The sequence below is a fragment of the Bos grunniens genome, chromosome 25 (genome assembly GCF_055505025.1).
Source record: "Bos grunniens cultivar Pamir isolate PY7600 chromosome 25, Bosgru_T2T1.0, whole genome shotgun sequence".
In the NCBI taxonomy this organism is placed as follows: Eukaryota; Metazoa; Chordata; class Mammalia; order Artiodactyla; family Bovidae; genus Bos; species Bos grunniens.
The window spans coordinates 23,147,349-23,397,422 of NC_141189.1; the positions used below are offsets into that span (position 1 = coordinate 23,147,349).

Here is a 250,074-nt window from a genome sequence, read left to right on the forward strand (position 1 = left end):
GGCCTCTTTTCCTTGTCCAACAGAGGGCAGATGGAATGAGGCCCACAGTCAGAAAGCTGATCAAGCTGATCACACGGACCACAGCCTTGTCTAACTCAATGAAACTATGGGCCGTGCCGTGTAGGGCCACCTAAGATGGACAGGTCATAGTGGAGAGTTCTGACAAATCACGGTCCACTGGAGAAGGGAACGGCAAACCACTTCAGTATTCTTGAACCTCAAGTATGCCTTGAGAACCCCATGAAAAGGCAAAAAGGTAGGACACTGATAGATGAACTCCAGGGATTGGTAGATGCCCAATATGCTACTTGAGAAGAGTGTAGAAATAACTCCAGAAAGACTGAAGAGACAGAGCCAAAGTGAAAACAATGCCAAGTTGTGGATGTGACTGGTGATGGTAGTAAAGTCTGATGCTGTAAAGAATAATATTGCATGGGAACCTGGGATGTTAGGTACATGAATCAAGGTAAACTGGAAGCCATTAAACAGGAGATGGCAAGAGTGAACATAGACATTTTAGGAGTCAGTGAACTAAAACGGGCTGGAATGGGTGAATTTAATTCAGATGACCATTATATCTACTACTGTGGCCAATAATCCCTTAGAAGAAATGGAATAGCCCTCATAGTCAACAAAAGAATCCAGAATGCAGTACTTGGTTGCAGTCTCAAAATTGACAGAATGATCTCTGTTCATTTACAAGGCAAACCATTGAATATTACTGTAACCAAGTCTATGCCCCAACCACTAATGGTGAAGAAGCTGAAGTTGAATGGTTCTATGAAGACCTACAAGACCTTCTAGAACTAACACCCAAAAGAGATGTCCTTTTCATCATAGGGGACTAGAATGCAAAAGTAGGAAGTCAAGAAATACCTGGAGTAACAGGCAAGTTTGGCCTTGGAGTATAAAATGAAGCAGGGCAAAGGGTAACAGAGTTTTGTCAAGAGAATGCACTGGTCATAGCAAACACACTCTTCCAGCAACACAAGAGATGACTCTACACATGAACATCACCAGATGGTCAATACCAAAATCAGATTGATTATATTCTTTGCAGCCAAAGATGGAGAAGCTCTATACAGGCAACAAAAACAAGACCAGGAGCCGACTGTGGCTCAGATCATGAACTCCTTATTGCCAAATTCAGACTGAAATTGAAGAAAGTAGGGAAAACCACTAGGCCATTCAGGTATGATCTAAATCGAATCACCTACAATTATATAGTGGAAGTGACAAACAGATTTACGGGTTTAGATCAGATAGACAGAATACCTGAAGAATTATGGGCAGAGGTTTGTGACATTGTACAGGAGGCAGTGATCAAGACCATCCCCAAGAAAGAAATGCAAAAAGGCAAAATGGTTGTCTGAGGAGGCCTTACAAATAGCTGAGAAAAGAGAAGCAAAAGGCAAAGGAGAAAAGGAAAGATATACCCATCTGAATGTAAAGTTCCAAAGAATAGCAAGGAGAAAGTTTCAAAGAATAGCAAGGAGAGATAAAAAAGTGATGAATGCAAACAAATAGAGGAAAACAGTAGAATGGGAAAGACTAGAGAGCTCTTCAAAAAAGTTAGAGATATCAAAGGAACATTTCATGCAAAGATGGGCACAATAAAGGACAGAAAGGACCTAACAGAAGGAGGAGATATTAAGAAGAGGCAACAAGAATACACAGAAGAATTATACAAAAAAGGTCTTAATGACCAGATAACCCACGATGGTGTGATCACTCATCTAGAGCCAGAGATCCTGGAGTGTGACATTAAGTGGGCCTTAGGAAGCATCACTATGAACAAAGCTAGTGGAGGTGATGGAATTCCAGTTGAGCTATTTCAAATCCTAAAAGATGATGCTGTGAAAGTGCTGCACCCAATATGCCAGCAAATTTAGAAAACTCAGCAGTGGCCACAGGACTGGAAAAGGTCAGTTTGCATTCCAATCCCAAAGAAAGGCAATGCCAAAGAATGTTCAAACTACCATACAGTTGCACTCACCTCACATGCTAGCAAAGTAATGCTCAAAATTTTCCAAGGCAGGCTTCAACAGTACGTGAACTGTGAACTTCCAGATGTTCAAGCTGGATTTAGAAAAGGCTGAGGAACCAGAGATCAAATTGCCAATATCTGTTGGATCATAGAAAAATCCAGAGAATTACAGAAAAAATCAACTTCTGCTTTACTGACTAAGCAAAAGCCTTTGACTGTGTGGATCACAATGAACTGAGGAAAATTCTTAAAGAGATGGGAATACCAGACGACCTGACCTACCTCCTGAGAAATCTGTATGCAGGTCAAGAAGCAACAGTTAGAGCTGGACATGGAACAACAGACTGGTTCCCAATTGGGAAAGGAGTACATTAAGGCTGTATATTGTCACCCTGCTTGTTTATATGCAGAGTACATCATGCGAAATGCTGGGCTGGAGGAAGCACAAGCTGGAATCAAGACTGCTGGGAGAAATATCAGTAATCTCAGATACGCAGATGACACCACCTTTATTGAAGAAAGCGAAGAAGGACTAAAGAGCCTCTTGATGAAAGTGAAAGAGGAGAGTGAAAAAGTTGGCTTAAAACTTAACATTCAAAAAACTAAGATCATTGCATCCCATCCCATCCCTTCATGGCAAAGAGATGGGGAAACAATGGAAACAGTGGCAGAATTTATTTTCTTGGGCTCCAAAATCACTGCAGATGGTGACTGCAGCCATGAAATTAAAAGACGCATGCTCCTTGGAAGAAAAGCTATGACCAACCTAGACAGCATATTCAAAAGTAGAGACATTACTTTGCTGACAAAGAATCCAAATAGTCAAAGCTATGGTTTTTCCAGTAGTCATGTATGGATGTGAGAGTTGGACTATAAAGAAAGCTGAGCACCAAAGAATTGATGCTACTGAACTGTGGTGTTGGAGAAGACTCTTGAGAGTCCCTTGGACTGCAAGGAGATCCAACCAGTCCATCCTAAAGGAAATCAGTCCTTAATAGTCACTGGAAGGACTGATGCTGACGTTGAAACTCCAATACTTTGGCCACCTGATGGGAAGAACTGACTCACTGGAAAAGACATTGATGCTTGGAAAGATTGAAGACAGGAGGAGAAGGGGATGAGATGGTTGGATGGCATTACTGACTCAATGGACATTAGTTCGAGTAAACTCCGGGAGTTGGTGATGGACAGGGAGGCCTGGCATGCTGCAGTCCATGGGGTCACAAAGAGTCGGACACGACTTAGTGACTGAACTAACTAACTGAGAATCACCTGGCTGGTTAAATACAGATTCTGGGGTCCCACTGCAGGTTTCATGAAAGTGAAGTTCTTCCGGTGGGACTAACGTGTATTTAAAGATAATTGTACTAAAGGTTCTAAAGATGTGTTAAGATAACGTAGTTTAAAGTGGGTTAATACAATATTGTAATTAGCCTCCAATTTAAATAAATTTATATATTAAAAAAGTGGGTTTAGATGGATTTACATTACAGGCTTGTCCATTTAAAAACAGCATTCTCCCATTCTGAAAACATTTGTTAAATGTCTACAATGTGCCAGGCACAATGCTATGTCCTAAGGAGACAGTAGGGTCTCTCAAACAGATGTTTTAATCTCCTTGTGACCTTTAAGGAGATGATGGGTTCAGAAACTATTAAAAATGTATGTCCTTCAATAAAAATGTCGGTTTTCAAAAAGTGTCTAAAACATGGGGGAAGAAAATCTGACAAGCCTTCCTTAAAGCATTAAAAAAACTCCCTTTATTATTATTATTACATGCTATTTAAAATAATTAATTACTTTGGAGTTACTGCATGCACAAAGTATATTAACCAAAACAGTAGACACACAGGATAATGTCATGCAGAAATCAAATTATACGATACAAAGTGACTTCTGTCCTGGATAAAAGGGGAAAACGTCATTTCACATTTTCCCCAGTATTTCAGAAACCAACCTAGATTTCCAGAACTGTTACCAAGCCAGGGAAAACTTTAGTAAGGTGGGGCTGAGGGCTCTGTGTGCAGTGAGTAGGGGAGGACAGGATGGATGGATGAGAAGAAGCTGCAGAAAGGAACCCCAGGACATTCACCCGACTTCTGGAAGTGGCTACGACCGTCACGGTCGCCTCGTTCAGAGAATGTGGTGAGGTGCTTGCTCCTCCCTCGACCCCACAATCTCGACCACCACCACTTCGGAACAGTGGCAACATTCCTGACCCACCATGCCCCAACCCAGCCTCCCAAATCTCCCAGGCGCAGTCAGCCCTCAAAGAACTCCATCAATCCCCTCAGGCTCCGCCAAACTGCATGCTGCAGTTCATGGGGTCACAGAGAGCTGGACATGACTGAGCAACTGAACTGAACTGAACTGAAAAGAGAAGAAAAGGCTGCGGTCGTTAATAGATAAGAGCTATTAAAGATTGGAAGTCATAAAGCAGGTGGACATGTTGGACAAATGAAAACGTATCAACTGCCTAACATGCACGCAGCAGGGCATGCACTAGATCTGGGCATGTTTTCTCAGTGGAATCTTGGTGAAGGCGAGGGTTTGGAGATGGGTGAGATTTGGAGATGTTAAAATTTATTTTTATTGAGGTATAGTTTATTTACAACTTTAGTTTGTTTGAAGTGTACAACATAGTGATTCAAAAATTATATAGGTGGTACTCCATTTAAAATTATTATAAAATATTGGCTATGTTCTCTGAGCAGTACAATAGTTCCTGGTAGCTATTTATTTTATACATAGTAGTTTGTACCTCTTAACTCTGTCCTCTATCTTTCTCTTCCTCCTTCCCTCTCCCAGTGGCAAGGACTGGTTTGGTCTCTATATTTGTAAGTCTATTTCTGTTTTGTTATATTCACTCATTCATCTTTTAGATTCCACATGTAAAGTATTTCTGTTGTCTGTCTGACTTGTTTCACTAAGCGTGATACCCACCGGGTCCATCCGTATTGCTGCAAATGGCAAAATTTCATTCTTTTTTTAATGAGTAGTATTCCATTGTGTATATACACATGTATGTATATACACATCTTCTTTACCGTTTTTCCAGCAGGGGGACACTTAGCTTTCTTCCTTATCTTAGATGTTGTAAATAAGGCTGATATGAACACTTGAGTGTGTGAGTCTTTTCAAGACTCCTCTTTGTAAAATGTATGAACCCCAATGATAAACAGAAAAAGATCTTGTGAGGAGGGGAGAGGTGGGTTTGTTCATATTTCAAGTGGAAACCATTTACCTACAAAATAATGCTGATCAGCAACCCTGGATGCTAGGAAACAGTGGAACAATATCTTCAATGTTCTGAGGAAATACGCTATTTAAAGGAGATTTTCTATCTACAGTGTGAATAAAAAAGAAACATTTTCAGCCAGGCAATTACTCAGAAACTTTACTTTCTCCTCTCAGAAAGTTACTTGTGGTTTTACTCCAGCAAAGTGAGGATAAAAACCAAGAAATGGGTTTTCAATTGGAAGATTCAGTATACCAGAAAAAGTGGAACTAACCCAAAAGTGCGATAGTGAAAAGCCAAAATATAGTTGCATAGAAGGCTTAGAAAACCATCTGTCCAAATCTCTGCTCATGAATTAGATAGATTATTCTTATCTAGTTTTGGTATCAAAGTTACTTGCTTTAATAAAATGATTTTGACAAATTTTGCAGTTTTTATATTTTCTGGAAAACTTTGTAATAAATAGAGATTCTTTGCAAATAGTTAAAACTCACCTCGGTACTTTTTGGGGGGAATGGAGTGGATGACTTTTGATTAACATTTCCATTTTGTAAAAGTAGGTAGTTATGCATCAGTTCAAGTTTTCTAGTTTTTTTCTTGGACATATTTACTTACTTACAGTTTTCAGAGGTAGTCTCTTATTTTTAGGATTTGAGAAAACTGATGTATAACTTACACACTGTCAAGTTTTGAGAAGTGTATGCAATCAATATATAGAACAATTGTATTACCCCCCAAATCCTTACATGCTGGTACATTGCAGTCAACCCATTCCCCTATTTCTAGATTCTAGCAACCACTGATCTGTTTTCTGTCTCTTAAGTTTTGCTTCTTCTAGAATGTCATGCAAACATAATTAGTTGCCTTTGGAGTCTGGCTTATTTCACTCAGTAGAAGAGTGAAACTTCTAAGCCTTTAAGAGTCTTTAAGAAGCATTTAAGAGTCAACCAAGAGAGTTCCAGAAAAACATCTATTTCTGCTTTATTGACTATGCCAAAGCCTTTGACTGTGTGGATCACAATCAACTGTGGAAAATTCTGAAAGAGATGGGAATACCGGACCACCTGACCTGCCTCTTGAGAAACCTATATGCAGGTGAGGAAGCAACAGTTAGAACTGGACATGGAACAACAGACTGGTTCCAAATAGGAAAAGGAGTACGTCAAGGCTGTATATTGTCACCCTCCTTATTTAACTTATATGCAGAGTACATCATGAGAAACACTGGGCTGGAAGAAGCACAAGGTGGGATCAAGCACAAGCTGGAATCAAGATTGCTGGGAGAAATATCAATAACCTCAGATATGCAGATGACACCACCCTTATGGCAGAAAGTGAAGAGGAACTCAAAAGCCTGTTAATGAAAGTGAAAGAGGAGAGTGAAAAGTTGGCTTAAAGCTCAACATTCAGGGAACTAAGATCATGGCATCCGGTCCCATCACTTCATGGCAAACAGATGGGGAAACGGTGGAAACAGTGTCAGACTTTATTTTTTTGGGCTCCAAAATCACTGCAGATGGTGATTGCAGCCATGAAATTAAAAGACCATTACTCCTTGGAAGGAAAGTTATGACCAACCTTAGAGAGAATATTGAAAAGCAGAGATATTACTTTGGCAACAAAGGTCCGTCTAGTCAAGGCTATGGTTTTTCCAGTGGTCATGTATGGATGTAAGAGTTGGACTGGGAAGAAAGCTGAGTGCCAAAGAATTGATGCTTTTGAACTGTGGTATTGGAGAAGACTCTTGAGAGTCCCTTGGACTGCAAGAAGATCCAGCCAGTCCATCCTAAAGGAGTTCAGTCCTGGATGTTCATTGGAAGGACTGATGCTGAAGCTGAAACTCCAATACTTTGGCCACCTCATGCGAATAGTTGACTCATTGGAAAAGACCCTGATGCTGGGAGGGATTGGGGGCAGGAGGAGAAGGGGACGACAGAGGATGAGATGGTTGGATGGCATCGCTGACTTGAAGGACATGAGTTTGAGTGAATTCCGGGAGTTGGTGATGGACAGGGAGGCCTGGCGTGCTGTGATTCATGGGGTCGCAAAGAGTCGGACACGACTGAGCGACTGAACTGAACTGAACTGATCCACTTACCACTTATCCATAGTACTTATACATTTATCACCAGGGAAATCTGGAGTCTCTTTTGTAAGAACACTTATCCCATTCATGAAGTCCTCACCCTCATGATCTAATCACTTCCCAAATGCCCATCCTCCTATCATCTCACCTTTGTTAGGCTTCAGCAAACAAATTTTGGGTGAACACATTCAGACCATAGCATACTAGATACAAATACCTTGTTGGATATATTTTCACCCAGTGCAAATATTTTCTCCCAGTCAGTGGCTTGTATTTTCATTTCCTTAACAATGTTTATTAACAGCATAAAATTTAATTTTGTTGAAGTCCTATTTATCAGTTTTTTTTCTTTCATGGGTTATGGTTTTTGTCATAGCCAAGAAATCTTTGACTAAGACAAGGCCATAAAAATTTTCCCATTTTCTCTACAGTCTTACAGTTTTGGGTTTTATACTTCGGTCTATGATCTATCAAATAAAAACCTCTTTTAAAGAATAGTTACAGTTTCATAGAAAAATAAGAAAAATAGTAAAAAGAGTCCTCATATACTTCATATCCAATTTCCTCTATCATTAACACGTCATAGTAGTGTGGTACCTTTTTCACAATTAGTGAATGCAATGTTATTGCATTAGCTAAAGTTCATATTTTGTTCAGATTTCCTAAGTGTTCACCTAATGTTTTTCTGTTCCAGGATCCCAACCAGAATAGCATATTACATTTAATCTTCAAGTCTCTTTAGGCTTCTCTTTTAAGTCTCATTTAAAAACTTGTCCTTCTTGTACCTGTCCCTTCCACATGAGAAGTCTGACTGTGAATAGGAGATGAATGAAATGAAGGTGAAGTTATAGTTACCTGAATGACACACACCAACTTTGTGGTAGTGGAGGGAGACCAACAGCCAGGAACCTTGGGAAAGGAACATCTTAGACCCTGAAGAGACTGAGGGAAAGGAGGACATTAATGATCTTTGGCATTTAGAACCACTGGTGGAGTATGCCTTGTGAAGGAAAATGCTATGATGTAATTCTCCCAAACTGTTCCGTGCATACTAAACTTGACTATCATCTTTTAAAAGTCTTATGTCTTTTATCAGATGGTTCTGATCACAATTTAATCACCATTCTTAACAAGGCAAGAGTAGTGGTAGGAATACAGAGTTCAGTTCAGTCGTGTCTGACTCTTTGCGACCCTGTGGATTGCAGCATGCCAGGCTTCCCTATCTATCACCAACTCCTGGAGCTTGCTCAGACTCACGTCCATTGAGTTGATGATGCCATCCAACCATCACATCCTCTGTCATCCCCTTTTCCTCCTGCCTTCAATTTTTCCAAGCATCAGAGTCTTTTCCAATGAGTCAGTTCTTCTCATCAGGTGGCCAAAGTATTGGAGCTTCAGTTTCAGCATCAGTCCTTCCAATGAATATTCAGGACTGATTTCCTTTAGGATGGACTAGTTTGATCTCCTTGCAGTCCAAGGGACTCTCAAAAGTCTTCTCCAACACCACAGTTCAGAAGCATCAATTCTTCGGCTCTCAGCTTTCTTTATAGTCAAACTCTTTCATCCATACATGACTACTGGAAAAACCATAGGAATACACAGAAGAACTGTACAAAGAAGTCTTAATGACCCAGATAACCATGATGGTGTCACTAACCAAGAGCCAGACATCCTGGAGTGTGAAGTCAGGTGGGCCTTAGTAAGTACTACCATGAACAAAGCTAGTGGAGGTGATGGAACTCCAGCTGAGTTATTTTGAGCCCTAAACAATGATGCTATTAAAGTGCTGCACTCAATATGCTAGCAAATTTGGAAAACTCAGCAGTGACTACAGGACTGGACAAGATAAGTTTTCATTCAAATCCTAAAGAAGGGCAATGCCAAGGAAAGTTCAAACTACTGCACAAATGTGCTCATTTCACATGCTAGCAAAGTAATTCTCAAAATCCTTCAAGCTAGGCTTCAGCAGTCTGTGAACTGAGAACTTCCAGATGTATAAGCTGGATTTAGAAAAGGCAGAGGAACCAGAGATGAAATTGCCAACAGTTGTTGGATCATAGAGAAAGCAAGAGAATTCCAGAAAAAACATCTGCTTCACTGACTACACTAAAGCCTTTGAGTGTGTGGATCACAATAAACTGTGGAAAATTCTTAAAGAGATGGGACTATCAAACCACCTTACCTGCCTCCTGCAAAACCTGTATGCAGGTCAAGAAGCAACAGTTAGAACCAGACATGGAACAACAGACTGGTTCCAAATTGGGAAAGGAGTATGTGAAGGCTGTATATTGTCACCCTGCCTATTTAACTTACATGCAGAGTACATCATATGAAATGCCAGGTGGATTTTTTTCCAGGAAGCACAAGCTGGAATCAAGATTGCTGGGAGAAATATCAATAACCTTAGATATGTAGCTAACATCACCCTTATGGCACAAAGTAAAGAGGAACTAAAGAGCCTCTTGATGAGGGTGAAAGAGGAGAGTGAAAAGCTGGCTTAAAACTCAGCATTCAAAAAACCAAGATCATGGCATCCAGTCCCATCACTTCATGGCAAATAGATGGGGAAACAATGGAAACAGTGACATACTTTATTTTCTTGGGCTCCAGAATGACTGCAGATGGTGACTGCAACTATGAGATTAAAAGACGCTTGCTCCTTGGAAGAAAGCTATGACAAACTTGGACAGAATAGTAAAAAGCAGAGACATCACTTTGCCAACAAAGGTCCATATAGTTAAAGTTATGGCTTTTTTGGTAGTCATCCCCACTCCAGCACTCTTGCCTGGAAAACCTCATGGATGGAGGAGCCTGGTGGGCCGCAGTCCATGGGGTCATTAAGAGTCGGACAAGACTCAGCGACTTCACTTTCACTTTTCACTTTCATGCATTGGAGAAGGAAATGGCAACCCACTCCAGTGTTCTTGCCTGGAGAATCCCAGGGATGGGGGAGCCTTGTGGACTGCCGTCTATGGGGTCGCACAGAGTCGGACACGACTGAAGCGAGTTAGCAGCAGCAGCAGCATGGATGTGAGAGCTGGACCGTGAAGAAGGCTAGAGCACTGAAGAACTGATGCTTTTGAATTGTGGTGCTAGAGAAGACTCTTGAGAGTCCCTAGGGCAGCAAGGAGATTAAAGCAGTCAATATTCAGGTAATCAACCCTGAATATTCATTGGAAGGGCTGATGCTGAAGGTGAAGTTCCAATTCTTTGGCCACCTGATACAAATAACTCATTGGAAAAGACCTTGATGCTGGGAAAGATTGATGGCATGAGAAGAAGATAACAGAGGATGAGATGGTTTGGTGGCATCATTTACTCAATGGACATGAGTTTGAGCAAACTCCAGGAGATAGTGAAGGACAGGGAAGCCAGGCATGCTGCAGTCCATGGGGTCGCAAAGAGTTGGACATGACTGAACAACTGAACAACAGCAACTCTTTAACATTAATGATAAGCATACTGGAAATACCAGTGGATGGCTCCACTTCCCATGTAGTACAGTTGTCAACACCCACATCTTACTCATCCCTTCTTTTGTAGCTATTGTTCTGTCTTTCAATGGGGGCAGCTAAATGCCTCTGTTGTTGGTACAGACAAGTGAAAGGGTTGCATTCATATTCCTCAAATAGTCTCTCAAAAGGCAAAGGCTAGATTCAATTATTTATACCAAACTGAGGATCTTAATGTTTATAAACTGGCCAGAAGGATATGTTTGAGGCACTGTGAACCTGTGTGATGTCTGACTGAGATGGGTCCCACTGAGAGGCATGAACAATTGAAAAACTTTCCAGGGGTACCAGTTGTACCCACATAATTGGGTATGAATCGAGCTATCAACTTGTTTCCCTTCAAAAAACATTGCCTTGCTCCTTTGAGATGGTCATAAGAGAGCAGGCATTTAGGAAGGCAGTTAAATCAGAATCTCACGACCAAGGTGGTTTAGAGTGGTAGAACTTCCCTAGATTTTCTTTTTGCAGGCCAGCATGGAGTCAATGTAATTACTATTACATTGTGCTATTCATGAATCAGTGCCTCAGTACAAGTGAAATGGTGAATACAGAAATGTGAGAAAGCCACTTGATTTTCTAAGGTTAACTAAATTGGTTTATAGGATTTGTTTAGCTAGTTGGGTCTGAGACCTGGGAGACATGGTTAAGGTAAAATACTGTAGGTTAGCCTCATCATGTTGCTTAAAGTTCTACTGATAGTAGTCTTAATAATTGTATGAGGCAAATTAAATAAATTTGAACCAAATAAATTTGGTTCAAATCTAAGATTAACCAGAGAAGCTGATGAGGTAGTATACTCAAGGGGAAATATGCTAGAAGTCAAGATGGGAGATATTATTGGGAGACAATTTTTCATGGGTCTTTCGCGTATGATTTTCAAGAAAATATATTAACTGCCTTTTGGTTATGCAAGGATTTTGCAAGGATGATTATAGAGCAGGTGGCTTTTGACAAGAGACAACATCTCCCTCTGGACCAGTGGAAAGGTTTACTTAATGTTCAGTGTAATAAAATGTTTACTTCCAGAGCACATGTTGGCGGGTTTACTGACTGCCTATTATGAAGATTTGAGTTCCAGAAGCTCAGGGTTCCTCTTCTGTAACACAACCCTCTGAATAAACAGGTAGGATTGGGGAACTGACACAAATTATGATCTCTGCCTACTGTTACTGCTGTGAATAACAAAATCTAGTGTCTTTTTTTTTTTTTTTTTTGACTGCATAGGGTCTTTGTTGCTATGTGTGGGCTTTCTCTAGCTGTGAGTGGGGATTGCTCCTGGTTGCAGTGTGAGGGCTTCTCATTGTGGGGACTTCTCTTATTGTGGAGTAGAGGCTCTAGGCACACAGGCTTCAGTCATTGCAGATGTAGGCTCAGTAGTAGTGGTTTGCAGGCTCTAGAGTGCAGGATCAATCGTTGTGGTCCACAGGCTTAGTTGCTCTGCGGCATGTGGAATCTTCCCGGACCAGGGATCGAACCTGTGTCTCCTGCATTGGCAGATATATTCTTATCCACTGTACCACCAGGGAAGTCTCAAGTCTTATGTTCTTGACCTAGGATTCCAGTGTCTTCTGCCAGTATTCATGGAACTGTGGTAAGCTAACTTGATAATTTACAGGTAGGGTAAAATCTCAGACCCTTCGTAGTTCAGTTCTTGACAACAGGTCACTTACTCTAATCATCAAAGGTTGCAATCTTTCTTCTTTGGGGTTTCAGTTTGTGTACACACACACACAGAGTGATAGACACACACACACAGAGACAGACAGAGACACAGAGGGAGAGAGAAGAAGAGGGGACTGAGAAGGAGAAGAGAGAGAAGGAGGAGAAGGAGAGGGGAAAAAGAAAGAAAAGAGGAGAGGAGAGAGGGGAGGGGAGGGAGAGTGAGGTTGAGAAAGACAGAGAGAGGGAGAGAGATGCTTCTCTGTATCTAGTTGTAGGCAGCAGCCAGAAAGGCATAGTAGTCACTGGTTGGGAATGATGCTGAGCAAGGCCCTGTGGGTCTCCTGAGAACAAAGATTTTGTGTGTCCCCCATTTCTTTGACAGGAAACAGCCTTCATTCAGCCTCCGTGACCTTCCCTGAGTTCCAGTGGGCAGATTCAAGCAGTTGTTAATTGGGGAAGGGAGAGGGATTGTGAGACCAGGGAGAAACAGTCAAGGGTAGCCTTGGGGCAGGGTCCTGTTTCCCCATAAGTGGATATACACAACGATATCTTCGCCTCCTCCAGGTGGGAAAAGTTAACAGTTAATGACAGTATGCTGCTCACAAGCATGTAGAACCTTAGACCAGTTGGAACTGAAGGTTGATGATGCTGACTCCTACTTACCTTACCACTAATCCACAGAAGACTGTCCATGTACGGATCGATTACTATAAAACTTATTATCTTCTTCAAGTTGGGACATTTGAGGGCATTAGCTTGCTGTGGCCCCCTTTACCTGGCAAGGCAATGAAACTATCCTTTTCTACTTCACCCAAAAGTCTGTCTCCAAGATTCAGTTTGGCACTGGTGTACAGAGAAGCTGAGCTTTCGACATCAGAAATGAATCTCATAGCAGCTTTATTTCTTGGCCTTATCAATATTAGCAAAAGTCAGAAAGATTTGTTCCAGTGTTATCTGGCTGATGAAGTAGTCTACTAGATTGAATAGTGTTTTAGCTTCCTCCATAATATGAAACACCTTTAACAGAAAAAAAAAAAGAAAATCATGGTGTTACCATTGCTGTATCCTCAGACAAACCTTTTCCCCACCCAATCACTTCCCAATTCCTGCCAGGTTTATGCTTAGGAACAAAAAGATATGGAAGGGGGAGGTTAGAAGAAGGAAAACATGAAAAATAGAGACGAGGAGATAGTTCTTTATTTCTATTCTCTTAATAGGTATGGAATATTAGAGGTAGGGTCAGAAGTATCAATCAAACTACAGGGGCCTGTGGAAAGTAACTTAAAAGTTCTCCTCTGCAAATATTCTGTTCCCATTCCACATGCTTGAATCTCTGTGCTTCCCATTAGTCTCCATTAACACATAATGTTAGAAATGTATGATTTCAACAATCACCTTTCCCCAACAAATTCCCTTGCTGGGAATGTAGTAGCCAATAATTCCGTGATGATCCTGATTTATGATGTTACCTAAGAAAGGAAAGATTTGACAGGTGAGTAATAGAGAGGACCCTGTTTACAAAATTCCCCAATAATTCCCTTTCCAGTTATCCCACCAATAGAGAAATAATATATGAAGTTAAAACAAAGATGACATAATTCCATTTTTACTACATATGACTGTTAAGTATTTCAATAGATTTACTTCCATATGAAATATGGTCTTATTGCTCACAGTTTGTAAAAATTGCAGAGGGTAGGATAATCACTTTTAGACATGGAAAAAATAACTCACATGCTCTTTGCCAAAGCAGAATTACATGAACTCTAATGTTCTATAGGACTCAGTTTCTAAACGTTGTCCTGAAACTATGTTCATAAAAATTGGGTATGGTTTCTTTTTCCTGTTGTGTGTATCTGTGTGTATGTGTGGTATTTGTGTGTGGTGTGTGTGTGTGTGTAGTGTAGTGTAGGATCTGTATAGTACTCTTATGAGTAGGCAATCTTCATCCTAAAGGAAAGAGGAAATTCATGTCTATATAAAACAAATGTGAAGGCATTCACTGCAGAAATGAAATTGAGGTAGTAATACTATAGCTACTCCTAAAATAGGATGTATTTGTATTTATTGTTACACAGTTGAAGACTACTGCAAATGGAATAAGTTGGGATTAAGATATTTTAAATAAATAATCTCTATGTCAATTATAATAAGGGATTTTCTTTTTTAATAAATCTCTGCATAACCTCCATGAATAAGGAAAATTTTTTTAAACTTTAAAAACTGTAAACTATACCAAGCATATAAAAGTATATGGAAATAAATGTACAGTTTAGTGAATTATAATAAAGTTAACAAACATGTCCATGGAGAAGGAAATGGCAACCCACTCCAGTGTTCTTGCCTGGAGAATCCCATGGGCAGAGGAGACTGGCGGGCCACAGTCCACGGGGTCGCAAAGAGTCGGACACGACTGAGCGACTTTGTTGTTGTTCAGTCACTCTCTGTGACCCCATGGACTGCAGCATGCCAGACTTCCCTGTCCTTCACCATTTCCTGGAGCTTGCTCAAACTCATGTCCATTGAGTCAGTGATGCCACCCAAACATCTCATCCTCTGTTGTCCACTTTTCCTCCTGCCTTCAATCTTTCCCAGCATCAGGGGCTTCTCTAATGAGTCAGCTCTTCACAGCAGGAGGCCAAAATATTGAAGCCAGAATAACCCACCTAAGCCTCTTCTCAATTTCTAACCCATATAAATGTGATAAGTGTTTATTGTTGTTTTAGGTCACTAAAATCTTAGATCACTAAGTTAAGTTTTGGTAATTTGCAGCTGCTGCTATTGCTGTTTAGTCGCTAAGTTGAGAGGTAACTAACACAGCTTCTGCTTTGGGGCTATTACATTCAACTTTATTTTGAACATTCTCTACCTGCCCCCTGGTACTTATATGAAATCATTTTCCTGAGGGACAGAGGTTTAAGTATCATTAACATTAGTGGACATTGACAAAGTTTTTCAAGTATCTTATGTTCCCCCCAGCCATGTATGAGACTCTCCTTTTTTCTTCTCTGTACCAACTCTTGGTATGGTTAATTAAAAAATTTTAGCCATTTTGATGTGTGTGCCAATTTAAATTTGCATTTACCAGATGCCTAATAATTCTGAACACCTTTTTATATGTTTCCTGCTTGTTTTGGTTGTTTTTTCAATATTGAAAACTTCTCTCTCTGAAACTTATAAATTTCTGTTTTCCCTAGCTGTTAGGAATAACAAAATTAACTCTTTCTCTGGCTATGTACAGCATAACTGCTGATTGCACATGTTATTGCTGTCAGAGATTTTGGCCTGTTTGTATTCTGGGTTCTTGGGGAAATACTCTGCCACCTAGTTTTTGTTAAAAATGTTTTCATGAATTTTTGCTTATATCATTCTATTTCTTCCATTTTGTTAAAAAATTTGGGAAAATTCAAAACTGATCATTTGGTTTTAATTTCAGTAATTATAATTTTTGTATCTGAGCATTTTGTTTGCCTTTTTTTCAAATCTGCTTTGTTTATTTCTAAAGAAAATTCTGAAGTGTCACACATACAGCAAACAAAACCATAATTGAAAAGACACATGTAACCTAATGTTCATAGCAGCACTATTTACAATAGCTAGGACATGGAAACATCCTAGATGTCCATCAACAGATAAATGGATAAAGAAGATGTGGTATGTATATGTATATATGCATATGTATATGTATATGTATATGTATACATATGCATATGTATATATACATACATACACATACACACAATGGAATATTACTCAGCTATAAAGGGAATGAATTTGAATCAGTTCTAGAGAGGTGGATGAACCTAGAGCCTGTTATATAGAGTGAAGTAAGTCACAAAGAGAAAAATAAACACTGTATATTAATGCATACATGTGGAATCTAGAAAAATGGTATCAATGAACCTATTTGCAGAGAAAGAATGGAGATGGAGATATAGAGAACAGATTGTGGACACCGTGGTGGGAAGGAAAGAGTGGGATGAATGGAGAAAGTAGTATTGACGTATGTATAGTACCATGCCTAAAAGAGCTATCTGGTGAGAACTTGCTGTATAACACAGGGAGCCCAGCCTGGCCCTCTGTTATGACCTAGAAGTGTGAGATGGGGGGTGGAGGGAGGCTCAAGAGGGAGGTGATATACATATATAGTAAGGACTGATTTGCATAGTTGTACAGCAGAAACCAACGCAACATTGTAAAGCAATTTTCCTCTGATGAAAAAAGTAAATCATAATTATACTGCTCAATGAATTTTCACAAAGTTCATTGCATCTTTTATGTGTGGCTTTACTTCTCTTTCCGTATTGTGTTTGGATTGTATGCTATGTAGTTGCAGTTTGTGCATTCTCACTGATGAATACTATTCCAATGTATACGTACAGTATTCCACTTCAGTAGAATATGATTCCACTGGATCATATTCCATCATATTATGAATATGCCATAATTTATTTATCCATCCCATTGATGGATGGAAGTTTTAGCCATTATGTGTAGTGCATTAATAAACAGTCTTTTACATATTTTTTAGTGAACATAATGAACATATGAACTCATTCCTACTATGTACCTTAGAAGTAGAAAAAGAGAGAGTATCCTTCACAGTTCATTTTATGAGACAGTATAACCTTAATGCTAAAATTAGACACCACAAATTACAAGAAAAGAAAATTATAGACCAGCATATCTTCTAAGCATAGCAGAAAATACACTTAGCAAATACTAGTAAATTGAATCTAACATTACAGAAAAAAGGGAATACATTACAACCAAGTGAGAGTTATTCCAGGAATACAATGTTGGCCTACATTAAAAACTTGACCAATGTAATTCCCTACACTAGTAGAAAAAAGGGCAAAGATTATTAAGTCATTTTGATGGATGTATAAACAAAACTCTCTTTTTGGCTGTTGACAATCTGATGGTAATGTATCTTGGTGCGGATCTCTCTGAGTTAATCCTATTTGAAACAATGATTTTAGATTTGTAGATTCAAAGCTTACATCAAATATGAGTTTTCAGCCATTGTATCTTCAAATGTTCTTTTTCCCCTTTTCCTTCTCTCTCTTTTCCTCTGGGACTCCCAAACTGCATATGTTGATCTTGATATTGTTCAACAGGTCTGTTAGGCTTTGTTCAATTTTCTTAAACCCTTTTTCTTTCTGTTCCTCAGACTTGACAATTTCAACTGTGCTATCTTCAAGCTTGCGGATTTTTCTCTATGTTCAAATATGCCTTTGAATCCATGTAGTGTATTTTTCTTTTCAGTAATTGTACTTTTCATCTTAGAATTTCTTTTGGCTTCTTTTAATACTTTCTATCTTTTTTATTGAGTTTCCAATTTCATTCATACACTGTTTTCTTAAATTTGTCAATGTCTTCCTTAAGCTCTTTGAGCATTTTCAAGACACATGAGTCCTTGTCTAGTAAGCCTTCCATCTGTTCTTCAGAGATGGTTTGATTATTTTTTCTTTTGAGTGGGCCAAACTTTCCTATTACTTTGTTTTGTGATTTTTCCGTGTGAAAGTGAACACTTGAATCTTAAAATACGATAACTCTGGGAATCAGATTCTCCTTTTTCTCCAGTATTTGCTGTTTAAAAAAGCTTAACATTGTTGGAGGGTGTCTCTGTGCTGGAGATAAGCTTGAGGTTTAAGTGTGAGATCTCCTCAGATGTATTCTTTTTGTGCCTACATCTTTCTCTGGCATAGGCAGTGATGTTCTAAATTTTTTTTGCATATATTGTGAGTTTTGAATATCATAAATCCCTACATGTCTCACTTCTGAAAGGCAGGAAAGGGAAACATGAAAAAAAGTACATTCTTTTTAAATTCCCTGCACGCTCTTTCAGCTGATGGTGGTTGCATTAATGGTGACCTGCCTTTGTGTCTTTAGGTCCTTGATTCAAAGGATTAATCTGTAATCAGAATACAGAGCCTTGATATTTGGAGGGCAAGGTCCTTATTGCCTACTATTATTCTTCAAGCTACTATAGGAACACTTTCATGGGGCTGGAAATTAGAAGATGGGTAGCCCTACTGCACTGTAATAAAGTGATTGAAATTAATCACAATTAATTTCTAGGGTCATACTTCCCCAAGAACCTGCAAATTTTCAAATAGACATTAGAGTTCCAGAATAATTACATCAGACAATTTCTGTCAGACTAATTATTGTCTAGGTGAAGAGATATATTCCTGGAGCTTTCTACTCTGTTATCTTCCCTGATGTCACTTTTTGCTAATTTTTGATTTTCTCTTTTATTTCATGCAAAGTTATTTTATTGGTTTCAAGATTCTTCCCTTTGGCTTCTAGCATTTTTTACCCTGATGTTTCTGTGTGTAGTTCTCTGGGTATTTATCTCTTTATACTTATATTTATTGAACATCTCAGATCTAGACATTAATGTTTTTCATTAAATTTGAGAAGTCTTCAGGGGCTAGTTTTTGGATATCTTTTGCCCCTTCCTTTTCTTTTGGTGCTCCCATTTTGCATATATAGATGTACTTAATGGTTCCCTACAGGTTTTTGAGGCTCTGTTAATTTTCTTCTTACTTTTTTCTTTTGTTCTTTGGATCACATTATCTCTATTGATCTATCTTCAATTTTGCTAATTCTGCTAGTTCAAATCTATTTTATTGTATGTTTCCATAACAGAATATGCTTTTGGTTCATTAAAAATAATTTTTAACTCTTTGGTGATATCTTTTATTTGTTGAGATTTTTCAGTATACCTTCCTTTATTTCCTGAAGCATTAACTTCACCTATTGAATATATTTACTGTATCTTTGTAGTCTTTCCTAAGACTGAAATCTGGTTGCTTTCAGATTCCATTGCTAGCTTCCTGCCGTCTCCTTTTCCTGGTATGGGTCACATTTTGTTTTGTGCATGTCTCATAAGTTTATGTTGAAACTTGACGTTTAAAAAAACTTTATTTTTTGTGGACCCCACTCCAGTACTCTTGCCTGGAAAATCCCATGGACGGAGGAGCCTGGTAGGCTGCAGTTCATGGGGTTGCTAAGAGTCGGACACGACTGAGTGATTTCACTTTCACTTTTCACTTTCATGCATTGGAGAAGGAAATGGCACCCCACTCCAGTGTTCTTGCCTGGAGAATCCCAGGGACGGAGAAGCCTGGTAGGCTGCAGTCCATGGGGTTGCTAAGAGTCGGACACGACTGAGTGACTTCACTTACACTTTTCACTTTCATGCATTGGTGGAGGAAATGGCAACCCACTCCAGTGTTCTTGCCTGGAGAATCCCAGGGACGGCGGGGCCTGGTGGGCTGCCGTCTATGGGGTCGCACAGAGTCGGACACGACTGAAGCGACTTAGCAGCAGCAGCAGCCAAATAACAGTGTTGTGATAGTTTCAAGTGAACACTGAAGGGACTCAGCTGTACATATATATGTATCCATTCCCCTACCCCTGCCCCGTCCCCAAACTACCCTCCCATCCAGGCTGCCACATAACATTGAGCAGAGTTTCATGTGCTATACAATAGTCCCTGGAAAACTGGGCATATAATTAGTATGTTGTGAAGTGAAGTGAAAGTCACTCAGTCATGTCCGACTCTTTGTGACCCAATGGACTATACAGTCCATGGCATTCTCCAGGCCAGACTACTGGAGTGGGTAGCCTTTCCGTTTTCCAGGGAATCTTCCCAACCCAGTGATCGAACCCAGGTCTCCCACATTGCTGGTGGATTCTTCACCAGCTGAGCCACAAGGGAAGCCCAAGAAGACTGAAGTGGGTAGCCTATCCCTTCTCCAGCAGAACTTTCCAACCGAGGAATCGAACCAGGGTCTCCTGCATTGCAGGCGGATTCTTTACCAACTGAGCTATCAACTGGTAATTTAAAACTTGTGATTTGATTTTTCGTTTAGTTTTTGACTGGCTGCAGTATTTTAGTGAAGTCTATTTGCCCTCCCCTCTGTGGTATAAAACCTCTGATGTTGCTCCCTAGAGGGCACTGCTTCAGGCATGTGCACGGTCACACGAGGATGACAGTTTCTTTAGCAGAGCTCTCTTTGTCACTTGCCCTGAGTATAGCCCAGTGCTAAATTCTTCTGTTAAAAATTGTTTTCATCAATATCCTAGGGCATAGATTGTCCCACAGATAGTTTCAATTTCATTTAAGTTCTTTTCAGGGAGTTTTTGAATTAAATGTTTGCAGTTTGCTCTGATCCCAGGAGCACTATTCTTAGTGGTAAATTACCTGGTTTTCTCTGGTAAACTAGCTGATCTGATTTAGTTTATACTTATTAATAAGGCTTCTATCCTCCTATTAATTGCTTTCCACTAACACTGTCATTGCTTTTGAGAGCACCTTTGAGTTTAAATTTCCCCACATTCTCTTTCAAATAAAGTCAGTCTTGGGAAAGAGCTTCAGAGCTCTTTGTTTTATGGTTTGCTTTCTCATGGGAAAAATCTCTGAGTCATGGCTCTGAAACTGAGAAGTGGCATAGTAGTCCACTTCTGAGTGACATCCCTGCTTGAGGAGCTGGGAAGAAGGTGGTACCAGCAGGTTGTTCTCATGCTGCAGAAGCTGTGATCTGAAAATGATCAGGTCATGGGTAATTTGAACCCCTATATTCTCAGCACAGCATGGATGAGATAGAGTCTCTGTCCCATAAAGGAGGGCTAAATAGAAAAGGGAGTCCCTGATCTCTTGGCTTGTAATTGCCTGAAAATTAGCCTCTGCCACAGGTAGATGGGGGCAGAATGAGAAATGTTGACATCTTGCTCCTCCCAGGAAGATACCATAGTGGTCAACTTGAAGCTGATAGAAGAGGAAGCCCTCTGTTCTTGGTTGCACCTACTTGCAGTGGAGTTTTCATTGAATTGGGCTGGGAAGAGTTGTGAAGAAGCAAATTGTATTTCACACATCAGAAGATCTTGCTGTTCTTCAGTTCAGTTCAGTTCAGTTGCTCAGTCGTGTCTGACTCTTTGAGACCCCATGAATCGCAGCACTCCAGGCCTCCCTGTCCATCACCAACTCCCGGGGTTCACTCAGACTCACGGCCATCAAGTCAGTGATGCCATCCAGCCATCTCATCCTCTGTCGTCCCCTTCTCCTCCTGCGCCCAATCCCTCCCAGCATCAGAGTCTTTTCCAATGAGTCAACTCTTTGCATGAGGTGGCCAAAGTACTGGAGTTTCAGCTTTAGCATCATTCCTTCCAAAGAAATCCCAGGGCTGATCTCCTTCAGAGTGGACTGGTTGGATCTCCTTGCAGTCCAAGGGACTCTCAAGAGTCTTCTCCAATACCACAGTTCAAAAACATCAATGCTTCAGTGCTCAGCCTTCTTCACAGTCCAACTCTCACATCGATATATGACCACAGGAAAAACCATAGCCTTGACTAGACGGACCTTTGTTGGCAAAGTAATGTCTCTGCTTTTGAATATGCTATCTAGGTTGGTCATAACTTTCCTTCCAAGGAGTGTCTTTTAATTTCATGGCTGCAGTCACCATCTCACATGTTATAGTTCTTTGTTTTTTCCTTTTCTGGATAATCTTTATGCATAGGTCCCATACATAAAGGGACCATCCTTTCTATTTTGTTATCTTTAAATGGGGAAGTTTTATTTGAAATAGCTAATTTGCTCAAGGATAGCATGGGGAAAGATTGCCAATTCACTAACTTTCCATATGTAGTTTCACATCCAAGCTATTGTGTTCATCACCTCCTTTAAGACAGGTTTGGCCTCAGTTTTTTGTGTCCTCTCTCACCTTCAAAGTAAATAGAATGGCTCATAGTATATATATATATATATATATATATATATATATATATATATATGCTTCTGTGTGGTTAATTACCTTCAACACTGCATACAAAGAGTGCTCCACAAATCTTTCCATACCAATGAATGGCTACATGAATATCCAGCTGGTTTGATGGACATATTTATTAGGATATTCTAATATAATTAATACTAAATTAATGATCTTTCCTACATTATGGTTCTTCCTGTCTAATTGATCATTCCCCGCCCCCTCGCCCCACCTGCCTCCTTCTCTCTCTCTCTCTGTCTCTCTCTCTCTCTCTCTATATATATATATGCTGCTGCTAAGTCGCTTCAGTCGTGTCCGACTCTGTGTGACCCCATAGACGGCAGCCCACCAGGCTCCCCCCATCCCTGGGATTCTCCAGGCAAGAACACTGGAGTGGGTTGCCATTTCCTTCTCCAATGCATGAAAGTGAAAGGTGAAAGTGAAGTCGCTCAGTCGTGTCTGACTCTTAGCAACCCCATGGACTGCAGCCTACCAGGTTCCTCCATCCATGGGATTTTCCAGGCAAGAGCACTGGAGTGGGGTGCCATTGCCTTCTCTTCTCTCTCTCTCTCTCTCTATGTATATATATATGTATGAAATATAATTTCTTCCTCTCCATGCTTACTGTCACTTCCCTAGTGCAGGCCAATACCATTTATTGCTTTATCATTGTTATAGACTCCTTGCTTTTAAACATGCATCCTAACCATCTGGCTACCACACTGTTGATAGAGTGATCATTGAAGTTAAAGACTACAAATAAAGTAGTAAGAGTACAAATAAATAGAAGCTGGCTATAAATTTGTTTATCATGGGCACAGAGAGGCACTTGCTGAAATTAGCACACAAAGGCTGAATAAATTTTTATGTCAAACATCCAGTTCATTTCCTTGAAAGAAGAAAAGGGGATTTGCATTTCATAAACATTGCCTGACTCAGTAATCAGGGAATGGCAGAGGAAAGATGCTTAAAAAGAAGGGAAACCTTAAAAATTATCACGGATAAAAAATAGAGCCTTAACTTCAATAATTTAACTCTAAATGAATAAACTTGAATGGATGTATCTTACTGGTTAATTCCTACAAGAGACTGGTGAGAACCTCTGCTATTTTGAGAAAGCTTCTTAGCATAATCAGGGGTAAATTTGTAGAAAAATTATTTCTAAAGGAGCCTAATATAAAAGCTCAATAAACAGTAATTACTCATAGAAAACAGTTATTGAGTACATGCAGCAGAACAACATATGTGACTTAAAACAATTTTCACAAGTAAGCCCTATCTATATTACCTGGGAAATTTGTCTCAATGAATTCCTTGAACTGCTCTAGTTTATCTTCGTTATCACCAATGTTAATCTTTGCTGTCAGAGTATATATATTACCAAACTTGTTCTTGAGGTGACGTGGGCTGCCTAGGCACTTGAACTTCCCCTTCACCATGATGGCCAGCCTGGTACAAAGGGCTTCACATTCTTCCATGCTAGAGGCACAAAGGACATATGGATGAAGAGACTCCCTCTCAGAAGCAAGACTCTATATTTCAAAATAAAGCTATGATTATAACGTAACACTTATAGGAAGAAGGCTTTATATTGCACGTGATCATTACTAAGACAATATTTGGAAAGAGGAGATTTAAAAATTCAAAGCAGTTGATTTCTAAATTCACAAGAGAAACACTTCCCTGACTTCCTACCGTTTACCAAGTCTTATCAGTTAAATAAAATTAAATACTATTGCAGATAAAATTTGCTATCAGTTAAATATTTTATTAGTTAAATAATATTTTACCAGTTGAATTCCAGTCATAACCTAAAATTTTTGGTAGGCAGTTATTGCTTTTAATGCATTAATAAATGTGTATGTTTTGTGCAATTATTATATAAGGAACTACATTTCAGAACTTAACTGAGTATTCTAGATTTTACCTAGGAATCAGCATTTGCTCACGGTCCCTCTTATGTACTTCACGTACTTAGACAAGTTCACTGACATATCCCTGACTCAAACTAATTCTCTCTTATACACTTCTGACTCTCACCCATGTCTCCTAATGGGTCATACCTGTGGGAAGATATGACGATAGCTTTGCCACTATTACATATCCCTGTAACTGTGTCCCACATATGGCGCCTGGCTACTGGGTCCATGCCAGTAGATGGTTCATCCAGGAAAACAACTGAGGACTTTCCCATTAGGGCAATAGCGGTATTCAATTTACCTTTGTTTCCTCCACTTTATTGTCAAAGAAGGAGAGAGAAAGTGGAGGAGAAAGAAGAAATAAGATTATCATTAATTCAACAGAATTAGCTCATATATCCACAATGCTGTGTATACACCAACTCATTTTCATTGAAATGACTTTTGGGGGGAGTATGCTTTTTAGCATCATTATTGGTAAAATATTTTTGTTTTAAGGAGATAAATAACCATAGGGATACAGGAATGAATGTGTTCTTTTTGAAATGCAAAGGCTACAGATCATGTCTGCAAAAGGTTAACTTCATACAAATATGATCTGCCTTATTTCTGATATCTGAACCCTGACGGCTATTTGTTTCCGTGTGACAGAGTTGTCAGGTTGAGTTTACAGGCATTCATTCTAAACAGCAGAAATACAGATGGGCAGTAGGCAGCTTAATAAATAAGCAACATAATGTCTCACCTGTATGTGCAGACCAGCTTGTCAGCATGGGTTTCCATGTGCATTGAATACAAAAAGGTTTCCACATACATGCCAATGTCTGGCTCAGGAACACCCCGCAGCCTGGCGTACATGATCAGCACTTCCCGACCTGTCATGTGGCCCAGCATGGGGTCAGATTGAGGACAATAGCCAATTCTTGACCTAATCTGAATCAAGAGGGTAATTCATAAGCAATAAACCTAAGTCGACTATTCCATTGAACATACAGTAACACGGATGAGAGAGGAAACCTGAAGTTTCTAGCCCATGCTAGCAAGAAGATGTGATACCCATAGAGCTCTGAATAAGAATTATTTCTTTTTCAGTCTAAAGAAACTTTACACCTGGAACCCACTGTAGTAAAATAGAATACTAATATCCCTCACTGGAATTTTCAATACATATCTATTGTGCACTGCAGTGCACCCAAGATAACTCTTGGTTAGATGAAATTGCATATTCAGATATCACTAGGAAAGAGCCATTTTATTAAAGCTATTAAAATAATGAATAGAATTTCACTTCCAGTAGTAGCCAGTAACTTCTATTAAGCCAACTATCCCACAGATGAAAACTATTATATACATTATATATATCTTCTATGGGCTTCCCTGGTGGCTCAGGTGGTAAAGAATCTGCCTGCAATGTGGGAGCTCCAGGTTCAATCCCTGGGTTAGGAAGATCCTATGGAAAAGGAAATGGCTACCCACTCCAGTGTTCTTGTCTGTAGAATTCCATGGACAAAGAAGCCTGGTGGGCTACTATCCATGGGGTCACAAAGAGTCAAACATGACTGAGCGACTAACACACATCCTTATATATTGAATTGGCAAAAATGTTCATTCAGGTTTTTCCATACCATCTTACAGGAAAACCCAAACAAACTTTTTGACCAACTCAATATATATAAATACAAGAATAAATAAGTTTAGCTATATTGAAATAAAAAGCTTGTGTACAACAAAGGAAACCATAAATAAAACGAAAGGGCAACCTACCAAATGGAAGAAAATATTTGCTAATTATATACCTGATAAGGGGTTAATATCCAACATATAAAAGAATTTATACAACTCAACATCAAAAAGACAAACAATCTGATTTTAAAAATGAGCATAGGACCTGAATAGACATTTTTCTGAAGGAGATGTACAGAAGGCCAACAGGTACCTGAAAAGGTTCTCAACATCATTAATCATTTAGGGAAATGCAAATTAAAACCACAATGAGCTTTCACCTCACACCTATTAAAATGGCTATTATCCAAAAGATAAGAAATAACAAATGCTGGTGAGGATGTGGAGAAAAGAGAACTCTTGTGCACTGTTGGTGAAATGTAAATTGGTGTAGCCACTATTGAAAACAGCATGGAGATTAAAAAATAGAAGTATCATATTATTCAGCATTTCCACTTCTGGGTAGGAAAAAATGAAGGAAGGAAATGAAAATCTTCCCTAACTCAAAAAGATATCTGCACCCCTACGTTCAATGCAGCATTATTTACACTAGCCAAGACATAGAAACAACCTGTCTGTTGATAGATGAATGGATAAAGAAGATGTGGTATATCTATACAATGGAATATTACTTTAGCCATAAAAGTATCTTATTTTACTTTACTTCATTGAGGAATAAATCTTTGAAGCTTTCTCAGAAATTATGATTGTTTTGGTTTTTTATATTCTATTTCTTCTGAGGTCAGTTTTAATAATTTATATGTAACTAGAAAATTAGTTTTATTAAAGATTTAAATTTTATTTGCATGGAGTTGAATCAAGTACTTTGTGTTTCTTATAATTTATTTTCAATGTATTTGTGTTCCCTCTCTTTTAATAAGTTCATCCATTTCTTTATTTTTACAAAGTTCTAGTTGTTTTGATTTCTTTGTTAGTTGGCTCTATATTTTTATATATTAATTTATATACTTGTCTGCATTTATACTTTTGTATGCTTTCCTTCCATTAATTTTTTTCTGAGACAGGTGTTTATAAGCTGTTTATTTTTATTCTTTTTAAAATTGAAATGCATATATATAAGATTATTTTTTATTCATTTTTTTCAATTTTTATTTTTTATTAAATTGTAATCAGAGAATATATATTTTTATACTTGGAAATGATGTTTTTCAAATGTATGGTGTAAAAATATTCATACTCATAAACAAATTATTTTTGAGAGATACAGAATTTGATATGTATCAATCATGTTTACCATATTGACTATTGACTAAGTTGCTTATGTATTTTTTGTTTGTATTTGTTTTTTACTGACATGGTCTGTCTTAGACTAAAAGAAGAGAATTAAACATTTCATATATTGGTTGGCCAGAAAGTTCCTTCTTTTTTTTAAGTAAAAATAAAAGACATATTTTTCATTTTTACTAAGAACTTTATTGAACAATGTAGTCACCAATTTGTTCCACTACCTTTTCAAGCAACTTCATAATTCCATCTTCCCAAAACTTTATTTTTTTGAGCAAAGAATGTTTCCAGGTGCCTTTTACAGTCTCCCAGGGAACTGAAATTTTTTCCATTAAGAGAATTTTGTAAAAACTGAAATAAATGAAAATATGAAGGTGCAAAGTCTGGTGAATACCATGGGTGAATCGGAACTTCCCAGCCAAGTTGTAACCACTAGTTTTTGCCTGATTATCAAAGAAACATGTAGTCTTGCATTATCCTGATGGAAGGTTATGCATTTTCTGTTGCCTAATTCTGGATGCCTTTCATGGAGTTCTGCCTTCAGTTGGTCTAATTGAGAAAGCTATTTCTTTGGAATTAATCACTTGGTTTTCCAAAAGGAGCTCATAATAGAGGACTCCGTTTCAATCCCACCATATACACACCACCTTCTTTACCAAGACCAGCCTTTGGTGAGGTTGGTGGTGGTTTATTTCACTTGCTTAAGATCTCTTCTGTTCCACATTATTGTACAGTATCCACTTTTCATCATCTGTCACAATTTGTTTTAAAAGCAAAACGTCTTCATTACATTTTGGTACAGAATCACATGCAGAAATATGGTCAAGAAGTTTTTTTTTTTTTTGCTTAACTTACATGTAACCCAAACATCAAAGCAATTAATATAACCAAGCTGGTGGAAATGATTTTGAACACTTAATTTGCTTATTTTGAGTATGTTGGCTGTATCCCTCATGGTACAACATTGCTGCTGCTACTGCTGCTAAGTCGCGTCAGTTGTGTCCGACTCTGTGCGACCCCACAGACGGCAGCCCACCAGGCTCGCCCGTCCCTGGGATTCATTCTCCAGGCAAGAACACTGGAGTAAGTTGCCATTTCCTTCTCCAATGCATGAAAGTGAAAAGTGAAAATGAAGTTGCTCAGTCGTGTCCGACTCTTGCCGACCCCATGGAATGCAGCCTACCAAGCTCCTCCGTCCATGGGATTTCCCAGGCAAGAGTACTAGAGTGGGGTGCCATTCATTGTCTTGATTAGATCTCTATCAACTTCAACTGTCCTAGCTGACTATGGACCATGGTCCATCAGAAATCTTCAGTATGAAACTCTTCAAACCACTTCTGACACTTAAAAAAAAAATTCTAGAAGGCTTTTATTATCTCTGTCCAGGGAGATAGATAGGACTTAATATTTTCTGTAAAGGGGAAGATTCCCATTAAAATTAAGTTGTTTTGTCACAAGAGGTAAAGATATCAGATTAGGTTTGGGGCAAAATTCTCTAATTTTGCTAATTTACAAGGAGATATAATTTTTTTTTTCATTTAAGATTTTTACCACGATCATATTTCCATGTTGCAACATAGTTTTTGTAATTTTTACAATTTTTTCTGGTTGTTTTTTCTCTCTCCAATCTTTATTTTTCTTTAATTTACGTATTTAATTGAAGTATAGTTGACTTACAGTGCTTCAAGTACACAGCAAGGTGATTCAGCCAGACATATACACATTTGTTATTTTCCAGATTTTCTCCATTATAGGCTACTACAAGATATTGACTATATTTCCCTGTGCTATAGAGTAAATGTTTGTTGCTTGTTGCTTATCTATTTTTTAAACTAGAAATCTAGCATTCTATTTATACTAAGTCAAACAAGTGAAGTCAAATGTCCGAATTCTTTAGTCAAAAATTCGTAAGTTTTCTAAAATATATGTATATTATACATACTATTTATATATATGTAAACAAAAGCTTTTATACTACACTTGGTAAAGGTTTGAGAAAGAACATTAAAAAAAAGAGAGAAGAGATGAAGAAATTGGAAAACAAACTAAATGAAACAGAATATGAAATAGAAAAAGTGAAACAAACTAGATAAAAGTAAAAGATCATCATACAGTCCAGTTGTTTTTAAACATGGCTACTAATTAGAAACATATCTGAAGATTTGGAGAAAAATTTTTGTATTTTTCAAAAAATTCCAAGATAATTTTGATATGCATTTGGATTTCAAGATTATAGGTTGATTATAGGTTTTTCTATTGAATTGTAGTTTTTGGTTTATATAAAATTCTATTTTTCTTTATTGACCAATCATGATACAATGGTAAGTGAGTAATAGTTGCATAATTACAATAGTAAAAAATGTTTATCAGTTTTCACAATCAACAGCCAGATGAAAAATAAAAGACAATTACAATTGCAAACCACAATGGGAACATGATTAACCTAACAATATAAAATAATTACATACAATTTGGGGGGGTTGTCAAGCAGTGATGTGGTAAGTGGAAATGCATACATGCACATGTTTTCATGCACATAGCCCGTCTATATCTTTTGGTTGGTGCATCTAATCCATTTACATTTAAGGTAATTATCCATACGTATGACCCTATTACTGTTTTCTTAATTGTTTTGGATTTATTTTCTGTAGATCTTTTCCTTCTTTTGTTCCCTGCCTAGAGAAGTTCCTTTAGCATTGGTTGTAAAGCTGGTTTCAGTTCAGTTCAGTCCCTCAGTTATATCCGACTCTTTGCGACCCCATGGACAGCAGCAGGCTTTCCTGTCCATCACCAACTCCCAGAGCTTGCTCAAACTTTTGTCCATCGAGTTAGCGATGCTATCCAACCATCTCATCCTCTGTCGTCCCCCTCTCCCCCTGCCTTCAATCTTTCTCAGTGTGGTGCCAAATTCTCTTAACTTTTGTTTGTCTGGAAAGCTGTTGATTTCTCCATCAAATCTGAATAAGAGTCTTGTTGGGTAGAGTATTCTTGGTTGTTGGTTCTTCCCATTCATCAGTTTAAATATATCATGCCATTTCCTTCTGGCTTGTAGAGTTTCTGTCTAGAAATTAGCTTGTAATCTGATGGGAGTTCCCTTGTATGTTATTTGTCGTTTTTCCCTTGTTGCTTTCAATATTTTATCTTTGTCCCTAATTTTTGTCAGTTTGATTACCATGTGTCTCGGTATGGTCCTCCTTGGATTTATCTTTCCTGGGACTCTCTGTGCTTCCCGGACTTAGTTGAGTATTTCCTTTCCCATGTTAGGGAAGTTTTCAGCTATTATTGTCTCTTAAAATATTTTCTCAGGTCCTTTCTCTCTCTCTTTTCCTTCTGGGACCTCTATAATGCCAATGTTGGTGCATTTAATGTTGTTCCAGAAGTCTCTTAGACTGTCTTCACTTCTTTTCACTTAAAAAAAGAATTCTGTTCTGCAGAATTGATTTCCACCATTCTGTCCTCCAGGTCATTTGTCCATTCTTCTGCCTTAGTTATTGAGTTATTGATTCCTTTGAGTGTATTATTCATCTCTGTTTGTTCTTTGGTCCTTGTAGGTCTTTGGTAAACATTTCTTGCATCTTCTCCATTGTTTTCCTGCGATCTGGATCATCTTCAATACTGTTATTCTGAATTTTTTCTCGAAGATTGCCTATCTTCTCTTCATTTATTTATTTTTCTTGGATTTTATCTTGTCCCTTCATCTGGGATATAACTTTCTGCTCTTTCGTCCAGATTAACTTTCTGTAATTTGGTTTTTGTTCTACCCTCTCTGGGATGATGGCTCTTTTGCTTCTTCTGTCTGCCCTCTGATGGAGGAGGCTAAGAGAGTTGTGTAAGCTTCCTGATGGGAGGAACTGGCAGTGGTAAAAACTGGTCTTGCTCTGGTGAGCAGGGCCTTGGCCAGTGAAGCTTTAATTTAATTATCTGCTGATGGGTGGGGTTGTTCTCCCTCCCTGGTAGTTTTTTGGCCTGAGGTGACCCAGCCTCAGGTGACCTCCAAGAGGGTTTATGCCAAGGCGACCTTTCTAGACTGCTGGACCATTGTGCCTGTCCCTGTGGTGAGCCCCTGCTGACCCATGCCTCCACAGGAGACCCTTCAACACTACCAGGTAGTTTTGTTTTAGTGGAGTCACTTGTGGAGCCACTGCTCCTTTCCTCTGGGTCTTGGTGCATGCAAGATTATATCTGTGCTCTTCATTTAAGACTGGAGTCTTATTTCCCCCAGTCCAATGGAAGTCCTATAATCAAATCCCGCTGACCTTCATAGTCGGATTCCATGGGATTCCCAGTCCCTTTGTCAAAGCCCCAGGCTGGGAAGCCTGAGGTAGGGTTCAGAAACTTCACAACAGTGGGAGAACTTCTTTTGTATTAATGTTCTCTGGTTTGTGGGTCGCCCACCAAGTGGGTATGGGATTTGACTTTTATCGTGATTGTGCCCCTCCTACCAACCTGCTGTGGCCTCTTCTTTGTCTTTGGATGTCGGGTATATTTTTTGGTGGGCTCCAGCATTCTCCTGGAGCTTCCCAGGTAGTGCTAGTGGTAAAGAATCCACCTGCCAATGCAGGAGACATGAGGGACTTGGGTGATTCTGGTTTGATCCCTGGGTCAGGAAGATCACCTGGAGAAGGGAATGGGACCCCACTCCAGTATTTTTGCCTGTAAAATCTCATGGACAGAGGTGTCTGGCAGGCTACAGTCCATGGGATCACAAAGAGTAGACATGACTGAGCAATGCACTATGCTGGAGCCAGAACAGGTGAAATAACTCAATGTGTAACTCAATGAAACTATGAGCCATACTGTGCAAGGCCACTCAAGATGGAAAGGTCATGGTGGAGAGTTCTGACAAAATGTGGGCGACTGGAGAAGGGATTTGCAAATCCCTTCAGCATTCTTGCCTTGAGAACCCCGTGAACAGTGTGAAAAGCCAAAAAGATAAGACACTGAAAGATGAGCCCGCAGATCAGTAGGTGTCCAATATGTTACTGGGGAAGAACTGAGAAATATCTCCGAAGAGAATAAAGAGGCTTCGAACCAAAGAGGAAATGATACCCAGTTTTAGATACATCTGGTGGTAAAGGTAAATACAATGCTGTAAAGAACAGTATTGCATAGAAGCCTGGAATATTATGTCCATGAATGAAAGTAAATTGGATGTGGTCAAGCCAGAGATGGCAAGTGTGAACACTGACATTTTAGAAATCAGTGAACTAAAATGGATGGGAATGGGTGAATTTAATTCAGATGACCATTATATCTACTACTGTAGGCAAGAATCCCTTAGAAGAAATGGAGTAGCCCTAATAGTCAACAAAAGAGTCCAAAACACAGTGTTTGGGTGCAGTCTCAAAAAAGGACAGAATGATCTTGGTTAATTTCCAAGGCAAACCATTCAACACCACAGTAATCCAAGTCTATGCCCCACCACTAATATCAAAGAAGTTGAACTTGAACAGTTCTATGAAGATCTACAAGACCTTCTAGAACTAACAGCAAAAAGATGTCCTTTTCATCATAGGGGACTGGAATGCAAAAATAGGAAGTCAAGAGACCCCTGGAGTAACAGGCAAGTTTGGCCTTGAGTACAAAATGAAGCAGACCAAAGGCTAAAGAGTTTTGCCAAGAGAATACCCTCATCATAGAAAATACCCACTTACAACTACATAAGAGATGACTCTACACATGGACATCAGATGGCCAATACAAAAATCAGATTGATTATATTCTTTGCCACGGACGATGGAGAAGTTTTCTATGGTCAGCCATAACAAGACCGGAAGCTGACTATGGTCTAAGACAATGAGCTCTTTATTGCAAAATTCAGGCTTACATTGAAGAAAGTAGGGAAAACCACTAGGTCATTCAGGTATGACATAAATCAAATCTCTTATGATTACACTGTGGAAGTGACAAAAACATTCAAGGAATTAGATCTGATAAACAGAGTGCCTAAAGAACTATGGACGGAGGTTTATAATATTGTATAGGAGGTGTTAACCAAAACCATCTCTAAGAAAAAGAAATGCAAGAAGGCACAATGGTTGGCTGAGGATGCCTTAGAAAAATCTGTGAAAAGAAGAGAAGCAAAAGGCAAAGGAGCAAAGGAAAGATATGTGCGTCTGAATGCAGAGTGCGAAAGAATAGCAAGGAGAGACAAGAAAGCCTTCTTAAGTGAACAATGCAAAGAAATAGAGGAAAACAATAGAATGGGCAAGACTAGTGGTCTCTTCAAGAAAATTAGAGATACTAAGGGAACATTTCATGCAAAGATGGGCTCGATAAAGGACAGAAACAGTAAGGAACTAACAGAAGCAGAAGAGATTAAGAAGAGGTGGCAAGAATACACAGAAGGACTATACAAAAAAGGTCTTAATGACCCAGATAACCATGATGATGCTGTCATTTACCTAGAACCAGACATTCACAGAGTGGGGGGAGGAGAGTGGAATGAACTGGGAAATTAGGATTGAAATATATACACTATCATGTGTTAAATAAATAACTATCGGGAATCTGCTCTGTAGCACAGGGAGCTCAGCTCAGTGTTCTGTGATGACCTAGACGGGTGGGATGGGTTGGAGAGAGGTCTAAGAGGGATGGAATACATGTACGCATATAGCTGATTCACTTTGTTGTACAGCAAAAACTAACACTACATTGTAAAGCGACTATATCCCAATTAAAAAATATTTATCCTGATTTTCTTCCTAACTCACTAATCTTCCTCAACTTTTTCTCCAATTATTCTCTCTCTCACTCCATGTCTTAGAAATGTTGTTGATCCTCAGGATTCAGCCCATATCTTTCTCCTCATTATTATACATACTCCAAATAGACTGTCTCACTTACTCTCACAGTTTAAATTTCACTTGTACTTTGATGAATTCTGAGAGATTTATATCTCCATATCAATTCACTATCATAGATTCCAACTGTCTATTGGATATTTTCCCATTTAAATGTGTCATAAACATCTAACATTCAACATATTCTTCTCCAAATATACTCATCTCTTGTCTTTACTATCTGGAAAAATGGAACTTTCACTCATTCATTGGCTCAAGATATTTCTTTTCTTACAACCCACATTCAAATGGAGCCCAAACCTTGACAAATTTTACTTTCTCAGTATCTTTCATGCTGCTGCTACTGCTGCTAAGTCGCTTCAGTAGTGTCCGACTCTGTGCAACTCCAGAGACGGCAGCCCACCAGGCTCCCCCGTCCCTGGGATTCTCCAGGCAAGAACACTGGAGTGGGTTGCCATTTCCTCCTCCAATGCATGAAAGTGAAGAGTGAAAGTGAAGTCGCTCAGTCGTGTCCGACTCCTAGCGACCCCATGGACTGCAGCCTACCAGGCTCCTCCATCCATGGGATTTTCTAGGCAAGAGTACTGGAGTGGGGTGCCATTGTCTTCTCCAGTATCTTTCATAATCCCTTTTAAAAATCATTGTTTTATATCAAACTCCAATTATGTAAGAGCAGGTTATGTGAAATAACCATTCTTCCTGTTTTTCATTTGATCCATTTACAGGTAATCAGATTTTTTTCAGCCAGAAAGAGTATTTGCCTTTTCCCAAACTCAAGATGTTATCATGACTATTACTGTCCCTGCAGTCTGTTACATTTGAGAAAAAGAATGTATATATATACATTCTTATATATATATATATATATATATATATCTCAGTGCTTTTTTCCATGCCCTCCACCCATTTCTCTGGTTACCTTAGGACTCGAACTCAGTGATTAGGTCTAGAAATACCTTTCTGATATTTTCAGTGATGTTAATGCCATCAATTAACACAACTCCAGAGGTTGTGATCTCTTCTCCAGTCAACATTTTGAATGTAGTGGTTTTTCCGGCTCCATTTAATCCAAGTAATCCAAAGCACTCATACTTTGGGACTAAAAGGGAGATATTTCTCACAGCCTTTACAACTGGACACTTGTAGTAAGTCTGAGAAAATTAAAAGAGAACCACAATGTGCTGAAGGAGTGATAATGGGTCAACCATAACCATAACCTCAGACCCTGTGGACTGTTATGTATGTACAGTTTCAGAAGAGCCTTTCCCCTTTCAGTCCTCTATTTTACCAGAATGTACATAGATCCCATAGAACTCCAAAGAATTAGTAATACTACCAACAAATTTGTGGCAGGGAAGGTGGGCTAAATCTTAGTGCAAGGTTGGACATTGAATGACTTTACCTTTGTAAGTTCATTGAAAAGCAAAGGGACAGCCATCAACCTAGGTAACAGTTTCTGGACTCTCTTTCTTTCGTTTATTACATCTTTATCCCCATATTCCTTGATTAGGTGGATGGAATCTGTAGCCTATATTTTCAAGACAAAGATCACAGATTTGAATAAACATTAGACATTTTGGCTTAAACTGGGTGGCTTTTTGAAAGCTGACCTGAGGGAGTAATTTCAAAGATGTCACAAAATATTTGAGTAATTTCTATTAATGAGCTTCTCTACCAATTTCCTGAGGAGGGCATGGCAACCCACTCCAGTCTTCTTGCCTGGAGAATCGCCATGGACAAAGGATCTGGCAAGCTACAGTCCACAGGGTCACAAAGAGTTGTACATGACTGAGTAACTAAGCACAGCACTGACTTTCTGAACTCTTATGCACAAATTTATTCCTGACTTGCTTATTTTTTTCTTTTTTCTTGATCATGTGGCATGCAGGATCTTAGTTCTCCAACTAGGGACTGAACCCGTGCTCCCTTCAGTGAAAGCCTGGAGTCTTAACCACTAGACTGTCAGGGAATTCCCATGACTTGCTTATTTTTGAAATTGTAGTCATGAACAAATTTTCTTACAAGTATGAGTAAGCAGTATGTCCTTGCCAGTGACATGGACATTTTGTGGAGAACAAAAGCGACAATGATACTTACTTATTACCTAGTGTGATTTGTTACATCCAAAATATATTCAAGAGAGCATTAGGTTTAAGAGAGAAGAATGAGCTCCTTTTTTTGGTTAGGGTCCCTTATTGGTGAAGTTTGAGCTGAGTTTGGAGACCAAAAAAAATATATTGAGAGAATGAAGGTAGGGTGGGGATGGAAGAAAGGTTGCCATTAACAGTGGGAGCTTAATAAAAGTTGTGTGAGAATGAAACAACATGGTGTGTTTTGTGAATACTAATTTGTTACTGCTTGAGCAAAATTTTGTTGTTTTGAACTGCTCATGTTTAATTCAAGTACTCATTTAATGGTAATGGTTGAGGAATGGAGCAGGAGGATATATCCAGTTCACATGCTAATTCAGTAAACATGCTAATCAAAAGAGTGAGAAGAGAGCTGCTTTTTTCTTTTCCAATCTCAAAATTGATAGAATGCAAGTGGTAAGAGTGAATATTCTTGCCCAATTTTCAATCTTAGAGGGAAAACATTTAGTCCTTCCCTTTATGTTTATTGTAGGCTTTACATATAAACACAACTCTGTGCGACCCATAGACAGCAGCCCACCAGGCTCCCCTGTCCCTGGGATTCTCCAGGCAAGAACACTGGAGTGGGTTGCCATTTCTTTCTCCAATGCATGAAAGTGAAAAGTGAAAGTGAAGTTGCTCAGTCGTGTCCGACTCTTAGCAACCCCATGGACTGCAGCCTACCAGGCTCCTCTGTCCAGGGGATTTTCCAGGCAAGGGTACTGAAGTGGGTTGCCATTGCCTTCTCCGTTTCTTCTTGAGGTGATCAATATTGTAACACTGATTTATTTTCAAATATTAAACTAATTCATGGAATAAACCCTCCTTGTTCATTTCTTTCATATATTCCTATATTCTTTTTTAAAAAAGATTTATTTATTTACTTTTGGTTCTATTCTAGTGTAGATCAGTGAGAGTTCAATTACTGAATGAATGAACAGTTAAAATAAAAAATCCCAAGGCAAAACTCAGATTGTGTGAACTATGAGACCTATGTAAAGCAATAGTTAATAATCTGACTGGTAGAGACCCATCTCAGCCTAAGAATGTTAAAGTTTGAAACTAAGAAAGGGAAGGAAAAAAAAATCTCAACACAGTATTTATATGTTTAATCCTAGGCAATAGGAAAAAATCCTGACTGGTAGAGACCATGAAATTCTATAATTCTATACAGCTTTAAAGCAGTCAATTCTATAATTACAACCAAATACACCTCAAAAACTGTACAGGCACAAGGCAGCACTTTCTATCATAGTCAGTTCATTATTATGGATTATTTTCTTGTAGGCAGAGGATTCAAAATTCAGAATTGAAAATTCAAACTAAGATGAAAGACCTGTGATTCAAATTAGTCCCAGTTAGATCTTGGTATAATTGAATGATATCTTCTTTATTAAGTAATAAAGGTAGGAATATGTTAATTTATACATTCTGACCTAATGCTGAGCTTTCTTTGAGTTGTATCTAGAGTCTGCATTAGTTACTCACCTTCTTGCCGTTCATTAATATCTTATAGACATTAAATACAATTTTATGAAAGACAAAGTTTTTCAGGTTCCAGAATGTACTTTCCAGACAAAAAAGCAAAAGCAGAAAAATTAAGCCCAAGGCAGCTGATGAAATCAAAAAGTTTGCAATCCCATGTTCTCCAAAGCTGTAGACATTGTTCTTCTTAACTAAGGGTGATAAAAGAGATAGCCTTACTTTAAAAACTTATACAAAGTCTAGGATGACACCAAATATTAAGAAATATAGGAGAAAATGAATGTTAAGTTAGAATTAGAGAAGTATAGATATGAAAAATAAGCAATTGTCTTAACATTTTGTCTTTCTTATTTAATCTTCGCTGATATTTATGATTATTATAACAGTTCCCCTGCAAATGCTTTTTTCTTTTTTAACTGGTTTTGATAGGCAACAACATTACTACATACTGAGCGAGTTTCAAAAGCTGAGTCTTTGTAAACAGAATTATCATGGATCTAGATGGTGATGATGATTGCACATTAGGAATGTACTCAGTACCACTGAAATGTATACTTTAAAATGTAAACTTTATGTTATGTGTATTTTATTACAACAAAATTAGTGTTTGTGCATACTGGCACAGAAAATGCAATTCTTATTAAAAAAAGAGTGATTGTATTATCTTCACATCTCAAAGATGCCTCCTATTTGCATATCTAGAATTTAGATGTTTGTGTTAGCTAATTTTCTGTGTAGTAAAATCAGGAAATATCAATTATTACCTATTTACGTCTAAACTTTGTTCTTTTCTTCCTCACAAGTGTTGCCACCAATACTCTTTTCCCACTTATAGAAGAAAATATCTTCTCACTTTGAAGGACTTTAAGGACAGTAGGCATGACCTACAATAATAGCTAAACATACCATAAATACCTTTATTTTGTTTGTTTTATTTAATTGCCAATAATTCTGTTGTTTTTGATTTTTGTGGGTTGTAGTTGACTCACTGGAAAAGTCTCTGATGCTGGGAGGGATTGGGGGCAGGAGGAGAAGGGGTCGACAGAGGATGAGATGGCTGGATGGCATCACTGACTCGATGGACGTGAGTCTGAGTGAACTCCGGGAGTTGGTGATGGACAGGAAGGCCTGGCGTGTTGCGATTCATGGGGTCGCAGAGTCGGACACGACTGAGCGACTGAACCGAACCGACTTATTTGTTTAGTAACTTTTGTAAACTGTTTTTGTAAAGGCTGTATTTTGTTATTTTTGATCACTGGAGTTTCTGTTCTGCTAACTTAGCTATTAGCTGCGATTTGATGGAAATATCCTGAAATGTTTGGAGCAAAACGCACACTCACATAAACCAAACTTTTCCTATCCATTTTAGATTAGCTGTGAGTTGGGGCTCTCAAAATGGTTAACCAGTCCATGTACAATTTTTATTTAGTCCACACATCTTGCTTATGCAGGGCGTAAAGATCAGAGAGTTTATTCATAAAGTCTTATCAGGGTTTCAGCCTTGAATCTGCATGTGGCACTCTGAATTATCCATTGCAAATGGGAGTTTTTGTAATTGATTAATCCCCTCACATTCAAGTCACTTTCCCCAGCCTCTTAACTTCTTAGGCTTTTCTTTCTTGCCACTTGCTTTCCGTTTCTTGTCACTTGCCCTAGGTGGCTGTGGTTAGCATATCCCTTTAAATGTTTTTGACAACGCTGCCCAGGAGGTTGCTCCAGCCCTCAGAAAGTTCCAAGTAGAGCTAAACAGTGCACTTCCTGAACTGATCCACTGGGTCATTGTCAGACGGATCTAAAAACATAACCACAATTCTTTGAGAACAGGAATTGTTCTTTGCCCCTTCTGGTGTAAGAAAACGCACCAGGAATGCAGATTACTATCATCACAGTTACTGCTGCTTGGCTGGAAAATGGGAAGGTAAGCAGGTAAGTTAAAACTCTACATTGCTTTCTTGGCAAAATTGAGCAGCTTCTTTCTTCATTTTCTACTTCCCTGCTTTTTGTAAGTTTTTGATTAAATTTCAGAGTTCCAGAGAATTGATTCTGACACCTTAATCTTTGTTTCAAGGGAGGGACAGATCCTTGGAGATACCTACTCTGTCACTTTCAGTTTCAAGTTATTTTTATATACTGATTTTTGGTTTTAATTCAGCAATCTAGCTAAAGTTTCTAAATATTCTAATATTTTATCTGTAGAGTTTTAAATAGTTCATGCCATATATATAAAGAATTTCAAATATTACTTTATCTCAGTGTTCATACTTGAAAATTATTTAAAAATGTAACATCAAATGAGCTCTCAGGAACCTCCCACTTAACAAAGTAACCAAAACATTATTAATAGCTTCCTTCTAACTATGTTCTCCTTGATTTTACCCCTACTATCAATATTCCAGATATAATTGTCTTATTTCTTTGGAAATTTTCCAGAGACATGCATTTCTATAAATATTATGTTGTTGGTAATAGTCTGTTTATGAGGTTTATAAAAATAGCATCATGTTGTTTGTAGTCATCACAGCAAGGTTTAAAAAATATTCATTGTGTTTCTAAGATTTATTCATATTGTTGTTTGCAGCTGAAGTTCATACCTTTCCACTCCTCTATGATACTCCATTATATAGGGAGAAAAGCCTTAATTTATCATTACATTCTGCTGTTAATAGACATAAGCTATTTCCATTTCTTTTTGAAATTACAGATATTGCTGAAGAAAACATTTATTAAGGTTTTCCATCTTGGAGTAAAAATATTGGTAATTGGCATGTCAAGCTTGGTTAGTGCTAACACATTTTTCAAAGCAGTAAATTATTTTCACTCACAATATGTGCATATTTATTTCCATTTCTCTACATTGTAATGCTTCTCGACCTCAGACTTAAAATTTTTGTTTAGTGATAGTTCATTGTGGTCCAAGTTCGTAGTTCTTTGATCACTAATGAGGTTTATGGTAACTGCATATAGGCCATTTTTGGACCATATTTTATTCTTTTTTTATTTCTGTGAAATTCTTCTTCATGTCTTTATTCTCCCATTTTATTCTAGATAGCATAATTTGTCTTAATTTATCATTCTTATTCCAGATAGTAATGCTTTGTTCATTATATATGTGTTATTTATATGTGTGTTAACAAATATATTTGCTTCTGAGGCTTTTATTTCTTTAGAATGCCTTTAAATTAACAGTTTTAAATTTTAATGTAGTCAAATTTATAAATCCTTTCTTTATAATTCAGGGATTTTTGTACTAATTTTCTTATTTTGTACTTGATGTCATAAAACTATTTTAACAATTTTTCTTATAAAATTCTTGAACTTTACCCTCTCTATTTCCACTTAGATTTTTTTTGTGTGTGTCTCTACAGGCTTCAACAGTTCATGAACTGTGAACTTCCAGATGTTCAAGTTGGATTTAGAAAAGGCAGAGGAACCAGAGATCAAATTGCCAACATCCATTGGATCATCGAAAAAGCAAGTGAGTTCCAGAAAAATATCTACTTCTGCTTTATTGACTACGCCAAAGCCCTTGACTGTGTGGATCACAAGAAACTCTGGAAAATTCTTAAAGAGATTGGAATACCAGACCACCTTACCTGCCTCCTGAGAAACCAGTATGTAGGTCAAGAAGCAACAGTTAGAACTGGACATGGAACAACAGATTGGTTCCAAATTGGGAAAGGAGTATGTCAAGGCTGTATATTGTCACCCTACTTGTTTAACTTATATTCAGAGTACATCATGAGAAATGTTGGGCTGGATGAAACAGAAGCTGGAATCAAGATTGCTGGGAGAAATATCAATAATCTCAGATACGCAGATGACACCATCCCTGTGGCAGAAAGTGAAGAACTAAAGAGCCTCTTGTTGAAAGTGAAAGAGGAGAGTGAAAAAGTTGGCTTAAGACTCAACATTCAAAAATCTAAGATCATGGCATTTGGTCCCATCATTTCATGGCACATAGATGGGGAAACAGTGTCAGACTTTATTTTGTTGGGCTCAAAATCACTGCAGATGGTGACTGCAGCCATGAAATTAAAAGACGATTGCTCCTTGGAAGAAAAGCTGTGATAAACCTAGAGAGAATATTAAAAAGCAGACACATTACTTTGCCAACAAAGTTCCGTCTAGTCAAAGCTATGGTTTTTCCAGTGGTCATGTATGGATGTGAGAGTTGGACTATAAAGAAAGCTGAGCATCAAAGAATTGATGCTTTTGAACTGTGGTGTTGGAGAAAACCCTTGGACTGCAAGGAGATCCAACCAGTCAATCCTGAAGGAAATCAGTCCTGAATATTCATCAGAAGGACTGATGCTGAAGCTGAAACTCCAATACTTTGGCCACCTGATGCAATGAACCGACTCATTGGAAAAGACCCTGAGGCTGGGAAAGATTGAAGGCAGGAGGATAATGGAGGATGAGTTGGTTGGATGGTATCACCAACTTGATGGATATGAGTTTGAGTAAGCAAAGCCTGGTGTGCTGCAAACCATGGGGTCGTAAAGAGTTGGACATGACTGAGCTACTGCACTGAACTGAACTGTACAGAATATGGATCCACCTGTTTTTCGCTTTTCTGGAAATACACTTACTGCTGCTGCTGCTGCTGCTAAGTCGCTTCAGTCGTGTCCGACTCTGTGCGACCCCACAGACGGCAGCCCACCAGGCTCCCCTGTCCCTGGGATTCTCCAGGCAAGAACACTGGAGTGGGTTGCCATTTCCTCCTCCAATGCATGAAAGTGAAAAGTGAAAAGTGAAAGTGAAGTCGCTCGGTGGTATCCAACTCTTAGCGACCCCATGGACTGCAGCCTACCAGGCTCCTCCGTCCATGGGATTTTCCAGGCAAGAGTACTGGAGTGGGGTGCCATTGCCTTCTCCGATACACTTACTAGCACTTATTAAATGGTGTATTTTTGCCCAATAATATATGATGCCATTTCCTTTATACATCAAAATTCCATATATGCCTTGGCATATTTGAGGGCTCCCTTTTAATCTAATTGTCCATTTACTTCTATCTCTATATGTCTTATAAGTCATTATGTTACAAATATTTACATTTCAAATCTTAAGGAATTAAACCAATACCTGAGAAGGCACCTATCAAGAAAATATCAAGTCTTGTTTTAAAAGTAAATTTTACTAAATATTGAGTAAAGAGATGTTTTACATAAGCTAGTCTGCTGAATAAAAAAACTAGAAAATACTCCACAGTTCACTATCTGTTACTAGTATAAACTCTATATACAGTGCAAACATGCACAGTATGAAAAAACAAAATAGCAGGTCAATCTTTCTCATAAACATGGATTAAAAAACTCATAGGACTATTCATCTACTTCAGTGATGAATAACCTTGCATTTTAAAAACTTATGGAAAAAAAAATAAAAGCTTATGGAAAACTCAATTTGAAATGATTAAAAACTGTCAAGTATTATAAGCTGGTACTTAAGATGCTTGTAAATATTATTTATGTTTTTAATTTTGTAAAATAAAGATTAAAAAACTCATATGAAATATTAACAAATGGAATAGATAGATACACAGACAATTGTGTTTATTTAAGGAATGCAAAGTGTTTAATATTTTTAAAATATCTTAATATAGTTGTATGGCTTCCCTCAAAGCTTAGTCGGTTAAGAATCTGCCTGTGATGCAGAAGACCCAGGTTTGATTCCTAGGTTGGGAAGATCCCCTGGAGAAGGAAATGGCAACCCACTCCAGTATTCTTGCCTGGAGAATCCCATGGACAGGAGTCTGGCGAGCTACAGTTCATGGGGTCACAAGAGTTGGACATGACTTAGCCACTAAATCACCACCACCACCACCACCACATCAATACACTAATGGCCAAAGCCACATGGTGATCTCATATAGTCAAAAAACATATTTAAAATAAAATGCCTCATGCATAGCACTCTAACCTAAAAAAGGAACATAACAAATATTCAAGCATCATGGTCAACAGTGAAATTACTGAGGTGTAGAGCCAAGAAGTTGCAGAGCCAGGATTCAACTCAGGCCATATGACTACAGGCCATCCTCTTACTATACTGCTTTTATATAAACATAATAGTAAATTAGTGAGAGATCAACAACACCAATTACAACGACGGCTTCCTTGGTGGCTCAGTGGTAAAGAATCTGATTGCTAAAGCAAGAAACACAGGTTCAGTCCCTGGATCAGGAAGATCCCCTGCAGAAGGAAATGGCAACTCACTCCATTATTCTTACCTGGGTAACACCATGGAGAGAGGAGTATGGAGGGCTACAGTCTATGGGATCATAAAAGAGTCAGACAGGACTTAGTGACTTAACGAACAACAATAATGAGATCATCATGTTTATGGTCATAAAGAAAACCTTAATAAATAGCTCCAGTATAGTTAAATGCCAAATACTGTGACCATATGCAATAAGACTAAGTAAAGCAAAAGCAAATTATAAACAGAATATCTGAAATTAACAAGTAGAAAACTTAAACCTTAAACCAAAATATTAAATTACATATAAATAACTTAATTATATATATATATATATCTTGATATATATCTATATCAACCCACTACAGTATTCTTACCTGGAGAATCCTATGGACATAGGACCCCAAGCTACAGTCCATGAGGTCGCAAAGAGTTGGACAGAACTGAAGTGACTTAGGACTCGTATGCTCCAAACAAGCCTCCATTCTACTCTTTAAATATATAAGATCCTTCCCTGATTTGAGGCTTTTCTCTTGGTCTTCCATCTATGTGAAATATTATTCCTCTCATTCTTCACTGGTTAGATCAATCTCATTCTTTTAGTCATCTAATCACACTCTGCAGTAATGACCTCCGTAAGTATTCTATCTGAAGTGATGTAAGTTACTAATTACCTCATTTATTTCTCTTACTGTCTTACTTCAAACTGTAACTATTGTGTCTATTTACTTACTTTCAAAATTTTTTCCCACTTGCCACAACTCACATTATAAACTCCATGAAACCAGGGACCTTGTCTATCTTCTTCTATAGACAAGTGTAGGAAGTACAGCAGTCATAGAGTAAGAGTTTAAGAAAGAGAATACAGAAGGGATCAGGAAAAGTGATAATAAGTGAAATTATAGATATTTTCCTGCCACTAAATGAAGACAAGAGCCTTTGGGTTGAAATTGCTATCAAATGATAAACAGAATATAGAGGAGAAAAATCTAAGTCTAGACAGCTCATGGAAAAATTTCACAACACTAAGGATAACAATTTTTGGAAGACAGAATTTTTTAGAGTAATAAAGAGGCTATCTGCAAAGAAATAAAAATCAGATTAACATGACTCCTCTTAACCAGTATAGTTTAACATCAGAAAATAAACTTAATACCCCATAGTAAAAGAATAAATGACAAAATCCCCACATGATCTCAAAGGCACAGAAAAAGAATTTAATCTCATTCATTACCAAAATTGTCAATGATCTTGGAATAGAATGGAACTTCCTCAAACCAATAAAGAGGAACCATAAAAACACTCATAGCTAAAAATCATATTTAAGGGAGAATAACTGAATACCTTCCTCTTAAGCCTGGGAACAAGCAAAGGTGTTTACTGCCATGGCTACTATTCAGTACAGTACTGGAAATTCTAGTCAGTGAAATGAAATAAAAATGTTTAAGAAAAAAAGACTGTTCTATACATCAGTGTCTCTTTTGCTGTCTCGTTTACAGGGTTATGCAAAAAAGCAAAATGGCTGTCTGGGGAGGCCTTACAAATAGCTGTGAAAAGAAGAGAAGCAAAAAGCAAAGGAGAAAAGGAAAGATATAAGCATCTGAATGCAGAGTTCCAAAGAATAGCAAGAAGAGATAAGAAAGCCTTCTTCAGCGATCAATGCAAAGAAATAGAGGAAAACAACAGAATGGGAAAGACTAGGGATCTCTTCAAGAAAATTAGAGATACCAAGGGAACATTTCATGCAAAGATGGGCTCGATAAAGGACAGAAATGGTATGGACCTAACAGAAGCAGAAGATATCAAGAAGAGGTGGCAAGAATACACAGAACTGTACAAAAAAGATCTTCACGACCCAGATAATCACAATGGTGTGATCACTCACCTAGAGCCAGACATCCTGAAATGTGAAGTCAAGTGGGCCTTAGAAAGCATCACTACGAACAAAGCTAGTGGAGGTGATGGAATTCCAGTTGAGCTATTCCAAATCCTGAAAGATGATGCTGTGAAAGTGCTGCACTCAATATGCCAGCAAATTTGGGAAACACAGCAGTGGCCACAGGACTGGAAAAGGTCAGTTTTCATTCCAATCTCAAAGAAAGGCAATGCCAAAGAATGCGCAAACAACCGCACAATTGCACTCATCTCACACGCTAGTAAAGTAATGCTCAAAATTCTCCAAGCCAGGCTTCAGCAATATGTGAACCGTGAACTTCCTAATGTTCAAGCTGGTTTTAGAAAAGGCAGAAGAACCAGAGATCAAATTGCCATCTGCTGGATCATAGAAAAAGCAAGAGAGTTCCAGAAAAACATCTATTTCTGCTTTATTGACTATGCCAAAGCCTTTGACTGTGTGGATCACAATCAACTGTGGAAAATTCTGAAAGAGATGGAAATACCAGACTACCTGATCTGCCTCTTGAGAAATTTGTATGCAGGTCAGGAAGCAACAGTTAGAACTGGACATGGAACAGCAGACTGGTTCCAAATAGGAAAAGGAGTAACGTTAAGGCTGTATATTGTCACCCTGCTTATTTAACTTCTATGCAGAATACATCATGAGAAATGCTGGACTGGAAGAAACACAAACTGGAATCAAGATTGCCGGGAGAAATATCAATAACCTCAGATATGCAGATGACACCACCCTTATGGCAGAAAGTGAAGAGGAACTCAAAAGCCTCTTGATGAAAGTGAGGTGGAGAGTGAAAAAGTTGGCTTAAAGCTCAACATTCAGAAAACAAAGATCATGGCATCTGGTCCCATCACTTCATGGGAAATAGATGGGGAAACAGTGGAAACAGTGTCAGACTTTATTTTTTGGGGCTCCAAAATCACTGCAGATGGTGACTGCAGCCATGAAATTAAAAGACGCTTATTCCTTGGAAGGAAAGTTAAGACCAACCTAGACAGCGTATTCAAAAGCAGAGACATTACTTTGCCAACAAAGGTCCGTCTAGTCAAGGCTATGGTTTTTCCTGTGGTCATGTATGGATGTGAGAGTTGGACTGTGAAGAAGGCTGAGTGAGGAAGAATTGATGCTTTTGAACTGTGGTGTTGGAGAAGACTCTTGAGGGTCCCTTGGACTGCAAGGAGATCCAACCAGTCCATTCTGAAGGAGGTCAGCTGTGGGATTTCTTTGGAAGGAACGATGCTAAAGCTGAAACTCCAGTATTTTGGCCACCTCATGAGAAGAGTTGACTCATTGGAAAAGACTCTGATGCTGGGAGGGATTGGGCGCAGGAGAAGAAGGGGACAACAGAGGATGAGATGGCTGGATGGCATCACTGACTCAATGGACGTGAGTCTGGGTGAACTCCAGGAGTTGGTGATGGACAGGGAGGCCTGGTGTGCTGCAGTTCATGGGGTGGCAAAGAGTCGGATATGACTGAGTGACTGAACTGAACTGATACAGGGTTATTGTTACCATCTTTCTAAATTCTATATATATGTGTTAGTATACTGTATTGGTGTTTTTCTTTCTGGCTTACTTCGCTCTGTATAATAGGCTCCAGTTTCATCCACCTCATTAGAACTGATTCAAATGTTTTCCTTTTATTGGCTGAGTAATACTCCATTGTGTATATGTACCACAGCTTTCTTATCCATTCATCTGCTGACGGACATCCAGGTTGCTTCCATGTCCTGGCTATTATAAACAGTGCTGCGATGAATATTGGGGTACACGTGTCTCTTTCAATTCTGGTTTCCTCAGTGTGTATGCCCAACAGTGGGATTGCTGGGTCATAAGGCAGTTCTATTCCCAGTTTTTTAAGGAATCTCCACACTGTTCTCCATAGTGGCTGTACTAGTTTGCATTCCCACCAACAGTGTAAGAGGGTTCCCTTTTCTCCACACCCTCTCCAGCATGTATCGCTTGTAGACTTTTGGATTGCAGCCATTCTGACTGGCGTAAAATGGTACCTCATAGTGGTTTTGATCTGCATTTCTCTGATAATGAGTGATGTTGAGCATCTTTTCATGTGTTTGTTAGCCATCTGAAATGTGTATAATATCATATATGAAACGAGTCACCAGTCCAGGTTTGATGCATGATACTGGATGCTTGGGGCTGGTGCACTGGGACGACCCAGAGGGATGGTATGGGGAGGGAGGAGGGATGAGGGTTCAGGATGGGGAACACGTGTATACCTGTGGCGGATTCATGTTGATATATGGCAAAATCAATACAATATTTTAAAGTTAAAAAATAAAATTAAATTAAAAAATATGTTTAAGAAAAAAAGAAATCTTGATTTTGAAAAGAAGAGAATTCACAAACAACATAATATTGCAAATAGAAAATCTTAAGAAATCCACATAAAAACTATTGGAATGAATAAATGAGTTAAGTTCATAGGATAGAAGATCAAAAAATCATATAAGTTCATGGTATATAATATACAAAAAGTCACTGGATTTCTATACCTTAGCAATGAACAGAAGAAAATTAACATATCTCATTTTCAATAGTAGCAAAAACATCTTAGAAATAAATTTAGCAGAAAAATGCAAGATCTGTAAACTGAAAGCTATACAACATTGCTGAGGGAAATGAAAGATCTAAATAAACAGACAGTGATTCCTTTTCATGGATTGTACGGCTCAATATTTTTAAGATGACTCATTTTCCCAGATTGATTAGTAGTATCAATGCAATATCTACTCAAATTCCAGGAGTCTTTTTTCCCCCAGTAAATGACATGCCAATACCAAAAATTTGTAGAGAAACCCATAGGATCCACAAGAGCCAAAACAGTGTTAAAAAGGTCAAGGATGGGGACTTCCCTGGTGGTCTAGTGGTTGAGTCCACCTTCCAAAGCAAGGGACATGGGTTTGATCATGGTTGGGGAACTAAGATCCCACCTGCCATGGAGCAACTAAACCTATGTGCCTCAACTAGAGAGAAGCCTGTGCTCCACAACAAAGACCCTGCACGCTGCAACAGAAGATCCCACATGCCACAACTAAGACTCAATGCAGACAAAATAAATGGTTAAATTTAAAAAAGACCAAGGATGGAGGACTATATTTCTCAATTTAAAACTTACTAAAATGCAAAAGTAACCAGAATAGTGTGGTACTGGTATAGGATAGAAATACCAATCAAGGGAACAGAATTTATACTCCAGAAATAACTCAGGTGAATTCATTTTTAGTAAAAGTGTTAATTTGATGGGGAAATGATATCCTTTTTTGACAAACTGTCCTGGGAAAAATCACGTTGTAACCTGAATATAGACATAGTCATGTAGAAGGCATGGAGAAAATCTTCTTGACCCTGGTTTAGGCAGACTTTTAAAATATGATATAAAAAAACACCATTGATAGAAGAAAATGTTGATAAACTGGATTCCATCAACATTTAAAACTTTCAAGCTTCAAAAGACACCATTAACAACTTATGTTGAAACAAATATCCATCAACTAATGAACAGATAAATAAATGTGGTATATCAATGCAATGGAATACTATTCAGCAACAATAAAGAATACTGAGATATGCTATAACCTGGATAAACCTCAAAAACAGTATCGTAAATGAAAGAACAAAGACACAAAATAATTCTAATGATATAAATTAATATATAATGATATAAATATATGAAATATTCAGAAATACCAGATATTTTCCGGCAGTAGGTTTATTAGTGGATGTTGGGTTGGACATGGAAATGAGGCTTGACTGTAAATAGGCATGAGGGATCTTTTTCAGATGATGGAAATATTCTAATATTAGACTGTGGTAATGATTGCACAACTTTATGAACTTTTTAAAAGGAATGAATATGCAAAATCTGATGACTGGTAAGTAAATAATAGCTCAATAGATCTGTTTTTAAAAAGCAGAGAGACAAATTTACAGTGCAAATAGGATACAAACTAAAATGTGACATAATTTTTGTTATTCAGAAATTGTAAGAAAATATAATCAATTTGTCTTTGTTGTTGTTGTTCAGTAGCTAAGTCAAGTCTGATTCTTTGAGACTCCCTGGACTAGAGCATGCCAGGCTTCTGTCTTTCACTATCTCCTGGAGTTTGCTCAAACTCATGTTCATTGAGTCAATGATGTCATCCAACCATCTTATCCTCTATTGTCCCTTTCTCCTCCTGCCCTCAATCTTTCCCGGCATCAGGGTCTTTTCTAATGAGTTGGCCCCTCGCATTAGATGACAAAGCGTTGGAGTGTTGAGCTTCAGCATCAGTCCTTCTGATGAATATTCAGGGTTGATTTCCTTTAGGAGTGACTGGTTTGATCTCCTTGCAGTCCAAGAGACTGTCAAGAGTATTCTCTAGTGCCACAATTCGAAAACATCAGTTCTTTGGCCCTCAGCCTTCTTTATGGTCCAACTCTCACATCTATATATGATTACTGGAAAAACCATAGTTTTGGCCCTACAGACCTTTGTTGGCAAAGTGATGTCTCTACTTTTTAATACACTGTCTAGGTTTGCCATAGCTTTCCTTCCAAGGAGCATGCATCTTTTAATTTCATGACTGCAGTCACTGTCCACAGTGATTTTAATAATTATATTTAACCTTGCACTGATTTAGTCAAATACCATTACATTTCCCTTTTTGTGGCTGCGTATAAGTTATTTGGTTCCAGAACAAACTGCACACACACACACAGTAAACAAACTTACAAACAGGAAATATGCTAATTACTTCTCAATTTTTAGAGTAAATGGTAAATGGACTCATTATTTGTCAGTTCTTAGAATAAATCTGAAATATGAAATCAGCCCCAAATATGGAAAATTTAATATAATTTTTTCATTTTTTAAAATAAAAATTTTATAATTTTTATTATAAAAATATAATATAATTATTTTTTCCTGATTTTGATCTGGCTGTGCATTTACCTTTATCTTGATACTTAAAACCTAGAGTCCCAAGGAACTATTTAATTTTCAGTTTAAGTAAAGCACTCAGTTTCCTCATTATAAAATTGGGTTAAGAGTAGTTAACTTGTAGGGTACTGAGAAGATTCAAGATAATATATGTAAAGCTACTTTCACATCATGGGTGAGTAGTAACTCATTCTAAGTTACATCTGGCAATGGCTTCATGAAATTTATTGTGGATTTTATTTTGAGGCTTCATTTCTCACCTCCCCCCCCACCCCCCGCCACACACACAGTGAAAATAACTTTGGTACAGAAAAGCACTCAAATCAGCAAGTCTTACTGTCTCTGTTGAAAGAAGGACAGGTTTCTCTTTAATCTTCCACAATCCAGGCTTGAATGTGGAAATCTAGAAAGATTTTTAAGGACTTGGGGGAACTGCATATACTCACATGAATCACTGCAGTCCACATAGATGTTTTGAAATTGCTTGGCACAAAGTTTTTTTACCTCATAGTCATCAAAGAATTTGCTGATACTCATTGCAAAGTTGTAACTAGGAAGCACCATCAATATATTATTCATTAAGGTTTTTGTGAAATCAGGAATGTCATTATCTATGATTAAAAAGATGATAGATTAGCTTTCAGTTAGAAAGCAGTGACCCTCCCATAACAACAAACTTTCCCAAGATGATCAGAGGATTACCAGTCTAGCAGATCATCTTTGAGAAAACACTAGTTTCTAAGTCATGAAGCTTCTTCATCTTCATAGTTTGTAGTATGGATTTGTCAGTTACAGATTTTAAAAGTAGACTTTTGCTAACAGTATTTCCCTAGGGTCTGTCTTCCACCGTCTTAATGGGTGGGTCTGCTATTAAAATCCCTGCCTTGGCTTGGCCTTAGACTTGCTCTTTGTTCCCTGTGCGGCCTGAAAAATGGAAAATCATGGAATTGTGAATATTACTTTGTTGTTGGCCTCTGTGTCCTGAAATTTCTTGAGAGATCAATGATGCGTTAAAAAGTTTGAATAATTTTTTGTCCAATATACATTGTTATTTTAACTAGGAGGGCAATTTGCCTTCCAGAATCCTCCATCCTTCTGGACGTGGCAGTCTCCACTGAATTTCTCATTGCCAAGTTCAATAGCCTCTTTGTCACATTTCTTTTATTTTTCACTTTGAACCAATACTCTACCCTTCTCCACTGTACTTTCTGCCCTGGGAGGATTATCTGTGTGGAATAAATCAAAGGACTTCTTTGCTCTCTGGCTCTTAGTTGGCCTAAGCAAGGCCCATAGCAGGCCCTGACTGGACAGAGGAAAGTTTCACTAGTATGTTCACTTTGTGAAAATTATCAAGCTGTACATTTATGGTCTCTGCACTTTTCTGAATGCAAGTTATATTTCAATAAAAAGTAAATATGAGAAATACATTCTTGAAGAGCTCTGTGCTTACAGTCCTCTGTAGGGTGAATATAATGATACAGTATGTTGCAATAGAATGTGGTTCCCTGACACCTTTGGGAATAATGAAATTCTACAAAGTAGAAGTCGGGTGGCAGAACTTAACTATTAGAAGCAAGGTAGGAACCATTACCACAATAAGTAACAGGGACAGTCCATAAAATCATACTCCAGGAGAAGAGTCTTCATTATTAGAAACTGGAATTTGTAAAACCCATATTAGCAGGGAGGGCTGAGTTGATTAATATAGTTCAAAATTCATGTTTATAGAGAAATTCAACAAAGGGATATTCTAGAAGCAAACAAAACAAATCTTATTGGTGATAGTCACCATGAGCAACAGCATGTCTTTAAATTTCATAATCCAAAAAGGGAGAACCTACTCCTGATACTCTTTTGAAATCAGAGAAACTGGTTTAATGATGACTACATTTGTTGCCTATTTAATTGTTTCCTTCTGAAAAACACTCATTAGGAGGTTCAAGATTATGTGCTTCATTAAATTAGGAGGAGTTATACCATAGCTCCTTCCACTCTCCAGTCTCACCACCTTGCTCCAAAGTGCTATTAAGATGTTAAAACTGAAGGATCAAGTCTCAAGAGCATGGTGCGTGCGTGGTGATCTTTCAAAGGACATAAAATTTGGCACAGGTGTGCTGTAATCTTTTAATCTTCTTTTATTTTTGTCATGAGGCTAGAATGATACTGAATCCATCGCCTTCAGAGGGCTTAGTGTCTGTCTCGTACTTTTGCCCACTTTCTCTTTCCCTTCCCCTCTCTCTCAACCTCTGTTTCTCACATATATGTTCAATAAGTATTTGCTGACTCCAAAGAGCACAAGTTTTCAGATTCCTGGAAAGTAAGTGTTTAGCAATTAATATTTTTATCCTCCAGCTCTTTCATCATCATTTATTTAATGCATTTCCTGGAGAAAGGAAAAATTGTGTGAAGTCCTTACCATAGAATTTCATTATGATGTGAGTGACGATACTGAAAACAGTTGAAAAGTAGTTAAAGAGGGTGAGCTTGATGTAGGCAGTAGTACTACTAGAAAACAGGAGGCTTCCAAGATACATGAGAGGAACAACAGACCAACCGTACAGCATAAAGATCATCATTGTGTCCAGAAAATGGAAATCTGCAACAAAGGCATCCAGTCCGCAGTATATGAACACTCCCTGAGACAGAGTGCAGAGGTAAAGAGCAAGGTGAAGGACACTGTATAACAAGCTGCCAAGCCAGAAAACTTAGAAAACAGCAAGCACTGCCTTCATTAGTGCATAGATTCATTACTTAAATAATTTTACCCATTAAAAATAAGCCTGAGGTGAGCTATCTCTTTTTCAATAGAGGACTTTCATGGACAGAATGACTATATTTCCCTTTTTTTTTTTTTTTTTTTCCTTTTGGAAGAGCACCACTTTGTAGCACTCTCATGATTAAAATTAAATTAACTGTGTCTACAGTAAGCCCAACTCTGAATTTTCCCGGAAAAAAAGTGATCTAGTACATGGATGATTTCTCTAAAGATTTTCTCGGGATGAAAACATGTGCACGTATGCACTCTCATCCTACCACATCGCTCTGCTTGACGCCTCCCCCCTCCCAAATTGTATGTAACTATTTTATATTGTTAAGTTAATCATGTTCCCATTATGGCTTGCAGTTGTAATTATCTTTTATTTTTTGTCTGGCTATTGATTGTAGAAACTGATAAACCTCTTTTACTATTGTGATTATGTAACTATTACTCACTTAATACCATTGTATGAATGGTCAACAGAAAAATAATAGAACTCTGTATCACCAAAACTAAGATCTACTAGAAAAACCTGTAATTACTTTTTAAAATCCAGATGCAAATCAGAATTATCTTTAAATTTTTTGAAAAATACAAAAGCTCAGGTATTGCTTTTTTTCTCCAGAGCTCCAGATATGTTTCTAATGAGCAGTCATATTTAAAACCAACTGGACTATATGATGATCTTTTACTTTTATCTAGTTTGTTTTACTTTCTCTATTTCATATTCAGTGCTTCCATTTCATTTAGTTTATGTACTCCAGTTTCTCCATCTATCTCTTTTTTTTTGATGTTCTTTCTCAGCCTTTATCAAGTGTAGTAGAAAAGCTGTTGTATACATATATAAAAACATGTATAGCATATTACATTACAATCATAATATATAAATATATTTAAAAAAGATTTTCTCTATGGCTGCTGTAGTATTATCAATCTTTTTGCATCACACCTCACATTTAGACTGTGTCCTTTACATCTATCTCGGGAACTCAAGGACATCCTCTTTCAATCAGTTCTTGTTCCATTTGAGAATCAGACAGGGAAGCATAAATTTAAAGTGGGCAGATTAGGAAGATGGGAACCTCTAGAATTATTAAAGAAGATAATTTTCTAATAACCTATATGGTAATCGTTGATAACTATAATTTCTCTAAAGATAGCAAGTTTGGCCCTTTTAAGCAATTACAAAATTATTTAGCAGGGCCACTAGTAAACAGAAAGAATTGACTAGGAATAGCCACATTACAACACTGTGATACTTTTGGAAGTACTTTATACTTAATAATGTTTAAAGAAAATATATGAAAAGGATCAGCAATCTTGGGTGAAAACCAGCTTTAACTATAGTTGGTTTTCCCCTAATCCAAGTAAGAGAAGTAAAAAGAGTATAGTCAGCAGGAAACCACAGGTAACCTACAAGCAGCTTCATTCCAAGGTTTATAATGCTTGCTGCTGCTGCTGCTAAGTTGCTTCAGTCGTGTCCGACTCTATGCGACCTCATAGACCACAGCCCACCAGGCTCCCCGTCCCTGGGATTCTCCAGGCAAGAACACTGGAGTGGGCTGCCATTTCCTTCTCCAGTGCATGAAAGTGAAAAGTGAAAGTGAAGTCGCTCAGTCGTGCCTGACTCTTAGCGACCCCGCGGACTGCAGCCTACCAGGCTCCTCTGTCCATGGGATTTTCAAGGCAAGAGTACTGGAGTGGAGGGACGTCTTAAATTAGAACTATTCCAAAGAAAATTTAAATTTCTACTTGGAAACATGAAGACACACCCTACTTTTAGATAGAATCTGACCCAACATAGTAAGAAAGTAAATTCTCCCCAAATTATGTAAAAATAGCAACAGGATTTTAAAAAATTAGATAAGCTGATTTTACAGATTACATGTAAACAAACAACATATCAAGATAGCCGGGAAATTCTGCAGAAGAAGATTAATGAGGAAAGTGAGGAAGGTCAATCCATAAAAATAATTAAATATATTATAAAACTACCATAATTAAAACAGATTTGTAGTGGCATATTATAGACACATTAATGGAATATCATAAAGAATACAAAGTGAGAGTGAAAGTGAAAGTCGCTCAGTCCTGTGTCTGACTCTTTGCGACCTGATGGATTATACAGCCCATGGAATTCTCCAGGCCAGAATACTGGAGAGGGTAGCCTTTCCCTTTTCCAGGGGGTCTTCCCAACCTAGGGATTGAACCCAGAACTCCTGCATTGCAGGTGGATTCTTTACCAGCTGAGCCACAAGGGAAGCCCTAAGATACTTAATATTGTTTAATTATAGGACCTTGCCACCTCTTGTTGGGTCCAAGGACAAATCCAGCTGGTGGCATTTTACAGAACCAGAGCAAAGTGAGGGAGTGTCTCATTTAAAACAACAAAGGGATAGCCAATTTAGATAAATAAGCAAAGCTGAGAACCCATGGAGAACTTCATCTGAGAACCATGAAAGGGAATTTTGGGAGGGGGAGAGCAAGACAGAAAGAGAAGAGGAGAGAGAAAGACACACACACACACACACACACAGAGAACAAGCACTACCAGGCAAAAGGATACAGGAGATACAAAGTGAAGTATGATGCTAAGACAGAGAGAACTGCAAATATGAGAGTAGAAATAAGTTTAAAGTACATTATTCAGGATGACTTTGAATATATAAATTACAGTACATTGAGCTAAGGCTATCCAGGGTTCTGAAATTGTACTAGCTGGGTGAAATTGGGTAAGTAAATTAGATCTCTGAATCTTAATTTCCTTGACTGTAAATATGGTGAATTAAAATCACTTCAGACTTGAATGTTTCTAGAATGACATAAGACACACACACACACACAAACATATGGCAAATAACTTCTCATGAGCCATAAATGGCAATATTGCTATAAGTATAAATAATGGGTGGTCTTATTTATAGATCTATTAACCAGGAAATGACAGCTGGGTGTGCCAGTCAAGTTTAAAGAATCAGAGAAAGAATGGATCCTTGGCTGGAGATGAAAAGATGCAGGGGTTTTTTCTTATTGATTTCAATACTGCATTACATAGAGGGGAGATAGTAAAGAGATTGTGCTTAGATCAACTCACCTATTCTTGTGGCAAAAGATGAGAATTGTGGCCCTCAAAAAGGATGGTGGTCTTCCCTAGATACGCTAGTTGGCTAGTTAGCTGTGAGAAGAAACTGGCACTGAGAACACCGGCCAGAGTCTTACACTGTGACAAGAAAGTGCTGCTCTGCTCTTTCAACTTCGGGGCATCGCTGTACATGCTATTTGCTCACTGTTACCATCTATGCCTCAACTGTTCCAGCCTCTGGTCCCTGCTGAGGAGCTGTTATACCTGGTGGGATGCAGCTCTCCTTCATACCTAAGCCTAGGGCTCCAAACTGATCAAAAGTTTCTCCTTTTTCCTCAAAAAACTAATTTTATCTTTCCATGGCACCTATAGTTTGAATTAGGACTTGGTAGCTTATAAGGCGATGGCACCCCACTTCCACCTTCAGATATGCATACAAAGTGAAAGACATTGCCAAGTTCACTAATGAGAAAATCATTAAAGGACACTGTAACATCCTTACATGCTTGCTCTTTAGTCTCAATATCTAAAATTGGGTGTCTCAGTCACAGTTAGTTCTGCTTTGCAGATCTAGCCATTTTGGATTTGCGGCATGAATGGGAGACTGTAAATAGTAACAGAAAGCCTCGCTTAAGTCATGATTCTAAATTGTGTGCTACAGTCCAGTTTTACTAGAGAGCTCAGCATTGGGAATTAGTGGCAGTGACTAATCTGTATGATTAATGAGGGACAAGTTACAAGTAATAGCCCTTTTCCCTTTAGTTTTGGGCCTTGGACATTATGCTGAGCAATTACATGGGAAGCCAATTCAAGAGAGACTTTTCAAAGACAAGTATTTTTTTCCAATTGAAAGAACATGAGGTAGTACATTTCCATAATGAGGTTTTCACAATATATTCTCTGGCATAATAAGCCAAAGTACTTTCAAATTTCTTTAAGTTTTATTTCAGGATACAATTAATTGAATAGAAATTTCCTGTGGGAGACATAAAAAAAAATGAGCCTTTGTACAAATTCAGCTCACACTCACCAGTAGGAAGCAGCAGGCAATGGAGAAGTAGATGAGATCCCAGAGCAAAGCAGAGAGCCAATAAGTCAGTAAATAGACTCCACTCACAAACTGGATGTGCTTTGCATTAGTGGCTCTCTCAGTCACTGTCTGAAGGCAAAAACTACCAATCACAACAGCCAGGCCAAAAGCCAAACATAATACTACTTGTGATCCATTTGTAGGCCTATGGAAAATGAAATAAAAAATGGAATAAATAATGAAATGAAAGTATAAAATGCTAATTTCAGTAGTTATTTTCAAATGTACATTGCCACTTAACAAGGGTATATATCAAGGCTCAATTCCAGTAAAAGGAAAGTCAATCATACATACACTATGTTAGAACCATAATGAGGGAGAGGTTGAGGCTTGTTGGAGACTTTAATGGAAGCATTGGCGCCAGAAAGTGACATGAAAAGAACATTGTCAAACACCGCTAGGGATGTTGCAGCTGAATGGTACGCCTCATTATTGAAAAAAATAGTAAATACTGTATTGTTTTTCTCAACCTCAATGGAAAATGCAGTCAGGGAGAAGTCACGATACTCTTTACTTTCCTTTATGTGTTTCATCACATTACCTAGAATAAAGAAAGAAATTGATTAGTCAGTATGTAATAAGTCTCCTACTACTTATGTCAAAGTGGAAAGACCAAAACTTTTCCCCATTGTCTCTTCCCTTTCCAATTCCCACAATGACTACTTCAAATCTCCTCAGGAATTCTGCACCATCAGTAATCCCTACTATAAGTTTACAACTTGAAAAAACAGTAAACTACTAAGAATTTCTTGCTCTGTTTTGTCTAAAACAAACATAGTTGGTTTTTTTTTTTTCCAAAATTTTTTCGGTTCTTCTAGGTCATTTACATTTCCTCATACATTTGAGGATTGACTTGTCCATTTCAGCAAAAATGTCTGCTGAAATTTTGATAGGAACTGTGTTGACTGTATAGATCCATTTGGGGAAATTTTCTATCTTAATGATATTCAGTATTCCAATCCATGATATGGAATATCTCTTCATGAATCTAGAACTTTAATTTTCCTCAGTATTTATAACTTTCACTGTACAAGTCTTGCACCTCTTCTTACATTTATTTGTATGTACATTATTCTTTTTGATGCTGTTGTGAGTTTTGGTAATCTGTGTCCTCACCCCACCCCTTTAATCTTTCATCTAAGTTAGATTTTAAAAATTCCAGCCTGAAAAACCTTCTGATTGGATTGTTTAATGCATTTATATTTAATATAATTACTGATATTCTAGTATTTATAACTGACATTTTCCTTTGTGTTTTCTATATGTTTTATCTCCTTTTTGTTCTTCTATTATGCAAGTATGCATTTTGTGTTAAATATATATTTTATAGTGTACCAGTTGTTGGTATCAATAATATATGGACCATTGTCAACAAAGTGATGTCACTGCTTTTTAATATGCTATCTAGGTTTATCATAGCTTTCCTTCCAAGGAGCAAACGTCTTTTAACTTCAAGGCTGCAGTCACCATCCACAGTGACTTTGGAGCCCAAGAAAATAAAATATGTCACTGCTTCCACTTTTTATGTTTTACTATTTTACTTTTCCTATTTGCCGTGAAGTGATGAGAGAGATGCCATGATCATATTTTTTTGAATGTTGAATTCAAACCAGTTTTTTTCACTCTTCTCTCTTACCCTCTTCAAGAGGTTCTTTAGCACCTCTCAATTTCTACCATAGAGTGGTATCATCTACATATCTGAGGTTGTTGATATTTCTCCTAGCAATCCTGATTCCAGCTTGTGATTCAGCCAGCTTGGCATTTCACATGGTGTTTTCTGTATAGAAGTAAATAAGCAGGGTGACAGTATACAGCCCTAACATACTCCTTTCCCAGTGTGAACCAGTCAGTTGTTCTATGTCTGGTTCTAACTGTTCCTTCTTGACCTGCATACAGGTTTCTTAGGAGACAGGTAAGGTGGTCTGGCTCTCCAATCTCTTTAAGAATTTTCCAAAGTTTGTTGTGATCCACAGTCAAAGGCTTTAGCATAGTCAATGAACCAGAAGTTGATGTTTTTCTAGAATTCCCTTGCTTTCTGTCTGATCGAACAAATGTTGGCAATTTGATCCCTGGTTCCTCTGCCATTTCTAAACCCAGCTTGTTCACCTGGAAGTTCTTGGTTCATGTACTGCTGAAGCCTAGCTTAAAGGATTTTGAGCATTACCTTGGTCTCATGTGAGATGAGTGCAATTTTGTGGTAGTTTAAGCATTCTTTGACATTGTTCTTCTTTGGGATTGGAATGAAAGTTGATGGTTTCCAGTCCTGTGGCCACTGCTGAGTTTTCTAAATTTGCTGACATATTGAGTGTAGCATTTCAACAGCATCATCTTTTAGGATTTGAAATAGCTCAGCTGGAATTCTATCACCTCCACTAACTTTGTTTGTAGTAATTCTTCCTAAGGCCCACTTGACTTCACACTCCAAGATACCTGGCTCTAGGGGAGTGACCACACCATCATGGTTATCTGGGTCATTAAGATCTTTTTTGTATAGTTCTTTTGTGTATTCTTGCCACCTCTTTTTAATCTCTTCTGCTTCTGTTGGATTCTTACCATTTCTGTCCTTTATCATGCCCATCTTTGCAAGAAATATTCCCTTGATGTCTCCAATTTTCTTGAAGAGATCTATAGTCTTTCCCATTCTGTTGTTTTCCTTTATTTCTTTGTATTGTTCATTTAAGAAAAACTTTTTATCTCTCCTTGCTATTCTCTGGAACTCTTCATTCAGTTGGGTTATTTTTCCCATTCTCCCTTGCCTTTCACTTCTCTTCTTTCCTTTCCTTGGCTATTTGTAAAGCCTCCTCAATCAACCATTTTGACTTCTTGCATTTCTTTTCCTTTGGGATGGTTTTGATCACTGCCTCATGTACAATGTTATGAACCTCCATCCATAGTTCTTCAGGCACTCTGTCTACCAGATCTAATCCCTTAAATCGAATTCACCTCCACTGTGTAATCACAATGAATTTGATTTAGGTCATACCTGAATGACTTAGTGGTTTTTCCTGCCTTCTTCAATTTAAGTCTGGATTTTGTAGTAAGAAGCTCATGGTCTGAGCCACAGTCAGCTCTAGGTCTTATTGCTGACTGTACAGAGCACCTCCTACTTCCACTGCAATATGTTGTTTAGTGGTATTTGATTTTGAGCCTTCTGAAAAGAATATAAAATTTTAAGTAGTCTTTTTATTATTTTTTTCCAATTCAACACTCTACTTCTAATATTCATTCATGCTGTTTTGGGTAAATTTTATGTTTTTTTATTACTATATGATATGTTATCATGTGAATATATCAAAATTTAAAAATTTTCTTTTTAATGACCTTTTTTAAAATTAATATTATTTTCCTCCTTGGCTTTCAAGATTTCCTTTTGACTTTTACCAGTTAAATTATGTTGTGTTAGGTGTGATTATTTTTCAGTTTACCATACTTAGAATTCATTAAACATCTTGGAGGTGAAGATTAATGTTTTCCATTATATTTGGGAAGTCTTCAGTCATTATTTCCTCAAATACTTTTCTGCCCTTTTATCCGTCTCTTTGCCGCCTGGTTCTCCCATTATGCCTGTGTTGGCATGCTTGATGTTGTTCTATGTCTCAGAAGCTGTTCCTTTCCATCTTTCTGTTTCACAGATTGGATAACCTTTATTAACTATCTTCAATTTAGAAATTCATTTTTCTGCCAATTCAAATCTATCATTGGGTCCCTCTGGTGAAATTTTCATTTCAGTTATGTTTTCCAACTACAGAATTTCCATTTGAAATTTTTATTTATATTTCTTCATTAAAATTCTCTTTATGGAGAGACGAAGTTGCCATACATTCCTTTATTTTTTAAACATATTTCCTTTAGTTTGTTGAAAATATTTGTAATAGCTGATTTATAGTCTTGATGCTTTCAAAATGTGGTCCTGGAGAAGACTCTTGGGAATCTCTTGGACAGCAAGATCAAACCAGTCAGTCCTAAAGGAAATCAACTCTGAATATTCATTGGGAGGACTAATGCTGAAGCTCAAGCTCCAATACTTCAGCCACCTGATGCGACAGCCGACTCTTTGGAACAGACCCTGATACTGGGAAGGATTGAGGGCAGGAGAAGAAGGGGATGACAGAGGATGAGGTGGTTGGATGGCATCATCAACTCAATGGACATGAGTTTGAGCAAACTCTCAGAGATAATGAATGTCAGGGAAGCCTGGTGTGCTGCAGTCCATGGGGTCTCGAAGAGTTAGACATGACTGACTGCACAACAAATAGTCTCTGTATACTAAGTTCAACATTTGCCTTTCCTCAAGTACATTATCCACTGGCTCTCTTTCCCCGGCATATGGGTACACTCTTCTGTTTCTATTTTAGTTTTCTGGGACGGTCAAAATAAAGTACCATAGCCTGGCTGACTTAGAAATGTGTTTTTTTACAGTTCTAGAGGCTAGAAGTCCAAGAACAAGGTGCTGGCAGGGTGAGTTTCTTCTGCGATCTCTCCCCTGGGGTCATAAATGGCTTTCTTGTCCTTGTGCTTTCACATGGTCTTTCCTCTATGTATATATATCTGTGTCCTTATTGGTTCTCAGCCTTTGGCTAAGATTGAGTTTAATTTCAGCCTCTTAAAAGGAGACCAATCACTGGATAAAGGTCTGCTCTAATAATTTCAGTTTAAATTAATTACTTCTTTTTTTTCCTTTAATATATACACATATATTATTTTCCATTATAGGTTATTACAAGATATTGACTACAGTTGCTTGTGCTGTACAGTAAACATTCATTGCTGGTTGTGTATCTATTTTTTTTTAATTAGAAATCTACCTTTCTTTTCTTAGTAAGGCAAACAAGTGAAATCAAAATGTTAAATTTTTTAGCTAGGAAGAAATTCATGTTTTATAAAATACATATATTATATTATACATACTACATATATATATATATCAGAGAAGGCAATGGCACCCCACTCCGGTACTCTTGCCTGGAAACTCCCATGGGGGTGTGTGTGTGTGTGTATATATATATACAAGTATGCAAAAGCTTTTCTACTATGCTTGATAAAGGCATAAGAAAGGACATCAAAAAAAGAGACAAGAGATCAAGAAATTGGAAAACATAAATGAAATGAAATGGGAGCACTGAATATGAAATAGAAAAAGTGGAACAAGCTAGATGAAAGTAAAAGATAATCATATAGTCCAGTTTTTGTTATACATGGCTGCTCATTAGAAACACATCAGGATCTTTGGAGACAAAAGCAATATCTGGACATTTGTATTTTTCAAAAAATTCCAAGGTAATTCTGCTATGCATCTGGATTTTAAAAAGTGATTACAGATTTTTCTATTAAAGTTTTTTTTTGGTGATATACAATTCTATTATTTTCTATTGACCAATCATGATACAATTGTATTAAGTGAATAATATTAATAGTGACATAATCACAATAATAAAAGATGTTTATCAACTTTCACAGTCAATAGCCAGACTAAAAAATACAAGATAATTATATTGAAAGCCATAATGGGAACAAGATTAACCTAAAGATATAGAATAATTATATACAATTTGGGGGGTTAAGTAGAGTGATGTGGTATGTGCTAAGCTGCTTCATTGTGTCCAACTCTTAGCAACCCCATGGACTGCAGCCCACCAGGCTCCTCTGTCCATGGGATTCTCCAGACAAGAACACTGGAGTGGGTTGCCATTTCCTACTCCAGGGGATCTTCCTGACCCAGGGATCAAATCCATGTCTCTTATGCCTCCTGCAGTGGCAGGCGGGTTCTTTACAACTAGCACGACATTGGAAGCCCTAATTATCGATAAGTATCATCCTATTACACTTTTCTTAATTGTTTTGAGTTTATTTTGTGTAAGTTTTTTCCTTCTCTTGTGTTTTCTGCCTTGAGAAGTTCCTTTAGCATTTGCTGTAAAACAGGTTTGGTGATGCTGAATTCTCTTAACTTTTGCTTGTCTGGAAAGCTTTTGATTTCTCCATCAAATCTCAACAAGTTTTGCTGGGTAGAAAATTGTTGGTTGTAGCTTCTTCCCTTTCATCACTTTATATATCATGTCATTCACTTCTGGCTTGTAGTGATTCTGTTGAGAAATCAGCTATGGGAGTTCCATTGTATGCTATTTATCATTTTCCGTTATTGCTTTTAATATATTATCTTTGTATTTATATTTTATCAGTTTGACTACTATGTGTCAGTGTTTCCCTCCATGGTTTTATCTTGCCTGGACTCTCTGCACTTCCTGGACTTGGTTAACTATTTCCTTTCCCATGTTAGGAAAGTGTTAAGCTACTATGCCTTCAAATATTTTCTCAAGTCCTTTCTCTCTCTCTTCTTCTGGGACCCCTATAATGTGATTGTTGGTGCATTTAATGTTGTCCCAGTCATCTCATATACTGTCTTCATTTCTTTTCATTCCCCCCCGCCCCACCCCAAATATTCTGTTCCGTGGCAGTGTTTTCTACCATTCTGTCCTCCAGGTCACTTCATTCTTCTGCCTCAGTTATTCTGCTATTGATTCCTTCTAGTGTATTGTTAATCTCTATTTGTTTGTTCTTTAGTTCTTGAAGGTCTTTGGTAAACATTTCTTGCATCTTCTCCATTCTGTTTCTGAGATCCTGGATCATCTTCACTATCACGATTCTGAATTATTTTCCTGTAAGGTTGCTTATCTCCACTTCATTTAATTGTTGTTCTGGGGTTTTATCTTATCCCTTCATTTGGGACATAACTCTCGGCTTTTTCATCCTGATTAACCTTCTGTAATGTGGTTTTTGTTCTAACACTGTGGAATTGTGGTTCTTCTGGCTTCTTCTGTCTGCCCTTTGGTGGATGAGGCTAAGAGGCTTGTGTAAGCTTCTTGATGGAAGGGACTGGTGGTAGGAAAAACTGGGTGTTGCTCTGGTGAGCATTGCTCAATAAAGCTTTAACACAATTATCTGCTGATGGGTGTGGTTGTATTCCCTTTCTGTTTGATGTTTGACCTGGGGTGACCCAGCCCTGGGGTCTATGGGCTCTATGGTAGGGTTAATGGTGATCTCCAGGAGTTCTTATACCAAGCAGGACCTTAAAGGACTGCTGTTGCCAATGCCTCCGTCCTTGTGGTGAGAACTTGCTGACCCATGCCTCCACAGGAGAACCTCCAACACTAGCAGGTAGGTCTGGGTCAGTCTCTTGTGGGGTCACTGCTCCTTTCCCCTGGGTCTTGGTTACAGCAAGATTGTTTTTTCCTTCCAAAAGTGAAGTCTCTATTTCTTCCAGTCCTGTGGAAGTCCTATAACCAAATTCTTCTGGCCTTCAAGGTCAAATTCCCTGTTGATTCCCAGTTCCTTTGTCAGATTCCCAGGTTGTGAAGGCTGATGTGGGGCTCAGAACCTTTGCAACAGTGGGAAAACTTCTTTGGGATTATTGTTTTCCGGTTTGTGGGTTACCCATCTGGCAGGTATGGGATTTGATTTTATTGTGATTGTGCTCCTCCTACTATCTCGTGGCTTCTTGTCTTTGGACATGGGTGACTTTTTCTGGTGGTTCCCATGCCCTCCTGTCAATGATTGTTCAACAACTAGTTGTGATTCTGGTCCTCTTAAAGGAGGAGATGAGTTCACATCCTTCTACTCTGCAATCTTGAACCAGAAGCCCACCTTTTTCTCAATCTCCCTGTTTTTAGAGGAGCCCCTTACTTCCTCCCACATCTATGCCTGGCATCCCTGAGCCCGGAGTTCCTCTGATTCTATGGTTCTAACCTCATCCGCACATTGGAACCACTCTTGAAGACTTTTAAATTAATTACTTTTTTAAAGATCTAATATCCAAATGCAGTCACATTTTGAGATATTGGAGGTAGGGCTTAGCATATGAATTTTGAAGGGACACAATTCAGCCCATTACTCTTTCTCTTCTCATTCTGTTGTTGTTGAAAACTGGGCATATAGGATGGTGTATCAACTCTGGTATCTGAACCTCCCTGTGTGTTGTTACTGTTAATTTTGTTGTTGTTGCTGCTACTCATTTGCTTAATGACTTCTGTGGACAGTTCTGTAGATTCTGTATTCTCTACAGTATGAAGCCACTTATTTCTCTGATGAACTTAAAAAAAATTCTGGCCTTTAAGCCTGTATTCTAGGAGTCAGTCTTAAATCAATATAATTTAGCAACTAGCTAAAAGATTCTTTTAAATATCTAGAGCCAGTAAGTCTACCACCCTTGGCCAAGGAGATCTTTGAACAAAGGCACACTTTCAAATTTCAGGCAGCTTACAAGTCAGCCTCAACTTTCATTGCTTGCGTGTGTAGGGCCTCAACATCAACTAGAAGTAAACGACTGGATTCTTCTCATTTCCTAGGTTACTTCTGGCCATGCATACTACCATTCTGAGCTTTCTAGGTCTGCAGGAATATCAGGACTTTAAAGTCCACTGTGGTCATCTAGCTTTCCAGGTATTCCTTTAAAATTGCTTTCTGGGTAAGCTCTTATTTGACCCAACTGAAAGCACAGCCTTAGCTACCTGTGGTGCTATTACCAGCGGATTTCTATTGCTTTAAATAATTCCCTGGGGTTAGGGATTTTCCTAAAGAGTTGAGCCCTAATTTAAATTCAATAGGAATAATGCCTTGGGAATAGAGTTTTTGAGCTTCTATTTCAGTCAAAGTATTGACAGTCCTCATAAATGGGACTTTTAACAGGGCTCTGAAGAGATCAGTTCTTTCCATCAACTGTGAGGTTCTGGCTTTCATGGATACCACACCACTGAGGGGACGGAGAACCATAGGAACTGTTGTTATTCAGTCACTAAGTTGTGTCCGACCCCTTGCAACCCCATGAACTGCAGCATGCCAGGATTTCCTGTCCTTAATTCTCTTCCAGAGTTTGCTCAAACTCATGTCCATTGAGTGAATGATGCCATTCAAGCATCTTATCATCTGTTGCCCTCATCTCCTCTTTCCCTCAGTCTTTACCAGCCTCAGGGTCTTTTCCAGTGAGTCGGCTCTTCACATCAGGTGGCCAAAGTATTGGAGCTTCAGCTTCAACATCAGTCCTTCCAATGAATATTCAGGGTTGATTTCTTTTAGGACTGACTGGTTTGATCTCCTTGCTGCTGTCCAATGGACTCTCAAGAGGCTTCTCCAGCACCATAGTTCGAAAGCATCAATTCTTCAGTGCTCAGTCTTCTTTGTGGTCTAATTCTTACATCAGTACGTAACTGCTAGAAAATCCATAGCTAGGAATAGTTAAAGTGTCACAGATTTTACTATTTTTTTAAAAATAGAGGTTCAGTAGTTTTTAAAATAGACACTTTTTAGCTTGTTCTATGCTTTTACTTAATTTCCAATATTGTAAGTTGGTTGATTTTTAAGAATTATTTTCCAAGTATTTCTGTTGCTTTTGTGGAAGAATGGACTCATTCAATCATACAAAGAATTCAAAATTCTCCATCCACTAGGTTTTGGCCTAATTTCTGAGCTTCCCAGGTGGTCTTGTGGTTAAAAAAAAAAAAAAATTCCTGTCACTGTAGGAGATGCAAGAGATGCAGTTTTGTGTTAGGGTTCACAAGGGGCTGGCTCATAGCGTATTGTTTAAAAATGGCCCATTATGGTTACCTGACAAACAAGGGATGAAGTCACAGTGGCCACATTGCCCTGTGGCATCCTGGTTTTTCCTTAAAGTGATATCCTGTTTTTCCTTGCTGGTGCCAGTTTCTCAAGACTACGTGACCACCCAACCACGAGACCCCTCTGCATGATCACAAGACCCCAGCTACGTGCTAAAGATAAACAAAGGCCCCCCTCCCTTCAGGGCACAATTTCCTATTGATAGGGTGTAAGAAGGGTTGGCTGTAAAGGGAGAGTACTGGTTTCTCTCTAAAGCCAGTCACTTGCTTTCTTCCTATAATAAATCTTTCTCTGCCTGACTGCCCAGCTCATTCTCTTTTTCTCCACACCCGGCTTACAGTTTGATCTCTGGGTTGGGGAGATTCCCTGGAATAAGAGATGGTAACCCACTATAGTGTTCTTGCCTGGAAAATTCCATGGACACAGGAGCCTGGCGCACTACAGTCTATGGGGTCACAAAGAATGGGATATGACTGAGCTCACATGCTTTACACATAAATGGACAAAAAAATAAGCTACATAAAAGGGTTGCTTTTAGCATTTAGCAACATAATACAGAAAATTGTTCAGTATATTCACAGTTCTGACAAAAAGTAAACATTAAACAAATGAGTACAGCTGTTTGAGTACTATTTGAGTCATGGCTAAATGAGTACTACTATTTCAAAATAGTAGTTCTGAAAAATCAATCTACTAAGTCTTCAGCCACCTGTTTTTAGAAAGATCAATATTGTAAAGGAGATACTGGAATTATTTTACCCTGTGAGAGCTTAGAGAAACATTTTTATATTCTGGTCAGAATACAAATTTGTATGCTAAATTTCACAATAACATAGTATTTTGGCTCTTTTACTCATCCTTTGAAAGGTGATACAATTAGCTGAAAGACCACTGCAGCCAGAATGCTTCCATTAATGATCAACTTTTGTGCCCAGCTGCTGTAAAGTGTACATTTTTGATTTTTGGTTTAGCTGCCTCTAAGACACCACCCTTATGGCAGAAAGTAAAGAGGAACTAAAAAGTCTCTTGATGAAAGTGAAAGAGGAGAGTGAAAAAGTTGGCTTAAAATTCAACATTCAGAAAACTAAAATCATGGCATCTGGTCCCATCACTTCATGGAAAATAGATGGGGAAACAGTGGAAACAGTGTCAGACTTTATTTTTCTGGGCTCCAAAATCACTGCAGATGGTGACTGCAGCCATGAAATTAAAAGACACTTACTCCTTGGAAGGAAAGTTATGACCAACCTAGATAGCATACATCAATCAGGTAATATAGATCTATACAAACTGAATATATCAAAATATATGTGTATGGTTAATGAAGTAATCTTTTCTTCCACTAGAGACCTAAAATATCTCTTGTCCATATTTTATTGGCACACTGCATTAGTAACTTCCAGTTTTACAGAATGTCATGCTGATACAGCTTAAAAGATAAGATTAAATATAACTTGGCTTTATCTTTATAAAGAATTCTGTGACTAACTCTGGTATAAATTGAGCATGAATGTATTACTGCAAAGCATGAAAATAAAACCCATTATAAACTAGAAAAAAAATAAAATAAAAAGCAGAGACATAACTTTGCCAACAAAGGTCCATCTAGTCAAGGCTATGGTTTTTCCAGTGGTCATGTATGGATGTGAGAGTTGGACTGTGAAGAAAGCTGAGTGCCAAAGAATTGATGCTTTGGAACTGTGGTGTTGGAGAAGACTCTTGAGAGTCCCTTGGAGTGCAAGGAGATCCAACCAGTCCATCCTAAAGATCAGTCCTGGGTGTTCATTGGAAGGACTTATGTTGAAGCTGAAACTCCAATACTTTGGCCACGTGATGCAAAGAGCTGACTCATTTGAAAAGACCCTGATGCTGGGAGGGATTGGGGGCATGAGGAGAAGGGGACGACAGAGGATGAGATGGCTGGATGGAATCAACGACTCGATGGAAAAGAGTTTGAGTAAACTCTGGGAGTTGGTGATGGAGGGAGGCCTGGCGTGCTACGATTCATGGGGTCGCAAAGAGTCGGACATGACTGAGCGACTGAACTGAACTGAACTGAACTGAAGATACTGGTAGTTAGTAGGAAAAGAAAGAAATGGGTAGCTAGATAGCATAGTTAACTTCCTTCTTTGCAAGTGATACATGTAGGTGTTCATATAGCAGTGGTCTCTTTTTTCCTACAGGTCTTACCTTGTACTTCCTGAAGTTCTTGATTCTTAAGCTTTAAAAAAATCTCAAGGTTATTTATGATATTTAGAGCCAAAACAGAATTCCCAGAAATTGAGTAAGGCACAATTGTTCGACCATATTGACTTAAGTCCATTTCTCTGGCAGGCATAATATAATACAAGTTTAGAGTTGTTAAAAGGTAAGTAGTGACAAACAAAATTATTGATATATGTAGCAATGTCAACTTCCAACTGCGCCAATTGAATAGTGCTCTCTTTAAAAACATGGCATGAAATTGCTGGCGGTAAAGTGGAAACTAAAAAGAGGAGAAGAACATAGCATCAGAATTACTCGTGATCCAAGGAAGATATTCAAATTGAAATTCAATGCTTAAAATTTTTATAGCAAAAGATAAACACATATTATACAAATATATTCTTGAATTTAACCAAAGAAAACAAAACGGTATGGAAAAGTTTATTTGTATAAGGTATTAAGGGAAAAGACTTAACATCTGGTTTCTTACCTAACTACACTGAAAATCTTGTCAAGGTGATTTTATTCATTAATATATTTGTATTATTTCTGATTAGAAAAGATTATATTTATTTATTTAATTTAACATCAAACCATAATCTTTCCATCTCTCTTTTTAAGGGAACTATCCCCATAAAACTTATATACAACTACTGTCTTTTACTTTATTTAGTATACTAACAATGGTTCATAGTGAGAAAATGCCCCTAATCTTTGATCAACCAATATCTTCTAAAAGTAAATCTTGGGTCTTGTTAGAACCAAATAAAGGGAAAATTTATTAGAAAATGAGGAGAACCTCTCAGTGATTCTGAGAAATAACAATGGTGAAAGTGACATAGCTGTGGTCTTTATCTAAAACCCATTTCTCCTGCATCAGGAAATTAATGGAGTTGTAGTACAGACTATTTCTTATCTCCTTGACTCTCCTATGGTCATACTCCAAACATCTTTCAGGTTCAGGTAGTATATACACCCAAGCCAAATATACTAGTTTTACATTCTTAATGAATATACTCACCCCAGTATTAAATTTAATGTTAGCAATTTCATTTAATCTGAGTCCTTCATGATTTCTGAATACTCTCCTACTCTGATTCCTGTTTTGTCCTCTTTGGGTTGTTGAAAGAGAAGACTGGATAGATCGAATCTCCATTTCAGAATCTGCCAGCTTATTGACCCTAAATACACACATATACACACAAAAAGCACAAAATATTTTACTTTGACTATACCTTCAATCTATTTTATTTGTCAAATAGCAAACAAATTTCCAAATTTGGAGGACTCTTTGATCTTTCTTACTGATTGTTAAGTATATTGTATAAAAGCAGTATGATAATGTGAAAGTGAAAGTATTAGTCACTCGGTCCTGTCCAATTCTATGTGAACCCATGGACAGTAGCCCTCTAGTCTCCTCTGTCCATGGGGTTTTCCAGGCAAGAATGCTGGAGTGGGTTGCCATTCCCTTCTTCAGGGGATCTTCCTGACCCAGGGATTGAACCTTGGTCTCCCACATTGCAGGCAGATTCTTTACCATTTGAGCCACCAGGGAAGCCCAAGTATGATAATATTGGCTCTCAATAAACCAGTTAGAGGACTGATGCCAATTCATGGTAAAGTTTCTACCATTCTGTGGTAAGATGAGAAAAACAATTGTAACATATTGTGTTTCATTAAGCTGAATTTATTCAAGTAAAAGCACTTATCTTAAGTCAAAGATAATAACTCTCCTTTGGATGTTAAGGTGTTCTTTATGTTATGAAATGATAGGGCCTTTGGATAGTAGGTTTTTTTTTAAAAAAAAATCCTTATATTTTCCATTTAGTGCCTATGTCCAAAGCTGTGTCTTTTGGTATGGATGCTTAAGAAGAATGAAAAAATATACACAAGTAATTATAACCTAAGGAAAAAAAATTCTCTGTCATTTTTCTAAAATTTTTATTCTTCATATTTTATTTATTAGTAATAATTTCCATGAGTAAAACACTACAAGATACAAAAAAAAGAAAGGAAAATAGTTCCAATACCTAGAGATAACCCTGATGAAAAATTTTCCCACACACACATAGACATACTCCCTTACAAGCATATGAATTGTTGTTAGTCTATTTACATGTAGTGTAATTAGTGATATATTTGAGTTTATATCTAACATCTGCCATTTACTTTCTATTTATCTTCTTTTTATTTTCCAATTTAAGTGTGATTGACAAGTGAAAATTACAAATATTAAGGGTATAGAATATGATTTTCAAAAACTTTTTACTTGAGTATATTAGCTTTGTATCTCAGCTTGTAAAGAATCCGCCTGCAATGAGGGAGACCTGGGTTGACCCCCGGGTTGGGAAGATTCCCCTAAAGAAGGGAAAGGCTACCCATTCCAGTATTCTGGCCTAGAGAATTCCATGGACTGTGTAGTTTATGGGGTTGCAAAGATTCAGACATGACTGAGCGACTTTCACTTTCATAGTAGCTTTACAATGTTGTGCTAGTTTCTACTGTATAGCAAAATGAATAGATTATACACATACATAAGTAGCAAAAGGCAAAATAGGCAAATTGTACTTCATGAAAATTAAAAACTTTCATACATCAAAAGACAATATCCACAGAGTAAAAACACAACCTATAGTTTTAGTTCTTATATTTAGGTCTTTGATCCAGTTTGAATGGTGTTAAGTTCTACAGTTTTTTACAAGTGTAGTATGGTGACTATAATTAATAATAATGTATTGTAAATTTGAAATGATGTGGAATAGTAGATCTCAAGTGTTCTTATCATCAAAAAAGAAAATGGTAACTGTATGAAGTGATGGATATGTTAATTAGCTTTATTGTGGTTACTATTTCACAATGTATACACATATCAAAACATCATGTTCTATACTGTATAGCACAGGGAACTCTACTTAATGCACTGTGGTGACCTAGATGGAAGGAGGTCCAAAAGAGAGGGAGATATAGGTATTTGAACCCTTACTTAACACCATTCAAAATGGGTCAAAGACCAAAAACTATAAAACCCTTAGAAGAAAACATAGGACAAAAGATTCACAGCAATGTATTTGTTAATGATTTCTTGTTTATGATACCAAAGGGATAAGTAACAAAAGGCAAAATAAGCAAATCGTACTTCACAAAAATGAAAAACCTTCATGCATCAAAGACAATCTCCACAGAGTGAAAATGCAATTTATAGAATAGGAGAAAGTATCTGCCAGTCATAAGTCTAGTAAAGAATTAATGTCAAGAATATATTAGGGTGGTGAAAAAGTAATTGTAGTTTTGCATTGTTGAAATTTGCTGTTTGATATTAGAATACATTCTAAATAAATGTGATTATATTGTACATCATTTTAATGCACATTTCTCACTATATGCTGTTTTGCTAATGACTTATTCCTTACTGTTTATTTTATATTTATTTGGGACTATGGAAGTGATGTTAGACAAAAAGTAAATTCAAGAGCTTTTTTATTTGAGTTGAAAATGGGTCATAAAAGCAGCAGAGACAACTCACAACATCAACAGTGCATTTGACCCACTAAGTGCTAATGAATGTACAGTGCAGTTGTGGTTCAAGAAGTCTTGCAAAGGAGATGAGAGCCTTGAAGATGAGAAGCATAGTGGCCAACCATCAGAAGTTGACAACAACAAATTGAGAGCCATCATTGAAGCTGAGCCTCTTACACCTACATAAAAAGTTGCCCAAGAACTCAACATTGACCATTCTACAGTCATTCGGCATTTGAAGCAAATTGGAAAGGGAAAAAGCTTAATAAGTGGAATGCCTCATGTGCTGACCCCCCCAAAAAAAAAATTGTTGAAGTGTTGTCTTCTCTTAATCTATGCAATAGCAATGAACATTTCTTGATCAGATTGTGATGTGCAACAAAAAGTGAATTGTGTAAGACAGTTAGTGATGACCAACTCAGGGGCTGGACCAAGAAGAAGCTCTAAAGCACTTCCCAAAGAAAACTTGCACCAAAAAAAGGTCATGTTCACTGTTTGGTGGCCTGCTGCCCATCTGACCCACTACAGCTTTCTGAATTTCAATGAAACCATTACATCTGAGAAGTATGCTCAGCAAATTGATGCGATGCACTGAAACTGCAATGCCTACCACCGGCATTGGTCAACAGAAAGGATCTTAATTCTTCTCCATGGCAATGCCCAACAGCACATTGCACGACCAACACTTCAAAAGTTGAACGAATTGGGCTACAGAGTTTTGCCTCATCTGCCATATTCACCTGACCTCTTGCCAACTGACTACCACTTTTTCAAGCATCTCAACAACTTTTTGCAGAGAAAACACTTCCAAAACAAGCAGGATGAAGAAAATGCTTTCCAAGAGGTCACTAAATCCCGAAGCATGGATTTTTATGCTACAGGAATAAACAAACTTATTTCTCATTGTCAAAAGTGTGTTAACTGTAATGGTTCCTATTTTGATTTATAAAGATGTGTTTGAGCCTAGTTATAACAATTTAAAATTCATGGTCTGAAACCAAATTACATTTACACCAGACTAATATATATAAATTCTAAAACTCAACAACAAAAAAGAATCTGACTCAAAAATGGGCAAAGATAAAAAAGAATAAAATACCTAGGAGTAAATCTACCTAAGGAGACAAAACAAAGACCTGTGACTCCAAAACTATAAGATGCTGATGAAAGAAATTGAAGGAGATATAAGCATATGAAAAGATATACCATGTTTGTGGATTGGAAGAATCAATATTGTCAAAAACTACATTATCCAAGGCAATCTACAAATTCAGTACATTCCCTATCAAATTACTATGGCATTTTTCACAGAACTAGAACAACAACAACAACAACAAATTTCAAAATTTGTATGGAGACACAGAAGTCCCCACATAGCCAAGCTCACAGTTCAGTACTCAGTCGTGTCTCACTCTTTGTGACCCCATGGAGTGGAGCAGGCCAGGCCTCCCTGTCCATCACAAACTCCTGGAGTTTACTCAAACTCATGTCCATTGAGTCAGTGCTGCCATCCAACCATATCATCCTCTGTCGTCCCCTTCTTCTCCTGCCTCCAATCTTTCCCAGCATCAGGGTCTTCCTAGCATGAGTCAGTTCTTCCTAGCAGGTGGGCCAAGTATTGGAGTTTCAGCTTCAGCATCAGTCCTTCCAATGAATATTCAGGACTGATTTCCTTATGGATGGACTGGTTGGATTTCCTTGCAGTCCAAGGGACTCGCAAGAATCTTCTCCAACACCACAGTTCAAAAGCATCAATTCTTTGGTGCTCAACTTTCTTTACAGTCCAGCTCTCACATCCATACATGACTACTGGAAAAACCATAGCTTTGACTAGAGAGACTTTGTCAGCAAAGTAATGTGTCTGCTTTTTAATATGCTGTCTAGGTTGGTCAACACTTTTCTTCCAAGGAGTAAGCATCTTTTAATTTCATGGCTGCAATCACCATCTGCAGTGATTTTGGAGCCCAACAAAATAAAGTCTGACACTGTTTTCACTGTTTCCCCATCTATTTCCCAGGAAGTGATGGGACCAGATGCCATGATCTTAGTTTTCTGAATGCTGAGTTTTAAGCCACTTTGGTGTAGTCAATAAGGCAGAAGTAGATATTTTTCTGGAACTCTCATATAGCCAAAGCAATCTTAAAAAAGAAAAAAAAGCTGGAGGAATCAGGCTCCTTGACTTCAGACTATACTACAAAGCTACAGTCATCTAAACAGTATGATATTGGCACAAAAATAGAAAATAGATCAATGGAATAGGATAGAAAATCCAGAAATAAGCCCATGCACTGATGACCAATTAATCTATTACAAAGGAAGCAAGATTGCACAATGTTGGAAAGACAGTCTCTTCAATGTTGCTGGAAAAACTGGAAAGCCACATGTAAAAAATGAAAATAGATCATTATTTAACTCCAGACACAAAAATAAAATGGATTAAAAACCTAAATATGAGACCAGACACTATAAAACTCCTAGAGGAAAACATAGGTGAATATTCACTGACATAAACCACAGGAATAGTTTTTTTTTAATACAGTTCCTATAATAATGGAAATAAAAACAAAATAAATAAATCGGACCTATTTAAACTCAAAAGTTTTTGCACAGCGAAGGAAACAGTAAACAAAATGAAAAGACAACCCACAGATTGGGAGAAAATATTTGCAAATGATGTGACTGACAAAGGATTAGTCTCCAAAATTTGCAAACACCTCATGAACAGTGTAAAAACAAACACTCCACTCAAAAAATGGGCAGAAGAATTAAATAGGCTTTTATTCAAAAAAGACATACAGATGGCCTGTAGGTACAAACAAAGATGGCCAATACTGCTAATTATTAGAGAAATGCCAATCAAAACTACAATGAGATATCACCTCACATCAGTCAGAATGACTATCATCAAACAAAAAATGCTGGAGAGGGTGTGGAGAGAAAGAAATCTTTGTACACTCTTGGTGGGAATGTAAATTGGTAGAGTCACTATGGAGAACAGCATGGGGTTCCTTAAAAAAAAAACTACCATATGACCCTACAATCCCATTCCTGGGCATATATCCAGAGAATAACATGATTTGAAAAGATACATTCACCCCAATGTTCACTGAAGCACTGTTTACAACAGCCAAGACATGAAGGTAAACTAAATGTCCATCGACTGAGAAATGGCTAAAGAGGATACAGTACATATATGAGAGGGTAACAGGCAGGAAGGCCAGAGGTCTCCAAACGGAGGAAATAGGCTGCAAGTGTCAGACATTTTTTATCTCTCTCTTAAGTGGCAGGAGGAAACAAACTAGTGATATATATATATATATTTTTTTTGTTTCCCTTCTCTATACAAATTTAAAAAGAGGTTTCTCTTAAAATACTGTGTTGCCATAATGACACCTGGTTCCACCTGAAGTTAACTATTCTCAAACCTTGAGTTAACCAATGCATTCCCCTTATGGAAATGTTTGTCCTTGGAAGCAACCTAGATGTCCATCAGCAGATGAATGGGTAAGAAAGCTGTGGTACATATACACAATGGAGTATTACTCAGCCATTAAAAAGAATACATTTGAATCAGTTCTAATGAGGTGGATGAAACTGGAGCCTATTATACACAGAGAAGTAAGCCAGAAAGAAAAACACCAATACAATATACTAATGCATATATATGGAATTTAGAAAGATGGTAACGATAACCCTGTTATTTTTGTGAGACAGCAAAAGAGACACAGATGTATAGAACAGCCTTTTGGACTCTGCAGGAGAGGGAGGGGGGGATGATTTGGGAGAAGGGCATTAAAACATGTATAATATCATATAAGAAATGAATTGCCAGTCCAGGTTCGATGCAGGATACAGGAAGCTTGGGGTTGGTGCACTGGGGTGACCCAGAGGGATGGTATGGGGAGGGAGGTGGGAGGGGGGTTCAGGATTGGGAACATGTGTACACCCGTGGCGGATTCATGTTGATGTATGGCAAAACCAATACAATACTGTAAAGTAAAACAAAAACAAAAACAAAAAAAACCAAAGGTACTACTTAAAAAAAAAAAAAAAAAAAAAGAAATGTTTGTCTTAAGCTATGTTAATGTACTATGCATTTACCCCAGACTCTGTCTTCAAGTGGGTTCTGCCTAATGGCTCAGAACTGACTTGACAAACTATTATGTTATACTCAGACATTGTTCCCTTAATCTATGTAAATGAAACTATTTGTATGATAATCTGCACTTCTACAAGATTCAAGTCAATCATTTTACCGCCTGAGATGACTCATCTGATGCCGGGATTTTCCCAAAATACATCTTATGGATGAGGGGCCTGGTGCCATTCTGAGTTTTAAGACATTCCTTTCTTTCATGAACAGACTGCTAGAGGAGAAAGCAATGGCACCCCACTTCAGTACTTTTGCCTGGAAAATCCCATGGACGGAGGAGCCTGGTGGGCTGCAGTCCATGGGGTCGCAAAGAGTCAGACATGACTGAGCGACTTCACTTTCACTTTTCACTTTGATGCATTGGAGAAGGAAATGGCAACCCACTCCAGTGTTCTTGCCTGGAGAATCCCAGGGACGGGTAAGCCTGGTGGGCTGCCGTCTCTGGGGTAGCACAGAGTCAGACACGACTGAAGCAACTTAGCAGCAGCAGCAGCAGCAGCAGCAGCAGTGACTATATAGTGAAGAGGAACTAAAACGCCTCTTCATGAGAGTGAAAGAGGAGAGTGAAAACGTTGGCTTAAAGCTCAACATTCAGAAAACTAAGATCATGGCATCTGGTCCCATCATTTCATGGGAAATAGATGGGGAAACAGTGGAAATAGTGTCAGAATTTATTTTGTTGGGCTCCAAAATCACTGCAGATGGTGATTGCAGCCATGAAATTAAAAGATGCTTACTCCTTGGAGGGAAAGTTATGACCAATCTAGATAGCATATTGAAAAGCAGAGACATTACTTTGCCAACAAAGGTCCGTCTAGTCAAAGCTATGGTTTTTCCAGCGGTCATGTATGGATGTGAGAGTTGGACTGTGAAGAAAGCTGAGCACCAAAGAATTGATGCTTTTGAACTGTGGTGTTGGAGAAGACTCTTGAGAGTCCTTGCACTGCAAGGAGATCCAACCAGTCCATTCTAAAGGAGATCAGTTCTGGGTGTTCATTGGAAAGACTGATGCTAAAGCTGAAACTCCAATACTTTGGCCACCTCATGCAAAGAGTTGACTTATTGGAAAAGACTGTGATGCTGGGAGGGATTGGGGGCAGGAGGAGAAGGGGACGAGAGGATGAGATGGCTGGATGGCATCACCGACTCGATGCACATGAGTTTGAGTAAACTCCAGGAGTTGGTGATGGACAGGGAGGCCTGGTGTGCTGTGATTCATGGCGTCACAAAAAGTCAGACATGACTGAGCGACTGAACTGAACTGAACTGAGTGACTATATAATATCCAGCTAAAAACTAGCAGGGGGGTACTCTTTCTGCCCCCTTCTGATGCCTATGACAGAAGCTTTCTCTATCTCCTTTATACTTTAATAAAACTTTATTACACAAAAGCTCTGAGTGATCAAGCCTTGTCTCTGGCCCAGGATTGAATTCTTCTCCGGAGGCCAAGAATCCTGGCATCTTTTTGTGGGTCAGCAACAACCTTTCACCTATACAACGGAATACTACTCAGCCATTAAGAAGAGTGAAATAATGCGTTTGAAGTAACATGGATGGACCTAGAAAGTGTCATACTGAGTGAAGTAAGTCAGATAGAGAAGGAGAAATATTGTATGACACACCTTATATGTGGAATCTAAAATGAAATGATACAAATAAATGTACTTACAAAGCAGAAAGAGTCTCATAAATTAGAAAACAAACTTATGGTTGCCAGGGGGAAGGGATAATTAAGGAGTCTGAGATGGTCATGGACACACTGCTATATTTAAAAATGGATAACCAACAAGGAACTATTTTATAACATGTGGAACTCTGCTCAATGTTATTGGTAGCCTGGATAGAAGGGGGCTTTGGGGTAGAATGGATACATGTATATGTGTGACTGAGTCCCTTCATTGTTCACCTGAAACTATCACAACATTGTTATTTGGGTCGGTAAGTGCCCAAATGCTACTGGAGATCATTGGAGGAATAACTCCAGAAAGAATGAAGGGATGTGGCCAAAGCAAAAACAATACCAGTTGTGGATGTGACTGGTGATAGAAGCAAGGTCTGATGCTGTAAAGTGCAGTATTGCACAGGAACCTGGAATGTTAGGTCCATGAATTGAGGCAAATTGGAAGTGGTCAAACAGGAGATGGCAAGAGTGAATGTCGACATTCTAGGAATCAGCGAACTAAAATGGACTGGAATGGGTGAATTTAACTCAGATGACCATTATATCTACTACTGTGGGCAGGAATCCCTTAGAAGAAATGCAGTAGCCATCATGGTCAACAAGAGTTCGAAATGCAGTACTTGGATGCAATCTCAAAAATGACAGAATGATCTCTGTTCGTTTCCAAGGCAAACCAATATCAGGGTAATCCAATCCTATGCCCCAAGCAGTAATGCTAAAGAAGCTGAAGTTGAACGGTTCTATGAAGACCTACAAGATCTTTTAGAACTAACACCCAAAAAAGATGTCCTTTTCATTATAGGGGACTGGAATGCAAAAGTAAGAAGTCAAGAAACACCTGGAGTAACAGGCAAATTTGGCCTTGGAGTGAGGAATGAAGCAGGGCAAAGGCTAATAGAGTTCTGCCAAGAGAACACACTGGTCATAGCAAACACCCTCTTCCAACAACACAAGAGAAGACTCTACACATGGACATCACCAGATGGTCAACACTGAAATCAGATTGATTATATTCTTTGCAGCCAAAGATGGAGAAGCTCTATGTAGTCAGCAAAAACAAGACTGAGAGCTGACTGTGGCTCAGATCATGAACTCCTTATTACCAAATTCAGATTTAAATTGAAGAAAGTAGGGAAAACCACTAGACCATTCAGGTATGACCTAAATCAAATCCTTTATGATTATACAGTGGAAGTGAGAAATAGATTTAAAGGACTATAGATGATAGACAGAGTGCCTGATGAACTATGCACGGAGGTTTGTGACATTGTACAGGAGACAGGGATCAAGAACATCCCCAAGAAAAAGAAATGCAAAAAAGCAAAATGGCTGTCTGGGGAGGCCTTACAAATAGCTGTGAAAGAAGAGAAGCAAAAAGCAAAGGAGAAAAGGAAAGATATAAACATCCGAATGCAGTTCTAAAGAATAGCGAGGAGAGATAAGCAAGCCTTCCTCAGCGATCAATGCAAAGAAACAGAAGAAAACAACAGAATGGGAAAGACTAGAGATCTCTTCAAGAAAATTAGAGATACCAAGGGAACATTTCATGCAAAGATGGGCTCGATAAAGGACAGAAATGGTATGGACCTAACAAGCAGAAGACATTAAGAAGAGGTGGCAAGAATACACAGAAGAACTGTACAAAAAAGATCTTCTCGACCCAGATAATCATGATGGTGTGATCACTCACCTAGAGCCAGACATCCTGGAATGTGAAGTTAAGTGGGCCTTAGGAAAATTTACTACAAACAAAGCTAATGGTGATGAATTTCCAATTGAGCTATATCAAATCCTAAAACATGATGCTGTGAAAGTGCTGCACTCAATATGCCAGCAAATTTGCAAAACTCAGCAGTGGCCACAGAGCTGAAAAAGGTCAGTTTTCATTCCAATCTCAAAGAAAGGCAATGCCAAAGAATGCTCAAACTACCGCACAATTGCACTCATCTCACACACTAGCAAAGTAATACTCAGAATTCTCCAAGCCAGGCTTCAACAGTACTTGAACCTTGAACTTCTAAATGCTCAAGCTGGATTTAGAAAAGGCAGAGGAACCAGAGATCAAATTGCCAACATACATTGGATGTATGTTCTTCAGTGGAAGAAGCAAGAGAGTTCCAGAAAAACATCTACTTCTGAAGCTGAAACTCCAATACTTTGGCCACCGTTGGGAAGAACTGACTCATTTGAAAGACCCTGATGCTGGGAAAGATTGAAGGCAGGATTAAAAGGGGACAACAGAGGATGAGATGGTTGGAGAGCATCATCGACTCAATGGACATGAGTTTGAGTAAGCTCCAGGAGTTCATGATGGACAGGGAAGCTTGTACTGCAGTCCATGGGGTCACAGAGAGTCAGACACGAATGAGCGACAGAAGTGAGCTGAACTGAACTCCTTATATAACATAATGTCATCCAAGTTATTAACACAATTTCCCCCTATTTTTTTGAATACTGTCACCTTATTTATTTAACTTATATGCAGAGTACATCATGCGAAATGCTGGGCTGGATGAAGCACAAGCTGGAATCAAGATTGCCAGGAGAAATATCAGTAACCTCAGATATGCAGATAACACCACCCTTATGGCAGAAAGTGAAGAGGAACTGAAGAGTCTGGTGATGAAAGTGAAAGAAGAGAGTAAAAAAGCTGGCTTAAAACTCAACACCCAAAAAACAAAGATCATGGCACCTGGTCCCATCACTTCATGGCAAATAGATGGGGAAACAGTGGAAACAGTGACAGACTTTGTTTTGTTGGGCTCCAAAATCACCGCAGATGCTGACTGCAGCCATGAAATTAAAAGATGCTTGCTCCTTGGAAGAAAAGTTATGACCAACCTAAACAGCATATTAAAAAGCAGAGACATTACTTTGCCAACAAAGGTCTGTCTAGTCAAGGCTATGGTTTTTCCAGTAGTCATGTATGGATGTGAGAGTTGAACCATAAAGAAAGCTGAGAGTTGAAGAATTGGTGTTGGAGAAGACTCTTGAGAGTTCTTGGACTTCAAGGAGATCAATCCAGTTAATCCTAAAGGAAATCAGTCTTGATTATTCATTGGAAGGACTGATGCTGACACTCCAATACTTTGGCCACCTGATGTGAAGTACTGACTCATTGGAAAAAACCCTGACACTGGGAAAGATTGAAGGCAGGAGGAGAAGGGGACAACAGAGGATGAGCTGGTTGGATGGCATCACCGACTGGATGCCATCTTAGGCATGTCCTAAGTTCCACTTAGAACATGAGTTTGACCAAACTCTGGGAGTTGGTGATGGACAGGGAAGCCTGGCATGCTGCATTTCATGGGATCGCAAAGAGTCACACACAACTGAGTGACTGAACTGAACTGATTTATTTGAATTTTATTGTATCAAAAGAAATAACTTTTCTCCTCACTGTGAAAAAAGTAGAATTACTGTATGATCCAACATTTCCACTTCTGGGCATATTCCAAAAGGAATTGGAAGCAGGGTCTCAAAGATGATTTTATATGACATTCAAAGCAGCATTTATTCATAATACCCCAAATTTGGAAGCAACATAGGCATCCACTGACCAATGAATAGATGAGCAAAGTGTGGTATATAATACAATGGGATTCTATTCAATTTCCAAAAGGAAGGAAATTCTTCAATATGCTACATCATGTATAAACCTTGAGGACATTAAGCCAAGTGAAATAAACCGGTGAGAAAATAAAAAATACTATATGGTTCTACTTACAGTAGTAAAAATCATAAAGGCAGAAAGTATAATGGTTGTTTCCAGGGTAGGGGTAGGAAAGAATGGAGAGTTATTGTTTCATAGGTACAGATATTCAGTTTTATAAGATGAAAAGAGTTATGGTTATGAATATTGGTGATGGTTGCACAATAATGTGAAATACCACTGAACTGTATATGTAAAAGTATTCAAAATGTGAAATGCGTGTATATTTTAGTACAATAAAAAAATGAAAATAAAAAGGTTGGAAAGGAGACTCTGTAACAGGCTATGATGTTAACCCATAGAAGAGACAACCTAGGTGTCATGGTCCAAGGTTTTAATTTGGAATTCCCAGAAGGTGGTAGAGCATCTATTGTGGAGATAATGGTTTTAAATGACATTAATTAATTCATTTATTCATTCAAGAGGAGTATCAAATTCTGTGGCAGGTATTGTTTGGGGCCCCAAGAATAGTTAGTGAACAAAACAGACATGGTCTCTGCCCTTATGATGCTTGATCTAATTGGGCTTACAAAATAACTTTCTTATTATCATTTTGCTCCCTATGCAGCTTGCCTAGAGACAAACAAGATGACATTAAATGGCAAAGAGGCCATAATCATTATAAATCAGTCTTATTATGGTTCATTATAAATTAATGAAACAGCCTTTAATTTATATATATTAGTCTTCTGTGAACTTATTAACCCTAAGTCAGTTCTGAGACATTGACAATTTTAAATCCCTGAGTCTGAGAGAATGAAATGTAGATGCAATTATGTCATTACCCTATCAAAAAAAGGGCATTTTGTAAAACCTTTGATTGGTAACCATCTGACTTTGCTAGGTAACAGCCTGAATTCTCTGAGCATTTTCATTTTGCTCTTCTGCACAGTGCAAGAAACAAACTGTGTACAAATTAAATAAATTATAGAAATGTAGGGGAGGAAATTTTGCCACCCCAAAACGTCTCTTTCCATGTGGGCAAGCTGAAAACAATCGAGCCTAAAAAACTCAGGAAGTCTTTCTTTTTACTTCCATCTAAGCTACCTGAAATATTTTGAAAAAGGGCCTTTTCTAGGAATAGAGCTATTATGAGAGGTACCTGCAAAGCATATAGGTTAGCTGTGTGGTGGAAACTCAGGCAGGGACTATAGAGTAGAGTCTGTTCTGTGTCCCATAATTTCTGCCTGGCCCAGCAAATGTATTTTTTACCAAACATTTGCTTTTTTCAGCTCCATTTGAATTGTCCTCCTTCCTTTTGAATTCCAAAACCTCTACTCCCAACATCTTTTGTCTTGAGCTGAAGATGGTATTTAAGGTGAGGGTTTCAGCCATTTTAGTTAGTTACTTAGTGCTCTTGGGTCTCTTCCATGTATATATGTTATTAAACTTTTGTTTGATTTTCTCCTGCTCTATTGCATATCAAGTTAATTCTTAGACCAGTCAGAAGCACTTAGAAAGGTAGAGGAAAATTCCCCCCCGCCCCGCCTCCCAACAGAAACATGCTTAGGTCAAAATTTTAAAGTCATTTCTAGTTAATTTTAAAGTAATTTAAAGTTAAAACTAGAACTTTTCCTATGATGACATAGTCATATTAATCCTTTATTTTTCTTAGTGGGGGTGGTTTACTTGTGACGTCGTGTCTGACTATTGTGACCCCATGGACTGTAGCCCACCAGGTTCCTCTGTCCATGGTATTTCCCAGGCAAGAATGCTGGAGTGGATTGCCATTTCCTTCTCCAGGGGATCATCCCCTCTCAGAATCAACCCAGGTCTCCTGCATTATGGGTGGACTTCTGCATTACCGGCAGACCACTGTATTGTGTGCCAGACGCTTTACTGACTGAGCTGCTGTGGAAGACTCTTTTCTTCTTGACTAACTCCTAAATCTTTTACCACAAACAGCAGGGCCCAAGCTCAACATCTTCCTATAGGCTCACCTGAAAATATAGAAATGCAATAGCATAAAATATATATATGTATGCTGCTGCTAAGTCACTTCAGTCGTGTCCGACTCTGTGTGACCCCATAAATGGCAGCCCACCAGGCTCCCCCATCCCTGGGATTCTCCAGGCAAGAACACTGGAGTGGGTTGCCATTGCCTTCTCCAATGCATGAAAGTGAAAAGTGAAAGTGAAGTTGCTCAGTCATGTACGACTCCTAGCAACCCCATGCACAGCAGACCACCAGGCTCCTCTGCCCATGGGATTTTCCAGGCAAGAGTACTGGAGTGGGATGCCATTGCCCACTCCCATAAAGCCATAACTGCAATGACTTTATTCCAATGCCAACTGGGTGGGGTTTGCTCTCAAACTGATGCAAGATTTTAGAGGTGGAAGTTTGTTAAGTTTTTTTAAGGTCATTGTCACTCACTTAAGGAAGACTTCTTCCATGGTAGTGATTGAAGCACCAAAGTTGGCAACGCCCAGCTCTCCTTTTTTCATTTCCAGATCATTAAACAGAGCTTCGAACCTGGAAAGAGAGAAGGAAAAGGAAAGGAAAACGCTAGTACAAGTCTAGAAAATACTAGCACAGTTCCTATTAAATGGAATCAGGAAAAAAAAATGAGCACTTACTTTTTTCCCAATTAATATATAACTTTATGTCCAATTATATTTTTCCCTGTTTTTTTCTTTAAATTTTTAATGTGGTAAAACCATTTCACCATTTTGTGTTAAATTCATTTAAGTTTAAATCCAAGCAGCATTAAATACACTCACAGTGTTGCACAACCATCACCACCATGCATTTCCAGAACTATTTTATAATCCTAAAATACACCCCTTCCTCCATTTTCTCAACTTCACTTTATTTTCTGTCTCTATTAATTTGCCTATTTTATGTGCCTCACATAAGTTAGAATCATACACTATTTGTCTTTCTGTGCCTGGCTTATTTCATTTAGCATAATTTTTTTCTAGGTTCATCCATGTTGCAGCATGTATCAGAATTTAATTTCTTTTTAAGGCTGAATACTCGTTGTATGAAGATACAACATGCTGCTTATCCATTCATTCATAAGTGGGCATTTGGGTTGTTTCTACCTTTTGGATTTTGTGAATAATGCTGTGAACATTGGTGTACAACTGTCTGCTTGAGTTCCTGCTTTCAAATATTTTGGGTATACGCTAGAAATGGAATTGCTGTGATCACATGGTAAGTCTATGTTTAACTTTTTGAGGAACTGGTATACTATTTTCCATAGCAGACATACCATTTTATATACCTAATAGCAACACACGAGTTTCCAATTTTTCACATCACTACCAATATTTGTTTTTTTTTGTTTGTTTTTGTTTTTTATTTGCCTTTCCCTAATGGGTAGTTATGTCAAGCATCTTTTCATGTGCTTATTGGCAGATTGTACATTTCCCTTGGATAAATGTTTATTCAAATCCTTTGCCCATTTTAAAATTAAGATATTAGAGCTTTTTGTTTTTAGATGTGTTTTCAATATTGTTTTGTTCCACAATAATTTTTGGTTGGCCATGGGAAAGATATTTAGTAGCTCTTTATTCTGTAATGCTTATCATGAAACAAATGGAAATAACAAAGAGATATTTACTTTACCAAATTTCTCCCCACTAAAACTTGATTTTTGACATAAATTCTTTTGTCCTTTTAAAAATATTATCAACTTATTTTCTATAATTATTAAGGACTATAGCTAGTTGATAAAAGTTAATTTATTCACATGTGGTTCCTGCATCAAATGGGAAAAGGGTTCAAATTACAGGTGGTGTAGGTCACTAAATTACAAAAAATGTAGTTACTGAAGTACGAACTGGGTATCAAGAAATAAAGATTTAATCAAATAGGTAGGTGAATTGTATGGAAGCTTTGCTACTTGTGGAGTAGTTATATCAAGGATCCTAAAGAACAATATTACCAAGGAAGAATGAACACTGTTTTAGGTTCAAAGACTTCTCTGGTGGCTCAGATGGTAAAGTGTCTGCCTACAATGTGGGAGACCTGGGTTCAATCCCTGGGTTGGGAAGATCTCCTGGAGAAGGAAATGGCAACCCACTCCAGTATTCTTGCCTGAAAAATCCTATGGATGGAGGAATCTCGTAGGCTACAATCCATGGGGTTGCAAAGAGTCAGACACGACTTCACTTTCACTTTCTTTAGGTTCAAAAGATCTCCAGAAACCCATCCACGTCTTAAACACTCTCATTCCCAGTGAAGGACTATCAAGAATATAAAGGATCAGCCTCCGAGGTGGTGGACTAAACCCTCTCCATCTGCTAAATTTCCTCTGTATTTTAGTTAAATTCTATTTCCATCTAACTTTATCCAGCTTGGATATTATAATATCCAAGCTGGATAATATCAGTTCTATTCTTGCCTCTCAGTTCAGTCTGACCCTGCTTCCTATGATGATTTGTCATGTGACTCCTTGTCATTTTTATTCTTTTCCTACTATAGTGACCTATTCTGTCAATTACACAGGTTATTGAGATCTAATTCTGGTAGTTTTTTCTCTTTCAATGGTTGGTCTACAATTATCTTGTTAAAAAAAAAACTTTATTGTGAACAAACATAGTCTTTCCTAACTTCATGATACATATTTTATGCTATGTTAGATAAACTCACTGTCCATGGCCCAGAAACCCACATCATATATGTTGATAATAATCTGTGTGACTAGTTGTTCATTTCTCAGTAGTTAGCCAAATTAATTATAGAGGAGAGACACAGATGGGAATCCCAGGTAGAATTATCATCAGTGTGTCTCTATAATTAATTTGGGTAACTACTGAGATCAAATTCCTAGTTTTTTCTGTGTTATTGTCACCCTTGCTCCAAGAGTTGCTGTTTAAGTAGCTTTTTTTCATCACCTTAATATTTCCCTAGACTTTATTCACCACACATAAAATTTATATACCATAAGGACCATACCATTAGTTATCCCTTATTAACCAGGAAGTTATAAATATGAGGTTGTAAATCTTCCTCCCACTCTGCCCCCCACAAAAGAAAAATGGAAAGAAAAATATTAATGTCTTGAATGAACTTGAACTTACAAGGCAATCTTTTGTACAGTGAGAGAAATCTTCAGCTGTGAACTCAACTGTAGTTGGCAAGTGACAGCTATAAACTGGATACTTGGTTTGTTAGTAAAATACTACTGAGGAAGCTTTTGTTGTTGTGTAGACACTAAGTCATGTCTGACTCTTTGCAACTCCATGAACCATAGCCTGATTCACTAAACTTACTAAACCCTAAAAATTAAAATGATTTCTGGTCACCCAAACCATTCATCTAGGACTCTCTGAAACTATACCTGTGTGCATGCTCTTTGGGTAGGATAAATGATAATTCAGCTCCAAGATAGCTCTCCAAAATGGCATCTGGAATATGAGACTCAATAATTGCACAGATCTTTCCAAGATCACAATGTGGTTCCCTCTCCATGACTATGTGATATCCAGCACCTGAGAGAAACCATTTAGAAGACCAAATGAAGTAGTTTTATACTCCTTTTTCATCTCCTTTTAAGAGCAAATTTTGCTCTCCATGATTCAGTTACCTAGGTCGATAAGGAAGAAGACATGGTATGTCACAGACATTCTGTTAGGACTCTGAGGAGCCTCACACCTAAAACTTCTAAATGTTATTCTAAGAACTAAGACACTGAATAAACAGCAACTTCCTCTATAATTTCAATCACTTTCTCAGTGAATAATAATAATCTAGTGTATACAACCAGATATAGTAGATATATGAAGAAAAGCCCCTGTTATGTGGCTACTTAGTTTTAAAACTGTTATCTTCATAAATATTCTTTTATTATCACTGACTGTCCATCATGTATTAAGCACTAATCTTGAACCTGGGGATAGAGCAGTGAACAAAGCAGGTAAAAATTCCTGCCTTCCTAAGAGCTACTTTCTAGTCAAAGGAGACATAATAATTAAGAGGGCTAAGTTGAAATATATATGGTATTATAAAAAATATAGCAGAGAGGAAGATATGAGACATTGAAGGAATGTTGTTAAATTGTAGACAGAGATCCATGGAAAGCCTGAGAAGACCTTAAAAAATCAGAGAACTATTATTCTTAATTAGTGCTTTGCCTTTATAGAAAAACTATTTTTTGGAATTTGAGGAAAATACCATCACTTTTGTATTTCATGATACAAATGAACTAACTTACAAAACAGAGACACACAGACTTAGAGAATGAACCTATGATTGTTAAGGGGAAGGGACAGTTAGGGAGTTTGGGATGGATATGTACACACTGCTATATTTAAAATGGATAACCAACAAGGACCTACTGTTTAACACATGGAACTCTGTTCAATGTGAAAGGAGTTTGGGGAGAATGGATACATGTATGGCTAAGTCCCTTCTCTGTTCACCTGAAACCATCACAACATTGTTAATCAAGTATACCCCAATACAAAATAAAAAGTTAAAAAAATAAAACAGATGAAAAGTTGCGTTTAGAATAAAAAAATAAATATATGCATTTCAAATGGTCATTGTATTTGCATTTATATTTCTTATTAAGATTTTAAAAAAGAATAACACTTTTCAGCATAGATATCTTAGATGAAATCTGACTTATTTATCTAGCTTATAGTAGGAAAGACACTATTTATGATTTCATTATACAAATGAGGCAACCTCAGGGAATGAAGGGACTTATCCATTATTTACTAGCTTTAGAAGCCAAAACTATTACAAAAATAATCTGTAAATAATATTATTTTTCACTTCTCAGGAATCATGACACAACAAATTTCTCAATTGTCTTGTCCTCTTAGGACCTGAATCAACAGAAAATGTCTTCTTTTGAAGAGATGTAAAGTAATTAGTGAGAGCTGAATGCTGATTTTTGATGGAATTTCCTATTCTATCAAAGAACTGAACACAAATTCTAGGCTTTTGAGTTAAATGTAGGTTCAGTTTATTTAAGGCTTAGCAACTATAAGAAGGGGCTTCCCTGGTAGCTCAGTTGGTAAAGAATCCGCCTGCAATGCAGGATTCCCTGGTTCAATTCCTGGGTCAGGAAGATCTGCTGGAGAAGGGATTGGCTACCCATTCCAGTATTCTTGGGCTTCCCTTGTAACTCAGCTGGTAAAGAATCCGCCTACAATGTGAGACACCTGCGGGAGATCTGGGTTTGATCCCTGGATTGGGAAGATCTTCTGGAGAAGGGAAAGGTTACCCACTCCAGTATTCTAGCTTGGAGAATTCCATGGACAGTATAGTCCACGGGGTCACAAAGAGTTGGACATGACTGAATGACTTTCACTTCACTTCACTAACTATAAGAAGGGACCTGAATGTCTCAAAGTATTATATCTTTAAAATATCTAGTTACATACTATGTATTATTTTACAATAACTAGGACAATTAGTGGGAGAAGGCAATGGCACCCCACTCCAGTACTCTTGCCTGGAAAATCCTATGGACGGAGGAGACTGGTAGGCTGCAGTCCATGGGGGCGCTAAGAGTTGGACATGACTGAGCGACTTCACTTTCACTTTTCACTTTCATGCATTGGAGAAGGAAATGGCAACCCACTCCAGTGTTCTTGCCTTGGAGAATCCCAGGGACGGGGGAGCCTGGTGGGCTGCTGTCTATGGGGTCCCGCAGAGTCGGACACGACCGAAGCGACTTAGCAGCAGCAGTAGCGGGACAATTAGTGAATGCTAATTCACTAATTAGAAAGCATTATAAATTATCAAAAGCATACTGTTTAAATCATGTGGATCTTAACTTAGGCATCCCCAATTCAAATGGCATAAATCTAGTATTAGGTATCTTCCCTTCCCCCACTTGTGATAAAGGTCCCTAGGGTTATTTGCTCTGTTGCGTCTGTTTCTTTGTGACCCCATTAACTGTATCATGCCAGGCTCCTCTATCCATGGAATTCTCCAGGCAAGAATACTGGAGTGGATTGCCGTTTCCTTCTCCAGGGGATCTTCCCGACCCAGGGACTGAACCTGGGTCTCCTGAATTGGCAGGTAGATTCTTTACCATCTGAGCCACCAGGGAAGCCCCTAGATATAGAAATCTGTATTGAACTCAAACCTATAAGGTGATCATAAACTTTGAACTAAATGGATATACAACTATGACTATCTGAGCCACAATTTTTTATTCTATAAAATGAAGTTGTTGTTTTGAGTATTAAATATGCTGCATAAAGTGGATACCATAGTAACCAGTGTAGAGGAAATAGTTAAGGTTAGTTAAATGAATTAAAATAGTGAATAAATGAAGAAGGAATTCATCCTTAATTATTTTCATTTACATTTTTACCCTACAATTATACCCTACACCCTAGGACTGTAATTTTAGCCTTCATTATCAATTTTATATCCTAAAAAAGTTTCATCAAAGTCAAGGATTGTATTATTACACTGACATGATTCTTTCATTCTACACTACATCCAGAGTTATCTTGTCACACTGGGGATTTGATATCGGTTTGGCAAATGAGAAATGAGGCTCATAAACAATTGATTGCTCTAATTTCTCTCCTCAACCAATCACTCAATAAAATAAATACATCTGAGCACACAATTGCATTTCAAAGACAAAGAAAACTGTTAGTACATGCAAAATGGGAGAAATAAGCATGGCTTTATAGGTTGATAAAAGCATTTCCTGAGTCTAAAGCTATGTATTTGACAGAAAAGTAAGAATGTATAAGGAATGTGTATATTGTATAGGGCCGGAAAAACTAATTAGAATAGTTGCCACCTAATTAATAAGACAGAGGAAATCATTGAAGTTTTTGGTGTTTAGACAAAATATCATTAAAATCTCATTAGAGGAATATTTTTAAGGAATCAGTATCCTAAGAATAATCAAAGGGAGAGAGACCATATGTTTTTTTCAGGAAGATTGAAGAGCCACAGCACTGCAGGGTCCCCTTGACCATGATGGCAATTCGGTCACCCAGGATGTCAGCTTCATCCATGTAGTGAGTGGTCAGTAAGATTGTACGATCATGTTTAAATTGCTGAAGGATGTCCCAGGTGGCTCTCCTTGAGAATGGGTCCATTCCAGATGATGGTTCATCAAGTATCACTACCTAAAAGCCAGAAGAACAATTTCATAACCATTGAATATTGATGCCATAGTACACATCGGATAATTTACTATTTAAGGGGAACACTTTTAAGTGAAGATAAAGTCTGGACTAAAAATAGTAGTAAAAGCAACCCCAAACTAAACAATTGAGCCAATACTGCCAATTTCCTCTGATCATTATTGCCAATGTTCCTTTAAGATTCATATCAACTCTCAGGTTTTTGTCAGCTTTCCAGACCGGTTGTCAGAAATCCATTTTTAGTGTCCCTTCTCCCTGCCCTCCCCCATTCTTTCTTCCTTAATACCTTGGAGCCCCCTAAAAGTGCTATAATGATGGAGAGTTTGCGCTTCGTTCCTCCACTCAGTGACTTTGAAAATGTATCACGTTTTTCTAGCAGGTCAAAAGTAGACAGTATATGGTTAATTTCATTAGAAGACATCTTTTGATGTATATTTTTTACCTAGAAAGAGAAGTCAGAATTTACACTATGCATTTAGCCTTATCCTTAGAAATTTATTAGATCTTAAGTTTTCTTATATATCTATACAGATAAATAAAGTTTCTTGTAACTATATCCTTAAAACATTTTATACTAGCTCTGTTCTAACGTTAGCTATATAGTGTCTTCTTCCCATTGCCTCCCTTTATGTCTAAAGCAGTGTTCCTAAATTAAAAAAAGTTTTTTTTCATAATTAATAGACACATCTGAAGCTCATGAACAGAGGGAAAAAAGAAACACATCTCTAACTTCCAGATACGATGAAAGAAGCACACACACCCCTTATCTCCTACTGAACTCAATTATTAAACCTGCAAAACTACTAAAAGGTAAACAGCAGCAGTTGGAACAGGAAGAACACCATAGTTTAAAGTGCCACAGAACTTTAAATGGTTGAGTTTACCATTTTCACTTATGTATCCCATGCTGTTGCTGCTGCTGCTAGGTTGCTTCAGTTGTCTGACTCTGTGCTACCCCATAGACAGCAGCCCACCAGGCTCCTCTGTCCCTGGGATTCTCCAGGAAAGAACACTGGAGTGGGTCACCATTTTCTTCTCCAATGCATGAAAGTGAAAAGGGAAAGTGAAGTCGCTCAGTCATGTCTGATTCTTCGAGACCCTATGGACTGCAGCCTACCAGGCTCCTCTGTCCATGGGATTTTCCAGACAAGAGTACTGGAGTGGGGTGCCATTGCCTTCTCCTATGTATCCCATGCTGCTGCTGCTGCTAAGTCGCTTCAGTCGTGTCCGACTCTGGGCGACCTCATAGACAGCAGCCCACCAGGCTCTACCGTCCCTGGGATTCTCCAGGCAAGAACACTGGAGTGGGTTGCCATTTCCTTCTCCAATGTATCCTATAGTTTGAACTGAAAAGCAATCCAAAGCATTCAACTGAGCACTGCAGAGCAGACAGAATAAGATTAAGGAAAAACTTTCTAGTTTTGGCTTGAAGAGTGGAAAAGGGAAAAGTCCCTAAAGCTCTGAGAAAGTGTAGAAGGGGCAATCCCAGTTTTTCCTCTGAGGAGGGGAAATTTCTCAATTCAATGGATTTATGCTTCTAAAAAGACATAACCAAACTCAGTTGCTTTTTACCACTCTGTCTTCCTGCCACTTGGTTGTGGCTCAGTCATGAAAGTGGGTGATTTCTGGAAGGAGGACTAAAAATTGGAATCATAGGGAACCAGAATGCTTGGGAGATAATAACAGAAAGTGATACCATAAAGTTGTTTATGAACACTTGTGTTTATCCCATTGTTTGCACATATGGATCGCATTAGTATGTGCATAGGTGAGTGCTAAGTCGCTTCAGTCGTGTTTGACTCTGTGACACTATGGATTGTAGCCTGCCATGTTCCTCTGTCCAAGGGATTTTCCAGGGAAGAATTCTGGTTGCCATGCCCTCCTCCAGAGAACCTTCCTGACCTAGGGATTCAACCTGCATCTCTTTATGTCTCCCGCATTGGTAGGCAGGTTCTTTACCATATGATAACATATACACAGAGAGACTGGACTAGTACTGCAAAGACTTTACACCTGACATTGGACCCACAACCCACAGAGAACATATAAATAAGATGGAGAGTCTCATGAAGCATTGTTGAAAATATCAAGGATAAAAATAAAAATTAACTGGCACACAAAGAATCACAAAAGTCTCAACTCATAGGAAAATATAGTCAACAGACACTAGTGATTAGGTGGCACAGATGTTGGGATTAACATAGAAAGTATCAGCAGAGAGAGCAGCTGGGAGCCGACCTTCCTGCCAGTCATGCTGTGATGGCTTCCTGGCTTTGCTGTCCTTGCTGAAGTCCCTGCTGCTGGACTCTGGCTCCAGATTTAACCTAAAGTAGGTTAAGATGGTGAAATAGAAGGATCCTAAGCTCACCTCCTCTCATGAGCACACCAAAATCACAACAATCTGCAGAACAATCATTGTTGAAAACTGCCTTATGACCCAGCAATCCCAATGCTGGGCATACACACCGAGGAAACCAGAATTGAAAGAGATAGGTGTACCACAGTGTTCATCACAGCACTGTTTATAATAGCCAGGACATGGAAGCAACCTAGATGTACAACAGCAGATGAATGGATAAGAAAGCTGTGGTACATATACACAATGGAGCCATTGTGTATACACTCAGCCATTAAAAAGAATACATTTGAATCAGTTCTAATGAGGTGGATGAAACTGGAGCCTATTATACAGAGTGAAGTAAGCCAGAAAGAAAAACACCAATACAGTATACTAACACATATATATGGAATTTAGAATGATGGTAACGATAACCCTGTATTGCGAGACAGCAAAAGAGACACAGAGGTATAGAACAGTCTTTTGGACTCTGGGAGAGGGAGAGGGTGGGATGATTTGGGAGAATGGCATTGAAACATGTATAATATCATATATGAAACGAATCGCCAGTCCAGGTTCGATGCATGATACAGGATGCTTGGGGCTGGTGCACTGGGATGACCCAGAGAGAGGGTACGGGGAGGGGGGTGGGAGGGGAGTTCAGGATGGGGAACATGTGTACACCTGTGGCGGATTCATGTTGATGTATGGCAAAACCAATACAATATCGTAAAGTAACTAGCCTCCAATTAAAATAAATAAATTTATATTAAAAAAAAAGAAAAAGTCTGAAACCTACCAGAAAAGATCTTTTACAACTAAAGACATAAAGAAAGAAACACAGTGAGACAGGTATGAGGGGTGGCCTTGCAATATAATCAAACCCCATATCCCTCAGTGAGCAACCCAAAGACTGGAGAAAATTGTATTACAGAGGTTCTTCCACAGAACTGAGAGTTCAGAACCCCATGTCAAGCCCCCCAGCCAGGGGATCTGGCACAGGGAAGAGGAGCCCCCAGAGCAGTTGACTTTGAAGGCTGGCAGGCTTTGACTGCAAGAGCTCCACAGGATAGGGGGAAAAGAGACTTTACTCTTAAAGGGCATACAAAAAAAACTCACATGTACCAGGAACAAGGACAAAAGCAGTAATTTCATAAGAGCTTGGGCCACACCTACCTTCTAGTCTTGCAAGGTCTCCTGGGGAAGCAGGGGTTGGACATGGCTCACTTTGGGGACATAGACACTGGTTATGGACATATGCTGCTGCTAAGTCGCTTCAGTTGTGTCCGACTCTGTGCAACCCCATAGACGGAAGTCCACCAGGCTCCCCCATCCCTGGGATTCTCCAGGCAAGAGTACGGGAGTGGGTTGCAATTTCCTTCTCTAATGCATGAAAATGAAAAGTGAAAGTGAATTCGCTCAGTTGTGTCCGATTCTTAGCGACCCCATGGACTGCAGCCTACCAGGCTCCTCCATCCATGGGATTTTCCAGGCAAGAGTACATATAGGGGAGAGTATTCTTCTGCATGAATTCTCTTGGAGGCTGACATCTTGCTTGGGTCATTAGTACCAAGACCTGGCCTCACCCAACAGTCAAGGCTCCAGTGCTAAAATGCCTCAGTCTAAACAACTAAGCCGTTGGGGCTATATTCCCATTCATCAGCAGACAGGCTGCCTAAAGACTCTCTGAGCATACAGACAAATATAAACAAGCACTTGGACAGTTCTGTCCAGCAGAGGGCCAAGACTCAGCTCTACCCATCAGTGGGCAGGCAAGAGCCCCTCCCACCAGGAAGTCCACACAAGCCTCTGGACCAGTCTCACCTACCAGGAGGCAGACACCAGAAGCAAGAAAATTATGGTCTTGAAGTCTACAAAATTAATCTGTGAATGCAGGCCAGGCACTACCCTTGGAACAGCTGGCCCCTGGCCCTTGAAAAGTGCCGTGCTGGGACAGAAGGCCAGCAAGGTTGAGAAACATAACTAATCTTCCACATACATAAACTACAAATAGCAATTTTGACAAAATTAGGTGAAAGAGGAATATGTTTCAGATTAGGAACAATACAAAATCTCAGAAGAAAAACTAAGTGACAGGGATATATGCAATCTACCTGGGAAAGAGTTCAGAGTATTGATTGTAAAGATGATCCAAGAACTCAGGTGGAGAATGCATGCACAGAGTGAGAAATTAGTTTTTTTTAAACAAAGAATTAGAAAATATAAAGAACAATGAAATAGAATTGAAGAATACAATAACTGAAATGAAAAGTACACTAGAAGGAATCAATAGTAGACTAAATGAGGAAGAATGGTTAACTGAGCTGGAAGACAGAGTAGTGGAAATCATTATGGCTGAACAGAAAAAGAAAAAAAAGTGAAAAGAAATCAAGACAGCTTAAGAGACCTCTGGGACAACAACAAGAGTGATAATATTCATATTATAGGGGTCTCAGAAGGAGAAGAGAGAGAGAAAGGACCTGAGAAAATATCTGAAGAAGTAATAGCTGAAAAGTTGCCCAACTGGGCAAGGAAACAGTTACCCAACTTCAAAAAGACCAGAGAGTCCCATACAGGTTTAACCTGCAGAGGAACACACCAAGACACATAGTAAGCAAACTGCCAAGAGTGGAAAATAAAGAGAGAATATTAAAAGCAACAAGAGAAAAGAAACAAATAACATACAAGGGAACTCCCATAAAGCTATCAACTGATTTTTTAGCATAAACTCTGCAGGCTAGAAGGGAGGGGCATGACATACTCAAAGTGAAAAACCTACAATCCAGAATATTCTACCCAGGAATACTCTCATTCAGATTTGATGGTGAAATCAAATGCTTTACAGACAAGGAAAAGCTAAAACAATTCAGCATCACTAAATCAGCTTTACAAGAAACATTAAAGGTTATTCTCTAGGCAGAAAAGAAGAGGCCACAACTAGAAACAAGAAAATTATGAATGGAAAAGCTCACTGGTAAAGGCAAACATACACTAAAAGTAGGAAATCATCCATACACAAAGCTAACAGGGAGGCTAAAAGGCAAAAGTAGTAAAATCATTTATATCCATGATAAGCAGTTAAGGGATACACAAAACAGACGCAAAATATCAAAAACAGTAATCATGAGGGGACAAGAGTACAAATGTAGGTTATCTAAAATGCATTTGAAATGAAGAGAGCAGACACCTACAACAAGTGTGTGTGTGTGTGTGTATATATATGTGTGTGTGTGTATATATATATATATCCCGTGGGCCTCTTCCACCTACTTCTCACCCCTTTCTTGCTCACTCACTACCCCATATCACCCAGGCCTTCTTTTGACTCTGAATGCTCCTTGTGCATTCCCTCTCTAGCCCCAGGGCCTGTGCAGCCCTCGTCCAGCTGCTTCAGGTCTCATATTAAATGTCGTCTTCTCCGAGAAACCTCTTCTAGCCATCCAAAGTTGGTACTTCTCTCTCACAGGCACACACAGACACACGCACATGCTGAAATTGTTTTCAATTAAGAATCTTTTTTAAATGAAACTTATGACCCTTTATAATGGCCTGTGTATTTGTTTGGAGAAGGAAATGGCAACCCACTCCAGTATTCTTGCCTGGGAAATCCCATGGACAGAGGAGCCTGGCGGGATACAGTCCATGGGGTCGCAAGGGTCGGACAAGACTTAGCGACTAAACGAGTTATATATATATATATATATATATATATATACATACATATATATATATATACATACACATACACACACACACACACGTATACATATATATGAAGTGAAGTGAAAGTGAAAGTGGCTCAGCCATGTCTGACTTTTTGTGATCCTATGGACTATACAGTCCATGGTATTCTTCAGGCCAGAATACTGGAGTAGGTAGCCTTTCCCTTCTCCAGGGGATCTTCCCAACCCGGGATTGAACCCAGGTCTCCTACATTGCAGACAGATTCTTTACCAACTAAGCCACAAGGGAAGATGTGTGTATACATATACGTGTCTATAGACACACTGCTATACAAAAATCTCATGGTAACAACAAAACAAAAATCTGTAATAGATATACACACAAAAGAGTAAAAGGAATCCAAACATACACTATAGACAGTCATCAAATCACAAGAGAAGAGAACAAAAGAAGGGGAGAAAAGAACAAGAAAAACAAATTTGAAACAATCAACAAAATAGCAATAGGAACATACATAGCAATAATTAGCTTAAATGTGAACAGACTAAATGCTCCAAACAAAGCACATAGGTGGCTTAACTGATACAAAAACAGGACCCACATATATGCTGCATATAAGAAACTCACTTCAGATCTAGAGACACATATGGACTGAAAGTGAGGGGATGGACACATGCCAAAAATGGGATAGAGAAGGAGTGGTAGGCTTAGGCCTCTCCAGGTGTTCCTTGGGGGTCCACCTTAGTATGGTGATGGGTAAAGGGGATACCTGAGTTCTAACCTTTATAAATAGGGGAGACTGTCGGGAGCTGCGTTAGGCATTACTGACAAAATGGAGGCACGGTCCCCAGCCCCCTCTTCTCATTCCGCAGGCACGGATCCCGGGATGAAAGGAGTTAGGCCTTGTAATTCTGACTTGTCTTTTCCTCTCCTTGGCTGAGTTGACTCAAAAGGAATATTAAGGTGCTTATTGTTCTTGAGAGGAGCATGAGAAGGCACAAAGCCTTCTGCAATTGTGCTCAGAAAATAATTCATAAAGTTAATCATTGACATTTGTTCAAGGACTTTTACAAAAGAGTGTTTCAGGATGAGCACATAGGCCGTAGCTTGAGGCCATGGGAGGGATTGTATCTGAAGGCTATTTGTGAGGAGAATGTTTATGGCAAAGGAGTTTACTGAATTTAGGGCTTAGAAATAATTAAAATAGTTAAAAGTTAAAGATTTAAGGAATGTTGTAAAGTTAGCATATTTTACTATAGCTTATAGAAGTTAGGAATTTTTAGAGACACTATAGCTAGAGGCCTTTTTAAGAGATAGTGAGCTCAGGATGTTAGGGGCAAACAGGATTTAGGAAGATAAGTAGTAAACTGAGGAATGTAGCATGAGTTACAACGTAATCACAAGTTAACTATAGGACACATTAGAGTTCAGTTCAGTTCAGTTCAGTTCAGTCGCTCAGTCATGTCCGACTCTTTGTGACCCCATGAATCGCAGCACGCCAGGCCTCCCTGTCCATCACCAACTCCTGGAGTTCACTCAAACTCACGTCCATCGAGTCAGTGATGCCATCCAGCCATCTCATCCTCTGTCATCCCCTTCTTCTGCCCCCAATCCCTCCCAGCATCAGAGTCTTTTCCAGTGAGTCAACTCTTCGCATGAGGTGGCCAAAGTACTGGAGTGTCAGCTTTAGCATCATTCCTTCCAAAGAAATCCCAGGGCTGATCTCCTTCAGAATGGCCTTGATTCATGGACCTGACATTCCAGGTTCCTATGCAATATTGCTCTTTACAGCTTGCTTCTATCACCAGTCACATCCACAGCTGGGTATTTTTTCTTTGGCTCCATCCCTTCATTCTTTCTGGAGTTATTTCTCCACTGATCTCCAGTAGCATATTGGGCACCTACTGACCTGGGGAGTTCCTCTTTCAGTATCCTATCATTTTGCCTTTTCATACTGTTCATGGGGTTCTCAAGGCAAGAATACTGAAGTGGTTTGCCATTCCCTTCTCCAGTGGACACATTAGAGGAGGTAGATAATAGATGATAAGGCTGATTCCCAGAGAATCACTGAAGCAGGAACTCTGTTTGAAGAGCAACAATGGTTTATGGAGATAATAAATCTGGGAGAGGGGGAACTGAAAATGTCAAACCTCTGGCCTAATGTTTTTATAAAAGTATAAAAGAGAATCTTAAACTTGGAATAAACAGGCAGTCCATAGAAAAATGAGAGGCTGTCTCATCACCGCCACCATTCACCTCTTCAGGTTGAATCCCTGGTTGCTGGAGTTGGACTCCGGCAAGTGGCTCCCAGAACAGGGGACACTGAAGAGTAAGTAATCTGGGAATGTAACGCGGGACGGTTAGGATTGTACCTGTGGGTGGCCGGCACCCTTCTGCAGTTTAGGCAGGGTGAGGAGGGTACAGAATCAGTAAGAATATTCTCTAGAAGAATGTGTTTCTCTGCATCTAAGAATATACAAATGTTTATTGAAATATTACTTCATATGTTAGCCCATGGATGTGTTAAAGTAAGCACAGGAAGACTGTCTAAATTTCTACGTTTGTTTTATACTTTGCATGGGCCAGAAAAGGTTCGTGTAGGTGCTTTTGCTCTGTGGAATATGATTAGAAATGTCCTGGACCCCCGTCATGAGGCTGTTAGATAGCCTATGGGGGAGGCTATAGAGGTGGATGGCGGTGGGTCTCCACCTTCTGCACAGATCATGTTTTCTGCCATTGACGAAGTAAAGGAGGGAGACTGTGCTCTATTCCCAAGGAAGGAGAGGGCTTACAGGACGCTGCGGCTGGGCGACCTGGCGAGCCCCCTCCCACTCTGCGCAAACCTTTAAAAATTTATCCACCACTTTCTTATTTAAGGCGACCAACGCCACCTCCGCTTGTGCCTCCCAGGGCCCAGGAGTTCCCCACTTTGCCTCCAAAGCCTCCCAGAGCATTGCCTAAGGCTTAGAAAGATAGAGTTGTTTTCTTTTTTTTTTTTAAACAAAGGAGCTTTTAAAGCAGACGCATGCACAATATACTGGAGAAGGCAATGGCACCCCACTCCAGTACTCTTGCCTGGAAAATCCCATGGACGGAGGAGCCTGGTAGGCTGCAGTCCATGGGGTCGCTAAGAGTCGCACACGACTGAGCGACTTCACTTTGACTTTTCACTTTCATGCATTGGAGGAGGAAATGGCAACCCACTCCAGTGTTCTTGCCTGGAGAATCCCATGGACAGAGGAGTGTGGCGGGCTGCCGTTTATGGGGTCGTAGAGTTGAACACGACTAAAGTGATTTAGCAGCAGCAGCACAATATATAGAGCTGCTCCTTGGAGAAAACCCCCTCAGGGGGGCCTCACCCAGGCTTAAAAAAAAAAAAAGATTAATCATAATGGAAACGATTCTACAAATAAAAAATGTTTCTCTTGTGGCCAAATGGGGCATTTTTGCCAGCAATGTCCTGCCAAGGAGGGACAACAAGCCATGCCAATCAACCCCAGGTAGCGCAGGACTGGACCTCAGTTCCACCCCCGCAACAATATTAACCCCTGAAGTGCTGGTTACTCTGATTCCAATGGGAGTGGCTGGTCCCCTACCTGAGGGGATTGTAGGACTTGTGCTGGGGCATAGCTCGCTTTCTTTTCAAGGAATTTCGGTGGTGCCTGGTGTAGTAGATTCTGATTATACTGGGGAAATTAAAGTTTTGATCTTGCTGCCTACTAAAACTGTGCGAATTAATAAAGGTCAAAGAATAGCACAGCTTTTGCTTTTACCTTACTATTAGACAGGAAAAACCTTGACTTCTCAAGCTAGGAGCCCCAGAGGATTTGGATCTAGTGATCTAGCTTTTTGGGTGCAGCAGTGAGTCAACTCTTTGCATCAGGTGGCCAAAGTATTGGAGCTTCAGCTTCAGTCCTTCCAACGAATATTCAGGATTGGTTTCTTTTAGGATTGACTGGTTTGATCTCCTTGAAGTCCAAGGGACTCTCAAGAGTCTTCTCCAACACCACTTTTTGAAAGTGATTTTGAAAGCATCAACTCTCATATTCATACATGACTACTGGAAAAACCGTAGCTTTGACTATACGGACCTTTGTTGGCAAAGTGATGTCTTGGCTTTTTAATATGCTCTCTAGGTTTGTCAAAATTTTCTTCCAAGAAGTAATCTTATTTTTTTATTTTCATGGCTGCAGTCATCATCTGCAGTGATTTTGGAGCCCAAGTAAATGAAATTTGTCACTGTTTCCATTGTTACTCAATGTTAATCTCAAGTTACTGAATCTAATTTATGTTTATAGGGAATTTCAACCAAATAGCAGAAAATATTCTTCTCAAGTACCCATGACAGTCACCAAGATAGATCTTTTCTTGGGTCATAAAAATATAGCAATTTAAAAACATTTGAAACTACAAAAAGTATGATCTCTGACCAGAAGAGAATGAAACTAAAATAACAGGAAGAAAATATAACAACTTTTCATCACTTGATATTATGTATATATGCATGTAAATGATCTATGCCATAGAAGAAGTCTCAAGAAACACAGAAAATATTTTGAATTTACTGTAAGTGAAAATATAACAAACCATATCAAATTTTGTGAGATGTAGCTAAAGGAGAGCTTGAAGGAAAAAATCACAGGAGTAAATGCTTACATTATTAAGCATGTAATAATTCTCAAATCAATTATTAATACCTATGCACTGACATAAAAAAAGGAGAGTAAAAACCCCAAATGAAGTTGAAGTGTGAATATAGTAAATATGTAAACATTAATAAATGAAATAAAGGGAGGAGCTAAGATGGCAGAGGAATAGGACGGGGAGACCACTTTCTCCTCCACAAATTCATCAAAAGAATATTTAAACTCCGAGTAAATTCCACAAAACAGCTTCTGAATGCTGGCAGAGGACATCAGGCACCCAGAAAAGCAACCCATTGTCTTCTAAAGGAGGTAGGAAAAAATATAAAAGACAAAAAAAGAGACAAAAGAGGGAGGGATGGAGCTCCGTCCTGGGAAGGGAGTCTTAAAAAGAGAAAAGTTTCCAAACACCAGGAGACACTCTCACTGCCGAGTCTGTGCCGAGCCTTGGAAGCACAGAGGGCGACATAACAGGGAGGAAAAATAAACAATTAAAACCCACAGATTAGGAGCCCAGCGGTAACTCCCCCAGCAGAGAAGCATCGCAGATGCCTGCACCCACCACTAGCAAGCGGGGCCTGGGCAGGGAGGTGCAGGCTGCATCGCTTAGAGTAAGGATCTGGCTTGAATGTCCTGAGCGCTATCTGAGCAAACTAATTTGGGCTAGCAAACCAGACTGTGGGATATCTACCACGCGAAAAGCCAGCCCTAACCTAAGACACCTCCAGGCCCGCAAATGGAACAAAGGACTGAACAGAGATAGCTGGCTGCAGACCATCCCCCTCCAGTGACAGGCAGCCAGAGCTGGAAGGGGGCAATCGCAGCCCCAGAGAGACATTATCTACAAAACTGTAAGCGGGCTTCTTTGCTAACTAAGACTTCTTGGGGTTCTGGATGGTCAACATCCGCCTGAGAAGGTGCACCGGTTGTACATCCAGAAAACTGAGCGGTGGGGAGGCGCTAAGTCACAGCAACCACGCTTGCCAAACACCTCATCACCTGAGCTGCTCGGACCTGGGAAGGGCACAAAATGCAGGCCCAACTGAGTCTGCGCCTCTGAGGACTACCTGAGTGCCTGAACCTGAGCGGCTTAGACCTGGGAGGTGCAGGCAACCCAGGGCCGGCCTCAGATGGTTCCCGGTGAAGCAACCTAGAGCCTGAGCAGTGTGGGCAGGGAGGCTACATATGCCGTGAGCGGGGGCAGACCCAGTGTGGCTGAGGCACTGTGAGCACACGCCAGAGGTATTTGTTTGCAGCGGACTGAACAGTGAACCTAAAAAAAAAAAAAAAAACCAGTGTCCACCACCCTCTCCTTTGTATCAGGGCGGAAATGAGACACTGAAGAGACCAGCAAACAGAAGAAGCTATAACAGAGGGAACCGCCTTGGAAGCGACAGGCAATAGATTAAAACCCTGTCGTTAGTACCGACTACATAGGAAGGGGCCTATAGATCTTGAGAAATATAAGCCGGACCAAGGAACTAGCCGAAAATGAACTGACCCCACAATACCCACAACAACACCAGAAAAAGTCCTAGATATATTTTAACTATTTTTACGATCATTTTTTCTTTCTTTTTAAAAAATTTTTAAAAAAAATTTTAAGTCCTCTATTACTCCTTTAATTTTCACTTTTATAACCTACTATTACTTCGCAAAAAAAAGACCCTATTTTTTAAAAAGCAAACTTCATATATATATTTTTTATAATTTTTGTGACCTTGTTTTTTTTTTCCCTTTTTCTCTTTCTTTCTTTCTTTTTCTTTTCTTTAACATTGTATTTTTGAAATTCCAAACTCTACTCTAGATTTTTAATTTTAGCTTTTTGGTATTTGTTATCAATTTTGTACCTATAATTTTTTTTAATAATTTTTGTGACTTTTTTTCTCGCTTTCTTTCTCTTCTTCTTTTCTTTAACATGGTATTTCTGAAATTCCAAACTTTACTCTAGATTTTTAATTTTTGCTTTTAGGTATTTGTTATCAATTTTGTACCTGTATTTTCTTTATAATTTTTGTGACTTTTTTTTTTCTTTTCCTCTCTTTCTTTTCCTTGTTCTTTTCTTTAACATTGTATTTTTGAAATTCCAAACTCTACTCTAGATTTTTAATTTTTGCTTTTAGGTATTTGTTACCAATTTTGTACCTTTAAGAACCCAATCTTCAGTACCCATTTTTCACTTGGGAGCGAGATTACTGGCTTGTCTGCTCTCTCACCCTTTGGACTCTTCTTTTTCTCCACCAGGTCGCCTGTGTCTCCTCCCTAACCCCTCTCTACTCTACCCAACTCTGTGAATTTCTATGTGTTCCAGACGGTGGAGAACACTTAGGGAACTGATTACTGGCTGGATCTGTCTCTCTCCTTTTCATTCCCCCCTTTTATCCTCCTGGCCACCTCTGTCTCTTTCCTCCCTCTTCTCTTCTCTGTATAACTCCGTGAACATCTCTGAGTGGTCCAGTTGTGCAGTGCACATAAGGAAGTAATTACTGGTTAGCCCGCTCTCTCCTCTACTGATTCCACCTCATCTCATTCGGGTCACCTCTAACTCCCTCCTCCCTCTTCTCTTCTCCATGTAACGCTGTGAACCTCTCTGGGTGACCCTCACGGTGGAGAAACTTTTCATCTTTAACCTAGATGTTTTATCAATGGTGCTGTATAGAAGGAGAAGTTTTGAGACTACTGTAAAAATAAGACCAATAACTGGAAGCAGGAGGCTTAAGTCCAAACCCTGACTCCAGGGAACTCCTGACTCCAGGGAACACTAATTGACAGGAGCTCATCAAACGCCTCCATACCTACACTGAAACCAAGCACCACACAAGGACCAACAAGTTCCAGGGCAAGACATACCAAGCAAATTCTCCAGCAACACAGGAACACAGCCCTGAGCTCTAATATACAGGCTGCCCAAAGTTACTCCAATCCATAGACATCTCATAACTCATTATTGGACACTTCATTGCACTCCAGAGAGAAGAAATCCAGCTCCACCCACCAGAACACTGACACAAGCTTCCCTAACCAAGAAACCTTGACAAGCCACCTGTACAAACCCACACACAGTGAGGAAACTCCACAATAAAGAGAACTCCACAAACTGCCTGAATACAGAAAGGACACCCCAAACTCAGCAATATAAACAAGATGAAGAGACAGAGGAATACCCAGCAGGTAAAGGAACAGGATAAATGCCCACCAAACCAAACAAAAGAGGAAGAGATAGGGAATCTACCTGATAAAGAATTCCGAATAAGGATAGCGAAATTGATCCAAAATCTTAAAATCAAAATGGAATCACAGATAAATAGCCTGGAGACAAGGATTGAGAAGATGCAAGAAAGGTTTAACAAGGACCTAGAAGAAATAAAAAAGAGTCAATATATAATGAATAATGCAATAAATGAGATCAAAAACACTCTGGAGGCAACAAATAGTAGAATAACAGAGGCAGAAGATAGGATTAGTGAATTAGAAGATAGAATGGTAGAAATAAATGAATCAGAGAGGAAAAAAGAAAAATGAATTAAAAGAAATGAGGACAATCTCAGAGACCTCCAGGACAGTATTAAATGCTACAACATTCGAATCATAGGAATCCCAGAAGAAGAAGACAAAAAGAAAGACCACGAGAAAATACTTGAGGAGATAATAGTTGAAAACTTCCCTAAAATGGGGAAGGAAATAATCACTCAAGTCCAAGAAACCCAGAGAGTTCCAAACAAGATAAACCCAAGGCGAAACACCCCAAGACACATATTAATCAAATTAACAAAGATCAAACACAAAGAACAAATATTAAAAGCAGCAAGGGAAAAACAACAAATAACACACAAGGGAATTCCCATAAGGATAACAGCTGATCTTTCAATAGAAACTCTTCAAGCCAGGAGGGAATGGCAAGACATACTTAAAGTGATGAAAGAAAATAACCTACAGCCCAGATTATTGTACCCAGCAAAGATCTCATTCAAATATGAAGGAGAAATCAAAAGCTTTACAGACAAGCAAAAGCTGAGAGAATTCAGCACCACCAAACCAGCTCTCCAACAAATACTAAAGGATATTCTCTATACAGGAAACACAAAAAGGGTGTATAAATTTGAACCCAAAACAATAAAGTAAATGGCAACAGGATCATACATATCAATAATTACCTTAAACGTAAATGGGTTGAATGCCCCAACCAAAAGACAAAGACTGGCTGAATGGATACAAAAACAAGACCCCTACATATGTTGTCTACAAGAGACCCACCTCAAAACAGGGGATACATACAGACTGAAAGTGAAGGGCTGGAAAAAGATTTTCCATGCAAATAGGGACCAAAAGAAAGCAGGAGTAGCAATACTCATATCAGACAAAATAGACTTTAAAACAAAGGCTGTGAAAAGAGACAAAGGAGGTCACTACATAATGATCAAAGGATCAATCCAAGAAGAAGATATAACAATTATAAATATATATGCACCCAACATAGGAGCACTGCAATATGTAAGACAAATGCTAACAAGTATGAAAGGAGAAATTAACAATAACACAATAATAGTGGGAGACTTTAATACCCCACTCACCACTATGGATAGATCAACTAAACAGAAAATTAACAAGGAAACACAAACTTTAAATGATACAATAGACCAGTTAGGCCTAATTGATATCTATAGAACATTTCATCCCAAAACAATGAATTTCAACTTTTTCTCAAGCCCACATGGAACCTTCTCCAGGATAGATCACATCCTGGGCCATAAATCTAGCCTCAGTAAATTCAAAAAAATTGAAATCATTCCAAGCATCTTTTCTGACCACAATGCAGTAAGATTAGATCTCAATTACAGAAGAAAAACTAAACTATTAAAATTCCAACATACAGAGGCTGAACAACAAGCTGCTGAATAACCAACAAATCACAGAAGAAATCAAAAAAGAAATCAAAATATGCATAGAAACAAATGAAAACGAAAACACAACAACCTCAAACCTGTGGGACACTGTAAAAGCAGTCCTAAGGGGAAAGTTCATAGCAATACAGGCATACCTCAAGAAACAAGAAAAAAGTCAAATAAATAACCTAACTCTACACCTAAAGCAACTAGAAAAGGAAGAAATGAAGAATCCCAGGGTTAGTAGAAGGAAAGAAATCTTAAAAATTAGGGCAGAAATAAATGCAAAAGAAACAAAAGAGACCATAGCAAAAATCAACAAAGCCAAAAGCTGGTTCTTTGAAAGGATAAATAAAATTGACAAACCATTAGCCAGACTCATCAAGAAACAAAAGGAGAAAAATCAAATCAATAAAATTAGAAATGAAAATGGAGAGATCATAACAGACAACACAGAAATACAAAGGATCATAAGAGACTACTATCAGCAATTATATGCCAATAAAATGGACAACATGGAAGAAATGGACAAATTCTTAGAAAAGTACAACTTTCCAAAACTGGACCAGGAAGAAATAGAAAATCTTAACAGACCCATCACAAGCACAGAAATTGAAACTGTAATCAGAAATCTTCCAGCAAACAAAAGCCCAGGTCCAGACGGCTTCACAGCTGAGTTCTACCAAAAACTTAGAGAAGAGCTAGCACCTATTCTACTCAAACTCTTCCAGAAAATTGCAGAGGAAGGTAAACTTCCAAACTCATTCTATGAGGCCACCATCACCCTAATACCAAAACCTGACAAAGATGCCACAAAAAAAGAAAACTACAGGCCGATATCACTGATGAACATAGATGCAAAAATCCTTAACAAAATTCTAGCAATCAGAATCCAACAACACATTAAAAAGATCATATACCATGACCAAGTGGGCTTTATCCCAGGGATGAAAGGATTCTTCAATATCCGCAAATCAATCAATGTAATACACCACATTAACAAATTGAAAAATAAAAACCATATGATTATCTCAATAGATGCAGAGAAAGCCTTTGACAAAAGTCAACATCCATTTATGATAAGAACTCTCCAGAAAGCAGGAATAGAAGGAACATACCTCAACATAATAAAAGCTATATATGACAAACCCACACCAAACATTATCCTCAGTGGTGAAAAATTGAAAGCATTTCCTCTAAAGTCAGGAACAAGACAAGGGTGCCCACTTTCACCATTACTATTCAACATAGTTTTAGAAGTTTTGGCCACAGCAATCAGAGCAGAAAAAGAAATAAAAGGAATCCGAATTGGAAAAGAAGAAGTAAAACTCTCACTGTTTGCAGATGACATGATCCTCTACATAGAAAACCCTAAAGACTCCACCAGAAAATTACTAGAACTAATCAATGAATATAGTAAAGTTGCAGGATGTAAAATCAACACACAGAAATCCCTTGCATTCCTATACACTAATAATGAGAAAACAGAAAGAGAAATTAAGGAAACAATTCCATTCACCATTGCAATGAAAAGAATAAAATACTTAGGAATATAGCTACCTAAAGAAACTAAAGACCTATATATAGAAAACTATAAAAGAAAGAAGTCAAAGAGGACACAAATAGATGGAGAACTATACCATGTTCATGGATTGGAAGAATCAATATAGTGAAAATGAGTATATTACCCAAAGCAATCTATAGATTCAATGCAATCCCTATCAAGCTACCAACAGTATTCTTCACAGAGCTAGAACAAATAATTTCACAATTTGTATGGAAATACAAAAAACCTCGAATACCCAAAGCCATCTTGAGAAAGAAGAATGGAACTGGAGGAATCAACCTGCCTGACTTCAGGCTCTACTACAAAGCCACAGTCATCAAGACAGTATGGTACTGGCACAAAGACAGAAATATAGATCAATGGAACAAAACAGAAAGCCCAGAGATAAATCCATGCACCTATGGACACCTTATCTTTGACAAAGGAGGCAAGAATATACAATGGATTAAAGACAATCTCTTTAACAAGTGGTGCTGGGAAAACTGTAAAAGAATGAAACTAGAACACTTTCTAACACCATACACAAAACTAAACTCAAAATGGATTAAAGATCTAAACGTAAGATCAGAAACTATAAAACTCCTAGAGGGGAACATAGGCAAAACACTCTCTGACATACATCACAGCAGGATCCTCTATGACCCACCTCCCAGAATACTGGAAATAAAGGCAAAAATAAACAAATGGGACCTAATTAAACTTAAAAGCTTCTGCACAACAAAGGAAATTATAAGCAAGGTGAAAAGGCAGCCTTCAGAATGGGAGAAAGTAATAGCAAATGAAACAACTGACAAACAACTAATCTCAAAAATATACAAGCAACTCCTACAGCTCAATTCCAGAAAAATAAATGACCCAATCAAAAAATGGGCCAAAGAACTAAATAGACATTTCTCCAAAGAAGACATACAGATGGCTAACAAACACATGAAAAGATGCTCAACATCACTCATTATCAGAGAAATGCAAATCAAAACCACTATTCATGCTGGTCAGAATGGCTGCTATCCAAAAGTCTACAAGCAATAAATGCTGGAGAGGGTGTGGAGAAGAGGGAACCCTCTTACACTTGTTGGTGGGAATGCAAACTAGTACAGCCACTATGAAGAACAGTGTGGAGATTCCTTAAAAAACTGGAAATAGAACTGCCTTATGACCCAGCAACCCCACTTCTGGGCATACACACTGAGAAAACCAGAATTGAAAGAGACACATGTACCCCAATGTTCATCACAGCACTGTTTATAATAGCCAAGCCATGGAAGCAACCTAGATGTCCATCAGTAGACGAATGGATAAGAAAGCTGTGGTACATATACACAATGGAGTATTACTCAGCCATTAAAAAGAATACATTTGAAACAGTTCTAATGAGGTGGATGAAACTGGAGCCTATTATACAGAGTGAAGTAAGCCAGAAAGAAAAACACCAATACAGTACAGTAATGCATATATATGGAATTTAGAAAGATGGTAACAATAACTCTGTATACAAGACAGCAAAAGAGACATTGATATATAGAACAGTCTTTTGGACTCTATGGGAGAGGGAGAGGGTGGGATGATTTGGGAGAATGGCATTGAAACATGTATATCATATATGAAATGAGTTGCCAGTCCAGGTTCGATGCACGTTACTGGATGCTTGGGGCTGGTGCACTGGGATGACCCAGAAGGATGGTATGGGGAGGGAGGAGGGTTCAGGATGGGGAACACATGTATGCCTGTGGTGGATTCATTTTAATATAGGGCAAAACCAATACAATATTGTAAAGTTAAAAAAAAAAAAAGACCTAAGAAGGCATAACATTCAGAGGGCCCCTGGGATATGAACCAGTCTTCTAGGTCTCAACCTTGGGTGATTTTTGCCCCACCCCGACCCCAGAGATATGGAAGGGGAGGAAGTGCTGCTACTGGCATCTACTCAGTAGAGACCAGGACACTGCTACACATTCTGCAAGACAGCTCTCCACAACAAAGAATGATTCTGCTCCAAACGTCAATAGTGCCAAAGTTGAAAAATCCACAGCAGATAAACAAGGCACGGGCCTTTCACCCCAACAATCTTGATGCCTTCTTTTGAGTCTGAGAACCTTCTCTTCATAAGAGGTTTTTGTAGTCATAATCTAGTTTACTCAACTGGGTGGTAACTCTTCAATTGAGGAAGTCAATGGGCCCCTGAAGGATCTTGGCCCCATATCCTTCCTCTTTCCTCTCTTGTATCGTGAAAGAGCAGACAGAACCAAGCTCATCCAATTCAGACTTTCTACAGAACTTTGAATGTTAAGCTAAATATTTCAATATAAAAGAAACAAAGTTTTCTAGCAATTAGGCACATCTGATGTGAAATTCCTGCTGATGTGAAATTCCTGCTTCTAAGTCTCCCTCTAGGGGCTTCTCTGGTGGCTCAGATGGTAAAGAATTATCCAGCAGTGCAGGAAACCCAGGCTTGATTCCTCTAGAAGATCCCCTGGAGGAGGAAATGGCAACCTACTCCAGTATTCTTGCCTGGAGAATTCCATGGACAGCGGAGCCTGGTGGGCTAAAGTCCATGGGGTTGCAAAGAGTCAGACATGACTGAGTGACTAACACTTTCACTTTTTCACACTTCAAGGCTCCTTTTAGCTGACTCATCAGTTTTAAATCTACTTTCCCAGTTTCTCTTGGATTTTCTGAGCTACACCATATTGTCACCGTAAATTACTTTTTTGTTTAAAAAAAATAAATGAAATAAAAAGCAAAATGTAAGAGAGAAGAATAAAATAAAAGCAGATTCTTTGAAAAGATAAAAAGGAATAAAATTTTAATTAGAATTACAGACTAAAAGAGAATTACAACCTGTTAATATCAGGAAGAAGAGAGACATTAAAAGGGTAATAAGGGAATTCTGCAAACGTTCATAAGATTTCAATTTAGAAGAAATACAACAATTTCTCAAAAATCACAAAGTACCATAGCTTGCCTAATTTGAAATAGATAACCTCTGAATATTCCTGTAAATATTAAGTAGATTAAATTTATTTTTCCCCAGTTTTATAGAGATACAATTGATAAGTTAAATCTGTAAGCATTTAAGGTGTATAATTTTACATGTATATTATGTAAAAATTATCACCACAATCAAGCTAATAATTAACACATCCATCACCTCACATAATTTCCATTTTCTTCCTTTCTTCTCCCTGTAGTGAGAAACAGTTAAGATCAAACCTCTTAGAAAATTTCAGTATACAACACAGTATTGTTAACTATAGTCTCATTGCTGTGCATTAGATCTCCAGAAATTATTCTTTGTCCTTAGCTAATACTTTGTTCAATCAATTGACTAACATCTCTGCACTGCCCCTCCATCCCCAGCTCCTGGTAATTACCATTCTATTCTCTGCTCCTATGAGTTTGACTACTTTAGATCCCATGTATAAGTGAGACCATGCAGTATTTGTCATCCTGTATCTAGTTTATTTTACTTAGCATGATGTCCTTTAGGTTAATTCATGTTGTCACAAATGTCAGGACTTTCTTCTTTTTTTACAAGGCTGTCTTCCCTCATAGCTCAGTCGATAAAGAATATGCCTGCAATGCAGAAGACCCGGGTTCAATTCCTGGGTTGAAAGATCCTCTGGATAAGGAAATGGCTACCCACTCCAGTATTCTTGCCTGGAGAATCCCATGAACAGAGGAGCTTCGCGGGCTATAGTCTATGGGATCGCAAGAGTTGGACATGACTTAGTGACTAAACAACCATCACATGTAGATACATTACATTTTCTCTATCTGTTTATCTGCTGATGGACATTTCGGTTGTTTCTATCTTGGTTATCATGAATAAGAGTGCAGGTATCTCTTCAACATCCTGATTTTGTATCCTTTGGATATAGACCCGAAAGTGTTAGTGTTGGATCACTGATTAGTTCTTAAATATAATTGAATCTATAGTTTGATAGAGGAGGACATAGGCAAAACACCCTCCGACATAAATCACGGCAGGTTCCTCTATGACCCACATCCCAGAATATTGGAAATAAAATCAAAAATAAACAAATGGGACCTAATTAAACTTAAAAGCTTCTGCACAACAAAGGAAACTATAAGCAAGGTGAAAGTACAACCTTCAGAATGGGAGAAAATAATAGCAAATGAAGCAACTGACAAACAACTAATCTCAAAAATATACAAACAACTCCTGCAGCTCAATTCCAGAAAAATAAATGACCCAATCAAAAAATGGGCCAAAGGACTAAACAGACATTTCTGCAAAGAAGACATACAGTTGGCTAACAAACACATGAAAAGATGCTCAACATCACTCATTATCAGAGAAATGCAAATCAAAACCACTATGAGGTACCATTTCATGCTGGTCAGAATGGCTGCTATCCAAAAGTCTACAAGTAATAAATGCTGGAGAGGGTGTGGAGAAAAGGGAACCCTCTTACACTGTTGGTGGGAATGCAAACTAGTACAGCCACTATGGAGAACAGTGTGGAGATTCCTTAAAAAACTGGGAATAGAACTGCCTTATGACCCAGCAATTCCACTGCTGGGCACACACACTGAGGAAACCAGAATTGAAAGAGACACGTGTACCCCAATGTTCATCGCAGCCCTGTTTATAATAGCCAAGCCATGGAAGCAACCTAGATGTCCATCAGTAGACGAATGGATAAGAAAGCTGTGGTACATATACACAATGGAGTATTACTCAGCCATTAAAAAGAAAACATTTGAATCAGTTCTAATGAGGTGGATGAAACTGGAGCCTATTATACAGAGTGAAGTAAGCCAGAAAGAAAAACACCAATACAGTATAATAATGCATATATATGGAATTTAGAAAGATAGTAATGATAACCCTGTATACGAGACAGCAAAAGAGAGACAGATGTATAGAACAGTGTTTTTGACTCTGTGGGAGAGGGAGAGGGTGGGATGATTTGGGAGAATGGCATTGAAACATGTATAATATCATATAAGAAACGAATTGCCAGTCCAGGTTTGATGCAGGATACAGGACGCTTGGGGCTGGTGCACTGGGATGACCCAGAGGGATGGTATGGGGAAGGGGGTTCAGGTTGGGGAACACATGTACACCCATAGCAGATTCATGTCAATATATGGCAAAACCAATACAATATTGTAAAGTAATTAGCCTCCAATTAAAATAAATAAATTTATATTAAAAAAAATCAAAAAGTAAATCTTCAGGTTCAGATGATTTTACTACTAAACTTTACCTAACATTTAAAGAATAAATAAATTAAAATTAATTATTTAATTAAATAAAAATAAAAAATTCTACATAATTTCTTCCATATAATAGTAGGGGAAGGAACACTTCTCAACTCATTTTATGAAGCCAGTACTACTCTGATACCAAAACAGACAAAGGCAAATCAAAAAGAGGGTACTATAGGTGAACATCCCTCACAAACTTAGTTCTGAACAAAATATTATCAATCCAATTGAATTATATATTTAAAAAATCCACAACCAAGTGAAATTTATCCTATGAATGTAAGGCTGGCTCAATATTTGAAAATCAATCAATCCACCATGTGTAAAAATAGTCTAAAAGAAGAAAAACCACATACTCATTAATAGATGCAGGAAGAGACTCTGATCAAACAATAAAAACTCTCTGCAAAATCAAAATAGAAACAATTTCTTCAAGGTGATAAAGATATATACGTAAAAAAAATTTTAATGAAGAAAGACCAAATTCTTTCCCTATGAGATCAGGAACAAGTCAAGAATGTCCATTCTCAATAATCACATTCATTATCATACTGTCCCTAACCAGTGAAACGTGTTAAGAAAAAGAAATAAAGGGCATAGATTGGCACTCATAAAAGAAACCGTCCATATTCTCTGATGACCTGATTGTCTATGTATAAAACCAAGGAATCTACAAAACACTCCTAAACCTAACAAGTGAGCTTAGCAGGGTCAGAGGATAATAGGTCAACACACAAATATCAATCATTTTTCTATGTGCAATTAATAAACAACTAGAAATAAAAATTCCTTAAAGTTCCAAATCATGAAATGAAATACACACACACACACATTTAAATAGGTACTGGATCTGTATGTGCTCAGTCACTATGTTGTGTTCTACTATTTGCAGACCCGTGGACTGTAGCCCAGCAGGCTCCTCTGTCCATGAGATTTTCCAGGCAAGAATACTAGAGTGGGTTGCCATTTCCTTCTCCAATGGGATCTGTATAATGAAACCTAAAAATGGTGATAACATATATACACTATTATGCATAAAACAGATAGCTAGTGGGAAGCTGCTGTATTGCACATGCAGCTTAGCTTGGTGCTCTGTGATGACCTAGAAGGATGGGACAGGGAGGTGGAAGGGAGGCTCAGAGGGAAGGGATATGTATACATAGAGCTGATTCACTTCATTGTACAGCAGAAACTAAGGTAATATTGTAAAGCAATTATACTACGCTAGGAAAAATCAATGGAGAGGGCAATGGCAACCCACTTCAGTACTCCTGCCTGGAAAATCCCATGGACAGAGGAGCCTGGTAGGCTGCAGTCCATGGGGTCACTAAGAGTCAGATATGACTGAGCGTCTTCACTTTCACTTTTCACTTTCATGCACTGGAGAAGGAAATGGCAACCCACTCCAGTGTTCTTGCTTGGAGAATCCTAGGGATGGAGGAGCCTCGTGGGCTGTCGCCTATGGGGTTGCACAGAGTCGGACACGACTGAAGTGACTTAGCAGCAGCAGCAGGAAAAATCAAAGATCTAATTTAATGAAAAGAGATACTGTGTTTAAGTATTTGAAATCTCAGCATAATAACAATGTTAATTCTCTCCAAAGTGATATGTAGATTTAATGTAATATTGATAAGAATCACAGCAAATTTTTGTAGATATATAAAATATAATACAAAAGATTTTCAGGAAAGGCCAAACAGTTTAATAGATAAAATGCTTTTGGAGAAGAATATAGTTGGATGAATAGCACTATCTATATTGAGACTTTTTGTAAAGAGATATACACATAAGTCAATGGGACAGAAAAGAGTTCAGATATAAGCCAACAGAAGTATGACCACTTGACTTTTGACCAATGCACAAAAGGCAATTGAAAGATGAAAGAGTAGTATTTTCAAAAAATGCTGTTAGAACAATTAGTCATCTACATGCAAAAAATAATATAGATCTAAACTTTACATCTTATACAAAGAGTAACTCAAAATGGATCATAGATATGTGTAATATGTAAAATTACAAAAGTTTAGAAGAAAATATAAAATAAAATCATGTTTTGGGGTCAGGCACAGAGTTCCAGAAAAGACAGCAAGGGCAGGAACATTAAGAAAAACATGATAAATTTGATTTTAATATTTAAAATCTTATTTTCTGCCAAAGACATTGTTAAGAAAATGAAATGACTAGTTACAGTTTGGGAAAAACATTTGCAAAGAATATCCATCAAAGACATTTATCCAGAATATATAAAGAATTCTCAACAATTCAATAATAAGGAAACAACTCATATTTTTAAAAGAGGGTAGAGGGTCTGAACAAATATGTTATCAAAAAGACTGTAAAAATGCAACTAAGCACAGGAAAATGATCAGCATCATTAGCTATCCACGAAATGACAATTGAAACCACAATTAAACTACATGTCTATTAGAGTGGTTAATTTTTAAAAAGTATTAATATCAAATTCTGGCAATTATGTGGAGCAACTGAAATTCTCTTTGCTGGTTGGAGGGCAAAATGGCACTCTGGAGAGCAGTTTAGCAGTTTCTTATAAAGTTAAACACTTAAAATATGATGCAGTAATCCTATTCTGAGAGAAATAAAAGCTGCGTTTGTACATGAAACTCAGAACACATTTATTTATATTCATTATGCTTGGAAACAACCCAGTGTCCTTCAGTTGGTATACTGTGTTACCTCCAAACATGAAATATTACTAAGGAATTAAAAGAAACACACTGCTGATCACGCAACAGCATAGAAAAGATCCCAAAGGCACTATGCTCTGTGTAAGTAGATAATCTCTAAAGGTTACATACTATTTGATTCCATTCATATAATATTCTCAACGTGACAAAACAACAGTGATAAAGAATAGACCAGTAGATTTTCCCAGTAGTTATCGGCAGGCGGGGGGCGGGGGGAGTGTGAGAGGGATGACTACAAAGGAAGAGTGTGAGGGAGTGTTTTGGGGTGATGAAACGTCTTGTATCGTGATTGTGCTGATGGTTAAGTGAGTTAAAATTCACAGATCTGTATATTTAAAAAGGTAAATTTACTGTATAATTTTTAAAAATTTGACTCACCATAGAGTAGAAGAAAAGGTGTTCTGATAGTGTCAAGTCATTAAACAATAAGTCGCCCTGTGGGCAAAAGCCCAGATTTTCTCGAATTTCAGTTATATTCTTTGTGATGTCATATCCATCAATAAAAACCTCTCCTCTGGTAGGAGGGTAATGACCTACAAACAAGCCAAAGACATGACAGAACTGAACTTTGGTAAGAAAGCATAAGATGTTGCAAGTTAACATCTCAAATTCAGCCTATTTGTGAATTACTCAAAAGAATTAACACTGTCTCTTGTAAAAGAATAGTTACAGGAAAGTATCAATAGTTACACCTCAGTGGCAGGATTAGCTGTCTTAAATTTCTTTTTATTTTCATTTTTGCTTAAATATATTAATTTTCTACAATGGATTGGGTTATATTGGTAATAAAAACATTTAAATATTTGCTATATTTCAATGTATTTGCATTGCGATCAGTCAATTACTACATATGTGAACCATATTAGGTACTGTGTAGATGCTAAGGAAAACATAAGATCTGGAATATGTAACTTTTGTCCTGAAGAAATTTAAATATTAATAACAATCAGTTCAGGTCTTGTGGGAAATTATTTGATAATATGTAAAAAATGAAACTATAAAACCATTTAAAACACTTGAATCATTGATCCTATTTAAGAATATATTCTTTTTTATTGAGATATTGACATATAACATAGTAATTTCAAGTGTACAATGTGATTTGACATTTGTATATAGTGTGAAATGATGAAGAAAAAAACTAGAGTTAACTAGAGTTAACATCCAGCACCATACAGTTATAATCTTTTTCTTACTGTTAGAACTTAAAGGTTTACTCTCTTAGCAACCTTCAAATTTACAGTACAGTAACTGTAGTCATCATGTTATACATTACAATCCCATGACTTGTTCAGGTTATAACTGGAAGTTTGTACCTTTGACCCCTTTCATCTGTTCAGCCTAGTCCCCATCCCCTGTCTCTGAGAACTACCAATATGTTTTCTGTATTTATGAGTGGCTTAAGTTGTTTTGTTTTTTTAGGATTCCACATAAAAGTGAGACTATGTAGCATTTGTCTTTATCTCATTTATTTTGCTTAGTATAATGCCCTTGAGGTCCATCCATGCTATCACAAATGGTCAGATTTGTTTCCTTTTTTATGTCTGAATAATATTTCACTGTACAATATACTACTTCATTCATCTATTTGCACTTTGAACACATTCCCAGGTGATGCTGGTGATGCTGCTGGTCAGAGGACCAGACAGTAAATTAGGGTAAAGGCTAACTTGCTTTGTAAAAGAGGCTGTGAAGAATTTTAAAGGCTTCCCAGGTGGCACTAGTGGTAAAGAATCTGCCTGCTAATGCAGGAGACACGAGAGACATGGGTTTGATGCCTGGCTCAGGAAGATCCCCTGGAGTAGGAAATGGCACACCACTCCAGCATTCTTGCCTGGAAAATTCTATGGGCAGAGGAGCCTGGTGCGCTATATATAGTCCATGGGGTCACAAAGAGTCAGACATGACTAAACAATTGAGACATGAGACATAAAAAAAGCTTAAATAGGACAGAAATTTTGCATTCATATGATAATTCCAAGATGAATTATCCAAGTTGGTAGGAAGATCAACTCCACGTTTTCCTTATCTAATCATCCATCAAAGAATATGTAGGTTTTTCATCTATGTCTTGGCTATTGTAAATAATGCCACAACAAACGTTGATGTGGGGGTGTGCATCTTTCTGAGTTAGTGTTTTCATTTCCTTCAGACATATATGAGAATTGGAATGGCTGAGTGATATGGTTGTTCTATTTTTATTTTATGAGGATCCTCCCTACTATTTTCCATAGTGGCTACAGCAATTTACATTTCCTGAAGGTTCCTTCTTCTCCACATCTCTGGCAATACTTGTTATTTCTTGTATTTTTAATAATAGCCATTCTAACAGATGTAACGGAGAAGGCAATGGCACCCCACTTCAGTACTCTTGCCTGGAAAATCCCATGGACGGGGGAGCCTGATGGGTTGCCGTCTATAGCGTTACACAGAGTCGGACACGAATGAAGCGACTTAGCAGCAGCAGCAACAGATGTAAAGTTATGTCATTGTGGTTTTGGTTTGCATTTCCCTGATGACAAGTGATGTTGAGCATATTTTCATGTACGTGTTGGCCATCTGTATGTCTTTATGAAAAAATGTCTCTTTAGATCCTCTGTCCATTTTTAATTGCTTTTTTTTGCTAATGAGTTATAGGAATTCTTCATATATTTTGGATATTAACTTTGTCAGAAATACATTTTGCAAATATTTTCATTTGGTAGGTTCCTTTTCACTTTACTATGCAAAAGTTTTTTAGTTTGACATAGATACACTTATTTTTTATTTTGTTGCCTTTGCTTTTGGAGTCAAATAGAGAAATTATAGCCAAGACTAATGTCAAGGAACTTGCTGCCTCTTCTATCTTCTGGAGTTTTATGGTTTCAGGTCTTATGTTCATGTCTTAAATGATTTTGAGTTGATTTTAGTATATGATGTAAAATAGTGGTTTTTTCATTCTTTTGCATGTGGCTGTCCAGTTTTTCCAACACGATTTATTGAAGAGATTGTGCTTTCTTCTTAGTTTATTGTTGGCTCCTTTGTCATAAATAATTAGTTGGACATATAAACGTGGGCTTATTTATGGGCTCCCTATTCTGTTCCATTGATTTATGTGTCCATTTCTATGACAATACCATCCTGATTTGATGACTATATTTTTGTAGTATTGTTTGAAATCAGGAAGCTTGATGTCTCCAGCTTTGTTCTTTCTCAAGACTCTTTGGATATTTGCAATCTTTTGTGGTTCCATACAATTTTTAGGATTGTTTTGTTGCTGTTAAAAGTGTCACTGGAGTTTTGATAAAATTGCAGTTAACCTGTAGATTGCTTTCGTTAATATGGTCATTTTAATGGTATTAATTCTTCCAATCCATGAGCATGAAATATCTTTCATTTATTTGTGTCTTCTTCAATCTGTTTTAATCATGTCTCATACTTTTCATTGTACAGGTATTCTAACTTCTTTGTTAAATGTATTCCAAAAGTATTTTATTCTTTTTGATGTAATTGTCTTTTTTCTACATTCCCCTTTCTGATAGTCTGTTATTAGTATATAGAAACAGAACAGATTTTAAAAAATTATTTATTTGACTGTGCCAGGTCTTCATTGCTGCATGCAAATTCTTAATTGCAGCATGTGGGCTCTAGTTCCCCAACCAGGGATCAAATCCAGGCTCCTTGCATTGGGAGTGTGGATCGTAGTCACTGGACCACCAGTAAAATTCCAGAAAAGATTTTTATACATTGATTTTGTATCTTAAAACTTAACTAAATTTGTTTATCAGTACTAATAGTTTTTTGAGATGTCTTTAGTGTTTTATATATATAACCATGTTGTCTGCAAATAGTGACAAATTTACGTTTTCTTTCATGATTTGGATGCTTTTAAATTTCTTTTTCTTGCCTAATTGTTGTAGGTAGCATTTCCAGTATTGTGCTGAATAAGAGTGGCAAAGTGGGTATCCTTGTCTTGTTCCTGACATTAAAAGAAAAACATTCAGCTTTTCTCTGGTGATGATGATATGACGTGTAGGCTTGCAATATGTGGATTTTATTATGTTGAGGTCATTTCCCTCTTACCCACTTTGTTGAGTCTGTATCATAAATGGATGCTCAATGATTTTTCTTCATCTATTTGGATGATTAAAAATATGTGCTCCAAAATGGAAAACTATATTCAAAGATATCTAAATCAGGCTATTTGACTGAAGACTCAAAAAAAAAAAAAAAAAAAAAAGAAAAGAAAATGACTATGTTAATTACAGCATATTACCATATGGCTATTAAAAGGAACATTATACAACAATTAGAAATACCATGTCACTTTGGAAAAGACAAGAACATGGACTATAGAGTATTAGAGAATTTTAATGTGAAATTATGTTCTAAAAAGCAGAACACAAACTGTCATGTTACACAATCAGTTCAGTTCAGTCGCTCAGTCGTGTCTGACTCTTTGTGACCCCATGGACTGCAGCACGCCAGGCTTCCTTGTCCATCACCAACTCCCAGAGCTTGCTCAAATTCATGTCCATCAAGTCAGTGATGCCATCTAACCACCTCATCCTCTGTCATCCCCTCTTCTCTTGCCTTCAATCTTTCCCAGCATCAGGGTCTTTTCCAATGAGCCAGTTCTTCGTATCAGGTGGCCAAAGTATTGGAATTTCAGCTTCAGCATCAATCCTTCCATTGAATATTCAGGACTGATTTCCTTTAAGATTGACTGGTTTGATTTCTTTGCAGTCCAAGGGACTCTCAAGAGTCTTCTCAAACATCACAGTTCAAAGCATCAGTTCTTCCACACTCAGTCTTTTTCATGGTTCAACTCTCACATCTATACATGACTACTGGAAAAATTATAGTTTGACTATACAAACCTTTGTTGGCAAAGTAATAGCTCTGCTTTTTAAAATGTTGTCTAGGTTTGTTGTAGTTTTTCTTCCAAGGAGCAAGTGTCTTTAATTTCATGGTTGCAGTTACCATCTGCAGTGATTTTGGAGCCCAACAAAATAAAGTCTGTGACTGTTCCCATTGTTTCCCCATCTATTTGCCATGAAGTGATGGGACTGAATGCCATGATCTTGGAATGGGAGCGAGATCAAAGTCCACAATTATAGTAACAACCTTTTGCTTTCCCTTCTGTTAGCTTGTGTTAACAGCTGCTGCTCATCAACCACTGCTTCCACTTTTGTGATCTTGCCTGCCCTTTACATCCATGGGAACTTGGACTACCTGGGGAGGAGAGGGATCTGAGCTATTTGAGAGGGAAATTTACCCTGTATAACAGATACTCAGAACAAAGCCAGGGCACTCAGCTTCTGGAGGTGACTCCACTGAGCCTGCACCAGTGCTGAATAAACCTTGCTGCTCTGCATCTTTGAGTGCCACTTGTCTCTTCCATCACCACAGTTTCTATAACACTTTCTGGTGCATTGGCCGGGAAGCCGACAACTGAGTTGCCCCTTGCGCTACCGTTGTCGGGGAACCGGAGAAAGCTGGGGCTGCTGCCTGGTGACAGACGAATAGATGCTGCCCAGGCCATTTGCCAGATCCCAACTCACTTGAAATGTGCCAGCCTCAGCCCATGCCACTTCCTGAACTGACTCAGGAGAGCAGAAGCGGGTTCCAGGACAGCACGTCAGACGAGTGAGTGTCCCGGGGATATCTGACAGAATCAGCACTCACCGTATGGTGGAAGGGGGGGGCCTGATCACCTCCCAGTGACAGGAGAGTCACTCAGAATAGGGTTTGTTCCCTTGGGTGGTCTGTCAATTCTGGTGTGTGTGGGAGAGTGACTGAGCTGAGAGCCAGCTCTCCACCATCTTCCAACTACGGAGCCTGAGTGGATCCTAACCTGTGTTTCCATGGAGATCTCATATGGCTCAGGACAGTGCCAGCCTCTGGGGGATTTAATCCCTCCCTGTGAGGCTGGTCCGGGTCTGGTGTTTATACTGACCTGCCAGTGCTAAGAGGTGCCTAAATCTCCGTAAGGGGAGCAGCCAGGTGGGCGAAAGTGAGTGTCTCCCTTTGTTTTCTTGTGCAACACTGCCTCAGGGTGGGAACTTTCACAAAATGGGCAACCTGACTTCTAAACCCACTGTCTTAGAGTATATGGTGAAGAATTTTAAGAAAGGATTGTTGGGGCTTCCCTCGTAGCTCAGGTGGTAAAGAATCCACCTGCAATGCAGGAGACCCCTGTTCAATTTCTGGGTAGGGAAGATCCACTGGAGAAGGGATAGGCCACCCACTCCAGTATTCTTGGACTTCCCTTGTGGCTCAGCTGGTAAAGAATCCACCCGCAATATGGGAGACCTGGCTTCGATCCCTGGGTTGAGAAGATCTCCTGGAGAAGGGAAAGGCTACTCTCTCCAGTATTCTGGCCTGGAGAATTCCATAGACAGTATAGTCCATAGGATCACAGAGAATTGGACATGACGGAGTGACCTTCACTTTCACTTTTCTCTGGGGATTATGGTGTAAAATTGAGTCCTGAAAAACTGCACACACTTTGTACCCTGGAGTGGCCCTCCTTTGGGGTTGTATGGCCCTCAGGAGGGACCTTAGATGTGCCCATAGTCTGAGCAGTGCATAGTCATAATGGGAGACCCTGGCCACCTGGACCAATTCCCATATATCAATCAATGTTTGGATATTGCCCAGTTAAGGCCCCTTTGGGTTCAATTCTATCCCACAGGTCAGAGACAGTGTAAGGTCCTAGTAGCTCAACCAAAGCAAAGGACCTTGCACTGAGAAGGAACCACCTGTCCTCCAGGGTGAGGCTGAAAAAATGCCTCCAATGCCCCCACCTTAAATCCTCATGGCTCCCTTGCTGAAAGCAGCAGATCTGCATTTACCAGACAGTCCACTGCCTTCTGTTTCACCTCTTCCTCCTGATGCTCCTGAAGTTATTGTGTCCCCACGGCATGCCACCCCAAAACCAATGGGTAGATGCCTCCAGTCTACCTCAGCAGTGCTACAAATGTCCTTATGAGAGACTTAAGGGCTGCAGCGCTTTCCTGCCGATGGGCCCTACAAGAGGGAGGACCCATCTTTTAATACGGCCTTTTTCCAAGACTGATCTCCTTAAATGGAAACATCGCACCCCCTTGTACTCTGAAAAGCCCCAAGTGATGGTTGATCTCTTAGAATCCATCTTCCAGACACACTGCCCAACCTGTGTAGACTGCCAGCAGTTTCTCCTCACCCTATTCAATACAGAGAGCACCAACGAGTCAGAAAGTGGCTCCAGGCCAATGCCCCAGGGGGTCAATTAGACAGGGACACCTGGGCTCAGGAGAACTTCCTGAAGGAAGAGCCTCACTGGTACCCCAACACCGAGAGGGTAAGAAACCAGCTGGAGAGGTATCGACAGGCCCTCCTACAGGGGGTAAAAGCTGGGGCTAAGAAGCCTACTAACATGGCTAAGATCACTGAGGTGCTGCAAAAGCCAGATGAAAGCCCAGTCACTTTCTACGAAAGGCTGTGTGAGGCCTTTTGGGTCTTCACCCCTTTGTTCCTGAAGCCCCTGAAAATCAGTGGATGATAAATGCAGTCTTTGTGGGACAGGCTCAATCAGACATCAGAAAAAAATTACGGAGTTAGAAGGGTTTGCAGGTAAAAATGCCACAGAACTGCTAGAAATAGCCATCAAAGTCTTTGTCAATTGTGAACAAACAGCATGCTGAGAAGCAGAAAAGAAGATGAAGCTAGAAGCCACACTCTTGGCAGGTGCCCTGTCAAAGCCTGCACCCCCTGGCAGGACTGCCCCATAAGGCAAGAGATCCAGATCCGAAAAAGAGAGTTCCGCTCAGCCGAGATCAGTGTGCCTATTCCAAGGAAAAGGAACACTGGAAAAATAACTGCCCCAGTTGCCCTGAAAAGAAAACCAAAGCTGCCGGCCCCCCAAACCAATATCAACCTGAGCCACCCAGCACTAATCTGACTGGGCTAGCTGGAGCAGAATCCAAGTACTGAGGACTGGGCTCTCTTCAACTGGGCCCCCAAGAGCCCATGATCAGAATTAAAGTAGGGGGCCATCCAATGGACTTTATGGTGGATACAGACACTGAGCATTCAATGGTCACCCAGTAGATAGGCCCCTTCCTGGGAAAAGAAACTACCTTCATTGCGGCCACAGGTGTCCAGACCCACGGGCCATTTTGCAGTCCTCGACAATGTCAACTGGGCGACCTGCCCAACTGCCCTGTTCCCTTGATGGGAAGAGACCTGCTTGCTAAGATGGGAGCCCAGATTTCCTTTTCTGTTGACAGGTCAACTCAGCTAAAGCTAGCAGGACTGCCCTCCTCCTTGATTATGATTCTCGCTGTAAGGAGAGAAGAAGAACGGCACCTGTATTCTTCCCCTCCAGGGGAAAGGACCATTCCTCCTGAATTAGACACTGAGTACCCACTAGTTTGGGCCAAGAAAAATCCTCTAGGTCTGGCAAAACACTATGCTCCCATCCTGATTTATTGGAAACTGGGAGCTCGGCCTGCAAAACTGTGACAGTATCCAATGCCCTGGGAGGCCTGATTGGGAATCCAGGCTCATTGAGACAGACTACACCAACACGGACTTCAGATGAAATACCAGTCACCCTGGAACACCCCATTACTACCCGTGAAGAAGACAGGGACGCATGACTACCATCTGGTTCAGGACTTAAGAGCTGTAAACAAGGCAACAACTAGTCTGCACCTGGCAGTGTCTAATCCGTACGCTCTGCTAGGACTGATCCCTTCCACAGCCGAATGCTTTATTTGCTTGGACTTAAAAGATGTCTTCTTCTGCCTCTGAGTTGCACCTGTCAGCCAACCACTATTTGCCTTTGAATGGGAAAAAACCACACACAGGAAACAAGGAACAGCTCTCTTGGATGAGGCTTCCTCAGGGGCTCAAGAACTCCCCTATTCTCTTCAGTGGAGCTTTGGCCGCCGACTTGGATAAATTACACTGTGTCCTGCTGCAATATGTCGATGGACTTCTGCTGGCCAGCACAACACAGGCTTGATGCTTAGAAGGAACAAAGGGCCCCCTCTCCTTGTTCATGGAAGCTGGGTACCAGGTATCAAATAAAAAGGCACAAATCTGTAAAAGAAGAGTCAAATACCTAGGTTTCAACATCATGTGGGGCCGGTGAAGCTCAAAACTGAAAGGAAAGAAGCAGTTTGTGCCATCCCTACCCCTACCACTCACCAGAAGGTCTGCAAGTTCCTGGGAGCAGCAGGATTCTGCAGGATATGGATTCCTGGATTTTCAGACCTGGCTAGGTGCCTATATTAGGCTCTGAAAGGGGAGGAAAAGGCTTCCCTTAAGTGGGGACCAAGCCAAGAGGAGGCATATCAAACAGTTAAGGCAAAAATCTCCAAGGTCCCAGCCCTAAAGCTTCCTGATGTAACCAGAGAGTTCAATCTCTGTTCATGACAAGAACAAAATGGCCTTGGGAATCTTGACCCAAGAATTCAGACCTTGGCAAAGGCCAGTGGCCTACTTGTCTAAACAGATCAATTCAGTTGTGGCCGGGCCACCCTGCCTCCAAGCACTAACAGCCACTACCTTGCTAGTAAGGGAGGTTGACAGATTAACACTGGGGCAAAACCTAAATGTTAAGGTCCCACACTCAGTTGTAATCCTGATGGACATAGCTAAGGCCACCATTGGCTCATGCATGCACAGATGACTCAATATCAAGGGTTACTACGTGAAAATTCACAGGTAAAACTGGAAGTTGTATGGACTCTAAACACAGCTACCTTCTTACCAGATGAAAAAGGGCCCTTGGACCATGACTGCTTGGAAATACTAGATGAAGCATTTTTTACTAGACCAGATCTGACTGACAAGCCACTCAACAACACAGACCTGGTCCTATATACTGATGGTAGCAGCTTCATGGAAAATGGGAAGAGGATGGCTGGGTATGCTGAGGTGTCTGATTCTGAAATGGGAGAAGCAGAGGTGCTTCCTCAAGGATGGTCAGTGCAGAGAGTGGAGTTATGGGCACTAATCAGGGCACTGGAACTCAGCCAAGACCAGTGAGTCAACATCTATACTGACTTGTGGTATGCTTTTGTTACTCTACATGTCCACGGAGCCTTACACAAGGAAAGAGAACTCCTTACAGCAGAAGGAAAAGGCATTAAAAACCAAACCAAAAATCCTGAAACTTCTGGAAGTAGTATGGGAACCAAAAGAAGTGGCAGTTGTCCACTGCAAAGGCCACCAGAAGGGAGGTGACCCGGTGGCCAAAGGGAACTGCCACATTGATGCAGCCACCAAGGAGGCTTCCTGGGGACAGCTGCCAGACAAACCGAAAGTCCTGCTAGCCCTGAAGATACGCATTGCCCCTAGGTACTCTCCTGAGGAGGAAAAATGGATAAAAAAGGAACGGGGAACCAAGGCCAAGATGGAATGGTGGGTCACACAGGACCACAAAGTCTATGTTCCAGAACAGCTAGCCTACAAGCTGGTCCACCAGCAACATAAACTGACTCATATGGGCAAGACCACCTTAGAGACTTTGCAAGGTGGGTACTATCTCATTGCTGCCTCCCCACACTCTGTTCTTCTGTCTCCCAGCAGTGTGTAACCTGTTTACAAAGTAATGCCTGCCAGAGGCCTAGTAGGCCAGCAGGGACACAACATTGTGGACTATCCCCCTTTGAGGGTATGGAAGTAGATTTCACTGAAATCACCCCAAGTTGAAGATTTAGATACTTTTTAGTTTTTATCTGCACCTTTTCAGGCTGGGTGGGAAAGCCTTTCCTACCCGAACTGAAAAAGCAAGAGAAGTATCCAAGGCATTCCTGAAAGACATTGTCCTCAGGTATGGAATGTCTCTGACCACAGGGTCGGACAATGGACTGGCATTTGTAGCTGAGACAGTATAACAGGTGGCAAAGGCTTTGAAAATCCAGTGGAAATTGCATACTGCCTACCGTCCCCAGAGCTCAGGGAAAGTGGAAAGCATGAATGAACTCTCAAACAAACCCTAGAAAAACTGCCAGGAGACCAGCTTACATGTTGACATGTTGACCAGCTTACAGTGGCCCTCTTAAAGGTGAAGTGTTCAGCCCGGGCAGGGATAGGGTTTTCACCATTTGAAATCCTGTATGGACAACCACTCTCTCTAGTCAACTCAAGGGGGTACACCAGAGAACTAGGGAACTTGGACTTACATAGGCAGCTACAAGGGTTAGGACACCTAATCTCTCAAATACATGAATGGACAGTTGATAGAATACCCATATCCTTAGGCATAACAGTACATCCCACCAACCAGGGAATCAAGAATGGGTAAAGGATTGGAAAAAAGAGCCTTTAAAACCCATGTGGAAAGGGCCCTATTCTGTAATCTTAACTACTCCCACTGCTCTCAGGGTGGCAGGAATAGGCAACTTGGATCCATTACTCCAGAGTCAAACCTGCAAGTTTGTCTGATAGCTGATAGAAGTGGGAAATGACCCTCAGTCCGGAGCAATCCCTGTGCCTGACCTTGCAAAGAAGGAAACCACCATCCCGAAGCCCTGCTCTGGCCACATCAGAAGCTGGTCAGTCAACACGAGGCTGAAGCTTGAGGAACCAACAGGATGGACAAAAGGCCATATTGGTTATTAATTGGACTAGGACTCCCCCTATTCATCTTATTCAGAATTGGGCTTTACTCTGTTTTTCCCCAAGAGTGGACCTGTATCCTAAAACTTTCCCTCTGCTTTGCCTACTTCTTCATAGTTCTTGTTTTTTGGAATCTCCTACTGCGATCAGCTTGAATATGAAAACAGCATATTTTTGCCTTATAGTTCTGTTAAGTTGTAAAATCCCCTCCTCATCTGAGAGTCAGGATGATTGTTCTGAATGTATGGAATCTTTCTACCAATAAAGGAAATGGGTCCAAGGATTCACTTACTCTATATACCAACTGGCTGCATGTTATAGTTCAGCTTCCCTATGCACTCAGTTCAGTTCAGTTCAGTTCAGTCGCTCAGTCGTGTCTGACTTTTTGCGACCCCATGAATTGTAGCACGCCAGGCCTCCCTGTCCTTGGGAAGGAAAAATTACTGAAAGGGAAAAATTAGAGCCCTCAGAGTGAATGGCCTCTTTGGAGGATGGTTCTCTTGGCTAGGTTGGTTTAAAAAAATGATTGGGATGGTCGTAGTCATACTCGCTGGATGTCTGCTTATTCCCTGCTTCACACCCCTCCTAATCAGGGTTGTAACAGGTTTCATAGAGACAGTTGTCGAACAGAGGATGGCCACCCAGTTGCTGCTTTTCAAGGGATACCAGCAAGTGCCAGAAGATGATGCTCTCTGATGGCTGCAGATGCACCCTAAACATCAAGAGATGGGGATGAGATGGGAGCTAGATAAGGCCCCTAATTAAAGTAACAACCTTTTGCTTTCCCATCCATTATTTTGTGTTAACAGCTTGCTTGTTATATCCATGGGAACTTGGACTACCTGGGGAGGGGCGGATCTGAGCTGTTTGAGTGGGAAGCTTATGGTGTATAAAAGATACACAGAACAAAGCCTGGGTGCTCAGCCTTTGGAGGTGACTCCACAGAGCTGGCACCGGTGCTGAAAAACCCCTGCTGTTCTGCATCTTTGAGTGCCACTTGTCTCTTTCCTTCACCATGGTTTCTATAACAACCTTAGTTATTTGAATGCTGAGTTTTAAGCCAGTTTTTTCACTCTCCTCTTTCACCTTCATCAAGCAGCTCCTTAATTCCTCTTCTCTTTCTGCTATAAGGGTGGTGTCATCTGCATATCTGAGGTTATTGACATTTCTCCTGGATATCTTGATTCCAGCTTGTGCTTCATCCAGCCCAGGATTTCTCATGATGTACTCTACATATAAGCTAAATAAGTAGGGTGTCAATATACAGCCATGACGTACTCCTTTCCCAATTTGGAACCAGTTGGTTGTTCCATGTCCTGTTCAAACTGTTGCTTCTTGACCTGGATACAGGTTTCTCAGGAGGCAGGGAAGGTGGTCTGGTAGTCCCATCTCTTTAAGAATTTTCCACAGTTTGTTGTGGAATGTCAATGGCTTTAGTGTTCTCAATGAAGCAGAAGCAGATGTTTTACTGGAATTCTCTTTTTATATGATCCAGTAGATGTTGGCAATTTGATTTCTGGTTCCTCTGCCTTTTCTAAATCCAGCTTGAACATATGGAAGTTCACAGTTCATGTACTATTGAAGCCTGGCTTGGAGAATTTTGAGCATTACTTTGCTAGCGTGTTAGATGAGTGCAGTTGTGTGATAGTTTGAACATTCTTGTGGCTTCCCTAGTGGCTCAGATGGTAAAGCGTCTGCCTGCAATGTGGGAGACCTGGGTTCGACCCCTGGGTCATGAAGATCCCCTGGAGAAGGAAATGGCAACCCATTCCAGTACTCTTGCCTAGAAAATCCCATGGATGGAGGAGCCTGGTAAGCTATAGTCCATTGGGTCGCAAAGAGTCGGACACGACTGAGCGACTTCACTTCTTTCACTTTCTTTACTTTGAACATTCTTTGGCATTGCCTTTCTTTGGGACTGGAATGAAAACTGACCTTTTCCAGTCCTGTGGGCACTGCTGAGTTTTCCAAATTTGCTGGCATATTGAGTGCATCACTTTAACAGCATCATCATTTTAAAAAATAGTCAAAGTAAGTGAATAGACATTTCTTCAAAGAAGATATGTAAATGGACAATAGGTATATGAAAAGATGCTCAGCATCACTAATCATTAGGGAATTGTAAATCAAAACCACAATATGATAGCATCTCACATCTGTTAGGATGGCCATTGTTGAAACAAAGTATAGCAAGTGTTGGGGAGGATGTGGAGTAATTTGAACCACTGTACACTATTGGTGAAAATGTAAAATGGTGTAGCCACTGTGGAAAATAATATGAAAATTAAATACCATATGATCCAGGAGTCTCACTTCTATTTATCAAAAAGCACTAAGATTAGAATATTGAAGAGATTCTTAGATTAGATATTTCACTGTTATATTCATTGCAGTATTATGTATAATAGCCAAGATTCAGAACCTAAATATCCACCTACAGATGAGTTGATAAAGAAAATGTGGTATATACACACAATAGAATATTATCCAGCCTTTAAAAAAGGATAGGTGGAATGATGTCTGCATCATAGTGACATAAGATATCTCTCATTTTTATCCTCCTACTCAACAATAGGGCTTGCCAGGTGGTGCAGTGGTAGAGTCCACTTGCTAGTGGAGGAGACACAAGAGACACAGGTTTGATCCCTGAGTTGGGAAGATCCCTTGGAGTAGGAAAGGGCAACTCACTCCTATATTGTTTCCTGGAAAATCCCATGGACAGAGGAGCCTGGTGGGCTACAGTCCATGGCATCACAAACAGTCAGACACAACTGAGGACACACATACTCCACAATAACAAAATTGGCATTTATCCATGAACAAAAGTCCATCTGTGGACTCAAAGACTTAGAGAATGAACTTAACAGTTGCCTGTACACACTGCTATATTTAAAGTGGATAACCAACAAGGACCTACCCTATGGCACATGGAACTCTGCTCAACATGATATGGTAGCCTGGTTGGGAGGTGAGTTTGGGATGAGTGAAAATGTGTATGTGTGGCTGAGTCCCTTCACAGTTCACCTGAAACTATCACAACACTGTTCATTGGTTATACCCCAATACAAAGTAAAAACTTTAAAATATGGGGAAAAAACATGCCTCTGTGGAAGCTACGGCATCCAGCACCATGTGCCAAGGGATATGGGAGGAGTCATGCCCACCTGGATATCAGGTAAAAGGCAGTCAGATTTGAGTCAGTATTGAGTTAGATCTCAATACTGGTGATGAAAACTCCTTCAACCCCTATTGGCTGGCATCTGGTAGCATCTAGTAAACCCTGACTTAGGCAGTCACCCACAGAAGAGAGAGCCTTTATGAAAGCTTAAGTTTCCAAAGGAGAAGTTCCAGTACTCCAGTTGAGCAGAAAACAAGTCTGGAGACATTAAGAGTGGGTACAGGGAACAGCTGTTTGCCAGCAACACCCTTTCCCCAAGGCGGCAGGGACAAGGGAGACCTTGTAAATTCTCCTATAGGAAAGAGGGGGAGATGTCAAAGGATACAAACTTCAAGTCAGAAGGTGAATAAATTGTGGGGATCTAATGCACAGAATTGTAATATGGTTAACAATACTGTATTACATCCTTGAAAGCTGCTTTACAGTAGATCTTAAATGTTTCCAGCTCATAAAAGGTAATTATAACACGTGATAGAGGTGTTAGCTAATGCTACAATGGTAATGATTTTACAATATAAAAGTATATCAAATCAACATGTTGTATACCTTAAACTTACACAATGTTATATGTCAGGTATATCCCAATAAACCCAGAAAAAAAGAATGTGTTCCTTTTAGCAAAATTGTATTTGTATGAGAAAACAGAAACTTTAAGGGATTCACTAAATTAATGTCAATGTCTCAAAGAAAATCTAGAAATAAATCAAGTCTTTAGAATTGAAAAAATAAATTGGTCATAGATGTATGGGTTTATTTCTGGTCTCTCAATTTTATTTCATTGGTCTATTTGTTTATCCTTTGGCCAGCAACACATTGTTTTGACTTTTGTGATTAATGTAGCTTCAGAGTTTTATAGTCTGGAATTTTGACATCAAGTTGATTCTTATTTTTAAAGATTTTTTTGGTGACCTTTGTAATTCCATATAAATTGTAGGATCAGTTTTTCCAATTCTGCAAAAAAGGCAGTTGGAATTTTTATAAAGACTTGTTGAATTGTTAGATTGCTTTTGGTAATATTGACAACTTTAAATGTTCTGATCCATGAACATATGAAATATTTCCATTAACTTAGGTCTTAACTTTTTTTCTTTCAGTAATATTTTGAGGTGCAGAGTAGTGTTGGAGAAGACTCTTGAGAGTCCCTTGGACTGCAAAGAGATCAAACCAGTCAATCCACAAGGAAATCAATCTTGTATATTTATTGGAAGGACTGATGCTGAAGCTGAAGCTTCAATAATTTGGCCACCTGATGCAAACTGACTCATTGGAAAAGACCCTGATGCTGGAAAAGATTGAAGGCAGGAGGAGAAGGGGACAATAGAGGATGATATGGTTGGGTGGCATCACCGACTCAATGGACATGAATTTGAGCAAGCTCTGGGAGTTGGTGATGGACAGGGAAGCCTGGCATGTGGCAGTCCACGGGGTTGCAAAGAGTCAGACATGACTGAGTGACTGAACTGAACTGAACTGATTGTTTTGTCATTTGTGTGTACAAGTCTTTCATTTTCTTGGTTAAATTTATTACTATGTATTCTGTCCCTTTGGATGCTATATTTTCCGTTTCAAACTGTTCACTTATGGTATATAGAAATAGTTTTTTGTGTTAATCTTATAACCTGTAACTTTACAAAATTCATTTATTAGCTCTAGTAGACTTTTGTGGATTCTTTGGGCTTTCCATATACAGTATCATGCTATTTGTGAATAGGGATAATTTAGTTTAATTTTCCAATTTGGATAGCTTTTCTCTTTTTCTTGCCTAATTGCTTAGAAATTTCCATACAATGCTGAGTAGTAGTGGTGACAGAAGATATCCTTGCTTTGTTTGTAATATTAAGAGGAAAGCTGATTTCAGACTTTCACCATTGTGTATAACTTTAGTTGTGTTTTTTAATAGATATTATGTCGAGGAAATTCCTTCTATTCCATTTTCTGAATGTTTTGTTTTGTTTTTGACAAGAAATTTTGTTGATTTTATCAAATGTTTTTTCTTGCATACTTAAGATGGTCATGTAGGTTTTGTTGTATTATTAACATACAGTAGTGATTGCACTGACTGACTTTCTTATGTTGAAACATTGCTGCATTCTTGGGAAAAATCCACTTGATCATGGTTTATATCCTTTTAATGTGCTCTTGTATATTGTTGATGATTTTTAAAAAACTATATTCAGAAGGAATATTTATCTGTACTTTCTTTTCCTGTGATGTCTTTATCTGGCTTTGACTGGAGGGTAATTGGCCTCATAGAACAGAAGTGGTGGCCAAATAGAATAGAAAGTGTTCCTCTTCTATTATTCTTGGAAGTTTGAGAAAGCTTGATATTAATTCTTTAAATGTTTGGTAGAATTCAACAGTGCAGTAATTGAATTGGATTTTTCTTTGCTGGGAGGTGTTGTAGGTGAAATTGTATCCCTACAAATTCATCTGTTAAAGTCTTAACCCCTAGTACCTCAGAATGAGTATTTCAATATAGGGCCTTTAAAGAGGTAGTTAAGATAAAATGAAGTTATATCGGTGGGCTCTAATCCAATATGACTGGTATCCTTATAATAAGAATTAGGACACAGCTGTGAACAAAAGGAAGACCATGTGAAGACACAGGAGAAGATGGCCTTCTATAAGCCAAGGAAAAAGCCTCAGAAAAAAGAAAAAGAAAAAGAAATCAAACCTATTAATACCTTAAACTTGGACTTCCAGCCTCTAGAACTGTGAGGAAAAATAAATTTCTGTTTTTTAATTCACCCCATCTGTGATATTTTTTTATGGTAGCCCTAGTAAATAAATACAGAAGGCTTTTTATTACTGACTCAAGTGCTTTACTTGTTATAGTTTTGTTCCATTTTCTATTTCTTCATGAATCTGTTTAGGTAATTCATATGTTTCTAGGAATTTGTCCATTTTATTTTGATTATTTAACCTGTTAGCATATGATTATTCACAGTGTTCTCTCATAAGTCCTTTTCATTTCTTTAGGTTAGAAGTACATAGCACTTGGATCACAGCCTTCTTGTGGTGAAGGGGTTTGTGTAGCTCAATGAAGCTATGAGTCATGCCATGCAGGGCTACCCATGACAGACAGGTCATAGTGAAGATTCTGACAAAATGTGGTCAACTGGGGGAGGAAATGGTAACCCACTCCAGTATTCTTGCTGGGAGAACCCCAAGAACAGTGTAAAATGGCAAAAAGATATGACACTGGAAGATGATCCCCCTCTCCCCCTCTCCCCAGGTTGGAAGGTGTCCAGTATGCTCCCAGGGAAGGGCAGAGGGCAATTACTAATAGCTCCAGAGAGAATGAAGTGGATATGCCAAAGCAGAAATGATGCTAAGTTGTAGATGTGTCTGGTGGTGAAAGAAAAGTCTGATCCTGTGAAGAACAGTATTGCACAGGAAACTGGAATGTTAGGTCCATGAATCAAAGTAAATTGGACAAGGTTAAGCAGGAGATGGCAAGAGTAAACATCCACATCTCCGGAATCAGTGAACTAAAATGGACGGGAATGGGCAAATTTAATTCAGATGACTATTTTATCTACTACATTGCACTCAACATTCAGAAAACTAAGATCATGGCATCTGGTCCCATCACTTCATGGGAAATAGATGGGGAAACAGTGGAAACAGTGTCAGACTTTATTTTGGGGGGCTCCAAAATCACTGCAGATGGTGACTGCAGCCATGAAATTAAAAGACGCTTACTCCTCGGAAGGAAAGTTATGACCAATCTAGGTAGCATATTAAAAAGCAGAGATATTACTTTGCTAACAAAGGTCCATCTAGTCAAGGCTATGGTTTTTCCAGTGGTCATGTATGGATGTGAGAGTTGGACTGTGGAGAAGGCTGAGTGCCAAAGAATTGATGCTTTTGAACTGTGGTGTTGGAGAAGACTCTTGAGAGTCCCTTGGACTGCAGGGAGATCCAACCAGTCTATCCTAAAGGAGACCAGTCCTCAGTGTTCATTGGAAGGACTGATGCTGAGACTGAAACTCCAATACCTCATGCGAAGAGTTGACTCATTGGAAAAGACCCTGATGCTGGGAAGGATTGAGGGCAGGAGGAGAAGGGGACGACAGAGGATGAGATGGTTGGATGGAATCACCAACTTGATGCACATGAGTTTGGGTGAACTCTGGGAGTTGGTGATGGACAGGGAGGCCTGGCATGCTGTGATTCATGGGGTCGCAAAGAGTCGGACACAACTGAGCGGCTGAACTGAACTGAACAGTGTGCAAGAATCGCTTAGAAGAAATGGAGTAGCCCTCATAGTCAACAAAAGTGTTCAAAATACAATACCTGGGTGCAACCTTTAAAATGACAGAATGATCTTGGATTGTTCTAAGGCAAACTATTCAACATCACAGTACTCGAAGTCTATACCCAAAACACTGATGCAGAAAAAGCTGATGTTGACCTGTTCTGTGAAGACCTACAACACCTTCTAGAACAAAAAGATGTTCTTCTCATCATAGGGGATTGGAATGCAAAAGCGGAAGTCAAGAGATACCCGGTATATAATAGACAAGTTTGGCTTTGTAGTACAAAATGAAGCAGAGCAAAGGCTAACAGTTTTGTCAAAAGAACACACTGGTCATAGCAAACACCCTCTTCCAGGAATCCAAGAGACAATTGTACACATGGACATCACGAGATGGTCAATACCAAAATCAGATTGATTACGTTCTCTGCAGTGGAAGTAAGAAATGCTCTATACCATCAGCAACAAGACCTGGAGCTGACTGTGGCTCAGATCATGAGTTCCTTATTGCAAAATTCAGGGCTTAAATTGAAGAAATCAAGAAGATAATTAGGCCTAAATTAAACCCCCACATACAGTGTAGATGATGAATAGATTCAAGGGATTAGACCTGGTAGACAGAGTGCCTAAAGAACTGTGGATGGAGGTTAGTAACATTGTACAGGAGACAGTGACCAAAACCATCCCAAAGAAAAGGAAATGCAAGACTCACGTGAAGCTGGTTGTCTGAAGAGGCTTTACTTTTCTTTTTTTTTTTTTTTTGGGGGGGGGGCATTTATTTACTTATTTATTTGCATTTAGCACAATATCATGTTTTATTTATTTTTTAACATTATTTTTTGCTGGCTTTAGTTTTTAATTAATTAATTAATTTTTAAATATAAATTTTAATTGGAGGCTAATTACTTTACAATATTGTAGTAGTTTTGCCATGCATTGCATGAATCAGCCATGGGTGTACATGTATTCCTCATCCTGACCCCCCCTCCCACCTCCATCCCCATCCCACCCTTCTGGGTCATCCCAGTGCACCAGCCCCGAGCACCCTGTCCCATGCATTGAACCTGGACTGGTGATCCATTTCACACATGATAATATACATGTTTCAGTGCCATTCTCCCAAATCATCCCACCCTCGCCCTCTCCCACAGAGTCCAAAAGACTAGCTAAGGAAAGAAGGAAGCAAAAGGCAAGGGAGAAAGGGAAAGATATACCCAACTGAATGCAGAGTTCCAAAGAATAGCAAGGAAAGATAAGAAGGCCTTCTTAAGTGAACAGTGCAAAGAAATAGAAGAAAATGATAGAATGGGAAAGACTAGAGATATCTTCAAGAAAATTAGAAATATCAAAAGGACATTTCATGTAAGGATGGGCACAGTAAAGGACAGAAACAGTAAGGACCTAACAGAAACAGATAAGATTAAGAAGGGGTGGCAAAAATACACAGAAGTACTATGTAAAAAAGGTCCTAATGGATAACCATGAGGGTGTAGTCTCTCACTTAGAGCCGGGCATTCTGGAGTGTGAATTCAAGTGGGCCTTAGAAAGCATTTCTGTGAACAATGCTAGTAGAGGTGACGGAATTCCACCTGAGCTATTTAAAATCCTAAAAGATGCTGCATTCAATGTATCAGCAAGTCTGGGAAACTCAGAAGTGGCCTCAGGACTGAAAAAGGTCAATTTTCATTCCAATCCCAAAGAAAGGCAATGCCAAAGATTGTTCAAATTACCATACAATTGTACTCATCTCACATCCTAATAAGGTAATGCTCAACATCTGTCAAGCTAGGCTTCAGCAGTATTTGAATAAAAAACTTTCAGATGTACAAGCTGGGTTTAGAAAAGGCAGGGGAAGCAGAGGTCAAATTGCCAACATTTGTTGGATCCTAGAGAAAGCAAGGGAATTCCAGAAAAACATCTACTTCTGCTTCATTGACTACGCTAAAGCCTTTGAGTGTGTGGATCATGACAAACTGTGGAAAATTCTTAAACAGATAGGAATACCAGACCATCTTACCTGTCTCCTGAGAAACCTGTATGTAGGTCAAGAAGCAACAGTTTGCCAAATATCAAAATGTAAAGTTTAAAAAAAAAAAAAAAGAAGCAACAGTTTGAATCAGACATGGAGCAACTGACTGGTTCAAAATTGGGAAAGGAGTACGACAAGGCTGTATATTGTCATCCTGCTTGTTTAACTTTTATATGCAGAGCACATTATGAGAAATGCTGGGCTGGATGAATCATAAGCTAGAATCAAGATTGCTGGGAGAAATCAACATCAGATATGAAGATGATATCACAGTAATGGCAGCAAGTGAAGAGGAACTAAAGAACCTCTTGATGAGGGTGAAAGAGGAGAGTGAAAAAAGTGGGACTGAAACTCAACATTCAAAAACCAAGATGATGGCATCTGGTCCCATCACTTCATGGCAAATAGAAGGGGGAAAAGTGGAAGCAACGACAAATTTTTTTCCTTGGGCTCCGAAATCACTGTGGACGGTGATTGCAGCCATCAGTATCTGTTTCTAACTGTATTAATTTTCTTAAGCAGCTTGGAGTTTTTTGGTTTCAGTTTCTACTGTATTTCTTTTCCTGTCCTATCTTGCTCCTTGCCTACAGAACTGCAAATTTTCTGTGGCTTTTAAGCACTTTAAAGTGCCTCAAGCTGGCCTGTTTTTTTCCTGTGGATTCCAAATTGCATCCATACCACACTGCCTCTCCCACAAGTACTCTATTAGGCAAGATAGAAACCAGTCTCAAAGGCAGCCCCAGACAAGCAAGATCACTAAATGGAAATCCCAGCTTTCCCCTTTTGCCCCAAAGTAAAATTTAGGCATTGTGAAGATTCCTTCTGACTCTGCCATACTGTTTGGAGGGACAGATTAAGTGAGAAAATGACACAAACTTCATGTGCTTTATGGTACTCACTAAGTAGTCATTTGTGCGCTGTAGCTTCCAAACTGGTTTCTAGAATTCTTAGAAAGGTATTTCGTCCCTGTATGTTGTTGTCATCCCAGTGTCTCTGAGATGCACAGGGCCTGAGGCTTCCAAAATTGCTGAGTCCCTCTCACCTATCATCCAATTTACCTTTTTCTTTTTTTTTTTTTTTTACCTTTTTCTTTATTTGGTATTGCTTTATTGCTGTAAGGCTTCGCCTGCTTCCAGAGCTCTGCCAAAATTGGTGTTGACATTCTGTATTTCTTCATCAGTTTAGTTTGTGAAGGGACTGAAGGTTGAAGCTACCTCCTCTGCCGTGTTTTCACTGGACGGTTGCTTTTGATCTGCATCTTGTGTATGAATAGGATTTCAATAGGTGCCAGTGGACTCTCACCTATTGAAATCCTATTCATAACAAGAACTGAACTGTGATGCCTACATTAGGCATTCCCAGTGTAGATGGGAAAGCGTATGACAAGTGTTCTTAAGTAACATGTAAAGCATGGAACCTCACTTCTGTCAGAAGAAATAAGAGAGAAGAAATAAGTTTTGGTGAAGGTGTAGAAAAGGAAAAACTTACACACTGTTGGTGGAATATAATTGGTACAACCACTATGAAACAATATGGTGGTTTCTCAAAAAATTAAAAACAGAACTACTATATAATCCAGCGATTCTACCTCTGTACATTTATCCAAAGAAAATGAAAACACTAAATCCAAAGATATATATGCTTCCCTATGTTCACTGTAGCATTTTTTTGGCCATACCTTGCAGCTTGCAGGATCTTAATTCTCCAACCAGGGACTGAATCCATACCCTCGGCAGAGAAAATGTGGAATCCTAATTACAATATCTAATATATGGAAGCTTCCCTGGTAGCTCTGATGGTAAGGAATCTGCCTGTAATGCAGGAGACCAGGGTTTGATCCCTGGGTCAGGAAGATCCCCTAGAGAAGGGAATGGCAACCCACTCCAGTATTCTTGCCTGGAGAATTCCATGGACAACAGGAGCCTGTTGGACCACAGTCTATGGAGTCACAAAGAGTTGGACAAGACTGAGTGACTAGCACACACAAGATATGGAAGCACATATCCACTGAGAGATGAATAGATAAGATGTGACACATGTATCTATATTTATACCTATCTTTCCATTTGTAACAATATGATCCATTAGAGGGTATGAAGCTAAGTGTAAAGCATAAGGAATATAATCAGCAATACTGCAATAACTTTGATCTGTGGTTATTAGAATTATTGTGATGACCACTTCATAATGTATAAAAACACTGAATCACTATGTCATATGACTGAAACTAAAATAATATTTTGTAAAGAAAATGTTCTAACCATAAAAAAAGAAAAATAAAGCATGGTGTGTATTCCAGGACAAATTATGTAAAACATATTAACTATATATATTATACATATATTAATATTATCATGAAGGTAATGATAACTTGAATCATGACCTTGTGTTAGCTAGGCAGTCAATCTTTTAAGAAAAGTTTTAACAGACATAGAGGGAGTCAGTTCAAATACACAAAACAGCAGAGGCTATGAGTAGTGTCTGCCCCTCTTGTTAGTTTTGACATCACTTTTGTAACAAACAGAGGCTGTTTTTATCTTGAGTACTAGGCTCAACCCTGCTTTAGCCTCTAGGACTTATGCTCAACATAGAGTTCACTGTTCTAATGGTCCCTAGTATTCTTTATCCATTCTTTCTTTTTAGTGAATACAATATTTCTAAAGTATAAACCTTCATAAAATATCCTTTCATGACCTTTCATTGCTCTCAGAATAAATTCTAAACTTTAATGGATGGCTTCCCCCAATTCTTTTATGATTTGACCTTTTGATTATTCATCCATCTTCATCTTTTGCCATTATTTACATTCCTTTCATAGTCTAGTCATATGTCTGTTCCCTGCTCTTCAGTTTTCTAGTCTTTGCTTATATAATGTTCTTCTTTCCTTTCCTTCATAGCTCTTTATATCTCTTATTTGCCTCATATTGATGTCACTACCCCATTCATCATGCCCAAAACAGGTTAGGTATCATTCTTTTGGATTCTACATCTTCCTTTTCATTTATGGTGTGTTGTATGTTTCACATTTTTGTCTGTATCTCTACCAGAGTATAAAACTGAATGTAACAACTTTGAATTTGCCACTGTTATATCTATTCCTAGAAAAAGAGCTGGCACATTTTTAATTGATTAATGTATTATATCATGTGAGCATCTTGGTTTTAAATAATTGAAACTGTAATAATAACTACAACACTGAAATGAAAACATACTTTAACACTAAAAGCTGTTGATTGATTTATAGTTTAGAAGGAACCTGACTGCTGCTTTGGATAGAGCCAAATACATACCTGTGAGAATAGACAAGGCTGTGGTTTTTCCTGCCCCATTTTGTCCTAGGAGAATAGTGATCTGCCCTTTATATAAATTCAAAGACATATTGTTTATTACTACTTTGTCACCTAATTCCTGTGGAATAAAGAAAAGAAATAACTTGATATTTTTCACTTATCACTTATTAAAGATGCTTATATCCTATCCTTAGAAGAAACATCATATCATCAAACTCACATTGTATAAAAAAGATGATACTGTGAACAAGGAGCAATACATGTAGGTGCATTAAGTTTGTAATCTAGCCAAAATAAATATGAAGTCTTGGTGGTATGTATATCTATTTACACTTGGTAAGGAAAATGGAGACTTTTTTACACTTTGTGTATAAAGAACATCATATTGTAATTATGGGTTTAATAAACTGTAGCAGGATCTAGGAAAGCTCACAGAAACTGCCACCAATGATTGGAAAAGTTGATGCCGTGATTTCAGCCGGAAGTTTATTTATTGATAAAAACCTGATGGCTCAGCTGGTAAAGAATCTGTCTGTAATGCAGAAGACCTGGGTTTGATCCCTAAGTTGGGAAGATCCCCTGGAGAGGGGAAAGGCTACCCACTCCAGTATTCTGGCTTGGAGAATTCCATGGACTGTATAGTCCATGGGGTCACAAAGAGTTGGACATGACTGAACGACTTTCACTTCACTTCAAAAGCATGTCCAGAAATTCTTAAGATTCCAAACAGCAGCTCAAATATGGTCCATTATCTGCTTTTGTATGGCAAAAACAAAAACAAAAACAAAAACAAAAACTAGGAACAGTTTTTTATACTTTTAAAGGTTTGGTAAAAAATATAAAACAGAATATGTGACAGACACTCTATGTGGATCATGGAGCCTAAAATATTTATTTGATCCTTTATAAAACATGCTTGACAAACTTTCAGAAGGGTCTTTTGAAAATTCCTACTATAGTTGACTTTTGAACAACATGGGGGTTAATTAACATATAATTTATAGTTGGTCTTTCATATCTGTGCTTCCTGCACATCAACTGATTCAACCAACCATAGACTGCATAGTACTACAGTATTTACTCCTGAAAAATATCCACATAGAAGAGATTGATGTATGGCAAAAGCCAACACAATATTGTAGAGCAATTATCCTCCAATTCAAGAAAATTAGAGATACGAAGGGAACATTTCATGCACAGATGGGCACAATAAAGGACAGAAATGGTATGGACCTAACAGAAGCAGAAGATATAAAGAGGTGGCAAGAATACACAGAACTATACAAAAAACGTCTTAATGACCCATATAACCACGATGGTGTGATCACTCACCTAGAGCCAGACATCTTGGAGTGAAAAATTAAGAAGGCCTTAGGAAGCATCACTATGAACAAAGATAGTGGAGGTGATGGAATTCCAGTTGAGCTATTTCAAATCCTAAAAGATGATGCTGTGAAAGTGCTGCCTTCAATATGCCAGCAAATTTGGAAAACTCAGAAGTGGCCACAGGACTGGAAAAAGTTGGTTTTCATTCCAATCCCAAAAAAGGGCAATGTCAAAGAAAGTTCAAACTACCATACAATTGCACTCATTTCACATGATAGCAAGATAATGCTCAAAATCCTTCAAGCTAGGCTTCAAAAGTATATGAACTAAGAACTTCCTGATGCACAAGCTGGGTTTAGAAAAGGCAGAGGAACCAGAGATCAAATTGTCAACATCCGCTGGATTATAGAAGAAACAAGAGAATTCCAGAAAAACATCTACTTCTGCTTCATTGACTACACTAAAGCCTTTGACTGTGTCGATCACAACAAACCTTGGAAAATTCTTCAAGAGATGGGACTACCAGATCACCTTACCTGTCTCCTGAGAAACCTGTATCAAGGTCAAGAAGCAACAGTTACAACTGGACATGGAACAATGGACTGATCACAGTTGGGAAAGGAGTACATCAAAGCTGTATATTGTCACTTTGCTTATTTAACTTATATGCAGAATACATCATGTGAAATGCTGGACTGGATGAAACACAAGCTGGAGTCAAGACTGCTGGAGAAATATCAACAACCTCAGATATGCAGATAATACCACACTAATGGCAGAAAGTGAAGAGGAACTAGAGCCTCTTGGTGAAGGTGAAAGATGAGAGTGAAAAATCTGCTAAAGACTCAAATTCAAAAAACTAAGATTATGGCATCTAGTCCCATCATTTCATGGCAAATAGAAGTGGAAACAGTGAAAGACTTTATTTTCTTGGGCTTCAAAATCCCTGCGGACAGTGACTGCAGCCACAAAACTAAAAGATGCTTGCTTCTTAGAAGAAAAGCTATGAGAAATCTAGACAGCATAATAAACAGCAGAGACATCACTTTGCCACAAAGTCTTGTATAGTCAAAGCTATGGTTTTTCCAGTAGTCATATACGGATGTGAGAGTTGAATCACAAAGAAGGCTGAGCACTGAAGAATTAATGCTTTTGAACTGTGGTGCTGGAGAAAGTTCTTGAGAGTCCCTTGGACAGCAAGGAGATCAAATCAGTCAATTCTAAAGGAAGCCAACTCTGAATATTCATTGGAAGGATTGTTGTTTTAGGATTTCAAATCCTAAAAGATGATGCTGTGAAAGTGCTGCACTCCATATGTCAGCAAATTTGCAAAACTCAGCAGTGGTCACAGGACTGGAAAAGGTCAGTTTTCATTTCAATCCCAAAGAAAGGCAATGCCAAAGAATGTTCAAATGATCTCACATTCTAGCATTCATCTCACATGCTAGCATTACCAAAAGGCAGAGGAACTAGAGATCAAATTTCCAACATCCACTGGATCATCAAAAAACCTAGAGAATACCAGAAAAACATCTACTCCTGCTTTATTGATTATGCCAAAGCCTTTGACTGTGTAGATCAAAACAAAATGTGGAAAATTCTTCAACAGATGGGCATACCAGACCACCTTACCTTTCTCCTGAGAAACCTGTATGCAGGTCCAGAAGCAACAGTTAGAATCGGACATGGAACAATCAACTGGTTCCAAATTGGGAAAGGAGTACGTCAAGACTGTATATTGACACCCTGCTGATTTAACTTATATGAAGAGTACATCATGTGAAATGTCAGGATGGATGAAGCACAAACTGGAATCAAGATTACCAGGAGAAATATCAATATCTCAGATATGTAGATGACAGCTCTTTTATGGCATAAAATGAAGAGAAACTAAAAAGCCTCTTTATTAAAGTGAAAGAGGTGAGTGAAAAATCTGGCTTAAAACTCAACATTTAAAAAACGAAGATCATGGCATCTGGTCCCATCACTTCATGGCAAATAGATGGGGAAACAATGGAAACAGTGACAAACTTTATTTTTTGGGGCTCCAAAGTCACTGCAGATGGTGACCGAAGACATGAAATTAAACAAAGCTTGCTCCTTGGAAGAAAAGCTGTGACCAACCTAGACAGCATATTAAAAAGAAGAGACATAGGATGAGATGGTTGGATAGCATCACTGACTTGATGGACATGAGTTTTAGCAAGCTCTGGGAGTTTGTGATGGACAGGGAAGCCTGGTGTGCTGCAGTCCATGGGGTTGCAAAGAGTTGGACAAGACTGAGTGACTGAACTGAACTGAACTGACATGTACATTTATACATGTGTGCTAAGTCACTTCAGTCGTGTCTGACTCTTTGTGACCCCATGGACTGCAGCAGCTAGGCTCCTCTGTCCATGGGGTTTTCCAGGCAAGAATACTGGAGTGAGTTGCCATGCCCTCCTCAAGGGGATCGTCCCAAGCCAAGGATCAAATGTGCATCTCATGTCTCCTGCATTGGCAGGTGGGTTCTTTACCTCTAATGTCACCTGGGAAGCCCCCATAGTATACATGTATATTAATCAGGTGACATTTAAGTAGGAAAATTAGCTTTTTGGATGTTAATCAAACCTCAAAAATGTGGTTTTAGAAACACATGGATATTGCCTAGTTGATGTTGTTCTATTCAAATACAATAAATTATACAAACATTCAGAAAATATTTTAATTTGAAAATTAAAACCAATAACCTGAAAGTCTTAGTGTTATAGTAAAACAGAATTCAATAATAATAATAAAAGGTAAGTGGTGTGGTTAGATAAACAACAATTAGAGTAGATTTAAGAGAGAAAAAATATTGCCAAAGATAAGAATGTCATTTTATAATCATAATGAGATCAGCCTTTCAAGAGGACATAATATTACTAAATGTTTATATACCCAATAACTGAATTCAAAATACATGAGGCAACAATCAATAGAACTACAAACAGAAATAGAAAAATGCAGTTATTATCAAAGACTTTGATACTTTGCTCTCAATAATTGTTAGAATATGTAGAATCAGTAAGGATATAGAATACTTGAAGAGCTAACAACTAACTTGTCTTAATTGACATTTTTGTATTAATTCACTTAACATGAGCAGATTACACATTATTTTCAAGTACTTATAAAATTTATTTAGACAAATGATTGACTGAAACAAGTAAGAATCAACACATTTAAAAGAACTGAAGTCATACAAAGTGTCTTTCTTTGACCATAATCAGAGTTAAATTAGAAATTAATTACAAAAAAGATCTCAGGAAAATTCCCCAAGTAATTAGATACAAAATAATACATGTACAAAATCTCTTCTGGAAAATTGAAAAGGAGGAAATACTTCCCAACTCACTATATGAAGCTATCATTATCCTGGTATCAAAATGAGAGAAATACCTTACAACAAATGAAAAGAGAACAATATCTATCATAAAAATCCTCATTAAAAACACTCTAAACAAAATTTAAGAAAATTGAATCCATTAAAAAAGACAATAAAAAGATTCATTTCTGGGAAATAGGCATGAAGAGCTCCATAGACCCACTCCACAGTGGAACAAGAAATTCTGGTAAAAATTAAAAAAAACATGTTTCATGTTGAGGTTTGATAGAAAACTACAAAATTCTGTAAGCAATTATCATTCAGCTAAAAAATAATAATAAAAAAAGGAGTTCAGAACTGAAAAAAAGAAAAAAAAATTAAAAAACAAAACAAAAAACAACCACTTAAAGCCTCCAGAAACTGATCTGAGAAAATACTGCAAATGGAGAAACACTTAAGAAAATCTACTATAACTTGGTAAGAATAGCAAAGGTCTATGTTATTTAACATTTAATTGCTCCATTAATAGTTTGTTATCTAGTTTCCTTCTTTTTTTCAGTGCCCACTTATTCCCCAATATTCTACATTCTGTGGAAAATATCTTGGATTTGTCCATTTCTTTTAATAGGTATTGCTATGACCTTTGTTCAACTATCATTACTTCTGAAGCAAGGTACCATTGGTCTTTGTTTCCTACACTTCTCCTTAACTCCTCAATTTCCAACATCCCATTTCCCACAAGGTAGTCAAAAATGATCTTAAAAAAAAAAAAAAAATATATATATATATATATATATACACACACACATTCCTCTAGCCAAATAATGGCTTCCCAATGAAGCCATTTACTAACATTCTTTTGCCTTCAAATATTGTATTTTTTTTTTTTTTCTGTTCCTCAAACACATTGACAGGGTAACAGGTAGGAAGACTAGGGGTCCCCAAGAGGCAGGAGGAAATAAACTGCAAGTGGCAGACATTTTTTCCTAATTCTATGCTGTCACGGCAACTCCTGGTTCCACTTGAACTTAACTTTTCTCAAACCTTGAGCTAACCAATGTGTTTTTCTTATGGAAATGTTTTTCTTAAGCTATCTTGATGAAACTATGTATTTCCCTTGGAATCTGCCTTTCTTCAAATCCATTTCCCCCAAGACTAACCTTTTTCTCAAACCTTGAACTGCTAATGGCTCTACAAACCAGTATGTCTTACACATGGAAATGTTCTCTTAAGCTCTGTTAATGAAACTATGTATTTGCCTGGAAATCTGCCTTTCTTCAAGATTCATGTCAATTGTTTTATGGCTGGGATGACTCACCTTGTGCCAATGCTATCTCAAAATGCATGCTGTGGGAGAGGGGTCTGGTGCAGCTCTCTCAGTTTTGAGGTGTTTCTTTTATCTAATTAGCAGCTTGCTAACAGATATATAACTCCTTGCTAAAAACTAACAAGGGGGCACACTTTCTGTCCCCTTCTCATGTCTATGCTGGAAGGTTTTACTATCCTTTTTATACTTTAATAAACTTTTGCTACACAAAAGCTCCTAGTGATTGAGCCTCATCTCTGGCCACAGATCAAAATCCTCTCTCTGGAAGTCATGAATCCCAGCATAGCTAATGGCTCGCAGCAGCAATCTTTCAACATGAAAGTCTTTCTCACCTCAGGGTTTTCAAATTTGTGATTTTCTAACATGAGTGTTTTTCCTTTAGCTTTTCAAATAATTGATTCTTCTCATTCTCTAGTTCAAAGGTTATCCCTTCATAGAGGTTTTGCTTTAACTACCTTTGATGTTATCCTCTCCAACCACACACCCAAATGTTCTTATTGCATTATAAAGTTTATTTTCTTCAGAGAATTTTATTACAAAATTCAAATATCACTTGCTGCCAAATCCATTAGAGGAGATTAAAAATAAGCACAACAGGTAGAGCAAATAAGATCACACACAGAATATATATTTATATGTTCTATGAATGCTTCAGATGAGAACTATATTAACTATGATTCTTTATTAAGTATCTCATTTGATTTCTTGGAATAGCTAGTTACAAACAATCCTAATAGTAGTATGTAGTATTCAGTCTTCGTAAGAAAAAGAGACTTTTGAAACAATACCTTGTACAAATGTTTGATCTTGATACCTGCCACCAAGCCAGTAGGTTCAGCCTCAAAATACTTGTTTTGAGTTATCACAGAGTCATTCATTTCTTCTTTTTTTATTTTAATTCTTGGTTTGCTGAACCAGTACGAGTGCTACAAAGAAAGCCAAAGTGAGATTACCAAAGTGAGCATTAAGAAATGAAGCACTCTATCTGAACAGTCTCATAACAAGGAAATCAATTGAGTCATTACCAAAAAATAAGTGAAGTTAAGTAAAGTCCAGGATCAGGAGACTTCACTGGTGAATTCTACTGAACATTTAAATAAGAGTTAACAGCAGTCCTTCTCCAACTCTTCCAAAAAGTATAAGAGGAGGGAACATTCCATAATTCATTCTTATAAGGTCAGTGTTATCCTGACAGCAAATCCAGATAAAGAGATCACAAAGAAAGTAACTATAATCCAATATCTCTTATGACTATAGATGCAAAAACCAACTACTAGCAAACTGAATCTAATAAGCATATCAAAAGAATTATACATCATGATAAAGTGTGATTTATCCCAGGAATGCAGGGGTGTTTCAACAAAAGAAAGTCAATCAATGTAATATATCACATTAATAGAACAAATGGAAGAAACACACGTGGTCATCTCAACTGATGGAAATAAAGCCTTTGACAAAGTGTTTCAAGATAAAGAAGAAAACTATATCAAAATGATAAATGATAACAAAATGATATCATTAATCTATATTTCTGTCTTTGTGCCAGTACCATACTGTCTTGATGACTGTGGCTTTGTAGTAGAGCCTGAAGTCAGGCAGGTTGATTCCTCCAGTTCCTTTCTTCTTTCTCAAGATTGCTTTGGCTATTTGAGGTTTTTTGTATTTCCATACAAATTGTGAAATTATTTGTTCTAGCTCTGTGAAAAATACTGTTGGTAGCTTGATAGGGATTGCATTGAATCTATAGATTGAATCTATAGATAGCTTTGTGTAGTATACTCATTTTCACTATATTGATTCTTCTGATCCATGAAGACGGCAATTTCTCCATCTATTTGTGTCCTCTTTGATTTCTTTCACCAGTGTTTTATAATTTTCTATATATAGGTCTTTTGTGTCTTTAGGTTGATATATTCCTAAGTATTTTATTCTTTTCATTGCAATGGTGAATGGAATTGTTTCCTTAATTTCTCTTTCTGTTTTCTCATTGTTAGTGTATAAGAGTGCAAGGGATTTCTATGTGTTGATTTTATATCCTGCAAATTTACTATATTCATTGATTAGCTCTGGTAATTTTCTGGTGGAGTCTTTAGGGTTTTCTATGTAGAGGATCACATCATCAGCAAGCAGTGAGAGTTTTACTTCTTATGGAACAAAATAGAAAAGCCCAGAGATAAATTCATGTACCTATGGGCACCATATCTTCGACAAAGGAGGCAAGAATATACAATGGAGAAAAGGCAATCTCTTTAACAAGTGGTGCTGAAAAAACTGGTCAACCACTTGTAAAAGAATGAAACTAGAACACTTTATAACACCATACACAAAAATAAACTCTAAATGGATTAAAGATCTAAACATCTAAGACCAGAAACTATAAAACTCCTAGAGGAAATCATAGGCAAAACACTCTCTGACATAAATCACAGCAGGATCCTCTATGACCCACCTCCCAGGTATTGGAAATAAAAGCAAAAATAAACAAATGGGCCTAATTAAACTTAAAAGCTTTTGCACAACAAAGGAAACTATAAGCAAGGTGAAAAGACAGCCTTCAGAATGGGAGAAAGTAATATCAAATGAAGCAACTGACAAAGAATCAATCTCAAAAATATACAAGCAACTCCTGCAGCTCAATTCCAGAAAAATAAACGACCCAATCAAAAAATGGGCCAAAGGACTAAATAGACATTTCTCCAAAGAAGACATACAGATGGCTAACAAACACATGAAAAGATGCTCAACATCACTCATTATCAGATAAACGCAAATCAAAACCACAATGAGGTACCATTTCACGCCAGTCAGAATGGCTGCTATCCAAAAGTCTACAAGTAATAAATGCTGGAGAGAGTGTGGAGAAAAGGGAACCCTCTTACACTGTTGGTGGGAATGCAAACTCGTACAGCCACTATGGAGAACAGTGTGGAGATTCCTTAAAAAACTGGAAATAGAACTGCCATATGACCCAGCAACCCCACTACTGGGCATACACACCAAGGAAACCAGAATCGAAAGAGATACATATACACCAATGTTCATCGCAGCACTGTTTATAATAGCCAGGACATGGAAGCAACCTAGATGGCCATCAGCAGATGAATAGATAAGAAAGCTATGGTACATATACACAATGGAATATTACTCAGCCATTAAAAAGAATACATTTGAATCAGTTCTAATGAGGTGGATTAAACTGAAGCCTATTATACAGAGTGAAGTAAGCCAGAAAGAAAAACACCAATACAGTATAATAATGCATATATATGAAATTTAGAACAATGGTAACAATAACCCTGTATGTGAGACAGCAAAAGAGACACAGAGGTATAGAACAGTCTTTTGGACTCTGTGAGAGAGGGTGAGGGTGGGACGATTTGGGAGAATGGGACTGAAACATGTACATTATCATATGTGAAACGAATCGCCAGTCCAGGTTCGATGCATGATACAGGGTCCTCAGGGCTGGTGCACTGGGATGACCCAGAGGGATGGGATGGGGAGGGAGGTGGGAGGAGAGGTTCAGGATGGAGAACACATGTACACCCATGGTGGATTCATGTCAATGTATGGCAAAACCACTACAATATTGTAAAGCAATTAGCCTCCAATTAAAATAAATAAATTTATATTTAAAAATAAATAAAATAAAAAAATTTTAAATGATATCAAAATGATATGAAGTTTTATTTAAAAAATCCATAGATAACATCATATTCAATGGTGAAATTTCCCCTAATATCAGGAACAAGATAAGGAGGCCTACTTTCACTTTTGCTACTCACCACTGTACTGGGAGATTCAGTCAGAACAATGAGGCAGAAAAAGAAATAAAAGGCACTCAAATTGGAAAGGAAGATGACATGATCCTACTTATTAAAAAAAACCCCAAAGAATACACACCCAAACTAGTAGAGATAAACACATTCAGCAAAGGTGCAAGGTATAAGAACAATATGCAAAAATCAGCTGTAGTTTTATATACAAGCAACAAGCAATACAAAAATAAAACTAACAATTCCAGTTACAATAGAATCCAAAATAGTAAAATACTTGGGAATAAAGTTAACGAAAAGTGAAAGACTTGTACAGAAAAAACTGTAAAACTTTGCTGAAAGAATTTAAATAAGACATACAAATAATATTTTTAATCTGGCAATATTAGTTAAAACAATCAACAAATTCAATGTAATTCTTATAAAAATTTAGATGAACATTCTTGGAGAAATACAAAAATTGAGCATTAAGTTCATATGGACTTGCAAGAGGCCCCTAACAGCCAAAACAATGTTGGTAAAGAAGAACTAGGTTGGAGTATTCACACTTTCAAATTTCAAAATTTACTATAAATATACAATAATCAAATCAGTATGGTACTGTTATAAGGATACATATATAGGCCAAAGGAATAAAATTAAAGGTCCAGAAATAAACTAGTACATCTGTGATCAATCTTTTCCATCAAGTGTGCTAAGGCCATTTAATAGGGAAAGAATAGTCTTTTCAAATAGTGTTGTGAAGAGAACAGGATATCCACATGCAAAAGACTGAAGTTGGATCCCTACCTCACACTACACAGAAATTAAATAAAAATTGACCAATGATCTAAATATAAGTGATAAAAATCACCAAACTCTTAGAAGAAAAAATAGACACTTTATATTTGTCATTGTCAAGACTTTATATTTGACAATGGTTACTAAGATATGACACCAAATTCACAGTAACAAAATAAAAATTGGTAAATTGGATTAATCAACACGTAAAGCTTTTATGCATGAAAAGGCACTGTCAAGATAGTGAAAAGACAACCCACAGAATGGAAGAAAATATTTGCAAACCATGTATCTGATAAGAGTCTAGTGTCCAGAATATATAAAAAGACAAACAATCCCATTTTAAAATCGGCACAGAACTTGCATAGACATTTTTCTAAATAATATATACAAATGGTCAATAAGTACATTAAAAGACCTCAGCATGATTAGTCATTAGGGAAATGCAAGTCAAAACAAGATATACCTTATATCCTCAAGGGTAAAATAAAAGAAAGAAAAAAAGAAACAGTTCAGTGGTTTCATTAAACATAGAATTACCAAAAACCACCAAACTGAAAACATTAAACACAAAATTACCATGCTTAGGTACAGTCCCAAATTCCACTCATAGATATAGTTCCAAAAGACCTGAAACAGGTATTCAAACAAACACTTATACATAAATATTCATAGCATCACTACTCAATAGTCATAGGATGTCCTTTACATCCAACTAAGAATGACTAGATAAAGGAAATACTTAGCCTCTGTGTATATACAATAGAATATTATTCAGCAATCAAAAAGATTGAAGTACTGATACATACTATAACATGGATAAACCTCAAAAACATGCTAAGCAAAAGAAGTCAGACACAAATGATCACATACTGACTGACTATTTCTATGAAACATCCAGAATTGGTAAATCCATTGAAAAAGAAAGCTGATTAGTAATTACTAGGGACTTGGGATAGGGGAAAATGGGATATGGCTTCTTAATGAGTATAGAATTTTATTTTTGGGTGATGAAAAGATTTTGGAACTAGATTTGTGCATGTATGGGGTTTCCTGGGTGGCTCAGTGATAAAGAATCTAGCTGCTAATGCAGGAGACACAGAAGACGTGGGTTTTACCTCCAGAAAGATCCCCTGGAGGAGGAACTGGAAAGCCACTCCAGTATTCTTGCCTGTACAATCTCATGGACAGAGGGGTACCGTCCAGGATTCTGTCCCTGGCCGGCTATACTCCTCTGGGTTGTAAAGAGTTGGACACGACTGAGCAACTGAGCATGCCACATATGCATGTGCATGTATATTGTAAATGTATAAAATGTCATCACCTGTTCACTTTTAATTTTAAGTTATATGAATTTCACCTAAATTAAAACACTAAATGTGAAAAAAATGAGGCACTAAAAATTTAAAAACACTTTAGCTTGGTTTACTTTTTGAGATACAGGAAATCTGCTACATACTTTCAGGGGTTATTTTGTTGTTGTTTGGTCACTAAGTTGTGTCTGACTCTTTGCGACACCATGGACTGTAGCATGCCAGGCTCCTCTGTCCTTCACTATCTCCTGGAGTTTGTTGAAATTCATGTCCATAGAGTCAGTGATGTTATCTAACCATCTCATCCTTGGCCACCTCCTTCTCCTTTTGCCTTCAATCTTTCCCAGCATCAGGGTTTTTTCCAATAAGTTGGATCTTTGTACCAGGTGGCAAAGTATTGCAGCTTAAGCTTCAGCAACAGTCCCTCCAATGAATATTCAGTATTGATTTCCTTTAAGATTGACTGGTTTGATCTCCTTGCAGTCCAAGGGACTCTCAAGAGTCTTCTCCAGCACCACAGTTTGAAAGCATTGATTCTCCAATGCTCAGCCTTCTTTATGGTCCAATCCTCACATGTGTACATGACTACTGGAAAAATTATATCTTTGACTATATGGATCTTTGACTATACAGACCTCAGCAAAATGATGTCTCTGCTTTCCCTCCAAAGAGAAAGCGTCTTTTAATTTCATGGCTGCAGTCACCAGTGATTTTGGAGCCCAAGAAAATAAAAATCTGTCACTGCTTCCATTTTCCCCCTTCTATTCGCCATGAAGTGATGGGACCAGACGCTATGATCTTAGTTTTTTAAATGTTGAGTGTTAAGCCACTTTTTAACTTTACTCTTTCACCCTCATCAAGAGGCTCTTTAGTTCTCTTCACCTTCTGCTATTAGAGCAGTATCATCTTCATATCTGAGTTTGTTGATATTTTCCCTGTAATCTTTATTCCATCTTGTGATTCATCCAGTCTTCCATTTTGCATGATGCATTGTGCATGTTAGTTAAATAAGCAGGACAACAATATACGGCCTTGTCATACTCCTTTCCCAATTTTGAACCAGTCAATTGTTCCATGTCTGGTTCTAAATGCTGCTTCTTGATCTGCATACAGATTTTTCAGGAGACAGGTAAGGTGGTATTGCACTTCTATCTCTTTAAGAATTTTCCACAGTTTTTTTGTGATTCACACACTCAAAGGCTTTAGCATAGTCAATGAAGCAGAAGTAGATATTTTTCTGGAACTCCCTTGCTTTCTTCAGTGATCCAGTGTATGTTGGCAATTTGATCTCTGGTTCCTCTGCCTTTTCTAAACTCAGCTTATATATCTGGAAGTTCTCAGTTCACGTACCTCTGACAATGCTAAAGAATGTTCAAACTACCATACAATTGTTCTCATTTCACATACTAGCAACGTTAAGCTCAAAATACTTCAAGTTAGGCTTCAGAGGTACGTGAACTGGGAAACAGAGACAGACATCACACTCTTGGGCTCCAAAACCACTGCTGACGGTGACTGCAGCCATGAAATTAAAAGATATTCCTTGGAAGAAAAGCTATGACAAACCGAGACAGCATATTAAAAAGAAGAGACATTACTTAGCTGACAAAGGTCCATCTAGTCAAAGCTATGGTTTTTCCAGTAATCATGTACGGATGTGAGAGTTGGACTATAAAGAAAGCTGAGCGCTGAAGAATTGATGGTTTTGAACTGTGGTGTTGGAGAAGACCCTTGAGAGTCCCTTGGACTGCAAGGAGATCCAACCAGTCAATCCTAAAGGAAATCAGTCCTGAATATTCATTGGAAGGACTGATGTTGAAGCTGAAACTCCAATATTTTGGCCACCTGATGCAAAGAACTGACTCATTAGAAGAGACCTTGATGCTGGGAAAGACTGAAGGCAGGAGAAGAAGGGGATGACAGAGGATGAGATGGATGGTATCGCTGACTCAGTGGACATGAGTTTGACCAAGTTCTGGGAGTTGGTGATGGACAGGGAAGCCTCGTGACCTGCAGTCCATGGGGTCACATAGATGGACTGAGCAACTGAACTGAACTGAACCCTCCACTCATCAGGATCTAAGAAACTATCACATATGAACTTAACAGGGAACATAGTTTACAGACACTTTTACATTTTTTACATTTTTACAATTTTACACTTTTACATTTTTACACTTTTACATTTCTTTATACTCCAAATTAATCCATTATGTACTACTTGACTGAAGAAGGGCTACGTTACTCACAGTGTTTTAATGTACAGGGTTTCAGTATCTTATTCATACTGTTCATCTGCATATGTGGAAGGTCTTTAAAGTATATCAAGAAATGGCCAGTATTTCAGTATGGATGGTACGCAAACGATTCTGTACATGCCCTTGCTCATAAGGACTATGGTTTTCACAACAATAGAAGCATTAGAACTCACCATAAGAAAAAAGTACCATGGTTGAGGCATGCCATATTGCCCTGGAAAGACAGCTTCTATGTACCAGGTTACAAGGCCATACAAGAAAGCATCAATTACAAGCATTCCCATCATATGGCCAAAGGTGAGGTTATCCTCAAGGGTGGCTGGTGTCCAAATCTTATTCCAGTTCACACCAGTTTCTGAAATAAAAGGAGATATATACCATAGATGACAGCTCTGTGATTGAAACAGCAAAACACAAAACAAAATAGAAAAAAAGGTTGATAATCTAAATTTTACTAAGGTGAATTATCTATATGTTGATACCCTTAGTAATTAGTTCATCCAAGAAAATGATGGAATATGTAATAACATTGATTTCTTTCCTCCTCCCTTGAAAATCTACAAAAATAATAGGAATGCCTGAGATAAAGTCAATGACTAAAAAACAAAAATGAAGAGTAACAAAAAGCCAAGAAAAAAAAAAAAAAGACCTATTAGAAACTATCCCTCTACTTTTCCTCTAATTTTAAGTTCCCACTGAAATAACCATTAGTATATACACATTTGGAAAAACATTTAATATAACTAGAGAAGGATGATTACCAAGTAGAAGAGAAAAAGAAGTTTTGCTGACAGTACTGATGGAAAGAGAAAAACATGTTACCAAAAGATTACAAGTAGCACAACTGAAAAAGCATCAGGGCTTGCAGTGAACTCCTAATGCAAATAAGAAAGATGTTAAACACAGTGGCCCATGAAACCCATCCTGCCTTCAACTTTAGCCCTTCTCCTATAGCTCAGCACTATGAGAAGAATGTTCATAAACATTGTGTCTTTGAGAAAGCTATATAAGCAGAGGTACTAGCCTGAGAAAAAAGGATTTGGTCAATTAAAGGTGATTATCAAAATGAAAGCCATCTCAGAGGCAATGAACAGTACATTAGAAAATGTAGGGAAAAAAAAAAGAATGCACAATACAAACTTCAGGAAGTCTATCATAACTTGAGAAATTCTGCTACTGAAAATAAAATAGGAGTTCCTGAAAAACAAAAGTAATACAAAAAAAAAAGCAAATGATTAATAAAATAACTTCACAAAAGTAACTCAGAAAACTAAAACTGTTTTAGTTTTAATTCTGTTGCAGATTAAGCCAATGAAAATTCACTAATTAAACCTAGTAAATTTTCTAATGCTTCATGTATAAAGTAAGAATGATCTAAGTATCCACAAAGAAATCTTATATATATTCCTATGACTGGCTATTCATTTGGATTAGACTATTGTTCACAGATGAGAAAACTATCTTCAATCCTCATTAATCAATAAATGCAATGAAATTCCCACTAAAGATTAACAATATTTTTCATAGCATTTGGCAAAGTTATCCTGAAGTTCAAGAGGTAAGCAAAGTGATAAGAATGACTGAAGAGCAACAAGGTATGAAGACAAGACCAACAGATATTAAGACTTATTATAAAGCTATAATGAGTAAAACCATCATGGTATTGACACAAAAGGAGACTAAAAAAGAATGGAAACTATTAATACCACTAGAACCAGATCCATGCATGTATTGAAAGGTGATGTGAAGTAGGTGAAATGAAAAAGCAATAGAGAACAATAGACATTCCAATAAATTATTGTAAAAGCTTGATTTTCATGTGAAAAAAAATAAAATTAGATATAGCAACTCTATGCTTATTGAAAATCCAGATGTAAAAATTAAAAAATATAAAATTTAGAAGAAAATACAGGATTATCTTTATGACTCTGGGTATTGAAGGATTTCTTAAAGATGACACAAGTGTACAAATTAAAGGAAAAGACTGACAAGCCTGATTACATTATAGAATTTTTTTGGAAAAAAGATACCATGAACACAAGTTAAATGAATCACAGTCTAAGGATAGTTATTTACATTGTGGATAACTGTAACCATGAAATTAAAAGATGCTTGCTTCTTGGAAGAAAAGCTATGACAAACCTAGGCAGTGTATTAAAAAGCAGAGACATCACTTTGCGGACAAAGGTCAGTATAGTCAAAGCCATGGTTTTTCCAGCAGTCATGTATGGATGTGAGAGTTGAACCACAAAGATAGCTGAGCACTGAAGAATTGATGCTTTTGAACTGTGGTGCTGGAAAAGACTCTGGAGAGTCCCATGGACAGCAAGGAGATCAAACCAGTCAATCCTAAAGGAAATCAACCTTGAATATTCATTGGAAGGACTGATGCTGAAGCTGCAATATTTTGGCCACCTGCTATAAAGAATGGACTCATTGGAAAAGACCCTGATGCTGGGAAAGATTGAGGGCAGGAGGAGAAAGGGGTGACAGAGGATGAGATGGTTGGATGGCATAGCCAACTGAATGGACATGAGTTTGAGCAAACTCTGGGAGATAATGAAGGACAAAGAAACCTGGTGCAGTCCATGGGATTGCAAAGAGTCAGACACGACTGAGCGACTGAACAACTTACAACATTTAGACAATTCAAATACTTTTATGTAGCAATAAAGCCTTCCTTTTCTCCCTTAAAATTGATAGATTTAGATGCTATTTTTTACTTAGCATAAAAGATAAAGTAATTCCATGGTGTAAAGGATATAAAATTTTGAAATACCCCCCAGTTTACAGTCCATTTCTCCTTATCTTCTAATGTTCTGGCATTTTGTGTCCTGGGGAGCAGCAATGCAAATGTTCATTTGAAAAGGATGTCCCTTCTAAAAATGAAGACAAGTAGGAAAGGCAGCCCCTCACTTCACATAAGAAAAGAAGGAAAATAAGGTACAGAGGACAGGTACATGGGTCCTTGGTTTTCCTATTTCAGGGAAACCCTGGTGAAATATTCAGGTGGAATCATGTGGAATATCCAACATTGCATGATTGGTGGTATTGTTATTGGCAGAGTAAGGCAGCTAGATAAATAAACCCGAAGTGATGTTACTGACCCCTCATACCTTAAAAGCCACATTCAGAGCTTGTATAACTTTCCAAGTGTTTATAAAGGCCAAAGAGTCTCAGAGAGAGCCAGAGGAAGGCAGAGAACTGAATGAGGACTTTTAAGGCTAGATCTACTAGCCAGAACCATGTTTCTAACAGATGCGGGCCAAACATAAAGAGTCACACTTCAGTTTGTAAGAGTCCATAAAGCAGCTCAGGTTAGGTACTCTACTGTAGATATACAAGATCCAGAAGATACCACATGTATTTGAGGCCACCATGTCCCTCCATCATAAGAGATCTCATAAATTTCCAAACCCATCCATACTATTTTGAAGAATATGAGAAGGAAAGAGACGTCTGAAAAACTGACTCATTCAGAAGACCATATCAGATCAGATCAGTCTCTCAGTCGTGTCCGACTCTTTGCGACCCCATGAATTGCAGCACGCCAGGCCTCCCTGTCCATCACCAACTCCCGGAGTTCACTCAGACTCAAGTCCATCGAGTCAGTGATGCCATCCAGCCATCTCATCCTCTGTCGTCCCCTTCTCCACCTGCCGCCAATCCCTCCCAGCATCAGAGTCTTTTCCAATGAGTCAACTCTTCCCATGAGGTGGCCAAAGTACTGGAGTTTCAGCTTTAGCATCATTTCTTCCAAAGAAATCCCAGGGCTGATCTCCTTCAGAATGGACTGGGTTGGATCTCCTTGCAGTCCAAGGGACTCTCAAGAGTCTTCTCCAACACCACAGTTCAAAAGCATCAATTCTTCGGCGCTCAGCCTTCTTCACAGTCCAACTCTCACATCCATACATGACCACAGGAAAAACCATAGCCTTGACTAGATGAACCTTTGTTGGCAAAGTAATGTCTCTGCTTTTGAATATGCTATCTAGGTTGGTCATAACTTTCCTTCCAAGGAGTAAGCCTCTTTTAATTTCATGGCTGCAGTCACCATCTGCAGTGATTTTGGAGCCCAGAAAAATAAAGTCTGACACTGTTTCCACTGTTTCCCCATCTATTTCCCATGAAGTGATGGGACCGGATGCCATGATCTTAGTTTTCTGAATGTTGAGCTTTAAGCCAACTTTTTCACTCTCCACTTTCACTTTCATCAAGAGGCTTTTTAGTTCCTCTTCACTTTCTGCCATAAGGGTGGTGTCATCTGCATATCTGAGGTTATTGATATTTCTCCCAGCAATCTTGATTCCAGCTTGTGTTTCTTCCAGTCCAGCGTTTCTCATGATGTACTCTGCATATAAGTTAAATAAACAGGGTAACAATATAAAGCCTTGACATACTCCTTTACCTATTTGGAACCAGTCTGTTGTTCCATGTCCAGTTCTAACTGTTGCTTTCTGACCTGCATACAAATTTCTCAAGAGGCAGATCAGGTGGTCTGGTATTCCCATCTCTTGAAGAATTTTCCACAACTGATTGTGATCCACACAGTCAAAGGCTTTGGCATAGTCAATAAAGCAGAAATAGATGTTTTTCTGGAACTCTCTTGCTTTTTCCATGATCCAGCAGATGTTGGCAATTTGATCTCTGGTTCTTCTGCCTTTTCTAAAACCAGCTTGAACATCAGGAAGTTCACGGTTCACATATTGCTGAAGCCTGGCTTGGAGAATTTTGAGCATTACTTTACTAGCGTGTGACATGAGTGCAATTGTGCGGTAGTTTGCGCATTCTTTGGCATTGCCTTTCTTTGGGATTGGAATGAAAACTGACCTTTTCCAGTCCTGTGGCCACTGCTGAGTTTTCCAAATTTGCTGGCATATTGAGTGCAGCACTTTCACAGCATCATCTTTCAACTGGAATCCATCACCTCCACTAGCTTTGTTCTTAGTGATGCTTTCTAAGGCCCACTTAACTTCACATTCCAGGATGTCTGGCTCTAGGTCAGTGATCACACCATCATGATTATCTGGGTCGTGAAGATCTTTTTTGTACAGTTCTTCTGTGTATTCTTGCCATCTCTTCTTAATATCTTCTGCTTCTGTTAGGTCCATACCATTTCTGTCCTTTATTTTGCCCATCTTTGCATGAAACGTTCCTTTGTTATCTCTGATTTTCTTGAAGAGATCCCTAGTCTTTCCCATTCTGTTGTTTTCCTCTATTTCTTTGCATTGATCGCTGAAGAAGGCTTTCTATCTCTTCTTGCTCATTCAGAAGAACCTGAGTAAATCACTAAATTAGACTTATATTTATTTTCTTCAGCACAATAGTGCTGAGTTTGGAGGAAAATTAGTTACAGGAAATAAAGACCTTATATTTGCTTTTTACATCAGAGTAGTATAATGTATCAGAGAATGCAATGGCACCCCACTCCAGTACTCTTGCCTGGAAAATCCCATTGGCGGAGGAACCTGGAAGGCTGCAGTCCATGGGGTCGCTAAGAGTCGGACACGACTGAGCGACTTCACTTTCACTTTTCACTTTCATGCATTGGAGAAGGAAATGGCAACCCACTCCAGTGTTCTTGCCTGGAGAATCCCAGGGGTGGTGGAGCCTTGTGGGCTGCCATCTATGGGGTCGAACAGAGTCGGATACGACTGAAGCGACTTAGCAGCAGCAGCAGCAGCAGCAGCAGTATAATGTATTATTGGAACAGATGTAGAAAAACTCATGTGTTACTGGTGGGACAATAAATTGATCTACTCTTTTTGAAGATTATCATAAACTTTGGCCACCTCATGCGATGAGTTGACTCATTGGAAAAGACTCTGAGGCTGGGAGGGATTGGGGGCAGGAGGAGAAGGGGACAACAGAGGATGAGATGGCTGGATGGCATCACTGACTCGATGGACATGAGTCTCAGTGAACTCCGGGAGTTGGTGATGGACAGGGAGGCCTGGCGTGCTGTGATTCATGGGGTCGCAAAGAGTCAGACACGACTGAGCGACTGATCTGATCTGATCTGATTCACACCATATGAGAAAATATATGAATACTATTAAGGGCAGTAGCAAAAAGTTGGAAAATTCTTAAGCATACATTGATAAAGAATGGTTAATTAATTATAATACCTTTTTGTAATGGAATACTAAACAGCTTTGTAAAAGAAAAGAGTCTATCTCTATGTGGGAAGAGGTTTAACATATATTATTAGGTAAATAAGGAAAGTTGTAGAATAGAAGGTTAGTTCACACAATTGCCTTCATAATAAAAAAACAAATCCGGAAATAAATATTTTTATAGTATGTTCTTACCTCTTTAGTCACAGTCCCACCCACACTGTCTCTTTCTACATTTTTAGGAATCAAATAGAAAAGGCAAAATTTGCAAGGCAAACACTTACGTTTTGTTTCAAACTTGACAAGGAGTTTAATCCCCAGTGCCAAAGCAATATTTGGGCTGAGACAGGCAGCTACCTTCATGGTAAGGTTTATCCGTCCATAGTATTGAGCAATGGAATTAAATGGAAAGAAACTCACAAAATATATAAAGCTTCCAGCAGAAGCAGCCAAACGGGCTGCAAATGAGAAGGAAATTATAAGGTCAGTTTAAAGCAATATACAAACTAATGAATGATAAATAAACTATAAGTAAGTTCATAAGAATACACTAAAGGATAAGAATGTAAACTCTATGAGGGAAGAGAATTTATCTTTTTCACCCTCATATCACCGATGTCTGGAACACAATATGTGTTCAGTAAATATTTATTAAATGAATGAATTAATGTATAGGATGACAATGTATAGGATATTTACCACATATGATAAAAATGTGCAGTCATTTAAACAAAGAATCACCCTTACATTTGTTCCTTTCTCATTTCTAAAACTTACTTATTCATTATTACTTGGTTTGGAGAATTATAAATGCACATCATTAGCATTAATATAAATTTAATACCTTAGTGTTTCTAGAGTTTGAAATTATGGGCAGAATAATAAGCCATAGTGAAGTTTTTAACACATGCTTTCAATCTACATCATGATAGTCAAAAGAGAATAGTTAAATAAATAGTTAATTATTGAGAGTTGGATATGATTAGGTCCATAAATACAGGCTCCTGTAAGCTAGAAAAAGAATTTTTGTCAAGATTATCATTGAGACAGGAGATCAAGAAGGTGGAGTAAGAGGATGTGGTGCTCACCTCCCTTCATGAACACATAAAAAAATACATACACATGTAGAATAATTCTCACTGAAAACTAATTGCAAACAGGTAGAAAGATTATTGTAAAATCAAAGTTCTAAGAAAGATACTCATAGAATATGACAGGATGGGAAGAAAAACAATCAGGTTGTGGAATCTGTGTCCTTAGGAGGGGAATCAGAGATTGCATGGGTAGATATTTGCCATGGGGACTGAGCAGGTTGAGCCACAGACTGGGTGTCCCAGCTCGCGGGTCCTATATGGAGGAGACAAGCCCGTTGGCTGGCTGGAGAACCATGGAGGCAGAAAAGAAGGTTGGAGATGCCTAGACTCCACTTTTGAGGAATGTTCAGGTGCTCACTTGCCCCAGGCAAGGCTGAGAAACATATTCTCTAGCAGCTGCAGGGTTTCCTGAGACCACCTCCCTACACTTCCCAGCCCAAGCCAAGCAAAAACACTAGCACTGCTCACTCCACACTGCAGTGTGGCACTGGAGCTAGGGTGGTCAGGATTAAAGGCTCAAACTTGGGATGCAGAGATGATCCAGTCCCAGGGATGAGACCAGGTGGGTGGTGGCCATTTTTGTCACCTTCTCAAGTGATGTCCTAGAAGCAACCCAGACTTTTGACACCAGCAAGGATGCTGGGCTTCCCACAGTTGCCTGTGTGCCCTTGTCCAAGCTGAAAAAACTCTTTGGCCCCACTCACAGCACACATAGTGTGACACTAGATCTAGGGCAGTCACGACCGGGGAGGAGATATGATTATCAGCTGCATCTGAGCAGAGTGGCAGGTGCCCACACAAGCAAAACACTGGAGTCCTTTTAGGTGCATGTGCCCACTTGCTTCTGCACACCTCTCCTTTGAGGCAAAAGTCCTGGTAAGTACCCTGTAAAGTGAAAAGGTTACAATTATATTGTCACCCTTCTTATTTATCTGATCAACAACATGAGATATGCAGATGACACCACCCTAACGGCAGAAAGAGCCTCTTGGTGAAGGTGGAAGGGGAGAGTAAAAAAGGACTGATGCTGAAGCTGAAGCTCCAATACTTTGGCCACCTGATCTGAAGAGCTGACTCATTGGAAAAGACCCTGATGCTGGGAAAGACTAAAGGCAGGAGAAGAGGATGACAGAGGACAAGATGCTTGGACAGCATCACTAGCTCAAGGAAATGAGTTTGAGCAAACTCCAGGAGATGTTTAAGGACAGGGGAAACCTGGCATGCTCAGTTCATGGGGTTGCAAAAAATTCAGACATGACTGAGTAACTGAACAACAAAGCACCTATTTACGGTAAAAACTCTCTAGAAAGCAGCATAAAGGGAACCTAACTAAACATTGTAATGACCATTTATGACAAACCTCTGGCAAACATCCTACACAATGGTGAGAAGCTGAAAATATTTTTTTCCAAGATCACGAACATGACAAGGATGTCCACTCTCACCGATTTTATTCAACATAATTTTTCTATAGCAATCAGAGAAGAAAAAGAAATAAAGAATAAAAATTGGAAAAGAAGAAGTAAAACTTTCACTGTTTGCAGATGACATGATACTATAAACAGAAGATCTTAAAGATGCTACCAGAAAACCACTAGGGCTCATCAATGAATTTCGTAAAGTTGCAGGTAACAAAATTAACAGAGAAATCTATTGCATTTCTACACACTATCAGAAAGAGAAATTCAAGAAGCAATTTCATTTACCACTGTATCAAAAAGAGTAACATACCTAGGAATAAGCCTACCTAAGAAAATCAGAGATACCAAAGGAATATTTCATGCAAAGATGGGCTCGATAAAGGACAGAAATGATATGGACCTAACAGAAGCAGAAGATATTAAGAAGAGATGGCAAGAATACACAGAAGAACTATACAAAAAAGATCTTCACAACCCAGATAATCACGATGGTGTGATCACTGACCTAGAGCCAGACATCCTGGAATGTGAAGTCAAGTGGGCCTTAGAAAGCATCACTATGAACAAAGCTAGTGCAGGTGATAGAATTCCAGTTGAGCTGTTCCAAATCCTGAAAGATGATGCTGTGAAAGTGCTGCACTCAATATGCCAGCAAATTTGGAAAACTCAGCAGTGGCCACAGGACTGGAAAAGGTCAGTTTTCATTCCAATCCCAAAGAAAGGCAATGCCAAAGAATGCGCAAACTACCGCACAATTGCACTCATCTCACACGCTAGTAAAGCAATGTTCAAAATTCTCCAAGCCAGGCTTCAGCAATATGTGAACCGTGAACTTCCTGATGTTCAAGCTGGTTTTAGAAAAGGCAGAGGAACCAGAGATCAAATTGCCAACATCCGCTGGATCATGGAAAAAGCAAGAGAGTTCCAGAAAAACATCTATTTCTGCTTCATTGACTATGCCAAAGCCTTTGACTGTGTGGATCACAATCAACTGTGGAAAATTCTTCAAGAGATGGGAATACCAGACCACCTGACCTGCCTCATGAGAAATTTGTATGCAGGTCAGGAAGCAACAGTTAGAATTGGACATGGAACAACAGACTGGTTCCAAATAGGTAAAGGAGTATGTCAAGGCTGAATATTGTCACCGTGTTTATTTAACTTCTATGCAGAGTACATCATGAGAAACACTGGACTGGAAGAAACACAAGCTGGAATCAAGATTGCTGGGAGAAATATCAATAACCTCAGATATGCAGATGACACCACCCTTATGGCAGAAAGTGAAGAGGAACTAAAAAGCCTCTTGATGAAAGTGAAAGTGGAGAGTGAAAAAGTTGGCTTAAAGCTCAACATTCAGAAAATGAAGATCATGGCATCCAGTCCCAGCACTTCATGGGAAATATATGGGGAAACAGTGGAAACAGTGTCAGACTTTATTTTTCTGGGCTCCAAAATCACTGCAGATGGTGACTGCAGCCATGAAATTAAAAGAGGCTTACTCCTTGGAAGGAAAGTTATGACCAACCTAGATAGCATATTCAAAAGCAGAGACATTACTTTGCCAACAAAGGTCCGTCTAGTCCAGGCTATGGTTTTTCCTGTGGTCATGTATGGATGTGAGAGTTGGACTGTGAAGAAGGCTGAGTGCCGAAGAATTGATGCTTTTGAACTGTGGTGTTGGAGAAGACTCTTGGGAGTCCCTTGGACTGCAAGGCGATCCAACCAGTCCATTCTGAAGGAGATCAGCCCTGGGATTTCTTTGGAAGGAATGATGCTAAAGCTGAAACTCCAGTACTTTGCCCACCTCATGCAAAGTTGACTCATTGGAAAAGACTCTGATATTGGGAGGGATTGGGGGCAAGAGGAGAAGGGGACGACAGAGGATGAGATGGCTGAATGGCATCACTGACTCGATGGACGTTGAGTCTGAGTGAACTCCGGGAGTTGGTGATGGACAAGGAGGCCTGGTGTGCTGTGATTCATGGGGTTGCAAAGGGTCGGACACGACTGAGCAACTGATCTGATCTGATCTGGTCTGAAGGAAACAAAACACCTGTACTCTGAAAACTACAAGATGCTGATGAAAGCAACCAAAGAAGACACAAACAGATGAAAGACATCCCATGGTCATGGATTGGAAGAATCAACATAGTCAAACACAGAAATCTAAAGACTGAATGCAATCCCTATCAAATTACCAATGGCATTTTTCACAGAATTGGAACAAAAAATCCAAAACTTTGTATGGAGAAACAAAAGCCTCCATGTAATGAAAGCAATCTTGAGAGATAAAACAGAGCTGGAAGAATCAGGATCCCTGACTTCATATTATATTACAAAGCTATAGTCATCAAAACAGTATGGTACTGCCACAAAAACAGAAATATAGACCAATGGGAAAAGGAATCAGCTATGAAAGTATTAGTTGCTCAGTCATGTCTGACTCTTTGCAACCCCATGGATTAATTGTAGCCCACCAGGCTCTTTTGTCCATGGAATTCTCCAGGCAAGAATACTGAAGTGGGTTGCCATTTCCTTCTCCAGGGGCATCTTCCCAACCCAGCAATCTAACCCGAGTCTCTTACATCTCCTGCATTGTAGGTAGATTATTTACCATCTGAGCCATCAAGGAAGCCTGTTAATCAGTTAAACGTCAACACCAAAAAAAGTTAAAACTAAATAAAAATCTATCTCTTGAGGTATAACTAGGTTGCTTCCATGTCTTGGTTATTTTAAATAATGCTGTAATGGGGGTACAGATATCTCTTTGAGAAGTAATTTCAATTCCTTTGGATGTATACCTAGAAGTGGGATTGCTGTATCTTATGGTAATGCTATTTGTAATTTTTTAAGAAACCTCAAAATGTTCTACAGAGTGGCTACAACAATGTATATTCCACCAACTGTATATATGCTATGCTATGCTATGCTAAGTCACTTCAGTCGTGTCCGACTCTGTGCGACCCCATAGACGGCAGCCCACCAGGCTCCACCGTCCCTGGGATTCTCTAGGCAAGAACACTGGAGTGGGTTGCCGTTTCCTTCTCCAATGCATGAAAGAGAAAAGTGAAAGTGAAGTCGCTCAGTCGTGTCTGACTCTTAGCGACCCCATTGACTGCAGCCTACCAGGCTCCTCCATCCATGGGATTTTCCAGGCAAGAGTACTGGAGTGGGGTGCCATTAAAGTTCTTTATTCTCCACATCCTCACCAACACATGCTATATTTTGTAATCTTGGTAATAGCCAACCTAACAGTTGTGATAATTGAATCTGAGTTCCAGATTACCACATTATGAAATTTAAATTTAAATGTCAAGTTTTGAAAAAATTGACAAGGAATACAGAGAAACAAGTAAGGAGAAAATAAATAAACAGCAGTTATCCCCAAGAAAGACCAGATGGTGGACTTTCTAGATCAACAGATTTAGACAAATGTTCTAAGATGCTCACACAGCTAAAGAAAGATGAGGATAAACTCAAGAAAATTATATATGAGCAAAACAAAGTATCAATAAAGAGGTGAAAAACATAGGAAGGAATAAAGAAATTCTGAAGCTGAATAATACAATAAAAGCAATGACTATTCAGTAGAGTGTTTCAAAATTGAATTTTCACAGGCAGGAGACTCAGTGAACTTTAAAACTATACAATTGGAAAGTTCAGTTTTGAGTAATTTAAAGTAATAAGATTGAAGAAAAGCAAACAGTGTAGGGATCTGTGGGATAACATTAAGTGGACCAACATAACCACTGTCAGAGCGCATGAAAGAGAAGACAGAATAAAGGAGAACTTATTTGAAGCAATAGTGGATGAAATTTTCCCAAACTTGATGAAAACAAATATAATGATTCAAGAAGCTTATCAAGAAGCTTAACAAACTCTAAATAGCACGACCTGCAGAAGACTGACACTGAGCACATTATAATCAAATTGTTAAAATCTAAAGACAAAGAATTTGGAAAGGAGCAAGAGAAGAGGATCATATGCAAAGATCCTCATATGATTATTGGAAGAATTTCTAAACAGAAAGTTTGAAGGTCAGGAGGCTGTGGGTGAATATATTCAGATTTCTCAAGGAAAAAAATCAGTAAAAACCAAGAATTCTTAATGCTTCAAACTGTTCTTTTAAGATGAAGGAGAAATGAGTAACAAATAAAGAAAAATTACCTGTCCTGGGGTCTTTCAGGTTGAAAGAAATATAGTTGAGGCTATATGAACAAGCAAAGATCTCCAGTAAAAGTAAATTCATGTACAATTATTAAAGCTAGTATTACTGTATCAACTATACCTCAACTTAAAAAGAGGAATGCAGGAGAGTCTGAGTCAGAGAAGATTATGTGATAATCAAAGTAGAATTGGAATGATGGAATTGCCAAAAGAGTTCATAAGCCAAGGAATGTTGACTGTTTTCAAAAATGGGAAAAAGGCAAGAAAATGTATTCTTTACTATAGGCTCCCAAGGAATACAGTAGTGCGTCTTTTAGCCAAGTGCACACAGGACAGTCTTCAGGATAGAGCATATGTTAGGCCACAAATCAAATCACAAAACTTTTGAGTTAAGATAAATGTCATATAAACAATCTTCTTCAACTACAACAGGACTAGAATACTGAAAAGAAAATGGAAAAATTTACAATTTTGTGGAAGTTCAACAGTACACTCCTGAACAATCAATGGACAAAAAAGAAATAGCAAGAGAAATTAAAAGGTATATAGAGATGAATGAAAATGAAAACATAACATTAAATGAATTAAAAGCAGTACTAAGGGGCAAAATTATAGCTATAACTGCTTACTTTGAAAAAGAGGTAGGATCTCCAATCAATAAATTAACTTCACAACTTAAGAAACTTGACAAAAACAAACAAACAAACAAAATTGGAAACTATCAATAAAAAATAGAAAGCTAGAATAAAGAAGGAAATGTTAATAATAAAGATTATGGCAGAAATAAATAAAATAGAGAATTGAAAAATAGTAGGAAAAATAAACACTTACATGTGGAACTTAGAAAAATGGGACTGATGAAGTTACTTGCAAAGCAGAAGTGACTTACAGAGTTAGAATATGAAGCTATGGCTACCAAGGGAGAAGGTTAGGGTGAGGCATAAATCAGGAACTTGGGATGAACGAACACACACTCTATACACAAGATAGATAACCAACAACGATGTCTTGTATAGCACAGGGAACTCTATTCAATATTCTGTGATAACCTGAGAAAAGATTCTTACAGAGAGTGGGTATACATATATTAATATGCATAACAATTACTTTGCTGTACACCTGAAACACAATATTGCAAATAAACTATACACTAATAAAATTAAAATATTAAAAAAAAACACACAAGACAAAGAAAAAGCACGAAGACTTTCAATCCTAAGCACAGGGTATCTTTCCCTTTATTTGTATTTGCTTTAATTTCTGGTCAATGTTTCAAGTGAACAAGTCTTTCACCTCCTTGGTTTATTTTATTCTTTTTGATGCTATTGTAAGAGGGAAGATTTCCTTAATTTCTTTTTTGAGTAGTTCATTGTTAATATATAAAAATATAATTGATTTTCATATCAGTTACTTTAGTGAATTTATTTTTTAAAATTTATTTAAATTGGAGGATAGTTATTTACAATACTGTGATGGTTTTTGCCTTACATTAATATGAATCAGCCATAGGCATACATTTGTCCCCTCCATTCTGTACCCACCTCCCTCCTTAATCCATCCCTCCAGGTTGTCACAGAGCACTAGCTTTGGTTGCCCTCTGTCATACATCAAACTCCCAGTGTCTATTTTACATACAGTAATGAATATGTTTTAATGCTATTCTCTCAAATCATCCCACCTACTCCTTCTCCCACTGAATCCAAAAGTCTGTTCTTTATGCCTGTGTCTCCTTTGCTGCCCTGCACATAGGGTCCTTAGTACATCTTTCTGGATTCCACAGATATGTGTTAACATATGGTATTTGTCTTTCTTTTTCTGACTTACTTGCCTCTGTATAACAGGCTCTAGGTTCATCCACCTCATTAGAACTGCCTCATATGTGTTCCTTTTTATAGCTGAGTAATATTCCATTGTTTATATATACCACAACTTCTTTATCCATTCATCTGCTGATGGACATCTAGGTTGCTTCCATGTCCTAGCTGTTGTAAATAGTGCTGCAATGAACACTGAGGTTTTATTGTTGTTCACTCACTTGTGTCCAACTCTTTGTGACCCCACAGGCTTCCCTGTCCTTCACTATCTCCCAGAGTTTGCTCAAACTCATTTCCATTGAGTCGATGATGCCATCCAACAATCTCATCCTCTATTGCCCACTTCTTCTCCTGCCCTCAATCTTTCCCAGCATCAGGGTCTTTTCCAATGAGTTGGCTCTTTAGAACAAGTGACCAAAGTATTGGAGCTTCAGCTTCAGCATCAATTCTTCTAATGAATATCCAGGGTTAACTTCCTTTAGGATTGACTTGTTTGATCTCCGTGCTGTCCAAGGGACTCTCAAGAGTTTTCTCCAGCAACAGTTTGAAAGCATCAATCCTTTGGTGCTCAGCCAGCATTATGGTCCAACTCTCACATCTGTACCTGACAACTGGAAAACCCATAGCTTTGGCTATCTGGAACTTTGTTGGCAAAGTGATGTCTCTGCTTTTTAATATGCTCTCTAGGTTTGTCATAGCTTTTCTTCCAAGGAGCAAGCATCTTTTAATTTCATGACTGCAGTCACTGTCCACAGTGACTTTTGGAGGGATACATGTGTCTTTCAAATTCTAGCTTCCTCAGGGTATATGCCTAGTAGTGGGATTTCTGTGTTATATGGTAGTTTTATTCCTAGATTTTAAAGGCATCTCCATACTGTTCTCCATAGTGGTTATATCAATTTGCATTCCCACCAACACTTTAATAGGGTTCCCTTTTCTGTACATCCTCTCAGCATTTATTGTTGACTTTTTGATGACAGCCATTCTGATTGGTGTGAGATGATACTTCATTGTGATTTTGGTTTGTATTTCTCTTATACTGCGTGATATTGAACATATTTTCATGTGTTTATTAGCCATCTGTCTGTCTTCTTTGGAGAAATGTCTGTGTAGGCTCTCTGCTTGACAATGAATTTATTAGTAGCAACTGTGTGTGTGTGGAGTCTTTAGGATTTTCCATATATGCTGCTGCTGCTGCTGCTAAGTCACGTCAGTCGTGTCCGACTCTGTGCGACCCCACAGACGGCAGCCCACCAGACTCCCCCGTCTGTGGGACTCTCCAGGCAAGAATACTGGAGTGGGTTGCCATTTCCTTCTCCAATGCATGAAAGTGAAAAGTGAAAGTGAAGTCGCTCAGTCGTGTCCGACTCTTAGCGACCCCATGGACTGCAGCCTACCAGGCTCCTCCGTCCATGGGATTTTCCAGGCAAGAATACTGGAGTGGGGTGCAAACATATATATTTTCACTTTTTATCTGGATATCTTTTACTTCTTTTTCTTGCCCATTTGTTTGACTAGAAATTCCAAATACTATGTGTAAAATTAGGTTATCTGTTTGACCTTTCTTATCTTTTAAAATGAATGTTTATTGTTATAAACTTTCTCTCAGTCCTGCTTTTCCTGCATCCTAAAAGTTTTGGTATGATTCTATTTGTTTTCGTTTTCCTGAAGATATTTTCTTGTTTCAACTCCTTTGACCAAAAGCTGGCTGTGTTCTTTAAAATTCACACATTTTAAGTTTTTCCATCTTTTTTTTTTTTTTTTTTTAGTTTTATTCCATTGTGATTGAAAAGTAATTGGAATTTCAATCTTCTTAAGTTTTTAATGGCTTGTTTTCTGACCTAATGTGTTAGGCTCTGGACTATACTCCATGTACACTTCAGAAGGCTATATTCTGTTATTGGGTGAAATGTACTGCTTATGTCTGTTACATTCATTTGGTCAATGGTGCTCAAATCTTGTTTCCTTACTGATTTTTCTCTCTAGATGATCTATCCATTTTTGAAAGTGGGGATATTTAAGTTTCCTCCTCCAACTGTATTGCTATTTCTCCCTTCAGGTATTTCAATATATGCTTTATATACTTAGGTATTCTGATGGTTGGTGCATATATAATAGTTATATCTTCTTGATGCATTGAACTTTTTGTCATTATGTAATGTCCTTCTTTGTTCCTTGTGAATTTTTGACTTAAAAATCTATTTTTATGTTCTAAGTGTAGCTACCATCTCTACTTTTTTGTCAATATTTTTTATGGAATGTATATTTGCATCCCTTCATTGTGAACCTAAGTGTGCCTTTGATTCTAAAGTAAGTCTTGGTAGACAATAAATCATTGTATCTTTTTTTTTTTCGTGTGTGTCCATTCTTTGGTTTCTGATTGGCACATTTAATCCATTTATGGTTTAGTTATTATGGACAGACAAGGACTACAATTCCCATCTTGCTACTTGTTTCTGTCTGATCTGTCATTCTTTGTGTCTTTTACTCTCTTTATCTTCCTTTGTGATTTGTTGATCTTTTGTAGTGAGATGCTTTGTCTCTCTTTTTTGTCCATATATATTTTAGATTTTACTTAGCATTATCTTATAACTATCTCATTTACACCAATAACAATTTCAAGTGCATAAGTCTATACTTTCAATTCTCCCCTCTCAAAGTTTGTTAATTCCATCTTTTATATTGTTATATATCAAGAATTAAAAAATTTTTATTCTTAATACTTTAACTTTTACAGTACAATTAAAAAGGATTTCTTTACTATCATTACAATATTACAATACTGTATTTGTCTAGACATTTGCCTTTATCAGTGAGCCTGTGCTTTCACAGGCTTCGCACTCTTTATCATCCTTCTGTTTCAACTTAAAGAAGACCCTGTAGAATTTCTTATAATGCAGATATAGTGGTGATAAATTCCCTCCAATTTTGTCTATTGCTTCAATTTTAAAGTACAGTTTTGCTCAGGATAGCATTCTTAGTTGGCAGTTTTCTTTTAGCACTTCAAATATATCATCTCATTCCTTCCTGGCTTTCATGGTTTCTGTTTACAAGGAGTTCCTTAGACATGATCATTCCTTTTTCTCTTCCTGCTTTCAAAACTGTATGTTTTTCTTTTAGTTCTGACCATTTGATTGTAATTGAGACATTGAGACAATGTAGACTTCTTTTGTTTCATCATGTCTGGTGTTTATTTTGAGGATTCATGAGTCTGGATGTTCACTTACCTCTCTAGATCAGAAAAATTGTTACCGCATTTCATTCAATAAATTTTCTATTTCCTTCTTTTCTCCTTCTGAGGTTCTCATTATATATGTATATATATATATATATTCATTTTTATGTGCCCTTTAATCTCTTAGACTTTCACTTTTTTTCTTTTTGAACTTCTAACTTGATAATTTCAAATGTCCTATATTGAAATTTGCTGATAATTTCTTCTGCTTGATAAACCCAGTTTTTGAATCATCTTAGCAAACATTTCAGTTCAATTATTAAACTCTTTGACTAAAAATTTCTATTTGGCTCTTCTTAAAAATCCATTCCTGTTGGCATTCTCAGTTTATGTATAATTTTCCTGAATTAACTTATATTTTTGTCCTTTTGTAACTTACTGAGTTTAAAATAACTATTTTGAGTTTCACCCCAGGCAGTTAAGACACTTTTTCATGGTAGGTTACTAAATATTTATTTGCGTGTGTGTCTCTCATGTGAGTTTGTGTGTTACTTTGTCATGTTTTCATGGTTCTTCCTGTTCTTCGTTGCTTTCCATTAGTGTATGCACATTTTAAGAAACTGCTACTTCTCTGTCTTTAAGGACCTGCTCTGACTGTGAAAGACTACCATTCAATCCAGTTAGATTCTGGGCATTTGTTCTTAGCTGCCCCATGTCCAGTGTATATATATATATTTCCCTTAAGTAGCTCATATTCTTTCACTGCCTCTACTGTCTATGACAGTTTAGTCAGTGCTCCACATGAAGCAAGACAGAAACCAGACCCTTGCACTGTGCCCTGGAAGGCTAGAGATGTTGGAGCCACAATCCACTAGATTCTCTTCCTCCTGGAGAAAAACCCTCAGTTCTACACCTTCCCTAAATCTTGCAGATCTGTTCTGGTTGTAGGATGCTGCCTGCCCCAGTTCTTTTGTTCTTAGCTGCCCTGTTCACCAGGACTGTGTCAACTTCTGCAGTGCTCCTTGTATGGGCCGAAACAAGCCCCTCAGGGACTGTTCTGAAAGGCAGAGGAATTGTAGCTATTCTCAACTCCTCTTGCCCTTCTTGGGGAGGAGCCTGTGCCTTCAGTTCTGTACGTTCAGTTCTGTGCGTTCTCTAACTCTCAGAGAGTCATGTGGATCACAGGAAACTGCTCATCTTTTTTCTTCATTTCTAACTGCTCCAGGCCTCTGTTCTGTTCCAGTTCTTTCAGCACTCCACGTGTTGCAAGAGAGAAACTAGTTCTTCAGGTAACAGGAAATGGCCGGGAATGTAACATGTTTGTCCCACTTTCTCTTACCCTAGCCCTCCTTCAGGGACAAGTCATGGGCTGAGGTTATCTCTCATGTCACTGAGCTGAAATAGCTTGTAAGAGGGGCTAATGCAGTAAAACAAAATTGCTCTCATCTACTTACCTGTGGCTAGTCAGTGAATACCAGGTGTAGGAGTAGGAGTCAATTAAAGCAAGAAACCAAACAGTGAAGCCTTTAATCACTTACTGCAATAGTATATGCAAAAACCTAAAACTGGAGAAAGCACAAACTTTCTCATTCCATTTTCTCCATGGATTGAAACAGTGGTTCAGCGTCACATGCATCATCACAGATGTGGTAGGAGAGGGGGCTTATTCAACTAACTGTTGAGGGAGCCCTGAACAAAAGGCTTCTTAAGTTTTATGGCTTATGAAAGGCTACTGGAAGACTAGGAGTAGAAAAGTTCTGAGTGCTAAGTCAGAGTGAATAAAAGTGTCTTCCAGATTTCACACATCAAAGAAGTCTCTGTAGAGGTATCTGCAGAGACCTCAGCCAAAGGCCCTCAATAGAGACCTAGTAATAAAGGCCCGGAATGCAGATATGCAGAAGAGCATGGTGTCAGCAGGACTACACACATTCTTAAGACTCTAGGGAAGATGGCACTCCTTACCTCTTCTAGCTCCTGGTGGCTGCCAGCAGTCCTTCACAGAACTCCAAATTCTGCATTTTACCATTCTAAGTTACATAAATCCTACTTCCACTTAGGCTTCTTTACACTCAGTTCAGTTCAGTCGCTCAGTCGTATATGACTCTTTGTGACCCCATGGACTTCAGAATGCTAGGCTTCTCTGTCCATCACCAACTCCTGGAGCTTGCTCAGACTCATGTCCATTGAGACAGTGATGCCATTCAACCATCTTCTCCGCTGTCCTGCCCTGCTTCTCCCACCTTCAATCTTTCCCAGCATCAGGATCTTTTCAAATGAGTCAGTTCTTTGCATCAGGTGGCCAAAGTATTGGAGTTTCAGCTTCAGCATCAGTCCTTCCAATGAATATTCAGGAATGATTTCCTTTAGGATTGACTGGTTTGATTTCTTTGCAGTCCAAGCGACTCTCAAGATTCTCCTCCAACACTACAGTTCAAAAGCATCAATTCTTCGGCCCTCAGCTTTCTTTATACTCCAACTCTCACAACCATACGTGACTACTGGAAAAACCATAGCCCTGACTAGATGGACCTTTGTCAGGAAAGTAATGTCTCTGCTTTTTAATATGCTCTCTAGGTTGGTCATAGCTTTACTTCCAAAGAGCAAGCCTCTTTTAATTTCATGGCTGCAGTCACTATCTGCAGTGATTTTGGAGCCCCGCAAAATAAAGTTTGTCACTGTTTCCATTGTTTCCCCATCTATTTGCCATGAAGTGATGGGACCGGATGCCATAATCTTCGCTTTTTGAATGTTGAGTTTTAAGCCCGCTTTTTCACTCTCCTTTTCCACCTTCATCAAAAGGCTCCTTAGTTCTTCTTCACTTTCTGCCATAGGGTGGTGTCATCTGTATATGTGAGGTTATTGATATTTCTCCTGAAAATCTTGATTCCAGCTTGTGCTTCATCCAGCCTGGCATTTCACATGATATACCCTGCACATAAGTTAAATAAGCAGGGATATTCACTTTAAAACTCTTTTAACTGTCTTTAACTATTTTCTTTACTTAAATTGAACACCAAATTGGATGGATGATGTTATAATTTTGCTTCATCTATCAAATTTGATCTAATAAACACTGGAGAAGTAGAACAGTATATTATACTTATACCTATTTTTACCCATTTCCATGTTCTTTGTGGAGTTCAGAGATTTCTGTTACCTCCTTTCTGCTCAGGAAACTTCCTTTAGCCATTCTTTAATGGTAATTTTGTAAACAATAAATCTTTGTCTTCCTCCTTCTAAGGATTTATTTCCTATTTATTCCTGGAGGATAGTTTTCCTGGATAGAGTTCACAGTTGGCATTTCTTTTCTTCAGCACTTGGAAAAACATGCTGCTTCCTTCTAGTTTAGATGAGAAATGTGGTTATTCAAATTGACAATCTTCTATAAATAATGCATTATTTTTTCTGTCTGCTTGTTAGGTTTTTTTTCATGGTCTTTAGTTTTCAGAAGTTTCATTATGATGTGTCTTGGCATGAATTTCTTCAAGTTTATCCAATTTGGCATTACCTAGGTCCTTGAGACAGTATAAGTCTGTCTTTCACCAGACTTGATAAAATTTCAGCCATTATTTATTTGAATACTTTTTTATTTTGAAAACTTTTTCAGTCCCACATTTTTCCTACTCTTCTTTTGAAACTCCATTTATACAAATAAGTGTTAGATATGTGGTTATTGTCCTACATGTCCTTGAGATTCTATATATTTTTCAGTGTATTTTCTCTTTATTCAGAATGTGATTCTACTGAATCTGTCTTCAATTTAACTTATTCTATCTTATCTTTATTCTACTTATGCTTTAAACTTGCTATTATATTTTTCTATGATATCCATTTGTTTTTTAAATAATTTCTATTTCTTTGCTGAGATTTCTATTTTCCCATTTGTTTTCATAATTTCTTGCTGAAGCCATTTTTTGCGATGGCTGCTTATATTGCTTGCCTACAATTATAATACCTGCTTCACCTTAGTGCTGTGTCTTTTGCCATGAATGTCATTTCTCATTAATACTGTGATTTTCCTGGTTCTTTGTATGAGTGATTTTCTATCATGTCCTAAGCATTTTAGGTAAAATGAGACTATGAATCCTAATCTTTTTAAAAAAGCAGGCAGCACACAAAAGTCAGATGGATGTGGCTGTTTCTCTTTCCTGCTGACACTTTCCTGGGCACGGCACTGATATACACTGCCTCACTGCAGACAGATGAGGTGGAAGTTCAGATCTCTCTCTGGCCTTGCTAACACCTTTATGAAAGTGGGGCACTGACTCATACCACCTTTTAACCTCTGATAGAGGAAGCTTAGCTCTCTTCTGGGCTTCACTGATGCTACATGATGGGAGATGTGGAAGGAGTGTTGACTAGTTTTGCACACTTGTTCAGTTTCTTATTGCTGTTGGGTAGATGTGGAAGATTAGCTGACGGCAAGGATGCTTATTATAACTGATTTGTACTATAGGTTAAGTATTATTGATACTGTATGTGGATGGAGACTCAATTCACTACTGGACACTGATGGCAGTAAACTGGCAAGGGAATTATTAATTGAATAGTGCCTGACTCTGGCAAGATGGGATTGAGATGGAGGATCAACTTCTTTCTTGACTCTGACTCAGCCATGAATATGGAGGTGCAGTGGTTTTTCACTTAGTGTTGGGCTGGAATAGGGCAAGTATTGCCAAAATCTTTTCTATTGTTAGGGCACCAACTTCCTAGTCTTTTGGTGTGGGAAAACAGGCTTTGTTTGGAACTTTTTGTATGTTGTTAGTTATAGACTAGACACTTCTGAAGTGCTTTTTCAAAGATACATGAGTAGCAGTAAGAAATCCCAAGGAAGTAAAGGTCAAGTCAGTTCCTCAAGTTTCAAGGTTTCTAAGCAGCCTTTCTTCTTCTTTATAACTTTCAGGGACTTTTTATTCTTGTTCATTGTGGTAGCTGAGATTTTTACTTTTGAGGAGAACTTGAGCTGAATTAAAAATAAGTTTGATCTCCTTGCAGTCCAAGGGACTCTCAAGAGTCTTATCCAACACCACAGTCCAGAAGCATCAACTCTTCAGTGTTCAGCTTTCTTTACAGTCCAACTCTCACATTCATACATGACTACTGGAAAAACCATAGCCTTGATGAGATGGACCTTTGTTGTCAAAGTAATGTCTCTGCTTTTTAATATGCTGTCTAGGTTTGTCATAGCTTTTCTTCCAAAGAGCAAGTATCTTTCAATTTCATGATGGCAGTCACCATCTGCAGTGATTTTGGAGCCCCCCAAAATAAAATCTGTCACTGTTTCCATTGTTTCTCCATCTATTTACCATGAAGTGATGGGACCAGATGCCATAATCTTAGTTTTCTGAATGTTAAGTTTTAAGTCAGTTTTTTTCACTCTCCTCTTTTACTTTCAACAAGAGGCTCTTTAGTACTTCTTCACTGTCTGCCATAAAGGTGGTGTCATCTGCGTATCTGAGGTTATTGATATTTCTCCTGGCAATCTTGATTTTAGTTTGTGCTTCATCCAGCCTGGCATTTTGCATGATGCATTCTGCATATAAGTTAACTAAGTAGGGTGACAATATACAGCCTTGATGTACGCCTTTCCCCATTTGGAACCAGTCTGTTGTTCCATGTCCAGTTCTAACTGTTGCTTCTTGACCTGCATGCAGATTTCTCAGGAGGCAGGTAAGGTGGTCTGTTAGTCCCATCTCTTTAAGAATTTACCAGAGTTTGGTGTGATCCACACAGTCAAAGGCTTTGGGGCAGTCAATAATGCACAGTCAAACCAGTCATTCCTAAAGGAAATCAGTTCTGAATATTCATTGGAAAGACTGAAGCTGAAACTCCAATACTTTGGCCACCTGATGCGAAGAACTGACTCATTTGAAAAGACCCTGATGCTGGGAAAGACTGAAGGTAAGAGGAGAAGGGGACAACAGAGGATGGCATCATCGACTCAATGGACATGAGTTTGAGTCAACTCTGGGAGTTGGTGATGGACAGGGAAGCCTGGTGTGCTGCAGTCCATGGGGTCACAAAGAATTGGACATGACTGAGCAACTGAACTGAACTGAAAAATAAGTTTAAAAATATTAACTAATATTTTAATTGTTCTAGATGGAAGAGTCATTCTAATTATTTAGTCTATTATACCACCAGAAATAAAAGTCCTTTTTCTTAAGTTTTTATAAATACACTGACTCTTATCTGACAATCTTATTTTGATTTTCAACACATCACTTTCTGCTTTAGCTCAACATACTACTTTTCTTTATCCACAATTTTGTTAATTGTTTTATTTAGGTCCTCAAGACCACCTCTGGATTAAGTCACTTTCTAGGACAATTCAAGGATATAGCATATAGTCATACTCAAGAGTTATGGTGAATAAATAATGATGCTATAATAACAATGTACAGATACAAAGCCCAATCATTGAAGGGAAAAGGAGCATGGGGCAAAGTGCAGATGGAAACAGGCACAGGTTTACAAGAGTTTTCTCTCAGTGAAATCACACAGGTTATACTTGATTCCTCTAGCAAGGACAACATATATAAAATACTGTTGGCCAGATATTCATTAGGGATTGAGGGACTAAGGTTTTTGTGGGGAGCTTGTCACACAGGTGTACATAACATATATCAAGACTCAAGACTCCCAGAAAGAAAGCCTGTGATTAGTATAAAAACTGCTTGCACAAGCACTTTAGGAACCATGAGCCACTCTTACTATTTAGAGAATGGGGAGAATCTTCTAAAAATTTAAGTTCTTAGATGCCAAGCAAAGGCCAACCTTTGTAGGAAGGCTTTCTAAGGAAATGAGTTTCAGGCCTGCTATGTTAATTCCTTTCAGCACAATTCCAAATACTAATTGTGAATTGTGAAAACCAATCAGCTGATATTTGTGATATTTGTGATAATATGCAGGTCAGGAAGGCAATGGCACCCACTCCAGTACTCTTGCCTGGAAAATCCCATGGACAGAGGAGCCTGGTAGGCTACAGTCCATGGGGTCGCTAAGAGTCAGACCTGACTGAGCAACGTCACTTTCACTTTTCACTTTCATGCATTGGAGAAGGAAATGGCAACCCACTCCAGTGTTCTTGCCTGGAGAATCCCAGGGATGGGGGAGCCTGGTGGGCTGCCGTCTATGGGGTTGCACAGAGTTGGACATGACTGAAGTGACTTAGCAGCAGCAGCAGCAGGTCAGGAAGCAACAGTTAGAACTGGACATGGAATAACAGACTGGTTCCAAATAGGAAAAGGAGTATGTCAAGGTTGTATATTGTCACCCTGCTTATTTAACTTATCTGCAGAGGACATCATGAGAAACGCTGGGCTGGATGAAACACAAGCTGGAATCAAGATTGCTGGGAGAAATATCAATAACCTCAGATATGCAGATGATACCACCCTTATGGCAGAAAGTGAAGAACTGAAGAGGCTCTTGATGAAAGTGAAAGAGGAGAGTGAAAAAGTTGGCTTAAAGCTCAACATTCAGAAAACTAAAACCATGGCATCTGGTCCCATCACTTCATGGCAAATAGATGGGGAACCAGGGGCAGACTTTATTTTTTGGGGCTCCAAAATCACTGCAGATGGTGACTGCAGCCATGAACTTAAAAGAGGCTTATTCCTTGGAAGGAAAGTTATGACCAACCTAGACAGCATATTCAAAAGCAGAGACATTACTTTGCCAACAAAGGTCCTTCTAGTCAAGGCTATGATTTTTCCAGTAGTCACATATGGATGTGAGAGTTGAAGTATAAAGAAAGCTGAGTGCCGAAAAATTGATGCTTTTGAACTGTGGCCACCTGATGCAAAGAGCGGACTCATTTGAAAAGACCTCGATGCTGGGAAAGATTGAAAGCAGGAGAAAAAGGGGATGACAGAGGTTGAGATGGTTGGATGGCATCACCAACTCAATGGACATGAGTTTGGGTAAACTCCGGGAGTTGGTGATAGACAGGGAGGCCTGGCATGCTGCAGTCCATGGGCCTGCAAAGAGTTGGACATGACTGAGCAACTGAACTGAGCTGAGGTGATTAAAGGTTATACTTTGATACTTAAAAGTCTTACTGCAAAAATATATTTATATACTAAAATTATTTAATAGGGACTATACTTGTTCAATACAGAAAATACAGGAGGAATAATGCTTAATAGGTGTGGTATAAAAAAGAAATATTCCTTAATTTGGGGGGAAGTTATTAAAAATTGTCAATAGAAAATTATTTCTATAAGATCTGTAGTAGGCCAATCTGGGGTTATCTGATGATATATATCTTTCTCATGTGGGCTTTCACAAAGAATCAATTTTTCTTTGTCTATGTATGTGATACAGTGTCTTACCACACGGTAAGTACACAAAGGACATGCTGAATAAATGAAAGAATGAATACCTCCTTCCCTTGATTTGCTTTTGGAAGTGATTTGAAATCAACTTCTGCAGGAAGCACTGTTTAATTTATCCTAAGTTCCATCTGGTAACAATCTTATTTTATATACTGTTTTTATACATGCATTGGGCAGGATTAAATTTCAGTGCACCCTCTGCTGCTGCTGCTGCTGCTGCTAAGTCGCTTCAGTCGTGTCCGACTCTGTGCGACCCCATAGACAGCAGCCCAACAGGCTCCCCTGTCCCTGGGATTCTCCAGGCAAGAACACTGGAGTAGGTTGCCATTTCCTTCTCCAATGCATGAAAGTGAAAAGTGAAAGGGAAGTTGCTCAGTTGTGTCCAACTCTTTGCGACCCCATGGACTGCAGCCCATCAGGCTCCTTCGTCCATGGGATTTTCCAGGCAAGAGTACTGGAGTGGGGTGCTGTGCACCCTCTACCTCTATGTCAAATCATTTCATGTGCAATTCATCTTCTATGTTAGAATGTATGCCAAGACTGTATGTGAGATAGCTACATGGAGCTCCCAAATATGGCCTTATTTTGGTCAATTAAAATGGTAATTCTATTACAGGAGAAGTCTTAGACTCACCTTTATTGAAGAATGTGCTAACCATAAAGCCAAAGAATATTGAAGCAATGGCATAACACATAAGAAAGACAAAAATGAAACTATAGTCACTGTAGTAGAAGACTGGATCATTGAAAATCTACAATAAAACAATTATGACATCATGTAAAATATGCAATAAGTAGTACCATATAAACACAAGGGAAGAGGGAGAAAACTATGACCCTAAAGAAACAGATCACACTGCCCAGTGACTGAAACTCAATGAGATGCCAAGTTAACTAATTAACTTATTTCTTACAGAAGGATTAATGTTTTTCTCAGAGATTTGAAAGTCTCTGAATTTCCATAAAAGCCATTTTTCATTCTTTTGAAAACCTGAGACTGATCAGTCCATACTATGACTGAAGCTTTCTCCTTCTTAAAGCATAGTTGCAGCCGGTTGCAATCCACTGGAACTAAAATGTTAGATGTAACAGCCATATATGGCATGTAGCTATTAAACACTTGAAACATTAAGCACTTGAAATGTAGCTAGTGTGACTGAGGAGCTGACTTTTTATTGTCATTGAATTTTAGTTATTTTTAACTTAAACTCGAAAGATAAAGCAGCGTCAAATACAGATGAAGTATTTCTAATGAAAATACAGTGTACAAATTGAGATGTGCTCTAAATATGAAATATACACTGGAGTTATAAGTTTTAGTACAGAAAAGAATGTAAAATATCTCAATTTTAAAATGGGTTGCATACTGAAATAATATTTTGTGTATATTGGCTAAATAATACACATTATTAAAATAATTTCACCTTTTCCTTTTTAAAATTTCTAGTAGCTACTAAAATCCTAATAGTACATGTATGACTCATTTCTATTGGGCAGCATGAAACTAACACTTGCCTTGGCAAAGAGTAACACACATATCATAGAGACAATAAAGATATAAAAAAAGAAGAATGTGAAGAAATACGCAGCCCAGATCATCCAACTTTTAAGTCCAATTGTAAGCTGGTACTCCTGTAAGAAATTCAAAACAAATCAAATATTAAATATATCAGCAATTCATAACATTTCACATACATTTAAAAACTGAATTCTCATAAAAACATATTTAAATGGATAATATCTTCATTTTATGAGTGAAAAAAATCAAGGCTCAGAAAGTCGTGTGTGTTGATTACACATGCAGTTAGTAAGGGCAGTAATGACATTCAAATATTTTTCTCTTGAGTTCAGAAATCTTTTGTCAACATTACACCTAGTATTAAACCAAAGTGGAGAGCATTTAAAATTAAACTTTGAAATATCGAGATTAAGATCTCTTTTCCATTATATCCACATCCTTAAATGTGTTATGGTTTCTTTTTAAAAAAATTCAATTGTAAATTAGAAGTCAGCAGTACTTCTTATATTTGTTCTTTGTAGGCAATGAGTCTTTTCCTTCCCTCTAGTTTGTCTCTGAGCTTTTTGGAACTGTGGTTTGATGTCTACCATTAATTTTGTAAAAGTCTCTGCCATTATTTCTTTAACTCTATTTTCACATCTTCTTTTTGAATTCCAATTATATACACACTATATCATTGACAGTGTCCTATAGCTTTTCAATGTTTTCTTCTGGATCTTTACATAATGTTTTCTTTTTGCGCTTAAGTTTGTGTAATTTCAACTTTCTTGTATTCAATTTTTGATTCTTTCCTCGTGAAGGTCAAGTCTACTTATGAGTCTGTCAAAGGCATTCTCCATTTTTGTCAGTATGCTTGTTTTAATTTCTAGCAATTCCATTTGACTCCTTATAGCTTGCTGTTTCCGATCAGTTCAGTTCAGTTCAGTTGCTCAGTCGTGTCAGACTCCTTGCGACCCCATGGACTGCAGCATACCAGGCCTCCCTGTCCATCACCAACTTCCAGAGTTGACTCAAACTCATGTCCATTGAGTCGGTGATGCCATCCTCTGTTGTCCGCTTCTCCCACCTTCAATCTTTCCCAGCATCAGGGGCTTTTCAAATGAGTGAGTTCTTCGCATCAGGTGGACAAAGTACTGGAATTTCAGGTTCAACATCAGTCCTTCCAATGAACATTCAGGACTGATTTCCTTTAGGATGGACTGGTTGGATCTCCTTGCAGTCCAAGGGACTCTCAAGAGTCTTCTCCAACACCACAGTTCAAAAGCATCAATTTATCAGTGCTCAGCTGTTTCTGATAGCATTACCTATCTGATCCTGCATGTTATCTATCATGCTGAAAAGAGAAAGCTTGACACTACTATTTTTAGAAGGCTGTTTGCAAGATTGGCCTTTGGTTGGTACATGGAAATTTGGCTGATAAACCACTCCCTTCACTGATATAAAACATTTTCTAAATGATAAGTGTGGCTGACCATGCCTAAACCATTTAGACAAATAATATGGTGTATGTTGAATACCTGCTGTCTAGGAGTTTGAAATTTTGGTATGTGGTAGGCCAAAGGTGTTTATAAATATAACCAGCATGCCAATCAAAACCTTGGATGCTAATGGATTTCTAATGGATTTCTCTGGACAAGAACACCACAAATATGTTGCTGGATTTTCATCACTGGTGCAAGAGTATGCCCTGGGTGACCTCTTGTGAAATTACTTGCGGAAGCCTGCAGGTTAATTCCTCTAGGCTTTGCCTGTGTCATTTTCTCTTATGATTCAGCTATCACCTACACTTACTCTACCATTAAAATAAACCTTAGCTGTTAGCATATCTACATGCTGAGTCCCATGAATCCTTCAAGTGAATTTCAGAAAATAGGGATGGTCTTAAGGATCCTGGACACCATCACCTTTTCCTTTAGTGTCTTAAATTATTAATCACAATAATTTAAACTGTGAAGCATGGGTCAGCAGTGGACTGCGGCAGGACCGGGGGCACTGAATGCCCCAGTGCTGCACAGGACCTTTTGAAGGAGGTCCTTCAATTATCTTCATTACCTTCACCATAGTTTGGCCTCAGGCCAAACAACAGGGAGGGAACACAGCCCCAGCCATCAACAGGAAATTGGACTAAAGATTTACTGAGCATTGCCTCACCCATCAGAACAAGACCCAGTTTCCCACTCAGTCAGTCTCTCCCATCAGGAAGTTTCCATAAGCCTCTTAACATTTATCCATCAAAGGGAAGACAGAATGAAAACCACAATCACAGAAAACTAATCAGACTGATCACATGGACCACAGTCTTGTCTAACTCAATGAAACTATGAGCCATGCCACGTAGGGCCACCCAAGACGGATGGGTCATGGTGGAGAGTTTTGACAAAACGTGGTCTACTAGAGAAGGGAATGGCAAGCCACTTCAGACTTGAGAACCCCATGAACACTTTGAAAAGGCAAAAAGATAAGACACTGAAAGATGAACTCCCCAGGTTGGTAGGTGCTAAATACGCTACTGGAGAAGAGTGGAAAATTCTGAAAGAGATGGGAATACCAGACCCTCTGACCTGCCTCTTGAGAAATCTATATGCAGGTCAGGAAGCAACAGTTAGAACTGGACATGGAATAACAGACTGGTTCCAAATAGGAAAAGGAGTACATCAAGGTTGTATATTGTCACCCTGCTTATTTAACTTATCTGTAGAGGACATCATGAGAAACGCTGGGCTGGATGAAACACAAGCTGGAATCAAGATTGCTGGGAGAAAAATCAGTATTCTCAGATATGCAGATGACACCACCCTTATGGCAGAAAGTGAAGAGGGACTAAAGAGCCTCTTGATGAAAGTGAAAGAGGAGAGTGAAAAAGTTGGCTTAAAGCTCAACATTCAAAAAATGAAGATCATGGCATTCATTCCCTTCACTTCACGGCAAACAGATGGGGAAACAGTGGAAACAGTGGCTGACTTTATTTTTTGGGGCTCCAAAATTGCTTCTGATGGTGATTGCAGCCATGAAATTAAAAGAGGCTTACTCCTTGGAAGGAAAGTTATGACCAACCTATACAGTATATTAAAAAGTAGAGACCTTGTATTGCCAACAAGATCCATCTAGTCAAAGCTATGGTTTTTCCAGTAGTCATGTATGGATGTGAGAGTTGGAGTATAAAGAAAGCTGAATGCCGAAGAATTGGTGCTTTTGAATTGTGGTGTTGGAGAAGATTCTTGAGAGTCCCTTGGACTGCAAGGAAATCCAACCAGTCCATCCTAAAGAAAATCAGTCCTGAATATTCATTGGAAGGACTGATGCTGAAGCTGAAACTCCAATACTTTTGGCCACCTGATGCAAAGAACTGCCTCACTGGATAGCTCCCTGATGCTGGGAAAGATTGAAGGCGGGAGGAGAATGGCAAAAGGGATGAGATGGTTGGATGTCATCACTGACTTGATGAGTTTGAGTAAACTCCGGGAGTTGGTGATAGACAGGGGAGTCTGGCGTGCTGCAGTCCATGGGGTCACAAGGAGTCTAACACGACTGAGTGACTGAACTGAATTTAAAACTTGTCTGGGCTTTCTAACAACTTTGATTTATCTGAGTCTGATTTTGATTACAGATTTGTCTCTTTGAAACACTTTTTTCTTAATTTTTGGTGTGGCTTACAATCCTTTATTGAAAATCAGACATGTTAGCTAGGGGAGCATATATGAAGGTAAATAGGCCTATAGTGTGATGCTTCATATTAGATTAGCTAGGACCTGAGTTGTTTGAAATTGTTACTCTAATTTCAAATTCTAACATCAAATTCCTCTAGTGAACTTTTACCGTGTCCCTTCTTGCCATCAGGTTTTACTTTTACCTTTTGGCTGCTTCACACACTTTGCTTCTGGAAATCAGCTAGCTCGGTATTCACTCTTCCTGGTCTGTAGTTGTTACTGGGATATAATCTGCTTCTATGGGATGCAACATGCAGAAATAATCCAACCCTCTGTGTAACAGAACTCTACATGCTTAAAAATCCTTTAAAGAAACTTTGTAAGAAAATAATTTGGATTACCTTCAATCTTTTTTCCTTTTCCCATACAATAGATCGAATGATGGAAAGTACAGTTGGAGAGAACATGAGTATGAACATCAGAGGAAGGAAACTACCAGTGAGCAAAAGTAATCCGTCATCAGGATAAGCTGGATATGGAAATCTTTGTACAAGGATGCTGATATCATCAAACAACTGTCTAGCACTGCTCTCATGATATAGAATGATGGCCTTATCTAAGGCATGCTGTATAGCCAGGAATCCTTCTCTGATGTACCCTATGTGATAAAATAAACATCATCAAGTAAAACATGCTAAGGAACGTCTAATCAGACACATGCAAAAAGCAAGGTAATTCAAGTCAGTCATAGCTTATCACATATAGAACGTAAACTTGGTGTTGCATCAGGGCCAACTGAACATAATAGCTCTGAGAACCTATTATAGCGCTCACACAGAAACAAGCGTTACTTCTTCAGAGGAATCTAATTCACATCTTCTAAAAATTAAATATATTTAATAAAAGTGGTAGACTTGGTAAATGTAATTCATATTTACAAAAAATGCAGCTTTAATTAAACACTGGTGAGATGAAGACTTGGAAATGTAAAATAAGATGTGAAAGTCAGAGTGACAGATATATATAGTGAGTAATACAGTTTGGACCCCAAGGAAAATTGTTTCACTGAAACCAAGTTATCCATAAAGCTAAAAGGCAGTTTAGGAAGTAACTTGCTTTTCTTTTACTTATTTTTTCTACTTGGAATGTGCTTTTAACTTACAAATCTAGAGCCTTATGCATTGGTAAAATAGGTGAGACTAACAAAAAATAATTACACTTGGGATAGACTCAAACTGCTTTTTTAAAAACTGAAGTATAGTTGATTTACAATAATGTGATAGTGTCAAGTGTACAGCATAGTAACTCAGGTACATTTTTTCAGATTATATTCGACTAGAGGTTAGTATAAGAAATTGAATATAATTCCATATACAGTAAACTCTTGTTGTTTATCTATTCTATGTATTTTGTAGTTGTTCAGTCGCTCAGTCAGGTCCGACTCTTTGTGACACCATAGATTGCAGCATGCCAGGCTTTCCTGTCCTTAACCATCTCCCAGAGCTTGCTCAAACTGATACCCAATGATTTGGTGATGCCATCCAACCATCTTGTCCTCTGTTGTCCCCTTCTCCACCTGCCTTCAATCTTTCCCAGCATCAGGGTCTTTTCAAATAAGTCAGCTCTTTGCATCAAGTGGCCAAAGTACTGGAGCTTCAGCTTCCACATAACTTCCAATGAACATTCAGGGTTGATGTCATTTAGGATAGACTGGTTGGATCTCCTTCCAGTCCAAGGGATTCTCAAAAGTCTTCTCCAGCACCATGGCTCAAAAGCATCAATTCTTTGGTGCTCAGTTACCTTTATGGTCCAACTCTCAGATCCATACATAACTACTGGAAAAGCCATAGCTTTGACTAGACGGACTTTAGTCAGCAAAGTGATGTCTCTGTTTTTTAATAAGCTGTCTAGGTTGGTCATAGCTTTTCTATTAAGAAGTGTCTTTTAATTTCATGGCTGCAGTCACCATTTTCAGTGATTTCGGAGCCCAAGAAAATAAAGTCTGTCACTGTTTCCATTGTTTCCCCATCTATATACAATGAAGTGATGGGACCGGATGTCACGATCTTAGTTTTTAAAATGTTGAGTTTTTAGCCAGCTTTCACTCTGCACTTTCACATTCATCAAGATAAGGGTGGCGTCACCTGCATATCTAAAGTTACTGGTATTTCTCCCAGCAATCTTGATTCTAGCTTGTGCTTCATCCAGCCTGGAATTTTGCATGATGTACTCTGCACGTAAGTTAAATAAGCAGGGTGACAGTATACAGCTTTGATGTACTCCTTTTCCAATTTGGAACCAGTCTGTAGTTCCATGTCCGATTCTAAATGCTGCTTCTTGACTTGCATATAGGTTTCACAGGAGGCAGATAAGGTGGTCTGGTATAACAATCTCTTCAAGAATTTTCCACAATTTATTGTGATGCATACAGTCAAAAGCTTTAGCATAGTCAATAAGTAGATGTTTTTCTGGAATTCTCTTGCTTTTTCTATGATCCAACAGATGTTGGCAATTTGATCTCTAGCTTGGAGAATTTTGAGCATTACTTTGCCAGCATTTGAAATGAGTGTAATTGTGTGGTAGTTTGAGCATTCTTTGGCATTGCCTTTCTTTGGGATTGGAATGAAAACTGATCTTTTCCAGTCCTGTGGTCACTGCTGAGTTTTCCAAATTTGCTGACATATTAAGTGCAGAACTGGAACAGCATCGTCTTTTAGGATTCAAAATAGCTCAGCTGGAATTCCATCACCTTCACTAACTTGGTTCATAGTGATGCTTCCTAAGGCCCACTTGACTTCACACTCCAAGATGGGCTCTAGATGAGTGATCACACCATTGTGGCTATCTAGGTCATTAAGATCTTTTTTGAATAGTTCTTCTGTGTATTCTTGCCACCTCTTCTTAATATCTTCTGCTTTTGTTAGGCCTCTACCATTTCTGTTCTTTATTGTGTCCATCTTTGCATGAAATGTTCTCTTAGTATCTCTAATTTTCTTGAAGAGATCTCTAGTCTTTCCCATTCTATTGTTTTCCTCTATCTGCATTGATCACTGAGGAAGGCTTTTTTATCTTTCCTTGCTTTCTTTGGAACTCTGTGTTCAAATGGGTGTATCTTTCCTTTTCTTCTTTGCCTTTGGCTTCTCTTGTTTTCTCAGCTATTTGTAAGCCCTCCTCAGACAACCATTTTGCCTTTTTGCACTTCTTTTTCTTGGGGATGGTCTTGATCACTGCCTCCTGTACTATATCATGAACCTCTGTCCTTAATTCTTCAGGCACTCTATCAGATCTAATCCCTTGAAATTATCTGTCACTTCCATTGTATAATCATAAGGAATTTGATTTAGATCAGAGCTGGATGGTCTAGTGGTTTTTCCTACTTTCTTCAATTTTGCAAAAGTCTGAATTTTGCAATAAGGAGTTCATAATCTGGGTCACAGTCAGCTCCTGGTCTTGTTTTTGCTGACTGCATAGAGCTTCTTCATCTTTGCTGCAAGGAATATAATCAATCTGAGTTCAGCATTGACCATCTGGTCATGTTCACGTGCAGAGTCATCTCTTGTGTTGTTGCAAGAGGGTGTTTGCTATGACTAGTGCGTTTTCTTGGTTTGCCCTGCTTCATTTTGTACTCCAAGGCTAAACTTGCCTGTTACTCCAGGTAACTCTTGCCTTCCGTACTTTTGCATTCCAGTCCCCTAAGATGAAAAGGAATCCTTTTTTGGTGTTAGTTTTAGAAGGTCATGTAGATCTTCTTACAACCATTCAACTTCAGCTTCTTTAGTATAACTGGTTGGGGCATATACTTGGATTACTGTGATATTGAATGGTTTGCCTTGGAAACGAACAGAGATCATTCTATTGTTTTTGAGACTGCACCCAAGCACTGCATTTTGGACTCTTTTGTTGACTATAAGGGCTACTTCATTTCTTCTTCTTAGGGATTCTTGCTCACAGTAGTAGATATAATGGCCATCTGAATTAAATTCGCCCCTTTTGTTCCATTTTATTTTTTTTTAATTTTATTTTATTTTTAAACTTTACATAATTGTATTAGTTTTGCCAAATAGTTTACTGATTCCTAAAATATTGATGTTCACTCCTGCCAGCTCCTGTTTGACCACTTCCAATTTACCCTGATTGATGGCATTAATATTTTCTATCGCAGGTTCCTATGCTATGCTATGCTATGTTAAGTCGCTTCAGTCGTGTCCGACTCTGTGTGACCCCATAGACGGCAGCCCACCTGGCTCCCCTGTCCCTGGGATTCTCCAGGCAAGAATACTGGAGTGGGTTGCCATTTCCTTCTCCAGTGTGTGAAAGTGAAGTCGCTCAGTGGTGTTCGACTCTTAGCGACCCCATGGACTGCAGCCTACCAGGCTCCTCCGTCCATGGGATTTTCCAGGCAAGAGTACTGGAGTGGGGTGCCATTGCCTTCTCCAATCGCAGGTTCCTATGCGATATTATTTACAGCATCAAACTTTACTTTCACCACCAGACACATCCACAAGTGGGCGCTGTTTCTGCTTTGGCTCAGCCTCTTCATTTCTTTTGGAGCTATTTCTCTGCTCTTGTCCAGGAGCATATTAGGCGTCTACCGACCTGGGGAGTTCATCTTTCAGTGTCCCATCTTTTTGCCTTTTCATACTGTTCATGAGGTTCTCAAGGCAAGCATGCTGAAGTGGTTTGCCATTCCCTTCTCCAGTGGACCATGTTTTGTCAGAATTCTCCACCATATCTGTCTCTCTGGAACTCTACATGGCATGGCTCATAATTTCATCGAGTTAGACAAGGCTGTGATCCATGTGATCAGTTTGTTTAGTTTCCTGGGACTGTGGTTTTCATTTTGTGTGCCCACTGATGTATGAGGATAAAAGGCTTGTGGAACCTTCCCTGATGGGAGGAACTGGCTGTGGGGAAAATTTGATCTTGCTCTGGTGGGCAAGGCCATGCTGAGGAAATCTTTAATCCAAGTTTCTGCTGATAGGTGGGTCTGTGTTCCCTCCCTTTAGTTTGGCTAGAGGCCAAACTGTGGTAGGGGTAATGGTGACCTCCTTCAAAAGGATTTACGGAGCACACCGGGCTTCTCAGGAGTGTTGCAGTCAGTGCCCCTTGACCCCATAGCAGGCCACTGTCGACTCACGCCTCTGCCAGAGACTCAAGGACACTCACAGGCAAGTCTGGCTCAGTCTCTTGTGGGGCCACTGCTCCTTTCCCCTGGGTCTCGGTGGGCACAAGGTTTTGTTCGTGCCCTCCCAGTCTTTTTCCACAGTCCTGTGGAAGTTCTGTAATCAAATACCACTGGCTTTCAAAATCAAATTCCCTGGGGGTTCTCAGTCCCTTTGCTGGATTTCCCAGGTTAGGAAATCCCTTGTGGGCCCTAGAACTTTTGCAACAGTGCAAGAACTTGTTTGGTATAATCGTTCTCCAGTTCATGGGTCATCTGCTCAATGGCTCTACAGTGGAGCTAATGGTGACCTCCTCCAAGAGGACTTATGCCTCACACCGCGCCACCCAGGTCTGATGCAGCCAAAGCCCCTGTCCCCGTGGTAGGTCACTGCTGACGCGTGCCTCTGCAGGAGACACTCAGACACCCAAAGGTAAGTCTGGCTCAGTCCCTTGTGGAGCTCACTGTTCCTTTCCCTGGGTCCTGGTGCACATGATTTTTTTTTTTTTTTTTTGCATCCCCTCAGCATCTGGCGGGTCTGAGATTTGATTTTAAACATGACTGCACCCCTCCCACTGTCTTGTTGGGGTTTCTTCTTTGCCCCTAGATGCGGGCTATCTTTTTCTGCTAGGATTCAACATTCTCCTGTTGATGGTTGTTTACCAACTAGTTGTGATTTTGGTCGGTACTCTTGCCTAGAAAATTCCATGGATGGAGGAGTCTGGTGGGCTACAGTTCATGGAGTCCCAAAGAGTCAGACACGACTGAGTGACTTCACTTGCGATTTTGGTATTCTTGCAGGAGAAGATGAGCACACATCCTTCTACTCCAGTATCTTAGAAGTTAATCAATCTAAGGCAAGGATGAGACTTTAATCAGGGAGCCAGCTGACCAAGAAGATGGAAGGTTAATGTCTCAAAATAACCATATTATCTGGGTCTGGATGCCAGGTTCTTTTATAGATCAGAGATCGGGAAGAGGTGAGGAAGCAAAGTAAAAAGGCCATTAATCTTGTAAACATCTCCTAGAATGGCAAGCCTCAGGCAGGGGATGTGTTAATTTCTTCCTGCCATCTACAGGTGGACAGAGCTCTGAACAAAGGCACTTTAGTTTAACAGTCAGGCAGCTGGGTAGGATTCTCTGAGGCAGAGCATTCTGTATGATTATAATAACAAAAGCAATGAAAAGCAAGTCAAAGAAACAGTTTCTGACAGGAAACAAAGAAGTCAGAATTGGCTTCTTCTCCACAATATATTCACATCCCACTCAAAGCATCTCCCTTTGTTCTGAATTCATGCTGAGATTTCTCCCCAGAAACATCCTCAAGTCCAAGACACTTGGTATAGAGCTTCCACAGTCACTCCCTCAAGTATGGAAACTTTTGGAAACGGAGTTATGGTTCTCATTGCTGAAGCAGCACCCCAGGCTATGGGGCGCAAGCCTGGCCTGCCCTGCCTGTTCTGTGATGCCCTTGGTCTAAGAAGCTGCTTGCATATGCCTTCTGCTAGGTGTAGTTGCATACTGCATTTTATGTATCAGTTCAGTTCAGTTCAGTTGTGCAGTCGTGTCCGACTCTTTGTGACCCCATGAATCACAGCATGCCATGCCTCCCTGTCCATCACCAACTCCCGGAGTTCACTCAGACTCATGTCCATCGAGTCAGTGATGTTATCCAGCCATCTCATCCTCTGTCGTCCCCTTCTCCTCCTGTCCCCAATCCCTCCCAGCATCAGAGTCTTTTCTGATGAGTCAACTCTTCGCATGAGGTGGCCGAAGTACTGGAGTTTCAGCTTTAGCATCATTTCTTCCAAAGAAATCCCAGGGCTGATCTCCTTCAGAATGGACTTGTTGGATCTCCTTGCAGTCCAAGGGACTCTCAAGAGTCTTCTCCAACACCACAATTCAAAAGCACCAATTCTTCGGCACTCAGCCTTCTTCACAGTCCAACTCACATCCATACATGACCACTGGAAAAACCATAGCCTTGACTAGACGGACCTTTGTTGGCAAAGTAATGTCTCTGCTTTTCAATATGTTATCTTGGTTGGTCATAACTTTTCTTCCAAGGAGTAAGTGTTTTTTAATTTCATGGCTGCTGCTGCTGCTGCTGCTAAGTCGCTTCAGTCGTGTCCGACTCTGTGCGACGCCAAAGAGGGCAGCCTACCAGGCTCCTCCCTGTCCTTGGGATTCTCCAGGCAAGAACACTGGAGTGGGTTGCCATTTCTTTCTCCAATGGATGAAAGTGAAAAGTGAAAGTGAAGTCGCTCAGTCATGTCCAACTCTTAGCAATCCCATGGACTGCAGCCCACCAGGCTCCTCCGTGCATGGGATTTTCCAGGGAAGAGTACTGGAGTAGGTTGCCATTTCCTTTCCCAGGGGATCTTCCCGACCCAGGGATTGAATCTGGGTCTCCTGAATTGCAGGCCGACTCTTTACTGTTGGAGCGACCAGGGGAACCCATAGCTCAAGGAACTACATTCAATTTCCTGGGATAAGTCATAATGGAAAATAATATTTAAAAAAAGAATGTATATATATGTGAAATATGTTGAGTTCACTTTGCTATATACCAGAAATTAGTACAACATTATAAATCAAATACACCTGAATTAAAAAAAGATATCAAAAATGATGGCTATAAAACGTGATGGCTATAATTCCTTATGTTGTACAATTAATATATCCTTGTTACTTATATATTTTGTACATTGTAGCTTGTATCTCATAATCCCATATCCTATCTTAATTTTCTCTCTGCTCTGGTAACTAACTACTAGTTTTCTTTTCTATGTCAGTTGGTCTTTTTATTTTGTCATGTATGTAAATTTTATTTTTTAGATTCCACACATAAGTGATATCACAAAGTATTTGTCTTTTTCTGCCTGATATTTCACTAAGCATAATATTTTTTAGGTTTATTCACATTGCAGCAAATGGCAGAATTCTGTTCTTTTTTATGACTAATATTCATTATATATCTTTTTAATATCATCCCATTATGTATGCATATGGGCTTCCCTAGAAGCTCAACTGGTAAAGAATCCACCTGAAATGCAGGAGAACCCAGTTCAATATCTGGGTCAGGAAGATCCCCTGGAGAAGGGATAGGCTACCCACTCCAATATTCTTGGGCTTTCTTGATGGCTCAGATGGTAAAGAATCCACCTGTATTGCGAGAGACCTGGGTTTGATCCCTGGGTTGGGAAGATCTCTTGGAGGAGGGCATGGCAACCCAATCCAGTATTCTCCCCTGGAGAATCCCCAAGGATAGAGGAGCCTGGCAGGCTACAGTCTATAGGGTCGCAAAGAGTCGGACACAACTGAGTGGCTAAGCACAGCACAGCATATATGTATATATTGTATTTGAATCTTTGTGACCCCATGGACTGTAGCCCACCAGGATCCTCTGTCCATGGAATTCTCCAGGCAAGAATACTCGAGTGGGCATCCATTTCCTTCTCCAGGGGATCTTCCTGACCCAAGGATCGAACCTAGGTCTCCTGCACTGCACATGGATTCTTTACCACCTGAACCACCAGGGAATCCATATATATATATCTCTCACATATTTCTTATTCATTTGTCTTTTGATGAACACTTGGGTTGCTTCCATATCTTGGCTATTGTAAATATTGCTGCTATGGACATTGGGTGCATGTATCTTTTCTAGTCAGGGTTTTCATTTTCTTTGAGATGTATATTGAGGAGTGGAACTACTGGATCATATAGTAGTTCTAATTGTAGTTTTTTAAGTATCCATACTGTTTTCTATTCCCACCCACAGTGTACATGGAGAAGGCAATGGCACCCCACTCCAGTACTCTTGCCTGGAAAATCCCATGGATGGAGGAGCCTGGTAGGCTGTAGTCTATGGGGTCACGGAGAGTCAGACACGACTGAGAGACTTCACTTTCACTTTTCACTTTCATGCATTGGAGAAGGAAATGGCAACCCACTCCAGTGTTCTTGCCTGGAGAATCCCAGGGATGGGGGAGCCTGGTGGGCTGCCATCTATGGGGTCACACAGAGTCGGACACAACTGAAGCGACTTAGCAGCAGCAGCAGCAGTAGCAGCACAGTGTACAAGAGATTCTCTTTTCTCCATATTCTGGTCAACATTCGTTATTTGTAGACTTTTGATGACAGCCATTCTGATATAAATGAAGTATTATCTCATCTGATTTACATTTTTCTAATAATTAGTGATACTGAGCACCTTTCCATGCGTTTGTTGGCCATCCATACATCTTCTTTGGAAAAAATGTGTATTCAGGTCTTCTGCCCATTTTTTGACTGGGTTGTTAGTTTTTTTGATATTGAGTTGTATAAGCTGTTTGTGTATTTTGGATATTAACCCCTTGTCTGCCATACCATTTGCAAATATTTTTTCTCATTCCATATGAGAAATGGAATTTTGTTGATGTTTGTTGTGCAAAAGCTTTTAAGCTTAATTCTTAATTTTTACTTTTGTCTTAGGAGACAGATAGAAAAGACTTTGCTACAATTTCCATCAAAGAATGTCCTGCCTATGTTCTCTTCTAGGAGTTCCACAGTATCAAGTTTTATATTTAGTCCTTAATCTTTTTCAAGTTTATTTTAGTACATGGCATTATGAGGGAGTGTTCTAATCTCATTGTTTTACATGTAGCTGCCCATTTTTTTTTTTTCAGCTTAACTTATTGAAAAGACTTTTTTCTTCATTGTATATTCTTACCTATATAAACTGACTACAGGTCTGTGGATTTATTTCTGGGGTCTCTACTCTGTTCCACTGGCCTATGTATCTGTTTTGTGCTGCATCATTCTGTTTTGATTACTGGATATTTCTAGTGTAGTCTGAAGTCAGGGAATACGAGAGCTTCAGCTTTGTTCTTTTTTATCAAGCTTGCTTCAGCAATTTGGAGTCTTCTGGTTCCATATACATTTTAGGATTGTTTGCTCTAGTTCTGTGAAAAACGCCATGGGTATTTTGAATGAGATTGTATTAAATCTGTAGATTGCTTTCAGTATGGCCATCTTAGCAATATTAACTCGCTAATTCAGCAGCATGGACCATCTTTCCCTTTCTTTGAGTCATCTTTAATTTCCTTCATCAATGTTCTATAGTTTTTTTTTTTTTTAATAGAAACTCTTTTTTATGAAGGAATTGCTGTTTTTAGGCTTCAAGAGATTCTTTTGTGGTTATAAAATTGAAATATCAAGTATTGAGGTTTCTCATTCCTTCTTTAATATATTTAGTACCTATCCAAGGAAGGTGCCCCCGAGGAGGGCATGGCAACCCACTCCAGTATTCTTGCCTGGAGAATCCCGTGGACAGAGGAGCCTGATAGTTTGCAGTCCATATGGTCTCAAAGAGTCAGATATAACTGAAGTGAATTAGCATGAGGCAGTAGCTGTCTTAATATTCTACTCACCTACTTGTCAATCCTTCTTAATCTCTGTATCCTTGTCTTCTTTTATTTACTCTTCCTTAATTTAAATGTTACCAAACATGCTTCATCCACCCTTCTTCTCATAACATTTTCCCACTAATAGTATGGTATTAAGGAAACCCAAGGGCATACTGCCTGGTGTCAAGTAATATAACGCTCAAAATCAACAAGTGGAATAAAACAAAATTCAGATGTCCAATGCAAAATAAGGGCCATTCTCTGAAACACTGCAATCAATTATATAAATTGTGAAATATAGGTCACAGTCTTATTTATTCATCAATAGAAACAAAAGTTTGAGTTCAGATTTAAACAAATACCAAAGATGAACATGAGTGTCATTACTTGGAGAGTGTCATTACTTGAAGAGATGCATCCACTACCATATCATTTCTCCTATTTGTACTAAATATTGCTATGATTTTGTCTCTTATAACTTCCAGGAAGAGATTTCATATTCCTTCACTTTACACATTAGGTATTTAATGATCTATTTGCCTCTTAGCTTCACCTTGAATAGCCTCCTGTATAAGTCGCTATTCTAGCTATAAAAAAGAAAACAAACAAAATGCCATGTAGTCCCCTGAATGTGGCATCCTATCTTGATGTGTTTATGATCTTACTTGCACTATGTGGAATAGTACTCATTTATCTCCGTCTAGCTAATTCATACAGTTACTTGTAGACTCAGCTTAAATTCTTTCTTAACAGACTACATATAGATTATTTTTAATGACTGTCTAATATGTTCATCTATTCTATTACTGGTTATGATGTTTCCAATTTTTGTTGCTTATGCTAAAATGTGCATAGGTTTTTTCCTTCTGCTGAATATCTGCTAAATATTAAAAGCTCAAGGGCTTCCTTGGTAGCTCAGCTGGTAAAGAATCCGCCTGCAATGCAGAAGACCCTGGTTCGATTCCTGGATCAGGAATATCTGCTGGAGAAGGCACTGGCTACCCACCCCAGTATTCTTGGGCTTCCCTGGTAGTTCAGCTGGTATAGAATCTGCCTGCAGTGTGGAAGACCTGGGTTTGATTCCTGCGTTGGGAAGATCCCCTGGAGAAGGGAACAGCTACCACTTCAGAATTCTGGCCTGGAGAATTCCACGGCTGTATAGTCCATGGGGTCACAAAGAGTCGGACACGATTGAGCGACTTTCACTTTCACTTTGCATAAAAATCTCAAGTATAGTTGGTAAACTCATATTACACATTAAGGGCTTTTCAAGAAAATATGCAATATGAAAATTTGAATTAAAAATTGTCATCACAATTTTTTAAGTTTTAGATCAAATCAATAGAATTATACATAGACATGAATATTCAAACAATACCAACAAATTAAAATATATGTATTTGAAAAGCAGAACACTAAACTAAATAAAGATAAGCGTATTGGTATAAGAATTGGAAGAGTTTCCCTGGTGGCTCAGTGATAAAGAATCCACCTGCCAAAGGAGACATGGGTTCAATTCCTGGGTTGGGAAATTCCTCTGGAGAAGGAAATGGCAACCTACTCCAGTATTCTTGCCTGGAAAATCCCATGGACAGAGGAGCCTTACAGGCTACTGTCCATAGGGTCACAAAAGATTCTGACATGAATTAGCGATTAAATAACAACAAAGCATTATATATATATATTATATATTCTCTCTCTCTCTATATATATATGTTAGTTTACCAAATGTATAAGATTTAGTAGTTTTTATATAATATACATTTAATTTAAAAATTGCAAGTTAAGAATAAAGTGATTTATTTCATATATCTGTGTAAATACATATATGTATACGTACATGTATACACATACACACACATATATACACAATATAAATAACATATATATTATTATGCAAGTGTAATAAAAATTAAGTATGCATATACATAAGGATCTGCTTACCAGGACCTCCTCCATCCTGATGACCTGGATTCCTGGGTCCTACAGAGGGCTGATTAGGGAAAAGTAAGGTTGTTTTCCAGCCCGTCTCATCTGGCCATATGATAGTCCTCTGTATAGCAGCAAAACGCAGATGGTATTTTACCTAGAAGTAGCAGCAGAAAACAAACTATGTTTAAAACCAAACTAAACTGAAAAGCAAATATTAGAAAATAAAGCAAAGTTAAATCCACATAGGAAACCATGTAATTTGAAATTGAGACTCATCTGATATGAAAGTGATTCTGAATGCCTGCAAGTGACAGTGACTCCAAGCACAACAAATATAATCCAATCATATTTATATTTTAAGTCCTCTCCCAATGCAGACAGTTCACAATAAGAAGATATGCACATGGTCCACAAACATATAAAAACCTTCTCAATGTCACAGAATGGAATAAATACAAATTAAAACTACATTGATATCTTTCTTACCTGTCACACTGGAAAAGTCAAAACATACTGTGTTAACATACTGTGTTGGCAAGGCAGTCAACAGGCACTTTAATACACTGCTTGTAGTATGCAAATGGCACAATGATAATGCAGAATCTGACAATGGTCCACAAAACCATATATGCATGCACTGTTTAATTCAGCAATCATACTTTCAATAACAGACTTGGAATATAAACCTCAAACAGTATGGGAAAAAACCACATGCACACGGTTGTTTGCTGTAACATTATTTGTCGTGGAAATACAGCGTATTGGAATCAACCTAACCGCTCATACATAACAGACTGCATAAATTACACAATACAGAATTCTGTATCTGCTCGAGGTATAGTCAGGAAATAGAAACTAGATAACCTAATGGATAGGTTATACTATCCATACTAGATAACCTAATGGATAGGAGAGCTCTAAGGTATCAGATAGAGACAGCAGGAAGCAGTCATTGGCCCTAGGACTAAGGAAACAAAAACAAGGGTTTGTAATTAGTAAAATTTGTAAACTTAAATGAGAGGTCATGTGGGGATGAAAAATCAAGCCTCTGAGCAGGGGCATAAGTCAGCTAGTACTAGGTTACAGAGCTTGAAAGAGGGGACTTTGGATGGGGACCTTGACTTCTGAAAAGGAGCTCCAGTTGCCTAGTGCTGGATATCTTTGAGAGGGTGTGGTAAAGCTGATGTTGAAAAGCATTGAGCAATCTTCAAACTGCATTTGTCTGCCACTATGAGAAAGAAAATGCTACTGACAAAAAAAAAAAAAAAGAGATATTGCTGGGGTGTCATTCACAGCAACTACAAGCAGCCAGAAAGCCAACAGAAAGTTAAAGTTACTTCTTTTTCTCCAACTCTTGCTTCTAGTCTGCCTCTAGTGCCTTTTATTAGCTGAGTCTGATAGCTGGCTGAAAAAGTGGAAATGTAACTGTAGCATCAAAAAGCAAAGTAGAAGAATGGATTTATGGTTCAAAAAGAAAAAAAATTACTGACAAGTATGCTACCTTTTTCATAAAAAAGGCGAAATTAGGTGTGCATATATAATTTATATTATACATCATGTAAGCTTAAATATATATCTATATAAACTTGTATATATGTAATATCTATATACTTTATCTATCAATATACTTAAGTTTTGGATGCACTGCAAAGAAAGTTAGACTTCAGCATAGTTTCACCAAAAGTTCACCATTTACTAGATTTTAATAGTTGCCTATAGTTTTCATTTGAGGTAAAATTTACACACAGTAAAATGTACAAATCTTAACTGTACATGGAAAAGACTCTGATGTTGGGAGGGATTGGGGGCAAGAGGAGAAGGGGACGACAGAGGATGAGATGGCTGGATGGCATCACTGACTCGATGGACGTGAGTCTGAGTGAACTCCGGGAGTTGGTGATGGACAGGGAGGCCTGGTGTGCTGCGATTCATGGGGTTGCAAAGAGTCGGACACAACTGAGTGACTGATCTGATCTGATATAAGTTTTAAAAATGCATAGCTATTCTAACTCAACTACTATCAAGATAAACATTACCCTCATTCCAGAAAGTTTTTATAATGCCCTTTCCCCATTGATCCTGACCACAGTCAGAGATATAATTTTCCTAATTTCACCACAGATTAATTCTGGCCATTATAAAATTTCATATAAATAGAATTAAATATAGAATTGTACTCTTTCATAGAAGGCTTCTTTTACTCTGTATGTTTTGAAATTCATTAATGTAATTGCTATTTTCAGTAGTTAATTCCTTTTTATCACTGAGCAGTATTCCATAGGGGGCTTCCCTGATGCTCAGTGGTAAAGAATACACATGCCAATTCAGGGGCTGCAGGAGATTTGGGTTCCATCACAGGGTTGAATTCACTCCAGTATTCTGCCTGGAGAATCCCATGGGTAGAGGAGCCTGGCAGGCTACAGTCTACCAGGTCACAAGGAGTCAGACATGACTGAGCATGCAGGAATAGAGTAATATTCCATAGTATGACTGTAACAGAGCTCATTAATTTTATTATAAATGGGTGCTGAATTTTCTCAAAACTTTTTCTGCATTAGTTGAGATTAAAAAGCTGAAAAATTGGCTTAAAACTCAACATTCAAAAAACTAAGATCATGGCATCTAGTCCCATCATTCATGATAAATAGGGGAAAAAAAATGGAAATGGTGACAGATTTTATTTTCTTGGGCTCCAAAATCACTGCAGATGGTAACTGCAGCCATGAAATTAAAAGACACTTGCTCCTTGGACTTACAGCTGTGACAAACCTATCAGTTCAGTTCAGTCGCTCAGTCGTGTCCGACTCTTTGCGACCCCATGAATCGCAGCACGCCAGGCCTCCCTGTCCTCACAAACTCCCAGAGTGCACTCAGAACCACGTCCATCGAGTCAGTGATGCCATCCAGCCATCTCATCCTCTGTCGTCCCCTTCTCCTCCTGCCCCCAATCCCTCCCAGCATCAGAGTCTTTTCCAGTAAGTCAACTCTTCGCATGAGGTGGCCGAAGTACTGGAGTTTCAGCTTTAGCATCATTCCTTCCAAAGAAATCCCAGGGCTGATCTCCTTCAGAATGGACTGGGTTGGATCTCCTTGCAGTCCAAGGGACTCTCAAGAGTCTTCTCCAACACCACAGCTCAAAAGCATCAATTCTTCAGTGCTCAGTCTTCTTCACAGTCCAACTCTCACATCCATACATGACCACAGGAAAAACCATAGCCTTCACTAGATGGACCTTTGTTGGCAAAGTAATGTCTCTGCTTTTGAATATGCTGTCTAGGTTGGTCATAACTTTCCTTCCAAGGAGTAAGCGTCTTTTAATTTCATGGCTGCAGTCACCATCTGTAGTGATTCTGGAGCCCCCAAAAATAAAGTCTGACACTGTTTCCACTGTTTCCCCATCTATTTCCCATGAAGTGATGGGACCGGATGCCATGATCTTCGTTTTCTGAATGTTGAGCTTTAAGCCAACTTTTTCACTCTCCACTTTCACTTTCATCAAGAGGCTTTTGAGTTCCTCTTCACTCTCTGCCATAAGGGTGGTGTCATCTGCATATCTGAGGTTATTGATATTTCTCCCGGCAATCTTGATTCCAGCTTGTGTTTCTTCCAGTCCAGCGTTTCTCATGATGTACTCTGCATATAAGTTAAATAAGCAGGGTGACAATATACAGACTTGACGTATTCCTTTTCCTATTTGGAACCAGTTAACCTATACTCCATATTAAAAAGCAGAGACATCACTTTGCCAACAAAGTTCTGCAGAGTCAAAGCTATGGTATTTCCTGTAGTCATGTATGGATGTGAGAGCTGGAACATAAAGAAAGCTGAGTGCCAAAGAATTGATGCTTTTGAACTGTGGTATTGGAGAAGACTCTCAAAAGTCCATTGGACAGCAAGGAGATCAAACCAGCCAATCCTAAAGGAAATCAACCCTGAATATTCACTGGAAGGACTGATGCAGAAGCTGAAGCTCCAATACTTTGGTCATATGATGTGAAGAGCTGACTCATTGGAAAAGATCCTGTTCCTGGGAAAGACTGAGGGCAGGAGGAGAAGGGGGTGACAGGGAATGAGATGGTTGGATGGCATCATTGACTCAGTGGACATGAGTTAGAACAAACTCTGGGAGATAGTGAAGGACAGGGAAGTCTGGCATGCTGCAGTCCATGGAGGTGCAAAGAGCTGAACAGGACTGAGTGACTGAATACCACCAACACCACCATGGAAAACAGTATGGAGATTCCTTAAAAAATTAAAATAGGGCTACCATATGATCCAGCAGTTCTATTCCTGAGTATTTTTCAAAGAGCAAAATACTCATTTTAAAAATATACATGTGCCCCAGTTTTCACAGCTGTATTATTTACAATAGCCAACGTGGAAGCAAGATTAATGTCTATCCACAGTTAAATAGATAAAGAAGATATACACGGGAATATTACTAAGCCACAAAAGAATGAAAATTTGCCATTTGCAACATCATAGATGGACATGTTGCTTAGAGAAAAGACAGAGAAAGACAAATACTGCTTGCTATCACTCAACTGTGGGATCTAAAAACAAAACAAATGACTACAACAAAGCAGACACAGACTCACAGATACAGAGAACAAACTCGTAGTTATCAGTGGGAGAGAGGGAAAGAGGGAGGGGCATATAGGGGTAAGAATTAAGGAATACAAACTATTAGTTTTAAAATAATGAGCTACAAGGACATATTTTACAGGACAGGGAATATAAACAAATTTTATAACTTTAAATGGTGTATAATCTATAAAAATTTTGAAACTCCATGCTGTATACCTAAAACTACTATTGTTTACAATAGTTTACTATTGTTTACAATAGTAGTTTTAGGTATACAGCATGGAATTTTGATAAGGATTGTGATGAATCTAGGTAGCTATTGGTAGTATGATTTAACAAATTAGGTCTTCCTGCCCATGAACTTAGGGCTTCCCAGATGCTGCTAGTGATAAAGAATCTGCCGGACAATGCAGGAGACGTAAGAGATGCAGGTTTGACCCCTGAGTTGGGAAGATCCCCTGGAGGAGGGCACAGCAACCCACTCCAGTACTCTTGCCTGGAGAACTCCATGGACAGAGGAGCCTAGTGGGCTACGGTGCATAGCATCGCAAAGAATCGGACATGAATGAAGCAATTTAGAACGCATCTGCACACCCATGAACTAGGGCTGTCTTTCCTTTTATTTTGGTCTTAATTTCTTTCAGCAATGTTTTGTAGTTTTCAGTGCACATTCTTTGCACTTCCTTGGATAAATTTATTCCTCAGTGTTATATCCTCTCCTCTGTCTACTTTATTATTAAGCCCATCCCAGTTCAGTTCAGTTCAGTCTCTCAGTCATGTCTGACTCTTAGCGAACCCATGGACTACAGCACGCTGGGCTTCCCTGTCCATCACCAACTCCCGAAGTTTACTCAAACTCATGTCCGTTGATTTGGTGATGCCATCCAACCATCCCATCCTCTGTTATCCCCTTCTTCTCCCACCTTCTCATCCTCCTGATAATGGGAATCTTTCCCAGTATCAGGGTCTTTTCCAATGAGTCAGCTCTTCACATCAGGTGGCCAAAGTATTGGCATTTCAGGTTCAACATCAGACCTTCCAATGAATATTCAGAACTGATTTTCTTTAGGATGGACTGGTTGGATCCCCTTGCAGTCCAAGGGACTCTCAAGAGTCTTTTCCAACACCACAGTTTAAAAGCATCAATGCTTCAGCACTCAGCTTTCTTTATAGTCCAACTGTTACATCCATTCATGACTACTGGAAAAACCATAGCCTTGACTAGACGGACCTTTGTTGGCAAAGTAATGTCTCTGCTTTTTAATATGCTGTCTAGGTTGGTCATAATTTTTCTTCCAAGGAGTAAGCATCTTTTAATTTCATGGCTGCAATCACCATCTGGAGTGATTTTGGAGCCCCCCAAAATAAAGTCTGCCACTGTTTCCCCATCTATTTGCCATGAAGTGATGGGACTGGATGCCATGATGTTAGTTTTATGAATGTTAAGGTTTAAGCCAACTTTTTCCCACTAGGTTGTTATTTGTTACTGAATTTACTGCTTATAACTTCTTGTTTATAACTTTTATTTCTCTGCTTATATTTCCTATATTTTAATTTGTTTCAAAACAGTTTTTAATTGCTGTTGAAACATGTCTTATGATGGTTGCTTTAAAATCTTTCTCAGATAATTCTAACCTCTAATTCATCTCAGTTCTCATATCAGTAAATTGGTTCTTGGTTCGACAGATGATTTTCTATTTTATTTTGTTAATTTTGTCTATTATTTTAGGAGACTCTGGATCCTATTTAAATACTTTATTATATAAGGCAGTCAGCCTATTTTATGCAGCAATGGCTTAATTTCAATGACAATTTAATTTCCAGAGCTCTTTAAGTACTAATTTTGGTCTCATAGTTTACTTGGTTCCATTGGGGCTCACACTGGTTCCTGTTATTTCTGCCTAAAGGAACACGAGTTTTCCTTCTAGGGGCAGAGGAGGCACAAGGCATAAAGACCTTCCCAGGCTAGACCTTTTCTGTGGCTGAGTTCCTCATGCCAATTCTGCCTGTTTTGCTTTGGGGGCTCCGAATATAAGACAGGATATTCAGCCCACAAGAGGGAAGAGGCTTTCCTGGTTTGGCACATGTGGCAGGGACCTGCCGGTATGGGACAGACAACTCTTTCTGAATGTGGGACTTCTTGTGGTGGAGTTTCCCTATCACGGTTCCTTGACTGCCCTCATGTATCTGAACAGGAAAAGAGAGTCTCTGGCCCATAGACATTGCCACTTTTTTGTAGCTGGGACCCTCTTGATGGTTCCACTGGCCCACCCACTCGAGTCTTGCATTGAGGGATGTCTTAGGCTGGAGGTGATGAAGAGGCTTCTAGACTGGGATATTTGTGGCTGAGTACCTCTTGCTCATGTGTTTCAGTATATATTAGCAGGGGAAGGGCTTGGTAAGGAAGGAGAGTGTTTTTCCTGGCCACTAATAGTTATCAGGGCTCCCTATCCATTCCTCATGCTAGATGTGTCAGAACTGTCTAATGTTAGAAATGCTTCCATTTGATGTGGAATGGCATGAGGCTACTTGCTGCCCTCTATTGCTAGGCTGGAGGTCAGATAATGCTGGGTCTTGGCTGTCATCTGTTGGCTGTGATACATTAAGATGTGTGCCCCTGTGCTGCTCCTCTAGGCATGAGGTCTTAAAACAACTTGCAGTGTTCTTATCACTTTTCAGAGTTTTGCTTTGCCTTTGCATTACATCCAGCTGTGCTTAGTGAGGAATGACAGAAAGAACTGAGTCCCCACCATCTTGTCCAGACCAGAAGTCAACAGTGTCTTTTGATGATAAGAAGTTTCTAAAAGTTTGATAAAAGTTAATCTATTAATTTTTTCTTTAATGGTTATCACTTTCTGTGATCTAAAAAATTCTGCTACTCCCAACTAAAGATGATACTTGTCTTTGCTTTACTCTAAAAGCACTGGGTTTAGCTTTGACATTTAAATCTAAAATTCATGAGCTAATTTTTTGTGTGTAGTAGGAGGTCAGTTCAAGTTTCATTTTTTCCATATATACATCCAACCATTACAGCACTATTTATTGAAACATCTTTCTTTCCCCGTAAGATTTTTGGTGCCTTTGTATTTCTATTTTTAAAAATGAATGAATGAATGAATTAGGCTGCACCAGGCCTAGTTGTGGCATGTGGTATCTTCGATCTTTGTCATGGTATGTGTTATCCTTCATTTGTGGCCTGCAGGATCTTTTACTGAAATGAGGAATCTTTAGCTGTGGCATGTGGAATCTTTAGCTGCTGCATGCAGGATCTTCAGTTGCAGCATGTGACTTCTTAGTTGTGGCATGTGCGACCTAGTTCCATGACCAAGGATTGAACCCAGGCCCTTGCACTGGGATCACAGAGTCCTAGCCACTAAATCACAATGAAGTCCCAAATGACTATGGGCTTTCTGTTCTGTGTCATAGATATATTTGTTGATCATATGCCAGTATTACACTTCAATGATTATTGTAGTTTTAAATGTTTTATATACGTCTTCTGACTTTGTCATTTACAAAATGGTTCTATATATTTTAAGTCCTGTGAATTTGCATTTACATTTAGACCAGATAAACAGGAAGTGACAAGCATTCTAAATGCCTTAGTAAGATATTTTCTTACCACAGGTTGAGAGATAAAGCCTATAAAGATTCAGGACCTTGCTAACTGGTGAGCTTTTTATGGGTCCAATGGTCTCTGAGGTATGCCAGGATATATCCTCAAAGAGTAGTTTTGCTGTACACTGTACTCCTAACCACTCAAAAGAAACACTGTAAAAAGAGATGGGCCTTTTTTTTTTTTTGATGAGCCTGTTTTTCAAAATTTTGGTGATGGCATATACCACAAAGAGAACTGGTCAGATCTATTTATGATGTAAAAATTTTCAGTGGAGTCCAGAAAAAGAAATGGGTCTGCAATAGGGGTAAAGGCACACAATATGCCTCCAGCAGGGGACCTGTTTTATAGTTAAGGAGATACAATAATGGGCACCCGAACCACTGGATCTATAGTTCTTACCATATGCCATTATGACTCAGAAGCAGCAGACCTGAGAGAAGAAACTGAAAATGCCTGTTCAATTTCAGATAAGGATAACACTCTGTTAATCTGGGACACTGTTCTATAGGATGTGGCCTATGTAACAATAATTGGTATATGGCTCTATGTTCTTGGTAAAACATAAGGGTAGGGGAACCAAGGCTTGGAAGTAGAACTGGCCCTTCTAATCACTCCCAGAGGCCTACTTGTGGAATTTATACATCCCATCCTTACAAGCTCAAGTTCTGCTGCATTAAAGGCCTTGTTTTCTGGGGTAGCAGACTTTTACAAGGAGATACAGTAAAGCTTCCACCAAATAGCTGTATGATTATCACCTAGTATTACTGAGCTACTCACACTGGTACGCTGGCAAGTAAACAAATTACGATATGAGAGGAACCAATTAATCATGATTAAGGTTGCTATTGTTCCCTGGTAGCTCAGAGAGTAAAGTGTCTGTCTGCAATGCAGGAGACCTGGGTTCGACCCCTGGGTCAGGAAGATCCCCTGGAGAAGGAAATGGCAACCCACTCCAGTACTCTTGCCTGGAATATCCAATGGACAGAGAAGCCTGGTAGACTACCGTCCGTGGGATCGCAAAGAGTCGGTCATGACTGAGCGACTTCACTTTCACTTTACATAATGAAAACAGTGAGGTACACGGGGGCACCTCTTGGTGCTTACTTTTCCATAGAAAACAGTTAAAACCATTTGCAGCAACTATGACCTGATAGCTAAAGGCTCAATAAGGGAATGGTTTGTCTAAACAGGTAAGCTAAATTCTCTGAAGTGTTTGTCAAGAGTGACTAAAATCTAAATTGTGAATGTGTAAATATTTCCTTATATAAAAACACTTTTGTTGAAATGCATTCAGTAGTGTCTGTTCCCATATGAATTCTGACTAACAGAAATATGCGCAGGTTGTGATGAAGACAGAAAAGAAAGGGATAGGTGTGGAAGCTGAATGGGAGTTTGAATGGGAATTTACAGTAGCATTTGTACAGCAGAGAAAATGTGACCAAAGACCCAGAAACAAAAAGCAATACAGTGTTTCCAGGTAATTTCTGGAAGTTAAGTACTGTTGGAACATAAAAAGTTTGGTAAGGAGGATCAGAGATAGCCAAGTACTAGGGTATTGATAGCCATATATTTGTGCAAAGGACTCTGGACATTGGAAGTCACCAAAGTCTTTTCATCAGGACAGTGACATGATTGATCATATCTGAGATTTAGTTTGATCCTTGTGGATTCTTGTAAATGAACAAAAGATCTGTCAAGAAAGTCACATAAGGGACTTCCCTGGTGGTCCAGTGGTAAAGAATCCACCTTCCAATGCAGGGGATGTGGGTTTGATCCTGGTCAGGGAACTAAGATCCTGTATGCTGCAGGGCAACTAAGCCCGCAGGCTACATACCACAACTAGAGAAGACTTCGTAATGCAAGGAAGAGCCCGCATGCCATAATGAAGACTCAGCATAGTCAAAATAGTAATAATAAATAAAATTAAAAAATAAAAAGTCACCTAAGATGTGGGAAAGCTGGTAGACATTAGATGGTCTATGCTATACATGAAATCATCAATAGAAATCAAAAGGTTTTAGAAAAATCATCAAAACAGACCACGCAGAATGCAATACATTAGATCCCCAGAACTTACTCATCTTAAATATTTCACCACACACAAAGCTGGTAATTCTGTGAGGTGAGGAATATATCAGCTAACCTTGCTGTGGTAATCATTTTGCAATATACACATTTCAAATCACCACATTGCATATCCTAAATTTAACAGTGTTACACATAAAAAGAAAGTGAAAGTGAAGTCACTCAGTTGTGTCCAACTCTTTGCGACCCCATGGACTGTAGCCTACCAGGCTCTTCCGTCCATGGGATTTTCCAGGCAAGAGTACTGGAGTGGGGTGCCATTGCTTTCTCCAGGGGATCTTCCTGACCCAGGGATTGAACCCAGGTCTCCCGCATTGCAGGCGGACGCTTTACCATCTGAGCCACCAGGGAAGTTCTATACATGAATTATATCTCAATAAATCCAGAAAAACAAACAAACAAACAAACAAAAAAAACAGACCAAGCACCTGAGCACATGATGTGATGTCATAAACCTAGTTCAAACTTTTGGTGACACAAGCACAGTCAATCAGAAATAAGAAAGAAAGTGAACTCGTTCATTTGTGTCCGACTCTTTGCGACCCCATGGACTGTAGCCTACCAGGCTCCTCAGTCCATGGAATTTTCCAGGCGAGACTACTGGAGTGGGTTGCCATTTTCTTCTCCAGGGGATCTTCCCAACCCAGGGATCGAACCCAGGTCTCCTGCACTGCAGGCAGAAGTTTTACTGTCTGAGCCACCAGGAAAGCCTTATTATTCAGCAATAAGATGAAACTTAAAATAGCACTGAAGACACTTTGAGCCAATGTATATTGTTGAGCCTAAACCTATATCAGTATATGGATAATTCTGACTTAGTAAATAGAAGTTGGCACAAAAGAAAAGTCATGGAAGGATGGGACACTCAGAAAGAATATATATTGTCCTACTAGTGGTTTTATTAATCTTGCCTTCTGCTGACAAGCATCTGTTTTCTAAATATAGAATTTGGCTCCATGTGGAGCTGTTATAGATTGCCCTTTATTTTCATCACCACCAGGAGACAATGTTTATAAGATCTGCCAAGGAAAGCACTATCTTTTTCTTTCCTTCTCTTGGGTTATGCTATCATCTAATCTGGATCAATGTGGGTTAGCCTTAGAGTTTTCTCTATAGATTTATGAAAGGACTTAAATTCTATGTCTCATTCAAAGAAAAGGCTCTATCCATGCTTGTGTTTCACTACCTTTTGCAAAACTAGAAGCACTGTATGAGTAGTCCAAGTGTCCCATGAATCAGAAGTCCTGTGCATGAAAGATACAATTCTTCCCTTATTAGCATATTTCAAAAGCTACAAACACAGACATCCTTAAAGCTACTCAAATCTGGATTCATATGCTTGCTTTATTTTATACAAGTAGTTTGATCTTGGGAAAATTAGTTTCTTCACTAATAAAATAGGGTAGATAATACAAAATTCATTAAAATCATAGAAACTAAAAATCCAATTCCAAGAAAACTATTTATTTAGAAAACTTTAAATACAACTTTCTCACCTGAAGTGGCAATGGATCATGCCTATTTTTGAAGTCACAGTCAAAAACAATGGCAGCCAGCACTTTATGAGCTCGATAGTCATACTTAATGTACTTCTCAAACTCAATTTCTGAAGAAAAGCCTTGAACTACAGAGAAGTAAAATTGTTCACTTAAATAAAAACATATGATAATCCCTTCTGAGAGAAAATATATTAGTTTACATGGACAAAAACGTTCTATCCAAATATGCAAATTTGAAAACACTGTTTCTTAAATACTGGTATCACAACAACTTAATGGATATTTGGGGTTCAAAATATTTTGATAAAAACTTTTATAAAATTTTATTGCAATTTTAAATAATCACTATAAAGCACATATAAAGATAAGTCATTAGTGGTGAGGGAAATGCAAATTGAAATCACAATGAAATCACTTTACATCCACTGAGATGACTATAATCAAAAAGACAGAAGATAACAAGTGCTGGAGAGGATGTGGAACCTTCATTCACTGCTAATCAGAATGTAAAATGGTATAACGACTTTAGACAACAGTCTGGCATTTCCTTGAAAAGTTAAAAATAGAGTAAACATATGACACATTTATTCCACTCTTGGTATATAACCAACAGAAATGAAAACATATGTCTACATAAAACCCATAAATGAATGTTTGTAGCAGTATTATTTATAGTAGCCAAAAGGTAGAGACAACTCAAATGTCCTTCAACTGATGAAAGATATATTGTACCAATTAAATGCAGTGTATCCATACAATGGAATATTATCTGACAATGAAAAGGAATAAAGAACTGATGCATGCAACAACATGGGTTAACCCTGAAAACATTTTAAGTGTAAGAAGAGAGTCATGAAAGACCACATATTGCATTTTATAAAGTTGATATAAAAGGTTTATATGTAAACAATTTATATTAAAGGTTCATATGTAAACCATCTATTTATATAAAAGATTTATAATAGGCAGATCTGTAGAGGTAAAAAGAGATTACTGTTTTTCTTATCTTGATAGGGATGGATAATTGTGGGGCTATGACTAAAGATTTTGGAATTTATTTTTGGTGATAAAAATGCTTTAAAATTATTTGTGGCAGTGGTTGCACACCTCTGTGAATATATTGAAGCCACTGAATTACACACTTCAAATGGGTGAAAATATGGAATGTGCGTTATATCTCAAAAAGGTTACTTAATTAAGAGAAACAAATCAGGAGGTGATCACTTTGTGCTTTAAAAAACACAACTCATTTGATGGCTCAACACCTGTATAGTTATAATACAGGAAGGAGTCATTCAAGATAGAAATTTTCTAATCTGAACAAGAGAGGAAAAAAAAGATTAGACAAAAGTTGAACAGAGCCTTAACAACCTGTGGGACAATACAAAATGTATCATCATAGTCTTAGAGGAGAAGAAAGACGGCCATGTTAAAAAACAATTTTAAAAATAATTATTGTAAAGTCCCCCAACTTTGTGCAACATATAGATTCAAAATGCTCAGTGAACCCCAAAGAAAAACACCAAAAGAAATCCACTGCTGCTGCTGCTGCTGCTGCTAAGTCGCTTCAGTCGTGTCCGACTCTCTGCGACCCCATAGACGGCAGCCCACCAGGCTCCCCAATCCCTGGGATTCTCCAGGCAAGAACACTGGAATGGGTTGCCATTTCCTTCTCCAATGCATAAAAGTGAAAAGTGAAAGTGAAGTCACTCAGTCGTCTCCGACTCTTAGTGACCCCATGGACCACAGCCTACCAGGCTCCTCCATCCATGCGATTTTCCAGGCAAGAGTACTGGAGTGGGGTGCCATTGCCTTCTCCAAAGAAATCCACAGACACATCATAATCAAACTTTTGAAAAATAAAGACAGAAAATATCTTGAAAGCAGCCAGAGAGAAATGTTAAAATTGGGCAGTGTGATTCATCCAACTTTATTCTTATTCTTTTCCCTATACTGTTTCAGCTCCATCAAAAATGTTAATGATAAGCTTTACATAAAACTTTAATTTCTAACCTTTTATACTGATGTTTAGATTCCTCTTCACATTCTCAGTGATTTCTTTTACCACATCAATATTAGAAGGCACATAAATCAATTCCCATCTTTCATCATTTTGGAGGAATGAAGGCAGAGTACTGATGGGTTGAGAAGTAAAAGTGTAAGGTCCAGCAACAGTTATATGAATAACAGCACGTAAGAGCAAAAGCATCATTGGAAACGCCAATGCAGTTAGGACTTCCAATATTAAATTAAGGAACTGCCTCCTCTAGAAGAGGAACAAAAAGATTGTGTTAATTAACTTAAGAGTACACATTCAAAGCAAATAGATAGTTCTATGATATTAAGTTTCTGCCAGTTTCACCCTGAAACAGCTAAAGTTCCATATCACCCCTCCAACTCCCCTAACCAGTTTTCTTATAGGTCAGGCTATACTATTGATTAATGAAGTTTCATACATTTGGAAGAGCTACTTTCAGCTCCGGAAGTGATTTTTCAAGTGTGTGCATGTATATAAACCCACCCCCACCCACACCCAAAATCCAAACTGCACCACATGGGCATTTATGAACATTTTCCAAGGATACCTTTACATACCTTTAAGGTAAAATTTTTCCAGAGGAGCACTGCAAACTGGTTGAGTGTCAATAAATTCATTCTTCTACAAAAAGTGTATGTTCGATTCCAGCAATGGAGAAAAAATTTTTTTAATGTTAAGTTACCTAATAATGTGAACATGAAGCAAACAACAGTATTACTTCTTTCTCCTAATTTTCTCCTTAATCAGTCTCAAAGTTTGATAGCAAAAATGATTTTGTGTTTGAAATAAAGAAAATTAAATTGCTTTTATTTTTCTGTTCAGTAATTTCCTTAATATCTAATAATGTTCTAATGTGGTCAGAAAACAAAGAAGTAGCTAAACAAATGTGGTTCCATTTTTCAAGATGGCATAAGCAAACAGGATCTGATATTCTTATGATACTTTCCAAGACCAGATGGCTTCACAAGTAAATTCTACTAACACCAATCTTTCTCAAACTTTTCAAAAAATAGAAGGGTAGGGGAACATGTCCAAATTCATTTTAGGAGGCCAGAATTATGCTGATATCAAAGCCACATAAGGACACTATGAGAATACTACATGCAAATATTCCTGATAAATAAAGATGCAAAACTCCTCAAAACACTTGAGCAAACCAAATCCAATAGCACAATTAAAGCCCCACTGATCATGATCAAGGGGATTTATCCTTGGAAGGTAAGGATGGTTCAGTATATGCAAATCAATAAATGTAATAGACTAATTACTAAAATAAAAGATAAAAATCATATAATAATCTCAACACAGAAAGAGTAACAAAATTCAACACTCTTCAATAATAGAAACACTCAACAAATTATGTACACAAACAAGGTACTTTAACATAATAAAGGCATATATGAAATGTCCACAACTGACATCATACTTAACACTGAAAAACTGAAAGTGTTTTCTCTTAAAATCTAGAGCAAGACAAGGATACCCATTATTGCTACTTTTATTCAACACAGTAATGGATGTTTTAGCCAGAACAATTATGAAACATATCCAAATCATAAGGGAAGAAGTGAAACAGTCTGTATTCATTGAAAGCATGATCTTATACAGAGAAAACCCAAAGGATTCCACACAAAAAACCTCTTTGGATCAATCAAACTAATAAAAGTAATCATAGGAATCCAGGAATGCTGCAGAACACAAAAATAAACATACAAAATCAGATATGTTCCTACAGACTAATAACAAGCCATCCAAAAAGGAAGTTAAGGAAACAAATCTCACTTACACTAGCATCAAAGAATAATATACTTAGGAAGCTGGAAACAGGATGCCAGAGTAGAAGGACATGAGTTTGCTTCCTCTCATGAGAACACCTAAATCATACTTAACTGCTGAACAATGATCAACAAAAATGACTAGAACCTACCAAAAAAGATACTCTACATCCAAAAACAAAGAAGCCACAACAAGACAATATGAAGCATGCATTCACAATAAAATCCCATACCACCCAGATGGGCAACCCACAAACTGGAAAATATATTACAGAGACTGTCTCACAAGATTGAGACAGACCCCCATATGAGGCTCCCCAGACTGAGGGTCTGGTTTCAGAAGAAGTCCCCAGAACATCTGACTTTGAAGAACAGTGGGGCATGATTGGGGGAACTCCACAGGACTGTGAGAAGCAGAAACTCCACTCTTGGAGAGCACACACAGGGTCTTAGGTATGCATGCCAGGACCCAAGGAAAAAGTAGTAACTTCATAGGAACCTGCTGCAGACCAACATGCTGATCTTACAGGGTCTCCTGGGGAGGCAGAGGACACCTGTGGCTCACTGAGGAAATGAGGACACTGGTGGCAGAGGTTCTAGGACATACTCACTGGTGTGAGCTCTCCTGTAGGCCACCACATTGACACCAAGCTACAGCCTCTGGGATGTCTCAGGCCAATAACAATAGGGTGGGAACACAGCCCCACTCATCAGGAGACAGGCTGCCTAAAGTCTTCCCAAGGCGAGAGTCACCTCTAAACAAACCCTGAATACAGCCCTGTCCACTGGAGGGACAAGACCCAGCTCTATCCGCCAGTGGGCAGGAACCAGTCCCTCCCACCAGGAAGCCTGCACAAGATTCTGAGACCAATCTCACACAACAGAGGGGAAACAACAGAAGAGTAACTGCAATCCTGCACTTGGTGGAATGAAGACTGCAAACACAGAAAGCTAGACAAAATGATGTAGCAGAAGAATATGTTGCAGATGGAGGAAGAAGATATTAATAAAACTCCAAAAGAACAACTAAGTGAAGGGAAGATAGGCTAGAATCTACCCAAAAAATAACTCACAGTAATGATAGTAAAGATGACCCAAAATCTCAGAAAAAGAATTGAGGAGCAGACCAAAAAGATACAAGAGATCTTTAACAAAGAGCTAAAAGAAACAAAGAACAACAACAACAACAAAAAAACAGTTGGAGAATACAATAACTAAAATGAAACACACTAAAAGGAGTCAATAGTAGGAAATGAGACAGAAGAGATAAGTTGGCTTGAAGACAGAATAGTGGCAATCATTGCCACAGAACATAATAAAATGAAAGAATTAAAGAACTGAGGACAGTTTAAGAAACTTCTGTGGCAACGTTAACACAACATTAGTCCCAATGTTAAACATTTGGGACGCTTGCATTATAAGGGTCCCAAAAGTTGAAGAGAGAGAGAGAGAGAAAGGGCCTAAGCAAAAATTTAAAGATATAAGCACTGGAATCTTCCATAGCATGGGAAAGGAAACAATCACCCAAGTCCATAAAGTGCAGAGAGTCCCAAACAGGATAAACCCAAGGAGGAAAATGCCAAGACATATACTAATCAAAGTGACAAAAATTAAATACAATGAAAAAATATTAAAAGCAACAAGGGGAAAGCAACGAATAACACACAAGAGAAATCCCAGCTGATTTTTCAGCAGAATTCTGCACACCACAAGGTTGTTGCTGTTCAGTTGCTAAGTTGCGTCCAGTTCTTTGCAACCTCATGGACTGCAGCGTGCCAGGTTTTCCTGTCCTTCACTATCTCCCAGGGGTTCCTCACACTCATGTCCACTGAGTTGGAGATACCACCGATTCATCTCATCTTCTGTCGCCTCCTTCATCTCCTGCCCTCAATCTTTCCCAGTATCAGGGTCTTTTCCAATGAGTCAGCTCTTCACATCAGGTGGCCAAGGTATCAGAGCTTCAGCTTCAGCATCAGTCCTTCCAGTGAAAATTCAGGTTTGATTTCCTTTAGGGGCCAGAGACGAGGCCTGATCACTCAGAGCTTTTGTGTGGCAGAAGTTTTATTACAGTGAAAAGGGGACAGAGAAGCGTCTGACACAGACATCAGAAGGGGTACGGAGAGTGCCCACCATGCTACTCTTATCTAGGCCTTATATACTTTTTCCATTGGTTACTAGTAATAAGAAAGGTCTTACAAGACCACTCCCACAGCATCCATCTTAAGGTAACAGGATTATTTAAGGTTATTTGTTCTCTGCTCAACATTATTTCCTCATTTTTTAAAAAAACGGGCATAGTTCTACTTACATTACAGAGATGCTATATGGCCTATGAAAAACATTCAAGAAATGATAATCCTCTTCCACTCTATTTAAGAGATGTTCTGAGGGAATTAAAGCTTAGGGCTCTTTAAGAAGGATGTGAGCATTCTTCCTGTTGCTTTTCTTAAGTCTTGTGCAACAATGTATCTTGCCCAAGAACTGGCCTTTCAGTTCAGTTCAGTTCAGGGGCTCAGACCTGTCCGACTCTTTGTGACCCCATGAATCGCCGCACGCCAGGCCTCCCTGTCCATCACCAACTCCCGGAGTTCACTCAGACTCACGTCCATCGAGTAGGTGATGCCATCCAGCCATCTCATCCTCTGTTGTCCCCTTCTCCTCCTGCCCCCAATCCCTCCCAGCATCAGAGTCTTCCCCAATGAGTCAACTCTTTGCATGAGGTGGCCAAAGTACTGGAGTTTCAGCTTTAGCATCATTTCTTCCAAAGAACACCCAGGACTGATCTCCTTCAGAATGGACTGGTTGGATCTCCTTGCAGTCCAAGGGACTCTCAAGAGTCCAAAATCACAGTTCAAAAGCATCAATTCTTTGGCGCTCAGCCTTCTTCACAGTTCAACTCTCACACCCATACACGACCACTGGAAAAACCATAGCCTTGACTAGATGGACCTTTGTTGGCAAAGTAATGTGTCTGTTTTTGAATATGCTGTCTAGGTTGGTCATAACATTTCTTCCAAGGAGTAAACGTCATTTAATTTCATGGCTGCAGTCACCATCTGCAGTGATTTTGGAGCCCCAAAAAATAAAGTCTGACACTGTTTCCCCATCTATTTCCCATAAAGTGATGGGACCAGATGCCATGATTTGGAGCCCCCCAAAATAAAGTCTGACACTGTTTCCACTGTTTCTCTATTTCCCATGAAGTGATGGGACCGGATGCCATGATCTTCATGTTATGAATGTTGAGCTTTAAGCCAACTTTTTCACTCTCCTCTTTCACTTTCAGCAAAAGGCTTTTGAGTTCCTCTTCACTTTCTGCCATAAGGGTGGTGTCATCTGCATATCTGAGTTATTGATATTTCTCCTGGCAATCTTGATTCCAGCTTGTGCTTCTTCCAGGCCAGCGTTTCTCATGATGTACTCTGCATATAAGTTAAATAAGCAGGGTGACAATATACAGCCTTGACGTACTCCTTTTCCTATTTGGAACCAGTCTGTTGTTCCATGTCCAGTTCTAACTGTTGCTTCCTGACCTGCATATAGGTTTCTCAAGAGGCAGGTCAGGTGGTCTGGTATTCCCATCTCTTTCAGAATTTTCCACAGTTGATTGTGATCCACACAGTCAAAGGCTTTGGCATAGTCAATAAAGCAGAAATAGATGCTTTTCTGGAACTCTTGCTTTTTCCATGATCCAGCGAATGTTGGCAATTTGATCTCTGGTTCCTCTGCCTTTTCTAAAACCAGCTTGAACATCTGGAAGTTCACGGTTCCCGTATGCTGAAGCCTGGCTTGGAGAATTTTGAGCATTACTTAACTAGCATGTGAGATGAGTGCAATTGTGCAGTAGTTTGAGCATTCTTTGGCATTCCCTTTCTTTGGGATTGGTAGCTTATCCTTTTCCACCAGATCTTCCCAACCCAGGAATCAAACCAGGGTCTCCTGCAGGTGGATTGAAAGCAGATTCTTTACCAACTGAGCTTCCTAATCAGCTTCCTTGAACCCATTTTGGCTTCCTGGATTAGGAAGCCAAAATGGATTAAAGGCTCCAAACAAAAGACCTAGATTGGCTGAATGGATAAAAAACAAGACCCTATATAGGCTGTCTACAAAAGACCCAACTCACACCTAGGTAGACACACAGACTGAAAGTGAGGGGCTGGAAAAAATATTCAATATAAATGAAAATAAAAAGAAAGTGGAAACAGCAACAGTCATACCAGAGAAATAGACTTTAAAATAAAGACTGTTACAAGAGACAAGAAAAGACACTACATAATGATCAAGGGATCAATCCAAGAAGATATAACAATTAGAAATACATATGCACCCAGCACAGGAGCATATCAATACATAAAGAAAATGCTAACAAGTATTAAAGGGGAAAACAGATAGTAACACAGTAATAGTAGGAGACTTTCAGTTCAGTTCAGTTCAGTCACTCAGTCGTGTCCGACTCTTTGTGACCCCATGAATCACAACGCGCCAGGCCTCCCTGTCCATCACCAACTCCCGGAGTTCACCCAGACTCATGTCCATCGAGTCAGTGATGCCATCCAGCCATCTCATCCTCTGTTGTCCTCTTTTCCTCCTGCCCCCAGTCCCTCCCAGCATCAGAGTCTTTTCCAATGAGTCAACTCTTCGCATGAGGTGGCCAAAGTATTGGAGTTTCAGCTTTAGCATCATTCCTTCCAAAGAAATCCCAGGGCTGATCTCCTTCAGAATGGACTGGTTGGATCTCCTTGCAGTCCAAGGGACTCTCAAGGGTCTTCTCCAACACCACAGTTCAAAAGCATCAATTCTTCGGCGCTCAGCCTTCTTCACAGTCCAACGTGTTTCCTTATTAATTTTCTATCTGAATGATCTCTCCATTGGTTAAGGGATAGGAGACTTTAATACCCCTTTACCAATGGACAAATCATTCAGATAGAAAATTAATAAGGAAACATAAACTTTAAATCATACACTGGACCAGTTTGACCTAACTGATATCTACAGGGCTGCAGCTGCTGCTAAGTTGCTTCAGCCGTGTCTGACTCTGTGCGACCCCATAGATGGCAGCCCACCAGGCTCCCCTGTCCCTGGGATTCTCCACGCAAGAACACTGGAGTGGTTGCCATTTCCTTCTCCAATGCATGAAAGTGAAAAGTGAAAGTGAAGTCGCTCAGTCATGTCCTACTCTTCACAACCCCATGGACTGTAGCCTACCAGGCTCCTCTGTCCATGGGATTTTCCAGGCAAGAGTACTGGAGAGGGTTGCCATTGCCTTCTCCATATCTACAGGGATTTCATCCAAAAACAGTAGATTTCACTTTCTCCATAAGTGCACATGGAACATTCTCCAGGACAGATCACATCTTGGGTCACAAATCAAGCCTTGATAAATTTTTTAAAAATGAGATTATTTCAAGCATCTTTTCTAACCACAGCATTGTAAGATTAGATGTCTACTACAGGAGAAAAAACTGTACAAAACACAAACACGTGGAGGCCAAACAGTATGCTTCTCGTCAACCCAAAGGTCACTAAAGAAACTAAAGAAGAAAACAAGAAATACCTAAAAGCAAATGACAATGAAAACACAATACAAAACCTATGAAATGCAACAGAAGTAGTACTAAGAGGATAGTTTATGGTAATACCTGCCTATCTCAGAAACAAAAGAGACATCAAATAAACAACCTAACCCTACCCCTAAAGCAACTAAAAGAGAACAAAACCCCCACAAAGTTAGTAGGAGGAAATCATAAAGATCAGAGCAGTTAATAAGTGAAAAAGACATGAAAGAGGCAAGAGCAAAAACCATAAAACTAAAGCTGGTTCTTTGATAAGATAAACAAAATCGACAAACCATTAGCCAGAACATCCAGAAAACAAGGGAGATGAAGCAAATCAATAAAATTAAAAATGAGAAAGGAAAATTTACAACAGAAAATGCAGAAATACAGAGGATCATAAAAGACTACTATGAGCAACTATATGCCAATAAAATGGACAACCTTGAAGAAATGGACAAATTCTAAGACATGTACAGCCTTCCAGAATAGAACCAGTAAGAAATAAAAGCCATTAACACCAATCACAAGCAGGAAATTTGAAACTGTGATTAAAAAAAATAATAATCTTCCATCAAACAAAAGCCCATGGCCAGATGGCTTCACATGCAAATTCTACCAAAAGTGTACTGAAGAGGTAACACCTATCCTGCTCAAACTTCCAGAAAATTTCAGAGGAAGGAAAACTCCCAAACTCATTCTAGGTGGTCACCATCATCCTGATACCAAAACCAGCCAACGTACTATCAAAAAAGAAAATTACAGGCCAATATCATTAATGAATATAGATGAAAAAATCCTTGACAAAATTCTAGCAAACAGAATCCAACACATTAATAGGACCATACATCATTATCAAGTAGGCTTTAACCCAAGGATGCAAGGATTGTTCAATATATGCAAATTAGTCAATGTGATATACTATATTAACAAATTGAAAGATAAAAACCATATGATCATCTCAATAGATGCAGAGAAAGCTTTTGACAAAATTCAACACCTATTTATAAAAACTCTCCAGAAAGCAGGCACAGAAGGAACATACCCCAACATAATAAAAGCCATATATGACAAACCCACAGCAAACATTATTCTCAGTGGTGAAAAACTGAAGGTGTTTCCCCTAATATTAGGAATGAGATAGGGGTGCCCACTCTTTCCACAATTATTTAATATATTTTTGGGTGTCTTAGCCATAGCAGTAAGAGAAGAAAAAGAAATTTAAAGAATCCAAAGTAGAAAATAAGTAAAACTTTCACTGTTTACAGATGACATACTATACATAGAAAACCCTAAAGATGCCACCAGAAAATTACTATGACTAATCAATGAATAAATATTGTAAAGCTTCAGGATATAAAATTAATACACAGAAATCATTTGTATTTCTATACATTAACAACAAAAAAAATCAGAAAGTGAAATTAAGAAAACAATCCCATTCACCACTGCAAAAAAAAAAAAATAAAGAAAGAAAGAAATAAAATATCTAGAAATGAATCTACCTAAAGAGACAAAAGATCTGTATGCAGAAAACTATAAGACACTAGAAATAAATCAAAGATGACACAAACAGATTGAGAGATATACCATGTTCTTGGATTGAAAGAATATTGTGAAAATGACCATACTACCCAAAACAATCTACACATTCAGTGCAATCCCTTTCAAACTAACAATGGTATTTTTCACAGAACCAGAACAAAAATACACAATTTGTATGTTCACACAAAAAACACTGACTACCTAAAGCAACCTTGAGAAAGAAAAATGAAGCTGGAAGAATCAACCTTTCTGATTTCAGACTATACTCCAAAGTTAAAGTCATCAAGACAGTATGGTTCTGGCACAAAAACAGAAATATAGACCAATGGAACAAGATAGGAAGCCAGAGACAAGCCCACACACCTATGGATACCTTATCTTTGACAAAGGAGGCAAGAATACACAATGGAGAAAAGACAGCCTCTTCAATAAGTCGTGCTGGGAAAACTGGACACTTCTGAATGAAAAGAACACTTTTCTTTCAAAGCAAAAGAACAAAGAATGAAACTCGAACACTTCCTAGCACCAAATGCAAAAATAAACTCAAAATGGATTAAAGACTTAAATGTAAGACCAGAGGGCTTCCCTGGTGGCTCAGACAGTAAAAGCACCTGTTTGCAATGCAGGAGACCCAGGTTCGATCCCTGGGTTGGGAAGATCCCCTGGAGAAGGAAAGGGCAGCCCACTCCAGTATTCTTGCCTGGAAAATCCCATGGATGCATTTTGATATTTGGCAAAACTAATACAATTATGTAAAGTTTAAAAATAAAATAAAATTAAAAAAAAAAAAAGAAAATCCCATGGATGACGGAGCCTGGTGGGCTACTGTCCATGGGGTCCCAAAGAGTTGCACACGACTGAGGACTCTTCTCTCCTTCTCCTAAGACCAGAAACTATGAAGCTCTTAGAGGAAAACAAGTCAGTACACTCTTGACATAAATCCAGCAAGATCCTCTATGACCCACCTTCTAGAGTAATGGAAATAAAAACAAAAATAAAAAAATGGGATCTAATTAAACTTAAAAGCTTTTGCATAGAAAAGGAAAGAATAAACAAGATTAAAAGATAACCCTTAGAATGGGGGAAAATAATTACAACAAAATAACTGACAAAGGACTAATCTCCAAAATATATAGGCAGCTTCATTTCAGTTCAGTTCAGTTGCTCAGTCGTGTCCGACTCTGTGACCCCATGAACCACAGCATGCCAGGCTTCCCTGTCCATCACCAACTCCCGGAGTTTATCCAAATTCATGTCCATTGAGTCAGTGATGCCATCCAACCATCTCATCCTCTGTCGTCCCCTTCTCTTCCTGCCCTCAATCTTTCCCAGTATCAGGGTCTCTTCGCATCAGATGGCCTAAGTATTGGAATTCCAGCTTCAACATCAGTCCTTCCAGTGAACACCTAGGACTGATATCCTTTAGGATGGACTGGTTGGATTTTCTTGCAGTCCAAGGGACTCTCAAGAGTCTTCTCCAACACCACAGTTCAAAACCATCAATTCTTCAGCACTCAGCTTTCTTTATAGTCCAACTCTCACATCCATACATGACTACTGGAAAAACCATAACCTTGACTAGATGGACCTTTGTTGGCAAAGTAATGTGTCTGCTTTTTAATATGCTGTCTAGGTTGGTCATAACTTTCCTTTCAAGGAGTAAGTGTCTATTAATTTCACCACAGAACTCAATATCAGAAAAACAAACAGCCCAATCAAAAAATGGCAGAAGACCTAAATCCTAAATAGATATTTTTCCAGTGAAGACATACAGATGGCCAATAAACACATGAAAAGATGCTCAGTTTCACTTATTATTGTGCATGTGTGTGCAGTCGCTCAGTCATGTCCAACTCTTTGCGACCCCATGAACTGTAGCCTGCCTGGTTACTCTGTCCAGGCAGGTTATCCAGGCAAGAATGCTGGAGTGGGTTGCCATGCCCTCCTCCAGGGGATCTTCCCAACCCAGGAATTGAACCCAGGTCTCCCACATTGCAGGCAGATTCTTCACCATCTGAGCCACCAGGGAAGCAGAGAAATGCAAATCAAAATACAGTAAGGCATCACTACACACCAGTCAGAATGACCATCATCAAAAAAATCTACAAACAATAAATGCTGGAGAAGATATGGAGACAAGGCAACCCTCTTGCACTGTTGGTGGGAATTTAATTGATACAGCCACTATGAAGAACAGTATGGAAATTCCTTAAAAAACAAAAAGCTACCATATGACCCAGCAATCCCACTACTGGGCATATACCCTGAGAAACCCATAACTGAAGAAGACACATGTACCCCAAAGTACCAGCACTATTTATAATAGCTCAGACATGGAAGCAACCTAAATGTTCATAGATGGATGAATGAATAAAGAAGTTTTGATACATATATACAATGGAATATTATTAAGTTGTAAAAAAGAATTAACTCAGTCAGTTTTAGTGAGGTGGATGAATTTAAAGCCTGTTTTACATAGTGAAGTAATTCAGAAAGAGAAAAACAAACATTGTATATTAATGCATATATAGGGAATCTAGAATACAGGTATTGATGAATCTATTTGCAGGGAAGGAATGAACATGCAAATATAGAGAATGAACTTGTGGACATGGTGGGGGAAGGAGAAAGTAGTATGAATGGTGAAAGTAGCATAGACATATACACACTACCATGTGTAAAACAGATAGCTAGTGAGAAGTTGCTGTATAACACAGGAAGCCTAGGCCAGGGCTCTGTAATTACCTAGAGGGGTGGGGGTGAGCATAGGGAGGCTCAAGACAGGGAGGTGAGATATATATATATATATATAATTATGGTTGAATTACATAATATTGTAAAACAATTGTACAGGTAATTAATATATTATAAAATATTATATAGGTTATATATATATAATTATGGTTGAATTACATAATATTGTAAAACAATTTTCCTCCAATTAAAGAACAAATTAAAAAAAAGTATTTACCCAACTTTGGAATACCTAAATACATCACTTGAATACTAACAGATATGAAAGGATAAAGAGACAACAATACAATAATAGTAGAGGACTTCAATACCTGACTTTCAAAAACATATATATCATCCAGAGAGAAATTTAATTAGGAAACATTACAATTGAACTCTACCTTAGAGTAAATTGACCTAACAGAAATATGAAGAACATTCCACTCAACAGCAGCATATTCTATAGTGCACATGGAACATCCTCCAGAAGAGATCATATATAGGTCACTTAACAAGCCTTAGGAAATATAAGAAGACTGAAATCATACCAAGTATCTTTCATGAACGCAATGGTAAGAAATAGAAATCAATAATAAGAAGTAAACTGAAAAATTTACAAATGTGTGATAATTAAACAATACACTTCTGAACATTCAACGAATCAAAGAAGAGAGGGAATTCAAAATATATCTTGAAACAAACAAAAAAGGAAACACAACATACTAAAACTTATGGGATGCAGCCAAAGCAGTTCTAACAGGGAAGGTTATATCAATGTAAAAACTGAGAGAAAAGATCTCAAACAGACAACCTAACTTTAAACCTCAAGAAATTAGAAAAAGAGCAAACTAAGCCCAAAGTTAGAAAAAGGAAGGAAATAACAAAGGTCAAAAGCAGAAATAAATGAAATAGGGTCCATGAATACCACAGAAAAGGTTAACAAAAATAAGAACTTTAAAAAGAAAAGATAAACTGACAAAGCTTTATTACACTAATAAAAGGAAAGAAGACTCAAAACTAAATAAAAAATGAAACAGGTGACTTTACAATTGACACCACAGTAACACAAAGGATAAGGGAATACCATGAACCTAGAAGAAATTGGTAAGTTTCTAGAAACATGCAACCTACTAAAATGGAACTACAAAGAAATAGAAAATTTGTACAAATCAATAATGAATAAGGAGATTCAGTTCAGTTCAGTTCAGTCGCTCAGTTGTGTCCGACTCTTTGTGACCCCATGAATCGCAGCACGCCAGGCCTCCCTTGTCCATCACCAGCTCCCGGAGTTCACTCAGACTCACGTCCATCGACACAGTGATGCCATTCAGCCATCTCATCCTCTGTCGTCCCCTTCTTCTCTTGCCCCCAATCCCTCCCAGCATCAGAGTCTTTTCCAATGAGTCAACTCTTCGCATGAGGTGGCCAAAGTACTGGAGTTTCAGCTTTAGCATCATTCCTTCCAAAGAAATCCCAGGGCTGATCTCCTTCAGAATGGACTGGTTGGATCTCCTTGCAGTCCAAGGGACTCTCAAGAGTCTTCTCCAACACCACAGTTCAAAAGCATCAATTGTTCGGCGCTCAGCTTTCTTCACAGTCCAACTCTCACATCCATACATGACCATAGGAAAAACCATAGCCTTGACTAGATGGACCTTTGTTGGCAAAGTAATGTCTCTGCTTTTGAATATGCTATCTAGGTTGGTCATAACTTTCCTTTCAAGGAGTAAGAGTCTTAATTTCATGGCTGCAGTCACCATCTGCAGTGATTTTGGAGCCCCCCAAAATAAAGTCTGACACTGTTTCCACTGTTTCCCCATCTATTTCCCATGAATAAGGAGATTAGATTAGTAATAATAAAAAAAATCTCCCAAACAACAAAAATGTCCAAGATCACGTGGTTTCACTCATGAATTCTACCAAACTCCTTCAGCCACCACACATTTAAAGAATTAACACCAATCATTTTCAAAGTCTTCCCAAAAAATGAGGAGGAGGGAACATGCCTAAACTCCTTTTACAAGGACATCAAAGACTGATAGATACACTACAAGAAAAGAAACCAGAGGTTAACATCTCTGATAATTATAGATGCAAATAGTTTCAACTAAATACTAGCAAAACAAACTCAATAGCATATTAAAAGGATTACAGACTAAGATCAACTGAGATTTATCCCTGATAGCAAGAATGATTTAATATGTGGAAATCAATAAAAGTGACACACTATTAATAGGCTGAAAGACAAAATTCTCAATGGATGCAGAAAAGGCATTGCAAAATTTTTCTGTCACGATAAAAACTCTCAACAAATTGCGTACATTAGGAATGTAACTCAACATAATAAAGGCTATATATGATCAACTTACATAGTACTGAATGTATTAGAATCAGAGGCAGAGAAAAATATATGTGAAATCATACAAAGTTGAACTAATAGTAACAGCAATACATCACGGTAGAAGGGTCAACACAGAACGAGGAGGCAATATGACACTGGACCACCATATAATATATATATATGTATAATATATACATATATTTAATACACTGCTAAGTCACGTCAGTCGTGTCCGACTCTGTGCGAGCCCATAGATGGCGGTCCACTAGGCTCCCCTCCCTGGGATTCTCCAGGCAAGCATACTGGAGTGGGTTGCCATTTCCTTCTCCAGTGCATAAAAGTGAAAAGTGAAAGTGAGGTTGCTCAGTCGTGTCCGACTCTTTGCGACCCCATGGACTGCAGCCCACCAGGCTCCTCCGTCCATGGGATTTCCCAGGCAAGAGTACTGGAGTGGGGTGCCATTGCCTTCTTCATATTTAATATAATACAATATATATTGTATAATTCTTAATTATATATATAATTCTTATATAATATATAAAAAGTAATACACATGGGCTATTTAGGAGTTGTTTTTCTGGTTTAGTTTTGTTTTGGAGGGGAGCAGAGAGAGTTGTGGACGGTTTTTAATTTTTTTCTCCTTTTTTTTTTTTTGTGAGGGGGTACATCGGGGTAAGGGGGAGAATGGACTTTCAGGGTGGAAGTTCTGAGTGCTGGCCATGGGGTCGGCCCCTCGGGGAGTCTTGGGAGCATTCCCCTGAGCAGGGGAACTTGGGAAGAAAGACCAAGGTCTGGGAGGTTCTGACACTCACCGTTCAAGCCTCTCAACCGCCACCACCTCCACCTTTACCTCAGAAGCTGCTCCGCCCAACGCCCTACTCTCAAGCAACCGGCCCTCTCCCCCCCGCCCCCGCAGGTTTGAGGCACCTGCCGCGCGTGCATGCGCAGCTTTCAGCAAAGCGGCACCGCCTCCGCCCCTTCCCCGCGCAAGCGCACACCCATCCCGGTCTCAAGCTAGCCTCAACCAGCCCAGCGCCCACCCCTGCTCTTCCTGTCTCCTCAGCACCAGTCAACCCTCTCCTTCCTCCCTTTTCAGCCTACTTCACCCCATCAACCACGCTGTCCTCAAGGCCCTACCTTGGCGCCCTGTCGCTTGCTCTCCAGGTTCCTCGCCAATGGACCCTACTGGACGACCCCACAATCCTCCACAACTCGCGGGCCCCCCTCTTTTATATGTCAAGGTCATCTCAGGATGTTTAAGGAGAGAGTCTGTCGAGGTTAAACAGACAACTTCCAGAGGTGAGGTACAGGTACAGGGCCCTGCAACCCCCCAGAGGCTGGCCACCCAAAAGCTTCCCCCCACCCCTATCGTCTCGCGGGCGTAAGGCACGCAGCCCTTTTCTCCAGCCTGATCAGCCTACTCCTACCCTAACCCTACCACCCGTCAGCACGTGGCCCTCTGCCCTGTCCCACCAGGTTTCCGGTTCACCCACCAGCAAACCTTTCTCCTGCTCCCCAGTTTCGTTGATGCTTGCTCCTCTTGGCAGACCCCACCCGATTGCCCAGTTTCAGTGTAACTTAGTGAATCACAGGTTTTGAATTCTTTTATTTTTTATTTATTTATTTTTTCTAATTTTATTTTATTTTTAAACTTTACATAATTTTATTAGTTTTGCCAAATACCAAAATGAATCTGAATTCTGACTGTCTGAGGGCAAATCCTCTCTGCACTGCTTTGTGAAAGTGTTAGTCGTTTAGTCGTGTCCGACTCTTTGCGAATCCATGGATTGTAGCCTGCCAGGCTCCTCTGTCCTTGGATTTCTCCAGGCAAAAATAATGGAATCGGTTGCCATTCCCTTCTCCAGGGCATCTTCCCGTGCCACGGATTGAACCTAGGTCTCCTGCATTGTAAGCAGAGTCTTTACCATCCGAGCCACCAGGAAAGCCAAATATCAGTTTGTTGCCTCTCAAGGGGCCAAATAGACTTTTGTTCTTGAACTGACAGATTAATCTTTGTCAGGAGAGGGCGCTGGGGGAACACTGCAGGACAATGAGCAGTCGTTAAGAGTGCTTTAAATTCTTCTTGCTCTTACCTTGCTGCTGCCAGCAGTAGATGTGGAGCACATTTTGTGACACTGGCCGCCCCTTCTCCCCGTGGCTCCCCACTCCCGCCCCGCCCCGCCCCGCCATTAAGTGTGAATTTCCAGTGATTCACGGAGGTGACCCCTTCTTAGCACTACCCTGTGGACAACCCTAGAGAAGAATTTCCTGCTTGCCAGATCCAACCATTGTTGGTTAGCCTAGGCAGCCTGTGAGTGAGTGACATCGCTCAGTCGTGTCCGACTCTTTGTGGCCCCACGGACTGTAGCCTACCACGCTCCTCCGTCCATGGGATTTTCCAGGCAAAAGTACTGGAGTGGGTTGCCGTTTCCTTCTCCAGAGGATCTTCCCGACCTAGGGATTGAACCCAGGTCTTCTGCATTGTGGGCAGACGCTTTACTGTCTGAGCTACGAGGGAAGGCGGCCTGCACAGAGGAATAATTGCTGCTTGCTCAGCAGGTATGGGACAGCTCTGGTCCAGGGACAGTGAATTTCCCCACGATGAAATGAACCACAATTAAACCTTCTACAAGAAGATCTGAATCCCAGCCTTAGGGAGGATCCATCTTCCAAGTTTGTTTTGGCCTTGAGAATTTTCCCTCAGCATTCTCTTTACTTCTGTATAGATAATCCTCGTTGTTAAGGTGCTTGCTGGAAAATGAAGAGAGAGATAGAGAGGGACAGTGAAAAAGACAACCAGACTAAAGGAATGTTAAAAAAGGGTCATTAGCGAAGCCAGATGGGAGATTGGATACAAGAGTGAGCTTCATAAAATGAGTTGTCTCCCCTTTTTGAAGATGATCAACCTGGGAGACAAAATTTGCAATTACTGAAATCATTTGTAAAATATCTGTGGCAGGTATGGTAATGGAACCCAGAGGAAGTTATATTACAGCTAAAAACAAAACAAAACAATAGAATAGAAAATAGCTTCTGGATATCACTTTATTACTCACAATATCCAACTGAGGATGTAAAAACCTGGAACCATCCCCAAATAGCAGCTTCATGGACTATTTACATTTCACCATTTAACAAGGCTCATCCTACTTGTCTGCTTATCTCCATGATTCTGGAGGTGTTTAGATTTCTCACGCTGCTTAAGGAAGAACTCCATCTGCCCAAACAAGAATGAAAAGAGCTCCCTGTTTCTTGTTCCACTTCATTTCTCCTTCATTCCTTCTTAGTCAGAGGTGAGGCAAGGATAGAAAAGAAAATACACTTTTTAAAGACTGTTTCTATCCTTGAATTTCAAATGTGCTTGGTAAAAAGATTTTCTTATGAATGTGGAATCTGGGCTTAAGTTTTAGAAATAATAACCCAATTTGCCCCCTTAAACGTTGGTGGTTGTGGTGGTTTAGTCACTAAGTCGTGTCCGACTTTACCACCCAATGGACTGTAGCCTGCTTGGCTCCTCTGTCCATGGAATTTCCCAGGCAAGGGTACTGGAGTGGGCTGCCATTTTGTTCTCCAGAGGACCTTCCTGATCCAGTGGTTGAACCTGCATCTCCTGCACTGCAGGAGAGGATTTTCTACTACTGAGCCGCAGGGAAGCCCTTAAACTTTGGGTATTTATTTTAATGAGATTATTTTTGGTAAACAATTGGGGTGTGTGTGTGTGTGTATGTGTGTGTGCGTGTTTATGTACATATCTCTGTGTGTACTTATGGGAAAGATTATTTGCTCTAGTCTTTATCCTCCTTTTATCAATACCTCAGCTTTTTAAATATTTTGTTAGTAAGAACATAAACCTCTAGCACTTCAAGCTGTCCTAGCTTCATCATTTCTGGATGTTTTTGTTCAAACAATCAGAATACTCAGAAATAGGTTCTTGGCCCCGCACTGATAAATGCTACTCTTTCATATTTCCAGGAGAGAAAACAAAAATTTCACCAAATGTCTTTAGATTTGCACATGCTGGATACATGTGTTTTCTTTTGGGGGCTTTTTATTACATAAACATATTTACACTAAGATACACACATAGGAATGCCTCTCCATGTATCCAGATACAGTAGAGAGTAGTCTAAAGAAGACATAATGACCTCTGGTTGGAACTGAATCTCATGATACCTTTTAAAAATAAGTGTATTCTGTAGGTTAGCAAAGGTTGGGAGGACTTGTTCCAGTGTTTGTTATCTGACTGATGGAATAGTCTCCTAAACTGAATTGATCTTTAGCTTCCTCCAAAATTGCAAACACTTTTAACAACAACAACAAAAAGTGCAGTTACCACTGCAGTCCTCCCTTCCAGCCTCTAACCTACATGAGCCTCTCCACTTCTCCACCTCTCCACTAACTCCTTCTCCAAGTTAATGGTGGAAGACAAAAGGTACAGAAGAGGGAGATGAGAAAATGCACAAATAGGTAATTGTCCTTATTCTCCTGATGGACCTAGACTAACAACAGGATTTAGGGAGCATTTCAAATTTCAAATATCTAGGGGTATTTGAAAGTAACCTCTCTGCTTCTCCTACAATGCCAGAATTCCATTGTATATGTATGCCTGATTATCAAATACTTTCCCCATCATTAGTGCTTTCTTAACATGTAACATTACAAAGGTATGATTTCAGCAATCACCTTTCCCCATGTATTGTCCTTGCTGGAAATGTAGTAGGTAAGGATCCCTTGATTCTGCTCCTTTGGACTGCAAGGAGGTCCAACCAGTCCAGCCTAAAGGAGATCAGTCCTGGGTGTTCATTGGAAGGACTGATGCTAAAGCTGAAACTCCAATACTTTGGCCACCTCATGTGAAGTGTTGACTCATTGGAAAAGACTCTGATGCTGGGAGGGATTGAGAGCAGGAGGAGAAGGGGACAACAGAGGATGAGATGGCTCGATGGCATTACCGACTCGATGGACATGAGTTTGAGTGAACTTCGGGAGTTGGTGATGGACAAGGAGGCCTGGCGTGCTGTGATTCATGGGGTCGCAAAGAGTCGGACACGATTGAGCGACTGAACTGAACTGAATATTCCATTATGTATATGTACCACAACTTCCTTATCCATTTGTCTGCCAATGAACGTCTAGGTTACTTCCATGTCCTAGCTATTGTGAACAGTGCTGCAATGAACACTGGGGTGTACGTGTCTCTTTCAATTCTGGTTTCCTCAGTGTGTATGCCCAGGAGTGGGATTTCTGGGTCGTATGGCAGATCTATTTTCAACTTTCTAAGGAATTTCCACACTGTTCTCCATAGTAGCTGTACTAGTTTGCATTCCCACCAACAGTGTAAGGGGGTTCCCTTTTGTCTGCATCCTATCCAGCATTTATTGTTTGTAGACTTTTGGATAGCAGCCATTCTGACCGGTGTGAGATGGTACCTCACTGTGGTTTTGATTTGCATTTCTCTGATAATGAGTGATGTTGAGCATCTTTTCATGTGTTTGTTAGCCATCTGTATGTCTTCTTTGGATAAATGTCTATTTTGTTCTTTGGCCCGTTTTTGATTGGGTCATTTATTTTTCTGGTATTGAGCTCCCTGAACTGTTTGTATATTTTTGAGATAAATTCTTTGTCGGTTGCTTTGTTTGATATTATTTTCTCCCATTCTGAAGGCTGTCTTTTCACCTTACTTAGTTTCCTTCATTGTGCAAAAGCTTTTAAGTTTAATTAGGTCTGATTTGTTTATTTTTGCTTTTATTTCCATTACTCTGGGAGGTGGGTCATAGAGGATCTTGCTGTGATTTATGTCAGAGAGTTTTGCCTATGTTTTCCTCTAGGAGTTTTGTAGTTTCTGGTCTTACTTTAAGCTTTAATCCATTTTGAGTTTACTTTTGTGTATGGTGTTAGAAAGTGTTCTAGTTTCATTCTTTCTCAGGTGGTTGACGAGATTTCCCAGCACCACTTGTTAAAGAGATTCTCTTTTCTCCATTGTGTATTTTTGCCTCCTTTGTTAAAGTTAATGTATCCATAGGTGCGTGGATTTATCTCTAGGCTTTCTTTTGTTCCATTGATCTATAGTTCTGTCTTTGTGCCAGTACCATATTGTCTTGATAACTGTAGCTTTGTAATATAGTCTGAAGTCAGGCAGGTTGATTCTTCCAGTTCCATTCTTCTTTCTCAAGATTGCCATGGCTATTCGAGATTTTTTTTTTTGTATTTCCATACAAATTGTGAAATTATTTGTTCTAGTTCTGTGAAAAATGCCATTAATAGCTTGATAGGGGTTGCATTGAATCTATAGATTGCTTTGGTGAAGAATCAATATAGTGAAATCATTTTCACTATATTGATTCTTCTGATCCATGAACATGGTATATTTCTCCATCTATTTGTGTCACCTTTGATTTATTTCATCAGTGTTTTATAGTTTTCTATATCTAGGTCTTTTGTTTCTTTAGGTAGATTTATTCCTAAGTATTTTATTCTTTTCATAACATTGGTGAATGGGATTGTTTCCTTAATTTCTCTTTCTGTTTTCTCATTGTTAATGTATAGGAATGCAAGGGATTTCTGGTATCAATTTTATATCCTGCAACTTTACTATATTCATTGATTAGCTCTAGTAATTTTCTGGTGGTATCTTTAAGGTTTTCTATGTAGAGGATCATGTCATCTGCAAACAGTGAAGGTTTTCTTTTCCAATCTGGATTCCTTTTATTTGTTTTTCTTCTCTGATTGCTGTGGCTATAACTTCTAAAACTATGTTGAATAGTAGTGGTGAGAGTGGACACCCTTGTCTTGTTCCTGACTTTATGGGAAATGCTTTCAATTTTTTGTCATTGAGGATAATGTTTGCTGTGGGTTTTTCATCTATGGCTTTTATTATGTTGAGGTATGTTCCTTCTGTGCCTGTATTCTGGAGAGTTTTATCATAAATGGGTGTTGAATTTTTTCAAAGGATTTCTTTGCATCTATTGAGATAATCATTTGGTTTTTATCCTTTAATTTGTTAATGAGGTATATTACATTGATTGATTTGTGAATATTGAAGAATCCTTGCATCCCTGGGATAAAACCCACTTAGTCATGATGCATGATCTTTTTAATATGTTGTTGGATTCTGTTTGCTAGAATTTTGTTGAGGATTTTTGCATCTATATTCATCAGTGATATTGGCCTGTAGTTTTCTTTTTTCATGGCATCTTTTTCTGGTTTTGGTATGAGGGTGATGGTGGGCTCATAGAATGAGTTTGGGAGTGTACCTCCCTCTGAAATTTTCTGGAAGACTTTGAGTAGAATAGGTGTTAGCTCTTCTCTAAATTTTTGGTAGAATTCACCTGTGAAGCCATGTGGTCCTGGGATTTTGTTGGAAGATTTTTGATTACAGTTTCTATTTCCATGCTTGTGATGGGTCTGTTAAGATTTTCTATTTCTTCCTGGTTCAGTTTTGGAAGATTATACTTTTCTAAGAATTCATGCATTTCTTCCAAGTTGTCCATTTTATTGGCATATAATTGCTGATAGTCTTTTATGATCCTTTGTATTTCTGTGTTATCTGTTGTGATTTCTCCATTTTCATTTCTAATTTTGATTCTTCTCCCTTTTTTTCTTGGTAAGTCTGGCTAACGGTTTGTCTACTTTATTTATCTTCTCAAAGAACCAGCTTTAAGTTTTGTTGATTTTTGCTATAGTCTCCTTTGCTTCTTTTTCATTTATTTCTGTCCTAATTTTTAAGATTTCTTTCCTTCTCCTAACTCTGGAGTTCTTCATTTCTTCTTTTTCTAGTTGCTTTAGGTATAAAGTTAGGTTATTTATCTGAGTTTTTCTCTTGTTTCTTGAGGTAAGTTTGTAATGCTATGAACCTTCCCCTTAGCAGTGCTTTTACTGAATCCCATAGGTTTTGGGTTGTCATGTTTTCATTTTCACTTGTTTCTGTGCATATTTTTATTTCCTTTTTGATTTCTTCCATGATTTGTTGGTTATTCAGACACATGTCATTTAGCCTCCATATGTTTGCATTTTTAATAGCTTCCCCCCCTCTAGTTGACATCTAATCTTACTGCATTGTGATCAAAAGAGATGCTTGAAATGATTTTAATTTTTTTTGAATTTCCTAAAGCTAATTTATGGCCCAGGATGTGATCTATCCTGGAGAATGTTCAGTGTGCACTTGAGAAAAAGGTGAAATTCATTGTTTTGAGGTGAAATGTCCTATAGATATTAATCAGGTCCAACTGGTTCATTGTATCATTTAAAGTTTGTGTTTCCTTGCTAATTTTCTGTTTAGTTGATCTATCCATAGGGTGAGTGAGGTATTAAAGTCTCCCACTACTATTGTGTTACTGTTAATTTCCCCTTTCATACTTGTTCAATTCAGTTCAGTTCAGTCGCTCAGTCGTGTCTGACTCTTTGCAACCCCATGAATCGCAGCATGCCAGGCCTCCCTGTCCTTCACCAACTCCCAGAGTTCACGCAGACTCATGTCCATTGACACAGTGATGCCATCCAGTCATCGCATCCTCTGTCGTCCCCTTCTTCTCCTGCCCCCAATCCCTCCCAGCATCAGAGTCTTTTCCAATGAGTCAACTCTTCGCATGAGGTGGCCAAAGTACTGGAGTTTCAGCTTTAGCATCATTCCTTCCAAAGAAATCCCAGGGCTGATCTCCTTCGGAATGGACTGGTTGGATCTCCTTGCAGTCCAAGGGACTCTCAAGAGTCTTCTCCAACACCACAGTTCAAAAGCATCAATTCTTCGGCGCTCAGCCTTCTTCACAGTCCAACTCTCACATCCATACATGACCACAGGAAAAACCATAGCCTTCACTAGACGAACCTTTGTTGGCAAAGTAATGTCTCTGCTTTTGAATATGCTATCTAGGTTGGTCATAACTTTCCTTCCAGGGAGTAAGCGTCTTTTAATTTCATGGCTGCAGTCACCATCTGCAGTGATTTTGGAGCCCAGAAAAATAAAGTCTGACACTGTTTCCACTGTTTCCCCATCTATTTCCCATGAAGTGATGGGACCAGATGCCATGATCTTCATTTTCTGAATGTTGAGCTTTAAGCCAACTTTTTCACTCTCCTCTTTCACTTTCATCACGAGGCTTTTTAGTTCCTCTTTACTTTCTGCCATAAGGGTGGTGTCATTTGCATATCTGAGGTTATTGATATTTCTCTCAGCAATCTTGATTCCAGCTTGTGTTTCTTCCAGTCCACTGTTTCTCATGATGTACTCTGCATATAAGTTAAATAAGCAGGGTGACAATATACAGCCTTAACATACTCCTTTTCCTATTTGGAACCAGTCTGTTGTTCCATGTCCAGTTCTAACTGTTGCTTCCTGACCTGCATATAGGTTTCTCAAGAGGCAGGTCAGGTGGTCTGGTATTCCCATCTCTTTCAGAATTTTCACAGTTTATTGTGATCCACACAGTCGAAGGCTTTGGCATAGGCAATAAAGCAGAAATAGATGTTTGTCTGGAACTCTCTTGCTTTTTCCATGATCCAGCAGATGTTGGCAATTTGATCTCTGGTTCCTCTGCCTTTTCTAAAACCAGCTTGAACATCAGGAAGTTCACAGTTCACGTACTACTGAAGCCTGGCTTGGAGAATTTTGAGCATTACTTTACTAGCATGTGAGATGAGTGCAATTGTGCGGTAGTTTGAGCATTCTTTGGCATTGCCTTTCTTTGGGATTGGAATGAAAACGGACCTTTGCCTTATGTATTGAGGTGTTCCTATGTTGGTTGCATATATATTTATAATTGTTATATCTTCTTCTTGGATTGATCCTTTGATCATTATGTGGTGTCCTTCTTTGTCTCTTTTCATGGCCTTTATTTAAAAGTCTATTTTATCTGATATGATTATTGCTACTTCTGCTTCCTTTTAGTCTCCATTTGCAATGGCACTCTTTCCAGCCCTTCACTTTCAGTCTGTATGCATCCCTTGGTTTGAGGTGGGTCTCTTGTAAACAGCATATATAGGGGTATTGTTTTTGTAGTCATTCAGCCAGTCTTTGTCTTTTGGTTGGGGCATTCAACCCATTTACCTTTAAGGTAATTATTGATAAATATGATCCCATTGCCATTTACTTTGTTGTTTTGGGTTCGAGTTTATAAACCTTTTCTGTGTTTCCTGTCTAGAGAAGATCCTTTAGCATTTGTTGAAGAGCTGATTTGGTGGTGCTGAATTCTCTCAGCTTTTGCTTGTCTGTAAAGTTTTTGATTGCTCCTTCATATTTGAACGCAATCCTTGCTGGGTATAGTAATCTTGGTTGTAGGTTTTCCTCTTTCTTCACTTTAAATATGTCCTTCCATTCCCTTCTGGCCTGAAGAGTTTCTATTGAAAGATCAGCTATTATCCTTATAGGGATCCTCTTATGTGTTATTTGTTGCTTTTCCCTTGCTGCTTTTAACATTTGTTCTTTGTGTTTGATCTTCATTAGTTTGATTAATATGTGTCCTGCTTCTGTTAGGTCCATAGCATTTCTGTCCTTTATTGAGCCAATATTTGCATGAAATATTCCCTGGTTATCTCTAACTTTCTTGAAGAGATCTCTAGTCTTTCCCATTCTGTTGTTTTCCTCTATTTCTTTGCACTGATCACTGAGGAAGGCTTTCTTATCTCTCTTTGCTGTTCTTTGGAACTCTGCATTCAAATGGATATATCTTTCCTTTTCTCCTTTGCTTTTTGCTTCTGTTCTTTTCACAGCTATTTGTAAGGCCTCCTCAGTCAGACATTTTGCTTTTTTGCATTTCTTTTTCTTGGGGATGGTCTGGTTCCCTGCCTCCTGTACAATGTCATGAACCTCCATCCATAGTTCACCAGGCACCCCGTCTATCAGATCTTGTCCCTTAAATCTAGGGATTTGATTTATGTCACACCTGAATGGTCTAGTGGTTTTCCCTACTTTCTTAAATTTAAGTCTGAATTTGGCAATAAGGAGTTCATGATCTGAGTCACAGTCAGCTCTCGGTCTTGTTTTTGCTGACTGTATAAAGCTTCTCCATCTTTGGCTGCAAATAATGTGATCAATCTGATTTTGGTGTTGACCATCTGGTGATGTCCATCTATAGAGTCTTCTCTTGTGTTGTTGGAAGAGGGTGTTTGCTATGACCAGTGCATTCTCTTGGCAGAACTCTATTAGCCTTTGCCCTGCTTCATTCCATACTCCAAAGCCAAATTTGCCTGTTGCTCCAGGTGTTTCTTGACTTCTTACTTTTGCATTCCAGTCCCCTATAATGAAAAGGACATCTTTTTTGGATGTTAATTCTAGAAGGTCTTGTACGTCTTCATTGAATCATTCAACTTCAGCTTCTTCAGCATTACTAGTTGGGGCATAGACTTGGATTACAGTGATATTGAATGGTTTGCCTAGGAAACAAACAGATCATTCTGTTGTTTTTGAGACTGTATCCAAATACTGCATTTTGGATTCTTTTGTTGAGTATAATGGTTACTCCATTTCTTCTAAGGGATTCTTGCCCACAGTAGTAGATATAATGGTCATCTGAGTTAAATTCACCCGTTCCAGTACCTTTTAGTTCACTGATTCCTAAAATGTTGACGTTCACTCTTGCCATCTCCTGTTTGATCACTTCCAATTTGCCTTGATTCATGGACCTAACATTTCAGGTTCCTATGCAATATTGCTCTTTACAACATGGGACCTTGCTTCCATCACCAGTCACATCCACAACTGGGTGTTGTTTTTGCTTTGGTTCCATCTCTTCATTCTTTCTGGAGTTATTTCTCCACTGATCTCCAGTAGCATATTGGGCACCTAACGACCTGAGGAGTTCATCTTTAAGTGTCCCATCTTTTTACTTTTTCATACTGTTCATAGGGTTCTCAAGGCAGGAATACTGAAGTGGTTTGCCATTCCCTTCTCCAGTGGATCACATTTTGTAAGAACTCTCCACCATGACCTGTCTTGCTTATGGGTGTCCAGGAGTCTCCAGTGAAGGTGTGGGTTGGTGGTGGCCTACTGCAGGGTTGGAAGCATGGACTGTAGCAATACATGCATGGGATCTTTTGAGAGAGGTCACCATTATCTTCATTACCTCCACTATAGTTTGAAAGTCTTGTCCAACTCTTTGTAACCCCATGGACTGTAGCCTGCTAGGCTCCTCCACCCATGGGATTTTCCAGGCAAGAATACTGGAGTGGGTTGCCATTTCCTTCTCCAGGGGATCTTCCCAACCCAGGGATTGAACCTGGTCCCCCACACCACAGCCAGACTCTTTACCATCTGAGCCACCAGGGAAGCCCACCATAGTTTGAAGGAAAGCAAAGTGAAGTCACTCAGTCATGTCCGACTTTTTGCAACCCAATGGACTGTAGCCTGCCAGGCTCCTCTGTCCATGGGATTTTCCAGGTGATAGTACTGGAGTGGATTGCCATTTCCTTCTCCAAGGGATCTTCCTGACCCAGGGATTGAACCGGGCCTCTCACATTGCAGACAGATGCTTTACCATCTGAGCCACCCAGGTAAATAGTAGGGAGGGAACACAGCTCTACCCATCAACAGAAAATTGAATTAAAGATTTACTGAGCATGGTCCTGCCCATCAGAACAAGACCCAGTATCCCCCTCAGTCAGTCTATCCCATCAGGAAACTTCATAAGCTTCTTATCCTTCTCCATCAGAGGGTGGACAGACTGAAAACCACAATCACAGAAAACTAACCAATCTAATCACATGGAGCACAACCTTGTCTAACTCAATGAAACTATGAGCCATGCCATGTAGGGCCACCCAAGACGGATGGGTCATGGTAAAGAGTAGAGGTTAGACTCTCAAAAATACAATATTAAAAACAGAAAACAAAATCAATAACAAAAGTTATATATATATATATATATATATATATATATATATATATGAAATTTGCTTTAAAAATAAGGTCCAAAGCAGACCCTGTGTTTTGTGCACTTCCCAGGTCTAAGCTGCTCAGGTTCAGGTTCTTGGGTACTCCACAAGGGCACAGACTCGGTTGGGCATGTGTTTTGTGCCCTTCCCAGGTCTGAACAGCTCAGGCGACCAGGTGCTTGGTGAGCACATTGTCCCAGGTGGGCCGTGCATCTTAATCACCTCCCTAGTCCCAGGTGCTGAGTTTCCTGGGTGCACCACAAAAGCACCATCTCAGATGTGTTGTGTGTCTCCTCTAGGGAGCTGATCTCAGGCTGTGACCTTCCTGGCAGATGTCAACTGTCCAGGATCCCTGGAAGATGTGGTTAGCAACAGGGAGCCTGGTCACAGTTTGGTATAGGATGCCAGTCTTGGGTCTAAATTGGAGCAGCGCCTTGCCTTCTAGCTCTGGCTATCACTCGCCTGCCTTTCTGCCTCTGGTCGCGGGAGTGGCCTGTACGCAGTGACCAGCACTCTTTTGGTGTTTGCTCAATCTTTTTTTCTGTGAGCGGGCCAGGCTGGCATTAGAGCCTTTCACGGGGAAGTTCTCACTCTCTCTCTCTCTTTTTTTTCTCCTCTCTGGTAATCCCACAGTTTGGCTTGCTATCTTACTTTAGCTCCCTCAGATTGTCCTCAGGGCATTCAGGTCCCGTCCTTACCCTAAGGACTGATGATGCCACCCCGTGCCTCCCTGTCCAGCCTCCGCCTGCAGGTGGTGGATGTGAGCATCTGGGCTACTTCTCCACTGGCAGTTGCGGTTAGGTGCCTATTCTGTGGGTTTTCTTTTTCCTCCCAGTTATGTTGCCCTCTGAGATTTCAAAACTCCCCACAGACCCGCCTGTGAGAGAGTTTCCCACTATTTGGAAACTTCTCCTCCTACACAACTCCCTCCCCAGGACAGGTTTCCATCCCTAACTCTTGTCTCTCTTTTATATTTTGTCCTACCTCCTTTCAAAGAAAATGGGCTGCCTTTCTGAGTGCCTAGTGTCCTCTGCCAGCGTCCAGAAGTTGTTTTGTGGAAGTTGCTCAGTATCCAAATGATCTTTTGATGAAAGTGCTCTCCCCGTCCTATTGCTCTACTATCTTGGGACCACCACCGCCCATCTCTTTAAGAATTTTCCACAGTTAGTTGTGATCCACACAGTCAAAGGCTTTAGCATAGTCAATGAAGCAGACGTTTTCCTGGAATTCTCTTTTTCTATGATTCAACAGATGTTGACAATTTGATCTCTGGTTCCTCTGCCTTCTCCAATTCCAGCTTGAACATCTGGAAGTTCACATACTGTTGAAGCCTAGCTTGGAGAATTTTGAGAATTGCTCTGCTAGCGTGTGAGATGAGTGCAATTGTGTGGTAGTCTGAACATTCTTTGGCATTGCCTTTCTTTGGAATTGGATTGAAAACTGACCTTTTCCAGTCCTGTGGCCACTGCCAAGTTTTCCAAATTCGCTGGCATGTTGAGTGCAGTGCTTTCACAGCATCATCTTTTAGGACTTGAAATAGCTCAACTGGAATTCCATCACCTCCACTAGCTTTGTTCATAGTGATGCTTCCTAAGGCCCACTTGACTTCACATTCCAGGATGTCTGGCTCTAGGTCAGTGATCACACCATCATGGTTATCTGGGTGATGAAGATCTTTTTTGTATAGTCCTTTGTATTCTTGCCATCTTTTCTTAATATCTTCTGCTTCTGTTAGGTTCATACAATTTCTGTCCTTTATTATGCCCATCTTTGCATGAAATTTTCCCTTGGTATGTGTAACTTTCTTGAAGAGATCTGTAGTCTTTCCCATTCTGTTGTTTTTCCTCTATTTGTTTGCTCTGACCACTGAGGAAAGCTTTCTTATCTCTCCTTGCTATTCTTTGGACCTCTGCATTCAGATGGGTATATCTTTCCTTTTCTCCTTTGCCTTTCACTTCTCTTTTCTCAGCTATTTGTAAGGCCTCCTCAGACAACCATTTTGCCTTGTTTCATTTCTTTTTCTTGGAGAAAAGAAATGGTTTTGATCATAGCCTTCTGTACAATGTTATGAACCTCTGTCCATAGTTCTTCAGGCACTCTGTCCTTCAGATCTAATCCCTTGAATGTATTTGTCACTTCCACTGTGTAATCATAAAGGATTTAATTTTGATCATACCTGAATGGCCTAGGAGTTTTCCCTACTTTCTTCAATTTAAGTCTAAATTTTGCAACAAGGAGTTCATGATCTGAGCCACAGTCAGCTCCTGGTCTTGTTTTTGCTGACTGTATAGAGCTTCTCCATCTTCCGTTGCAAGGAATATATCAATCTGATTTTGGCATTGACCATCTGGTGATGTCCATATGTAGAGTTGTCTCTCGTGTTGTTGGAAGAGGGTGTTTGCTATGACCAGTATGTTCTCTTGGTAAAACACTGTTAAACTTTGCCCTGCTTCATTTTGCATTCCAAGGCCAAACTTTCTGTTACTCCAGCTATCTCTTGAATTCCTACTTTTGCATTCCAGTCCCCTTTGATGAAAAGGACATCTTTTTCAGTGTTGGTTCTAGAATGTCTTATAGGTCCTCATAGAACTGCTCAATTTCAACTTCTCCGGCATTTGTGGTTGGGGCATAGACTTGGATTACTGTGATATTGAATGGTTTAGCTTGGAAATGAACAGAGGTCATTCCATCATTTTTTAGATTGCACCCAAGTACTGCATTTTGGAATCTTTCGTTAATTATGAGGGCTACTCCATTTCTTCTAAGGAATTCTCACCGACAGTAGTAGATATAATGGTCATCTGAATTAAATTCACCCATTCTGGTCCATTTTAGTTCACTGATTACTAAAATGTCAATGTTCACTCTTGCCATCTCCTGTTTGACCACTTTCATATTACCTTGATTTGTGGACCTAACATTCCAGGTTCGTATGCAATATTGTTCTTACAGCATCAGACTTTACTTTCATCACCCGACACATCCACAACTGGGCATTGTTTTCACTTTGCCTCAGCCTCTTCATTTATTCTGGAGCTATTTCCCTGTTCTTCTCCAGTAGCATATTGGGCACCTACCGACATGGGAGGTTCATCCACAGTGTATCACATGGTATGTAGTGGCCACTGACTTCTTCCATTCAGTGCAGCCTCAGATTCGTTTACCTGCTGGGGATCCTGCCACCTTTTCTTCTGTGGAGCCTCAAGCTCCTCTGCTGCTGCTGCTGCTGCTGCTAAGTCGCTTCAGTCGTGTCCGACTCTGTGCCACCCCATAGAAGGCAGCCCACCAGGCTCCCCCGTCCCTGGGATTCTCCAGGCAAGAACACTGGAGTGGGTTGCCATTTCCTTCTCCAATGCCTGAAAGTGAAAAGCGAAAGTGAAGTCGCTCAGTCGTGTCCGACTCTTAGCGACCCCATGGACTGCAGCCTACCAGGCTCCTCCGTCCATGGGATTTTCCAGGCAAGAGTACTGGAGTGGGGTGCCATTGCCTTCTCCGCAAGCTCCTCTACCTGCTGGGAATCCTGCTGCCTCTTCTTCTGTGGAGACTCAGGCTCCTCTATCAAGTGGGTATCCTGCCAACTATGCCAATTATATTGCTGATTCTGCTCAGAGCCCCAGTTGTCTTGCTGTATCTCACTGTCCACACTGTTCACAGAACCCAGGGTAGGCAAAGCACAAACTAAGAGGCTGGAAGAAAACTCAAGGAGCCATAGTAGCAGCTGTAGACACATTTATTCTCTCCTGGCTGATGTTGCAGCTGTAGCAGCAGCTATAGCAGAACCTAACACAACACAGCATCTCTCCTGCTTGGCACAGCAGCCATAACAGTATTCTCTTCCAGCTGATGCAGCAGCCAGAGCAGTAGACAGCTATATTCTCTCCTTTTGTGGCTGACCCAAAGGATACAGCTGTGACACAGCAATAATGCTACCACTCCTTTAGGTGGTGCTCACATATACATACTGCACACAACCCATGACCAAGTGAGCACCCTGTGACGTGCTCGTGCAGTACTACAAATGATCTCAGCTGTTAGTCATTATTTACAAAACATGGGGCGAGAGAACCTGAACGTGCCATCTTGGCTAATTTGGTTTCTCCCCACATCTACTTATCTAATTTTTCAGCCCTTTCATTTTTCTTTCTTTCCTCATATTTTTTTCTTTTAAAAAATTTTATTTTATATTGGGGTATAGTTGATTTACAATGTATTAGTTTCATGTGTACAGCAAAGTGATTCAGTTATACATATATCTATTCTTTTTCAGATCCCTTTCCCATATAAGTTATTGCAGAATAAGGAGTAGAGTTCCCTGTGCTGTATTGTAGGTCCTTGTTTATCTATTTTATATACAGTAGTGTGTATATGTCAATCCCAAGCTAATTTATCCCTACCTACCATCTTTCTTCTTTAGTAACCGTAAGTGTGTTTCTAAAGTCTGTGAGTCTGTTTCTGTTTGGTAAATAAGTTCATTTGTATCATCTTTTTAGATTCCAAGTATTTCTCTTTCTCTGTCTGACAAAGTGAAAAGACAACTGAAAGAATGGGGGAAAAATTTGCAAACAAAATGATCGATAAGGGATTAATTTCCAAATGTATATAAACAACTCATGCAGCTCAATATAAAAAGAACACTCAATCAGAAATGGCCAGAAGATCTAAATAGACATTTATCCAAGGAAGACATGTTGTTTTTCAGTCACCAAGTCATATCTGACTTTTTATGACCCCATGGACTGTAGCATGCCAGGCTTCCCTGTCCCTCACCATCTCCCTGAGTTTGCTCAAATTCATGTCCATTGAATCAATGATGCCATCCGACCATCTCATCCTCTGTTGCCCTCTTCTGAACCTTCTGCCTTCAATCTTCCCCAGCATCAGGGTCTTTTCCAAGGAGTCAGCTGTTCGCATCACATGGCCAAAATATTGGAGCCTCAGCTTCAGCACAAGTCCTTCCAAAGAGTATTCAGGGTAGATTTCCTTTAAGATTGACTGGTTTGATCTCCTTGCCTTCCAAGGGACTCTCAAGAATCTTTTCCAGCACCACAGTTTGAAAGCACCAATTCTTCGGTGCTTTGCCTTCTTTATTGTCCAGCGTTCACATCTGTACACAACTATTGGAAAGACATAGCCTTAACTATACGAACCTTTGTCAGCAGAGTGATGTCTTTGCTTTTTAACATACTGTCTAGGTTAGTCATAGCTTTCCTGCCAAGAAGCAATCATCTTGTTTGCTCGAAAACATACAGATGGCCAAAAAGCACATGAAAGGATGCCCAACATTGCTAATTATTAGGGAAATGTAAGTCAAAACTAGTCCTTTCAATCTTGATTCAGGATTTTCTTACATAGTGTCTACACTCTTCTTAATTTTAAAGCTTATATGAAATATTAGGTAATAATTTTCATCTGCTTATAGTTATATATCTCCACTGTTCTTTCTTTCAGTATCCACTACGTTTTCCTCTTATCTCTTTTACTTGATATTTTTCTGTGAGGTTCTGTCACTCATCTTTCAGTTCAGTTCAGTCACTCAGTCGTGTCTGACTCTTTGCGACCCCATGAATCGCAGCACGCCAGGCCTCCCTGTCCATCACCAACTCCAGGAGTTCACTCAGACTCACGTCCATCGAGTCAGTGATGCCAAACAGCCATCTCATCCTCTGTCGTTCCCTTCTCCTCCTGCCCCCAATCCCTCCCAGCATCAGAGTCTTTTCCAATGAGTCAACTCTTCACATGAGGTGGCCAAAGTACTGGAGTTTCAGCTTTAGCATCATTCCTTCCAAAGAAATCCCAGGGCTGATCTCCTTCAGAATGGACTGGTTGGATCTCCTTGCAGTCCAAGGGACTCTCAAGAGTCTTCTCCAACACCACAGTTCAAAGGCATCATTTCTTTGGCACTCAGCTTTCTTCACAGTCCAACTCTCACATCCATACATGACCACTGGAAAAACCATAGCCTTGACTAGATGGACCTTTGTTGGCAAAGTAATGTCTCTGCTTTTCAATATGCTATCTAGGTTGGTCATAACATTTCTTCCAAGGAGTAAGCGTCTTTTAATTTCATGGCTGCAGTCACCATCTGCAGTGATTTTGGAGCCCGGAAAAATAAAGTCTGACACTGTTTCCCCATCTATTTCCAATGAAGTGATGGGACCAGATGCCATGATCTTATTTTCTGAATGTTGAGTTTTAAGCCAACTTTTTCACTCTCCTCTTTCACTTTCATCAAAAGGCTTTTGAGTTCCTCTTCACTTTCTGCCATAAGGGTGGTGTCATCTGCATATCTGAGGTTATTGATATTTCTCCAGCAATCTTAATTCCAGCTTGTGCTTCTTCCAGTCCAGCGTTTCTCATGATGTACTCTGTATATAAGTTAAATAAGGAAGGTGACAATATACAGCCTTGACATACTCCTTTTCCTATTTGGAACCAGTCTGTTGTTCCATGTCCAGTTCTAACTGTTGCTTCCTGACTTGCATACAGATTTCTCAAGAGGCAGGTCAGGTGGTCTGGTATTTCCATCTCTTTCAGAATTTTCCACAGTTGATTGTGATCCACACAGTCAAAGGCTTTGGCATAGTCAATAAAGCAGAAATAGATTTTTTCTGGAACTCTCTTGCTTTTTCCATGATCCAGTGGATGTCGGCAATTTGGTCTCTGGTTCCTCTGCCTTTTCTAAAACCAGCTTGAACATGTGGAAGTTCACGGTTCACATATTGCTGAAGCCAGGCTTGGAGAAGGTTAATTTCTTGTAGTTTTAGGGATGTTTCCTATGTAGGATGTAGGTAGGCAGAATATCTTTCTTGGCTTTAGAGTTCTGTGCTGCAGTTTCTTCTTTAGAGTCTTCTGGGATATATGAAAATATATGGCCTCTCAGCATAGACCTTTCTCTGTTCCTTTCTTATATCTGTCTCCTGTGGCTTTCTCCTTACTCCAAACCTAAATTAGGGATGCTTTCAGAGAAGATCTGTGCTTGCTCCTGTTTGGAATCAGAGGATGCTACTGACCACCCACTATGAAGTCCCCCTCTATATAGCAGTCTCAATCATGAAGTGTGTCCAGAATTTCATCCCTGATCCCAGTGCTGGCAACGTAATTTGCTTCCAGGATTTGCATTTTCTTACTGCTCACTCTTTCAGCCACTCTTTCATTTTCCCCTTGTTTTCCTGTTTTCTTTTTGTTGTTGTTGTTGAAATAGTTACATCACTTTTGTTTTAGTTATTGCATTAAAGATGTATTTATTTTAATTTTTTACCAACTCTCAGTTTTATATTACCAGGAACACTTTTCAGAGTACATAATCGTCCATGTTGCAGAATTAGAATTATCTTACTTGTGTATTAAAAAAATTACTTGGTCACTTAAATTTCCTTGAGATGATGTGGAATCATTTAACCTGAGTATTCTGCTTGTGATAAGCCCTCTTGAACATATACATTCTAGATGATTTGTGCTTGTAATGTTTATTCTTTTGAAAACTCAACACTTAGTTATAGATTCTATGTCCATTCCTTTGTGATTCTATTTGAATAGTTATTTTCTCAAGAGTAATATGAGAAAGGAGTGGAGAACCACCATGTTATGGTTGAGAATGTGCCTCAAACCCACATTCCTATTAAAGCTCTTGTGTCCACATCCTTTAGAATAGATCACTGACTGAAGTTCAGTGTCCCTGCTTCAAGCAGAGCAAGTTACTGTGTGCATTTAGCACACATGTGCATGTGTTATAGGCATAGTAAAAGCGCTTGACTAGCACCAGCTAATTATTTTCAGTTACAGGTAATTGAGGTAATTATTTCTCAATACATCTATTCTTCACGTCTGCTCTATCATACATTTCTTTTCTATTTTTGACTTTTATTCCTACAGAGTAATCAACCATGCTATTTTCCATTCCACGCTACCTTTCCATTGTAAGGTAAGCTTCCTACTTTGCAGCATGACATACAATGGGAACTTCTGTGCGACTGTGTTAGCCTGGCAAAGTAAAATTAAGATGAAAGCCAGAGTTATTAAAAACTGCCTAGGTCCAGCTTTACATTTAGGAAATGGAGGTAAGGGATGGAAAAAGATAGTTGCTGTCTCTGATATTGTATCATGTAGACAGAGAAGCACTTAATGATTTTAGTATGCTGAAGCAGAACTACTCTTCCCTTGGCCAGTTTTATTGATAATAAAATTTATAATTGACATATAGCACTGTATAATTTTAAGGTGTACATAATTATAGTTTTACTTATACATCATGAAACTATCACCACAATAAATTTAGTGACCATCCGTCATCTCATATAGATACAAAAGAAAAGGAAAAGAAAATTTTTTTCTTGTGAAGGTAACTCTGAATTTTCTTTTTCGTATATAACATACAGCAGTATTAAGTATATTAATCATGTTATACATTACACCCCTAGTACTTATTATCTTATAATTGGAACTTTGTACCTTTTGACTATCCCCCAGTTCCCCGTCCCCACATCATCTGTCTCTGGTAACCACAAATCTTATCTATTTTCCTGTAAGTTTGATTTTAAAGTATAACTGACATACAAAACTAAGTTATCTTTTGACACACAACATAGAGATTTGATATTTCTATACATTTCAAAATGATCACTATGATAAGTCGAGTTACCATCTGTCACCGTATAAAGATATTAACTAATTATTGACTATATTCCCCACACTGTATATTTCATTCCCATGACTCATATATTTTGTAACTGAAAGTTTGTACTTCTTAATCTTTCTTAACTATTCTCTCCTGCTTCCCATCACCTCCATTCTGGAAACTACCTGTTTTTCCTCTGTATCTATGATTCTGTTTCTGTTCAGTTATGTTTGTTCATGTGCTTTCTTTGTTTACATTCCACAAATAAGTAAAGTATTTGTCTTTCTGTGTCAAATGTATTTCATGTAGCATAATACCCTCAAGGTGCATCCATATTGTTACAAAGGGCAAGATTTCATTCTTGTCTATGCTGAGTAATATTTCATTGTGTGTGTGTATATACATATATATATATGTATATATATATATGTATATATATACACATATGTATTGCAGCTTCTTTATCCATTCATCTGTCAATGAGCACTTATTAATAGTTTGCTTCCATATCTTAGTAATTGTAAATTATGTTTATAATTAAACTGCATGTATCTTTTCAAAATTAGTGTTTTCATTTTCTTCAGCTCCATACCAGGAAAGGAATTGCTGAATCATATGGTACTTGAATGCCAGAAAAACATCTACTTCTACTTTATTGATTACGCCAAAGCCTTTGACTGTGCAGATCACAACAAACTGTTGAAAATTCTTCAAGAGATGGGAATACCAGACCACCTGACCTACCTCCTCAGAAATCTGTCTGAAGGTAAAGAAGCAACAGTTAGAAACAGACATGAAACAACAGACTGGTTCCAAATTGGGAAAGGAGTACATCAAGGCTGTATATTGTTGCCCTGTTTATTTAACTTATATGCAGAGTACATCATGCAAAATGCTGGACTGGATGAAGTGCAAGCTGGAATCAAGATTTCTGGGAGAAATATCAATAACCTCAGATACGCAGATAATACTACCTTTATGGCAGAAAGTGAAGAAGAACTAAAGAACCTCTTGATGAAAGTGAAAGAGGAGAGTAAAAAAGCTGGCTTAAAACTCAACATTTAAAAAACGAAGATCACGGCATCTGGTCCCATTGCTTCATGGCAGATAGATGGGGAAACTGAAAACAATGATAAACTTTATTTTGGGGGGCTCCAAAATCCCTGCAGATGGTGACTGCAACCATTAAATTAAAAGAAGCTTGCTCCTTGAAAGAAAAGTTGTGACCAACCTAGAGAGCATATTAAAAAGCAGAGACGTTTGTTTGCGGGCAAAGATGCGTCTAGTCAAAGTTATGGTTTTTCCAGTAGTCATGTATGGATGTGAGAGTTGGACTATAAAGAAAGGTAAGCACTGAAGAATTGATGGTTTTGAACTGTGGTGTTGGAGAAGACTCTTGAGAGTCCCTTGGACTGCAAGGAGATCAAACCAGAAGGAAACCAGTCCTGAATATTCGTTGGAAGGACTGATGCTGAAGCTGAAACTCCAATACTTTGGCCACCTGATGTGAAGAACTGACTCATTGGAAAAGACTCTGATGCTGGGGAAGATTGAAGGCAGGAGGTGAAGGGGATGACAGAGGATGAGATGGTTGAATGGCATCAATGACTCAATGGATATGAGTTTGAGCAAGCTCTGGGAGTTGGTGATGGACAAGGAAGCCTGGTGTGCTGCAGTTCATGTGGTTGCAAAGAGTTGGACACAACTGAGCAAATGAACTGAACTGATGATAATTTTATTTTTAGTTTTTTTGAGAACCTCTGTACTGTGTCCTATAGTGGTAGTACCAATTTATATTCTCACCAATAATGTACTTACAATTCTCTTTTATGCACACCCTCACCAACATTTATTATTTCTAGATTTTTTGATGAGAGTCATTCTGACATGTGCAATGTGATATCTCACTGTGGTTTTGATTTGCATTTGATATTAAGCATTTTTTCATGTGTTCGATGGTGATCTGTATATCTTTTTTTGGAAAAATGTCTATTTAGGTCTTGTGCCT

The 250,074-nt window shown here is 38.9% G+C and overlaps 1 protein-coding gene across 1 annotated transcript; it reads right to left on the bottom strand.

Annotated features, from left to right (window-relative positions):
- Positions 1-13,365: 13,365 nt before the first annotated feature.
- Positions 13,366-213,278, bottom strand: LOC147345295 (phospholipid-transporting ATPase ABCA3-like). Its single transcript, XM_086375382.1, is given in 32 exon segments — positions 13,366-13,394; positions 13,397-13,502; positions 13,881-13,954; positions 23,553-23,743; positions 24,328-24,498; positions 24,929-25,116; positions 34,910-35,104; positions 35,356-35,481; positions 37,571-37,750; positions 44,400-44,416; positions 51,078-51,233; positions 53,039-53,258; positions 57,493-57,697; positions 57,847-58,093; positions 69,349-69,643; positions 70,385-70,544; positions 84,799-84,897; positions 87,713-87,863; positions 91,274-91,484; positions 91,789-91,944; positions 116,936-117,090; positions 140,911-141,028; positions 147,698-147,835; positions 155,210-155,391; positions 161,437-161,610; positions 181,800-181,917; positions 182,681-182,797; positions 186,733-186,989; positions 198,827-198,968; positions 210,602-210,729; positions 212,618-212,870; positions 213,200-213,278. Coding segments are annotated over 32 exon segments (5,013 nt in total). The 5' UTR covers positions 213,260-213,278; the 3' UTR covers positions 13,366-13,371.
- Between the last annotated feature and the right edge of the window lie 36,796 nt (positions 213,279-250,074).